This window comes from Cetorhinus maximus, chromosome 3, assembly GCF_964194155.1.
Source record: "Cetorhinus maximus chromosome 3, sCetMax3.hap1.1, whole genome shotgun sequence".
Taxonomy (NCBI): domain Eukaryota; kingdom Metazoa; phylum Chordata; class Chondrichthyes; order Lamniformes; family Cetorhinidae; genus Cetorhinus; species Cetorhinus maximus.
This window is the reverse complement of record NC_135881.1, coordinates 80322012-80610369: the sequence shown is the minus strand read 5'-3', so window position 1 is coordinate 80610369 and position 288358 is coordinate 80322012. Positions and strand designations below refer to the sequence as shown.

General features: G+C 45.1%; 1 long non-coding RNA gene and 1 pseudogene across 1 annotated transcript; one reads left to right on the top strand and one right to left on the bottom strand.

Annotated features, from left to right (window-relative positions):
• Positions 1 to 74585: 74585 nt before the first annotated feature.
• On the bottom strand, positions 74586 to 192368 carry LOC144674133 (maternal DNA replication licensing factor mcm6-like; annotated as a pseudogene).
• A 703-nt stretch (positions 192369 to 193071) lies between these two features.
• On the top strand, positions 193072 to 246717 carry LOC144678749 (uncharacterized). Its single transcript, XR_013576169.1, has 3 exons — positions 193072 to 193118; positions 196123 to 196161; positions 246568 to 246717. It is a non-coding gene; the product is annotated as an uncharacterized LOC144678749 (long non-coding RNA).
• Positions 246718 to 288358: the final 41641 nt, after the last annotated feature.

Here is a 288358-nt window from a genome sequence, read left to right as displayed (position 1 = left end):
ACCTCCTGTCTATCAATTTTTATAGTTATATTTGTTTTATCCTTTCATGGGATGTGAGCATCTTTGGCTAGGCCACCATTTACCGCTCATCCCTAATTGCCCTTGAGAACTCGATGGCGAGCTGCCTTCTTGAACAGCTGCAGTCTGTCGGTATAGGTGTACCCACACTGCTGTTAAGAAGGGAGCTCCAGTTTTTCACCCAGTGACAGTGAAGGAATGGTGATATAGTTCCAAGTCAGGATGGTGTGTGGATTTGAGGGGAACTTGTAGGTGGTGGTGTTCCCATGCATCTGCTGCCCTTGTCATTCTCAATGGTAGAAGTCGTGGGTTTGGTAGGTGCAATTGAAGGAACATTGGTGAGTTCCTGCAGTGCATCTTGTAAATGGTATGCACTGCTGCCATTGTGCATCAGTGGTGGAGGGAATGGATGTTTGTGGATGTGGTGCCAATCAAGCAGGCAGCTTTGTCCTGGGTGGTGTCAAGCTTCTTGAGTGTTGTTAAAACTGCACTCATTCAGGCAAATGGAAAGTGTTCCATCACACTCCTGACTTGTGCCTTGTAGATGGTAGACAGGCTTTCAGGAGTCAGGAAGTGAGTTACTAACCACAGTGAAAAAGTTCTGAAAGGCCTTGTATCCGCGTTATTTATATGACTGGCCATATTCAGTTCCTGGTCAATGGTAACCCCCAGGATGTTGATGGTGGGGGATTCAACGATAGTAATGGTGATGAATATCAGTCAAGATGGTTAGATTTTCTCTTTTTGGAAATGATCATTACCTGGCACTTTTGTGACACAAATTTAATTGCCATTTATAAGCCCATGCCTGAATGTTGTCCAGGCCTTGCTGTATTTGGACATGGAATGCTTCAGTATCTGAGGAGCAACGATGGTACTGAACATTGTGCAATCATCAGCGAACACCCCCACTTCTGACCTTATGTTAGAGGGGAGGTCATTAATAAAGGAGCTGATGGCGTTTAGGCCCAGAACACGAACCTGAAGAACTGCTGCAGATATGTCCTCAAGCTAAGATGATTGGGCTCCAATAACCATAACCATCTATCTTTATGCTAGTAATATCTCCAAACAATGAAGAATTTTCCCCTGACTCCCATTGACTTCAATTTTGCTACAGCTCCTTGATGCCACCTTTCTTCAAATGCTGCCTTGATTTCAAGGGTAGTCACTCTCGCCTCACCTCTTGAATTCAGCTCTTCTGTCCACCTTTGAACCAAAGAATGTGATCTGGTTCTGAGTGGTCTTGGTGGAGTCCAAACTGAGTATCAGTGAGTGGGTTATTGCTGTGTAAGTGCTGTTTGATAGAACTGTCAATGAAACTTTGCTGATAATCAAGAGTAGATTGATGGAGTTGTAAACAAAATAAAAACAGAATTACCTGGAAAAACTCAGCAAGTCTGGCAGCATCGGTGGAGAAGAAATCAGTCAACGTTTCGAGCCCTCATGGCCCTTCAGCTTTTTGTTTTTAACCTTGATGGAGTTGTAATTGGATTTGGCCTGCTTTATATGGGCAGCATATACCTTGGCAATTTTCAACGTTGTCAGGTAGATGCCAGTGTTGTAGATGTACTAGAAGAGCTTGGCTAGGAACGCGGCTAATTCTGGAGCACAAGCCTTCTGCACTATTGCCCAAATGTTGTCAGGGCCCATAGCCAGTGCCTTCAGCCATTTCTTGATAACACATGGAGTGAAGCGAATTGGCTGAAGACTGGCACCTGTGATGTTGGGGACCTTGGGAGGAGGCCAAGGTGGATCATCCACTTGGCACTTTTGGCCAAAGATGGTTACAAATGCTTCAGCCTTGTCTTTGTACTGACTTGCTGAGATTCCCCATCACTGAGGATGTGGATATTTACGGCGCCTCCACTGATTAGTTGTTCAATTGGCGACCAACAATCACAACATTCATTTATAGTAAATCCACAGAGTTGTTTGCATTTATTTATAAATCATTTGAAGTAGAATTAAAAAGATCATGTGTCTGGTAGAATCTCAACCAGCAAAATCTCATTTACCTTGCTTGTCACGCATACAGTGCAGCTTGCTGGTCTCCTACATTCTATTAATTTTTTAAAAGGCATAATGAAAAAGGTCAAAGTATTATTCACTTGAAGGCAGTCTTGTGGTGCAGCGGGTAGTGCCCCTACTTCTGAGTCAGAAGCTCTGGGTTTGAGTACCATTCCAGGACTTGATGACCAAGGAAGGTACATTCAAAACACAACCAAACAGGTTGAGTATCAACCTGAAAACCATTCCAACATCAGCCAATTGTAGTTGGTAAGACCAGGAAAGATTCCTGCTCAGCCATGTGATGGAAAGAAAGCTAGGGCCTCTACCATCACTATCCATAGCTCCAGGCTACAACATGCATGCAAAAGTGTATGTTCCTGAGTAATCTGGAATTTGCCATCACCACTATTTACTTGATTCTGCTTCATTTAGAAATGAGCACCGATATTGAGGATATTTTTGTGTTGTGGATACAGGACCAATGACGGCAATGTTGAAACTGTTCAGGTGCATTTAAGTCCATGGGCATTGGAAAGATACAACTGTTAACTTTTACTTTTCTAGGCTCAATCTAAGGTAAAACTGATTTTGGAACATTCTGAGCTACACAATCCACATAAAACCATCAATACTTAACATGGTTGGTAACAAAGAGCACATCTATTACTAATAGCTCTGCAATTTAATGACAGCCTAGAGTTTATAGTAATTCACCATTCATTCAGGTTTTGTTCAAGCTAACTAGTCTCTATGAAGAAACTATAATAAATAATTAAATAAAGTATTTTAGTCCAGGTATGGTAACTGAGCTACTAATATTCTGCAAATTATTTTCAGCTATGTCATGATTTTTAAATCATGCCGTTTACACCATTTCCAGATTGCTGTCCACCAAAGGGTATACAATAGTCAGGCTAGTGGTGAATTATTTAGTGACAGTTTTTGCAGGCATTTTAGCAATGCAAAGAAATAAAGGCGGACAGGTATTTCTACAACCACTACATGACTCCTTTATGATGTGTTCAGAGTGAAGTATGGTAGAACTCCTTATGTCCTGGGCCTCTTCAGTTACCGTGAAGGCCTTTTGGAACCCTAGAAATACTCAGCAGATGGACTGTGATATATAGTTTGATGAGTTGCAGGTATAAGTCACTCCATGTGGCTATGATGTAGTGGCAAAAATAGTGAAGTAGCTCAAAGGAGAGGATTGAGAGCATAATATTCCTTGCTGGAAAATATTCAGGAAATATCGGAAAGGATTAAAAGGAAGGATGGTGGCAGTATTGATCAAAGAAACTATTATAATACTGAAGCTGTATAATGGAGCCGAGGGGTCAAAGACAGACTCTATTTGATTAGAATTAAGGAACACTGAAATCTGCCACCTACTGCAGTCACAACTGTAACCTAGAGAAGGATCAGGACTGCATTGATAATGCCTGTGCAGGTGACCATGATGGTGAACTTTTTATGTGTTTCACTCTTGCTAGTTTGGAGTTGGAGAGACAGCTCTCAATTTGCCATCCACTGTTATGCATGGAAGGCCACTGCCACTCTGTATTCATGAAGAGCTGAATATATATCACTCGCTATTGCTAGAGAGAAAAAGGCAGGGTGAACTTACAGAATTGCAGGCTTCCCCATACCGCAGGGTGCCATTGACTGCACGTATATTGATTTGTGGGCCCCACGTGCCAACTCTGCCAAATGCTGCAAACAAAAGGGATTCCACTCCTTCAGTGTCCAGTTGGTATGTGACTATAAGCAGAGCATAATGCAGGTCAATGGCTGGTATGTGGGCAGCAGTTATTCATTCCACGGAAGTCTGCTGTGCCATGTTCTGAATATTTGAGCCATCATGGTAAACCAAAGGGTAGCTTCAGAGTGTTATCCACACAACATTTAAGAAGTATTTAGGTGAGCCCTTGAAATGCCATAGCATATAGGGTTATGGGCCAAGTGCTGGAAAATGGGATTAGAATAGATAGGTGCTTGATGGCCAGCATGGACATGATGGACCGAAGGGCCTGTTTCTGTGCTGTAAAACTCTATGACTCTGTGACGACATGACTAATGGCTTTATTGCGCAACCCACACAAATGTGAGCAACATGCATAAAATATAAGTCATGCTGTCATCCAAATTGAGTGCAGATCATTGGCTGAAACAGCGCTTCCGCTGCCTGAACCACTCTGAATTCTGGTGAGGCTAATGTTTCCTCTGGGGAATACTGCCAGAGCCAAGACCACAGCACCATGGATGGTGAGGAAGAAGGAATATGAGGAATGCAATAGCGATCAGAGATTCAAAAGCTAGGGAAACAGACAAGCGTTTCTTTGGTGGCAGACATGACCCCAGGATGATGTGTTGCCTTCCTGTTGCCAAGGTCAAGAATTCATTGAGTGGCTGCAGAATATTCTGAGAAGGGAGGCAAACAGCAAGAGGTCATGGTTCATACTGGTACTAAGTACATAGGTAGACAGAGGGATGAAGTCCCACGGGCAGGTTTCAGGGAACCAGGAAAAAAAAATTAAAATAGGACTTGACCCAGGTAGGTATCTTCAGATAATTCCATGTGCCATGAGCTAGTGATTACAGAAATAGGGAGATAGTCTAGATGAATGCATAGCTGCAGAAATGGTGCAGGAGAGGGGGCTTTAAATCCGTGAGCACTGGGACTTGTTTTGGGGGATATGGGACTTGTATACGCTGGATGAATTGTGCCTCAACGGGGCCAGGACCAACATCATGGAGGAGAGTTTTGCAAGTAATGTTGGGGAGGGTTTAAACTAGCATGGCAAGGGGATGGGGAACTGAGCATTAATTCAACAGGTAGAGAAGCAAATATGGAAAAAGAAGGCATAAATTAATAAGCGGGTAGAGAGAACAAAGGCTAGAAAATAGACAACAGTATATACTTCAATGTAAGGAGTTCAGTGAATAAGACAGAAGAACTGAGGACACAGGTAGACATTTGGAAGTATGATATCCTAGCTATTACTGAAATGTGGCTTAAAGAAGGGCAGGAATGGCAGCTCAATACTCCTGGTTACATGGTTTTCAGAAGGAATAGAGAGGGGGATAAAGAGGAGTGAGAGCCACAATACTGATTACAGAAACAATCGCAGGAGGGATGATATACTAGAAGGAGAATCAAATTAGGCCTTTTTAAAAATTCATTCATGGGATGTGGGCATCGCTGGCTAGGCCAGCATTTATTGCTCATCTCTACTTGCCCTTGAGAAGATGGTGGTGAGCTGCCTTCTTGAACTGTTGCCGCCCATGTGATGTAGGTACACCCATAATGCTTTTAGGGAGGCAGTTCCAGCATTTTGCCCCAGCAACAGTGAAGGAACAGTGATATATTTCGAAGTCAGGATGGTAAGTGACTTGAGGGGGAACTTCCAGGTGGTGATGTTCCCATGTGCCTGCTGCCCTTGTCCTTCTAGGTGGTAGCGATCGTGTGTTTGGAAGGTACTGTCTCAGGAGGCTTGGTGAGTTCTTGCAGTGCACCTTGTAGATGGTACACACTGCTGCTACTGTGCGTCAGTGGTGGAGGGAGTGAATGTTTGTGGGTGGGGTGTCAATCAAGCAGGCTGCTTTGCCCTGGTTGGTGTCCAGCTTCTTGAGTGTTGTTGGACCTGCACTCATCCAGGCAGATGGAGAGTATTCGATCACACTCCTGACTTGTGCCTTGTAGATGGTGGACAGGCTTTGGGGAGTCAGGAGGTGAGTTATTCACCACAGGATTCCTTGCCTCTGACCTACTCTTGTAGCCACAGTATTTGCAAGGCTAGTCCAATTCAGTTTCTGGTCGATGGTAACCCCCAGGATATTGATAGTGGGGGATTCAGTGATGGTAATGCCACTGAACATCAAGGGGCGATGGTTAGATTCTCTCCTGTTAGAGATGGTCATTGACTGGCACTTGTGTGGCATGAATGTTACTTGCTACTTGTCAGCCCAAGCCTGGATATTGCCCAGGTCTTACAGTTCCTCAATAATAAAGACATTGCAGGTTACCTAACTATTTTTCACATTGCCAGATATATGATTCCACTCATTTAAAGCTGGAACTTTTTCTCCTAGATTACAAAGCTTGGTGAATAAATCAAACACTTTTGTTGAGTCATTGTGGGTAATTTTCCAAGTACACGGTGATGGTAGGATACCTCGCCCACTGCCATTGTAAATTGGAAAATTACCCCTATTATCAACAAATTTAATGCACACCACAGCTGGGTTACATATTATTTCTTTTATTTACGTTCACTCTTAAGTACCAGTTAAGTTGCTTGAGAGGAGTGAAGCACCATTATTACATGAGTGTTCTGATTAAACATAGTAATGTGGTTTCTTTAGAAGCCTAATACATTATTGCTTTAGAATGTTGAATCACTATTTCATACAGCTCCTCAACACATTGGCATGTCTTGTTTTCTGCACTCCTTGACTTTTAACGCATTTGTTGAATTTTTCTTTGCCTCATTTTAGGGAAGGCTCCTGGTTGATAAGAGTAAGCATCTACATTTTCCCCAAATTAATATACCCTGAAGAACTCTTCTAGCAAGATATTAGTATTTTTTGAAACATTTTTCAAGATTCACCACTGTTTTCTGCCGTTCTAACTGCCTCCTGCCCATACTTTTATATATGTGTATTCAAAAGTTATTTGTTTACACATTAGAAGTGATTTTGAACTCCAGTTTGTGCATAAATGAACCATATGTTTGCAGTAAAATGTATGTAGCATGATTTGGTTCATGGTGTTTCTCAGCCAAGATTCAATACAATCAATGTTGCTTTGTAGCCCGAATTTTGTGATCTCAGGAAAATTGTGTCTCTGCACACCCATCGTTTGAATAAACTTGTGTCAGTAGCAAGGAAGCTTGCCTCATCACCTATCTTGCAAGGCTGGGCACATCTCTGTTAAAGGGATGCTGCTTTATATTAAAGGGGAGGGGTGTTTTTGTGGAGTCGAAAGTCCTGTTTGATGTAGGAAAACTGAGCAAATGCCAAAGTTATCAGAGATGCACGACAGCAGAAATACCTACAGGAAGGAATAGAAGATAACATAATCCCTTTGCCAAAGAAGTCTTTGCAGTCATGTAGCAGGTGATGCAGGAAAAATTAGGGTGGTCCCTTTAGAGAAGAAGGCCTCTTTCCTGCCTTGACAAAGGTTAAAGTTGTTTAGATGAAGGCTGTAGAGAGAATGGATGGTGTTACTCAGGGAGATAAGATCAGGCAACAAATGTGGAAATTTAATGGTAAGAAGAGGAATAATTGTACTCAGCTATGTATACATTATTTTGCTACTGCAGCATAGGTCACATGGGACAAACCTATGTGCTGCTGAGCTCCTGCAGCTGTAAATAGAAAACCAAAGAAGCAATCTTTTTCTCCTTTACACTATACTTTTATTTTAATCACAGAAATGGTGTCAGGAATAGTCCAATGCTCCGAGTTTTGACTAGTACACATAAACGTTGTAAGGAATGCTCTGACCAAAACATTGTCACAAAAATGTTGCAATGAAATGGAAGCATGCAAGCTGATCATAAATAATTGTCTGTATACTGCCACTTTCTTAGATCTAGACGTCTTCTGTCTGTTTACAAGAAAAGTCAGCATACAACCAACATATGTGAACACACTGCCAAGTGATCTCACAATATAAGATTGCTGTCTTCCTTTGAGCAGATGTTCAGAGGCACTTTCAGGTCTCACCCTTGGAAGGAGTTTCAAAGGGAGACTTTGAAGGCATGTTGCTAATGTCCCACAGCTAGTAATCTTTCTTCTCTCTACCTTTATTCAGTCACTCAGTAACACAAGGAAAAAAATGTGTTCACATGCCATCACTTCAAATGGTGCTAAGAAGACTTACGTCAATTCCCTGGGAGCAGGCAGCACCTACATGGGCCATGCGGTGTTTGCCATTGCTATCAGTGAAGAAACCTTTGGCGTTAACTGTCCATGGGGAATCGGCACACCCTGCATAACGCCACTTGAAGCGACGCTGAACAAATGAGTTAGCCCACAGAATTAACGTTGCACACAGCATATTGTAACACATTCAGAGACGTTACATCATGAAACCCTGGAGTCATATGGAGCGTAAAACAATACGCATGCGATAATTGGAGGTTAGTCATCTGAGTCTCAGGACCTCACTGCAGGAGTTTTTCAGGAAAACGTTCCAGGCAGAACCATCTTCTACTTTTCATCACTGAATTTCACACCATCATAAGTTCAGAAGTGAGCCTGTTCACTGATGATTGCAGTCTTCAGATCCATTTGCAATTCTTCAGATAATGAAGCATCCTATGTCAATGTGCTGGAAGGCTTGGACAACATCCAGTTCATTTTAGGCACATCACCTCAGGGAAGATGGGCCTTGGACGGGTACAGCACTGATTCACCAGAATGTATCAGAGGAAATGCTATTCATAGAGTTTACAGCACAGAGAGAAGTATTTGGTTGAACTGATCGATGTTTATGTTCTACATGAGTCTCTTTCCACTCTCCTTGGTCTAACCCTATAATTCCATCCTCCAGCATTTGTTTATTAATGGGGTGTAAGTGTTGCTGGCAAGACCAACATTTGTTGCCCATTCCTAATTGCCCTTGAGAAGGTGGTGGTCATTTCCCTTCTTGAACCGCTGCAGTCCATGTGGCGTAGGTACACCCACAGTGCTGTTAGGAAGGGAGTTCCAGGATTTTCACCCAATGACAGTGAAAGAACGGTGACTTGCTCCAAGTCATGATTGGTGTGTGGCTTAGAGGGTGGTGGTGTTCCCATGCATCTGCTGTCCTTGTCCTTCTAGGTGGCAGCGGTCGTGGGTTTGGAAGGTGCTGCCGAAGGAGCCCTTTTAGGTTGCTGCAGTGCATCTTGTAGATGGTGCACACTGCTGCCACTGTGCATTTGTTGCAGAGGGAGTTAATGTTTAAGGTGGTGGGTGGGCTGTCGATCAAGTGAGAGTGTCATTGGAGCCACACTCATCCAGACAAGTGAGGAGTATTCCATCACACTGCTGACTTGTGCCTTGTAGATAGTAGACAGGCTTTGGGAAGTGAGGAGATGCGTTACTTGCTGCAGAATTCCCAGTCTCTGACCAGCTCTTGCAGCCACAGTATTTATATTGGTAATCCAGTTAAGTTTCTGGACAATGGTAATCCCCAGAATTTAATGATGGGGGTTGTTCAGCGATGGTAATGTCGTTGAATGTCAAGGGTAGATGGTTCAATTCTCTTTTGTTAGAGATAGTGATTGCCTGGCAATTGTGTGGCAGGTGTGTTACTTGTCACTTATTAGCCCAGGAGGGATGTTGTCCAGGTCTTGTGGCATATGGATACAGACTGCTTCAATATTTGAGGAGATGGAAATGGTACTGATCTCTGTCAAATTTTCAACAACCAGCCCCATTTCTGATCTTATGACGGAGGGAAGGTCAATAATGAAGCAGCTGAAGATGGCTGGGGCTAGGACACTGCCCTGAGGAACTCCTGCAAAGATGCCCTGGGCTGAAATGATTGACCTGCAAAAACATGTGCTTATCCAGCTCCCCCTTAAATGCATCAATGTTATTTTCCTTAACTACTCCATGTGGTTGTAAGTCCCACATTCTACCCACTCTCTGAGTGAAGAATTTTCTTCTGAGTTACTTACTGGATTTATTAGTGATTATATATTCTACTTGCACTCACAGGCAACATGAACAGTGCTGCAGGAAAATTCACATTGCAGTTACTGAACTTATTAGCAGCAAGGTGACCAACTCTAAACCTTTCCAACTTCACATTATAATAGCCTCATGTTCATCCTTTAGCTAATGGCCATTACATCTTGCCTTGTTTGTCTTTATTCTTGTTTTACATTGGTTATCATTAACAGAAAATACCAGAAAAAATGCTATTGCGGAGCACTAGGACATAAACAGCATGGCCATGGGCCTTAGAACATAACACAATATGCACAGAGTAGGTAAACAAATAGTTGTCATACATAAACATGTATCACTAGAAAGTGAAAACTACAAAAAATATTTGAAATCTCTAGTTGCAACTGCCCTGAGATGAGGGTTGGGTGGAATGACGTACCGCATTTGTCAAAGCCAACAATGCAGATTATATCCCATTCCCCGAGGAGATAGGTTGAAGCTCAGGCCTCACCTAATCCAGCCAAAATCTTTGCCATCCCAGCAGCTAACTCATTTGGAACTAGATTATTTTGTTCATCATAGTTTCCACTGCCATTTGATGCTAATATTTCTGTAATTTAATTCCATCTACATTAACAAAATCTTTTATGTATCGGGAGGAACTTGTAAAAGACAGACACTAAAATGGCCAGATTATTGCTGAAAGAAAATACTTTTTGTCAAAGGTTTTCATCTTGCGCTCATCAGGGCAAGTCACAAGAATACCAAATGTAAAGGAAACAACAATTTATACTGTATGAGAAGAGAGTGCTAATTGGTTGGCAAGTAGACTCTGATTGGGAGAGGCGTTACCATGGAGGATGCACTGGTTGATGGAGACTGAGTTAACTGCCAAGCATTGTTTGAAATTTAAACCAAGCAGCTTGACTCTGATTGGTCAAGGCATTGCCCTGAGGAATGAACCAGTGAATGGCTGTCACTTATTCTTTTTAGCTGAAACAGGCATAATGATCTTTCGTTCTGTAAAGAATAGGGCCCTGTGTATTAACATATGTAGCTTCCAGTACACACAAATGCACCACACTATGAGCCCTGAGTCAAGCTGCCTGGGTACCAACCAATCAGCACTCCCTTCTCATATAGTATAAATTGTTGTTCCCTTTACATTTGGTATTCTTGCGAATTGACCTGGTGAGTCCAAGATGAAAACTTCAACAAAAAGTCTCTTTTTTCAGCAATACTCAAGTGCTGTACGACCAAACAATTACAAGTTTAATGACATCCATGCACCAGGCACACTGATAACATGAGCACATTAAAACAAAGAGTAAACAAGGTAATGCACTATTTACAGGTACACAAACTATACAACTTCAAAAACAAATAATCAAATATCTGATTATTCACACTTGGTAAAATAAAAATGACTCTTTTTCTCTTCAAACTATATTTATAAATCAAGTCTAACAATAACCTTCAGTGTCTGATCTGTGGTTAGCACAGTGGTTAAATGGGTTGTGATTTCTTGGGGGACTCACACTATCTTATATGACATATGTGCAAAGTGGCCTTTGAGATTTGTTCTGTCCTGCTGACGTTCTCCAAATACTGTATATTGCACCAAATTCTGTAGAAACTACCTTCTAAGCATGAAATGGAGTCCTTAGTACAAAATGGATCTAAACACACCTTCATATAGCATTGTTCTATAACATTCAGAATATGAAATATTTTGAATAATCAGGTTTTGCATGAAAAAGTTTGAAATATATCTCAGATGTTTTAATATTATAGCAACAAGAACATATGCAAGTCCAGAACCAATGTTCTTTTTTTGGCTGCTGTAATTCATTGCTGCATTGCAGTTTATTCTTACCTGCACTCAGTGTTAAACAGTCTAAAGGATTTAAATACTTATGCTGTCAATGGTCAACTTTTTGAAAATCTTAGTCAGCATTTGTTGCTCATGAGAATAGAATTTTTAACAGATTATTTTTGTTTAATGATGAATACTGTTTAGGAAGTCGGTGGAAGTTATGTTTATTCCATGAGTGAAGGATACACAATAACTTACAAACAGTGTCTATTTTGAGAGAGCTATAACATAAAATCCAATGATTCTACATTGTAGATGTGCTATTTATACAACAAAACCTATCTCCATATGTTAAAAACATAAGCTTACAGAATTGCACAGTTTAATTTAACATGACTGTCAATTTTCTTGTCCAAAGCAAAATATTATGAAGCAGCGCATTGACTAGATGTCAGTTGCCATAGTTATGGCTGTCACTGATGCTGAAAGCGAATACACAGCTGTTTGAATTTTTCAGTACCAGCAGCTCTTGGGAAAGTAGCTGTGGTCAAATTGTTAGTTCACATATACACAACAAACTCCATTTGACAAGTGGTCCCATATTATGTAGAACGAGATAGAAGTGCTCAGAGTTGCACCAGTGTCCATATTCTGTCAGTTAGTCTTGAGTGATTAAGTATCATCATTAAGAGAACAAAGAGCTGGTCATGCGGTTCCTCCATCAATTTAATAATAAACATATTGAACTTCTAATTGAGTTCCAAACCAATAGAATTAATTACCCAGCCAATGAAATGGCCACATGATTGATTATTTAGTCAATATAATTTTTTATTGGATATACAGCACAAGAAAATTATCATGTTAAATATTAGTCTGAACAATAAAGAGGACATTTTGTTTTTGTTTTAATGATCGGATGGCAGAGTCTTAGAGAAGGTATTGAGCAGAGTTACTAGAATGGTACCAGGTATGATGGGGCTGATTTTCTCGTCCTGTGGGCGGGGCCACACCCGACCTGAACGGGAGTAAAATAGTGCGCGATGACGTTGGTAAGTGTCCTGATGTCGTTGTGCACTCGTGCAATATTTCGCTCGGCGGGCACACACGGGTGCTGGAGCGATGCCCGCCATTAATTAACATGCCACTTAAGGTCATTAACAATCCAATTGACTGTGATTTTTCCTCGGCCGTGCAAATTTCTGCTCGTCGCATGGACATAACGGGCAGGCTGCCATCCGAAATTTTCATAAACCTCATCCAAGGGCGGGATAAAAAGGATCAGCAGCAGTGCCAGTGTGAGTAGTGAGGAATTTTGGAACAGTTTACAGCTGGTTGCTTATTAGTAGTTGGCAGCTTCATCTCTGTTCGGGGTTCCATTCTTAGCATTTCCAGGCCTCATTTCAGGACTCATTGCTGTCTGCCAGGCCCACGGAGGATTCAGACAGTGTGGACCCTTCCAGGTATCAGACAGCTTTCCGTTACCCTGGTAATGGGGATTGTGGTCTCCGCTGGTGGCACCTCCTCTGAGGAGGAACAGAGGGGCAGAGGGAGAGGAGGCCAGGTGTCCAAATGCAGCTTCCAGGGCAGCGACCTGTGGGAGGAGAGGAGCAGGCACAAGGTGCGCAGGGCCAGCTGGCAGTCCAAGGTGGAAGGGGCCACAGAAGACACCACTATCCTGCTGCCAAGGTTTACAGGCAGCAATGCAGCTACCTCATTATGTCCGAGGTGCAATGCTGAAGCAGGCTACGCCTCTCAAGGGAGACAGTGACCTCTATTTGCCAGATGATTGGGCCTGAGATCAGCTCCATCTGTGTGGGCGGACACCCCATGCCACTGGCTCTGAAGGTCACAGTGGCCCTCAATGTCTATGCCTCCAGCTCTTTCCAGGGGTCAGTGGGGGATCTTTGTGGAGTCTCCAAATCAGCTGTCCACAGTCATGTCCAGCTAGTGACAGAAGCTCTGATCAGGCGAGTATTGACCTTTATTTGTACAGACGAGGCCAGCCAGGTTGAGCGAGCCAGAGGCTTTGCGGCCATTGCTGGCTTCCCCCGTGTCCAGGGTGCTATAGACTGTACACATCTGGCCATCAAGGCGCCAGCAGGTGAGCCCGGTGCCTTCCTCAACAGGAAGGGCTTCCACTCCATGAACGTGCAGATGGTGTGTGATCACAGGATGCGGATTCTGCAAGTCTGTGCAAGATACCCAGACAGCTTCCATGACGCTTACATCCTCAGACACTCCCAGGTGCCGGGGCTCTTCAGTGCTCCAGCTCGGCTGGATGGATGGCTGCTGGGTGACAAGGGCTATCCGTTGAAGAAGTGGCTCATTACGCCTCTCCACCACCCAAGAATAGAAGCAGAGAGGCGTTACAATATGAGTCATAGCTCCACAAGGGCTGTGGTAGAGGGCACCATAGGTTTCCTCAAGATGTGCTTCCAATGCCTGGATTGTTCAGGGGGAGAACTACAATGTTGCCCAGATTGCGTGTCACTGATAGTGGTTCATGCTGCGCTCTCCACAATCTGGCTCTGGAAAGAGGGGACCCACTGGAGGAAGAGGATCTTGATGCAGCTCCACAGGCTGCAGATGATGAGTGCAGTGGTGAGTCCGAAGATGAGCACAGTGAGGAGAACGCTGAGGGTGTGGAGCCAGATCTCGGTAACCTTCAGGGAGGCAGGGGCACTGGGGACGCCTTGATCCAACGCTCCTTCAGCTAGGCTACCAGAGATCAGCTTCAAACATATGCCAGGGCTGCCGCCTCCATCCCGGATGTCTGAAAGGATCCTTTCATTTGAACACAAAGAACACTCAGTAACTGTGCAATAAAATTCAGAGCCACGTACGTCCAGCATTACATACTGGCGTTCCCTGCACCAATAAAATAAGAAGGTGAAGCATACTCAGGCCATGATGACAAAAACAAAATTGATACCATTTTGACAATTACAGGCTATTCTCTGGCCTTAATTCCCAGACCAGTATACATTAATTAAACATAAATGAACATAAAATCACCCATGACCTGTCCCTCTTGTGCTCACGGTGCCTTTAGCTTACGTTTGTGAGTGCTACGTCTAGGTGCTCCCCCTCGCTGTCACTGGCATTGGAGTCAGCCTGCTGACTCTGCGGTCCTGTTGGCCTTGATGACCTTGGCGGCCGTCCACTGGCCAGTGGAGCCTGCGCTGACCCCGCCTGGGAGGGAGCGGCCAGTGCCATGGCTGGTATTTCCCCAGTCGCCGCAGCCTCATCAGATGCCAAGGGCACTGGTGGAAGGGCAGAGGAGCTGCTGCTGTCATCTGGAGCACCCAGAGAGGAGCCCACAGAGACGACTGGCAGCTCTTACGCCAACGTGAGATCGCTGTGGACCTCCCTGCACACCATTGATGGATGGGCACCGAACTGGGATACTGAGTCCTTCATACATCTCCCACACGGATACTGACCACCTGAAGTCAGTGCCTGTGTGAGGGTTTGCAAGTCCAAGCGCAACCCCAGGAATCCCTGATTCTGTCCCTGGAGCTGCCTCTCCATGATGGTCGTCACTTTCTCAATGCAGGAGGCAGTGTGCATGGCCATGAGCATCAGTGCAGTGCTCACGCTCTGCATGGACTCATCCATCACGGAGACCATGGCACGCAGACCCTCATGGATCTCCGCCAGATCCTCCCGCGCATCTCGCTGGACATCCAGCATCTGCCACCTAATGGATGACTCCAGAGGCCCATCATCAGCCTTTGAATGAGCATCGTCCTGGTCCCCAGCAGTCCTCCAACTGCCGGCACCCTGGGGACTCTCTGCCTCCGCCTGCACCTCAAGCAAGTGTGAAGTTCCCTCACAAATGTGCACCGAGATACTATCTGCCGAACTAATGCCCACCAAGGTGCTGGTATCTGCGCTGGTGCCTGCTTCAGAGAGAGGTTGTCACGCAGGTGACAATGATGCCCAGTGGTCTTCTTGTGTCAGGGGTGGCCCTTCGGGGTCTACAGATCGGGCGCCTGCTGGCAAACCTAAAAGGGAGAACAAGGATGTATCACTAGTTAAAGACATCACACTGTCACTGTGCATATCAGGCACCTTGGTGAGACAATGGAGATCTGCATCACTGTGTAATTGTCTTCCAATGATCAATGGGGACACCAGGTTGGAGGCATACACCAATGAGGAGACTGCACTAGAATGGTAGCACAATGCAAAAGTCTTACCTCTGTGCACTGCATTTGTGCACCTTCGTCTGGCACCCCCGCCTCTCCGCACCCAGTTGCATGGGGAGTGTGCTGGCTCTCCAGCTCCATGGCATCTTGCTCAATCCAGGAGAGCATTAGCTGGTTGGGCGGGCCTCCGCCTGTATGTGCCCTCTCAGCCTGGTTATGGCTTATCTTCTTCTGAAAGGATGGAAGAGCATTGATTAGTCCATTCTCTACCTGCAGTGCCCTTGCAGCCTGGCCAACCCCAGCTGAGGAAGACCTCGCAGGGTACATCCGAGTCGTGGCCCTCAAGCTGCAAGGCACTCAGTTCAAGCAGCCAGGGCTCACCTCCTTGGCCACCTCCAGCGTGATTGACAGTTGTCACTCAGACTCTAGCACCCCTGAGCTCCACGGGGGGACGGCCACACCTTAGCACTTCTGCATCCTGACCCATGCCAACACGACATTCAACTTTCCTGAGTGCAGCAGGTCATTGAAGTGCTTCCGGCAATGCACCACATCATGGCTGCTCACCCGGGCTGCCACCTCCTCCCATGCCCCTCATGGTGAGATGCGGTGGCCTCTTACTCCCATCTCTGGGGAAAAGAGTGACCCTCCTGGCAGCCACCTCCTCCAGCAGAACTGCTAGGCACTCCTTTGAAAAGTGGGGGGGGGGGGGCGAGTGCCCACCCGACCTGTCCTCCTGCCTGGCGTTTGCTGTCACACTTGAGTGCATCTTCTGAACGGCAGCCAGACGTTCGTCCCTGGCAGCCTTTCTGGGGCTGCCTGGGCCTTCTTTATACCGGCCGCTGGGTCGCCATTGGACCTGATGGCAAACAGGCCCCCATCCCTACTTGACCCGATTCGGCCACTGACGAGCCACATTTCACACTGGGCGGGCCTTAGTTGGCCCACCAGCGTGAAATCGCGGGTCGGGGCCTGGTCGCAGGTGGCGGTCAGTTTTGTGGCTGCTCCAGGGCCTGCCCACCATGCCTGCCTGATGAGGGAATAATCCTGGCCATGACCTTCTGTGAAGAGGCTAGAGAAACTGGGATTGCTGTCCTTAGAATATTAACAGGAAACTTAATGAAAGGTTTCAAAATTATGAAGGGCTGTGATGGTGTAGATAGTAAGAATCTATTTTCACTGACAGGTGGGTGAATACAAGATACAGATTTAAGATAATTAGCAAAACAACCAGTGTCATGAAAATATAATAACTTTCATAATATTATTGTGATTTATTGTAAAGATAGATTAATAGTGGGGTTTGGATTAGTTTTTCTGCGTGAGGTTGTGTGTAGAGGGGTTATAACTGAATTGCAGACAGCTAGCCTGGAGAAGCTAAGTTTGAAATGCTAAATGCGTCAACATAGCTGAATTTTTAGAATGGGAGCTGTGAAAAACATTTGCATTTTTAGATAAACCAGAGTAGTGAATTTCAAAGAGATGGTAACACCTAACCAACAGACGATAAGCCAGTGTGTTTATTTTTCCCAAAGATTACTGATAATGTGAGTATTATGGAAGATTTATATGATGGAAAAAGTAAAGTTGCAAAGACATACTGGAACAATGGGATTTACATTAAAAAGGGAGAAGAATGTATTAAGGAGTTTATGTGATTATGTGGAAGCAGAAGGAATTCTAATATCTAACAAGTGTGAAAAGCCTCCAGCCTCAAGGTATTAAGTTGCTGTCTACAGGGACTGAAGCTAAGAAAACTCACTGTTAATATCACTGTCCAGGGTAGTGCGCGTGCTTTGCCTGGAGCTGTTTAAATCTATCTTGTTTTACTGTTGTCTTAACAGAGGTGTAAGCGGGAGCTAGATTAATCAGGAGATTTAGGAATTATTATAGAAGTAATTTGTAGACCTTTTTCTTCTATTAATAAATGTTTAATTTAGTTTTGTAAAAACCTCTAAGTCTTGGTGGGCTCATTACTATTGCATTCAGGGCACGCATCTCGAAATAAAATACAAATTGCAAACAGTTTGCACAGTTGAAACAGCTGTTTCAAGTTTTCCTCTGGGATTTGAGCAGATCGGCATTTACCATCCACTGTGCCATAACAACCAGGGAAGTTGGGAATTTTTTTCAAACACCAATTTTTTATGTTCTGGAATGAACTGCCCGTAGGAATGTGGAAACAATTTCAGTAGCAACTAATAACGGGGAATTGTATGCACAATTGAAAAGGGAAGATTTGCAGAGCTATAGGGAAAGAGCAAAGAGAGCCGAAATAATTGGATAGCTTTTTCAAAGAATCACAGTTGGCCTAATCACCTCTTTTTATTTGGAAGATTCCATGAAACCAAGCTAAAGGAAAATTGACACAAAGTGTGACTTTTCCAAGATTGAAAAGATTTAAAGAGAGCAGGTGACATTGAGAGATAATGGGCCATAACTTCCAAGCTCCCCAGTGTCGTTTTGGGGGGGGTAACCCAAAGATGCGCTGGGGAATCCCCTTCAGAAGTTCCAAGGTACGGTTTGCACGGCAATTGCCCAGAAGTGCAAACTTCCCCTGGGCAATTGCCCTGCACTGGAAAACATCTGAAAATATGACTTAATTCGCAAACTTCAGATGGTTCCAACTGGGTTACACCAATATTTACGCAGAAAAAGTTAGAAAGATTAAAACCACTTCTAACTTCTGGGTAACTATTGTGCAGACCCAGGGGACTTTCCCAACAGCCCAGACTACTCCCTGCCATGGGATGTCCCCACCACACCCCCCAACCCTTGACTACCAGCAACCCCCTCACAGGACTACCCTTACCCCCAAGGGACTATAATGTCTGACAGGGACTCTCCAACCCACAGGATTCCTTCATCCCCATGGGGGCTCATCCCCCCACACCCGTCAGATCTGACTCTCAACCCCATCACGCCCTCCAGGCCCTACCCAACCCAGCCTGCAATGTCCCCCACTGCTCACCCTAAGGCCCAACCTGATCCGAGGCATTGACCACCCCCAACCTCCAACACCCCCGACCTCCGAGCCTCCCCTCCCTCTGACACCCCAACATCCGACCACCCCACCTCCAACAACCCCAATCTCCGACCATTCCAACCTCCGACCACTCCCCACCTCCAACTCACTCAACCTCCGAACCCGCCCCCCACCCTGACTTCGGACCCCAACCAAACCTCCGACATCCACCCCCCCCAGCCTCCGATCCCACCCCCCAACCTCTGATCCTCCTCCAACCACCAATCCCACTCCAACCTCTGATCCACCCAACTCTGTCCTCCACTCCACTCCACCCCATAAATCCACTTACCTTCTCCCTGGGTCAATGGACCTTTAACTTAACTATTTTTAATATTCATTCATGGGATGTGAGCATCGCTGGCTGGGCTAGCATTTATTGCCCACCCCTAATTACCCTTGAGAAGGTGGTGGTGAGCTGCCTTCTTCAACTGCTGCAGTTCATGTGGTGTAGGTACACCCACAGTGCTGTTAGGGAGGGACTTCCAGGATCTTGACCCAGTGACCGTGAAGGAACGGCAATATATTTCCAAATCAGATAGCAAGTGGCTTAGAGCGGAACCTTCAGGTGGTGGTGTTCCCATCAGCAGGATTTCAGGCCCCCTCCAACCCGGGATCTTACGGTCCAGCTGCAAGTCAACGGACTTCTGGCTGGGGCGCCACCTCGCAACGGGACTGGAAAATCCCAGCCCGTGTGTCTACTGCCCTTGTCCTTCTAGATTGTTGCGGTCATGAGTTTGGAATGTGCTACCTAAGGAGCCTTGGTGAATTCCTGCAGTGCATCTTGTAGGTTGTACACACTTCTGCCACTTTGCATCGGAGATGGATGGAGTGAACATTTGTGGATGTGGTGCCAATCAAGCGGGTTGCTTTGTCTTGGATGGTGCCAAGCTTCTTGAGTGTTGTTGGAGCTGCACTCATCCAGGAAGTGGGGAGTATTCCATCACTCTCCCAACTTGTGCGTTGTAGATGGCAGACAGGCTTTGGGGAGTCAAAAGGTATGTTTCTCGCTGCAGGATTCCTAGCCTCTGACCTGCTCTTGTAGCCACAGTATTTATACGGCTAGCCCAGTTCAGTTTATGGCCAATGGTAACCCCTAGGATATTGATAGTGGGGATTCAATTATGGTAATGCCATTGAATGTCAAGTGGCGATGGTTAGATTCTCTCTTGTTGGAGATGGTCATTACCTGGCATTTGTGTGGCATGAATGTTACTTGCCACTTGTCAGCCCAAGCCTGGATATTGTCCAGGTCTTGCTGCATTTGGACATGGGCTGCTTCAGTACCTGAGGAGTTGTGAATGGTGCTGAACATTGTGCAAATATCAGCAAACATCCCCACTTCTGACCTTATGATGGAAGGAAGGTCATTGATGAAGCAGTTGCAGATGGTTGGGCTGAGAACACTACCCCGAGGAACACCTGCAGTGATGCCCTGGGACTGAGATGATTGACCTCCAACAACCGGAACCATCTTCCTTTGTGCTAGGTTTGACTCCAACCAGCAGAGAGTTTTCCCCCTAATTCCCATTGATTCCAGTTTTGTTAGGGCTCCCTGATGCCACACTCGGTCAAATGCTGCCTTGATATCAAGTGCTGTCACTCTCACCTCACCTCTGGAGTTCTGTTCTTTTGTTTGTACCAAGACTGTGATGAGCTAGTGCCATCAAGAAGGGGGCGTGGCCTCCTTCCCTTTGACTCAGCTGCAATTTGATACTACGCTCCGGGGATGCTCTGCACTGCCTGGATCTTGCCCGGCCTGAGACAGAAGGTTGGATGAGATATGATCGAAAAAAATTAGTGTAATAAAACTGGGAATGAAGTGGCAATCCGATGCTGATTGTCACTTCAGGGAAATTCAAACCAAGTTTCAAATTTTTGAGGTCTGGGATAGAATAAGTAGGAGGAGCAGTAATAAAAATTGGCTTCAATAAAATAAGAATGTAAGGAAAGTGTTTAGGATAGCATATCTGGAGCTTAGAAGGAACAAAATGGGAAAGCTTGAGGGAACACTCACTACGGTCATTTTGTTAACATAGAAAAAGGCAAGAAAAGTTGTGATAGAGAAGGCTGATGCAAGTTGGCTGTGAGAGAAAGGATTTCATATCAAATGACAAACATCATCCTATATCTGTTCAAGAATATAATAGAAGAAACAAAACATCATGGAGGCAATTTTAACAAGAGGCAGGTGGGACATCAGTGAGGCCAAGAATGTTAGTAGATATGGAAGGGCTAATGACAGAGCCAATAAATGTAAGAGCTGTAGCTATTGCTTAGACCTACAAGAGTCAATGGGGATAACTTGCAATGTTGCCAGGTGTGGAAAACCAGATGCAGTGAATCAGCCACTCGTTATACACCCCATGCAGAGAAAAATCAGGTGGATCGAGGTGGCAGATTTGCCATCGCCAGTTTACTGCCACTGCAATATTAAAAACTTTCTCCATTAAGAAAGTGAGGCTGACAATGCAATGAAAGGTACCAGCTGTATCATTGAGAGTGGAGGGCTGAGGTCGTCAATGTTATTGATGGGCCCTGCATCACTCAGTGTAGCCAGCAGCTCACCAACTCTGTGCAAAACTAACTAGACTGTAAAGAAACAATGAATTTGGTGGTCCCCCCCCCCCCCCCCCACCCCACACCATATATCACCCTAGAAATGTTCTCTCCCTGCCAATTTTGCCCCATTTCCCCATTTTTTTATCACATTCCCCTTCTGTCATCCACTGGAAGTGCCAGAAAAATGCATAACTGAATTGACCTTGTGTTATAGGGCCAGATTCTGGGGTTCTGAATTTAGTACATTTGTGCACAAGTACACATTGGGCTGGACTTGAAAGGGTAGACAGATTGGGTTTGTTTCCACTGGAGTTTAGAAGAATGGGGGGTGACTTGATTGAGGCACATAAGAATTTAGAAACAAAAAGGGGGCAATCACTTTGCTGGGAGTGTACTATAGGCCTCCAAACAGTCAGGGGGGGATAGAGGAGCAGATATGTAGGCAAATCTTAGAGAAGTGTAAAAATAATAGGGTAATAATAGTAGGGGATTTCAACTTCCCCAATATTAACTGGGATAGTCTTAGTGTGAAAGGCTTAAAGGGGGTGGAATTACTAAAGTGTATCCAGGAAAGCTTTTTGAGCCAGCACGTAAAAAGTCCTACAAGAGACGGGGCAGTACTGGACCTAATCTTAGGGAATGAAGCCAGGCAAGTGATAGAAGTGTCAGTGGGTGAACATTTCGGGCATAGTGACCATAACTCTGTAAGATTTAAGGTAGTTACAGAAAAGGACAAAGATTGACTGGAAATAAAGGTCCTCAATTGGGGGAAGGCCAATTTCAATATGATAAGATAGGATCTGGCCAAAGTGGACTGGGAGCAGTTACTTGTAAGAAAGTCTACATCAGACCAGTGGGAGTCATTCAAAAAGGAAATAGTGATAGTTCAGGGCCAACATGTTCCCATAAAGCTGGAGAGTAGGACCAACAGGTGCAGGGAACCCTGAATATCAAGGGACATAGAGCTTTGGATAAGGAAAAAAAAGGAGGCTTATGGCAGGTACAGAGGGCTGAAAACAGCGGAAGCCCTAGAGGAGTATAGAAAGTGTAGGGGCTTGCTTAAAAAAGTAATTAGGAGAGCAAAGAGGGGGCATGCAAAAACACTGGTGAGCAAGATAAAGGAAAGTCTCAAGGCATTTTATAAATATATTAAGGGCAAGAGGTAACCAGGGAAAATGTCGAGCCCATTAGGGACCAAAGTGGCAATCTGTGCGTGGAGTCGGAGGATATAGGTGAGGTCTTGAATGATTAGTTTTCATCTATGTTCACTATGGGAAAGGACAATGTAGGTGTAGAAATCAGGGAGGGGGTCTGTGATATACTTGAACAAATTAGCATTCAAAGGGAGGAGATGTTTGTGGTTTTAGCAGGCTTAAAAGTGGATAAATCCCGAGGCCCAGGTGAGATGTATCCCAGGCTGCTACATGAGGCAAGGGAGGAGATTGCAGGGGCTCTGACACTAATTTTCAAGTCGAATCTGGTCACAGCAGAGGTGCCAGAGGACTGGAGGACAGCAAATGTGGTACCATCATTCAAGAAGGATAGTAGGGATAAATCAGATAATTACAGACCAGTGAGTCTAACTTCAGTGGTAGGGAAACTATTGGAAAAAATTCTGAGGGACAGGATTAATCTCCACTTAGAGAGGTAGGGGTTAATCAGGGATAGTCAGCATGGCTTTGTCAGGCAGAGGTCAAGTCTAAAAAATGTGACTGAATTTTTCGAGGAGGTGACTAGTTGTGTCGATGAGAGTAGTGCAGTTGATGTAGACTACATGGACTTCAGTAAGTCTTTTGATAAGGTCCCACATGGGAGAATGGTCAAGAAGGTAAGATGGGATCCAGGACAATTTGGCGACTTGGATCCAAAATTGGCTTAGTGGCAGGAGGCAGAGGGTGATGGTCGAAGGTTGTTTTTGTGATTGGAAGCCTGTGACAAGTTGTGTACCGCAGGGATCAGTGCTGGGTCCCTTGCTGTTTGTTACATTAATGATTTAGATATGAATACCGGAGGTGTGATCATTAAGTTCGCAGATGACACGAAAATTGGTGGTGTCATAAATAGTGAGGAGGAAAGCCAAGAGATTACAGGGCGATATAGATGGGCTGGGAAGATGGGTAGAGCAGTGGCAAATGGAATTTAATCCTGAGCAGTGTGAGGTGATGCATTTTGGGAGGACTAACACGGCAAGGGAATACACAATGAATGGTAGGATCCTAGGAAGTACAGAGGATCAGAGGGACCTTGGTGAACATGTCCATAGATCCCTGAAGGTAGCAGCATATGTAGATAAAATGGTTAAGAAGGCATATGTGATTCTTGCCTTTATTAGCTGAGGCATAGAACATAAGAGCAGGGAGGTTATGTTGGAGCTGTATAAAACGCTTGTTAGGCCACAGCTGGAGTAGTGTGTGCAGTTCTGGTCACCACACTATAGGAAGGATGTGATTGCACTGGAGAGGGTGCAGAGGAGATTCACCAAGATGTTGCCTGAGCGTTTCAGCTATGAACAGAAACTGGATAGGCTAGGGTTGTTTTCCTTAGAGCAGAGAAGGCTGAGGGGTGACCTGATTGAGATATATAAAACTATAGGGTAGATAGGAAGAAACCTTTCCCCTTAGCAGAGATGTCAATAACCAGGGGGCATAGAATTAAGGTATGGGGCAGGAGGTTTAGAGGGGATTCAAGGAAAAAAAGTTTCACCCAGAGGGTGGTTGGAATTTGGAACACACGCCTGACGGGGTGGTAGAGGCAGGAACCCTCACAACATTTAAGAAGTACTTAGATGAAGACTTGAAATGCCATAGCATGCAGAGCTATGGGCCAAGTGCTAGAAAATGGGTTTAGAATAGATAGGTGCTTGATGGCCGGCACGGACACAATGGGCTGAAGAGCCTGTTTCTGTGCTGTATAACCCTATGCGCAGAATTTTATGAGTCAGCGAGCGGGAGCGGGGCCCGCTCGCTGATGCGTGAAATGATGCGCAGTGACATCGGGGGAACTTCCGACATCACTGCGCCTCATTTAAATTTTTAGGAAGGCGGGAGCGCAGCGAAATCAGCTACGCGCCCGCCAACCTGTCAATGGCCAATTGAGGCTATTGACAGGGTCAATTAAGTAATTAAAGGACCTGCCCGTCCAACCTTAAGGTTGGCGGGCAGGCCAGGAGCCCCGGTGCGAGCCAGGCACCAGCACATCGGTGGGGATTATGACATCGGCTAGTGTCCCGGGGCACAGTGGAGAGGGAACTTCACAATCGCTGGAGGATAAGGCACGGACAGAAAGTGCCGATGGCGCCAGGAACCGGAGGATTGCAGGGGACCAGGCACAGGCTGAGTCCAGCAGTGATGATGTGCCTCTGGAGATGTCCGCCATGCAGCAGCTGCAGGACAAGCGGCCGAGTGTGCGGGAGCATCTGGCAATGTTGCATGAGAGTGTGCTTCACTTGGTCTCTGTGGTGGAGGAATCCAGGCAGAGTGTCAGTGATGGCATGAACCTTAGGACAGAGCTTCAGGCTTCCTCCACTGAGAGATTGGCAACTCTCATGGAGAGGGGCTTCCAGCAGTTTGAGAATCTTCTGATTGGGTTACGCTCTGACCTGCAAGCCCTCACAGCGCTAGTGGCAGCAGGTGGTCATTCGCAATGTGGGATATGTTCTGGGCACCAAATGTCAGCGCTCAGAGCCCATCCATCTGCGGTGAGCAGGGAGGTCCAATGTGACCTCACGTTGGCGCAGCATCTGCCTGTTGTCTCTGCGGACTCCTCTCAGGGCGCTCCAGATGAGGGCAGCAGCTCCTCCGCCCCTCCGCCAGTGACCATTGCTTCCATTGAGGCTGCAACACCTGGGGAGGTGCCAGTTCTGGAACTGGCCACTCACTCCCAGGTGGGGCCAGCACAGGCTCCACGGGCCAGAGGATGCCCACCAAGGTCACCGAGGCCAACAGGACAGCAGAGTCAGCAGGCTGTCTCACAAGCCACTCCGAGCGATGGGGCGGCACCTAGACGTAGCACCCGCAAACGTAAGCATAAGGCACATTAGGCACTCCACGGTTTTGTCACTGGTGATTTTGTGTTGGCCTTAGATTAGGGAATGTTTCATTATCTGCATCTGAGCAACATTTGTGGTTTATTTTGTTGGGAATAAAGTCCACTTTTCTGACCATGACTGAGGGGGCTTCCTTTGTGCTGCATTTGTATGTTTCACAGACATCTCATGAGTGTTTGAGTGGACATTGATGTTTCTGTACTAAGCCCTTAGTTGCAGCTGATGAGGTGGAAGATATAGCACCTAAGTGCCACGTGTGGAAGTGTCAGGCAATGCTGGTCCTGCTGATTGATGTGTGTGGAACTAGCTGGAGGTTCATTGGATTAAATTGTCCCGGGTGTCCCTGCCTCCTTGGTGTAATAGTGGGTCGGCGTGCTGCCCCTCATCATTGCCCTGTGCTTCCTCATCCTCTGAGGCACTGCTGGATTCATCACGTGCAGCCTCATCCACTGCGTCAAGGTCTTCATCGTCAACTGCATTCCCCCTTTCCAGCGCAAGATTGTGCATGGCGCAGCAGACTACCACTTTCACAGAGACGCGATCTGGGGGGTACTGGAGTGCGCCCCCTGAGTGGTCCAGGCATCGGAAGCACATCTTGAGAAGACCGATGGCTCTCTCCACCACAGCCCTTGTGGTGCCGTGGCTCCTATTGTACCGCTGCTCAGCTTCTGTTCTTGGATGGCGGAGTGGCGTCATGAGCCACCTTCTGAGGGGATAGCCCTTGTCACCCAGCAGCCAACCATCCAGCTGAGCCGGAGCACTGAAGAGCCCCGGCACCTGGGAGTGTCTGAGAATGTGGGCGTCGTGGGAGCTGCCTGGGTACCTTACACAGACTTGTAGAATCAACATCCTGTGGTCACATACTATCTGCACGTTCATGGAGTGGAAGCCCTTCCTGTTGATGAAGGCACTGGGCTCACCTACTGGCGCCTTGATGGCCACATGTGTACAGTCTATAGCACCCTGGACACGGCGGAAGCCAGCAATTGCCGCAAAGCCTCTGGTTCGCTGTGCCTGACTTGCCTGGTTGCAGTGAAAGTGGAAGAAGGTCAATGCAAGCCTGTAACCTGCTTGACACAAGTGTGGACAGCTGATTGGGAGATATTGCAAAGATCACCCACCGAGCCCTGGAAGGAGCCAGAGGCATAGAAGTGGAGGGCAACTGTGACCTTCAGAGCTGCTGGCATGGGGTGCCCACCCGCACAGTTAGGGGAGATCTCAGGGCCAATCATCTGACAGATATCGTTCACTGTCCCCATTGACAGTCAGAGCCTCCTTCGGCATTGCACCTCAGTCATATTAAGGTAGCTGCTTCGCCGCCTGTATACCCTGGCAGCAGGATAGTGGCGTCTTCTGCGGCCCCTTCCACCTTGGACTACCTCTTGCCCCTGCGCCCCTTGTGCCTGCGCCTGTCCTCCCCAAGGTGGCTCCCCTGGAGGCTGATTGTCCACTCCTGGCCTCCTCCTTATTCTATCCCTCCCTTCCTCCTCAGAGAAGCTGCCTCCAGTGGAGATGTCAGAACCCATACCCCCAGGTTAAATGGAGGCCTCCGGAAAGCTGCAGGCCCGATAAAGATTACTGTCTGCAGACTGGCGAGCTGAAGCTTCAAAGTACAGAGAAAGCTATTGGAAATTGATCTGAACTGCTAACAATCACACAGGCAAGTTTAAAACACTTTCTGCAATAAATACTTCAGATAAAACATTAACAACCCCTCTGAGCCCACATATCCCACCCGTGGATGAGGTTTGTTAAAAAACCAGTTACCCGCCTGCCTGTTGCACCCATGCGCCAAGCCGAAGATCGCACGGACGCCTCAAAATTGGCGTCAATTGCCGAGTTAAGGGTCTTAACAAGGCCTTTAATTAATGGCGGACGTGCGTCGCGCTTCGTAGCGTGCCCGCCCAGCTAAATATCGCGATGCCGCGCGCTGATGTCAGGACGCTCACTCGACGTCAGCGCGTGACATTTTAAGCGCTGATGTGTGGGCTCCGCCACCCGCACATCAGCCATAAAATTCTGCCCATGGTTGCATGTTGGCTTAAAGGACTTTTCGCCAAAGATGGAATGATCATGTGTGCACCAGTGACTGTCCTCACTGTTCTCATTGCTGGTGACATATACCAACTGCCCCTGGTGCTAATGGTTTTGAGTGCTCAAAGGGGGTCACAGATCGGAAGACTGCGAGGCAAAGATCCTGATGCTTGAAGTCCTCCACACTCCTTGCTGGCCCTCAGGTGCTGCGGCTTTCTGGCCTAACTTCACTTATTCATCCTCAGAATTCTCTTCAGGCTCAGGGCAACCCAAGCCAGTGCATACCTGCTCGGTCCGGCAGCAGAATCTCAGCTTGAGCAGAGCGATGCCTCTGTTCACTGATTTCATGAACCATCTCCTCATCAGGTAGCCCTTATCACCAAGTATCCATCCCTCCATTAGCTGCACTGGGGAGAAAAGCTGTGGAACCTGGGAGTGCCTGAGGCTGTATGTACCGTGACAATTCCTAGGATACAGTGCATAGACCTGCACGATCCTCTGGCAATGGTCACACACAAGTTGCACATTCAGGAAGTGAAACTCTCTGCAGTTCATGAATGCCCCTGGCTGGCCTGAGGAAGCCTTAATAGCCACATGCGTGCAAACTATCACTCTCTGGACTTTTTGGGAATCCCACTATGCACCCAAACTCTCTGCTCTCTTGGCCTGACTAACCTCATGTGGGTGATGAAGTTTGTCTGCTCTCCTGAAAAGTGCAGCCATCACCACCTTGATGCAATGATGTGCTGTAGCTTGCAAAATGCCACAAAGATCTCCAGCTGATGCCTGGGATGAGCCCAAAGCATAAAAGTTCAAGACAAGGTCACCTTAGAGCAACAGGCATTGGGTGCCCACCTCTCCATTTAGAACTAATTTCTCCAGTCGGCATCTCACAAAGCAACATTACTGTCTCCTGGGAGAGCTGCAGTCTGCGAAGACACTGACGCTCTGACAGCGGTGTGTTGGGGGGGTGGGGTGGGGGGCTAGTTCATCCTTTGCCTGAACACTCTTCATGCAGGGTAAACTTATCTCCTTGGAAGGATTTGGTGCTGTTGGTCTCCTTGACTTTCTGCTCCTTGCAAAGCAAATCCCTCATGCACTTGGACAGCAGGGCACACCTGTCCCTGGCCACCTGCGCTCCTGAACCTCCTTCCCTTGATCTCCTCCTCACTGGAGGAGCCTCCTGCAGGACATGGGGACAGTGATCCCTGAATTCCCTGTTGAAGCCCAAGGATACTTCTTGTCTCCAGGCCTCTCCTCACTCCCTTCTATATGGTTCTTTTAAACTGGTGCACCTGAAAAAGGTGTTTAACAATCTACAGGTTAACGGAGTCACCTTCAGCAGTAGACTCAGCTGCTACATCCGCCCTCTGTGAGTTGCTCCATTTCCAGGCCTTTTGTGCCACACATGATTAGCTGTCTGAAATCACTTCCCCATGTGACCTGTGTGTACCTCGTGGAATGGAACGGGGGAATGTAAAATTTCATTTAATTGCCTGCGTTAAATACATCAATTGCCCTTCAATAAACAAACAATTAAAGGTGGACGGGCTTCTGATTTTGGGCCTCACTCGCCTTTCGTAATATTGGAGACAGCTGGCAGGATGTCGGGTTGCCGACCTGACATTATGACACCTTATTTCACAGAGGCATGGGAGAGACGTCTGCCCCAATCCCTTCTGTAAACTCCAGCCCAATGTTACTGAAGCATAACAGACTAGGCTGTACAGTGTTAATCTTACATCATTGACACATTGTGTCTTTGAGAAGCAGACTGAAACAAGGTTTGTAGCTCAATTTGAGGGCATGGAGGATATTGATGTATAATAACTTACTGCATTGCAATGGAACTGCAGAACAATCTCTGAGAGGCAGCATTCGAAGAAAGTTGTTGAACGTCAACAGGAAGCATCAGTTATTCATATGAAGAAGTATGGGAGAGAGAAACTGCCATTGGAAAATTCCTGATTTAATGCAAAAAGTCTGTGGGGAGAATTTTCTGCCCGTCGGGGGAGTGGTGCGGGAGCGGGCGCGGGCATGTGCGCAGCTGATTGCCGCCCCTGATCGGCTGGGCGCTGCCATTTTACATGGGTGAGCCAATGAAAAAATGTTAATAAAGGAAAAAAATAATTTTTAGGACATGTCTCCTCATGTGAAACTGTCACATGGCTGGGACATTTCTATGAATTTTATTTTAAAATTTTTCAAACCTTTAAAAACCTTCACGAAACCTCATCCCGCCCTTGGATGAGGTTCCATGATAAATGCGAAGGCCGCCTGGGCTCTTCGCCTGCCCGCTAATCTTAAGGTTTGACAGGCATCTCAGTTTATTGTTTTAATTGATAGTTAACTGGCCTAAATAGGCCTTTGACAGTTCGGCAGGCGTGCGGCCGACTCGGGTGCGCGCCAGCTGAGCTGAAAATCTGAATGGCGCGCGGTGACGTCGGGAAGCACGCCCGACGTCACCATGTGTCATTTTACGCCTTGGTAAGCGGGCCCCGCCCCGCTTGCCGAGCCGAAAATTCTGTACTAAGTGTCATACCCTGTCAAAGGCTTTGGAGAAGGCAATGACAGATGATTCAATAAAGTGTCAATGAGCAGAACTCCAGAGGTGCATAAATGTAGTTAACCAGAACACCAATAGAACAGCCATGCTTAAAACTATGCCAGTGTTTAGGTATAAATGCAGAAATTTCAAGACAATGGATAATTCGAGAGTTATAAATATCTAGGTGAGAGCAACTATAATGAAGTATGAAGGATGGAAAGATCAGATTTATCAAGGATAGGGTGGCCACAAGCAAGTTATAAATAACAGATAATGTAGGTTATAGAGAAGAGGGAGTATGATGATAGTTTACACAAGGAGAATCACAAATAATAATGGTTTTGACTCTATACCAACCTCCAAGGTATGTGCAGTCTGAGCTGGCGGCTATTAGTGTCAGATCAAGTGACAAATCCTATTCATCAGTGCTGTGCTGTTGTAATCTCTCTCTCTTTCTCTTCCTCCTTGGGCTGCTTTAGGTGGACAGGTTGCAATCCTTGGGGATGAAATTTTCAACTCTGAGGCAATAAACAGGAGCTAGTTGTCAGCTCAGAAACCCACCTCCAGTGGGAAACTGACTAAAGTTAAGATTTTCATATGGGGTAGCTCTTAATTGATATGGAAGTGAGTTTTCTGCCCACCTAGAGCCAGTGGGAGCAGGCATGGAGGTGGGTCAGATGGAGTGTGGGACTTACTTAGGCTCCCCACAGCAGCCATCACTGAGGCTACTGGTTGACCTGAGGGAGAGATCGCTGGTTTGTGCCAAAATCTTCCACTGCACCAGAGGGAAGCAAGGTATCGTAGGGAAGATGGAGGCCTGGCACCTGGGCAGGGCAGACCCTCGCTGCATCAATGTTGACTTGGATCTCATGCTGGAAGCCATAAGAGAAAGGAGGGAGGTCCTCTTCCCATAGCGTAGCAGGAGGAGGCCACCTTGTAGTGCAGAAGGGGCACCTCTGTTTAACATCATGTCCCTCTGCCTCCCATTCCTCCTCCACTCTTATCTCCTGCTCTTGCTCGTCTCCCAATGAGCACTCTCCTTACAGCGCCTCACCACATCTCTCTGGAGGGCCATGTTATAGAGAGCATAGCAGACCACCATAATGACTGAGGAGGGAATCGGAGGCCACCACCCAATCGGTTAGGGCACCTGAATCACATCTCCAGAAGACTGTTGCCTGCTCAATGGTTGGCTTGCTGAGCAGGTGGCATTGGTTGCATTTCCTTTGCCTGGGGCTCAGGTAGAGGAGTCAGTAGCCAACCCTTCAAGGGATCTCCCTAGTTCCCTAGGATCCATCCACTTGCGAAGATCCAAGGCAGCCTAGACTAGCAGGGGATGAATGAACCATGGCAGCTGCCAGGAAAATGAGCACACAAATGAGACTTTCCCACTGATGACGTTTTATTAACTATTGCAACATTCACGTTTGGCCTGGTCTTTCTGCGCCGGCTCTCCATAGGAACAATTCACCTAATACCACTGCCCAGCTTTCCCCCCCAGCCCCCCCACCGTAGCCCTGAGCCTCCTGGACATCTATGTACACCACATCAATAGCATTACCCTCATCAACTTTCTCTGTTACTTCATCAAAAGAAAACGCTCCAGCAAGTTAGTTAAGGGGAAATCGTGTTTAACAAATCTGTGCTGGCTTTCCTTGATCAACCGGCATTTGCCAAAGCAACTAATAATTTTTATGGTATTATCATTTCTAGAAGCTTCCACCCCTTCCCCCACTGTGGTTAAACTGACTGGCCTGTAGTTGCTGGGTTTATCTTGACATTATTTTTTGAGTAAGGTTCTACCATTTGCAAGTCTCCGGTCCTCTGGCACGACCCTTGACTCTAAGGAAGATTGGAAAATTACAGCCAGTCAAATTGTGAATGATGTTGTAAAATTGGCAATCTTTGGAGCAGTGAAACAACAGTGAAAAAGTTACATTAATAATTGGGCACAGTAGATAGAAATTTTGGCCTATTTTGAGTTTTGATAAAGATATGGGGAATAAATTTGAGGAGCAACTCATCAATTCTCATTAATGGTGGGAAGCTACACTCAGAGTGCATGGGACAGATAATTGTGTTGCCCTATGAACTGCCCTCTCCAAGAGCAGGATTCCTCATTGAGAATTCAGAATTACCCCTTGTAAGTTACGTGGACTTCTGATGAGCAGGATAACTGTGTGTAATTCAGTGTTTTGTCACAGGCCTCATGCATTCCATGAATCTCCATGGAGACGGTAAATCAACAACTTAAAGATGACATTGCTGACCCTTCAGAATTGTCCTGGTCTTTCCAGAAATTACTTATTAATCTCCTGAACACAGGTCTGAGCAACCGAGAAGAAAAATCATTTAAAAAAGCATTTTTTAAACGCTCCTATTTCGCTTTCTCTGAACACTTTGTATTTATGGTGAATTTACAGCACAAGAAGAGGCCAAACTGGTCTATGTCTAATAGTTATAAAAAATATTGTAGATGGGGGTGGTGTAGATATTTGACTGGGTAATACAGGCTGGAGGTAGGATCGGGAGGTCATGTGATGAAACTCCCAAGAATATATCCAACTATTTGGCAACCCTAATTAAAACGTAGCGGGAAAAGTTTGCTCACTTAGCACTGCTTGAAGCGCAAAGCTTCAATAGTTTAGGAATATCTGAAGATTCACAAGATTTAATTACAGCCTTGAACCTTCCTAGTGTTATAATAAATACTGAGGTACTTTATGTGTTTATAAATATACATAACCCCACTTGAAGCAGTGCTACACACACTATGATAATTTCCCAGGGGAAGACAGCACCACAGGACACTATCTACCAGACGGCACAACATTCTTCAATAATATCAATGGGGAATGCTGTGCAGTAGGCATCCCATGGAGCTGTCTCCCTGCTGCAGAATCAACATAGTCTGCATAGGGCCACCTGAAGCAGGGTTACACATATTTACAAATATATAAAATACCTCAGTATTTATTATAACACTAGGAGGGTTCATGGCTGTAACTGTAATAATTACAATTCTGATAAACATAGGACTGTAGCTTTAAGAATAATCCTGTGTTGTAAGATCACATGATCTGTGTAAACCAATAAATTAGCAGCATGGGGAACCTCGAAGAGGGAGTTCTCCTTTCGTTATCGAGTTTGATGCATAAATGTAGTTACTGCTGCTCTCTTGTAAATAAAGTTCAATGTTTCCACCAAGAAAAGTTGCTTGAAAAATCAACTCTATAACAGTAATTAAACCCTGTGAATCATCAGATATTCCTAAACTACTGAAGCATTGCACTTGCTGTTATCAGGACCTCTCAATTGAGCAGCAACTGCATAACTCATTCCCAAACCACCATTATTCATCTCAGATGCAGATAATGTTGAAAGGGATAGACATTGAGCCTGACTTCAAGGAAGAAGGCCTTTATTTGAAGATTTACAGGATGTGCATTGTAATCAGATCAGAAAAAGTATTAAAGCCTCTTTTAAAGAACAAAGCGAAAAACACAGCTTGTGCTTATTCAAAGTGGGCAGGTGGTGGCCTAGTGGTATTGTCACTGGATTAGTAGTCCACAGACCCAGGATAATGCTCTGGGGATCTGGGTTCAAATCTCACCACAGCAGAAGATATAATTTGCATTCAATAAAAATCTGAAATTTAAAGTCTAATGAAGGCCGTGAAAGCATTGTCAGTTGTTATAAAATCTCATCTGGTTCACTATTGCTGCTGTCCTGACTTGGTCTGGCCTATGTGTGACTCCAGATCCACAGCAGTGAGGTAGGCTCTTAACTGCGCTATGAAATGGCCTAGAAAGCTGCTCAATTGTATCATACCACTAGAAAATCAATGAGGAATGAAACCAGGCGGACCACTCGTCATCGACCTAAGCACCGAAACAACAACAACAGCAAACTCAGTCCTGTTGACCCTGCAAAGTCCTCCTTACTAGCATCTGGGGGCTAGTGCCAAAATTAAGAGAGCTGTCTCACAGGGTGGTCAAGCAACATCCTGACATAGTCATCCTCATGGAATCATGGTGGCACAGTAGTATACAGTCAGGAGGGAGTTGCCCTGGGAGTCCTCGACATCGACTCCGGACCACATGAAGTCTCGTGGCATCAGGTCAAACATGGGCAAGGAAGCCTCCTGCTGGTTACCATGTACTTTCCCCCCACACCCACTCTCAGCTGATGAATCAGTGCCCCTCCATATTGAACACCACTTGGAGGAAGCACTGAGGGTAGCAAAGGTGCAGAATGTACCCTGGGTGGGGGACTTCAATGTCTATCACCAAGGGTGGCTCGGTAGCATCATCACTGACTGAGTTGGCTGATTCCTAAGTGACATAGCTGCAAGGCTGGGTTTGCGGCAGGTGGTGAGGGAACCAACAAGAGGGGAAAACATACTTGACCTTATCCTCACCAACCTGCCTGCCCCAGATGCACCTGTTGAGGACAGCATTGGTTGGAGTGACAACTGTATAGTCCTTATGGAGACGAGGTCCTGTCATTACATTCAAGACACCCCCCGCTTCCCCCCGCCCCCCCACTCCCCACCCATCACCGTGCTAAATGGGATAGATTTCGAGCAGATCTAGCAACTCAAGATTGGGCATCAATAAGGTGCTGTGGGCCATCAGCAGCAGCAGAATTGTACTAAAACACAATCTGTAACCTCATGACCCAGCATATCCCCCACTCTACCATTACCATCAAGCCAGGGGATCAACCCTGTTAAATGAAAAGTACAAGAGGGCATGCCAAGAGCAGCACCAGGTATACCTAAAAATGAGGTGTCAACCTGGCGAAGCTACAACACAGGACTACCTGCGTACCAAACAACGTGAGCAGCAAGCAATAGAGAGAGCTAAGCAATTCCACAACCAACGGATCAGATCTAGGCTCAGCAGTCCTGCCACATCCAGTTATGAATGGTGATGGACAATTAAACAACTTACTAGAAGAGGAGGTTCCATAAATATCCCCATCCTCAATGATGGGGGAGCCCAGTACATCAGTGCAAAAGATAAGACTGAAGCATTTGCAACAATCTTCAGCCAGAAGTGCCGAGGGGATGATCCATCTTGGCCTTTGGAGGTCTCCAGCATCACAGATGCCAGTCTTCAGCCAATTTGTTTCACTTCATATGATATCAAGAAATGGTTGAAGGCACTGGATACTGCAAAGGCCCTAAAGATATTTCAGCAATAGTACTGAAGACTTTTACTTCAGAACTTGCCAAACCCCGATCCAAGTTGTTCCAGTACAGCTACAACACTGGCATCTACCTGGCTATGTGGAAAAGTGCACAGGTATGCCCTGTAAGCAAAAAGGAGGACAAGTCCAACCTGGCTAATTACTGCCCCTTTAGTTACTCTCAATCATCAGTAAAGTAATGGAAGGGGTCATCAACGGTGCTATCAAGTTGCACTTGCTTAGCAACAATCTGCTCACTGACATCCAGTTTGGGTACCGCCAGAGTCACACAGCTCCTGACCTCATTACAGTTTTGGTACAAACATGGGCAAAAGAGTTGAACTCCAGAGGTGACGTGAGAGTGACTGTCTTTGAAATCAAGGCAGCATTTAATCGGTTGTGGCATCAAGGAGCCCTAGCAAAATTGGAGTCAATGAGAATCAGAGAGAAAACTTCGCCCTGGTTGGAGTCATACCTAGCACAAAGGAAGATGGTTGTGGCTGTTGAAGGTCAGTCATCTCAGTTCCAGGACATCACTGCAGGAGTTCCTTAGGGTAGTGTCCTCAGCCCAACCATCTTCGGCTCTTCAGAAGTGGGGATGTTCGTTGATGATTGCATGATGTTCAGCACCATTCGTGACTCCTCGGATACTGAAGCAGTCCATGTCCAAATGCAGCAAGACCTGGACAATATCCAGGCTTGGGCTGACAAGTGGCAAGTAACATTCGTACCACACAAGTGCCAGGCAATGACCGTCTCCAACAAGAGAGAATCTAAACATCGCCCCATGACATTCAATGGAATTACCATCGCTGAATCTCCCACTATCAATATCCTGGGGGTTACCATTGGCCATAAATTGAACTGGACTAGCCATATAAATACTGTGACTACAAGAACAGGTCAGAGGCTAGGAATCATGTGATGATTAACCCACCTCCTGACTCCTTAAAGCCTGTCCACCATCTACAAGGCACAAATCAGGACTGTGATGGAATAGTCCCCACTTTCCTGGATGAGTGCACTCAAAAAGTTCAACAACATCCAGGACTTCCACAACCATTCACTGCCTCCACCACCAACACACAGTAACAGCAGTGTATACCATCTACAAGATGCACTGCAGGAACATGGCAAACCTCCTTAGACAGCACCTTCCAAACCCACAGCTGCTACCATCTAGAAGGACAAGAGCAGCAGATAGGTGGGAACACCACCACCTGGAAGTTCCCCTCCAAGCCACTCACCATCCTGATGTGGAAATATATCACCGTTCCTTCACTGTCGCTGGGTCAAAATACTGGAACTCCCTCCCTAACAGCACTGCGGGTGTACCTACACCACATGGACTGCAGTGGTTCAAGAAGGCAGCTCACCACCACCTTCTCAAGGGCAATTAGGGATGGGCAATGAATGCTGGCCTAGCCAGTGATACCCACATTCCATGAATACATTTTAAAAATGTAGCAGTGTGATGGACCAGAATTTTATGTCCCATGGTTGGGCGTGCGGCCGACCCAAACAGACATGAAATAGCACAAAAGGATGTCAGGCGAGTGTCCCAGAGCCATCCCGCACGTGACCAATCTCCAGGTCAGCGGTTGTTGGAGCTGCGCCCACCAAAAATTAAAGGGCCACTTGAGGCCACTAAAAAGGCAATTGCCCACGGTTTTATGTAGCCCATGCAATTTCACGCTCATTGCAGGGGCAAAACGGGCAGACAGGCAGTCTACTTTTAACAAAGCCTCATCCAAGAGCGGGATAAAATGGTCAGCAGCATTGCGAGAGTGAGTATTGAGGAGTTTAGGACGTAGTTTGCAGCTGGTTGCTTATTTGAACTTGAGAACTTCACCTCTGTTCTGAGCTTCAGTCTTAGCATTTCTAGGACTCTCTAAGGCCCCAGGAAGATTTTGGCTGTGTGGACACTTCCAGGTATCAGACAGCCTTCTGTAACCTGGAAATGGGGATTACGCTCTCCACTGGTGGCACCTCCTCTGAGGAGAAAGAGAGGGGTAGAATGGATAGGAGGCCAGGTGTTCCGATGCAGCTTCCAGGGGACCAACCTGTGGGAAGAGAAGCACAGGCACAAGGGGCACAGGGGCAGCAGGTAGTTCAAGGCGGAAGGGACCGCAGAAGATGCCACTATCCTGCTGCCAGGGGTTCAGGCAGTGATGCAGCTACCTCAAATGTCCATGTTGCAATGCAGAAGGAGGCTCCACCTCTCCAGGGAGACTGTGACCTCCATTTATTGGATGATTGGGCCTGAGATCACCTCCAACTATGTGGGTGGACACCCTATGCCAGTGGCTCTGAAGGTCACAGTGGCCTTCAACTTCTATGCCTCCGGCTCTTTCCAGGGGTCAGTGGGGTAACTTTGTGGAGTGTCAGCTGTCCACAGCTGTGTCAAGCTGATGACAGAAGCTTGAATAATGACATTTATTCATTTTTGAATGGAAGGAGGTCAGCCAGGCTGAGCAAGCCAGAGGGTTTGTAGCAATTGCTGGGTTCCCCCACATCCAGGGAGCAATCGACTGCACTCATGTGGCCATCAAGGCACCAGCGGGTCAGCCGGGTGCCTTCGTCAACAGGAAGGACTTCCACTCAGTTTGGAATGCTTCCTAAATTTATTGAAAGATGGCAGAAAGACAGACATGATTGAATCAGAATGTAATACTAGATAAAAACAGAACAAAAAGAGTGCTGTTTTCCATACCAGCTAGAATAACATTGAAAGTTCATCAGCAGAAAAAATTGATCAGAACAGTAAAAGCAGCAGTTGGATCACAAAAAGGCAGCACAGATTCTTGAGGATCCAGTTGGTTAGTTTATAGTGAGGAGCTTCCTCAGCACTGCTCTTTCTTGGTTCTAATCCTATCTCTTCACTTGATGACAAAATATGGCAGATATTCCTTTGGTATAAAGGATCATCTGGTCACAACCCAAAAGAAAATCTAGTGAGGAGAATCACACATGCATACACATTCGATTATGGAACCAATTATTTCAATGTTTGGAAAATTGGTCAGACTTGGATGTGTATATGATATACTAAACCTAACCTTCCTCCAACTGCTGCACTCAGAATCACAAAATTTTAACGGCACAGAAGGAGGCCATTCGGCCCATCGTGTCTGCACCAGCATGTAGGTAATGCAGAATATGTAGCTATGTAGATCTTCAGCAGAAGACCTCATGCTGAAATTTCCAGTAGTGTATGTAGTTCTGGTGATTGGTATACTGTGGCAGGAGAGTAAGTGCATCACATTTACCATGTGATTTGTTTAATTTCTTATTAATCCAGATTTTCTAGTTTTAGCCTATATTTTCTGGTTAGCTTTGTTGTATTTTATGCAGGGATGACCCACACCAGGTTTGTATGTATGCAGGAGTTTTATTTGTAATTGTGTTTTAAGATGTCTGCTGTCGTGCTTTTAGCTTCTTGCTTCAGTTTAGTTTTTCTTTCTCTGTAACCACACCCAGGCTTGACTAACAGCACACAGAACAGAGTCAACAGACACAAAAATACCAAACAATTGAATACTACAAACATGAACAATTTGTCTGAAACAACTTTTAAAACAAATCTTATTTTTAAAAAATTCTGTTAGGCATTTTTCAGCAGAGAAGAAAGCCTTACTACTTTAAACTTTGCTTAGATTCTGAGACCCAAGACTATCTTGTTTTCCTATGCTGCACACTTTCAAAATTAATTTTATATTTTTGTTGTATGCTGCTCAATACTACATTTATTATTGCAGATAGAGACTGCCGTGTGTTTTAAATAATAACCACATCACCTTTTTTTGATTCTCTCCTAATCCAACCTAATCCTGTTCTAATATTTCTGTTCTGTTCTGATGAAGGGTCATCATTAATCTGAAAAATTAACCCTGTTTCTCTCTCCACAGATGCTGCCTTACCCACTGAGTATTTGTTTTTATTTCAGATTTCCAGCATCTGCAGTATATTTTTTTTAAAACTGTTCCCCTTCTTATGATAGACATACACTGAGTTGCTGGATTCAGCAATTGTCCACAGTAACACTAAATGCTTTAGGCTGCATAACTGTTAATTTATTCCTTCATTTAGGTCCTTTCTTCAATAGTACTTTAATGTAGGCATCAAAGTTAGATTCAGCAGCTACTGGCCCAGTTCCTTAAAATATTCAAAAGATCTGGGGCAGAATTTTCCCATTGGCGTGCGGGGGCGGGCCCCACACATCTGCGCGTAAAATGATGCACAGTGATGTCGGCTGAGCATCCCGATGTCACTGCGCGCCATTGTGATATTTCGTTGGGCGGGCACGCGATGGTGTCCGATGTGTGCCCGCCATTAATTAACGGGCCACTTAAGGCCCTTGACTCACCAATCAATGCTGATTTTTTTGGCACCCGTGCAATCTTCGGGTCGGTGCACGGGCGCAACAGGCAAGCGGGTAGGACACATTTGTATAAACCTCATCCACGGGCGGGATAAGAGGGCTCACTGGGGTTGTGAGTGTGCACTGTCAAGTATTTATTTTTGAAAGTTATTGAAACTTTCTTGTGTGATCTGCAGTACTTCAAAATACATACCAGCTGCTTTTTCTGGACTCTTAACCTTCAGGTCAGCACACTGCAGTAAGCAATCTTTTCTGGGCCTGCAGGTTTCAGGAAGCCTTCCATTAGTCTGGGAATGGGAGCTGATCCGTCCACTGGAGGCAGCTCCTCTGAGGAAGAAGGGAGGGCTGGAAGGGGGAGGAGGCCAGGACTGGACAATCAACCTCCAGGGGAGCCACCTTTGGGAGGCCAGGCGCAGGCACAAGGGGCGGAGGGCCAAGAGGTGGACCATGGCGGAAGGGGCTGCAGAAGATGCCACTATCCTGCTGCCAGGGTATACAGGCAGCGAAGCAGCTACCTCAATATGTCTGAGGTGCACTGCCAAAGGAGGCTCCGTCTTTCAAGGGAGACAGTCACCTCCATCTGTCAGATGATTGGGCCTGAGATCTCCCCTAACTGTGTGGGTGGACACCCCATGCCAGTGGCCCTGAAGGTCACAGCTGCCATCAGCTTCTATGCCTCTGGCTCCTTCCAGGGGTCGCTGGGTGATCTTTGCGGTGTCTCCCAAACAGCTGTCCACACTTGTGTCAAGTAGGTCACTGACGCCCTGTTCAGGTGTGCATTGACCTTCATCCACTTCCGTTGGGACCAGGCAAGTCAGATACAGCGAGCCAGAGGCTTTGCAGCCATTGTTGGCTTCCCCCGCATCCAGGGTGCAATAGACTGTACACATGTGGCCATCAAGGCGCCAGTAGGTGAGCCCGGTGCCTTCGTCAACAGGAAGGGCTCCCACTCCATGAACGTGTAGATAGTGTGTGATCACAGGATGCAGATTCTACAAGTCTGAGCAAGGGACCCAGGCAGCTCCCACGACGCCTGCATCCTCAGACACTCCCAGTTGCCGAGGCTCTTCAGTGCTCCGGCTCGGCTTGATGGATGGCTGCTGGGTGACAAGGGCTATCCCCTCAGAAGGTGGCTCATGACGCCTCTCCGCCATCCAAGAACAGAAGCTGAGCAGCACTACAATAGGAGCCACGCCTCCACAAGGGCTGTGGTGGAGAGAACCATCGGTCTCCTCAAGGTGTGCTTCCGGTGCCTGGACTGTTCAGGGGGCGCACTCCAGTACCCCCCAGATCGTGTCCTGGTGATAGTGGTAGCATGCTGCGCTCTCCACAACCTTGTGCTGGAAAGGGGGGACGCAGTGGACGATGAAGACGTCGATACAGTGGCTGCAGCTGCACATGATGAGTCCAGCAGTGAGTCCGAGGATGAGCACACACTGGGAAATGCTGAGGGGGTAGACGCTGACCCGGGCATACTGCAGGGGGGCAGGGACACCCGGGAGGCTTTAATCCAGCGAACCTTCAGCTAGCCTAACACAGATGGACCTCCAGGAAAAGCCTGGGCTGTCGGCTCCATACTCGACACCTAAGTGCAAAATCTGCCAGGTTAGGAACAGCCACTAAGGGCCTTGTTAATAAAGCTGAATGACCAACAAAGCATTCATAACATTTTTGGAAACCATCCACATGCAGAAGAAAAGAGCCATTGTGACATATCTGAATTTAATATGTCAAGCAAACAAACTTATGCAAAAAAAAATACAATACTGTTACAAATCAGAACAAATCATAAGGACCTCATCTCGGGCTAACACAAAAGCACCAGTGAAAAACCCGTGTGTGCCTAAGGTGCCTTATGTTGTCGTTTCCGGGTACTGTGTCTTGGTGTTGCCCCATTGCTCGGAGTGGCATCTGAGACAGCCTGCTGACTCTGCTGTCCTGTTGGCCTTGATGACCTTGGCGGTCGTCCTCTTGCCCGTGGAGCCTGTGCTGGCCCCGCCTGGGAGGGAGCTGCCAGTTCCACAGCTGGCATCTCCCCAGTCGTCGCAGCCTCACCGGATGCTACGGTAATTGGGAGAGGGGCGGAGGAGCTGCTGCTCTCATCCGGAGCGCCCTGAGAGGTGCCCGCAGAGACGACAGACAGCTCCTGCGCCGACATGAGGTCGGTTCGGAGCTCCCTGCTCACCATGGATGGATGGGTACTGAGCTGGGAAAGTTGATGCCCAAACCATCTCTCACACTGGCACTGGCCAGCTAAGGTAAATACCGATGTGAGGGCTTGCTGGTCAGAGTGCATCCCCAGGAAGCACTGACAGGTCTTCTGGAGGAGGCTCTCCACGAGAGTTGCCACTCTCTCCACTGGGGAGGCATGGCACTCGGACATGTGGCTCATTGCTTCGGCGATCGTCCGCGTAGACTCCTCCACCACAGAGACCAAGCCAAGCATAGCCTCATGTATCACCCCCAGATGCTCCCGCACACCCGGCCGCATTTCCTGCATTTGCTGCATCGCGGACAACTCCAGAAGCACATCATCAGCCACCGACTGAGCATGTGCCTAGTCCCCTGCAGTCCTTCAACTGCTCGCGCTATGGACACTCTCTGTCTCTGCCAGCTCCTCCAGCGTCTGTGAAGTGCCGTCACCACTGTGCCCTGGGACACTAGCCGATGTTTGAATTCCCACCGAGGTGCTAGTATCTGCATTGGTGCCTGCCTGGCAGAGATGGTGTGACACTGGTGAGACTTCAGGCCCCTCAGGTGTGACAGGGGCCCTCTGCTGCTCCTCCTCCAGGCCCTGCTCCGAAGATGCTGAAAGGAAGAACAAGGACATTGGATCAGTTAACATGGAGACAATGACACAGTTCACCCCTGTCCTCCAGATCATTATCTGCTCATCCTTCCATAACCAATGGTCAAGCAATGTTGCAAAATTAAATTAATTAACATTCAGCGGTGCTATGGCTGTTGGGAGAACAATGCTGACCTCACTGTTGGGCATAAATACCTGACTGTGGCACCCCAGCCTTACCGACACCAGTGTATCTTGGCGTATGGCGCCTCTCCAGATCCAGGGCCTCCTGTTTGAACCAGCAAAGAATGGCTAACTGCGCCTGGCTGCCGCCAGTCCTCGCACGCTCTGCCGCGGTATGAGCATTCTTCTCCTGAAAATGAGAGAAAAGCATTGATTTGTACAAATTGTACATGGACTCTCTTCGCGTACGGCCCACCCCAACCAGAGTGGGACACATCAGGGCTCCAGTGCCCCCTCACCCCGCTGCTGCCGAACACTCACACAAAGATGCTAGGCCTGTTCCCCACCCCACTTACCCCCCCTGCTTGGCCACATGCTGCCTACATCACATTAGGAACCAAACGGTATATCATTCCATAGCAAGGAGGCGCAAGCATGTGGAGTGCAGAGGGCAGCAGATGGTTCGTTGCCACGCCACCTTGAAGCTCCCCTCCCAGTATGTCACCACCCTGACTTGGACGTGTCCTGCAGTTCAAACACAGTGCCTAGGTGCAGCTCCTCCAGGTTGCCCCCAAACCAGCCACGTGGGACTCAGTGTGACACATGCTATGGGGGCAAAATACATCTCCTCATCACCCTCTCAGGCTGACCTCGGCATGGGCAATATCTGCTGACCCACCCAGCAAAGGACACATGCCGTCAATGATTCAATGCAGTCACTACACTCACACTTGGAGGGTGCGGGTGGGGGTGGGGGGGGTAAGCAAGGGGGGTAAGCCAACCTGCTGGGTTAAATGCCCAATGCTAACATGGTACTCACCCTGCCAGAGTTCAACAAGTTGATGAAGTGCTTGTGACACTGGATCCAGGTGCGCCGCACCACGTCGTGGGAGCTCACCACCTCCACCACCTCCTCCCAGGCATGTTTCGTGGGGGTGCCTCCTCCTTCCATCCTGGGGAACCAGCACCTCCCGCCGTGCTGCCACCTCTTCAAGGAGGGCAGCAAGGCAGTCATCCAGAAAATGAGGGGCACACAGGTCCCCCCGCCCTACCCTCCAACCTGGCCTGCCCCGATGGCCTATCCTCCAGATTTACATGAACTTCATTGCCCATGTCTTTGAAACTGTATCTTCCTCATAATATAAAAAGACTTTCACGTTGTCACTTTATGTTGTCAATAACCTTTGGGAAAAATAAAAACATTCGTTAGCCTTGTTTATCTGGCTAGCTCTAAACAGACTAAGATCCCATTGAAATCCAAATATCCCTTCATTTATCTAAAAATGCTAATTCCCTTCACACCTTACATGCTAAACCAACATCCATATTTAGTTTTAACATGTCAAGCACCTAGCTTCTTCTGATGATTTTAAACTTGCAGTCTATTTGACTCCAAATGTAATTAAATCACACACAGACCCAACTATACTTACCCCCATAAAACTACTTCACAATAAACCAGCAAAATATGAAAAAAAACGTTAGTTTCATGACAAGCCTGATTCCAAATCATTTACACATTAATAAGTAACAGAGGCACAAACATAACCCAGGACTAGCCCACCTATGGCCCATTTCTAGCCTTTTTTTGCCTTCTGTTCCCAGTTTTTGAGCTTTACTTTTTAAACAAAAAGCACCAATGTACCCCAATATTTCTTACGGCAATGATCAATCTTCAATTTTACCTCCATAAAAATCTACTAATATTCCTTTCACATCTAAGTGATACATCCTTTCAGTGGAAGAAACACAAGGTGACAGATAAATCCCCAGCATTACAAATTCTTACAACAGATGGAAAACAGATAGTTTTTGCCAACACAGGCAGACAAGATCTGAGGACTGTGTATCCATGTGCCAAAAAAGATAAGGCACATCTAATTTATAGCAAAATGTAATCTGACACTCCAGTGAAATAAAACAAGTGCTTATGATCAGGGATACCATCTTTCAGATAAAATATTAAATCAAGGACTCTCCTGCATATTCCAGATTTTCAGCTCACAGTAGCAGATCTACCATAATATTATTGACAGGTAATGCTGCACATGTGAGGAAGGAATGCATTGCCTAGAAATATGATAATGCTGCACTTATTTAACAGGCATAAAATGGATGCCCAAGCATTATATGGTGCGTAGGTTGTGCATCACTCGCTAGACTGTAAAGGCTCATTTACAGATTTATATTGAAGAGATGGCATTTACATACAAAAACAGAACCAGTGCCCTTGTAGAGAAGGTAAATTGATCTTAATTTTCATTTGATCTTTTGATAAGTGTCAACATTCCAAATAAGATTGAGTGACCGTTATATGAAAGTAAAGTATTCAAAATTTTTAAAAAGCTGGAGGATTAGCAGCATTAGAAAATAGAATCTAGAAGTGTAGATAGTCATCTGGTAGTATAGAACTTGAGTATTGTTGAAAAAAAACAAAGACATGGTGCGAAGATTTTCTCCTTACGCTCATCAGGACAGAATTCACAAGAATACCAATAGTAAAGGGAACAAGACATCATAATACATGAGAAAAGAGTGCTGATTGATTGGCAAGTAGACTCTGCCACAGAGAATGCATCAGGGAGCAGTTAGCTGCCAAGCTTTCGTTTAAATTCAAACCAAGCTGGTTAACTCTAATTGGTCACAGCATTGCCATGGGAAATGAACCAGGGAAGCTGTTCCCCAAGCTTTTGTTTAGTTGAGAAAAGTGCAATGCATGGACATGCTCCATCTGCCTGCAGAGGACAAGGCCCTGTATGGGAGTATACATAGACACTAGAAGCTTCTAGAAGCTACATATGCTCTCTCCGCACCCCATTCCCCTCAACATAGAAAAAGCATTGTCAATACATAATCACTATGAATTTGCAGCTCCTATTGTCTGGACATTTACAGAAACTCAAATATACTGGTCCCCCAGAACCTGGGTGGAAATTTGTCTAGCCAGAAATTCTCACTCAAAGTCAATGGACTTTTGGCTGCCTCTCCAGATATTTCTGTCCTGCCCATGACGATTCCCAATGTGGATGGGACCCGAAAATCCCAACCACTGTGTCTGTGAATGCTAAACTCAATAAAAGGGAGGTGTGGAGAAACCAGTTTATCAGAAGCAGATATGAACAACCACCATTCATCCCCCATTGTGTACCAATGGCTTCTAACTTTGTATCATTTGCATGGACAATAGAAGTATTGATTATGTGGTCACATGATTGAAACAGACTTCAGGTAACATTATTCCAACGACCAGCCAAAGGCAGTTCAATCTGGAGCCCAACAGGACACAACAGAGACCACCCTCCACCAAGAAGAGAGAATGCTGCTTAACAACCACTCAACCAAGACAGTGAAAGAGGGGCTAATTATTTCCCACCTGCAAAAAAAGTATAACTCTTTTCTAAGGGAGCTCAGCCACAACTTCACCTGAAAGCCCAGAGACTTCCAACCCCTATTCACCTTCAAAGAACTACGAGAGAATGCCCTGTCCAGGCCTCCAATAATTTCATCTAAAGGGCTAAATTAAATTTGATTTTTTTTCTTGTTATTCCATTAATAACCTAAGTGCCCACGCCATCTATAAAACTCATCTTTTTGTGTACGTATGTGTCTGTGATGTTTGTGGGCGAGTGTTTCATTGTATTTACATTTGGGTGTTGTGTGAATAAACATTTATCTTTTATTTTGATTTAACCAGAAAGCTGTCTATCGTGTCTATCCTTAAAAGTCACAATACTCAAAGGTTTTAAAATATTCCCTTTAAAATATACATTTGTTGCAAACAACCAGGAGGTGAGGGAAAAGAGGAAAAAAGTCATTCAGCCACTTCTCTCCATCTGAAACAAGGGACACCTCCCCCCTCCGCCCCCACCACCCCTACCGAAAAGGGCACTAGCAAACAGTGTTTGCTTGGCAGATTTCTGGAGGCACAGGACACCCACGCAAATATCATTTAACTCCTGAGCCACCATTAGATCTTGGTGTGCTCGTGATATTTAGATTTAAGTTGCTCCTTAATCAGCCTAATTAACTTGTCACTGCTAGTGGGCACCTTTCCTATGTTGACCCTGCCTGCCACACACAATGCAGGACAGTTTTCCCGCTGCCCGAAGTCAAACTTGCAGTCTTTCACGCGGTTTTCCAGACCTGCCCACTGTCTTACCCATTCTAGCTGGCTCCACTAAATTCCACCCATATGGCTGGGATTTTCCATGCCCAATTGCGACGAACATGTTCGGTAGTGAGATCCAAGAATCTCGCGAGAAGGCCCTAAGTGCATTTCCCAGCAATGTGAATCCAGGGAGCAATTGTCCCTTCCCCCCAATCAATGACGCACCGCGTTTCCCACCCTTGAGCGATGGGAACTTCATTTGAATACATTTGCATCTCATTATTGTAGCCACATGCCGGAATCCCCACCCCAGGTCAAATTTAAAGCCCACGTTGGTGTGATCTTATGATGGCGCGATTTACAACTGCCTTTAAAAGGCGTGCACCTGGTGACCTGAACTTCGAGGGGAGCCCGGAGGTGAGCGCACAGAACTTTGCGCTGCTCTTGTGATGATCTAATTCAAGGAAACGGCTCCGTGGACTCGGTGTGGGAGTTACAGGCAATTGTCCACAGGATCTTCTTTGTGGCTGGCTTGTGGTGCTGGGACATGGGCAACAGTGCTGGGGGGAAGGGAACCTTGGGGCAAGGGCTACAGTGCAAGGTGGGGCAGGGGGAGAAGGGAACATTGGGGCAAGGATGAGAGCAAGGGAGGGTTATGGCAGCACAGACTGAAGTTTGAACACAAACACATGCTGGGGTTGTGGGGGCGGGTGGGGGTAAGAAAATGGCCGAGCAAGTGCTAAAACACGTCAAAGATGAGCACTCTTCCACAACTGAGATCGTTTAGCTTGAGCTCAATTGACATGCTTGGAATCAGGCTAGTCAAGCAACTGTGCCCACTCAAGCAGCTCTAATTCCTGATGGTGCCAATAATTGCTCCTCTGCTGCTAACCACTTTGCGCACACTTCAAACTCGATTGAGTGCTATGGTGCTGCAGAACCATTGGGTGACTGACCAAGCTTGAGGGTCTTCTTGGGAAAGGTGGCCATGGAAGGTGGCCATTGACAGAGGGGTGCACTCCTAGTCCCTTGTATTATGCTTAAGTCGACATTGAAAAGTCACCCCATGGTCCAAGCAAACCTCAAAGCCTTGGAGTACAGCGCTGCAGTTAGGGTAATGTCTGCACCTGAGATGAGAGTTCAGGATGCAGTCAAGTGGCTGAAGCTGTCGCCACTCAGTCATGTGATGTGGGATGGTGGTGGTTGGGGTTTTGGTCACCCATCATGAGCACTAAACACTGGGCATCCATGTGGTGGCCTGGACTCTCCAGCATGCGTTAAGAGGCCTTGAGAGGCAACTGCAGGTGATGACGACTAAGAGTGGCCCTTAAGAGAAAATTACTGGCTCTTGCATCTCCCTCTTTAATACTGCAGTGAGGAAACCATCAGCAACATGGGCCCTGGTGATCTTGCTGATTGTTTATAGGCAGAAGGGAAGACGGAGAAGAACGTGATGGAGATTCCTGGCTCGCCAAAGGGAGGAGCAGAACTCTGAAGACCAAGGGCAGCACAGCCTCCTCCGCATGCAGAAGATGAGCCTCAACAGGGCTGCCATTCGTAGGCACATCACGAGACTCAGGGTCTGCAGGTAGCACATGTGCTACCTGCAGATGTGCAAGAACCAGTGTCGCTGACATCTGTGCATGTTAAGAGAACGGGTCATGCACATATGCCACCTTCTGCAGGATTTGGCACCACAGGGACTTCGGAGGACATTCATTGCCAGTGGCAGTTAAAGTTACCACCGTGCTCAATTTCTACAGCAGTGGCTCCTTCCAGGGCTCCACTAGTGACCTGTGTGGGTTCTCACAAGCCTCCACCCACAGATGTATCCAGGAGATTACAGATGCCCTTTTTGCCAAGGCACACAACTTCGTCAACTTCGACAGAGATCAGGTGAGTCATGAAGCAAGAGAGCTGGGATTTGCTGAGATTTCCGGATTCCCAAAGGTGCAGGGTGCCATTGTTTGTACTCATGTGGCTCTTAAATCTCCCTGGCAACAAGCAGTCCAGTATGTGAACCGCAATGGCTTCTACTCTCTCAATGTTCAGCTGGTCTGCAACCATAACAAACAGATCATGCAGGTGCGTGCAAGATACCCCATAAGTATCCATGGCCCATATATTCTCAGCAGGTCTCAGGTCCCTGACATCTTCCAGAGACCACACACGATGCACGGTTGGCTCCTCAGGGACAAGGGCTACCCACAAAGGGCATGGCTGATGATGCCTATGCAGCGGCCTCAGACTCCTGGTGAGAGAAGGTACAACGAGGCTCATGCCGCATCCCGGAGTTTGGTGAAGCACACCATAGGGAGCCTGATATGAGGTTCCAGTGCCTCAACAGATCTGGTGGAACACTGCAGTACAATCCCCAGAGGGTGTCACGCATCATCGTGGCTTTCTGCACGCTACACAATCTGACGATGCAAAGGGAGAAGGACCTGGATGATGAAGAGATGCAAGAGCTGCACGTCTCCTCTGTTGAGGAGCAAGTCGAAGGGGATGATGATGATGAGGTCCTGGAAGGTGAGGGTACAGGCAATGAGGCCATTAGACTGGTCAGACAAGGCAGGTGTACTCGTAAGGCCCTCACTGCCACAAGATTCCAGGATGATGGTGACGAGATACAGCGAGGACATTCCTGAGATCTTCACGTTGCATCTGGGAATGTCTGACACCTGCCTGGCTGATGGTAGCGCACACACGCTCTGTGAATAGGCTCATATCACGGAGACACTGTTGAGATACAGTGGCCACATGGACTTTGGGACAACTTGATCCTTTGGCAGGCTTCATCATCTGTTCCCTTCAGCACCACAACTTCACCTGTCAGGAACGGTGATGAGATGGGGAGGGTGGGGGCACACCGCCTCAAAGGTGCTGAGAGACCATCAAGGAACCCAGTGATGCTTAAGTACAAGATTCTTGCAGCAAACAAAAGCCACATGAAGCTGCATGCATCACTGATGTGGACAGTGACTTTGAAACTGGACAATCACTGTGCTCAAAAGGTTATACACTGCACAGGGGTGAAGTCCTGGACTGCGACACTAGCCTTAGTTTTCTGTAGGAAGCAAGGTTTCACATCTAAATGACATGCACACTGCTCATCATAACAAGGAGCCGTAGACAAGGAGGCATTCTTGGGAGTGTATTTACAATGGTCAACATGAAGTACAAGTGACTAACACCCGTGCCCACATTATGCAACTACATCTCCTTGACCTTTCTAACACTGCCACTACATCTTGGCGTTCCCCAGGCATCAACACCAGAGGTGCTGGTGGCCAGCTGACTGCTACTCCTTGCCTGTGATGACCTTGGCAGGCGTCCTCTGGAGGACCGAGACCGGGAGGGCCCTGGCCTGCTTTTGGGGTCCTGCTGTGTGACAGTGGCACCCTCCTTGGCCTGGAGCTGGAGCTGCTGGGGTCACAGGAAGAGCAGATTCGGATGCCCAAGACACTCCCAGAGTAATCTGGATGGATGGCCCCAGGGTGTGCATCTGCTGACCCTCCTCCCTATTGGTGCTCGATGGCCCTTGGCTGACTCCTTGAAGAGAAGGGCCAGCTGGAGTTAGTGCAAGATGCCGCCACCCTCCTCGTGTTGACATTGATGGATGCCAGCAAGTGCCTCAGCAATGGAGTGCGGCCCCCGTAGTTGCGCAGGACCAATGTTCTGGACCAAGTTCTCCATGGCAGCCGCTATCCTACCAGTATTGACCTCAGTGCGTTGGCATGCCAGCGCTATCACCTCAGAATGAGGTGGACGGACTCCTCCATCGTGCCTTGCAATCTGAGGAGTGCAGCGGACATCCCTTCCTGTTGTTCCCAAGCTTGCCTTTGCAGCTCCAGCAACGGAGGTATAACTGAGTCCAGGGGCACCTCATCTGATTCCAACTCAGCAGATTTCTGGCCTACAACAGCCCTCCATGTGCCTACATCCTGGGAAGTCCTTGTCTCTGCCTACTGCGGATCAGGTGTGCTCACCAGATTGTGACCCCGAGGCTACTGTGGAACTAAATCCCACTGAGGTGTGTGTCTTAGCACTGGTGGAGGGTGTGGGTAAGCGCTGTGATGGGTCTTCAATTTCATTGTCTGTGGATTTCGCTTCCATGGTGTCCTCAGGACTGGAGTCAAGGACCTAGTTCATGGGCCTCCTTGGCTGCGTCCCAGATTTGCCTGTGAAAGCAAGGAGAGATAATTATTTCATGGCAGGGAACTATGGAACAGGGGAACTCACTCACAGTATGGTTGCCTGATGGATGTTGCACTGCTGGATGCTCACTTGGCTGAGCACTGCTGACCTCACCGTCAGCACAGGAACTGTCCAGATCGTCACCAGTCAGTTGGATGGCTGGTTTTCAAAGTCTGTGAGGAACTTGATGTTGGGCATTCCTCCATCAGTCTGTGACTACTTTCTTTTGTTGTGTGCCAGCTTGTCTTGCATGAATACAGTTGGAGAGAGTGTAAGCAGAATACCTGCCAGGCCAGATGAGAAGGATGCCTGGCATGTGTGGGTGGTGAGTCATGCCATGGGTGGGATGAGGACACAATCTGCAGGGCCGATGAAGATGTGTGTAAGAGAGTGAATGGTGATGTCTCTTGAACTGGTTTTATTTAATAGAAGAACAGGAAACAATAACAAAAGGTCAAGGGTAAGGGTGTTGGGCTACAAAGAGGTAAAGATCAAGGAAATAAAAAGGATAAATGAAAAATATATGGAAGGAGGAAAAAAACATTTACTCAATCAATCTGATTTATTTCATTAACAATGTGCTCTGAGCTTCTAACCAACTTATTGATTCAGCTGCAGGAAAGTTCTGAAAAGTTTCACCTAGCAACCCCACTTCACCCTGTACCTAGCTAATTGGATCAAATTTTACAATCTACATTATTTGTCATTGACTAGTTGTTAAAATGTTTTGCAGTGGACAAAGAAAACAGATGTGTGCTATTATTTTTTTTTCTCTAACATAGGGGTAAATGAGCGAGTTCAAATCACATCTGATGTTTTTGATGTTGAAATATTCCATTTTTGTTACTTCATTCTGTCCATATGCTTTCGGATTTCAGAAGAGATGTTCAATGTGTTAGCATACCATAGTGATCACTGCTCAATATATTCACTCAGTAACAGTCTCGTTACTTTTTAATGTAAAATTGCATCAAACATTGACTTGGCCACATCTATGGTAGAAGTAAAGCAAATAACGATTTTAAAATCATGGAGGGTTTGATAGAAGTAAGACCATAAGACATAGGAGCAGAAATTAGGCCAATTGGTCCATCGGGTCTGTTCCGCCATTCAATCATGGCTGATAAGTTTCTCAACCCCATTCTCCCGCCTTCTCCCTGTAACCTTTGATCCCCTTACCAATCAAGAACCTATCTATCTCGGTCTTAAATACACTCAGTGACCTGGCCTCCACAGCCTTCTGTGGCAATGAATTCCATTGATTCACCACTCTCTGGCTAAAGAAGTTTCTCCTCATCTCTGTTCTAAAAGGTCTTCCCTTTACTCTGAGGCTGTGCCCTCGGGTCCAAGTCTCTCCTACTAATGAAAACATCTTCCCCATGTACACTCCATCCAGGCCTTTCAGTATTCTAAGTTTCAATCAGATCCCCCCTCATCCTTCTAAACTCCATCGAGTATAGACCCAGAGTTCTCAAACATTCCTCATATGTTAAGCCTTTCATTCCTGGGATCATTCTCGTGAACCTCCTCTGGACCCTCTCCAGGGCCAGCACACCCTTCCTGAGATACGGGGCCCAAAATTGCTCACAATATTCTAAATGTGGTCTGACCAGAGCCTTATAAAGACTCAGCAGCACATCCCTGCTTTTATATTCTAGTCCTCTCGAAATAAATGCCAACATTGCATTTGCCTTCCTAACTACCGACTCAACCTGCAAGTTAACCTTAAGAGAATCCTGGACTAGGACTCCCAAGTCCCTTTGCACTCCAGATTTCTGAATTCTCTCCCCATTTAGAAAATAGTCTATGCCTCTATTCTTCCTACCAAAGTGCATGACCTCACACTTCCCCATGTTGTATTCCATCTGCCACTTCTTTGCCCATTCTCCTAACCTGTCCAAATCCTTCTGCAGCCTCCCTGCCTCCTCAATACTACCTGTCCGTCCACCTATCTTTGTATCATCTGCAAACTTAGCCAGGATGCCCTCAGTTCCGTCATCTAGATCATTAATGTATAAAGTGAAAAGTTGTGGTCCCAACACTGACCCCTGCGGAACTCCACTAGTCACTGGCCACCATCCTGTGAAGGACCCCCTTATCCCCACTCTCTGCCTCCTGCCAGACAGCCAATCTTCTATCCATGCTAATACCTTGCCTCTAACACCATGGGCTCTTATCTTACTGAGCAGGCTCCTGTGCGGCACCTTGTCAAAGGCCTTCTGGAAGTCCAAGTAGATAACACCCATTGGCTCTCCTTTGTCTAACCTACTCGTTACCTCCTCAAAGAATTCTAACAGATTTGTCAGGCATGACTTCCCCTTGATGAAACCATAATGACTTTGCCCGATTTTACCATGCACTTGCAAGTATTCTGAAATCTCATCCTTAATAATGGACTCTAAAATCTTACCAACAACCGAGGTCAGGCTAATCAGCCTGTAATTTCCCGTCTTTTGCCTCACTCCCTTCCTAAACAAGGGGGTTACATTAGCGATTTTCCAGTCCTCTGGGACCCTCCCTGACTCCAGTGATTCCTGAAAGATCGCCACTAACGCCTCCACTATCTCTTCAGCTATCTCCTTCAGAACTCTGGGGTGTAATCCATCTGGTCCAGGTGATTTATCCACCTTCAGACCTTTCAGTTTTCCTAGCACCTTCTCCTTGGTAATGGCCACCATACTCACCTCTGCCCCCCCGACTCTCTTGAACTTTGGGTATGTCATTCGTGTCTTCCACCGTGAAGACTGATGCAAAATACCTATTCAGTTCCTCCACCATTTCTTTGTTCCCCACTACCACTTCTCTAGCGTCATTTTCCAGCGGCCCAATGTCCACTCTTGCCTCTCTCTTGCCTTTTATATATCTAAAAAAGCTCTTGCAAGCTTCTTTTATATTACTGGCTAGTTTACCCTCATATTTAATCTTCTCCCTCTTTATTTCTTTTTTAGTTGTCCTCTGTTGGTCTTTGTAGGCTTCCCAATCCCCTGGTTTCCCACTGCTCTTTGCCACATTGTATGCTTTCTCTTTAGCTTTTATGCTGTCCCTGACTTCCCTTGTCAGCCATGGTTGCCTCGTCCTCCCTTTAGTATGCTTCTTCTTCCTAGGGACGAATTTTTGCTGTGTTTCCCAAATTACTCCCAGAAACTCCTGCCATTGCTGTTCCACTGTCTTTCCTGCTAGGCTCATCTCCCAGACAATTCTGGCCAGCTCCTCCCTCGTGCCTCTGCAGTTAGCTTTATTCAACTGTAATACCGTTACATATGATTCCAGCTTTTCCCTCTCAAATTGCAGGGTAAATTCTATCATATTATGGTCACTTCCTCCTAAGGGTTCCTTCAACTTAAGCTCCCTTATCAAATCTGCCTCATTACTCATCACTAAATCTAGAATTGCCTGTTCCCTATTGGGTTCCACCACAAGCTGCTCCAAAAAGCCATCTCGTAGACATTCCACAAATTCATTTTCTTGGGATCCACTACCAACCTGATTTTCCCAGTCTACCTGCATATCGAACTCCCCTATGATCACTGTAACCTTGCCTTTCTTACACACCTTTTCTATCTCCTGGTGTATCTTGTGCCCTACATCCTGACTACAGTTCGGAGGCCTGTACATAACTCCCATTATGGTTTTTTTACCTTTGCGGTTCCTCAACTCTACTTTTGAAGTGAAATTCAAGCTTAAAAATAAAACAGAATGGTAAAAGAGGAGCGTGGAATGAAGAGAGGAATGGATTATAGGATGGGAAAAATGGTTTGAAAGTGCTTTTTGAAGTCTAAAGCTTTTGGGCCAGAATTTGCTGTCAAAGAACATTCACTGTCACTTATGCAAAAATTGGAGAGCAACTTCAAGTGGGGGCAGGTGCGTAGTTCAACACAAAAACCTGAAAGTTGCTATCCAGAATGTAGCGTTCACTGCTACCTTCATGAAAGCAGCATCTCACTGTCTGACCCACCATTTATTAACTACTGCTGTCAACTCACTGTGACTGAAAACTAACTTCAAGTGTAAAGTCTTATTTCTTTAGTTTTAAATATTTTTGAAAAAAATGAAGTTTGTCTCCTTTTCTGGCCTCATTTTCTCAATCCAAAAAGTTACCTAATCTATTTTTCTTCCTGTGCCTGATGTGAAGTTGAACTTATACTGCTTTGTTCAGGCCTTGCACTTTCTAGTTAGCAATCCTTGAATCTGATTTGTTGAGGAGATTCGGTTGCTTCTTCTGTTCACTCAGATCCCAGATGCCTTGTGAAGGACACCACACCATTTCCATCTGTGTGAGTGTGTTCCAGGAGCTTGCATTACAAAATATCAGTGAGATATTTTGCAAGAGCAAGTCTAATTAATAGCAAGCATGTCCGGTTACATCAATTTCTGGACCAATATTGCAGTAAGACAACAACTATTATTGTAATTGTTTAATGCCACATCTAAAGGTTAAACACAAAATCAGGTTCAAAAGTTTACAATACTTTATAAGATGACAATAATATTGACTGTGTTCCCAATGAGTTTACAAGAATTGCTTATTTTACAAGTATATACATCTTTTCATTGTGACTTAAATGGCAAAACAAAAGGAAAAGATCCATTGATACAAAATTTGGAGCTCATAATGATACAGAAGACATTGCTATCACACTTTATAACAGTTTATCTTTAAATCAGAAAATAAGTGGCTGCTTGAGGCTTTGGTGATCATATTATTTGATTAAAAAAAAGTGAAGTTTAAAGCCTAGGAAATTGCCTTGCTGTTCCTTTTATATTCTTTAGGGTTTTTGTTTTGCCAAGGTATTGTTAAAAAAAAGTAATTTTCACAACAGACAATAGCAAGCTATGTGATCTGGTAATTATCATCTTTAAGCAAACTACTCCATGCACAGCACTGTAAATTTTCAATTTGGTTGCAGATGGTACAAAAACACAAATATGATTGATGAGATACTATATTTGCATTGCTGATGAAAGAAATTGCAGAATCAGACTCTGATACTAAAAAATGTTTGGATGTATAAATCACAGGAAATACAGCACTTGGCAAGTCAGAACAAGTATAGCGTGTGTGTAGAATTCAGAACTATTTATCTTAATTTCAAGTCACTTGCTCTATGCAATGTTAAAAGGATTCCTGTCGAGCTCTCACCTTATTTACTTGATTAAGCCCATTGAAATTCAAACAGGATCAGTGGGCGGAATTTTATGGCCCATCATGCCGGTGGGATTTTCCGGTTCTGCCAAAGTCAATGGATTTTTGAATGGCTCGCCGCATTTTACGGCTCCACCCTGACCACAACGGTGCTGAAAAATTCTGCCCAGTATTTTAATCCCATGTTTAAGACTCAATAATTAATGGTGTAATTTAAACCAAATTAAAATATAGGGTATTCTCCATTCAGGCAGAGAAGGTACACCAGCAGGAGCAGGTGAGCATTTACCTTGATTGATTTCTTCATAAGACTCAATGCAACTCACTAAATCTGAACAATCTGTTCTCCTTCAAACCAAGATGATTGATCTGCTCTCTGGATGGGACAAGGTAGAAAATATATGTAAGATTTACCTTCTCTGAAAATGCAATTATACCAAGAAGTTATGCCAAAGTTTTATGTCATACAGAGTACTTTCAGTTAGAAAAGGATTGTGATTTTTCAAAACAAAAGCATGAATTTCTACTTCCACTCCAGGTCCTAGTTTCTATAATTTATCTTTTACCTGCTAGTTGTAACTATGCTAGAAAAAGTTCCAAATTGGTCTTGATCTTGAAACTAATTCTGAGTGCATAAAGGAGAAAGGTGCTTCATTCTAAATTAACATTGCAGGTTGATTAAATGTAAAAATATATTTTAAATAAAGTTTAAATAACAAATTTTTAAATTAAGACTTTAGCTCATAGGTCAAATCTGACATGACTGCTAGTCAAAAACTAGTTCATCAGCTATTTTCTCTATGTAATGATTTTCCACTAAACTTGCACATTGGCTTTCTGTATATAATCAAGTTACCACTCGCAAAAGGAAGAATGACTATTGTTGTGGCAGGGACTTGCAGTCCAACATTTTTCGGCCTGTCAGTGGCTGTAAAGGTCACAATAATCTCTAACTTTTATGCTTCTGCACATTCCAAGGTTTGATTAAAAGCATAAACTTCGCTGGTCAATATATAGTGCATAGATGTATAAAGGAAATGGAAGTTTTTTTTGTTGCAATCTCGGAATAAGTTCCAATTTGCAATGGTGGAATGTTGGAGTGGCAAGATGGTTCAAGGTGCAGGGGGTTATGCCTTACACTGCAGTGGTTCAGTGTGGTCCACTGCACAATCCAGTCGTGAATGGTGGTGGACAATTATCAACTCACTGGAGGAGAAGGATCCACAAATATCCCCATCCTCAATGATCATCCACATCAATGCAAAAGATAAGGCTGAAGGAGTTGCTACAATCTTCAGCCACAAGTACCAAATGGATGATCCAACCCGGCCTTCTCTGGAGGTCCCCAGCATCACAGATGCCAGTCTTCAGCCATTTTGATTCACTCCATATCAAGAAATGGCTGAAGGCACTCGATACTACGAAGGCTATGGACGCTGACAACATTCCGGCAATAGTACTGAAGACTTGTGCTCCAGAACTTGCTGCACTGCTAGCCAAGCTCTTCCAGTACAGCTACAACACCAGTACCTACCTGGCTATGTGGAAAATTGCCCAGGTATGTCCTGTACACAAAAAGCAGGTCAAATCCAACCCGGCCAATTACTGCCCCTCAGTCTACTCTCCATCATCAGTAATGTAATGGAAGGGGTCATCAACAGTGCTATCAAGTGGCACTTGCTTAGCAATAACCTGCTCTCTGATGCCCAGTTTGGGTTCCGCAAGGGCCACTCAGCTCCTAACCTCACTACAGCCTTGGTTCAAACAATGGACAAAAGAGTTGAACTCCCAAGGTGAGGTGAGAGTGACTGCCCTTGACATCAAGGCAGCATTTGACAGTGTGTGGCATCAAGGAGCCCAAACAAAACTGGAGTCAATGGGAATCAGGGAAAAAAACTCTCCACTGGTTGGAGTCACACCTAGCACAAAGGAAGATGATTGTGGCTGTTGGAGGTCAGTCATCTCAGCTCCAGGGCATGATGCATGAGTTCCTCAGGGTAGTGTCCTCGGCCCAACCATGTTCAGCTGTTTCATCAATGACTTTCCCTTCCATCATAAGGTCAGAAGAGGGGATGTTCGCTGATGATTGCACAATGTTCAGCACCATTCACAACTCCTCAGATACTGAAGCAGTGCATGTCCAAATGCAACAAGACCTGGACAACATCCAGGCTTGGCCTAACAAGTGGCAAGTAACATTCGTGCCACATAAGTGCCAGGCAATGACCACCTCCATCAAGAGAGAATCCAACCATCACCCCTTGATGTTCAGTGACATTACAATCACTGAATTCCCCCACTATCAACATCCTGGGGGTTACCATTGACAGAAACTGAACTGGACTAGCCACACAAATATTGTGGCTACAAGGGCAGGTCAGAGGCTAGGAATCGTGCGACGAGTAACTCACCTCCTGACTCCCCAAAGCCTGTCCACCTTCTTAAGGCACAAGTCAGGAGTGTGATGGAATACTCCCCACTTGCCTGGATGAGTGAAGCTCCCACAACACTCAAGAAGCTTGACACCATCCAGGACAAAGCAGCCCACTTGATTGGCACCACATCCACAAACATTCACTCTCTCCACCACCGAAGCATAGTAGCAGCAGTGTATACCACCTACAAGTTGCATTGCAGGAATTCATCAAGGCTCCTTCGACAGCACCTTCCAAACCCACGATCACTACCATCTAGAAGGACAAGGGCATCAGTTATATGGGAAAACCACCACCTGGAATTTCCCCTCCAAGCCACTTACCATCCTGACTTGGAAATATAGCACCGTTCCTTCACTGTCGCTGGGTCAAAATCCTGGAACTCCCTCCCTAACAGCACTGTGGATGTACCTACACCACATGGACTGCAGTGGTACAAGAAGGCAGCTCACCACTGCCTTCTCAAGGGCAACTAGGGATGGGCAATAAATGCTGGCCCAGCCAGCGAAGCCCACATCCCATGGATAAATACAAAAAATATACTATAACCTACATGAATTAAATAAAAATTCACTGTATTCAGTTCATGTGTGACAATCAGAGTTAAGGAAGCCAGTGCTACTTTACCAGGTAACTTTCAATCGGTCTTCATTTCAAGGCAATCATCCTACGACTAGTTGATTCACAAAAGACTATTGGCAGGGTGGCTCCTTAGCAATCGGGACACCTTTGCAAAAACAAAGGACACAGCTGAAAATAACGTGGAGGATGCTTCCACTAGTTTAATCCTAGCCAACACCACTGTCATGTTAACAACTTGCATTTAGAGAATGTTTTTAACATTAATAAACATTCCAAGGCACTTCACAGGAATAATAAACAAATTCTGATGCTTTAGCCACTTAAGGAAATATCAGAATAGGTGATCAACAGCTTGCTCAAAGAAGCAGGTTTTAAGAAGCACCTAAAAAGGAGAGGCAGAGATTTAGAGAGGAAATTCCAGAGCATAGACCCTAAGGTATTGAAGGTGTAGCCAGTCCTTCAGCAAGAATGCATTCAACTTAAAAGAAGCCAACATTTAAAAGTGAAAAAATAGAAGGTACCGCAAAAAAGCCTGTTTGTCATGGACAACTTTCAGAAATTGCCCAAACTTTGCTTCCCAGCATTCCACCTTACCCTGAAAATCTGGCAGACACAATGAGTGACTTTTTCAATGTACTAGTCAAGAGACAGTTAACAAAGCCATCAGATCTCACAATGGGTGTGCATCTATCCAGTTAAATGATTCGTCTCAACCATTAAACTCCTGTGGCTAAACTGTACAACTGTAAATAATATTTACCAGCTAATGAGCTTTATGGAGTCACTGCATCTGAATGTGTTCCCACATTCCTTGGAAATGCTAATCCCAGAGAACTTTTTGATTATAGTGACACCTACGCGATTTGATAATCAGGGTCTTCCCCATCCAAACCGCTTTCATATATTAATGGGCTATTCATGAACCAGGATATGAGACTGTTATAATATGTAAGACGACACAGATTTGGGGAAGAGTTTGCAGAAATCATTGTCATGGGTGTGATTTTTTTGTTAGCTTGAAGAAACGTGTGTTTAGCAGTAAGAGTATTGGCAGATGGCAGACAGCAGTGGCAGCACTACACAGTATAGAGCTTCACAGGAAATAAGTTTCATAAGGGGGTTGGATGAACTAAAACGGGACAACTAAGCTAATGGGACAGTCATGACAGAAGCAGCTTTTCAAGGATTAACAGCGTGTAACAGTTACAAGAACAGTGTTTGTGAGTATGATACTTAAAAACTTAAAAAGGGAGCGGGGTACTGAAGTTTGTAAGTTTATCCATGTTACAATAAACTATTAAAAAGAAGAGCTGTAAAGCATTGACCATTTTCTCCATCCAGATAGGTTCAGGCCTAACTTTAGAGTTAGAACTATAAGACAGGAGGCGTAGGTTCACCTACCTACAAAGGCATAGCTGCCAACAGTGAACTGATGAAAATCGGGACGTGTACAAGAAGCTAAAATTGGAGCAGTACAGAGATTCGAGGGCTATAATGCTAGAGGAGGGTACAAAGGAAGGAACCAACAAGAAACTGATGCACTTTAAAAGGCTGCAGAATATAACTGGTTCCCAGCTACATGAGCCATCAACACTATCTTGTACGTGAAATTTCTAATATGAGAAACTACTCATGGCATCCAGTCTAGCTGATATCTTCCTCATGTCCTCCACTAACCAGCTTTCACTTAATTGCTTAATGCTGCCACAGAACTTCCAAAATGCCTTCGGCAAAATTCGACTACAACCCACTTCCTGGTTCACTAGCCAGTCTCCAAGTTTAGTGCAACTGAGAGAGGTAACCTTTTCCACTCTGGAACTCCAAGGAAGCAACCAGTGTACCTGAGAAACGCAGACCCTCTGCTGTCGGTGCCCCTGAAGCTTCCACACTATCCATGATGACTGCAGTATTGTAAAATCCTTATGCAAGGCTGCACTCATTTGGCTAAGCAAAAAATCATCTACACAGTTAATCATTCATAATGGACTATCACAGTTAACACTGATTTGATAACATCACACTTGATCCAGGGCAACATAAGTATGCTTGTGCATTTACAACACTTGGCAAAGTGCAAATGTATGTTCCCTCTGTGATTGTGTGTCGAGTATAGACCAGAATGCTGTTACCATAAGACAATTAAATATAGGAGCAGAAATTAAGCCATTCGGCCCATTGAGTCTGCTCCGCCATTCAATCATGGCTGATAAGTTTCTCAACCCCATTCTCCCGCCTTCTCCCCGATCCCCTTACCAATCAAGAACCTATCTATCTCGGTCTTAAATACACTCAATGACCTGGCCTCCACAGCCTTCTGTGGCAATGAATTCCATTGATTCACCACTCTCTGGCTAAAGAAGTTTCTCCTCATCTCTGTTCTAAAAGGTCTTCCCTTTACTCTGAGGCTGTGCCCTCGGGTCCTAGTCTCTCCTACTAATGGAGACATCTCCATCCAGGCCTTTCAGTATTCTGTAAGTTTCAATCAGATTCCCCCTCATCCTTCTAAACTCCATCGAGTATAGACCCAGAGACCTCAAATGTTCCTCATATGTTAAGCCTTTCATTCCTGGGATCATTCTCGTGAACCTCCTCTGGACCCTCTCCAGGGCCAGCACATCCTTCCTGAGATACGGGGCCCAAAATTGCTCACAATATTCTAAATGTGGTCTGACCAGAGCCTTATAAAGCCTCAGCAGCACATCCCTGCTTTTATATTCTAGTCCTCTCAAAATAAATGCCAACATTGCATTTGCCTTCCCAACTACCGACTCAACCTGCACGTTAACCTTAAGAGAATCCTGGACTAGTCCCTTTGCACTCCAGATTTCTGAATTCTCTCCCCATTTAGAAAATAGTCTATGCCTCTATTCTTCCTACCAAAGTGCATGACCTCACACTTCCCCATGTTGTATTCCATCTGCCACTTCTTTGCCCATTCTCCTAACCTGTCCAAATCCTTCTGCAGCCTCCCTGCCTCCTCAATACTACCTGTCCGTCCACCTATCTTTGTATCATCTGCAAACTTAGCCAGGATGCCCTCAGTTCCGTCATCTAGACCATTAATGTATAAAGCGAAAAGTTGTGGTCCCAACACTGACCCCTGCGGAACTCCACTAGTCACCGGCCGCCATCCTGAGAAGGACCCCCTTATCCCGACTCTCTGCCTCCTGCCAGACAGCCAATCTTCTATCCATGCTAATACCTTGCCTCCAACACCATGGGCTCTTATCTTATTGAGCAACCTCCTGTGCGGCACCTTGTCAAAGGCCTTCTGGAAGTCCAAGTAGATAACATCCATTGGCTCTCCTTTGTCTAACCTACTCGTTACCTCCTCAAAGAATTCTAACAGATTTGTCAAGCATGACCTCCCCTTGATGAAACCATGCTGACTTTGCCCAATTTTGCCATGCACTTCCAAGTATTCTGAAATCTCATCCTTAATAATGGACTCTAAAATCTTACCAATGACCGAGGTCAGGGTAATTGGACTGTAATTTCCCATCTTTTGCCTCAGTCCCTTCTTAAACAGGGGGGTTACATTAGCAATTTTCCAGTCCTCTGGGACCCTCCCTGACTCCAGTGATTCCTGAAAGATCGCCACTAACGCCTCCACTATCTCTTCAGCTATCTCCTTCAGAACTCTGGGGTGTAATCCATCTGGTCCAGGTGATTTATCCACCTTCAGACCTTTCAGTTTTTCTAGCACCTTCTCCTTGGTAATGGCCACCATACTCACCTCTGCCCCCCGACTCTCTTGAACTTTGGGGATGTCATTCGTGTCTTCCACCGTGAAGACTGACGCAAAGTACCTAGTCAGTTCCTCCGCCATTTCTTTGTTCCCCACTACTACTTCTCCAACGTCATTTTCCAGCGGCCCAATGTCTACTTTTGCCTCTCTCTTACCCTTTATATATCTAAAAAAACTCTTGCAATCTTCTTTTATATTATTGGCTAGTTTACCCTCATATTTAATCTTATTTCTTTTTTAGTTGTCCTCTGTTGGTCTTTGTAGGCTTCCCAATCCTCTGGTTTCCCACTGCTCTTCGCTGCATTGTATGCTTTCTCTTTAGCTTTTATGCTGTCCCTGACTTCCCTTGTCAGCCATGGTTGCCTCGTCCTCCCTTTAGTATGCTTCTTCTTCCTAGGGACGAATTTTTGCTGTGTCTCCCAAATTACTCCCAGAAACTCCTGCCATTGCTGTTCCACTGTCTTTCCTGCTAGACTCATCTCCCAGTCAATTCTGGCCAGCTCCTCCCTCATGCCTCTGTAGTTGTCTTTATTCAACTGTAATACCGTTACATCTGATTCCAGCTTTTTCCTCTCAAATTGCAGGGTAAATTCTATCATATTATGGTCACTTCCTCCTAAGGGTTCCTTCACCTTAAGCTCCCTTATCAAATCTGCCTCATTACTCATCACTAAATCTAGAATTGCCTGTTCCCTAGTGGGCTCCACCACAAGCTGCTCCAAAAAGCCATCTCGTAGACATTCCACGAATTCCTTTTCTTGGGATCCACTACCAACCTGATTTTCCCAGTCTACCTGCATATTGAAATCCCCCATGATCACTGTAACCTTGCCTTTCTTACCCGCCTTTTCTATCTCCTGCTGTATCTTGTGCCCCACATCCTGACTACTGTTCGGAGGCCTGTACATAACTCCCATTATGGTTTTTTCACCTTTGCGGTTCCTCAACTCTACCCACGCAGATTCTACATCATCTGACCCTACATCATTTCTTGCTATCGATTTAATTTCATTTCTTACTAACAAAGCAACCCCACCCCCTCTGCCAACCTGCCTATCTTTTCGATAGGATGTATATCCTTGGATATTTAGCTCCCAGTCCTGATCCCCTTGCAGCCATGTCTCTGTAATGCCGACCATATCATACCTGCCAATTTCAATCTGCGCCACAAGCTCATTTACCTTATTTCGTATACTGCGTGCATTCAGATACAACACCTTCAGTCCTATATTTCCTGTCCCCTTTCTCATTGTCGTCCCTTTATCTGATGTGCTTGATGTTAGATTCCTAGCCCTTTCCAAACACTCTGTCCTATTTTGTGTTCTGGAGACTTTAATAGCCTCTCCTGGGCTCTCCTTTCTTTTCAGTTTTTTCATAATTTTCAATGAAGTTGAATCCACCTCCCCACACGCTAACCTGCTGCTTTGTTTCCCATTAGTCATACTTCTTGGACTTTTACCTTTCCCTTACGATACATTGTAAGCCAAAACTTAAATGAAACATGAGCACACTTACTTTTTGTAACACACCAAAGTTGATCATCATATGCTGTGTGTTAGGAGTGTTCAATATTCATTATTAACTTATCAACTGACATTACATAATAAATCAAGATCACCATGGAGCATCACAGGCATACAAAGCACCCAGAAAGCAATGGTCCTGACCTTAGTATGGTCCAATACTTAAGTCAATGCAGAGATCAGGATTCTTCTTCCTGCTAAGCAGAACTGCATTTTTCTGCACAAGTGAAATTGAGAAAAAAGGCCATTTGATTGACCAAACACTTCCTTCACATATCATGTGCAATTCTACCATAGATAACTTCACCATATGCACTCATTTGTCAGTGACAATTAAACACCAACTTTCACAGACCTGAGATTTTATTAAATTCCTTCTGCCCACCCTTCCAGATCTACTTATTAACTCATATTTTCAGCTCTATTTGCATTCTACAAGTGGTACCAATGTTGCACGTACTAGTCCCAAATCCATGGGGGGGAGTTTTACTCCCCCATCCCCCAGCAGGCGTGCTTGAGGTAGGGAAGCACATAAAATAGGATGGATGGCTTGCTCACTGCCTTCTTGCCCACCCCTGGAGCCATTCCCCCATAATACTGTGGGCAGGTAATGCTCCAGCCAGCCTGCCCTTAGGCCTAATGAGGCCCAAAACTGCCATTTACTTGGGCAAGTTAAGAGCCTCATTCCACCTCCATCTGCATATTATGCTGGGTGGTGGAAGGCAGACGAGAGTGGTCAGCCTGCCTTTTCACCAAAGTTTGTGCAAGGGCAGCCAGGAAGGGGGTAACTCCTTCGGGGGAGAGGGGGGGGGTGGGGTGGGGTGTGGTGCCTGGTATGCATTGGGACAACCCCAACCTCAAGATTGTACACCCCCTTTTTTCAAGTTCAAAGGCAGCAATGCTTTCTCAGGGTCTTTCTCAGTGCTAGGCCTTCATTGAACTGATGTAAATTGGCGGCTTACAGAGATTCCCTCATGGCAGAGGTCACATGACTACAACAAGCCTGCTAGGACATGTAATAATGTTGCATTTCAAAACCCAACACCCTTTATATATCCCTGCCTGGTCTCCAAGACCCAATCCCCAGCCCTCTTCCTAGGGGGTGCCCAACCTCTCCCCACCAAAATCCTAGGCTTACCACAGTCCGGTGTCCATCTTCAGTCTTTGTGGGTCTCCTTGCAGTCCCAGCAGCACCCACTACTCTCTTCTGGTACTTCAAGAGCTACCAACCAATCAGATTTGCCAGCAGTTCCTGCAGGCAGGCATTCCTTACACTGAGGGGCAGCAGCCCAACACTCAGCTTGTTAAGGCTGCCCACAGTGCAACAATACACCCCCACCACCACCCCACCCCTATTTTTTCCCCTTTTCTTAAGATGTTGGACAGCGTTCTGGTATCTCTACTTTAGGAGTCATTCTTCACTGAGTGTATTCAGGTGATTCAGCTGTGGATCAGGTTGACCAAGATTAACCAAGGCTGATCCTCTCCTCCTGATGTAGATTCACTTGCACCCAGTTGTCAGTGAACATGAACAGAAAATGCTGGAAAAGCTCAGCAGGACTAGCAACATCTGTGGAGAGAGAAGCAGAGTTAATACTTCGAGTTTGAATGACCCTTCTTCAAAACTGAAGAGAATTGGAAATGTGATGAAATTTATACTGTTTAAGGAGCGTGGGGCAGGTGGAGCTGGATAGAAGGCCAGCGATAGATGGGGACAAAGGAGGGATTGACAAAGATGTCATGAACTAAAGGACAAAGGGAGTGTTAATGGTAGTGGTTAGTGCTAAAAAAGGTGCTGATAGTGACATAAAGGTAAAAGTAAGAAAACAGAATTTGATAATAGCAGAACAAGGATAGCAGTGTGTGAAAGAACAACATGGAACAAGTAACAGATGGTCCTGTGGGGGATGGGGTGGGGGGGAGGGCCAGTGTTGGGGAAAAAAGGACAGAAAATGGGATAGAAGTGGGATAAAAAAGGGGATAAAACCACAAATAAATGAATAAAAATTAAAATTAAAATGGATAAAAAAATAAAAATGAATGTAGAAAAAAGAGATTAAAAGGGGGTGAGGATGGAGGAGAGAATTCATGGTCTGAAGTTGTTGAACTCGATGTTAAGTCTGGAAGGCTGTTAAGTGCCTAATCAGAAGATGAGGTGCTGTTCCTCCAGTTTGCGTTGGGCTTCACTGGAACATTGCAGCAGGCCAAGGACGGACATGCAGTCATGAGAGCAGGGTGGTGTGTTGAAATGGCAAGCAACAGGGTCGTGCGTGCGACAGACCGAAGGTGTTCCACAAAGCAGTCACCCAGTCTGCGTTTGGTCTCCCCAACGTAGAGGAGACCGCATTGGGAGCAGCAAGTGCAGTAGACTAAATTGAAGGATGTGCAAGCGAAGCGCTGCTTCACTTGAATGGAATGTTTGGGCCCTTGGACGGTGAGGAGGGAGGAGGTAAAGGGGCAGGTGTTGCACCTTCTGCGGTTGCATGGGAAAGTGCCATGGGAGGGGAATGAGGTGTTGGGGGCGATGGAGGAGTGGACCAGGGTGTCCCAGAGGGAACGGTCCCTATGGAATGCCGACGGGGGGGGTGAAGGGAAGGTGTGTTTGGTGGTGGCATCATGCTGGAGTTGGCAGAAATGATGGAGGATGATCCTTTGAATGCAGAGGCTGGTGGGGTGAAAATTGAGGACAAGGGGGACCCTATCATGGTTCTGGGAGGGAAGGGAAGGTGTGAGGGCAGGGATGTAGGAGAAGGGCTGAGGGCCTTATCAACCACAGTAGGGGGGAAACCTCGGTTAAGGAAGTCCTGTCCCGGTAGACCGATCATGTCAGCCTGTTCCTGCCCCACGGAACTCATTTCTTGCTATCTTGACTCCGTTCCCTCTCCCCTTGTCCAGTCTCTTCCCACCTACATCTGCGATTCCTCTGATCCCCTACGTCATATCAACAATTTCCAGTTCCCTGGCCCTAGCCGCCTCCTCTTCACCATGGACAATCCAATTCCTCGACACCTCCATCCCCCACCAGGATGGCCTGAGGGCCCCCCACTTCTTCCTTGAACAGAAGCCTGAACAATGACCATCCACCACCATCGGACTTGAAACATTAACTCTGTTTCTCTCTCCACAGATGCTGCTGGACCTGCTGAGTTTTTCCAGCATTTTCTGGTTTTGTTTCAGATTTCCAGCGTCCGCAGTATTTTGCTTTTATGTCAGTGAACATGTCTTCTTTGAATGCTTCTACTCCAGTAGAGAGAGAACTGCCTGTTGAATCATCAAAATTGTCAAATTTTATTTGCACCAAGAACATCAAATTACTCCAAACAAGCAATTGGGTCACTAGGCTAGTCAAACCAATCTTTTTCATGAAAAGTTTCACCTGTACAAATGGAAGGGAGTTGATGCTCAATTAACTGGATGGCAAAGTAAAAATTTCTACCAATAGTGAAAAAAACTTATTATAACTGCCATGTCATTGTATCATTGGGTGTCCCTCAATTCAAGGATGATGTCTAGTCAGGGTTGTGAGTTTCTACCATGGGTTTTCATGTGACTGATGCTTGACCCGTAGATCTTTGGGCACTAGAGCAGGATGTCCCACAGGGTGGTGGGATTCAGAGGGTTGGATTTGCTTTGTTTTCTTTGCTTCTCTGCTGCTGCTTTGCCTCATTATTAAAGCGTTTTGTAAGCATGATGCAGCTTGATGGACAGGTTGTCACCATTTTGAACAATTGGTAGCAAGCTCCTCCCAGTCTTTAATGTCAATGCTGTGGAGTTTCAAGGAGAGCTTCAGAGTGTCTTTGCAGTGTTTCCTTTGTCCTCCTCTGGAATGCCGGCCTTTTGAGAGTTGAGAAAAAAAAGACCTGGCGGGAGAGATGCTTTTCAACCATCTGGACACAGTGTCCAGTCCATCGTAATACATTTTGCATTAGTTTTGCCTGATTGCTTATGGAGCTAGCTTCAAGAAGCACACTAGAGTTTCTTCAGCAATCCTCCCATTGAATTTGGAGTATGCAGCGGAGGTATTGCTGGTTGAATTTCTCTAGAGCTCTTGTATGTCACTGATACACAATCCAGGTCTCACTTACAGTACAGGAGTGTGGTGACAACAACTGCCCTGTACATTAGGATTTTGGTTGACTTGCAGAGGTCTTTGTTGTCAAACACTTGCTGCTGTAGCTTGTAAGAGGCTGAGCTTGCAAGCTGATCTGATGTTGGATCTCCTTGTCAATAGTGGCCTTTCGTGAGAGGTGGCTACCAAGGTATGGGAAGTCCTCAACATATTCCAGAGTCTCTCCTTCAACATTAATAGGAGTTGAAATATTTGATTGAGCAGTTCTGGGTTAATATGAGTTTTGCTTTGGCAACATTCAAGGGCAGGCCAATTCCTTTGTATGCAGGATTGAAGAGATCGAGAGTGGCTTGCAAATCTGGTACAGAGTGGGCAATAACACTATAGTCATCCGCAAACTGAAGGTCTTGTATGTCAATGGTATGATCCCAGCTGATGTTACTACTGGACAAGTCAGATGCCTGGGTGGAGCCTGGCTTGATAAATCCTAACATTTATTTCTTGTTTAGAAACATGGAGGGCAGCTTCTGAACAGAGTCACAGAGTCTGCTGGTGTACTTTTAATAGAAGAACAAACATTTATTAAACAAAAAAAAAAGAACTATATTATACTACTTCACCCACAACTATACCTTGCAGATATATGCACATTTGTAAGGATAACACAAGTTAAAAAATCTATCTTATGCTCTAATGTTCACAGTAAGTATACAGTCCATGTACTAATAGGCGAACTGTAGTCAGACATACCACACTCCAAGACCAAGTGACAGATGCAATCCAAAGCAGATACTATGGATCTCTCATCAACTCCCACAGATGCTCGTAACACTGTGAGTTAACTGGTCTCATGGAAACTCTATCTTTCGCACAAAAGTTTCCAATCTCTACTCTCGAAGAACTTGCCTTGAAATCTTCTCCCAAATGATGCTTTTGTTCAGACAACTTCAACAGGAATCCACCTCCAGGGTTTCAACCTCTCCTTCCAAGGTTCCTCTCCCCTGGATCGCCACATGCATTCAAGCTTCGCCATCCACACACTCTCTCAGTGCCAACAGAACACCACTGCTTCACAGGCCTGTAGAAAGGAGTCACCAACCTTTGGCCATCACCTCAGATCTTCTGGCTTCTCACAACCCCTCTTTGTCTTGATTCTGCTCCCTGAAGCTTTCTCTCTATAGTCCAGGGGTAACTGCTGCCCAGCCTTGAAGGCGATTGTTGTCGGGGGAGGGCTGGCGGCAACTGCTGCCCTGGCGTTAGATCCCCGCACAAGAACTCGAGGTGGGTGCAGGGTAAGTGAGGGAAGTGGCCACGCAGTAGGGACACCTGTATAAACTGACCATTCCTCCGCAACTGAGACAGATCAGGCACAGCCACAGTGATAAGATTGTGGTTGGGATTGGGCTCCTAGCCTACCCACCCATGCAAGCAATGCAGAGGCAGCAAAGGGCCACCAAGCACTCCAGACCTTATCCCCTCCCCACAGCCGCCCCACGACGCTAAACCCCTCCCGGCACAGACTGCGAGTTCAGGATCACTTTACTGGCCCGTGGGGCACTTGGGCTGCACTCATTGTACAATCTCCTCGCCAACGCTGGCCATGTAGCAGTCACTGCTGGATGCACTCACAGCCCCTTGCAATCTCAGCATCCTGGTTCGGAGCAGCCTCTCTCATGTCACAGGCTGACAGGGCAACCATGTAGCACACTCATCTGTGGCCATCCGAGAGATGGCCAGCACTCTCCAGGAAGCATTAAGGGGCGGTCACACAGGACCAGGAAAGGTGCTAAGTACCCCCATACTAATCACATTTCTCTCTTTCATGCTGCAGGAGGACCATATCAGGAACATGGAGCCAGACCTAGCTGTATCGATCTACAGAGAGTGGAGAAGGCGGAAGAGAGGGCAACTGAGGCTCCTGGCCATGCAAAGGCAGGAGGAGCAACCCCATGAAGAAAGGGCAGCAGGGGCTCCTGTACACATTGCCCAGGAGTGACAGTGAGCCATGGCAGGTCGGCATCTAGTGACACCCAGGGTCTATAGAGGCCGCCTGCCATTCCTGTAGATGACCAAGAACCAGTGTTGCTGATGACTGCGCATGTCTAGGGGCCTGGTATCTCACTTCTGCCACTTACTGCTGGACTTGGCGCCAAGGAGCCGCATCCACTGCCAGTGACTGTGAAAGTTACTGCGGTGCTCAATTTCTATGCCAGTGGCTCCTTTCAGGGCTCCACAGGTGACCTCTGTGGGATTTCACAATCCGCCACCCACAAATGCACCCATGAGGTCACGGATGCCATCTTCTCCATGGCACATAACTTTATGCATTTCGCCCGGGACGAGAACAGCCAGAATGCAAGGGCCATTGGATTCTCCAAGGTCTCGGCATTCTCACAGCTGCGAGGTGTGACTGACTACACCCATGTGGCACTCAGGTCTCCCTCACTGCACATGGTGGACTACATCAACAGCAAGGGATTCCAGCCACTGAATGTGCAGCTAGCATGCGACCATCAGAAATGCATCCTACAGGTTTCTAGGGAGTGTGCATAATGCCTACATTCTCAGTCAGTCACAGATCCCTGAACACTTCCAGGGTCCACAGAGGCTGTAGTGTTGGCCCCTTGGGGATAAGGGCTACCCACAGAGGCCATGGCTGATGACACCCGTGCAGTGGCCTCAGACTGCAGCAGAGCGACGCTTTAATAAGGTTCATGCTGCAACTCGCAACTTGGTGGAGCAAACCATCAGGATGCTGAAGATAAGGTTCCGGTGCCTGGACCGGTCAGGTGGAGTCCTGCAATACAGTCCACAGGATGTGTCATGCATCATCATCATCTGCTGCGCCCTTTACAACCTGGAGCTGCAACAAGGAGTTGAGCTAGCTGAGGAGGAGATGGAGGAGCTGGAGGTCTCCTCCCTTGAGGAAGACACCAATGGGGATGAGGCTCAGGGGGCCCTCAGAGGGGTCGATGACGGGGATGAGGCCCTTGCACTGGCTAGACGAGGCAGGCATGCCTTGGAGGCCCTCACTGCTGCTAGATTTGTGTAGGAAAATGACGACATGCAGTGAGGTGACCCCATAGATCCTCACATCACCCCTGTGAATGTTTGACTCCAGTCTGGCTTATGGCAGTGCGAATGTGAGAATGCTCCTTCCTGTCATGGAGATGCATTGGAGGCCCTAATAGTCCCTTGATTGCAGGATGATGATGACAACATGCAGTGAGGACATTCCATAAATCTTCATATTGCCTCTGATAATGTCTGACTGCTGTCTGGCCCAGGGCAGCTCGCTTGCACTCTGTGATCAGGGTCATAGAGATGCAGCCATGAAACTTTAGAAGCATCTGATCCTTTGTCTACCTTCAGCACCTGAGCCCTTCAGGAGCACAGCATCATTGGCCACAGATGCTGAAGAGATGGGGGCCAGCCCCACCTTAAAGGTCCTGAGAACACACAGAGAGAATGACGGAATTCTGTGGTGCCTGCCCACAACATTCTGGCAGCAATGACAAGCACCGTTGACGTGCAGACATCAGTGATGTTTCCAGGGAGTTAAGGCCAGACCATCACTTTGGCCTGAAGGCTGCACAGAGCACAGGGAAGAGGCCCTGGACCGAGACATCTTCCTTTATCTTGTGCAGAAAACTTTCACATCTGAGTGACAAGAACACTACTCATCAGAACAAGGAGCCATAGGCAGGGAGACATTCTTGGGAATTTATTGACAATAGTGAACAGTATGTACAAGCCCAGGCTGTGCAACTAATTCTCCTTAACTGTCCTATCCCTGCCGCTGGGTCTTGTTGCTCCCCAGACATCCACAGTGGAGGTGGAGGCTGCCTGCTGACTGCGACCTGTCTGTGATGACATTGGCGGGCATCCTCAGGAGGGCCAAGATTTGGAGAGTCCCGGCCTGCTTTTGGGGTACTGCTGTGTGGCAGTGGCACCTTCCTCAGCCTGTGGAGCTGGAGCTGCTGAGGTCACAGGAAGAGGGGAGTCAGATGGTTCGGACACTCTCAGAGTCATCTGGATGGAAGGGCCGGGAGTATGCACCTGTTGATCCTCCTCCCTGGGTGTTTGGGGACCCCAGGCTGATTCCTTGAGGAGCAGGGGTAACTGGCCTGAGATCGAGCTGCCTGGCACCCCTCTTGCGTACACACTGTTGGAGGCCAACTATGGCATCAGTGATGGAGTTGAGCCCACGCAGCAGTGCAGGAGTGAAGTCCTGGACCAAGGTCTCCATGGCGGCCGCCACCCTACCGGTGTTGACCTTGGTGCATTGGCATTGCGGCACTATCACCTCAAGCTGAAGACGGATTGACTCCTCCATTGTGCCCTGCCATCTGAGGAGTGCAGCGGACATCCCTTCCTGTTGTTCCCTAGCTTGCCTTTGCAGCTCCAGCAACTGTGACATGACCGAGTCCAGAAGGCTCGTCTTCTGAATCAGGCTCAGCAATGTTCTGGCCTCCAGCAGTCCTCCAATTCCCGTTTCCTGGGAAGTCCCTGCCGCCACTTGCTGTGGATCAGACAGTTCGATGTCTCACCAGGTTGTGATCCTGGGACTACTCTAAAACTAGGTCCCACCGAGGTGTGCATATTTGCACTGGTGGAGGATGTGGGTGAGCGTTGTGACGGGACTTCAGGGAGGGTGCCTTCAGATTCCTCTCCAGATGTTTCTTCGGGGCTTGATTGGAGGCCCTGGGTCGTGGACTCTGTCAGCTGTTTTGCAGATGTGCCTGCGAAAGCAAGGAGAGATAATTAGTGCATGGCAATGGCCTGTGAAACAGGACACATCACTCACAGCATTGTTGTCTGATGGATGTTGCACTGCTGGATCCTCAATTGGTAGAGCAGTGCCGACCTCACCATCAGCAGAGGAACGGTCCAGATCTTGGCCGGCCAGCTGGATGGCCCTGTTATCAAAGCCCATGGAGACCTTGATTTTGGGCATTCCACCATAGGTCTGTGACCTTGCTCTCTTGTTGTGTGCCAGCTTGTCCTGCATGAATAGAGATGGAGAAAGAGTGAGCAAGGTGCCTGCTGGGCCAGATGATAAGTATACCTGGCCTGTGTGGGTGGTGAGTGGCCCCATGGACGGGATGAGGACAATGTAGGTGTGTGTGAGAGAGTGAATGGTGATGTCCCTTAAACTGGCAGTGAGTGAGGGCCTTGTGGCTGTCTAATGGGTTTGTGAGTGTGTGAGTTGAGTGATGAGAAGACTGACTTACCCTGATGGAACAGAGGAGGTTATTCATCCTCTTGTGGCACTGGGTGGCTGTCTGAAGGTTCTGAAGGTATTGGGGCTGACCACCACTGCCACCACCTCTCAAGCTGGATTGGTCACAAGATTGGTCTGTGTGGATGGAGAACTTGGACTCTACACTAACAAAAAGCCAACAGTAATCATGTTATCTGGGAAGCATCAGGGAGCTGTACATAATATGGTTGGAGGGGATGTAATTCGGGATGTGGAAATTTTGCCTACCTTAGAGAGTTAATGAAAGAAAATGGGGGTTGCAAAGACATCACAAGAAGGATTGAACTTTCACCTGCTGCTTTTGTAAGATTGGGATGGATATAGAAGACTAAAGATATTTTCATAAAAGTGAAAGTAGGAGTGTATGAAGTGATGATTATCCCCATATTATTATAGGAATCTAAATGCTGGATCATGAGAAAAGTTGACAAGCAAACGATAGTGAAAGGAATGCTGGGAGTTTTAGGAATGTAAAAGCCAAAAAAATAAGAACACGGCATTGACAAGATCATCCAGAAAGACAATTTTGATAGTTTGGGAATTTTCAAGAATGGAAAGAACTAGAATACCTTTCACGGCCTTGCATACAGGAGGTACATGGAGCAACAGCCAAAGAAGCCAAAGGAAGTAATGGATAGACCATGCCAAGAGTGATAGAAGTAACTGAAACAGCCAGACTAGTTCAGAAACGGCAATAATGGTGTGAATTCATTTGGTCCAATTGTCGCTGCTGGCTGAAGGAAATTTAGTTAAGTTTTCATATTTTCTCTTGGTTAAGTGCAGCTTCAAATTCGGAAAATAACTTAGTTTAATATATCGGAAAATAAAGGGCCAACACTTACATAACTAGTTCCAGAAATATTTTATCCTTTTACCTATGAGGGGATGTTCAGCACCAATCCAGATTCTTCCAAAGTACAAAAGAAGAATAGATTAATAGCCAGGTTCCATGATCTATTCAAGACTCACTCGTTGATATACCATTGCAATATTAATAGGCACTTAATATAATTAGTTGCAGCACATATGCATTTTTAATTAAAGTGCAAGCTTCAAGAGCTCATGATCTGGAAATTAATTTTCAAACTGTAATATTCACTAATCTTCCAGCACATAGTTTGGATTAACTACTAAGAAGGGATCATCTTCTTCAATGGCATCGTCCCCTTCTCCAGCCTTCAGCTTCTTCAGTCCAGACTTAGTCAACTCTATCAGAATATTATCCTAAAAAATATAAAATAAGCAATGACTTCAATATCCATAACAAATCTTCTCAGCATCTCAACAATCTTATTCAAATAATATATCATTTTGGTTCTCAGTGTGAAAAGAAAGGTCTTATATTTTGAATATTTTTCCTGTGCATTATAGATTGTTGTTAAGCAAGGATATGAGGGGGCATGGGGGAAAAAAAGGTGGATAGATGGAGTTAAGATACAGATCAAGCCATGACCTAATTAAATGGTGGAATGAGCTCCTGTTCCTACGCTCCATTGCAATGACAGAGGAAACAACAGAATCGTGAAAGTTGCCAGGCTTTGCACCAAATTAGAATTTGTGGGCAGAATTTTGCGCTTGACAGGCGGGCGGGTCCGAGCGACTCGGCGGCGGGCAGGCAGACGATCTCCGCCGCCGAAATGGGCCGTGCCGTCATTTTGCGCGTGCGGGCCGATTAAAGCCCACCCAGCGGGGTTCCAACTCCCGTGTTCATTGGGAAAATTAAAGCAGCGGCGGGCATGTTCAGACCGCCGGTTCCAATGGGGAACCGACAGTCTGTATAAAGAGCGGCCAGGCAGCCTCCCTTAGGCTGTTCACCATGGCCAGTCATCGGGCAGCACAAGAGGTGAGGGCAGAGGAGGAGGAGGGGGGCAGGCTGCAGGGTAGGCCACGGGGGGCCACTGTGTCCCTCTGTTCTCAGATGCCTGCCTTGCTGTCCTCCAAGAGGTGTCCAACCATCGGGATGTCTTGTTTCCGGAGGATGGGAGGAGGAGGGCCCCCCATGTGACCAGGCAGGCGTGGCAGGAGGTGGCGGAGGCTGTAAGCTCTCATGATGCTGCGCATCGCACCGGAACACAGTGCCACAAGCGCTTTAATAATTTGCTGCGCTCTGGAAGGGTGAGTACCATGTCAGCCTTGGCCATTTGACCCAGCAGATAGACTTAACCTTTGAGGCCCCCCCCCCCGCCCCTGTCTTAGTGTTGTTACTGCATTGGGCATTTGGCACACGCTGGGTGGGCAAACAGATAGTGACCATGCTTACAACAGCCTTAGTGGTTGAGGAGAAGATGGGTTCTCCCTGCAGCATATGTTGGTGTTTGTCGCATTTGAGTAGTCTGGGGGCAACCTGCAGGGGAGACAGCTGGACACATACTCAGAACTCCAACACATGTCTTATTGATGGTGATGAGATGGTGGAAGGGGAGCCTCAAGGTGTTGTGGCCAAGAGGCATCTGCTGGCCTCGGTGCCGCACCTGGTTGCGCCTCCTTGCCATGGGCGCTAAGACCCGTGTGTTATTCAATGTGATGGATGCTGAATGTGTCCAAGGTGTCCATTGGGGGAGGGGATTGGGAGCAGCCGTACTATCTTCTGGGGACTGATCACCAGTAGTGTGGACAGGAGTTGCTGGAGGCCTCAAATGGGCCACTGTGGTTGGGGTGCAGCGTGCGCGTGCAGAGTACATGAGCTATCAGCCCCAATAAATCCTCTTCTCTGCTCTGCAGGCAAAATCAGAGAACAATAGCCAGGAGCGGCAGCGGACTGGTGGTGGGCACGCCGTGCTGCAGCACCTCACCACGTATGAGGCGCAGGCCATGGAGCTGGGGAGGAGGCAGGCGGCCAGGTCGGCAGGTGTCGGCGAGGCTGGGGTCCAGAGGTTAGGTATTTGAGGGCCACAGTCCCATCCACTCTGTCTCCCACCATCCAAAGCACTGATGGTTGCTGCAATCGTTAATGCTCCAACTCTGCTCATTCACAGACTGATACAGTCAGACGTGTGGGTCATACACAAAGGTCCCTCGGCTCCTTGAGGGTGCGCGTCTCTAGCACCTTCCAAAGTCGCCTTATCCCATTTGTGACCACTATCCCCATGGCCTAACACGCCATGGCATTGCTGCTGCACATCCAAAGACTGATTGCATCTTAGGAGGGTTTGTACATCCACCACCCTTTCAGCCAGTGTGCCCCACATTACTTTGTCCAAAAGGTCCACAGCACCTCACCTGTCAACCTCATGGCACTCAACTTAAATAAATGCCACCACGTTAGTCATCCCTGCACCAAGGGGAAATGTTGCCTTCTGCCCACCCGTTCTATGCCCCTCATAACGGTATGAAGGTCAATAATGTGACCTGTCAATCTCCTGTGCTCCACGGCAAATGTCACAAGTTTATGCAATGTTTCCTCATCACTCCAACTCTCCGGGCCAGCATGCATCCAGGTCAGGAACCTCTGCACTCTCTGCACTCCAATGCCATCCCTCCCATGAAGTGCAGGTCACAACTGAACGCAGAAGTGTAGATGTGGCCTCGACAGCGTTTTCTGCACTAGCAACATGACCTCCCTTTTCCTACATTCTATTCCTCGGCTAATAAAGGCAAGTCTGGCTTCGACCTTGTTAAACGCCTTATGTTCCTGTTCTGCTACCTTAACGGGTCTGCCCAGCAAGGTCCCTGTAATCGTCGTGACTTCCCACGGTCCTACCATTACTCATGTATTCCCATACCTTAACAAAAACAGAATTACCTGGAAAAACTCAGCAGGTCTGGCAGCATCGGTGGAGAAGAAATCAGTTCACGTTTCCAGTCCTCATGACCCTTCGGCAGAACTGAGTATAGTTAGGAGAGAGGTGAAATATAAGCTGGTCTAAGGTGGGGGGGCGGGGGGAGAGAGAAGTTGAGGGTGGGGTGATTGTGGGGATAAGCAAGCAGTGATAGGAGCAGATAATCAAAAGATGTCACAGACAAAAGGATCAAAGAGGTGTTGAAGGTGGTGATATTATCTGAGAAAAGTGCTAATTAAGAATGGAAGGCAGGATACTCAAGGTACAGCTCTAGTGGGGGTGGGGTGGAAAGACTAACAAAGTTTTAGTTTTAGATTTAAAAATAATGGAAATAGGTGGGAAAAGAGGAATCTATATAAATTATTGAAAAAAAAAGGGGAGGGGGGAGAAACGGGGTGGGGATGGGGGGAGGGGGAGTTTAAGATCTAAAGTTGTTGAATTCAATATTCAGCCCGGAAGGCTGTAAAGTGCCTAGTCGGAAGATGAGGTGCTGTTCCTCCAGTTTGCGTTGGGCTTCACTGGAACAATGCAGCAAGCCAAGGACAGACATGTGGGCAAGAGAACAGGGTGGAGTGTTAAATTGGCAAGCGACAGGGAGGTTTGGGTCTTTCTTGCAGACAGACCGCAGGTGTTCTGCAAAGCGGTCGCCCAGTTTGCGTTTGGTCTCTCCAATGTAGAGGAGACTGCATTGGGAGCAACGAATGCAGTAGACTAAGTTAGGAGAAATGCAAGTGAAATGATGCTTCACTTGAAAGGAGTGTTTGGGCCCTTGGACGGTGAGGAGAGAGGAAGTGAAGGGGCAGGTGTTGCATCTTCTGCGTGGGCATGGGGAGGTGCCATAGGTGGGGGTTGAGGTGTAGGGGGTGATGGAGGAGTGGACCAGGGTGTCCCGGAGGGAACGATCCCTACGGAATGCCGCCAGGGGGGTGAAGGGAAGATGTGTTTGGTGGTGGCATCATGCTGGAGTTGGCGGAAATGGCGGAGGATGATCCTTTGAATGCATTCCATGTGGCATTCTTTAGGTCATCTGACCAGCCTGTCTGTATGCGCGTGTAATGTTCCTCCTCTTATTTACCACCCCACTAATGTTCGTCTCCTTAGGTTCTTGAAGGTTGAGCGACTTATGAGGCTGGGGGGGAAAAGGGATGAAAGGTGTTACTGACTGAACGCTAACTGATGCACTGTCCTTGTTGTTAATTTCAGCATCACCACCACATGGCCGCCACCAACATGTCCAGAGCCCCCCCCTCCATACCTGAGGGCCAACACTTGCAACTTGCATCACATCCTTTCAGCGAGCCAGGCACCAGCGCAGTAACAAACACTTCGGTGGGGATTATGACGTTGGCTAGTGTCCTGGGGCACAGTGGAGAGGGCACTTCACAATCGCTGGAGGAGATGGCACGGACAGAGAGTGCTGATGGCGCCAGCAGCCAGAGGACTGCAGGGGACCAGGCACAGGCTGAGTTCGGCAGTGATAATGTGCCTCTGGAGATGTCCGCCATGCAGCAGCTGCAGGACAAGCGGCCGGGTGCATGGGATCATCTGGCAGAGTTGCATGAGGATGTGCTTCAGTTGGTCTCTGCCAGGAGTCCAGGCAGAGTGTCAGTGAAGGCATGAACCTCAGGACAGAGTTTCAGGCTTCCTCCACTTAGAAATTGGCGACTGTCATGGAGAAGGGCTTCAATCGGGTTGAGACTCTTCTGATTGGGGTACACTCTGACCTGCAAGCCCTCACAGCGCTAATGGCCACAGGTGGTCATTCCCAATGTGGGAGATGTTCTGGGCACCAAGTGTCGCCGCTCGGTGCCCATCCATCTGCAGTGAGCAGGGAGGTCCAATTTGACCTCACGTCAGAGCAGCAGCTGCCTGTCGTCTCTGCGGGCTCCTCTCAGGGTGCTCCGGATGAGGACAGCAGCTCCTCCGCCCCTCTGCCAGTGACTGTTGCATCCGTTGAGGCTGCGACAACTGGGGAGGTGCCAGTTCTGGAACTGGCCACTCCCTCCCAGGCGGGGCCAGCACAGGCTCCACGGGCTAGAGGATGCCCACCAAGGTCACCGAGGCCAACAGGACAGCAGAGTCAGCAGGCTGTCTCACAAGCCACTCCGAGCGATGGGGCGGCACCTAGACATAGCACCCGCAAACGTAAGCATAAGGCAGGTTAGGCACTCCACGGGTTTGTCACTGGTGATTTTGTGTTGGCCCTAGATTAGGGAAAGTTTCATTTTCTGCGTCTGAGCAATGTTTGTGGTTTATTTTGTTGGGAATAAAGTCCACTTTTCTGACCATGACTGAGGGTGTTTCCTTTGTGCTGCATTTGTATGTTTCACAGACATCTCATGAGTGTTTGAGAGGACATTGATGTTTCTGTACTAAGCCCTTAGTTGCACCTGATGAGGTGGAAGATGTAGTACCTAAGTGCCACGTGTGGAAGCGCCAGGCAATGCTGCTCCTGCTGATCCATCTGTGTGGAGCTAGCTGAAGGTTCATTCGATTAAAGTATCCCAGGTGTCCCTGCCTCCTTGGTGTAATAGTGGGTCGGAGTGCTGCCCCTCATCATCGCCCTGTGCTTCCTCATCCTCTGAGGCACTGCTGGATTCATCATGTGCAGCCTCATCCACTGCGTCAAGGTCTTCATCGTCAACTGCATCCCCCCTTTCCAGCGCAAGATTGTGCAGAGCGCAGCATGCTGCCACTATCACAGAGACGCGATCTGTGGGGTACTGGAGTGCGCCCTCCTGAACGGTCCAGGCAACGGAAGCACATCTTGAGAAGACCGATGGCTCTCTCCGCCACAGCCCTTGTGGTGCCCTGTCTCCTATTGTATCGCTGCTCAGCTTCTGTTCTTGGATGGCGGAGAGGCGTCATGAGCCACCTTCGCAGGGGATAGCCCTTGTCACCCAGCAGCCAACCATCCAGCTGAGCCAGAGCACTGAAGAGCCCCGGCACCTGGGAGTTTCTGAGGATGTAGGCGTCGTGGGAGCTGCCTGAGTACCTTGCACAGACTTGTAAAATCTGTATCCTGTGATCACACACTATCTGCACGTTCATGGAGTGGAAGCCCTTCCTGTTGACGAAGGCACCGGGCTTAGCTGCTGGTGCCTTGATGGCCACATGTGTACAGTCTATAGCGCCCTGGACGCGGGGGAAGCCAGCAATGGCCGTGAAGCCTCTGGCTCGCTGTGCCTGACTTGCCTGGTCGCAGCGGAAGTGGATGAAGGTCAATGTCCGTCTGAACAGAGCTCCTGTAACCTCCTTGACACAAGTGTGGACAGCTGATTGGGAGACACTGCAAAGATCACCCACCGACTCATGGAAGGAGCTAGATGCATAGAAGTGAAGGGCAACTGTGATCTTCAGAGCTGCTGGCATGGGGTGTCCACCCAAACAGTTAGGGGAGATGTCAGGGCCAATCATCTGACAGATATAGTTGACTGTTTCCCTTGACAGATGGAGCCTCCTTCGGCACTGCACCTCAATAATATTGAGGTAGCTGCTTCACCGCCTGTATACCCTGGCAGCAGGATAGTGGCGTCTTCTGCGGCCCCTTCCACCTTGGACAACCTCTTGGCCCTGCACCCCTTGTTCCTGCGCCTGGCCTTCCAAAGGTGGCTCCCCTGGAGGCTGATTGTCCACTCCTGGCCTCCTCCTTATTCTAGCCTTCCCTTCCTCCTCAGAGGAGCTGCCTCCAGTGGAGATGTCAGAACCCATACCCAGCTAAATGGAAGCCTCTGGAAAGCTGCAGGCCCGATAAAGATTACTGTCTGCAGACTGCTGAGCTGAAGCTTCAAAGTACAGAGAAAGCTATTGGAAATCGATCTGAACTGCTAACAATCACACAGGCAAGTTTAAAACACTTTCTGCATTAAACACTTCAGAAAAAACATGAACAGCCCCTCTGAGCCCACATATTCCACCCGTGGATGAGGTTTGTTAACAAATCAGTTACCCGCCTGCCCATTAGGCCCGTGCGCCAAGCCGGAGATTGTACGGGATCCTCAAAATCAGCTTCAATTGCCGAGTTAAGGGCCTTAACAAGCCCTTTAATTAATGGCGGGCGTGCGTCGCGCTGCATAGCGTGCCCGCCCACCTAAATATCGCGATGCCGCGCGCTGACGTCAGGACACTCGTGTGACATCAGCGCGCGACATTTTAAGTGCTGATGTGCGGGCTCTGCCACCCGCGCGTCAGCCATAAAATTCTGCCCCGTCTGTTCCATCAGAAGTGGGGCAACATTAAGACATTTTAATTTAAAATATTCATGATTCCAATTCAAAACAAGATCTGTTGCTAAGCCCAGTCAAACATATCACACAATAATCAAAGTTGAAATTGCAAAAAAAACTCAGCGCACTTTCTAGAAAATTTGTCATGTTTTGGGACTTCTTCGGCCTAATATTAAATGCTATTATTTGTAACTGACTTTACAAATAAGTAAATATTGAAAACTTGGTGTACATTGTACATTTTGTATTTGTACTTGCACAAGGAACAATTTACTGTGGGCAGAAGCACTCAGTTTTTGTAATTGCAGCAATAAAGGGACGACAGTGAACACAATAGCTATGATGCCATGTCAAAGAGATCATCATTGACATTGCAACTAGCTAGATTGTTTACCAGTTCAAAAACACACAACTTAACTCTCACAATCTGCAACATTTGAAACAGAAAATAAAAGGAGGGAGTATCAAATGAGAACGGGCTTTGGGTGCAATTTTGAAATTATGCCCAAAATGCAATTGAAACTGGGTTAGTTAGGTTACAATTAGAGTTTCCACTAAAATTCATGCATGCTCACAAAGTTAATATTTTCCATGAACCAGTGCACTCAGGCAGCAAAAGAGAACATAAATGTTTCTTTAATCTTTTCTTCCTAGGAAAAAGCATTCAAGCGTAGTAATCTGGGGCAGTTTTATTAATACAGCTGAAAATGGGTTTATCAAAAATAAGCAGTTTTAGTAATGGTGTCTAGTTGTCTATATGCAAACAACCAGATTTAATTTTTTTAAAAACCACTGAAAAGGATTTTGACATGAAAACTTGCTTACTAGTGCCTGTGTGCCTAAAAAAATGAGTACAATTTGAAAAGTCTTCCAGCAGTCCGAACCACCAATCTTGCAATTTTGACAAGGGTGTGGTCAGCTGTGTGTGGAACTTAATCTGGGCAAACCGAATCTTGAAGCAGGGTAAAATGATCATGGAAAACATGAGTAACTGTTTTGAAGTGTAACTCACATACGTGTTAATTTTCCTGCTCTTTTACACTGGTTTAGCTAATTACACTAGTACTGAGCACAAAACTTGCAGAAACTCTTAACCCCATCATGTTAATGTGGCAGCATGTGGCTCATCCCTGAAGTTCACCACTTTCTCCAAAAGACAACAATAAAATTGTCACCTTAACAATTGGCATGACTGCCAATTAGACTTTTTAAAAAATTACCTGCATACTTACTGAGACAAAAATAGGTCACAGTTTTAAAGCTGGAAGGGAAGAGAATCGCAATCCTGTAATTTTACCTCTTCAAGCTTTCAATTTAAAATATAACTGTGAGCTTACTGCTTTAAAATCCTTAAAATAAAAAGGCATTATTCCTCTCCAAGAGTTTTGGATCTTTCATTATTGGATTGCAATTATCACACTAAATAGTCATTAAAGATTTACTTGGGTTTTAAAGCACATTTGCATCATGTCACCAGTGGCGTACATGCACACAATACTGAACAGGTCTTTCCAGCCTTTAATCATGTCAAAAGTTCCTCTTAGAACACAATCTCTATTTCATAGTCCTTCTGACTGACTGCAGTTTGACTAACCAGTCATGAGAAGCTATTTATCAAAGGACATAGTGGCCAGGATTTTCCGGCCCTGTTGTGGCAGGACCCATAGCAGGAGATTCAATGGCCCAGCCCAAAGTTCATTGACTTTCAGCAGGACCAGACAATCGCGGCAGAGGGTAGGGCTGGAAAATTCTGCCCAGTGAGTGGGAATGTGGGCAACAAAATTGACCAGTTGTTGATATTAAGCCTGCAAATTGTATTGTAGAGTAAACGGTTAACATCAGGAGCACCTGATACTGATGTAACTATGATGCAATGCCACATGACTAAGAGACAGATCTGGTGGGAAGCAGAATACAACCTCGTGTAGAATACAGAGATGTATATATAGATCAGTAAATAAACAAGAATGGTCGATGGCAGTAACCTTAGGCTAACAGGCAAACCCGAAAGAAACCCCATCTAGATCCCGAGCCCAAGTTGAAACACGTTGGCAGCTGGTGGTTTCTGCCGACTGTTTATGTGCACCATCCAAAACATGGTGGCAGCAGACAGGGTGTAAAGAACCAGAAAACATCAAACTGAAGACTACAGACCTGAGACACCTACAAACCCTACGAAAAAAGGACAGGAGAGAAAGGTTGGAGGTTTACCTGAGAACAGATCACTGTGTGTCCTACAGATGCAAGCAGACACACAGACCCGTAGTCCAGACAGCAATGATCACAGCCAAGCAGCCAAAATACTCGAGCAGCAACAAATCCAAAGCTTAGGGTAAGCATAGAGTTGACATTACCATTCCCAAAACCGTTCTGAAGCACTGAAGGCTTGCAACAGGCTCAACACTGGGACAATTAGAGGAAGAGATTCTCTGGATAAAGAGCAGCCTCAGGGTTGCATAAGGAGGAATAAAAGGATCAGGTCAGTACTTTACTCTATGCAGTAGGGGTCATAGCAGATGATGTCATTGCAATACAGAACATCAATGAGGCTTCGAACTCATTTGAGTAAGTCCTCCAGGCATTCGATTCATACTTCAGTATTTGAAAAAATTTGATAATTGAGCAAACAAAATTTAATAAGAGGAGGCATAAGTCAGGTGAATCTATGGACTCATTTATAAATGACCTGGACAGACTCACAGAGAATTGCGACAATGGGATCCTCAGATGAATTAATACATGATCGTATAATGGTTGGGGTCTTAAATGAAACCCTATCAGATCTTTTACAAATGAGGGAAGATTTAACTCTCACAAAGGCAGTACAAATAGTGTGACAGACTGAGCTTAGGAAGCAAATGAAAGCAGTTGTTCATGGCAAAATGATGTCCAGTGGGAAAAAAGAATGAAGCCATTCAATATAAATTGAGCTAAAAAGAGGAAAAACAGCGAAGCAAAAGCGAAAAGTGCACCAATTGCTATATTGAGATCCTCTTAGTATGGAAGGAAAAACCCTACACAAGCTGAAACAATGCCCAACAGGGGGAACAGAATGCCACAACCATGGGAAGTTAGGACATTTTAAAATGGCCTGCGGATCCAAAGTTCCTTTGGCTCATAGGAAGAAAGAGATAACAACAAAACTAAGTAAAATCCAAAACATGTAAGTGCCACAGAACAATGAAACAGCCTTCTTAGAAGAAATTAATGAAACAGAAAATAATTATTGGAGCATTAAATTAGAAGTTGATGGTCACCCAGATTTCCAGCTAGATACTAGGATAGGTGTTTCAGTATTATCTGATGAAGTTAAATGGCTTAAAAATATCACATTACAGCCATCTCTACCCAGTTACGAGGTCCAGGAGGGACAACACTAAAAGTAACAGGCCAACATTTGGCAAGGTTAAGATACAAGGGTAAAGAAATTGTGGAACCCCTGTATGTGATAAAGAACCAGGAGCCATCATTACAGAACAGAAAAACATGTTTGCAGCTGAGGCTCATTTACAAGATTGATAAAGTTGCTATGAGCAGCCCAGTAACATATTCAGGAGTGAATTTTCATCCCCATTTTCAGGCTAAGAACAGCTGAAAACAGAATATCACATAATGCCAAGAGCAGATGCTAAGCTAATGTGTCTCTTCACAGTGCGGAAGATCTCTCATCCACTCTTAGACAACGTCAAGAGCGAGAGTGAATATATGTTACAACAAGGGGTCATCTCTCCAGTAACCATGCCGACAAAGTGTTGTTCTGGAATGATCACAGTACCAAATTCTAATGGTTCAATTAGAAACTATGTGGATTTGACTCAGTTAAACAAGTGAGCAGAGCGCGAGATCAGCCTGACAGCATCAGCGGATGAAAGTCTTGCCAAATTAGCAAAATACGTGCTCTTCACAAAATTCGATGTTAACAGCGGCTTTTGGAAGTTGCCTCTGGACAAAGAGTCCAGGTAGCTAACGACTTTTATCACTCCATTTGGTCATTATTGTTTTAACAGGTTACCATTCGGAATTGCTTCTGCGCCTGAGATATCCCAAAGAACAATGTCTCAGACCCTGGAAGGCATGAAAAGTGTAATGTACCATGAGTACCACATTCTTGTACATGGTTCATTGAGGAAAGAACGTACAAACATATGAAATAGGAGTAGAAGTAGGCCATTAGGCCCCTCGAGCCTGCTCCACCATTCAATAAGGTTATGACCGATCTGTTTGTGTTTCGAGTTCTGCATTTCCATCTACCCCCGATGACTTTTCAGTCACTTGACTAACAAAAATCTATCTACGTCTGCCTAAAAAATATTCAATGACGCTGCTTTCACTGTCTTCTGAGGCAGAGAGATCTAAAGTTGCACAAACCTCAGAGAAAAATTTCTCATTTCTGTCCTTTAAGAGTGATCCCTAATTTTGAAACAGTGCCCCCTAGTTCTGGACTCATCCACAAGAGGAAACATCCTTTCCACGTCCACTTTGTCAAGACAATTCAGGATCTTATAAACTTCAATCAAGTCACCCCTCACTCTTCTAAACTCCACTGGAAACAAGCCCAGCCTGTCTAACCTTTCCTCATAAGACAACCTGCTCAATCCAGGTATCAAACTAATAAGCCTCCTCTGAACCATTTCCAATGCATTTACATCCTTCCTTAAATAAGGAGGCAAAAAATGTGCACAGTATTCGAGAAGCAGTTTTACCAATGCCCTGTATAACTGAAGCATAACATCTTTACTTTTATGTTCAATTCTTCTCATAATAAAGGATAGCATTCCATTAGCCTTCTTGAATAGATGCTGTACCTGCATACTAACCTTTAGTGATTCATGCATGAGAACACCTAGATCACTCTGCAGCTCAGAATTCTGCAGTCGTTCTTCATTTAAGTAATATGCTGCTTCTTTATTCTTCCTGCCAAAATGAACAACTTCACATTTTACCACATTATACTCCATCTGCCGGATTTTTGTTCACTTACTCAACTTACCTCTATCCATCTGCAAACTTCTTATGTCTTCTTCACAACATACTTTCCAACCTATCTTTGAGTCATCTGCAAATTTAGCTACCATGCCTTTGCTCCCCTCATGCATGTCATTGATATGAATTGTAAAGAATTGAGGCCCCGATACAGACCCCTGCGTGACTCCACTAGTCACATCCTGCCAATCAAACAAAGACCCATTTATGCATACTCTCTGGACAGGATTTTCCTGTGGTCAGGCGGGCTCGGCGGGCGGGCCCGGGAGCGGTCGGGGAGCTGAGTGCCACCTGGGACTGGGTCCCGACATGGACTTCACACTGGCTGGCCAATTAACAGCCAGCCAGCATGAAACAGCGCTCGGCGCTGCCAGAGTGGGGGTGGGAGAAGCGCAAGCAAGGAAGTGTGTGCACGCACAGAGATGCGAGCATTAATTACCTGAAGAATTTTGAAAATAAAAAATAAAGAAATTAAAAATGACATGTCCCCTTATGTGACTCTGTCACATGAGCAGGAACATGTTAGAAATGTTTTTTTAAAAAATTTAATTACTGATCGAAACTTTATCCCGCCCATGGACGAGATTTCGCAAAAAATCCAAAGGCCGCTTGACTTTTTTGTCTGCCGTCAACCATAAGGTTGGACGGGCAGCGAAAAATTTCATTTCATTAGATCTTTAATGGCCTTAATTGACCTGTTTATTGTCAGCGGGCGCACTGCCGCCTCCCGCGCGCACCCGCTGACCGAAATATCGCGTAAGTGCACAATGACGTCATCATGCGTCATTTTACGCTCATTTGTGTCGGGTGCACGCCTGCTCGACGAGTGCAATATTCTGCCTTCCATTTTCTGCCAGGCAGCCAATCTTTTATCCATGCTAATATGTTACCCCCTACACCATGAGCATTTATTTTCCAAGATAACCATTGATGTGGCCTTCTGGAAATCCAAGTACAGTACATCTTCAGAATCCACAGCACATGTTACTAGTCCAGAGAAGTCCAATAAATTGTGTAAACATGATTTCCCTTTCACAAAACCACGTTGACTCTTCCTGGTTACTTTGTGTTTTTCTAAGTGCCTGGCTTTAACAACTTTAATGATGCACTCTAATACCTTCTCCATCACAGACATCAAGCTAACTGGCTTATAGTTTTCTGCTTTCTGCCTCGTCCCTTCTTGAATAGAGGGGTTATATTTGCTACTTTTCAGTCTGATGGGACCTTTCCAGAATCTACGGGCAGGGTTTTTCGCTGAGCGGGCGGATGTGTGCCCGACTCGCTCGAGTGTAAAATGATGCACAATGACGTCGGGTGAGCATCCCATGTCATCCTGCACTTGAGCGATATTTCAGTTGGCGGGAGCACGCGGGAGTTGGAAGCGCGCCCACCGACTATTAACAGACCTATTAAGGCCATTAAAGTCACAACTAAATGCAATTTTTCACTGCTTGTCCAATGTTACAGTTGGCGGCCAGGCAAATCGGCCAGGTGGCCTTTGGATTTTTTATGAAACCTCATCCATGGGCTGGATCAGGTTTCCAACAGGAATTAAAAATAAAATAAAAATGTTGAAATATCATTTATAACATGTCCCTGCTCATGTGACAGAGTCACATGAGGGGAAACGCTAACAACATTTATAAAATCTTTATTTGCGTTTTTAAAAATCTTCAGCTCCCTGAGGCAGTTCTGTGCCTGCAAGGAGCTTTCAGTGCATGCATGCATGTGTAAACTTCTGCACTCACCCTCCTCCTGCCCCCACCCCGGCAGCGCTCAGCATTGCAGCGTGTGATTCACGCTGGCTGGCCATTAATTGGCCAGCCATTTGAAACCGAGGTGGCGGTCCGGTTCACGATCGCTCCCAGGCCTGCCTGCCGCACCCACCCGATGAGGTAAAAATCCTGCCCTAGAGAATTTTGGAAAATCAACACCAACGCATCTACTACCTCATTAGCCACCTCTTTTAAGACCCTTCAATGAAAACCATCTGGACCCAAAGATTTGTCAGCCCACAGCTCCGGCAGTTTGCCCAGTGCCACTTACCTAGTGATTGTAATTTCACCAAGTTCCTCTCTCCCTTCCATCTCCTGATTTACAGCTATTCTTGGAATGTTTTGTATATCTTTTTGTTGTGAAGACAGAAGCAAAATATTTGTTCATTTCATCTGCCATTTCCTTATTATCTACTATCAACTCCCCGCTCTCACTCTCTAGTGGACCAACACTCACTTTACCTACTTTTTGCCTGTTTAAATACCTATAGAATCTCCTGCTATCTGATTTTACATTTCTAGCTAGCTTCCTCTCATACTCTAATTTCTTTCTCTGATTAACCTTTTAGTTATTCTCTGCCATTTTTGATATTTTGACCAATCATCTTTGCGCTCTCTGTCCCTTCCTGCCATTCTCCGACCCTCATTTCCCATATTACTATTCTCCTCTCTTACCTTGCCTCTATTCTTTGATAAATCACATCTTTCCACATCTGATCCCTCGCCCCCAGTATTTAGTTTAAAACCCTCTCTACTTCCCTAATTATGCAGTTCACAAGAACACTGGTCCCAGCATAGTTCAGTTATATACTGTCCCAATGGTACAGCCCCCACTTTCCCTAGTACTGGTGCCAATGCCCCACAAAATGGAACCCACTTCTCCGACATCAGTCTTTTAGCCATGTGTTCTTCTCTCTAACTTTATGTACCCAAAGCCAATTTGCAAGTGGCTGAGGTAATAATCCAGATATCATTACCTTTGAGGTTCTGCTTTTCAATTTAGTACTTAGCTTCTCATACTCTATATGCAGAACTTCTTTCCTAGTTATACCTATGTTGTTGGTACTTACCTTGACCATGACAACCGGATCCTCCACCTCCCAATGCAAGTTCTTCTCCAGCCCTGAGCAGATGTCCCGAACATTGGCACTGGGCAGGCAAAACAGACGCCTGGGCTCTTGCTCTTAGCTGTAGGGAACAGTGTCAATGCCCCTCACTACACTGTCTCCTGCTACAGCTATGTTCCTTTTTGCTCCCCCAACTTGAATGACTTCCTGTACCATGGTGCCTCAGTCAGTTAGCTCATCCACCCTGCAGACCCCACTCTCATCCAGACAAGCTGAGAGAACCTCAAACCTGTTGGACAAATGCAGAGGCTCACACTCCTGCATCCCTGCTCTCTGGGCCCCCTTACCTGCCTCACTTGCAGTTACACCCTCCTGTTTCTGACCATTAACCAAATCAGAAGACCCAAATCAGCTTGACTGCCTCCTGGTATAAAGCTTCCAGGTAACTTTCCCTCTCCATGATGTGTTGCAGAGTCTGTAGCTCAGCCTCCAGCTCAATGACTCAGAGCTGAAGTCTTTGGTTACTCTTCTTAACATAAAGGAAATTGCAAAATTGCCACCCGGAATTCAACATTTTAAACTGAGACTCATGGGACATGACTCATTTACTGAGTATATTCAAAGAATGTACCAGACAACAGCAGGTGCACCATCAAGAATAGCAGTGGAAGGAGCCAAACTGGAAAACTTAGATTTTATTGAGGAAGTAGAGGCATATACTTTTCTCATTATCAAACACTTACCAGACACTGGGAAGAGTTACAAGAAAACGCATCAAGGTCACTTGGGAATAGGGAATTTCTGAGCAAGAGCCCAACAGTCAGTCTCGTGGCCAGGCACCAGTCACTCCATTGAAGAGTTAATCATGAGTTGCCTTACGTGTGCAGTGAAAAGCCAATAGCAGACCAAACCGCTTGCACCATTTACTTTTCCTCTGAGATCATGGCAGGACCAAGGAATGGATTTATTTGAGTTTAAAGGCAAAGTTTTCATCATTGTCATTGACTACCACTCCAGATGGTTTGAAGTGGGTAGACACCATGGTGGAGGCAGTCATGACACCACTAAGAAGAACCTTCACAACACATGACATCCCAGACATTGTTGTAATGGACCTCAGTTTTCCAACAAGCTGTTCTACAACTTTGCATAGGAAAATGGTTCCAAGCATGTGACTAGTTCAACTGGATACCCTCAGTTGAACGGAGAAGCAGAATATATGAACATGAACATATGAATCAGGGGATGGGGAAGGCCATTTAGCCCCTCGAACCTGCTCCACCATTCAATAAGCTTATGGCTGATCTGAGTGTGGCTTCAACTTCACATTCTTGCCTACCCCCCGATATTCTTAGGTTCTTGACTAACAAGGAAGTCAATCTAACTGCCTTAAAAATATTTAATGACCCTGCCTCCTCCGCTCTCTGGGGTAGAGAGTTCCAAAGACTAACAACAATCAGAGAAAAAATCTCTCCTAATTTCAGTCTTGAATGGGAAACTTATATTATTTTTAAATGGTGTCCCCTAGTTCTAGTCTCTTCCACAAGAAAGAGGAGTTTGAACAATCATATGAAAAAGAACCAAGATATTAACGTCTCTCATCTTAACGACAGAACCTCAGCGCAAAAAAATGGGGTCTCACTATCAGAACTACTAATGGGAAGATGGATGTGAAAACAACTTTCAGCTCTGCAACAAACACTACAACCTAACATTCCTCAGATGATCGTGAGAAAGTTAGGAAGCGCGAGGAGCGACAAAGAGACAGTGGAGCTCACGAGACTTGAAGGTGCCACAGCCTAGGGAGGGAATGTGGATATGTGGATAACAGAAAAGGCATTGTAATAGAAAAAGCTCGACAACTGAGACCTTATGGGGGCTGTAACTTCCAACTAGTGTCCGAAAGAGAAGGCCTGCAGGAGTTAGAAGAAACAAATACATACATACCCACTCTTGAAGATGATGCTGACACTTCCACTCACCAGGGCTGCTTGGGGCCTGCATCGAAAGGTTCCTCGCAGGCCCCTGCGAAGTGCGGCTCCAGCGGATTCAAGGAGGCCACGCCCCCTTTTTTACAACACTAGCTGTTGTGAAGCAGGTAAGTTTAAAGGGCAAATGAAATTGACAAGCCAGGAAGAAGGTAAGTGTCTAAGGTAAGTGGATGGGATTTTGGGAGTGGAGAGAGAATCAGAGGGTGGGGGCTATCTGTGGATTGGGAGGGGGGGGTCAAAGGTCTGGGGCGGGGTGTGGGTCGGAGGTCGGAAGGGTCAGAGGTCGAGGGTGTGGGGGGAGATCCGTGGGGTCGTTTTGGGTGTTTACAACAGTTACCCAGAAGTTAGAAGAGGTTTTAATTCTAACTTTATCTGAGTAACTATTGGTGTAACCCTGGCGGAACCATCCAAAGTTTGCAATTTAAGTCTCATTTTCAGATGGTTCCCAGTGCAGGGCAATTGTCCAGAGGAAGTATGCGCTCCTGGGCAATTGCCATGCCAACCCTTACCTGGGAACCCAGCATATCTTTGGGATACACCTCCCCCCCATCATATCCAACACTGGGGAGCTCGGAGGTTAGGGCCCATAGAATTGAGACAGACCAGGGAGATATCAGAACGAACCAGAGAGTCTTGATACCACTAGGAAGGAAACAAGTATAACCTTGGATACTATTTAGATCTGGATGGAGGCAAGGAACCAGAAACAAGTAGAAACTCTACAACCACCCAGGTGGATGACACACCTATTGAATAATGAGAGAGTACAGTTTTTCCCTCAATCTCGAAATGAAGTCAGGACCAGATCAGGAAGATTGGTCAAGGCATCACAGAGACTAACCCTGTGAAGTCTGAGGCTTTGGGGGTAGATGTAGGAGGATGTATACAGTTAGCATAAAGACTTGGGGGGGAGGTCAGGAGTCAACATCAGGAGAACTTGATACTGATTTAACTGTGATGCAATGTCACTTAACAAAAATACTGAGATCTGAAGGGAAGTAGAAGCACAACCTTGTGTGGAGTACTGAGGTGAATATAGACCTGTAAATAAACATGCATGGTTTTTATGAGTAACAGACTATGGTAGCATTCTTAGGGTAACGGGCAAACCCTAAAGAAATCCCATCTAGACCCCGAACCCGAGACAAAACACCTACCTGGAATATCTTAGGAAAAACAAGAAAATGAATCACCACTTTCTTCCTCTGTTCCCTCTATGGGAACATTGAGATCTTTGTACCCAGAGTGCAATAGTCTTCAAACAGAGGATAACCTAGTTTTGGGTTGGGAGTGGGATGTTGCAAAAAATTCTACATTTTCAAAAAAAAAATGTATTACAATTTTCTTTGCAGTTTTGATTTCATGCTATAGAGCAGTCTTAGGAAGATTCCACTGGAATGTACCTACAAAACCTACTGGGTCCCTCTATACCCAAAAAATTGAAAACTGTGGCAATTAATAATCTGCTATATGAAACACTCACATTGTGAACCAGTCGGTGAATAATCTTTTCAATCAGCATCTTCTTCAAAATCAGTTCAGTCTCTGTTTCAATCTCATTTTCCATCTCCTTTAGGTACCAATTTATAAGATCACTTTTCCTCACAGCCACCTCTCACTCCATTATAATAAACACACATAATTTAGAACAGCAGTCCTGAAGCATATATTTTCAGAAACTACAATCCGAGGTGAGAGTCCCACATGCTAGGGCTACAATTCCTCCAGGATACTTACTGCCACCAGAGACACAGCAACAATTGCCAACAATGGCTTGCAAAAGAAATTGGGCTCTTTGAAGATGGAATGGTCTACTGAGATGCTCAAAGATTCTCAGGGGCAATTATGCAAGGTTTTCTCCCAAGAATATTGTTGATTGCTTTGCTGCAAAGGATGTGCAGCTCATCACTTTGCAATAGAGTCACCAAGAGGCACAAAAACGAGGCAGCTGTAGCAGAGTTCTCAGCACTTCAAGTAGACTGTTGTACAAACATTTTTCAACAGCATGTAGCTAAATACAGGAGAAGGTAGGCAAATGACACAGTCATCCCAGTTACATTATGGGGGTGTGAAGATAGTTACACTTAAGTCGATCAGCACTGCAGTACAAAATTGTTAGTGATGGTAAACCAACAGCATCCATTAACTTTCATACCTGATTCTAAATCAGCTTTTATTTAAGAAAATAATGCTGTGAGTAAGGTAGGCTTGCTGCGGTTCATTTAACATTTTATTTAGCAGATTTATTTTCTAGCCTGATATTTGTGACTGTGCTGATTTATGCAATCACTGAAGATAATGAATTGCATTTTATTAATGTTTATTTGACATTTATAATTACTTCTGCCACTGAAGGTGGGCAGAGGTATTGTTTTCGCCCATTTGTTAATGTGTTTGTCTGTGAATAATATCTTTCAAAAATGAATAGGTGGAATTCAACGGAACTTGGTACACAGATAAGGAATGGTCCAGGGAATAATGGATTAGTTTTTGGCGAAGATGCGGATCCAGATCCTGGAATTTATTTATCTTTTAAAAAGGGCCCATTAACATCAGGAGATGGGGTAAATTGACTTATTGTCAATAATGTGTGGTTTGCTTTATTTAAAATGTTATGCATTGTTTTGGAATGTTATGGATTGTCCCAACTACTGTGGTGGAATTTGTTCACATTTTGACAGCTGTGACAGAGTTTTCAGAGCAGATTGTTGGATGTGAATTGGTGAGATGCAAGCTAAAAGACTTATTTTTTCAGTTTTGTAGCTATAGAGCATCAACCAGGCAGGAAAAGGCCTCACTTTTATGAGACAAAAGATCAGCTAGAAGTGCACAGATTGTAGTTTAACTTTGAGTTAACACAGAGTGGCGGAAGTATGTGCTTTGAATGCCATTTTCACTTGTTTTTCCACATACTTCACGTGTTATTGAAATTTAAAAGAATGGAGCTTAATGGCTGTGTTAAAGAAACTGAAAGATGGGGGAAGGGGTGTGCTGGACTGTGCAGTATCACACAGAAACCAATTTTAGATGTTTAGTGTAAATGCAAAAGTGTGGAGATACAAGGCACTCTCCCAAAACAGGATACTAAAATTAAAAATTAAAAATGTGTTGTATGACTAAATCTCACCTGTGATAATAGAATAACCAGAGATTATGAAACAATACATTTTAAAAAGACTAAATTTCAAAGCTTTATATTGCACTGAATGGTCCTTTCTAGTTTCAATTATCAGGATTCTCTGCACTAAATTTACTGTTGGAGATCAATAATGTAGGTGAAAACAACTACAGCAGTGCAATAGCAATATCATAATTTTGTAGTGTATTAAACAATCTCCTGTGATTCCAGTTATTGTACAGTTGTGCATCATCATCTGTGCTGTAGTATATTTAGTAATTGAAAAATTAATGGAAATATCCAGTAGGTACATTTAGTAAGTTTGATAAATTAATTATTTTATCATGGTCAGTTTAAAATTATTGGATAACTGAGAGACTGAGCAACGGCAGCTACTTAAGCACTACTCAAGGGTCTTATAATGCAAATATGACCAGCTGATGTTGAAATTCTGTACAAGAAGCAAATTATTAAGAAAAGCTTATAATTTAGGGTGACCCAGTTACATGTTTTAGAGCATGTTGGGCTTTCTATTGTTTTAAAGTACCTTTGGGTGTATTTTCTTTCTTCTTTCCATCCTATAAGCTGCATCAGATGTTTTTCCTTTTTAGTCGATATTGCCTAGAATCCAAAGCTTTTAGATATAACTGGTTAGGAATTGACCTGTTAGAAGTAACTTGGAGATAGCAGAGTATGCAGCTACATAAATTGTTTCCTATTTACTTCATTAAACATTTATGAACAGAAAATTGCAATATGAGCTAAAAGATCAAACTATATCATTGTAACAATTTTAATTTTTAAAATCAAGATGTTAGCAAAATATGCCATGATAAAATTGAAGATCTCAGAATTAGTGTCAACATTTTCTCCCAGACGTGGGCCTCTCATGATTGGGAGTTAGCATTCACTGCCCAATACAATCGAGTGTCACAACCGAGTGTCACAAGGGTCATAACAATCAAATCCACAGTTGTATGCACTGAATACTGATGTCTCACTTGCATTTCTTGTATCTCCAGAAAGGTAAATAGTAAGATGCTAGGAAGGTGGAGAAAATAGTAAACCAACAGAGGATGTATTTTACATGAACAAGCAGAACATGCTGAGTTTCAATCTATTTCATGCTGCTCTTGGAACATAGAAAATAATGAACACTACATGATCCTAGTTAGCAGGATAAATTCACTTTATAGACCAGAAAAATCTCATCAGACTAATCAGCTTTAACCTTGAAAAAGGTGCAATTTTCACTCCAAATTTCTACAGACTGTTGTGTTCCAGCCAGGCAATGCTGCAAAACTTTGACATCTGATTCTTCCCCAGCTTTCCATATTGGAGACTGCCCAGTTAAAATATCAATTATTCCTGCTATTGCATTCCTAAGTGTGAGCTTCTGGTAGATCCCACCACCCCACCCTCTAGATTAATGAATTTAACTAATACAGCATGTGTGAAGGCTATTGGAATTTCTTAGTGAACCCCACTGCATCAAGCTCATGCAATAAGAAACAACATTTCTCCAGCTGCTTTATTTGGATGTAATCTGCATTCTCAGAACCTCCAAGTTGAATTTAACTTAATGGCACAAACTTAATGCAAATTAATTCATACTCCCCTTGACCAAATCATGAAAAGCCATGAATTATATGTATACATCTTAATTTACTAATCTTTAATATAAGTTTGTAAAGAAAAGGATACCAAAGCTATGGATGCAAATTGAAAAAGGTGAGAAAGCCCAATCTTGTTGGCTCTTACGTAGGTATGGTTCTGGATACCATCCTGACTTGGACATTCATAGTTTTCCCTTCATTGTCAGTGGTCAATACCCTGTAATTCTTTACATTTCACTAATGTAGGAGCACCTTGACCAGAACTACAACAGTTCAAGGAGGATGTTCACCATCAATTTCTCAGGGAAACTGGGGATGGGCAATAAATGCAACCTTGTCACATCCCAAGAACAAAGAAAGACAGAAATCTCTGATCAGTACACAGTTCCTTCTACCTTTTGTAGATATAGGACTAACAGGTTAGAAATATTCTTGTATTCAGTAAATGACAGTTTTAGGGCAGCAGGCTTTGTGTCAGATCACTCCAAACCAGGAATGTGTTGCTCCATCTCCTCATCCTCAACAGAATTTACAGCATTGATTTCCAGACTACTGTCAAATGCACTACCACTGAAAGGAAAGAGCAGCATGTAAGGTAGTGTCAGTAATGACAGGAAAGACCTGCAGCTAATGACTGCTGCAAATGAAATACCTGCACCTTTAAAGTTTCATCTCTCAATATTAACCATTACTGGTATTTTGTTCAAACCCATTCACGATCAGCAACTTTCTTCAAAATGATAAATCAGCAGGAAAAAAGTTCCATGGGTGCCAGAAACCTTCCAGTTCATTATGCTGATGGCCATTGTTTATTTAACAGTCTAGCTCTTTGCTCAGGATTTACACACATGCATTATTTTAGCAAACCTGCTAGAATATTAGTGATGAGAATGAGACTAATATTTCCTCTTGCACCCCCAACCCCACCTCATGTCCTTCACTCAGAGATATTGAAGCAAATTATAACTCTCTTGTCAAAACTCAGCAGTGGTGACTTTTGTGGTTCACTACTAAAATAGACAGTCCCAGAGTTACATCCCAGAGAGCCTCTATGTTGTAGTGAAAATGGAGGAAATGGCTGAAAATCATAAATTATGCCCTCTGAACACTGCAATTCCCATTTTCGCATGTGCAGGAACAGGGCAGGGCACTTTTTCATACATGAGCATTTATGGAGGCAGCTGGTCATTTAAATCATCAGCTGCCATCACTGAAGTAAGATTGTGGTAGTCTTGGAATCTGAAACCTGACGTATGCAAATTAGACCTGATAAGAGCAGGCCCTCACTATGTGGATTCATTTGAATAGCCTTTTGCAGAGGTAAGGTACCCCACTGGATCTGATCTCAACACACCTTTAGTGGAGGTAAGGTGCTCTTTAGGGGTGATCAGGTGCCCTTTGGAATTGTTAAAAGTAGGCATAAATGTGTATAAAAAGTGCATAAACTCATTACAGTCAATCTAATTGGAACTGTCAACTGACCTGTCAAAATAAACTGTCAGGAGCACATGTCAAAAGTGTCAAGAGCACCTGTCAAAGGGAGCTTTCAAGACATCTAAAAGTCCTGCCCTTTAAATCTTTGAAAAAATGTCTGAAGTGTTAAAACAAATCATTGCTTGGTATTTCACTTTGCCTGAGGGCTCCCATTACTGGATTATTACTGCATGACTGGATTTTACAATTATCCATTTTCACAGTAGGGTGCCTATCATTTCACAATTTGATTGACAGCTACAAGTGGTTATAGATTCTTTGAAGTGGGACTATGAATTCCAATGCTTGTTGTTATGAGGGATTGTGCACTTGAATGAAATGTTTGTTGTTGCAAGGCTTTATTTAGTTGAAGGAATGTAATGTATTAAGTGGGTTTTTGAGAATGAGTGTTTTTTTTCCAATATAGTGAAGTCTGCAATAGATACTTCAAACTTTATTTTATAGAAGTTTTTTTTATCTCGTCTCTGCATGGTTCCTGAGGTCCTCCCATGGTGGATACTAGGTGAGTTGGCATAGTAGGTGTAAGGGCAAATGGTGGTGGGTGAGGGCATGGGTTGGCATGAGTTGGCACTAAGTTGACATACAGGCTATAAAGGGCCATGGGTGCAGCTGGAGGGGCATAGGTTGGCATGGAGGGTCTGGGGGTTAAGGGGTGGGTACGGGGCATGAGCTGGCATCACTTGACATGGATGGGGTATGGGAAGTGTGTGGACGGTGAAGGGTGGAGGAATGTTTCACGTTTTTTCTTGTTTCCTTTATTGTTAAATCTTGGACAGTGCCAGATCCTCAAGGCAGGCCTTCCGACTGCCTGCCTCCACACCCAGCAGCCCCCTCAGTTCTGCCGGAGTTACCCACCCCGACTCCAAATCCAGCCCTTCACCACCGCATAACCACCCACCCCACCACCCCCTGCCCCCCTAGCCAACCACGGGCTGAAAATCCGTCATCTCGGCAGCCATTTTCAAAGGTTGAGTTCACAGAGCTGGGAAATCTCCCGCCTGTGCACCAGACCTGGGAGCGGAAATCCAGGCTTTACTGTTTAGCACAAATGTTTCAGTTTAGCTCCGTTAAACATCTGGATAAAAAATCACAGTAAAGCAGGTTCAGAAAATTAGTGTTCAATTCTTCCTTACAAAATAGTCCCCAAGTTTAAAAGAAAACTCTCTTCAGAAGTAAAAGGGTAAATAGGGCAATGAAACTCACTACACTATTTGGTTCATTTTTTCCTTCTTGATCAAAGTGGATATCTGGAGTCTCCACCTGAATGATTGACTTGTTCAACAGTCTAAATGCCTTCTTAACATGTTTTGGTTGTACCTAGACACAGAATGCAAAATTAGCCTTCACTTCGAGGAGCCAAAACAGAAAGCAATGGAGACGCTCAGTCAGCATTTCTGGAGAGAACAGAGAAGTTTCTATTTCAGGTATAACCCTTCACTTGAATGATGTAGTTAAATTGCCATTAGGTCTGAATTACTTACGGACATATTGAAATTTTAAGTAAGACTTGTTTTTTTTTATAAAAATGGACATACAAGCAAAAGCCGCCTGAGACTGTATAGTAACCACTTGCTGGAAAATTCCTATGTGAATTACACTTGACTAACTGTTCAGAGAACGGAAAGTCACACCTAAAAAGGTGTCAAGACCTACTTCAGGCAGAGACACTTCAAAGGAAAAGATGCAATGCAAAACTGAGCTGTAATCTCCTGTTGTTGCAGAGATAATGAAGGCTGATTACCATCTCAGCAGAAACCATCTCCTGTGAGTTATATCCCAGACTGTGGACATGGTGTGAGTTGAAAGAAAGCAGTTTCTGGGTGAAAGACATGTTTGTTTTTTTCCCCTCCAGGAATGCACAAGAAAAGGGGTTAAAAGCCAACTGCAACCCTGGTCTCTGTGTGCTAGTTGTGGTGTTCCAGGCCTGGTGTACAAGGATGTGCTGTGAAGTTCACAGCTGAAGAACAGCAACTAGGCATCCCTGCACTTGCAGGTAAAAGATTCTCTCTCTCTGTGATTGCTGGAAGCAAGTCACAAATCAGCAAAGCCACAGTTGAAAAGGAAACAGGACAACTCCTTTCAGCTAACCTGAAGAACCAAGAATCTACAAACCCACTGCTCAACTTCCAAAGTCTGCTCTACTGGAATCACCCAACTTAACAGCTACAACGTTTCACCATCTACTACTCACGGGCAAGCCAAAGACTGATTCGGATATCTTTTTTAATTTCTATATCTGGACTCACTTCTTATTTCTAATCTGTGTGTATATGTGTTGTGTTTTATTATTTTTTCTCACATTTTAGTAAGTAATAAACTCACTCTTTCTTTGACCCAAGAGCCTGGTTAAATTGACTCCTTTTAAAACTTAAATACATTTGGACTGGGAAAACGTATCCACGAGGGAAGGGATCCTTTGCAGATTAACCTTGTTGCAAACAACCAAGGGGGTTGAATGAAGAAGAGGGGCCAGTTCATCCCTCCTCACCTGTGAGCATAACGATTTGGGGTGTCTCGGTCGGGATCATAACAAATTGGGGGTGCCTTGCCTGGAGGCCAGTCATAACATAGGTAATCTAACTAATGAGTATTGGTCAGGTTTCCACAAATGCAAATCTTATGTGATACAAGTTACAAAATCAAAATGGTATGGTGCATTAATAATTGGAAAAAATCTCAGCATCAAAATGTTTACCATTCCAATAAATATTTTTTCATAAGCAGGAGATTCAACATATTGCACAAAACATCTTTAAATACAGTGCTTGAGTATTATTTTATAATTATTATTCAAATATTTTTGTATTGCAATTATCTGAAGGAGCGAAATATCCCTTGTGGCATTTCACATGGAATTGAATTCATAACATTTCTAACCATGTTATACCAAAATAAAGGATTTGTTTTAATGCGTGGCCTGCAGTCAAACTGTTAAGTAATAAATGCAAAGCACAGAAATTAGAACATAAACAGGCCATTCAGTGCAACCAATCCATATTGGTATTTATCCTCCACTCATCTTGTTGGCATATCCCTTTATTCCTTTTTCATCCCCCCATCTTTCCATGATTAACACATCTCCATCACTAGAAGCAATTTGATTTTAGATGCCCGTTTTCAATCAGCCAAATGAAAGCAGGCCCATTTTATCCCCAAATCTTTCTTTGCGGTTCATCACACCCGGCAGCAGCCAAGTAATAACTTAAGGGGTCTATTTTGCTGGAAAAGAATCGGCTCATAGAATGTTGCAGCCATTTTAAAAAATTATAATTGTTGCGAGATAGGCATCATTAAGGTAATTATTTTCTTCTTCAAGTTTCTCTCAAGAAGGTGATGTTAATCATCATCTTGAACAGCTGCAGTCCATGTGGTGGAGGTACACCTACATTACCTTCTATGGCCTCCTCCTGCAGAGGCCTGATTCTGGACCCTCTCAAGATCCGGGTCAAGGTCTGTGTTTTCGATATTTTGAGTGAGGAAAAATGTTGTCTAGGAAACCAGGGGCATTCTCTACTCTTTAAATATTGCCAAGGGATCTTTTGCATCCATTTGAACTACCCATAGCATGTCGACAAAGCTTCCATTTAAACACCATTTTGAAATGATGGCACCAAAGACAACATTGCTTGGTCTTATATGGCAAAATGTCATCCTAGATTATGAGCAGAATCTTCTGTCACCACGCGTCATTCTGACTTTCCGTTCAGCGGGCGTGCACCGGAGTCGAGCTGCGCGCCCACTAAACTGTCAAAGGCATGTTAAGGCCATTAATAAACTAATTAAAGCAATTTTCAGGACTGCCCATCCAACCATAAGGTTGTTGGGCAGGTGAAGCGCCCAGGCAGCCTTCGCATTTTTCGTGAAACTTCAGCCACAGGCAGGATGAGATTTCATGAAGGGTTTACTAATTAAATAAATTTTTTAATGAAAATTCATAAGCATGTCCCAGCTCATGTGACACAGTCACATGAGGGGACATGTCTGAATAATTTTATTTATTTATTTTTTCCATCTTTACAACTGAAGTTCATCTTCCTGAGGCAGCTCTGTGCCTCAGGGAGATTTCTGCGCGAAAGAGCACAGGCCCCGACTCTCCCTCCACCCCTCGCCCGCACAAGTAGCATTGAGCACTACCAGGTGCATGTCACAATGGGCGGGTCTTAATTGGCCCACCCACGTAAAATGGCAGCGTGCAGCCGATCGCGGGCGGCGATTGGCTCTGTGGCCGCCCACACCCGTTCACGACTGGCCCACCCGCCAGGGAGAAAATTCTCCCTCATGTGTCAATTATATATAAATGCTGTCCCAATACACTTACTGGAGGTCAACCATGGCATCAGTGATGAAGCTGAGCCCGCGCAGCAGTGCTGGAGCGAAGTCCTGGATCAAGGTCTCTATGGCGGCTGCCATCCTACCAGTGTTCACCTCAGAGTGAAGGCAGATGGACTCCTCCACCGTGCCTTGCAATCTCAGGAGTGCTGCAGACATCCCTTCCTGATGTTCCCGAGCTTGCCTTTGCAGCTCCAGCAACTGTGACACGACCAAGTCCAGAGACTCATTATCTGACTCGGGCTCAGCAAAATTCTGGCCTCCAGCAGTCCTCCGAGTGCCAGACACCTGGGATGTCCCTGCCTCCACCTGCTGTGGATTGGATGGTGCAATGTGCTCAACAGATTGTGATCCCGGGGCTACTCTAAAGCTAGGTCCCACCGAGGTGTGTGTCTCTGCGCTGGTGGAGGGTGCGGGTGAGCGCTGTGACGGGACTTCAGGGAGGGTGCCTTCGGATTCCTCTTCAGAGGTTTTTCAGAGCTTGATTGGAGGCCCTGGGTCATAGACTCCATTAGTTGTTTGGCAGATGTGCCTGCAAAAGCAAGAGGAGATCATTAGTGCATGGCAGTGGCCTGTGGAACAGGACACATCACTCACAGCATGATTGTCTGATGGATGTTGCACTGCTGGACCCTCGCTTGGTAGAGCACCACCGACCTCACTGTCAGTACAGGACTGGTCCAGATCATTGTCAGCCAACTGGATGGCTCTGTTTTCAAAGTCCGTGAGGACCTTGATTTCAGGCATTCTGCCACCGGACTGCGACTCTCCCTCTTGTTGTGTGCCAGCTTGTCCTGAATGGATAGAGATGGAGAAAGTGTAAGCAAGACACCTGCCAGGCTAATGATAAGTATGTCTGGCCTGTGTGGGTGGTGGGTGGCCCCATGGATGGGGTGAGGACAATGAAGGTGAGTGTAAGAGAGTGAATGGTGATGTTCCTTGAACTGGCAGTGGGTGAAGGTCCTGCAGATGTGTGATAGGTTTGTGAGTGTGTGAGTTGAGAGTGATGAGAAGAGTGACTTACCCTTATGGTACGGAGGTGATCATTCATCCTCTTGTGGCACCGGGCGGCTGTCCTCTTTTAAAGGGCGTTGGTGCTGACCACCACTGCCACCTCCTCCCACACTGGATTAATGCTGTTGCTGTCCATCCTGCGGCCAGAGCGGGAGGTAGGGGATATCCGGGTGGGCCTCCACGGCATCCAAAAGGCACTCAAGGGACGAGTTGCTGAACCTGGGGGCTGCAGTCTTCTTCAGTTTCAGGGCCATGTCTTCCATGCAGCAGTAGTGGTCTGGAAGAACTGAGATGTGTACTTGTGGCTGGACTTTAAATATGGTGCCCAACGTGATGCAGTGGTGGTGTAATGACAGGCGGGCAAATGAGAGCCTGCCTGCTATGGAAATAGTGTGTTTCCTGGGAATGCATAATTAATGCGGTGGGTTTGGGATGATACAGCATGAAAAACTGCCATCACGGCTGGTAGGTAAAACGTCATTGTTCCCACTCATTATAGCACTTAGTGCAAATCTGGGATGATTCTGCCCAGTGTCCACCTCCCTTTGTGAGCCTCATGTTCATGTGATGCGTAGCTGAGTCATGATAGTTACTCAACCCCTTGTGTTATGTCAGGGAGATATGTCAAATCCTTCATTGGAAGTGTTTGCAAAATGCATTAGTAACCTTTACAAGATTCTGGGAAGAGTGTCCTGCAGTCAGCATCGCAGTGAAGCAGTCTGGGAAGAGTGGCCTGCAGTCAGTTCTTGTTGAAAATAACAAGAGCGACATCACAAGACAGCACGAGAGAGCAGCGGAAAGATCAGAACCAGTGCGAGTGTGGGGAAGGTTCAAAAAGTAACGTAATCACAAAAGTGAGAGCTGCTTGGAGACTTGTGGGTAAGTGTTTTTCTCCAGTTTTTTTCTCCAGTTTTTCTCCAGCTTAAAATAGATTAAGCTAAGGAAAGGTAAGAGCTCTAGTTTTTAGTTAAAGTTCATAAATAATTGAACTTTTTTTTACTGTATTTAACTTAACGTAAGGGTTTTTTCTCAACTAGAGGCATTGCAGGGCAGCTCAGTCCCGTGTTATGTACCCCTACAACATGTGGGAAATCCTAGACACTCCTTGCGCTCTGGCTGACCACATTTGCAGGAAGTGCCACCAGCTGCAGCTACTTGAGCACCGAGTTTCAGAGCTTGAGCGGCAGCTGGAGGCACTGAGGTACATCCGCGAGGCTGAAAGATTCGTGGATAGCACGTTTTTAGGTGTGGTCACCCCACAGCTTACGGAAGTGCAGACAGAGAGGGAATGGGTGACCATCAGTCAGAAGAAAGGTGTCAGGCAGGTAGTCAGGAAATCCCCAGGGTGCATCTTGCTCGAGAACCGTTATTCTGGGTTGGAAAACGGTGAGAGTGACGGTTCCTCTGGGGAGTGCAGCCATGCTCATGGCACTGTGAGTGGCTCAGCTGCACAAGGTGGGAGGAAAAAGAGGGGAAGAGCAATAGTGGTAGGAGATTCAATAGTAAGGGGAACAAACAGGCATTTCTGAAGCCATAGACGTGACTCCAGGATGGTATGTTGCCTCCCTGGTTCCGGGGTCAAGGATGTCAATGAACGGCTGCAGGGCATTCTAAAGGGGAAGGGCAAACAGACAGTGATAGTGGTACATATTGGTACCAAAGACATAGGTAGAAAGAGGAATGAGGTCCTGCAAGCAGAATTTAGGGAGCCAGGAAGCAAGTTAAAAAACAGGACCTCAAAGGTAGTAATCTTTGGATTACTTCCAGTGTGCTAGTGAGTATAGAAACAGGAGGTTAGTCCAGATGAATGTGTGGCTGGAGAGATGGTGCAGGAGGGAGGGCTTTAGGTTTCTGGGACATTGGGACCATTTCTGGGGGCAGTGGGACGTGTACAAGGCAGATGGGTTGTACCTGAACCGGAATGGGACCAACATCCTTGCGGGGAGGTTTGCTAGTGCTGTTGGGGAGGGTTTAAACTATCTTGGCAGTGGGATGGGATCCTGAGAGGAGGTTCAGCAGGGGGAGATGCACAGCCAAAATTAGAAGAGAGAGCAAGTGAGTCTGGAAGGCATAGAAATTATAGGCCAGTTAAGGCACAAGGGAGTTTGGCATGGTTGCCTGATATTTATGTTAATGCAAGGAGCCTGACAAATAAGGCAAATGAGTTGAGGGCACAAATTAACACGTGGAAGTGTGATGTCATTGCTGTCACGGAAGCATGGTTGAGATAGGGGCAGGATTGGCAGCTCAATATTCCAGGATATAGGGCCTTCAGGCGAGACAAGGAAGGAGGTAAAAGAGGAGGGGCTATTGCAGTTTTGATCAAGGAATCAATTACAGCAGTAAGGAGGGATGACATCTTAGAAGGCTACTCAAATGAAGCCATTTGGGTAGAATTTAAAAACAAAAATGGAGTAATCACATTGCTGGGAGTGTATTATAGGCCCTCAAACAGTCAGAGAAAAATAGAAGAGCAGATATGTAGGCAAATTTCAGAGAAGTGTAAAAATAATAGGGTAGTAATAGTGGGGGATTTCAACTTCCCCAACATTAACTGGGCTAGGCATAGTATTATAGAGGGAGCGGAATTCTTAAAATGCATCCTGGAGAGCTTTTTTAAGCCAGTACATAGAAGGTCCTACAAGAGAGGGGATGGTCCTGGACTTAATTTTAGGGAATGAGGCTGGACAAGTGGTAGAGGTGTCAGTGGGGGAGCATTTTGCAGATAGTGATCATAACTCCATTAGATTCAAGGTTGTTATGGAAAAGGACAAGGATGGGCCATAAATCGGAGTTCTAAATTGGGGGAAGGCCAATTTTAATAAGATCAGATATGATTTGGCCAGAGTGGACTGGGAGCAGCTACTTTTTGGTAAATCTCCATCAGAGCAATGGGACTCATTCAAGAAGGAAATAGGGAGAGTACAAGGCCAACATATTCCAGTAAAGATAAAGGGTGGAACCAACAAATCCAGGGAGCCCTGGATGTCGAGGGATATACAGGATTGGATAAAGAGAAAAAGGGAGGCTTATGGCAGATACCGAGGGCTCAAAACAACGGAAGTCCTGGAGGAGTATAGAATGTGTAGGGGGAACTTAAAAAGGAAATTAGGAGAGCAAAAAAGGGGGAATTAAAAAACATTGGCAGGTAAAATAAAGGAAAATCCAAAGTTATTTTACAAGAAATTTAAGAGTAAGAGGATAACTAGGGAAAGAGTAGGGCCCATTAAGGACCATAATGGTAATTTGTGTGTAGAGCCGGAAGACGTAGGTAAGGTTCTAAATGAATGCTTCGTGTTGGTGTTCATAAGTGAGAGGGACAACGTGGGTATGGAAATCAAGCAGAAGGACTCTGATACAATTAATGAAATTGGCATAGAAAGGGAGGAGGCTCTAAGTGGTCAGGCAGGCTTAAAAGTGGATAAATCTCAAGGCCCGGATGAAATGTATTCCAGGCTGTTGCGTGAGGCAAGGGAGGAGATAGCAGTGGCACTAGCAATAATTTTCAATACCTCTCTGGCCATAGGAGAGGTGCCAGAGGACTGGAGGACAGCCAATGTGGTACCGTTATTCAAGAAGGGAGGAAGGGATAAACCAGGGAACTACAGGCCAGTCAGTCTAACCTCAGCGGTGGAGAAACTATTGGAAGCAATTCTGAGGGACAGAATTAATCTACACTTGGAGAGGCAGGGGTTAATCAAGGACAGTCAGCATGGTTTTGTTAAGGGGAGGTCATGTCTGACCAATTTGATTGAATTTTTCGAAGAGATGACCAGGTGTGTAGATGAAAGCAATGCACTTGATGTAGTCTACTTTGGCTTCAGCAAGGCTTCTGATAAGGTCCCACATGGGAGACTGATAACGAAGGTAAGAGCCCATGGGATCCAAGGCAATTTGGCAAATTGGATCCAGAATTAGCTGAGTGGCAGGAAGCAGAGGGTGATGGTCGAGGGGTGTTTTTATGACTGGAAGCCTGTGTCCAGTGGGGTTCCACAGGGATCAGTGTTGGGTCCCTTGTTGTTTGTGGTATATATAAACAATTTAGACTTGAGTGTAGGAGGATTGATCAGTAAGTTCGAGGATGACACGAAAATTGGTGGCGTGGTAAATAATGAGGAGGATAGTCTTAGATTACAGGAGAATATAGATGGGCTGGTCAGATGGGCTGATCAGTGGCAAATGGAATTTAATCCGGATAAGTCTAAGGTGATGCACTTGGGCAGGACAAACAAGGCACGGGAATGCACAGTGAATGGTAGGACCCTGCGAAGTACTGAGGACCAGAGGAACCTTGGTGTGCATGTCCCTTAATGTAGCGGGACAGGTAGAAAATGTGGTTAAGAAGGTATATGGGATACTTGCCTTTATTAGCCAAGGCATAGAGTATAAAAGCAGGGAAGTTATGCTGCAACTGTGAAAAATGCTGTTTAGACCACAGCTGGAGTATTACGTACGTGCAGTTGTGGAATCCGCATTATAGGAAGGATGTGATTGCACTAGAGAGAGTGCAGAGGAGATTTGCCAGAATGTTGCCTGGGCTGGAGAGTTTTAGTTATGAGGAGAGATTGGATAGACTGGGGTTAATTTCCCTGGAGCAGAGGAGATTGAGGGGGGACATGATTGAGGCGTATAAAATTATGAGGGGCATAGATAGGGTAGACATAAAGGAACTTTTCCCCTTAGTGAAGGGATCAATAACCAGAGGGGATAGATTTAAGGTAAGGGGCAGGAGGTTTAGATGGGATGTGAGGAAGAATTTTTTTCACCCAGAGGGTGGTGGGAATCTGGAACTCACTGCCTGAAAGGTTGGTAGAGGCAGATACCCTCATAACATTTAAGAAATATTTGGATATGCACTTGCGATGCCATGGCGTACAAGGCTATGGGCCTAGTGTTGGAAAATGGGATTAGAATATTTAGGTAATTGTTTGACTGGTGCAGACTCGATGGGCTGAAGGGCATTTTTCTGTGCTGTAGATCTCTATGGCTCTATGACTGTAAGACAACATAGAATTATGCACGATCAATAGCCTTGTAAGTTTAGCTGTAAATGTCTCTAAAAATTAGCCGTCTTCATTGTCAGTGCCAAAGCACAAGACCTGCAGCCATGATGGTCTTTCCAACCATGCGCACATTTCAGTGTCTGCTAAAAGTTTCTCATTAAGGTAGCGACGACTGCATCAAGTCCTTTGATACAGCGTTTGCACTGTTGTGCCGACTTTACTTTCCAGAGCGCACAGATACAGGGTTCGCATCTGACCTTTCCAAAGATTAGGGCCTGGTGAATCATGAGGGTTGAAGGTGCAAGTCCGAATGCTGAACTTGCTCTCGATGTTACTGGTTGTAAAGGCCTTTCATTGCACTGGCATGGCACCAAGGAACAGAGGGAATGTGGCTGTATCCTGTTGCCTGAATCTTACTCCTCCTGGAATCTTGTGGCTATCAGTGTGGCACAGGCACATCTTCCACATCGTGCTTCTTCAATCGCATCCTCATGTGGAAGCTGACCCTTATCTCCCTCTTCAGGTTTCTGCCCTTCATCATGCAAAGAGCTGTCGGCCTCCTCCATGTCTCCCTCTGGCAAGTGATTCCCCCTTTGAAGCGCCAGGTTGTAAAGAACTCAACAGACCACAATGATGCAGGACGCCCTCTGTGCAGAGTACTGCAGAGCCCCACCTGAGCAGTCCAAACATTGGAAGTGCATCTTCAGGATGGCAATGGTCTGCTCGATGATGGACCATGTGGAGCTATGCAGCATGTTTTCTCTCTATGAGGCACTCTGAGGACAAGACACAGGTGTCATAAGCCATTGCTTGAGTGGGTAGCCCTTACTCCCAAGCAGCCAGTCCTGTAATCACTGGGGCCCTTTGAATATGTGAGGCATCTGGGAGAGACTCAGGATGTATGAGTCATGGGAGCACCCAGAGTACCGGCACAAACGTGCATGATGTGCTTCTGACGATCACACGTCAGTACAGAGAGTGGAATCCTTCCCTGTTAATGAGTATCAGGGGCTGCTGCCATGGAGATCACAAAGTCACATATGTGCAATCGATTGCACCTTGTACTCTAGGTAAGCCTGAGATAGCTGTAAACCCCAGAAATCTCCTAGCCTGGCTAGCTTCATCAAGTGTGAACATAATGAAGAGCCTTACTGTAGAGGGCACCTGTCGCCTCCTTAATAGATTTGTGTGCTGAGGACTGAGAGATGCTGCATAGGTCCCTTGTGGATCCCTAGAACAATCCACAGGCTAAATAATTGAGTGCAGTGGTGACCTTCAGGGCCACTGGCAGGGGATGTCCTCCTAGTCTATAAGAGTTAGGTTAGGGAGTTAGGTCCTCCCACAGAATGTTGCAGATATGAATGACCATATCCCTTGACAAGCGCAGACATGAGTCTTGCGCTCATCTCCAGATAGGAACAGTGTCCTCGACAGACCTTTGATTGTGCAAGTCACCCCTTGGGATGACTCTGACCTCCTCATCCACCTCAAGAACCTTCAGGCCTTGCCGGGCTGGACCGTGGTCCTCAGGCCAGAGCTCTTCTCGAAGCTGTGCTAGGCAGAACTGGGACCTTCTTCGCCTCCTCCATTGGATCACTGACATCAAGGAGGCAGCATTGAGTGAAAGCTCCATTATTCAATTCCCCTTCTCCCTGTGGACGGATAGATCCAACAGATTAATGAATACTGGGCAAATATAGTAAACATTCCATTCACAAAGAGAAAGCCACTGTCATGCTGTCAGCGTCAGCATTAATAGCTGTTCGTTGTTACAGCTTTGTAGCTGAGGCGTACACTCAGATCTAGGTGGCCAAGATGACAACCCTGATACTTGACATCTCAATCCCACAGAGGTTGGAAGCGGATTGGATGCCTTCAGTAGATGGGTCAACTTACCAAAGGCACTCCTACAATCTCTGATCTGATTTACTGATTATCTCGGCATGCACTTCAGCAATGACTGGATGCCCTTTGGCCCATTATCCATGCCAATTGAAGAAAGCACATTAGAGACTTTCTTTGATGATCTGGCAAAAATGCAGCAGCTGTGCTTCCTAAACAGTTGCCTGCATTTTCCATTATCACATTCCTCTCTGTTAATGCTTAAATGGAGCAACTGTATTGTGAAGCCTAGACTCCTGCAGTTTCTCATTAAAGTGCACCAAAAGGCAAGAATTCCAATTGCTCTTTCTCAAAGAAGTCTTTTCTCTCAGCTGTCTCTATTTTGATGTTGTGACTCTAAGCACTTTGAGGGTGCCCCCTGAAAGGGCCTCTTAGTCCAGCCATGGACTCTTCTCACACTGCCTTGGGCCCCTCCCATGCAGATTCATTTCCAGTTTTGATTTTAAACTGCGCAATAACTTCAGGTTTCAAGATGGTGATGCTTCATTTTTACTTTGAGACCAGCTTCAAGCCCATCCCCCAACCCCCGTCAGTGTTCGGGTCCCTCCAATTTTCCTGGAATCTCAAAATGTGCAGGTGGACCTCCCTCCAGTTATTCTCCAGCACCCCCACCCCAACCCCCCAATAACCTTAGATCCCATTGTCGGTGTGGTGGACATTCAAGCCCTCCCCCATGAACCTATTACTGTTGACATCCCCATGCCCCATGTGGACCTCACCCCTCCCCATCTTAAGGCTATGTTCACAGTCACATACAAAGGAGAGTCCACTCAGCATGGCTTTGAGTACACCGACCCCATTTATTACGTTTTCCCCATTTACAGGCTGCAGGTGCCTCTCTTAACCATGACAATACATCTACATCCCAGTACCAAGCAAGACAAGCCGATCATCACCCACTGTAAGATGATGAACATCAAGCTGTGCCTTATCCCAATTGAACACACAGGTCTTGCCCTTTGCTAGAGCAGGACTACGATGTGTGTGCCATACATATCCCTGTAGCATGGCCTGCAAAGCCCCAGGCCTACCTTTAATCTATCACCCTGACTGTGAGGTTCACAAAGCCCCAGGACTGCCTTTAATTTCTCAGTCTGACCTCTTGGCCCCACACCTGGGACTATGACTGTCTTTCAATGAGCTCTCCCATTTCCTCATGACTGATTACAACACAGTCTCCCTTCTCCCTCCCGAACTTTCCCTCCGCCACCCCCACAATGAGTCTTTGTGCAACCAATCCCTCTTGTGCCAAACTAACATAGCTTACCCCCCTGCACCACCTCCTATCCTGGAATCTGTATACATCCCCTCCCATTCATACAGTTCAGTTTCCATCTGCCTTAGACTGCTTTCTAGTCTTCCCCCATGCTCCATTGACCTCCATGTCTCCGTCATCCTTCCCCCACCACAGCCCCTCAACCTCAGTCGTAATGCTGATCTCTGTTTCAGAGTGCAGCCCGGCCTGAGACCTGCAGCACACATGGAGTGCTGTCCTCCTGGAGTACGGAGGACTCACTGTGAGCAGACCAACTCTACACCCCTACCAGTGAGGCATTACATTGCCATCACTGAGAAACTGGAGCAGCACCTTTGCAGGTAGGCTTTGAATGTTGTCTCAGAGTCCTCAGAGTCACAAGCGAAGTGAGGGTGGACAGCTGCACGCCACTTCTATCCAGACATGATTTAGACTGGTCTAATTTCCTGCTGGCATGGCCTCAGATTGGGAGAGGGAATGGGATGATGATGAGTAGCATTTTTAATGTGTATTCATGACAATGCAAATGGCGTTCCCGCCATCAATCAGCGGGAAACCTGACCTGCCTTCAGACCACCATGAAAGTGGTGAGGGGAACATTATGAACTGATTTCCTGCCAGTGGAAATCCAATTTTAGGCCTTTTTCTAAATCTTCTGGTTCTGCAAACCACAGGCAGGATTGATGGCAGGACTGGAACATTCCACACAATGTTTCAAGTCTAGGAGCTTTCCTCAGTTCTGGTGACTGGTCATCAATCTAAAATGTTAACTGTTTCTCTCTCTACAAATGCTGCTGTACCTGAGTATTTCCACCATTTCTTTCTTTTTATGACTGCAACTCCAGTGTTTCCACATCTCAAATATATCCCGTTGTGCCAAACCTCCATCACAGGAAATTTTTGTCCAAGTGAATGTTAGCATTGGATTATTGATTCATTTATGAAATCCCTATTTAGACAATCAATAATCCCCAGATTACATGAATGGTCAATCTCAATAATCCTGCCTGAGCAGCTATGATCAGTTCCCTTTGTTGCTCAATTTAAAGGGCTGATATTCTCAAGTCATTGGTTGGGATAACTTAAGCATGCCGATCACATGGCTGTGTAGAAAAAGATGATAAAAACATTTATAGGCACCAGAGAACTGGGGGTTAGGTAACATTTAACAGCAAGAAATGCAAAGTATACAATGCTAAAAATAATAAACAGGATTGTTTCAACCATTATTGCACAAAGTACAATAGAAAAGAGATTGGGATTTAGTCATTGATGAAATGTTGAAAGAATTACAGGAAAACAATGATCAGGACAAATTGAGTATCAAGTTGTATAAGAAAGTGGTAAACCATTCTTTAAAGTATTAGAGAGGTCATAAGAATAATGTGTCATTTTGCTCATTGTACGTTTGAAAAAGGTACAAGCAATGGAAATGGTTGAGAGATGAGCAACAATCACAATACAGGAATGAAAGGAAAAAATTCTTGCAGCAAAGCAAGTACATCAACATCTTTTAAAAAAAGGTTCAGGGAAACATTTGAGTACAGATCCTTTGTCAGAACTGGAAGAACAGCAGATCCAATAAATGGAATTGAAGGACTGAAAAGGAGCAATGGGCAAGATCAGAAGTAAAATTTGGGGAGACAATTCAGCCCAAATAATTCATCATTCCATTAGAACATCCAATATCATCACAACATCTAAATACAGTTTGAATTGTTCCAAAGTTTTGCCAACCAGGAAAGTAATCTCTTTCCATGAAGAAGTGCCATGGAGTTTAACTTCAGAGGAGGAAGAGTGACAGCATGGAATGGCTGACCATGCCAAACACCATAGATAAGTCAAGAAGAGATGGTGCACTGTATCCAGTCACAGTGGATGTTACTGATGATTTTGATCAGGGCGGTCCTAGTACTTTGGGAGGGGGAGTGACAGGAAGTTTAGATAAATAAAGGCAAAATACGACAGATGCTGGAGATCTGAACTAAAGTTATAAAAGCACTGCAAAAACTCAGGAGGTCTGGCAGTATTTGTGGAGAGAGAAACAGAGCCAATGCTTCATGTCTGTCACGAAACTATCATATTTTTCATAATATTATTGTGGGATATTGTAAAGTAGGCTTATGTTTGTGTGTGCAGATGGTTCTGTCTATGTGGCTAATTTAATTAAATTAGAGATGGATAGGCGGTAAGATTGAAATTATCAAAAAGAGTTAGGTGTAAAAGGGCATCTGAAATGCTGATGAATGAGCTAGGGCAAAGTCAGCAGACAGGATGTGAATGACATTTGCATTTTAAGATAACTGGAGAGGTGTTTGGTTTTCAAAGAGACATGGTAGGATGTTTACAACTAACAAGATAAATAAATCAGGTTATTACATTGATTTTTTCCCAAAAACGTTGGCCATAATGCAACATAAAATATTTTTATGTTATGGGAAAAGTAAATTCCAAAGACATGTGGGAAAACTGGGATTTACAGATTAAAAAGGAAAAAATATATTTAAAGAAGGATGGAAGGCTGTATGGCTGTGTAAGATCTGAAAGATACACCCTGTGAAACAGACTTGGGGAAAAGCCTCTAGCCACTTTGCAGAAGTCTGCTGTTCCAATAACCAAAGTTGTGTTAAAAGCCTTTGGAATTCCACTGTTGAGTCACTGCTTGTAGTAACCTTGCTTGAGTGTTGCTATAAATTTAAAACCTATTTTGGATTGCTGCCTTAAAGGGGGTGTGTAGTTGCGAGTCTGGTTAACCAGGAATTTTGGGAATTGTTATAATATTAAGTAACCATGCAATTGTAATCTTGTGTATGTGTTTTGTTCTTTTCCTTTGTTAATAAATGTTTTAATTTAAGTTTTAAAATTACTGAATTTGTTAGTAGACTCATTGCTTCTGAATTCAGTGCACAAATCTTCTTATAATAAATACAAATTGCAAAACCATTGTGATAGTGCGGCCAAGTTTCCCTTGTGGATTTGGTTAGCTTGGCAAATACCACCTGCTGTTTCATAACAAGTCCAATATGACTCTTCTTCAGGAAAGTGGGTATTGAACTGTTGCTGAACAACATAGTGAAGGATGTGAGTGAGAACAAAAGAATAGGGGACAAAAATAATACTGACAGAGGTTGGAAACGGGCTGAAGCCACAAATAGATGGGAAAATGGAGAAATTGCAAATTATTACTACATCTTCAGCAGTTTTCGCAGTACTTCACAACCAATTGATTACTGTTTAAGTGTAGTCACTTTTGAACAGGTAAACAAAGCCTCAAATTTGACCAACAAAGGAAATGAACAAGCAAATCATTTCCTGGTGTTGATTGAGGCATGAATGTTGGACAGAGTACCAGGAGATCTCCCTGGTTATGTTGGAATAGTTTGCCTAAGCTAATGCTCTCATCCAAAAGATGGACTTTGACAATGCAATTTAGCTTAATGCTCCAGTCGTACTGAAGCATTAAGCTAAATTGCAGCTCAAATGTTCTGACTCCAAAGTGAAAATTCTGCTAACTGAACCAAAATGATGTCATCCACTGCTCAAAAAAGAAATCCTTCCAGAAACAGCCTGGAGAATGGGGTGGACGGTGTCCAAGCTGACACAAATAATGGGATCTTTGGTGAGATACTATTGATTTACCAGCAGGATGCTCAGGCAAGCAAAAGCAGCCAAGAAAAGAGGAAGAAATAAAGATAAAAACAAAACTTTTATATAAAAAGGAGTTTTTAAAGGCCCAGATCTTCCAGGCAGGGTTGAGGCTGAGGAACTCGTCACTGGCCATGATAAAAACTTGGTCTTTATATTTTTCCGCTGGAGCTATCAGGACTTCCTGTGCCAGCTGCAGGATGTGGCTATCAGCAAAGAGGGCTAGGAGGGGTAGTGACAAGGTGCAGAAGTGCTGAGGCCAAGCCCCATTTAATATTAGCAGTTAACGGAACACCCCATAAGTTCCAGCAGGCTTGCAGAGTTATCATGAAGCTTTTAAAGTTGTTTTTTTTTTTCAAAAAGCTATTTTTAACCTTCCAAAGCCTTTTTATTGTTTTTGAGTTTGTCTAACCTTTTTTAATGTAAGTAAAAGTAGTAAAGTCCTGACGTGAATTGAAGAAATACTTCTAAAGAAATGAATGGTAAAGTGCATTGGGTCTCTGGGTGCACTTTTTTTTCCATTATTGTCTACCCAATGGATTAGAAGTGGACACCGCTGTTCTACAATGTCTTAGCTCTCTGAGTGAATTGGGGGTTTGGGGAGGCCGGGTGGGACAGGTCAGCAGGTTGTGAATTGTTCAGCAAGTTTACTTTCATTTTGAGGCAACCACTTTCAGCGCAGGTCCTACGGCTGGGGCTAACAGTGAGAGTATCCGGGAGTACATTTCTGGGTAAATCCGGGGCATCTAGCCCAAGTCTACAATGACGAGATCAGTGTCAGGGGCATCCAGGCAGCATTTTACTGGCCATTGGAAGTTCAAAATTCCCAGGCAAGTACCGCGCACGTACATGAGTCAAGACTTCTCCTGGGTCCTGGCATGCAACAGCAGCAAACATCTGAATGTTCGTTACTAACTCCATCAGTAGATCTGGGCCAAAGCTTATTTGTTTATTTACCTCATTGCATTGATCTGCCAAGATAAAGAATAGATCGAATCTCGATATAATGTAAACCTTGGTGCTCCGATTTTGCTTTAGAGTATTGAGTCGATCATACCTCCCACCTATAGGATTTGCTGCTGCAAGTATGGAAGCTTGGGCACTCAGCCTACCCTAGGAGATGGAACAAATAGTTATGCAGTGTACAGAGATACCTACTGTTCCTTTCCTTCAAATCAAATGGGAGTAGCTCATTTTATTGATCAATGATACAATTCCTGAGTAACCAGAGAAGCCTTCGAATCCAGTAAATAATGCCAATACAAAATAAACACAAAATTCTTGAAATAAATAAGATAAGTGATATGAGTACACCAGTTTTGTCCGGACTACAAATCATTTTATTATTCATAAGCTAACCAGATCAAATCTTTCTTCCACAGAAACAGTGCAGTGGTAAACACATTGTAGTCTTTTTATACAAATTGTTCTGCGTTTTACTGCTGAAAGATTGATGTTCATCTAAGTTTTTATAGTTGCTGATTGTACATGTTGCTACACAGAGGGGTTTGGGGAAGAATCAGGATTGAGATAGAAAATCATTTTTGGTCACTTCAAAAATATGCAAATTAGCTTTGAAGCTGACATTACAAATCAGGCTAAAATTGTGATGAGTATATTGAGTAGCTAAACCTTAAAACTCAGGAAAGCTCCAGTTAGATCAATCAAGGAACAGTTGTATACTATGGTCAATTTCAGAGGAGCCCAGGGGACAGAGGGAAGAAAAAGAATGTCAGGCAGCGATTATATTCCTGATTGCTATTCTGAAATCACTATCAGGAATGTGCTCTTGTGGAGAGCAGAACACTCACCACACAAATGAACAGCTCATTAATATAAAGAGTTCCGTCTCACACACAGGTAATGGCCATTTAATCATGGTACAAGGGTGGTAGCTATGACTCAAGACAATCCTCAGTTTAGTAAAATGGAATATAGTTCATTTACAAACAGCTGGGGCAGAATTTTACTGTTGGCGTGCAGGGGGCGGGCCCCGCACGTAAAATGGCGCGTGGTGATGTTGGGCAAGCGTCCTGGCGTTACCGCGCACCATCGCGATATTTCGCTGAGCGCACAACAGGAACGGCACGCGATGATGTCCGACATGCACCCGCCATTAATTAAAGAGCCACTTAAGACCCTTGACTTACCAATCGACGCCGATTTTTCGGTGCCCGTGCAATCTTCGGGTCGACGCAAGGGCACCACAGGCAGGCGGTAGGACACATATGTATATACCTCATCCACGAGCAGGATAAGAGGGCTCACTGGGGTTGTGAGTGTGCTCTACCAAGTATTTATTTTTGAAAGTTTTTGAAACTTGCCTGTGTGATCTGCAGTACTTCAAAACGCATCCCAGCTGCTTTTTCTGGACTCAACCTTCAGGTCAGCACTCTGCAGTGAGTAATTTTTATGGCCCTGCAGGTTTCTGGAAGTCTTCCTTTAGCCTGGGAATGGGAGCTGAACTGTCCACTGGAGGCAGCTCCTCTGAGGAGGGAATGCTAGAAGGAGGAGGAGGCCAGAAGTGCACATTCAGCCTCCAGGGGAGCCACCTTTGGGAGGCCAGGCGCAGGCACAAGGGTCGCAGGGCCAAGAGTTAGTCCAAGGCGGAAGGGGCCGCAGAAGACACCACTAGTCCGCTGCCAAGGTATACAGGCGGCAAAGCAGCTACCTCGATATGTCTGAGGTGCAGTGCCAAAGGAGGCTCCATCTCTCAAGGGAGACAGTCAACTATATCTGTCAGATGACAGGGCCTGAAATCTCCCCTAACTGTGTGGATGGACACCACATGCCAGTGGCCCTGAAGGTCACAGCTGTCCTCAACTTCTATGCCTCCGGCTCCTTCCAGGGCTCAGTGGGTGATCTTTGTGGTGTCTCCCAATCAGCTGTCCACACTTGTGTCAAGCAGGTTACAAACACTCTGTTCAGGCGTGCATTGACCTTCATCCACTTCCGTTGGGACCAGGCAAGTCAGGCACAGCGAGCCAGAGGCTTCGCAGCGATTGCTGGCTTCCCCCGTGTCCAGGGTGCTATAGGCTGCACACATGTGGCCATCAAGGCGCCAGCAGGTGAGCCTGGTGCCTTCATCAACAGGAAGGGCTTCCACTCCATGAACGTGCAGATAGTGTGTGACCACAGGATGCTGATTCTACAAGTCTGTGCAAGGTACCCAGGCAGCTCCCACGACGCCTACATCCTCAGATACTTACAGGTGCCGGGGCTCTTCAGTGCTCCAGCCCGGCTTGGTGGATGGCTGCTGGGTTCCTCAGAAGGTGGCTCATGACGCCTCTCCGTCATCCAAGAACAGAAGCTGAGCAGCGGTACAATAGGAGCCACGCCTCCACAAGGGCTGTGGTGGAGAGAGCCATTGGTCTTCTCAAGATGCACTTCCGATGCCTGGACCATTCAGGAGGGCGCACTCCAGTACCCCCCAGATCGTGTGTCAGTGATAGTGGTTTCATGCTGCGCTCTGCACGATCTTGCGCTGGAAAGGGGGGATGCAGTGGATGATGAAGACTTCGATGCAGTGGCTGCGGCTGCACACGATGAGTCCAGCAGTGAGTCCGAGGATGAGCACGCACAGGGAAATGCTGAGGGGGTAGACGCTGACCCGGGCATACTCTAGGGAGGCAGGGACATCCGGGAGGCTTTAATCCAATGATCCTTCAGCTAGCACAACACAGATGGACCTCCAGGACAAGCCTGGGCTGTCGGCTCCATACTCGACACCTAAGTGCAAAATCTGCCAGTCACTAAGGGCCTTGTTAATAAAGCTGAATGTCTCACAAAGCACTCCTAACATTTTGGGAAACCATGCAGAAGAAAAGGGGCACCCTCAGCCATGGTGACATATCTGAATTTAATATGTAAAGCAAACCAACTCATTTTTAAAAAAAAGACAATAGTGTTTCAAATCAAATAAAATCATAAGGGCCTCATCTCGGGCCAACACAAAAGCACCAAGGAAAAACCCGTGGTGTACCTAAGGTGCCTTATGTTTTCGTTTCCGGGTGCTACGTCTTGGTGCTGCCCCCTCGCTGGGAGTGGCATCTGAGACAGCCTGCTGACTCTGCTGTCCTGTTGGCCTCAATGACCTTGACAGTCATCCTCTTGCCCGTGGAGCCTGTGCTGGCCCCGCCTGGGAGGGAGCTGCCAGTTCCATAGCTGGCATCTCCCCAATCGTCGCAGCCTCACCAGATGCTACGGTCACTGGGGCGGAGGAGCTGCCGCCCTCATCTGGAGCACCCTGAGAGGTGCCCGCAGAGACGACAGGCAGCTGCTGTGCCAACATGAGGTCGCTTCGTGGATTGATGGGCACCGAGCTGGGAAAGTTGATGCCCAAACCATCTCTCACACTGGCACTGACCAGCTGAGGTAAATGCCGATGTGAGGGCTTGCTGGTCAGAGTGCATACCCAGGAAGCACTGACAGGTCTCCTGGAGGAGCCTCTCCACGAGGGTCGTCACTCTGTCCATGGAGGACACATGGCGCTCGGACATGTGGCTTATTGCTTTGGCGATCGTCCGCGTAGACTCCTCCACCATGGAGACCAAGCCAAGCATAGCCTCATGTATCTCCCCCAGGTGCTCCCGCAGACGACCCCAGAGGCACATCATCAGGCACCGACTGAGCATATGCCTGATCCCCTGCAGTCCTCCAACTGCTGGCGCCATGGGCACTCTTTGTCTCTGCCAGCTCCTCCGGCGACTGTAAAGTGCCCTCACCACTGTGCCCCAGGACACTAGCCGATGTTCAAATTCCCACCGAGGTGCTAGTATCTGCGCTGGCGCCTGCCTCGCAGAAATGGTGCGATGCTGGTGAGACTTCAGGCCCCTCAGGTGTGAGAGGGGACATCTGCTGCTCCTCTTCCCGGCCCTGCTCCGATGATGCTGAAAGAAAGAACAAGGACAGTAGATCAGTTAACATGGAGACAATGTCAATGTGCACCCCTGTCCCACGGATCTTTATGTGCTCATCCTTCCGTAAGCAATGGTCAAGCCATGTTGCAAAATTAAATTAATTAACATTCAGCAGTGTTGTGGCTGTTGGGAGAACAATGCTGACCTCACTGTTGGGCATAAATACCTGACTGTGGCACCTGAGCCTCACTGACACCAGTGTATCTTGGCGCATGGTGCCTCTCCAGATCCAGGGCTTCCTGTTCGAAGCGGCTAAGAATGGTGATCTGCGCCTGGCCGCCGCCAGTCCTCGCACGCTCGGCTGCATTGTGAACATTCTTCTCCTGAAAATGAGACACGAGCATTGATTAGTGCAAATTGCACATGGACTCGCTTCACGCACAGCCCACCCCAACCAGAGTGGGACATATCAGGGCTCCAGAGCCTTCTCACCCCGCTGCTGCCGAACACTCACACAAAGATGCTAGGCCTGCTCCCCATCCCCCCACCTCACCCCCCCACCCACCCCCCCGGCCACATGCTGCCTACATTACATTAGGAACCACACGGTATATCATTCCATAGCAAGGAGGCGCAAGCATGTGGAGCGCAGAGCGCAGCAGATGGTTTGTTGCCACACCACCTTAAAACTCCCCTCCCACCACCCTGACTCGGACATGTCCTGGAGTTCAAACACAGTGCCTAGGTGCAGCTCCTCCAGGTTGCCCCCAAACCAGTCATGTGGGACTCAGTGTCACACATGCTGCGGGGTCAAAATACTTCTCTTCACCACACTCTCAGGCTGACCTCAGCATGGGCAGTATCTGCTGGCCCACCCAGCAAAGGACACATGCCGTCAATGATTCAATGCAGTCACTACACTCAGTTTTGGGGGCGGGGGCGGTGCGGTTGGTGGCAAGAGGGGCGGAAGCCGACCTGCTGGGTTACATGACTAATGCCGACATGGTACTCACCCTGCCAGACCGCAATAAGTCGTTGAAGCGCTTGTGACACTGGATCCAGGTGCACCACACCACGTCGCGGGAGCTCACCACCTCCGCCACCTCCTCCCAGACACATTTCGTCATGTGGGGGGGGCCTCCTCCTCCCATCCTAGGGGATCAGCACCTCCGGCCATGCTGCCACCTCCTCAAGGAGGGCAGCAAGGCAGTCATCCGAAAAACAAGGGACACACTGGCCCTACATTCCGGCCTGGCCTGTCCCGCTGCCCGACCCTCCAGCCTCACCTGTTCCACTGGCCTGCCCTCCGGATTGGCCTGCTCACCAGAAGCCCTCTGGTGAGCCCTTCCACTTGCTATTGTGAGCAGCCTTGCAAAGGCTGCCAGTGCTTCATTTAAACAGGCCGCCGGGTCGCCATTGGACCCAGCGGTCATTGCACTCCTGCTGTCGCCCAGCCACTCCCGCTATCCTCGGGAGTTGCGCATTATGCTGGGTGGGCCTTAATTGGCCCGCCCACGTAAAATGGCGGCGCGGACCCGATCGCGGGTGGCGATTCGGCCGATGCCGCCCGCCTGTGCCTGCTCTCGCTCCGCCCTCCCGCCAACCAGAAAACTCAGCCCTTGGTTATCAGGATTAAGAATTCCTACATCAACTATAGTACCATCAGATACATTTGTGATCCGGGGCATCTACATAAAGAAATCCTTTTACACTAGGGGTCCTCACAAGGATTTAATATTTGCTCCCCTATAACTTTATGGATGAACATTTGAGTATGTGCAACATACAAAAAGTAGAGCATTATGTCCAAGTATACCACCAGCTCAAATCTAAAAGTAGAAAAAATGAGGGTTATGGTTAATTAAAAAAGTAATAAACAGTTTATTTTACATTTCATCAGCAAGCTACATCACCACATTTGGAGTGTTTGTAAAAGAGCTAAAAATGAAGCCACAGCTCAGTAATTACCGAAACAATAACCATAAAGATAACCACCAGGAGAAAAGAACCAAGAGCACTAATATGAAGAGTGTGGCAGATTTTTTAAATATTCTTGTCCATGTGGAGGGTTCTATTGTTGGTTAAATCAAGGTGGTATTTGATTGGATACATTATTCTATATGTTCATTTACTGTCTGCAAGCTAACTTACATCTTGCAGTGTCTCATTAAGGTATTCCCATCACCTTCAAAAAGATTAGAAATCCACAAATGCATATGTGAAAGATAATATAAATTCAGACCATGTTGTTTTCCTCCCCACCTACCCCCCCAACCAGGGCTATTCGTAATATAATTAGATATTGGGAAGTATGAGCACATCCCTGAACACAAGATGCTTAGACCACTATGGGAGCTATCAGCGGCACCACATGCAAAAAACCATCTAAGGCAGGCCCCAGTATAAAAACAGAAAATGCTGGAAAAACTCAGCTGGTCTGGCAACATATGCGATGAGAGAAACAGAGTTAATGTTGAGTCTTCTTCCAATGTATGACTCTTCTTCAGAACTGGAGAGAGGTAGAAACGTGATGGGTTTTATGCTATTGAAAAAGGGGGAGTGGCAGGTGGAGCAAAATAAAAGATCAGGGATAGGTTAAAGGGCAGGACTGATTAAATGACAAAGATGTAGTGGAACAGAAGACAAAGAGAGACAAATTATAGTATTAAAGGTTAAAGCTTTGGTCCAGAGTAGATGTTCATAGCAGAATAAAGGTCAGCACCGTCTAAAACCAAAATAGCAGAAAATGATTCCGCACTGTCTGAAAGCAAAAACATGAGAACAAGTTACAGAGTAGCACTTGGCAGGAAAAAAGATCAAAATGGAGGACAGAGTTTATGGTCTGAAGTTGTTCAACTCAATGTTGAGTCCAGAAAGCTGTAAAGTGCCTAATTGGAAGATGAAGTGCTGTTCCTCCAGTTTGCATTGGGCTTCACTGGAACATTGTAGCAGTCCAAGGGCAGAAATGTGAGCATGAGAGCAAGGTTGTGAATTGAAATGGCAAGCAACAGGAAGGTTAGGGTCATGCTTGCAGACTGAACGAAGGTGTTCTGCAAAGCGGTCACCCAGTCTGCGTTTGGTCTCCCCAGTGTAGCAGAGACTGCATTTTGAGCAGTGAATACAGGAGACTAAATTGAAAGAAGTGCAAGTAAATCGCTGCTTCACCTGGAAAAAGTGTTTGGGGCCTTAGTCAGTGAGGAGGGAGGAGGTAAAGGGGCAGGTGTTGCACCTTCTACAATTGCATGGGAAGATGCCTTAGGTAGGGGATAAGGTGTTGGGGGGTGAGAGAGAAGTGGACCAGGGTGAGTGGGAGACCCTAAAGTAGACTCTAAACTTGTATCCATCTATTTAAAATGAAGAGCACAATTCAGTCCATTGCATCAATGTCCTGCTCGATTCCCAGCACCCTGCACTTTCCTTTGTTTCTAAATGCATCCAATTTTCCCTTAAAAGATGGCATACTATTCCCTGTGGAGCAGCACTCCATATGTTAACAATGCATAGAAAATTTCAATTAATCTCATTAGTTAATTAAAAGATTATTTTAAATTTTTGAAGCAATCAGAATAAGGAGCATGCTATCAGGACAACTTAAACACCCTGATGAGTGTTACTAATATTCTGCATGACTACATAGGAAAATTGGTTAACCCAATGTTGTAGGGTGGCTGACTTGTGCTACTAATGATAGAGTTGATCTCCAAACATGTCTTGGGTGGAAACTTGAAGTTTATTTACAATTTATTTACAATTAGAGGTGAAAGAAAAAGAATTGGAATTGAAAAAGCTAGAGGCAAAAGAAAAAGAAAAGGAAAAAGAAAGAATATTTCAAAGAGAAATAGAAATGTGAAAACTCGACCTCTGGAGGGAGAAGTTAGCAATGGATGAAAGAGAGAAGGAACAAAAAAGGGAGTACCAGCTTAAAAGGCTGGGAGTTAAAAAAGAGATCTCAGATGCTGAGGAAAGTTCTGATGATGAAACCTAGTGGTGAGATGTTTAATTTTGTGCAAGCTTTCCCAAAGTTTGAGGAAAGGGATGTAGAGGCTTTCTTTATTTTGTTTGAAAGGTGGCTAGGAAAATGAAGTAGCGAAAAGAAATCTAGACATTACTTTGACAGTCTAGATTAGTGGGTAGAGCTCATGAGATTTATGCTTCACTGTCAGAAGAAGTGTCGGTGCATAATGATGCAGTAAAAAAGGCTATTCTGAGTGCATATGAGTTGGTCCCTGAAGCATACAGGTAGAAAGTTCAAAATATAAAGGAAACAGCCTGGCAGACCTATATTGAGTTTCAGAGGATAAAGAAAAGTGATTTTGACCGTTGGATATGGGCATTAAAGGTAGAGACAACATATGAAACTCTTAAGGAAGTAATCCTCTTGGAAAAAAATTAATAATTCACTTCTTTTTGTTAGAACCCATGTTGAAGACCAGAAGGTTAAGACAGCTAGACATTCAGCAGAGATGGCTGATGATTATGAACTGGTCCATAAACCACAGAAGGATAGAAAATGGTAAGGTGAAAGAAAGGCAAGTAGCCAGGGAAGAGAAGGGACATGTGGGAGTTCTCAGGAATTTTCTCCTCAGGCCAGACAACAAGGTGCTGAGAGGGAGAAGTGACATTCAAAAGCCTAAGTGTTTTCATTGTAACAAGGTGGGACATGTTAGGCCAGATTGCTGGAGAATAAACGGTAAACATATTGAAGTAGTAGGAATGCCAAAAGAATCCTCAGGAAAGGTTGCATCAGAAAAGATGGTTGTTAAAAAAGCATTAGAAAAGTGGCAGTACAGGTCAAACGTGTTCCCTCAGAACATACAGGAAAGGGGGATATGGTTCAGGATAGTCCCACCCAATTTCCTGATGCTCCAGTGGGAAAACATGTTGGCCCAGAACATGTCTGGACAAGTGTGAGAGCATCCGTGGTGAGAGAGATTTAACATTTGAAGGAGATGACCTTTCAGCAGAAGACATGAAAAGGTCATGAAACATAAACAGCTTTGCCCTCCACAGTTACTGCCTGACCTGCTCCATATGATGGCTGACATTAGGTACTTTCCCACAAGTTTCAAAACTACTGATGCTATATTAATTTGGGCAGCAAAAACTTGGATTTATTAAGTGTCTTTAATGTAATAAAATGCCACAAGGCACTTCACTGGAGCATTATAAAGCAAAATCTGACACCTAGCCACAATAGGAGATATTAAGGCAGGTGACCAAAAGCTTGGACAATGAGGTAGGTTTTAAGGAGTGTCTTAAAGGTGGAAAGGGGTAGGTGGGAAGAAAGGTCTAGAGATAGAATTTCCGAATTTAGGACATTGATAGCTGAAGGCATGGCCTACCAAAGGTGGAGCAATTCAAGTCAGAGAAACACAAGAGACCAGAATTAGGAGGTGCAAATATCTCAGAGGGATTTGTAACTAGAGGAGATTATAGACATAGGGAGAGGCCATGCCATAGAGGGCTTTGATAACAAGGATGAGAATTTTGAAAATTGAGGCACTGCTTAACTGGGACTCAAATTCAGTGAGAATAGGGGTGGTAGGTGAACAGGACTTGGGACAAGTTAGGACATGAGCAGTAGAGTTTTGGATGACCTCAAGGTTATGAAGAATACAACATGGGATGCCAGCCAGGTGTGCACTGGAATAGTCTGGTCTAGGAGGTAAGAAAAGCATGGTTGGGTGTTTCAGCAGCAGATAAGCTGAGGCAGGGGCAGAGGCAGGCAATGTCATGGAGGTGGAAATAGGCAGTCTTAGCGACGGTGAAGATATGTGGTCAGAAGCCTTTCTCACGGGCAATTATGTCACCCAGTAAAATGGAAAATGGAGGAAAAAAAGAAATCGGTGGGAGCGGCAGAAATTGGTTCCACACTGACGTGAAAGCACAGTGGGATCATCTGATGGTGACCGTCATGGCGGATCGCAAATCTCGCTGGAGGCCAGCATGAACCAGATTTGCATCCTGCTAATGGGATGCAAAGCAAGGCCTGACCGTAATCGTGCCCATGCCTGATTTCCTGGTACGCCAGTGGGGAAACACACCAGTCCAGAACATGTATGGACAAGCGTGACAGGCAGAGGTCGGGACTTCACTTTAGGGCCTTTCTCTGATCGGGGACCCAAGGAGAAGATGATGCTGGAGCTTTACAGCTACCAGACCCTGGAGGAACTCGTGCATCACATGCTGGGTGGATGCTCATACACATGGCTCCACCACAAAGCTGCTTTGGGAGATGGGAGGTCTCCACACAGCAGCTTCGACTTCACTGACACTTCAAACCTTCACAGACTTCGCCAGAGGCTGGTATACATTATCGGCAACGGGGGGGCGGGGGGGTGTGCTTGAGGAGAGGAAGGTATCAGCGGGAGGGAAGGAGCTCAAATGGAGAGGGGAGAAAATTGGGGCGGAGGGAGGGAGGAAGGGAAGAAGTGGGGGAGGAGATCGGGGATCGGGGCGAAGGGAGGGAGGGCAAGAGCTCAGAGGGGGGAGGGAAGGAAGGAGCTCGGAGGGGAGGGGTTGAAGGAGTAAGGAGAGCAGGAAGGAGTAAGGAGGGGAAGAAGGATAAGGGGGGAGGAAGGAGTAAGGGGGAGAGGAAGGAGTAAGGTTGTGGGGGTGGGGGGGAGTTGTGGGGATGTCCATGTGAACATGTAAGGAAGGCATCGGTGGAGTCAATGGCTGCCTCCCAGGGAGTGAACTGAGGGTGAGCGTGGTAGGAGGGAATGGTGAGTTTGAGAGGGGGGTAGAGTGAGCTGGTAGGGTGGGAGGGTGAGGTTGCATTGGTACCAGTGGAAGGGGAGGGGAAGTGGTTGGTGAGGAAACAGGGGCAAACATGGACACTGGGGGCAGGAAGGAGGAGATTGGGGAGGTCAACGTGGATGGAGGTGGGAGTTTCAGGAAGGAGAGGAATGTGCACATTCACCTGGACATCCTGGAATGACAAGGGTCCGGGCTATATGGTAACAGTGAGGAGGTGGAAGGTAATGCCAGGGGAATGGACTGTGATGGGAGAAAGGACGTGGGAGAGTGGGGGAGAGGAAAGAACGGGGCAGCCAATCAAAAACTTGACCACCATCCTGTGCAAATCGAAAATGGGCGGAGTCTCATGTTGGACGGGCACAGGTGCTGAGTGGGAGTGTGCTCAGTGGGTGGGCGGAGATGCAGGTCAGCTCAGATAGACAACTGAAAGAAAACCCCAGCAGGCAGCACTGAAAATGCTCAGGACAGTGAGATGAGTGTGATGGATGAAGCGAGAGTGCTTGCATGAGGCTCGGAAAGGCCCTGTCACACACATACTTCTTCTTCAGAATCATTTGTGGTCCGACTGCGTGCAGTTGAACTGCTAGTTGGGGGTGATGCAGGGGGGAGGACACAAAGCCTGTAAATGAAGCTGAATTTTTACTGAATAGTGTGTAGTTAATATATTTCCAAATTGCAAAGTGACAAAATGTGTTCACCCATACATCCACGTGATCAGAGTTTCTTAACTTTTCTGGGACTACCACTTCTTCTAGGTGCTGCCCTGACATCTGCAGCAGGGGTGGAGACAGCCTGTGCAATGGTTGGCCCTGTTGCCTCTGATGACTTTGGCATGCATCCTTTGGAAAGCCGAGACCTTGAGGGCCCTGGCTTGCTTTAGCTGTCCTCCTTTGAACCAGCTGTTCCTTCTGCGGTGACACAGGACGAGGTTGAGGGGGTCACAGGCAAAGGGGACTCAGAGGGAGCGGAAAGCCTCAGATTCCTGAGTGGATGGCCCAGGGGCTATCCACCTGCCACTCCTCCTCCCTTTGAATGCCCAAGGGCCCCAGCCTGATGCCTTCAGGGGAAGGAGCACCTGGAGGGATGTCCAGGTGCCCCATTTCCCTTTCGCGTTGCCACTGCAGGAACTCACCCATGGCTACCATGATGATGGAGTGAAGGTCTGCATGCATCTCCATGCTCTGCTGGACCAGGGCCTCCATGACATCCGCCATCCTTCCCATGGAGACCTCCATGTGTGCACATGTGGGCACCATTTCATCAGAGAGCAGATAGGCACACACCTCCAACTCATGACCACTCTTTTGAGATTTTCCAACAGCTCTGCATGATGTTCCCATGCCTTCTGCTGACTCCCCACTGTGTGCTGGAAGGCCAAATCCAGAGGCTTGTCATCTGACTCGGACCTCACAGATGCCTGGTCCCCAGCAGTCCTCTGCGTGCCGGGAAGCTGGGCCGAGCCTGCCTCCTCCTGCTGTAGACATGTGTCCATGCGGTGACCACCAGATTATGAACCCGAGCCTGCTCTAGATCCAGGTCCCACCGAGGTGTGTGTCTCTGCGCTGGTGCAGGGTGTGGGTAAGCGCTGTGACAGGTCATCCAGGCTGCTTATTTCCAGCTCTTCAATGGAGGAGGTGTCCTCTTGGCTGGAGGTGAGGACCTGGATGGAGCTGAGGGACTGGCTGGCTGAGGGTGTCGGTCGCTGGCAGAGCTCCCTGTGAACCAAAGTAGAGATAATTAGTGAATGGCAGCAGAGTCAAAAGCCAGAGAAAGAGCACTCACAGTTGCGTTGAGAGAGGGATGATGTGGTGCAGGATCCTCACGAGGGTGTTCACTGCCGACCTTATCGTCACCGCAGGCACAGTCCACATCCTCACCAGTCAGTGCGATGGCACGCTCCTCAAAGTGAGCAAGGGGCCTAATGTGGGCTACTCCACCTCCAGTCTGGAACCTCTCCCTGCTGATGTGAGCCAGCTTCTCCTGCATGAAAACAGATGGAGAGAGTGTGAGCAGGACACATGGCACTGTATGGAATGTTTGTGTGGTGAGCGGAGCCATGGACAGGATGAGGACGCAAACTCCTGAGGATATGAGCCTGATGGAGATGTGAGGGTGTGTGTGTGTGAGTTAGTAGTGTTGCCCCTTGAGGTGTGAGATCCCTGTGGATGTGTTTGTGAGTGTGTGAGTTGAGAATGATGAGAAGAATGATGGAACGGATGAGGGCATTTATCCTCCTGAACTGGATGGCTGACCTCCTTTATGCTCCAGTGGCACTGAGCACTGCTGCCACCGCCTCCCAGGCCAGATTGGTGACTCTGGTGGACCTCCTGCTGCCAGAGCTGGGTAGAAGTGTTTGTGGTGGCCTTCCACTGAGTCCAGCAGTTGCCCCAGACAAGCGTCACTAAATTTGGTGGCTGCCATCACCTTTGCTTTCGGGACCATCTGTCGCCTGGAGCAGTCCTGGTCTGTAGACATGAATTAGGCTGTGCTCTGGTACGCTTTAAATATGGTAGCTGGAGTGAAGAAGCGCTGAGGTGTGGCAGGCAAATTTGAGCCCGCCCACCAGATATCTGGCATGTTTCCTGCGAATGCATTATTGATGAGGCGGGACGTGAGAGGAAGGGGGCAATATGGTGTGAAAATCTGCCATTGCGGCTAGTGGGTAAAAATTTGCTTTTCACGCCATCTACAGCACTTATTGCAAATCTGGGACGATTCCGCCCTTGTTCTTCCTAACGTTTAATAAATATCCCCGGTATCAATACCTTTCAAAGAAGAGAGAATCAAAGGTTATTACAAAGATCATCTCTACACTGAGAGACACAAAATTGAGCCCAAATTGGTTGGGCACACGATATTCTAAAGAGTCTTTGGGCAGAATTTTTCCCTTGGCGGGCAGGCGCATGCCCGGCCTGAACGCGAGTAAAATACTGCACGATAACGTTGGGTGAGGGTCCCGACATCATCACGCACTCTCGCGATATTTTGCTCAGTGTGCATGCACGAGAGGCGGCAGCATGCCCGCCGACAATTAAAAGGCCTATTAAGGCCCTTAATCAATTAATTAAATCAAAGGAGTGTCTGCATCATTATGTACAAAGCATCATCGGTGTATAGGACAGGATAGATGGACCAGTTGATCTTTTCAAATCCTGTACTTTCACATATTTATTTGTGCCAACTGGCAGTGGAGTAGAATGCTGTAAACAGGCAGTATGAACTGAATGAACCATTGCCGAAGCACAAGCTTTTGATAAAAGGTGCAGTTATGTGTCCACCGGTCAACAGGAAGATGACTGGCCACCTAGGACGTAACATTTCCTGTTCATCTGGAGTGAACACTTTTATAATGCAATTGAAAGATTCAGGTCAATGTCCACTCAGAACCTCTCCTACTGTCACATTCAGAAAGAGTAATTTCCATTGATCTGTGAAGCCATTTCATTGCTGTTGCATTAAGCAATGAAAGAAAGCATTCAAGCACCTCAGCATTGTCATTATAACCTAATTATTCTATGCAGATAATATTAATCAGTTAGAAATCAAGTTTATCAATGACAGTTTTTGGCATTTACAAATAAATATCAAGGACAATACAAATTAGTAAAATATTCTTAAACTACTAGTCTTACATCAGACTTGCCATTCAGGTCAATTACCTAATTTCATACTCCACTAAAGCTATGAGTGACACTGCTTCCAGAATCTAGTACATTCCTTGGGTTCTGTGTCAGCCACAATTTTTTTCAAAGGAGTCCAGATAATTTCTCACTATTTGCTTTATGCAGGGAGTGTGTTGCATCGCTGAGCTTGATAAAATGGATGTGAAAAATTGAGTGGAAGCTACTTTTTTTATTCATTCACGGGATATGGGCTTTGCTGGTTGAGCCAGCATTTATTGCCCATCCTTAGTTGCCCTTCAGAAGGTGGTGGTGAGCTGCCTTTTTGAACTGCTGCAGTCCATGTGGTGTAGGTACACCCACAGTGGTGTTAGGGAGGGAGCTTCCAGGATTTTGACCCAGCAACAGTGAAGGAACGGCGATATATTTCCAAGTCAGGATGGTGAGTGACTTGGAGGGGAACTTCCAGTCAGTGGTGTTCCCTTGTCCTTCTAGATGGTAGTGGTCATGGGTTTGGAAAGTGCTGTCTAAGGAGCCTTGGTGAATTCCTGCAGTGCATCTTGTAGATGGTACACACTGCTGCTACTGTGCATCGGTGTTGGAGGGAGTGAATGTTTGTGAATGTGATGCCAATCAAGCGGGCTGCTTTGTCTTGGATGGTGTCAAGCCTCTTGACTGGTGTGGGAGCTGCACTCATCCAGGCAAGTGGGGAGTATTCCATCACACTCCTGACTTGTGCCTTGTTGAAGGTAGACAGGCTTTGGGGAGTCAGGAGGTGAGTTACTCATTGTAGGATTCCGAGCATCTGACCCACTCTTGTAGCCATAGTATTTATATGGTTAGTCCAGTTCAGTTTCTGGTCAATGGTAATCCCCAGGATGTTGATATTGGGGGATTCAGTGATGGTAATGCCATTGAACGTCAAGGGGCGATGGTCATATTCTCTCTTGTTGGAGATGGTTTTTCTCCAATTTTTTTCTGGTTTAAAATAGATTAAGCTAAGGAAAATAAGAGTTCTAGTTCTTATTTAAAATACATAAATACTTTAACATTTTTTTTTTTACTATATTTAACTTAAAGTAAGGGGTTTTTTTTCAATTTACAGGCATGGCAGGGCAGCTCAGTCCCGTCTTATGTACAGCCTGCAACATGTGGGAAGTCCTAGAAGCTCCTTGCGCTCTGGCCGACCACGTGTGCAGGAAGTGCCACCAGCTGCAGCTACCTGAGGTCCGAGTTTCGGAGCTTGAGCGACAGCTGGTGGCACTGAGGTGCATCCGCAAGGCAGAGAGTTTCGTGGATAGCACATTTTTAGACATGGTTACCCCACAGCTTACGGAAGTGCAGACAGAGAGGGAATGGGTGACCATCAGTCAGAGGAAAGGTGTCAGGCAGGTAGTCAGGAAATCTCCAGGGTGCATCTTGCTTCTGTGTTGGAAAACAGTGAGAGTGATGGTTCCTCGGGGGAGTGCAGCCACTCTCATGGCACTGTGAGTGGCTCAGCTGCACAGCGGGGGAGGAAAAAGAGGGGAAGGGCAATAGTGGTAGGAGACTTGATAGTAAGGGGAACAGACAGGCATTTCTGTGGCCATAGACATGACTCCAAGATGGTATGTTGCCTCCCTGGCGCCAGGGTCAAGGATGTCACTGAAAGGCTGTAGAGCATATTAAAGGGGGAGGGCAAACAGATAGAGATCATGTTACATATTGGTACCAACAATATAGGTAGAAAGAGGGATGAGGTCCTGCAAGCAGAATTTAGGGAGCTAGGAAGCAGATTAAAAAACAGGACCTCAAAAGGTAGTAATCTCTGGATTACTTCCAGTGCTCTAGTGAGTGTAGAAATAGGAGGTTAGTCCAGATGAATGCGTGGCTGGAGAGATGGAGCAGGAATGAGGGCTTTAGATTTCTGGGACATTGGGACCGTTTCTGGGGGCGGTGGGACCTGTACAATTGAACGTGGCAGGGTAGATGTGGATAGGATGTTTCCCCTGGCTGGTGAGTCTAGAACCAGGGGGCATAGTCTCAGAATAAGGGGCAGGCCATTTAAGACCGAGATGAGGAGGAATTTCTTCACTCAAAGGGTGATGAATCTTTGTAATTCTCTATCTCGGAGGGCTGTTGAAGCTCAATCATTGAGCATGTTCAAGTCATAAATTGATAGATTTCTGGAGACAAATGACATCAAGGGATATGGGAATAAAGTAAGAAAGTGGTGTTGAGGTAGATGATCAGCAATGATTTAATTGAATGGTGGAGCATGCTCAATGGGCCAAATGGCATACTCCTGTTCCTATATTTTCTATGAACCCTATTTTTGAGAAAGTGCATTTATGGATTTTAGCCACAAATAGGCCTGAGATAAACTGTGCCTAATGACAGTCATTGGGCTCAACCAAAATGAACAGAAAGTTACAGAACAAAAACAGAATTACCTGGAAAAACTCAGCAGGTCTGGCAGCATCGGTGGAGAAGAAATCAGTTAACGTTTCGAGTCCTCACGACCCTTCGGCAGTTACAGAAGGTATATAATAATCCTCATCACATGGAGCTGCACTCCAGCAAAGGAAGCATTGGAGATAATTGGAAGAATGACTGTCACAGTCTAGTTCAATTGTTTTTCTATTTACTTTGCCCCCTTTTCAAAAAAACCTCTAGTTTTACATAGTAAATTCACAAATGAAAATGCTGCACTTTTGCTTCTTAAACAAACTTATGGATAATTAACTCACATTAATAGAAGTAGCCTCTGTGACAGTTTGCCAAGTGTAACTTTACAAGGTATGCTACTGTCCTCCAGTGGTTGAACAGAAATACACGAGCGCAATTCTACAATTTTGTCAATGACTGGTAGAGTATCTCAACTAAAATCAAAACACAAATACATCCGAATTTCCTAATTCATCCATTGGAAGTCCTTAGATTCTCATTTATATAATTCCAGGGTTTCCAATGTCATGGTTTGCTGGCAGCAGTCTTGCCTGTCTCAGGTGATGGCGGGTTCAAGCCTCACTTGATGTGAACTCAATCTGGATTGAAACTCATGCATCTCTGAGGAAAGAGTTGGCACTAGAATGAGACATTAAAACAAGATACCATCTGCCTTTGGGCGAACATAAAATATGTCATAGTCCTACCTGAAAAGCAGAACAACTCTCCTGGTGTCCTGACCAACATTTAACCCTCAACCAACATCAACATGGAAAAGAAATTCCGGTTATTAATTTCATTGCAATTTGGATGCCAGATTTTGCTATATTACCACTGAGTACACCTCAACAGTACTTACTGTGAAACAATTTACGGTACCTGAGGTTCTGAAGAAGAGTTATACAGACTCGAAACATTAACTTGGTCCTTCTCTCCACAGATGCAGTCAGACCTGCTGAGTTTTTCCAGCACTTTTTGTTTTTGTTTCAGATTTTCAGCATCCACAGTATTTTGCCTCTATCTTACGGTACCTAAACTTGTGAAAGCAGTCAAATACATAAAGTTCCCTCTTTCTTGACCTGCATTACTAATCTGGGAATCCATTTCCATTATTGACCACTGAAAATCAATTATGATCAATTCTAAATTTGCCTTTTAATGGTCTTATCCAGTTGCACCAATTAATTTCATTTCAAAAAGTGCTGGAAAAACTCAGCAGGTCTGGCAGCACCTGTGGAGAGAGAAACAGAGTTAAGGTTTCAGATCAAATGCTTACCCCTGGCATTGCCAGACATACTGAGCTTTTTCAGCATTTTGTTTTTATTTCAGGTCCCCAACATCCGGAGTATTTTGCATTTAATTTATTTCAAGCAGCTTACCTGATTTAAATTTAAAACCTTGTGCTTTTTCCTCTCACATCATATAACGGTTACTCTTTGTAAGAATCTCTTTTACTCTAAGATTGTTAATCATTTCTGGCTTGATGCTCATCACTAAATCCTGCATGGCTCATCCTTTGGCAGTTCCAAAACACATTGGGCCAAAGCTTGCTGCAGCAGGGCACCTTGCAGCACCTGCCATTAGACCTTTTCTTGCAACCTTCAGCAAGAGTATAGTTTGTGCCATAACTTCCTGAGGCATGAACTGAATGGTGAGGGGAGGGGCAACGGAGCACTTGGGACATTGGTTAAAGCGATAGACTGTCGATCTTGCCATTAATGAATTTAAGGGTCTAGACCGTAAAAGGGGTGACAATAAAGGGTGATGACTGGAACTCAAATTAGGTAAAGATAAAGGGAAAGAGATGGGAAAGAAGTTTGGGTTGTGGAGGAAGAAGGAGCCAAAAAGTAAAAGTTTAAATTAGATATTGTTTTGTCACCCTTTTTGGAAATGGAAACCATGTTAGCCAATTTCCAATGTACTGACACATCAAGATTTCAGTAGTTCCCTTATAAATCGGTCAATGTCATACAAATCTCTTCAACCTTACAATATTCTGGGATAGATACCATCTATTCCTTGAAGTTTCTTTCACTTAGGTTCTTCTAACCCAAGAATTCCATTGCATTTATGCCAAAATTAATATTATTTGTAGAGAGCATCTGCTGATTGCCTATTGTTCCATCAATACTATTCAGCAATAAATGCAGAAACTCAGTTCGAGTTCTGTCAAAATCACCATTGGCTCATATCATAGCCACAGGTGCAAAACATTATTGGTGAATCAGGGACCTCTAGGAAAATTAAGATCAGAGTGTGCAAAGAAGAAAATTCTACAATATCTAGAGTCATAGCTGAAAATGGAAGACGGTTGTGGTTGTCAGAAGCCAATCATCACTGCCCTAATACATTACTGCAAGAGCTGCTCAGAAATGTGCTCGGCACAGTTATCTTCAAAGGTCTTCCCTTCAATCTAAGTTTGGGATTGGAACAGTTAACGCAACAGCCTGGCTACAAGAGTAGGACAGAATCTGGGTACTTAATCACCTCCTCATCCATTCAAGCTTCTCCATTATCTATAAAACTCAATGGGAGAGAATGATGGAACATTCATACTTGTCTGGATAGATGCAGCTGCAACAACAAACAGCTGAACAACATTTAGGAGGGCAGTCTGCTCAATTGGGTGCCCTATCACTGGACTCAATAACCATTCTTCCATCAAAGGTATGTGGTTACAGCATGTATTTCAATGACTTGCCAAGCTTACTTCAACAGCAGCTTCCAACCCTGCTCACCCAACCACCACGAAAAGCATAAATGTTGTAGGAACACCAACACTTGCTAGATTGCCTCCAAGTCACACGCCATCCTGACTCAGACATATATCTTTATTTCTTTGGCACTGCTAGGTCAATATTCTGGAACTCACAACTTGACACCATCAAGTTCAATGATTCCAAGAGAATTTTACCACCACCCTCACAGGGCAACTGAAGATGAGCAGTAAATGTGAGCCTTTCATTTCATCAATAATTTTATTTTTAAGATAGATGTCAGCCTGAGCATGAAGCTGAACTGACAGAATCAAAGAGGTACCTAGGGTGGAATCATCCCAGATTTGCACTAAGTGCAGTAGCGGGCGGGTAAAAGGATGTTTTACCCGCTGGCCGGAATGTTAGCTGTTCACGCCGTATCATTCCAAACCCGCTGCGTTAATTATGCATTCTTGGAAAATATGCCGTTTCCATGGTGGGTAGGCTCTCATTCGCCCACCACGCCATCAACTCAGCACTTCATCACACCAGGCAACATATTTAAAGTCCAGCCATGCAGACACCTCTGTGCTTCCAGCCCACAAAGAAGACATGGCGCTGAAAGGCAAAATGACTGTAGCCCCCATGTTCAATGACGCGTCCCTCGAGCGCCTTTTGAACACAGTGGAAGCCCACCGTGATGTCCTCTACCCCCACTCTGACTGCAGGATGGGCAGCAACCTCACTAACCTGGCTTAGGAGGCAGTGGCAGCAGTGGCAGCAGTGGTCAGTGCCAATGCCCTGCCAAAGTGGACAGCTACAATGTGCCACTACAGGATGAATGTTCTCATCCATTCCACCAAGGTAATTCACTCTTGCCATCACTCTCAAATCACACACTCACAAACAAATCACACATCCACAGGGTTCTCACACTTCAAAGGACAATGTCATTCCCCCCTCCAAACCTCACCCCCCATCTTTCCCTCTCCCCAATCTCACCGCCCCCAACAACTCTTCCTCTCTCAGTCGGTCCTAGACCTTCCTCTTCCAATCCATTGACCATATCCATTGTGAGCATCAATGGTGACTTTCCAACTCCCATTAGCGGCTTTGCAGCAGAGCCATGTCCATGAGAATCCAACCATCATGCCATGGACATTCCTCCAGGATTCCGTTGCTGCCGGGCTCCAGCATCTTCTGCTGCTCAGATGTCTGTGATGTCAGCAAGGCCCAGGTGGTAAGTCCTAACTTTTGCATGTCGCACTTGTCAAGACATGTTCTGCACCGGCGTGTTTTCCGCCGACGTGGGCGGATGATCCAGTGGCAATGGGGGAGGGGCGCGAAATGAGCCCAGCAGGCTGGCCTTCCAATGATATGCTGATTTATTAGCATGAGGTTCCCGACGCCCAATGGCAAGGGAAGGGGGCCCGCCATCGACGGCTGAGCAGACAATCGCAAACTTGTTTCACAACATGAAACCAATTTTTGGCCTTCTCACCATATTGTTCGTTCACACCACCGAACAAGCCCGACGCCAGTGGGCATGGAAAATCCCGGCCCTGGTGTCAAAATGATTACATCTACAGTCACTTGGTAGCACAGAGCTTGAATAGAGAGGCTTGTTGTCGAAGCTATTTGTCTTGCAGACATCAAGACGAAATCTCTCTGGCTGGAGATAAGGAATGAAAAACATGCATTAACATTGATTGGTGTAGTATATAGACCAACAACTAGTGGAAGGGATGTGGAGAAACAAATCTGCAAAGAAATTATGGAGAGGTGCAACAATTATAGAATAATCATAATGGGGGACTTCAATTATCCAAATATAGACTAGAATAGGAATAGAACAAAGGGACAAGAGGGGAGAGTGTTCCTGGAATGTTTTCAAGATAATTTTGTACAGCAGTATGTTTCCAGTTCAACGACAGGACATGCACTTTTGGACCTGGTTCTTGGAAATGAGTTGGCCCATGTGGATCAAATATCAGTGGGAGAGCCTCTAGGGGACTGTAGTAATTATGGTTTTATTTAGCATGTAATGTACCTGTAAGAGTAATACTTGTTAAGGAAGATCACATGATCTGTAGTAACCAATAGGAGAGTTGCGTGGGCTACATCAGCAGTCAGTGTAGAGATAGATTTGGAGTTGAAAGCACATCTCAAAATGTCACAATTTGGGAGACTTCATCCTTTTGAACCTGCCGCAGATGACTGGTCTCAATACATGGAACGCCTCATGTTCTTTTTTCAAGTAAGCGAGGTAACGGGGAAGAAGCGAGCGAACCTCTTGAGTACTTGTGGGTGCAAAACCTACAGCCTGATTCGAAGTTTGACGGCACCCAATGCCCCAGCTTCGATAAACTTCGATGAATTGGTGAGCCTCATGAAGGGTCATTTTCAACCAAAGCCCTCAGACACGATGCAGATGTTCAGGTTTAATTTACGAAATAGAGCCCTGGGTGGGACAATTGCATGCTATGTGGCAAATTTGAAGCAGCTAATGGAACATTGTGAGTTCGATATGACTCTGAACGACATGCTCAGAGATTGTTTAGTACGTAGTGTGAAAGAGGACTCTATTCAGAAAAGATTATTGTCCAGAGTGAATCTGGATTTCAAGTAGGTGCTAGAGATAGCGCTGGCCATGGAAAGCGCAGTCAGATTCAAAAGCAATACAGAGTGCGCAAAGTGGCGCCATCCTCCACATTGGGCGGGAAACCTAAGCCAAAAGAGGTGTGAAAAAGCAAGACTGTGCCCAGAAGTGGGATGTAACACCTGCTAGCCGAAGAAAAAAGAAAAACAACTTAGCAATGAAATTGAAGAATAATTTTAATAGAAGTGGAAAAAAGCAGTGTTTTAGCAATTGGCAGTTTAAAAAATCAAATGCTACTATTGTCATAGAAATGGACATATGATGAGGCAATGCAAGGAAAGATTTAAGCAGGCTTGTAAACAAAAGAAGCCCCATGAAATCTACAATGTAGAAGAGCCTGAAACAACAAATTCAGACATATACTCATTATTTAATCTGAAAGTTGGAAAGACAGAACCAATATTTGTCAGAGTGAAAATGAATGGCAAACCTGTTAGAATGGAAGTGGACATGGGAGCTTCCAATACAGTAATTAGGGAACATACCTTCAGATATCTTAATAATGTTAGACATCAATTAAGTTTAGAAGATATAGCCGCCAAGCTAAAAACATATATGGGTGAAGACATTCAAATAAAAGGCATAAGTATAGTAACTGTCAATTATGGAAGCCAATCAGCAAAGCTACCAGTGTTGGTATTGAGAGGCAGAAGACCAAGCCTTCTAGGGTGAAATTAGCTAAGGGAAATCAACCTTGATTGGCCACTGGGATTCCAAAAGGAAGTTGGAAGCATTCCTGATTTGAAAAAGGAGTGTGTAAGGATTCAATAACCTGAAGAAATGTAGGCTGTCTTAAGCCAAAAACTGGAAGAACAGCAGAAGGAACTTGAAGAGATCCTGCTTGATGACAGAGATCGAGATGAGGTGAGCAACCTCTGAAAGGAAAAAGAAAACCTGCTAAAAGACCTTCACACACTACAAGATTCCCTCAGGTCAAACTTTGTACCTCTGGAAAAGTATGAAGAGGAACAGAAAGAATTCAGCACCTCTCTGAACAAACTGAAGAATGAGTTGGCAGAGAAGACACAATTATGTTTAATTTTCTAGGAGGCAGCAAACAAATACAAAAAATAGACAGAAGAGCTGAAGAATCAGCTAAATTAAACCAGAGATTTTGGAAGCAAAAGTTGTAGAATTTCCCAAGAAGCAGGCACAGAAAAGCCAAGAGTTTACGTATAAAGAACGCTCACCACAACAGAAAAGTGATCCTTGCAGATAGAAAAAGGTCTGTCCATCACCTTTGGTGTCAAGAAACATCACCAGTATGTACATGGCTGCCATTTTGCAATAATTTCAGACCACAGACCATTGCTAGGATTCTTTCGTGAGGACAAGGCTATTCCACCCATAGTCTCAGCAAGAATATAACAATGGGCTTTAATTCTGGCAGCATACAAATACACTTTTGTACATAGGCCAGGCAATCAAATCACAAATGTCGATGCCCTTAGTCTTTTGCCTTTACAAGAAAATGATGCGCACGCCCCAGTTCCACAGGAACTTGTTTTACTGTTAAATTTCTTAGGTTCCTCGCCAGTATGTGCTCAACAGATCAGAGACTGGAAAAATCGGGACCCAGTCCTGTCTCAAGTACGAGAGAAAGTGCTACATGGAGTCTGTATCTGACGAAATGAAACCGTACTTCAACGGAAGACATGAAATAACCAGTCAGGATGGCATCTTATTGTGGGGAGCATGAGTGATAGTTCCTCCAAAGGAAAGGGAGCCACTTTTAATTGAACTACACAGGGCCCATCAAGGAATTTCCCGAATGAAGACCATAGCACACAGCTATCTATGGTGGCCTGGGATGGATGACAAAATAGAGTTTAGTAAAGCACTGTGTGCAATGTCAGCAACTAAGTTGCCACCGACAGCTCCATTACACCCATGGGAGTGGCCAGGTAAACCCTGTGTGCAGTTACACATTGACTACATTGGACCTTTCTTGCGAACAATGTTTCTGCTCATTGTCAATGCCCTTTCAAAATGGTTGGATGTATATGAGGTGAATTCACTAATGTCGGCCACTACAATTGAGAAACTATGTCAGTTTTGCCATTCACAGACGACCATAAGTAGTCATTTTCAATAATGGCATGACATTTACAAATGCTGAGTTTCAATGGTTTATCAGTCTCAATGGTATCACTCAAGTGAAGGTGGAAGGCCGGCTCATCTACAAACATGTGGACCCTTTAAGGAAAAGACAGAAAAATCATCAAGATTTGGTTCCACCAGTGATTGTGTGTTTCCTATTGAGGATACTCAATCCAGGACTGACATGTCTGATGTTCCTGTAAGAGTTGAGTATACAGAACTGCAGGTGCCCACTGAAGCACCTGGTGTTCAGGCAACTCCAGAAAAGGGGGTTCCTGACAAAGAATCTGAAGTTGTGGAGCTGCGACGTTCCACATGTATCAGGAAACCACCTGAAAGACTGAACTTGTAAATTCCTTACCCAGTGTAAATATTACATTGTCTTGAAAAACATGTAAATATTATATATATAGCTGAGTTAAATGGGGAGGAATGTAGCAATGATGGTTTCATTTAGTGTGTAATGTACCTTTAAGAATAATACTTGTTAAGGAAGATCACATGATCTGTAGTGGATAGGAGAGAATAGGAGAGAAGCACGGGCTACCCCGGCAGTCAGTGTAGAGATAGAGCTAAGCTTGAAAGCACACATTTAGTTGCTGCTGAGTATATTGTTAATAAGTGTAAAGTTTCCACCTAAGAAGTGTTGGCAGATCAATTTTATCACTAATAGCACAACCCGGTCACCCTACAACAGGGAAAGTGACCATTTTATCATAAGGTTTAGGTTAATCATGGAAAAGGACAAGAACAATCCAGAGCAGGGGTAATTAACTGGGGGAAAGTCAACTTCAATGGGATGAGAATGCATCTCAGTCAAGTGGGCTAGAATCAAATGTTAGCAGAAAAGACAGTGGCTGAACAATGGGCCACCTTCAAAGAAAAAATATTGCAGGCAATGTCAAGGTATATTTCCTTGAAGGGAAGAGGTAGGACAAATAAATCCAGAGTACCCTGAATGATGAGACCGATAGAGGTGAAGCTGAAAAGGAAGAAGTGCGTGTACAACCGCTGTCAATTAGAAAATGCAATGGAGAATCAGGCTGAATATAGAAGGACCAGAGGGGAAATGAAGAAACTAATAAGAAAAGCATGGAGAGAGCACAAAAAGAGGCTGGCAGCAAACATAAAATGGAGTCCCAAGGTCTTCTATAAGCATGTAAATAATCAAAGAGTGGTAAAAGAAAGAGTAGGGCCAATTAGGGACAAAAAATGGGACTTGCATGTGGAGGCTGGAGAAATAGTGCAGGTGTTGAACGAATACTTTGCATCTGTCTTTACAAAGGGAAAATGTGCTACCCAGGCTGAGGTGAGAGAGGGGGGTAACTGGTACACTAGAAGAACTTATAATCGAGAGGAAGGAGGTGTTGGAAAGTCTATCTGTACTGAAATAGATAAGGCACCAGGACTGGATAGGATGTATCCAAGGGTGCTGAGGGAAGTGGGAGTGGAAATTGCAGAGGCACTTGTAATAATCTTTCAGTCTTCCTTAGACACAGGGGAGGTGCCAGAGGACTGGAGAATTGCAAATGTTACACACTTGTTCAAAAAGGGGTGCAAGGATAAAGCTGGCAACTACAGGCCAGTCAGTTTGACTTCAGTGACAGGGAAACTTCTGGAAACTATACTACTGAACAGAAGCAATAGTCACTTAGACAAGTGCAGGATAATTAAGGAAAGCCAGCATGGATTCATTAATGAAAAATCATGTTTAACTAACTTGCTGGGAATTTTTTGAGGAGGTAACAGAGGGGTTGATAAGGGAAATGCTGCTGATATGGTGTATATGAAGGCATTTGAAACAGTGCCACACAACAGACTTTTGAGCAAAATTCTAGCTCATAGAATAAAAGGGAAAGTAGGCATTTGGATAAAAAATTGGCTGAGTGACAGGAAACAGAGAGTAGTGATAAGTGATTGTTTTTCATATTGGAGGAAGGTTTGTGGTGGAGTTTCCCCAGGGGTCAATGTTGGGACCCTTGCTCTTCCTGGTATATATTAATGACCCAGACTGCAGCGTGCAGGGCATGGTTTCAAAATTTGCAGATGATATGAAGATTGGAGATGTTGTCAATTGTGGTGGGGATAGTCTTGAACTTTAAAAGGACATAGACATGTTGGTGGATTGGGCAGACAAGTGGTACTGAAGTTCAATGCAGAGAAATATGACGTTATTCATTTTGGCAGGAAAAATATGGTGAGCCAATGTGAAATAAAGGGAGAGCCTCTAAAGGAGGTGCAGGAACAGAGGGACCTCAGTGTACATGTACATAGGTTATTGAAGATGGCAGGGCATGTTGAGAGAGCAGTTAATAAAGCATATTGTATCTTAGGCTTTATCAACAGGGACATTGAGTACAAAAGTAAGGAGGTTATGTTGAACTTGTATAAGACACTAATTAAGCCTCATCTGGAGTACTGTGTCCAGTTCTGGGTGCCATATTTGAGGAATGGTTTGAAGGCATTGGAGAGAGTACAGAGGAGATTCATAAGAATGATTCCAGGGGTAAAGAACTGTAACGATGAAGATAGATTGGAGAGGTTGGGACTCTTTTCCTTGGAGAAAAGAAGGCTGAGAGGAGACTTGATAGGTGTATTCAAGATCCTGAGGGATATGGACAGGGTAAATAGTGAGAAACTGTTCCCACTCAAGAGAACATAAAGAACTAGAGGGCATAGATTCAAAATAATTGGCAAAAGGAGTAAATGTGATGTGAGGGGAAAACAAAATTCACCCAGAAAGTAATTGGAGTCTGGAACAAACTCCCTGGGAGGGTGGTGGAGGCAGGTTCGATCGAGATATTCAAAAGGGAATTGGATTGCTATCTGAAAAGAGAGAATGTGCAAGGTTACAGGGATAAGGCAGGGAGTGGAACTAGGTGGAGTGCTTTTTCAGAGAACCAGTGCAGATTCGATGGGACAATAGCCTCCTTCTGCACTGTGAAGATTCTGTGATACATACTGAAAGATGCCAAAGGGTGCTGATTGATTGGCCAAGATGTTGCCAATGAAGAAAGCAACAGGGATCTCCAGGCTCCCCAAGCTCCCAGGTAATTTGTAAAAAGTGCAAGACTTGAATGTATTCCTTTCATTTGCGAAGAACGGGTCCCTGTGTATGAATGAACATAACTTCTAGCAAGCTTAAATGAGCCAGGTTACAAGCTCAACTGATTATCTTAAATTGGTTATTACGGTAACTATTAGCATACTCAGGATTGATTAGGAGTGTTGCCCAGTCGCAGAATCAAAAGATGTTACGCTCCAATTAGGGACCGTTAATATTTAAAGAGAAATCCAAGCACCTCATTTTACCCAAATCAAATTGCATCACAAGATTTACGTTTTTAAAAGAGAAACCTTACTTTATATAAAAGAATTAAACAAAACAAGCAGTCTTAACACAATAAATTATAGCTATGTGTTATGCACCTAATTTAAGGTCCTTACTTTTCCCAACAATCCTCTTATACAATAGGATTTTTGAAAGTTATTTACTTCCTTGGGAAAAACCATGCCAGTCCTCTGGAGACTACATTAACTCCCCTCAGCTCCAGCTATTCTCAGAAGAATGCTCGCATTTGTTACCTCTTTGACTGTGGATGCCTCAGTCCCTTGTCCTTGTTGCCTTCTCAATACTTCCTAGCGAGTTTCTTTTATCACAAGGCACTATAGATTATTCCACTTTGACTAGTTTGAAGCTATCTTCCAGTTTCTGTTCTCTCACAAAATTCAAATTGAGATTATGCCTCACCTGCATTCCACAAATGAATGATCAAGTTAGTATTTTGCTCTGCTTACAGCACAGATCATGCTAACTATCACTTACTTTGGCTAGCTCTTAGTGAGCTGCAGCAAACCACATCTGGTCCAGACTTCAACTACTGAGCTTGGGTGGCTCTGTCCTTTTATATAGAATCAACCAGTTTTAGACTGCCCAATGTTTTGGTTTCCAAATCTCAGGTTCAGTTTTTGTTTCCTTAGAAACTGGGACAGTCAATTTCCTTTCTATGGGCAGGATTTTGAAATTGTCGGGAGGGCGTGGTGGGCGGGCCCGGGAGTGGCCAGAAAACGGCCTGCCCCCCCATGATTGGCCCCCGACCTCAATTTCACGTTGGCTGGCCAATTAACAGCCAGCGTGAAACACACGCTGAAAGGCTCAGCGCTGACGGGGTATGGGCAGGAGGAGGGTTAACACTGAAGTCAGCGCGTGCGCAATGAAGGCTTCCTGAAGGCAGAGAACTGCTTCAGGGAGCTGAAGAATTTTAAGCCCTTAAATAAAGATTTTAAAAATTTAGATTAAAATTTCCACCCATAAAAACCACTCACCTAAACATGTTGATGATAAAAATTCTGCCCATTTTTATTTTTAAAAAAATTAATATCGGAAACCTCATCCCACCTTGATTGAGGTTTCCTGAAAAATCCAAAGGCCGCCTAGCCAATTCATCCACCTGCCAACCGTAACATTGGACAGGCAGTGAAAAATAGCAGTTAATTAATGGTCTTAATAGGCCTTTTAATTGTTGGCGGGTGCACTGCCACCTTTCGCATGCGCCCGCTGACCGAAATATAATGTGAGTGCACGATGACATTGGGACACTCGCCTGACATCATTGTGCTCTATTTCATCCTTGGGCATGTCAGGCGCACGCCCACACACTGAGGGGAAAATCCTGCCCTAAGTTTCCTTTTTCTATTTCCATTTTCGGTTTCTGCTTTCAATTAGGCCATGCATTGTTAAGTTTCTCCACTTGCTTTTTTTAGCCCAATCTCTCAAAAACAAAACATCTCTCAGGACTGCCCTTCTTCCGAGGATTGCAGTCTCAAGTGCTTTAGCTAAGTAGGCCCACCTGCTGATTATGAGCTTGCATTTCTAGCTTTTAACCTCAAAAGATTGGGACCATGTTGGTGTAATAGATTCCAAGCTTGCTTTAATTGCATTGATCCCATTTTCTACAGTCAAATTTTAATTCTTAAAACTACAAGTTATATTCTAAAACTAAAATGTTTATTCTAAAATACATGAACTATGAACTAAGTATTTGCAACACATCTAATAGTTGACTTTTTTGGATTTTGGAAGCCTGGGCTGGTTGAGTACGGTCTATACAGTTTCTAATGGGAACAATTGAAAGAACATGCTGTTTGATTCAATCAGCCAATCACTGGGGGGTACAGCCTACCTACATGGCATCGCACTGGCACTGAAATTCATACATTATGTTGCTCAATTGTGTGATAGGCAGAACGTCTTTTTGGAATGACAGCAGCATCTTGTTAGTGGAAAACACCACTCGTGTAGCCAATGTATAGTAGCAGCAAAAATGGCTCCCTTAACCTGTTGTTCAAATTTTTGAGGTACAAAGAACAAAGAACAAAGAAAAGTACAGCACAGGAACAGGCCCTTCAGCCCTCCAAGTCTGCACCGATCATATTGCCCGTCAACTAAAACATTTTGCACTTCCGGGGTCCGTATCCCTCTATTCCCATCCTATTCATGTATTTGTCAAGCTGCCTCTTAAACACCACTATCATACCTGCTTCCACCACCTCCTCTGGCAGCGAATTCCAGACACTCACTACCCTCTGCGTAAAAAACTTGCCCCGCACATCTCCTCTATAGTTTTCTCCTCTCACCTTAAATCTATGTCTCCTAGTAATTGACTCTTCCACCCTGGGAAAAAGCTTCTGACTATCCACTCTGTCCATGCCACTCATAATTTTGTAAACTTCTATCAAGTCGCCCCTCAATCTCCGTCGCTCTAGTGAGAAGGTACTTTGCCTTTACAGGATAATTTGAGCTAATCAGGCACTTTTCAGGTCTGAAAGTGATGATACACAGCAAACAATGATCTGATCAGGATAGCCATTGTCCTGCAGGGTAGGTTTGATATACTTGATTGCTGTGTCAAGCTTGCAAGATGAGCAAACAGCTCAGACCCTATTTACAAGATTGATGATAATGCCAATCTTATAGGTCATGGAGCTGCATGAATCTCAATGTGTAGATTGACTGGTCAGGGTATGTTTGCAGTAGGCAGTAGTGAAGAACCCATTAGTGGATTTCTCAGCCAGCATACCGAGGAAGAAGAGTGCATGAGACTGCTCCATCTCAAAAGTGAATGTGAACGCAAGGTGAAGTGCAATAAGGTGTGTAAGGAAATCCTACACACAGCTGCAGATTCAAAGATTACGCATGTAGTATTAGGGTTTGTAAGAGATAATGGACAGAATTTTGTCGTCGGCGAGCAGGGGGCGGAGCCCGCTCACTGAGGCATAAAATGACATGGGATGACATCAGGCGGAACCCCCAACGTCACCCCACCCCATTTAAATTTTCAGGAAGGTGGGGGCACAGCAAAATCAGCCGCGGGCCTGCCGACCTGTCAATGGCCACTTGAGGCCATTGACAGGGTCATTTAACTAATTAAAGGACCTGCCCGTCCAACCCTAAGGTTAGTGGGTCGGCCAGGAGCCCCGGTGGCAAATAGAGAAAACATGAAACCTTATCCACAGATGGGATGAGGTTTCATGCAGGGTTTTAAAAATTGTAATAAAGTTGCTCTGAAAATTATGAACATGTCCCAACTCATGTGACATTGTCACATGAGGGGACATGTAAGGGAATTTTTTTTCTATTTCTAATATTTTTCAAAGTCCAGGCGATCTCCCTGAGGCTGCACTTAGCCTCAGGGAGATGTGCGCTCTTTTGTGCGCATGCATGAAAGAGCACACTCTCGATTTTAGGGACTCCCCCCAGCCCGCACAGGGAGCGCATAGTGCTTCCTGGCGGACATCACGCTGGGTGGGCCTTAATTGGCCTGCCCACGTAAAATGGCGGTGCGGCCCGCTTCGCTGGCGACGATCAGCTCCGCGTCCACTTGCGATTGGGTCGGGCCCGCCCACCCAACAGGCAGAAAATTCTGCACAATGTGTGGGACTGTGTAAATTGTACCTCCCATAATGATGACGGAAGAGAACACATGACTAGGAGAGCAGAGGGAGAATATGCATTGGTTCAGCTGTGTAACACCTAGTCATGGATAGCTGTACATTCTTCAGTTATATAAAATAAAACAGTTGTAGTTTGGAAATAATATTGTATCACTAATCATTTTGAAGCTAGACTAGCCAACATACAATGTGGTGACAGCAGTGATAGGCCCCAAAGCACTGACAAATCAACTTTAAAGAAGATTATTTGTCAGGCCTGCAAAAGTGGTGTCAAATCTGTAAGACACAGTTGAAGAACTCCATAGACCAAGTGGTGGCAAGGAAAATCAGGAAATCAATTTTTCAAGTCATTCAGGGCTGCACCACAGCACGTGGTAGTCTGCGAAGAATACCTCAATCCAGCGATCATAGGCTTCGAGCCAGAACCAAGCAAAGATCGTAGAACTGGTGATCAACCCTTAAAAAAGGGTAAAAAAAAATTGATTTTAATGGTGCACTGGGCGAGCAGGATTGGGAAAACCAGATCCCTTGCAAGGGAGGCTTATGGAAAACCCTGGAGTCCAGGTCCGGGATGGGCGCTATAATATATGGCACCCATGAGGCAGCACAAAAAGAAGAAAGCTGTTACAGATACTCAAAGCTTCAAGAGAAGGGAGTGAAAAGATTATTGAAATAACTTAAAGCAAAGCAAGTTTTAACAATTTTGTTGTGCTCAAGAAATGAATACCAAATTTAGCTGGGAGATTCCCCCAGGGAGAGACAGTGACCACAGCAGGTCTCTGTGAGAGGCTGGACAGTACTTCAGGAATGCTTCAAGTATTAGAAGGGAAAATTTAAAACTTTGGGTAAACCACCTAAAAGCTTAGAAAAGCCATGGATTCTAAATTTATGCTATCCAAGAGGCTTGGACACATAGAAGGACCAAATCAAACACAAAACTGGGCACTTCAAAAAAAAAAAGATTCTTGATGTTCTGAATTGCTTCAAAATTGGACAGCAAGTCTCAGCTGAATGGGTCAACACATTACTTCACTCCATAGAAACAGTGGTAGATGATGTTATTGTAAGACAGGGCATCAATTAGACCTCTGATAAATTTGAAGAAATCTTTAAAGACTTTGTTAACTATTTCAATCTAAGGAGCAAGAAGCTTCTGGAAAGGGCCACATTTAACAAACGGGTCAAGAAACCAAGTGAACCAATGCTTTTATGCTTTTATTAATGACCTTTACAGGCTTGTTGAGAGATGCAAGTATAGAGACCTAAAAACAGAATTAATATGACACCACATTGTAGTCAGTGTTACCAATGAATCCCAACCAGATGTATTGAAACCTAAGGAAGACCTCACCTTAGAAAAAGCAATATAGCTGGTGAGACAAACAGAGGTCCATAAACAAATTAGGGCAACACTGAGAGATAAAGAGAAACTTTGACTCAGGAAGCCTCCAGTGACCGTACAGTTACTTAAGCCCATGAATGTAAAAACAGCATCAGAAAAAATGTACAATTTGGATGGAAGTACACAACGCCATAAAACCTTGTCAGCGCTGTGGCACCAAAAAGATCTACAGGCACAAACAGTGTCCTGCAAACATTGCAGAATGCTTTCTCTACAGAAGCTGAAGAAGTTCTACCAGGAGAGGAACAAAAATATTTCCTGGGCAAGATCAATGACCGCAATCATGCATTCTGAAACGCAAGGACAGACACAACCACCAACTAGAAACTAGATACTGGAGCGAGTGCAACGCTTTTATCAGACAACAAACAATGGCTACCAACATATTGCCTGCATCCAATGGAAACTCAGCTATACGGTCCTGGAGGGATAGAACTAAAAGTAAAGGGAAAGATACAGGCAACACTCCAGTACAAGGGAAAGCAGGTATTGGAAACATTGTATGTTCTACGGGACCAGAAATTCTCTCTTTTCAGAAAAAGAGCTTGTATAGACCTCAATCTTATCAGGAAAGTGGAAGAAGTCAAATCAGCAAGAACCCAAGGGTGATTTCAGAAATGAATCCCTGAAACTATCCAACTGCAGTGAAAATCTGGATTGTGACTTTAGCGCTGACTTTTTGATGCTCTTCACGGGGAGATTGATAGTCCAGCTGTTTTACAGAACAATGTCTGGGGTGTGGGAGTGAACGGGAACCAGGAAAGAGTACACTCACACAACCAATGCATAGAGGCAAAATTCGACCAGAGAAAACACGAGAACAAGAGTGATCACTCATCGCTCTGTAGTATGTGAATGAAAATAATCTGATGACGGAACATTCTGTTCAAATGCCACATTCGTCCAACAATGGTTACCTTCTAGAAAGTACATCTACACTGTCCATCCATCAAAAGTGGTCATCAAGGATGCTAGCAGTCAAAGTAGTCAAAACTAGACATAGAAACAAGCCATGCAATGTCCGCCTTCGCTACTTGGGAAGAAAGTGAACTTACTGATAAACCAGGTCTGCTTAATCTTGAGGGAAACCAAGACATTGGTCAGGTGGATTCACCACTGCTTCCCATCCTACCCAAAGAATTACTTCCAGGGCTTGAAGTCCAAGACTATCTGAGAGTTAAAGGATGAAAGACTACAAGGAATCATCGCTCCAGAGGCAAGGAAGGACAGGAAAAAGGAAAGAGGGAAAACTCAAGTAACAAGGATAGGGAGCATGCAAATGCAAAGGGAGGGATAAACCTGCAAAATCAAATAAAGAAAGAGGGAAATGTGATCAAGAAAAGCATAACAGTAGAAAGAGAACGAAAGGGATCAGGTCCAGATCTAGAAGCTGGACCAAGGGAAAGAAGGAGTAATAGTCCAGAGAGAGGAAATCAACAGAAATCTTATTTATTAATACTAAACTTATTTCTATTCATCAAAGACAACGATCAGTCATACATTTGTAAGAACCAGATGATGAGTAGGAAATGAATGAAGACCCAGATACTACAACTCTCAATAAAGGCCATCCAAGTCAAGAAAAAGGAGTTCAAGGAGAGACTGCTGATCTTCCAAATCTGACAAAAATGCATTCAGGGAGAATGGTGAGACCTCCTGACAGAATGAATCTATGACGTCAGAGACTTGGGGGAGATGACGTAGACTGCAAATATGAATGTAAAAGATATGAATGAAGACTTTGGGGGTTGCAGGAAAGAAATGTAGTATCAGGGCTTTTAAGGATTAATGTGTGGGGCTGTGCAAGTACCACCACCTATAATGATGAGATATAAGAACACGTGAATAAGAGAGAAGAAGGAAAATGTTCATGGCTTCACTAGTGAAACATCTAGTCATGGATAGGTGCACATAATTCAGTTATATAAAATAAACCAGTTGTTGCTTGAACATACCATTGTCTCCATAATCATTTCGAAGCTAGACTACCAACATATAACAACGTAGATGATGTGTTGATATCAGAAATATGTACGGGCTTAGGAGGTGAGGGCTCATTCCATCAAAAACAGTTTCTCATGGATACTGACAAAAATGTCAGCAAATGCTGGATGTAGAGGGGATTCCATGGTTACACCACATATTTGGGTATACATGGTGTAATTAAAACTGAATTTGACTCCACGAGTTGATAAGCTCATAAACTCAGTGAATACCAATTCAGAAAATGGAGGCACATCTATATAGCCATTTAAAAGAGATGTGGTGTAAATGTTGATGACTTCCTTCAGTGCCACATTCATGAATAAGCTCATAATGTCAAGCGAGCACTCGGTAAGGTGTTGCTATCAATATATTACTATAAGCTTGATGCAGAAAGAGAAAGCATCAAAGCTATCCTGTGGGTCAATGGCTATCTTGATCAGATCTTTGTTCGCTGTGTATTGCACAAACTCACAAATGGGCCTTACTGTTAGATGTGATTCCACGATTGGGCAGCACTTTCTGAACAATGCCCAGTATGCCAATAGCTACATTAACAACCAATTTAAGCTAATCAGTTGTGCTCTTTATGTGGCTCATTTACGCTTGCTAGAAGCAACATATGCAGGAATCCATTCTCTGCAAACAAAAAGGAGCCTTGCACCTTTTTTGAAATACCTGGGAACCTGGGAAGCCTATAATTCCCCATTGCTTTCTCCATGGCAATGCCTCAGCTAAAGTTGACTTACCAACCAGTTAGAATCCTTTCCTTTATTGCATAAACTGTTGTGATCTGTAGGCTATTCCTATCACCTGGGTTCGGAGGTCAACTATGGATATCAATGACCCAAAACTCGAGACTTCACCCAAAACAACTGCACTTCATTATTTGATTTCTGTTACAGACAATTCAACAATGCTTTTACCAGTGACTACTCACCCGTGCTATAGTTGCTTGGTTTACTCAAAAAACAGACATAATTGGGTGGTCAATCGTCCTTGTCCATCCTCAGTTCAGAGACCTGACCAGGCTATCCCCCTTCCTTGCCCGGCTGCAGCGATGGCCTCGAGCTTAACGAACACTGTGCTTAAATAGGTCTCTGCTTCTCACCTTGTCATGTACACACTTACTGATTGGCTTATTTCTCTGATTGTAACAGTCCATGATTGGCTCATTTTCATCCCCAGCAACCCTCTGTACAGCAGGAAGCTTCCTGCAATCTCCTCCTAGATCTGCTTGCTTCAGTACCTCCCCCATCCATCCCCGATTCAGCCAAGTAACCATTGCATAAGGGTGATTAAAAACTGCCGAATTTCTACTTATTCAATGATAAACAAACAACAATCATCAGTTACATTACATTAAGACATTGCCTTTTGACCTTTGAGTTTTAAGCAAACAACTTTACATGATATTTGTAGTCAAAAAAGATCACAAAAAAAAACTGGGAAAAAATGTTGCCTAGCTTTTAACCGGTCACCTTCCTAATATTCGCACAAAACCGTGAACACCGCATAAAATTTCTCTGTTAACTCATTTGCAAAAGTTAGCCTATGTTAGCCTTTTAAATAATGATAAATAGTAATAATGTTATATTATCTTTTCCTTGTATGCATAAAAAGCTTCCACAATGTAATGGCCCTTTTATTATATTCGAAATGCAGCAGGTGCCCACAGCTGTCCACCCTTTAAGTGCATTTTAGTCACTCTAGACTCCAAATGTGATTACAATAATTTCTGCATTTCCCACTCTTCTTCTTCTTTCCCCTTTAAGGCCTTTTCCATTAACCTCCTCACCTCCATGTTTTTCTTCCTTTGCCAGAAGGTGCAGGTGAGACAAATCATGTATAATCAGCACCACCATTTGGGCCACTACCAAAACATGGGAGAATATTCTGATCCAGGGATGAATTTGCACATTAAGCCCTCAGTCCCACAAGTCCTCCCACCAAGTTGTGATTTGGATTTCCTCTATATCCTGCTGTACCTGCCCGCTCCTCTGTTTTATGCACCTTGTTCAGGCCCTGCCTAATCTCTGTCAAATGTTCTGTCAGGGGAGGGATGGGACAGGGGAATTGATTAATGTATTGCTCTGGGTTTTCCCTTAGGCCTTCTGTGGAGCTCAAAACCACTGTCTCTCTCTCTAATGTATGTCCACTAGCTCGACTCTTCCCACTCATGGTGGGAATTCTGGGGTGAAACAAACAGTTCTTTTCCACTTTCTGTTGGGAATGTGGAAATCGAAACACAAGATCATCAGCCATGATCTTATTGAGTGACAGAGCAAGCTCGAGGGGCCGAATGGTCTACTCCTGTTCCTATTTCTTAAGTTCTTATGTTCTTATAACAGTAAGCATTCCATGATCCCATGCCAGAATGAGGTTTGGAAAGTGGTGATACAACATCGCCCTTTGCCCATGTAAGCTAACTGGGTTGGGTTTGTGACAGCCAAAACTGCCTCCATGGTACAGTTTACTGTCACATTGAACCCACACAAAGCCTCCTCTGTTGCATAGATAGGATATGAACACACATTGATTGATTCCCCGATGCTAGACACCTCCAGGGATGTCCCAAGCCTCACTTCTCCGGCCCTCACAACATAGGGGTGAGTGTGATGGCACATCACGTGGTGACTCTCTCTCATTACTCCAATATTTTCTACCCTATACCCCCTCTTGAGAATATTGTCTGATGTTATAATTGATATGGCCAATACCATTCCCTGCAACATTCCCCCATTTGCAATACAATCCGTATCTTACCTGTGTAAGACTTCTGAGTTGGCAACTGGTTATGCTGGACTTTCCCATAGTTAAGTTACTCAGTTGGTCATTACTAATTGGTTAATTACTAATGAACATAGAGGCACCTCCCCTTGGTGAACCTGTTTCAGGTTTTCTCTGGTTTGCTCCACTACCCAGGACCCTTAAGTGCTACATGCATCATTCTTGGCAGCCTGTTCAAAAGCCCACTTTTTCTCCTTGATCATGTTGTTCATTGTTTTAGCATGGTCCTTAAAAACAGTGGCTATCTTCTGCACTTGATCCACAAAATATTGTCTATTACCCAAACTGTCAGTCTGGATCTTTTGTCCATCTCTTAGGATTTCCCTCAGCTGCGCGTTCAGGGTCCGCACCTTTTGGTCCAGATTGGCTATCCAAGGTATTTACAATCCCCGTCCCTGTGTTAAACCCAGTCACTAAATCATTAACTAATCCTCATTTTCTCCTCTTCAAGCCTCGTTGGGGCTTCGGTTGGTGGGATCTCCAGTTGGGCTCTCCCCCTTCTGAAACTCTCGCCTGTGATCCTTGCACCTGTGTTTCCTGTTTAATAGCCTGTTTTATCAACTTTCATGTAATGTCCTGGTCAGATTGGAGCACCAGGTTGGGAATCCAATATGTGAGCTGTTCAACACAACAGGTACCAACTGATGGTGTACATTGTTATATAAAGCATTTTTTTCTTTAACCAATGCAAGTCCATTGGTGGGCCCTTCTTCTAGCTTAGAAAATGGAATGGGCTTCGGAGTGCTCACTGTGGTAGTTGGGGCTAGTGTGGTTGCTGGTGGAGCCCAGCAAATGGGTGTCCTTGGGATGTATCCTGTCCTGTACCAGTACTCCCAACTGCTGCACTTCTGTTGAGTGCCTCTCCTAGGTGTTTTCGCTGGGGAATGCGGATGCACATATTCACCTCTGAGGGCACATTCCACCACTTGACAGTTTGCATCTGGTCCAAAACTCAGGTCCGCCTTCATATCGGTTTTAAAACTCCAGCTTCCAGTCTCCCTGTTGGACACAAAATGCAAATTGTGTCCACCCCTCGGCCAACATTGATCCATCCATCCCGAAACAATCCATCCATTATGTTGAATACCCTTGGGGACTCATCAGGGCGGCTTTTCTGCTCGATATTTTTGCCCCGGCGACACCGGTAAACGTGACCACCACAACGATCCCCACAATCAGGCACCACATCATGTTGCTGCAAAACAAAATATTTACAAGTCGCTGAGGTTCTCCCTCTTCCAGGACCTCGCCTGGAAGGTTAGTTTTTTTTTACCTTTCCTAGTCCCCTTTTAATATTAGTATTCAGGCAGGCAGCGTGGCTATGGGCTCTGACTACTCTGGCGTCTTCGGTGATTAGCCCAAAGATGGCGATCTTTGTGTGTCATCCCACATGCAAGCCAGTAGGATCACCTCACAACAGGCCATAGGTGCCATTCCCTGTCCCAGATTTGGGGTTGAGATGTATATTCTTTTCATTTGATTGACGTTTTATTCGCTTGGCTAACTGGATGGCATAGACCATGGGGCTAGCCTTGTCCAGGATGTTGTAGGGACCTTCATACAAGGGTTCAAATACACCCACCCTTGCATAGTTTCAGACCATTACCTGGTCACCAATGTCCCACTCTTGAGGTTTCCCAAGAGCGTTTTGTTCTGATGGTGTTGTTTCCCAATATTGTTTGCTGCACTTTCACACAACAGTTGCAATTAATCCTATAGATATTGGGTGAATTTGTGTTTAGTCGCCTCCTGTACCTGTCATTCGGTCAAGGTGGGAATCAATAAATGGGTCTGTGTTTTCATGGGTCTGCTTGTTACTAGTTCATGTGAGGAATGTCTGGTCCACTTGGACTTCTGACCTCGGGTGTTCTTTAGAACCAGGGGTAGTATCTCATCCTATCTCAGAGGCTGACCCTCTAGTTCTTTTATTAAAGCTGTTTTAATGGTTCGGTTCATCCCCTCAACTATCCCTGATGACTGGGGGTTATGGGATACATGCCATTTTGTCTCTATTCCCAGTAACTTCAAAGTTACTTGCATTACCAAGCCCTGTAAAGTGACTCCCCCTATCAGATTCCACTATGTCTGGCAATCCACAACAAGAAAATACTTCCTTCACTAGGGTCCTGGTGGTCCACAAAGCTATGGCTGACTTACATGGAAATGCTTCCACCCACTTGGTGAAGTTATCCAGTAATACCAGAGAGTGCTTATCCCCCTTTTTGGTGGTGGATAAGGGTCCAATAAAGTCAATCTGGATTGACCGCCATAGTCCCTTCACCCTTCGGGTCACTCCCAATTAGTAGGGGTGGAGGGTTCAATTGAAGGGAAGTTTAAAACATCAAAAATAAATAAGAGAGCAGAGGTGCAGGGTAGTGAAGAGGCGAACGATAATCAAAGTGTGACAGGAAGGGGCAGAAAATATAAGCAGAATAGTGCAGCAGAAATTAGAACCAGAATGAATAATAATGGTAAAAAGTTGAAGCTTAAGGCTCTTTATCTGAATGCACGCAGCATTTGTAACAAGACTGATGAGCTAACAGCACAAATAGAAATAAATGGATATGACTTGATAGCTATTACAGAGATGTGGATGCAGGGTTACCGAGACTGGGAACTCAATATTCAAGGGTATTCAACATTCCGCAAAAATAGGCAAAAAGGAAAAGGAGGTGGAGTAGCTTTGTTGATAAAGGAAGGTATCAGTTTGGTGGTGAGTAGTGATATAGTGCAATAGATCATTTTGTGGAATCAGTTTGGGTAGAAATAAGGAATAACAAGGGGAAGAAGTCATGGGGGGGAGTCGTCTATAGGCCCTCGAAGAGTTGCCTCACTGTAGGACAAAGTATAAATCGGGAAATAATGGAGGCATGTAAGAAGGGCGCTACAATTGTCATGGGTGATTTTAATCTGCATATTGACCGGACAAATCAGATTGGCAGGAAGACGAATTTGTAAAGTGCATCAGGGGTTGTTTCTTAGAGCAATACGTTACAGAAACTCCCTGGGAACAGGCTATTTTAGACCAAGTTATGTGCAATGAGGTAGGATTAATAAGAGATCTTGTAGTTAAGCATCATCTAGGGGGTAGTTATCACAACATGGTAGAATTTCAAATTCAGTTTGAGAGTGAGCAACTCGGGTCTCAAACCAGTGTCCTCAACTTAAACAAGGGCAATTACAGAGATATGAAGAAAGAGTTGTCTAAAGTGGGCTGGGAAAATAGACTAAAGGGAAGGTCAGTGGATGAGAAGTGGCAGACATTTAAGCAGATATTTCATAACGCTCAGCAAAAATTTATCCCGGTCAAAAAGAAGGACTCGATGAGAAGGATGAACCACCCATCGTTAACAAAGGCCGTCAAAGAGAGTATCCAATCAAACACTAAGGCATACAAAGTGGCGAAAACTAGTGGTAGGCCAGAGGCTTGGGAAATTTTTAGAATCCAGCAGCGGATGACTAAAAAGCTAATAAAGAGGGAGAAAATTGATTATGAAAGTAAATTGGCAAAAAACATAAAAACAAACAGCAACCTACTGGTATATATAAAGAGAGTAGCTAAAGCGAGCGTGGGACCCTTGGAGGATGCAACTGGAGAACTGATAACGGGGAGCAGGGAAATGGCAGATAATTTAAACCAATATTTTGCATCGGTCTTCAAGGTGGAGGACACTATAAACATTCCAAAGATATAAGATAAGCAAGGAGCTAATGGGAGGAAAGATCTTGGAACAGTTTCTATCATGGGGGACAAAGTATTTGACAAACTAATGGGACTAAAGACAGACAAGTCGCCAGGACCTGATGGCCTGCATCTAAGAGTTTTAAAGGAAGTGGCTGCAGAGATAGTGAAGGCATTGGTCAAAATATTCCAGAACTCACTGGATTCCAGAAGGGTCCCAGTGGATTGGGAAACCGTTAATGTGACACCCCTGTTCAAGAAGGGAGGGAGACAAAAAGCAGGAAACCATAGGCCAGTCAGCCTAACATCTGTCGCTGGGAAAATTATTAAGGAAGAAATAGCAGGACATTTAGAAAGCTTAACGCAGTCAAACGGAATCAACATGGTTTTGTGAAAGGGAAATCATGTTTGACAAATTTGCTAGAGTTCTTAGAGGATATAACAAGCAGATTTGATGAAGGGGAACTGATAGGTGTGGATTTCCAGAAGGCATTGGATAAGGTGCCACACAAAGATATTGCATAAGATAGGAGCTCACGGTGTTGGGGGTAATGTATTAGCTTAGATTGAGGATTGGTTAACATACAGAAGACAGAGAGTAGGGATTAATGAGTCTTTTTCAGGTTGGAAAGACGTAACTAGTGGAGTGCAACAAGGATCAGTCCTAGGGCCTCAATTATTTACTATCTATATTAATTACTTGGAGGATTTGTAATGTATCCAAATTTGCTGATGATACAAAAATAGATGGGAGGGCATGTTGTGATGAGGATATAAGGAATCTGCAAGGGGATATAGACAGGTTGAGTGAGTGGAAAAAAATTTGGCAGATGGAGTTTAATTTAGGAAAGTGTGAGGTCATGCACTTTGGTAGGAAAAATCAAAAGGCAGACTATTATTTAAATGGAGAGAGACTGCAAAAAAGTGCAGTACAGAGGGATCTGGGTGTTCAGGAGCATGAAACGCAAAAAGTTAGCACACAGATGCAGCAAGTAATTAAGAAGACAAATGGAATTTTGGCCTGTATTGCTAGGGGGTTGGAGTTTTAAAATATGGAAGTCTTGTTACAACTGTACAGGGTGTACAACGGTACAAGTGTGAGGCTGCACCTGGAGTATTGTGTGTAGGTTTGGTCCCCATATTTAAGAAAGGATATATTGGCATTGGAGGCAGTTCAAAAGGGATTCACTAGGCTGACTCCTGGGATGAAGGGGTTGACTTATCAAGAACAGCTAAACAGGTTAGGCCTTTATTTGTTAGAGTTTAGAAGAATGAGGGGTGATCTTATTGAAACATACAAGGCTCTGTTAAGCCACAGGGTAGATGTTGAGAAGGTGTTTCCACTAGTGGGGGAATCTCGAACTAGGGAGCATAGTTACACAATAAGGGGACACTCATTTAAAACTGAGATGTGCAGGGATTTCTTCTCTCAGAGGGTGGTGAATGTCTGGAATTCTCTTCCCCAGAGAGTTGTGGAGGCTAGATCACTGAAAGTATTTAAAGAGGAGGTAGATAGAATTTTGAAATATCAGGGAGTTGAGGCTCTGAGGAGCTGGCACAAAAGAGGAGTTGAGGCCTGGGGCAGATCAGCCATGATCTTATTGAATGGCAGGGCAGGCTTGGTGGGCCAAATGGCCTACTCCTGTTTCTATTTCTTATATTCTTATGTTTTCTGGAGGCCTGGATTGTTTGTCAGGCACACCAGACATCCTTCACATAATCCTCTAAGTCTCGTCTCATTCCCGTCCACCATCCTACCTGTTTTGTTCTTTCCCAGGTACCTTTGCTTCCCGGATGTCCTGCTCCAGGTCCCCCATGTGCTGGCTGCATTACTTCCTGCCTGGTACTACACTTATCACCCTTAAATAACATTCCCTCTCTAACCACAATAGCACTTGCCTACCACAGCCCTTCCAATTCTCCCCATTTAACCTTGTTATTGTAGCTCCTTCAAATCTGGGGGAAGCGGTGCAGGTACTGGTTCTATTTTGCCTGTCATCGCTGCCACCATTCCTGATCTGTAAAGGTTCCTGGGGTTATCTTTCTCTGCCCCTTCATCTACCCTCTTGTTGCCTTCCCACCTGACGTCTGCCTTAGAATGTGCCTTTACCTTGTGGATATAATGTTGTTCCGGATCCCCGTTTACTACCTCCAATATGGTTCTCAACATGGGTCCGGTGACCAGAGGCTTCCCTTCTGCTGATATAAAGCTTCTCCTGGCCCAAATAGCCAGATACCAGTGCAGGAGTTACAGGTGAACAATGAATCCGAACAGATCGTGAATGGCTTCTTGGGGTGGGTGACCACGTATGTTACAGCTGCCAACTCAGCCTGCTGGGCACTCAAGGTGGAGGATAATTTCAAAGCCAATTGAACCCCTCTATCAGGGTCATAAATCCTGCAACCAGTCCTTCTCTCTCCCTCTTCAACCGAGCTAGACTGCCCACATAAATATACCTTCCCTCTGGACATAGACCCACACACAAGCCCCCTTTAGTACCCCAGACACTTCCTATTGTGCAAATATGGATTTCCCCTTCATAGTCCACATTCCCTGCCAACTTGGTCTCTGCCAACAGTTTCACTTCCAGATCCATCCCATTTAATAGCAGGGTCCATCTTGCCACCCTTGCACAACTGAATGTTCCATCCTTAATTCCCCCTGCTAAAAGTAATCTGGTCAGGGTATGCTGGGTTGTTGGGGTGACATTTTGGGTACCTGTGTATACTGCAAAGTGTTTTACCGCCTGAAAGGTGGCTAGGTATCATTCACATGTTGAGTATGCTTTTTTGGCATCCGACAGTACTCTGGGGGCATACGCCACCGGTCTAGCCTGTTCGCATATTCCCTGCAGTCAAACTGCGCTCAGGCTCGAGTCCGTAGCAGCCACCTCCAAAATTTCATTTTTCTCAGGGTTTATGGCCCCGAGGGCGGGAGCAGTCTGAAAATCCAACTTTAATTGTACAAAGGCACTTTCACACACCTCTGTCCATTCCCACTCTACCCCTTTGCTTAGCAATCTCAGGAGAGGGGCTGATGTGGCGGTAGATCCTTCTATGAACTCTCGGCTATACCCAGTGAGTCCTAGAAATGATCGTAACACCTGATCATTTGCCATGTCGCTTGCGTTCCTGTATTGCTTTCCTTTTTCCCCCCTCTATGGCTCTCACCTGGCCGTATAGTGAGTCCCAAGAATTGGACTTCCCCCTGACCTATCTGTGCCTTTTTGGGATTTACTTTCAGTCTCATGTCCCTTAGTAGTTGTAACAACTCAATTAGCAGACTCCGGTGCTGTTTCTCCATTTCAGAGAGCAGCAACAAATCATCCACATATTGCACAAGCTGGTCAGGGCAACTGAAGCTTTCCAAACCCTGTGCCATATATTGATTTAATATCGAGGGGCTGTTATGGAATCCCTGCAGAAAGCATGTCCACGCATACTGCTGCCCCCTGAAAGTGAACAAACTTATACTGATCCCCCTTTCAGATCAGTATTGACAAAAACCCATTGGATATGTCAAGAACTGTAAATACTCAAGCTTCATTGGGAATAGCCACTATCAGATCTGCCACTGTGGCTACTGTGGGGGCACAGGCTGGTATATTCTTGTTGAAGACCCTATAGTCCACTGTCATTCACCAGGATTTGTCTGATTTCCGGACTCACCATATGGCTGAATTTACGTTAGTGGTAATGGGCCGTAGCACTCCCTGTTCTATTGAAGACCCTACCACTGTCACTAGATCTTGTTCCTCTTCTTTCGAAAATGGATGCTGTTTTTAGTTTTACTCATGCGGTCCCCATCTATCTGCCCCATCTATGCTGCATCCACCCACAATCATGTTTATGCCTTGCAAAAGCTGTCGCACTTTGCTATATATGGCTCCGATATGATTCAGGCATTGTTATCAATAACTTCTGTAAGTCATATGATTTTATGGCCGCTACCCAACCACCCTTCTGTTGTTGGGCAAGGATTACTAGTATTCCCGGTTCCCCCATCACCCCTCCCCACAGGCAGTCGTTGGCCATATCTACGGCCACACAACGGGCTGTCAACCAGCCTGCTCCCAAAACTCCTTTAGTCAAATCACCCATTTGGCTAATATGCATTCCCACTGCATCTCAAGCGGCCTCACCCTTCGACCCAATGGATTAGATACCACTCCCATTGCCGAGTCACCTGTGAACCCTTCCAGCTGGAAAACCACGCCGCTAGATAGAGGCAATTTTCACTGCGTGGTTGAATGGATCACTGTTCTGGAGGTTCCTATATCCACCTCTCCACACTCATATGGATACAAGGTCTTCTCCATTCATCATAAATTATCAGGCATAGGTACTCGGGATGGATGTGGCCCCTTCATGTCTGGGAGGGGCCTGAGGCGGAGCTCCCACCCCTTCTGATTTATGAGTTGAACCTTCTCTATTTGGGCCTTTAGCTTTGCCATTTCCTTTCACAATTCCTCCACCTCAGGACTTCCCTTGTCCAGGTGTTTATCCCTTTCCGGAGGCAGCCTTTTCCCTTTTGGGGCTTTTAACACTCTTGTCTAAAATGTCCCTTTTGTCCACAGTTATAATGCTCCAAACTACCAATGTTACCTTCCTTAAATTTGCCTTCCTGTTTCCATGGAGTTTCCATGGACTTTGGAGCTGTACTGTTGGCCTCACAGACTTTTCCTTTTGCCTTCTGCTCAGATCCAACTTCTTATCCCATTGTTGCCTTTCAAACCTCAAGGTCACTTTCCTTAACACCCCACCTCTGTGTTGTTGGTGGCTTCAGGATCAAGGTCCTTGAAGGCTGCCTGTAAGTACGGCAAAGAATGGGCTATCAGGGTCCTCAGCCAATGATTCAAGGAATGTCCCTGTAACTGATCCTGATTCAGGGGTGGTCCCCCATGTGCCATTTCATAGGCAGCCCAAAGATGGTTGGCGTAGGCATTGGGTGATTCTGTGGGTCCCTGTGTAATCCTTTTCAGTGGCTTGTGGGGGTACCCCCTAATGTTTTCCATAGTGGCTAAGACATTGTTCTTCAAGGCTGCATATCACCCTCCTCCCCCCTTAGCCTCAATGGGGTGGGCGGCAAAGAGACCACTACCTAGTTTGAACAATAGTACTTTCTTCTTTTCATCATCATCCAGACCGTGTAATACGGCCAACTGACTCATCTCTGAGAAGTGGCCATACAGGTCTGTTGGGGCTTGTGAATCCCAGTTGCACTCTTGTTGTGGGATGGCCGAGTTGGCACTATAGATAGAGTTGATCAGCAGACACTTCTTAGGTGGAACACATTCTGTTTATTTACAACGTACTCAGCAGCTACACATGTGTGCTTTTACATCAAACCGTATCTCCATACTTCTGACTAGTAACTACAGACTACTGACTACAGAGGTAGCCTGTGCTACTCTTCAATTGGTTATGCAAGATCATGTGATCTTCCTTTATAGCATTCTTCTTAAAGGTATACTATACATTTAGATAAAACCATAATTATCACATCCCTCCCCCTTTATTCGGAAATACATTTTACACTTGCAATTACAATTTCCTCAAAATAGCAAATTATTCACAGAGATAAGTAATTTACAAATTCAGTCTTTCTGGAGGTTTCCTTATGTGTGTAGAGCATCTCAGCTCTACAGCTCCAGATGTTTTGGCAGGAATCTCCTTGTCCAGGGTTGCCTGAAAATCAGGTTATTCAGTGGGCACCTGCAAATCTGTTTCCTCAACTCTTGCAGGAACATCTGACACACTAGACATATCTGTACTGGGCTGAGTTCTCTCAACAGGAAACGCTGACCTGGTCGTGAACACTGGTGGAATCAATTCTTGGTGATTTGTTACTCTCTTCATTAGATGATCCACATGTCTCCGTATGACTCGGCCTTCCACCTCCACATGGTAAGATAGAGATCCAATCACTGCACTTATTTCACCCGGTAACCACTTTGGTCCTTCTCCAAAGTTCTTCACGTATACCGTCTCCCCCACGGTAAATTTCCTTTCACGACTATGCCAGTCGTGTCGAGTTTTCTGACTTTCCACTTTCCCCTCTAAATTCAGCATTATTATGCTCACTCTCATCCTGAGACGGTGTTTCATCAATAACTCTGCAGGTGTGACACCTATTGTTGTGTGAGGGGTAGTCCTGTAATGAAAAAGAAAGTGCGCTAGATTGGTTGCTAAGGAATCTCCAGTTAAGTTTTTCATGCCAGCCTTGAATGTTTGAACTGCCCTTTCGGCCAGTCCATTTGAGGAAGGGTGGTATGGTGAAGATTTTACGAGTGATACCGTTGAGGCTGATAAACTTTGTACTCGTAAATGCCGTGCCGTTATCAGATATGGCCACTTCTAGTAGTCCATTAATAGCAAAACTTTGACGTAGCTTCTCAATTGTAGCAGAAAATGTTGGTGACTTCACCTCATATATGTCCATCCATTTTGAGTGGGCATCAACAATGAGCAGAAACATTGTTCCCATGAAAGGTCCCACATAGTCAATGTGTAATCGTACCCATGGTCTTCCTGGTCACTCCCAAGGGTGTATTGGAGTTGTTGCTGGTAACTTTTGCAATTGCTGACATTGCACACAATTCTTCACTAAGCTCTTGATTTCTCCATCCATCCAAGGCAACCATAGATAGCTGCGAGAAAAGGTCTTAATTTGGGAAATTCCTGGATGTGCGCTGTGTAGTTCAATTAAGAATGGTTTCCTTCCCTTTGGAGGAACAATCACTCAAGCTCCCCACAATAAGATACCATCCTGGCTGGTTATTTCATGTCTTGAAGTACGGTTTCATTTCATCAGGTATAGGCTCTTGTGACCAGCCATGAAGCACTTGTTCTCGTACTTGAGATAGGACTGAGTCCCTACTTGTCCAGTTTCTGATCTGTCGATCAGAGCACATACCGACGAGGAATCTAAGAAATTTAACAATAAAACAAGGTCTTGTGGAACTGGGACATCTTCATCATTTTCTTGTAAAGGCAAACGACTCAATGCATCGGCATTTGCAATTTGAAATCCAGGCCTATGTGCATAAGTATACTCGAATGCAGCCAGGATTGAAGCTTTATTGGTGTTTCTGTGCCTTCTTTCTATGTGCCTTCTTCTTTCGAGCACTGACGTTAATCTTGGCCTTTTTTCAACTTCAGCCTTGGCCAGACTACTCTCAGATGTAAGCTCGACTTGAGTGAGCTCAGTGGTTGAGCCTCCCAGAATTTCATCGTCTGTCTGCTTCTTAGAAAATTCTGCGACTTTTTCCTCCAAAGCTTCTTTGGCTTCACATAGCCAGTTCTTCAGCTCTTCCATCTCTTTTTTGTATTTGTTTTCTGCCTCCTGGAAAATTGAACATTGTTGTGTCTTCTCTGCCAACTCATTCTTCAGTTACTCAGAGTAGTGCTGAATTCTTTCTGTTTCTCTTCATACTTTTCCAGCGGTACAAACTTTGACCTGAGGGAATCTTGTAGTGTGTGAAGGTCTTTCAATGGGTTTTCCTTTTCCTTTCTAAGGTTGCTCACCTCACCTCGAACTCTGTCATTAAGCACGGTCTCTTTGAGTTCCTTTTGATGTTCTACATGTTTTGACTTAAGACAGCCTGCTTTTCTTCAGGCTGTTGAGTCCTTACACATTCCTTTTCTAAAACAGGCACATTTCCAGCTTCCTTTTGAAATCTCAGTGGTCAATCAAGGTTGATTTCCCTCAGCCAGTTTCAGCCTAGAAGGCTGGGTCCTCTGCCTCTCAATACTAACACTGGTAGCTTTGCTGGTTGGTTTCTATAATGGACAGTAACTCTGCTTACGCATTTGACTTGGATGTCTTCACCCATGTATGTTTTTGATTTGGCATCAATTTCTTCCAAATTTAATTGATGTTCCCCATAATTCAGATATTTGAAGGTGTGTTTGCTCATTACTGTAGTGGAAGCTCCTGTGTCCTCTTCCACCCTAATAGGTCTGCCATTCACATTCACTGATACATTTATTGATTCTGTCTTTCCAACCTTCTAATTAAATAATGAATAAATATCTGAAATTGTTGCTTCAGGCTCTTCTACATTGTGGATCTAATAGGGTTTTTTTCTTTTGTTTGAAAGTCTGCCTAATTCTTTCCTGGCACTATCTGATTATGTGCCCATTTCAATGGCATTTCAATAAAAACATTCGATTTTTTTAAACTGCCAATCACTGTAAGACTGCTTGTTTCCACCTCTATTATAATTATTCCTTGTTTTTGCTGCCAAGACATTTCTTTTTATTTGCCTGCTAGCGGTGGCTATTTCCCGCTTCTCAGCAGAGCCTTGCATTTTCGCGCCCTTTTTGGCTGGGGTTTCCCACCCAATGTGGGGACGGCACCAATCTGTGCTCTTTTGAATCACTTTCCATGACCAGTGCTATCTCTAGCGCCTTCTTAAGATCCAAATTTATTGCAGACAGTAAGCTCTTCTGAATCGTGTCCTCATTCACACCGCACACTAAACAATCTCTAAGCATTTTATTTAGAGATGTACCAAACTCACAATGTTCTGTTAACTGTTTCAAACTTGCCGTATAACAAGCAACTGTCTCCGCTGGGGCTCTATACCTCGAGTTAAATTTGAACCATTGCATCATTACCAAGTGCTTTGGCTGGTAATGACACTTCACAAGTTCTGCCAACTCATCAAAGTTTTTCAAATCTGGGGCACATTCAAATTTTGAATGTGTTCTCATTTAGTGATCCAAACATCAGGATTTTGTTGAGAGTGAAAATGTCATAATTTAAAGAGGAACTGGTTAGAAATTATGCACAGATATATATAAAGCACAATTAAGAATTCTGAAATATTCACTTTTTAAATTTTGATTTTTTTTAACTATATTTTTACTGATAGAGTTTATAACTAAATAGCTTCTGGTATTGATTAATTAACAGGCCAAAGCTGTTGGAAGACTAACCAATCTAATATAATATTGCACACATCTTGGTCCAAATATGGACAAAAAGCTGAACTCAAGGTGTGAGGTGAAAGTGACTACCCTTGACATTAAAGCAGACTGAGTGTGGTATCAAGGAGTCCTAGCAAAACTGGACTCAATGAGAATCAGGAGGAAAACTCTCCACTGGTTAAAGGAAGATGGTTGTGGCTGTTGGAGGTCAATCGTCTCAGTTCCAGGACGTCACTGCAGGAGTTCCTCAGGGTAGTGTCCTCGGCTCAACTATCTTCAGTTGTTTCATCAATGACCTTCCTTCCATCATAAGGTCAGAAGTGGGGATGTTCGCTGATGATTGCACAATGTTCAGCACAATTCACGACTCTTCAGATACTGAAGCAGTCTGTGCCATATGCAGCAAGACCTGGACAATATCCAGGCTTGGGCTGATAATTGGCAAATAACATTCATGCCACACAAGTGCCGAGCAATGGTCTTTTGGACCATCTCCAACAAGAGAAAATCCAACATCTCCCCTTGACATTGAATGGCATTACCATTGCTAAATTCACTCACCATCAACATCCTGGGGTTACCATTGGCCAGAAACTGAATTGGACCAGCCATACAAAAGCTGTGGCTACAAGCACAGGTCAGAGGCTCGGAATCCTATGGTGAGCAACTCACCTCCTGACTCCCCAAAGCCTGTCCACCATCTACAAGTCACAAGTCAGGAGTGTGATGGAATACTCTCCACTTGCCTGGATGAGTGCAACTCTAACAACACTCAAGAAGCTCAACACTATCCAGGACAAAGCAGCCCGCTTGATTGGCAACTCATCCACTACCTTCAACATTAACTCCCTCCACCACCGATGCACAGTGGCAGCAGTGTCTACCATCTACAAGATACACTGCAGCAACTCACCAAGGCTCTTTCGACAGCAATTTCCATATCCACAAACTCTACCACCAAGAAGGACAAGGGCAGTAGATGCATGGGATCATCACCACCTACAACTTCCCCTTCAAGACACGCATCATTCTGACTTGGAAATATATATCCGTTCCTTCACTGTCACTGGGTCAAAATCCTGGAACTCCCTTCCTAACAACACTGTGGGTGTACCTACACCACATGGACTGCAGCGGTTCAAGAAGGCAACTCACCACCACCAAAGGCAACTGGGAATGGGCAATAAATGCTGGCCCAGCAGCAATGCCCATGTCCAATAAAAGAACAAAAGAAAACATAAGTACTAAAGACCAGTTTGAGTTTTTCAAGTGAAGAGTTCAACGCTGGAGGAAAAAATGGAACCAATAAAGTGAAGTGAATGAGGGAAGGGGGATCAAACTGAAAGAGGTGAAGCATGGAGGGAAGGGATAGTGGGAGGAGAGAGATAAAACAGGAGCAAAGGATGTGGAAATGAAGACAGTAATCAGAAAGGGAAATTCCACTTATTGGGAGTAGGAGGGTTGAGGTACCAGAGATCCAGCCATCTGTGGCAGGGGAAATGATGCAGAATATTGTTGGTCTGTAAGGAGGAGCTGTTTTGTTCAGATGCTGGGATTTCACTGGTGCTACAGGAATTCTTCATACGTGTGCTGCTTGGACTGGTGCTGCATCTGACCATTGCTTTCCAACAATTTTTTATGGTTATCTGTTAATTTGTGTTCTTCATTTTGTGTAGTGAGAGAGTTTCCCCATATTCTCCAGGCAGTGGGGCAAGGTGGTGTTTTTTTGGGGGTGGGGGGTTGAAATGGCAGACATAGGTTGCAAGCCTCTTCAACAGGTTGATAGCAGGGTGAGGGCAGGGAAGGGTGACTAAATACTAAAAAAAAAATCACTGGGCATCTCGAAGTGCTTCACAGCCAATTAATTTCTTTTTGAAGTATAGTCGCTATTGCGAGGCAGGAAATACAACAGCCAATTTGCACACAGCAAACTCCCACAAACAAAGTGATAGCAACTACATAATCTGTTTTCTTGTGATGTTGATTGAGGGATAAATATTGACCAGGGGTATCTCCCCTGCTCCTCTTCAATATGAGATATTTTGCATCCATCTGAGCAGGGGCCAAGATTTAACGTCACATCCAAAAGACAGCAGTGGTGTGCTCCCTCAGTACTTCACTGGAGTTTCAGTCTTGATTCTTGGACTCAAGTCCTGTCATCTGACAGTGTCACATGAACTGGACGTGTCAATGAACTTTAATGAAAAAATGTATTTAATTTATAAACCCTTCATGAACCACCCATGGATGAGGTTCCATGAAAAATGCGAAGGCTGCCTGGGCTCTTCACCTGCCCACCAACCTTAAGGTTGGAAGGGCAGCTTTCTCAATAACCTTAATTAGTTAATTAATGTCCTTAACAGGCCTTTGATAGTTCAGCGGGCGCGCAGCCAAGTCAGCTGTACGCCCGCTGAACTGAAAACCTAAATGACGCGTGGTGATGTTGGGACGCACGCCCGACATCACCCCGCCTTATTTTACACCCCGGCTGAGCCGAAAATTCTCCCCATATTCAAAGCAGTACCTTATAGATCGGTTCCTTTTACGTTTCTCAATTTTAAAATATATTATATATTCACTCCCTGGCCTGGACATTCCTTTTCCCATTGGAAGTGAAAAGAAATTACAAATTGTAAGGTTTCACAGTTGCTGATGTTTCAGATCCTGTTGCACCCCTCATCATAACAAACAACTGCTGGAAATAATGATAACACTGCATACTATTTCTTGAACCTGTACTTCAGTATAAATAGCAATGCAATGGTGATTTTGACAGCTTTGTATAGATGGAAAATAATTAAAATGGTTCAGCTTTGTTACAGTTGACTTTTAACAAGTCCGCATGAATGCTTTTCTGGCTAAACTAAGTCATCACTTAACATGAATAGTCAAGTAAAGGCTTGTGCAAATATTGTGATACAGATTTTTACCCTGACTCATTTCAAACACTTTTTCCCACTCCTGCAGGGTCATCTGCTTTTCGATGTTTTCTGCTGTCTGCTCCTCTCTCAGCATTGACCCACCAAACTTTATAATGGATCAAGGAAAGGTAAAGAGGAGAGAAAAGAAAAAAAATAGTTATAAACTTAGTGAGAAATTTGCATTCCCTCAGAATTATGCAAAATGTCATATTTAACAGAATTGAGGATGAAAACAGTTACCTATAATTTTACCCACACACAATTCACAAGCACGTAGTCTGGAATTTTCTAGAAAGTTTCAGAATGAGAACGGCATAACAGTGGAAATGTGCTGCCCAAATGCTAAAATATCAGTGCATATGAACATACGAACATGGAGCAGGAGTACCATGGCTGGTCTGATAGTAACCTTAAAGCTGCATCCTGCCTACCCCTGATAACCTTTCACCCCCTTGCTTACCAAGAATCTATCCACCTCTACCTTAAAAATATTCAAAGACTCAAAATATTCAAAGGCTTCCACCGCCTTTTCAGGAATAGAGTTCCAAAGACTTACGACCCACTGAGAAAAAATTTCACCTCGTCTCCGTTTTAAATGGGCAACCCCTTATTTTTAGAGTGACTTTTAGTTCAAGATTCTCCCACAAGAGGGAACATCCTCTCCACATCGACCCTGTCAAGTCCCTTCAGGATCAAAAATTGTTCAATCAAGTCGCCTCTTACTCTTTTAAACTCCAGCGGATATAAACCTAGCCTGTCCAACCTATCCTCATAAGACAACCCGTCCATTCCTGATAATAGTCTGGTAAACCTTCTCTGAACTGCTTCCAACACATTTACATCCTTCCTTAAATAAAGTGACCTTATGCAGAACTTCAGATGTGGTCTTACTAGTGCTCTGTATGACTGAAGCATAACCTCCCTATTTTTGTATTCAACTCCCCTCGCAATAAATGATAAACATTCTATAAGCTTTCTTAATTAATTGCTATACCTGCATTCTAGTTTTTTGCGATTCATGTACTAGGACACACAGATCCCTCTGTATCTCAGAGCTCTGCAATCTCTTGCCATTTGGACAATATGCCTCTCTTTTATTCTTCCTGCCAAAATGGACAATTTCACATTTCCCACATTATACTCCATTTACCAGACCTTTGCCTACTCACTTAACATATCTACATCTTTTTGTAGTCTCCTTATGTCCTCTTCACAAATTAATTTCCTACCAATTTTTGTGTCATCAGCAAATTTGGCAATCATCCCATCTATCCTTTCATTCAAGATATTTATAGAAATTGTAAACAGTTGAGGTCCCAGCACTGATCCCTGTGGCACATCATTTGTTACATCTTGCCAACTTGTGACATGAAATTTGAACACTGATCTGATTGTATTTCTTTAGGTAAAACATGTCTTCTATAAAAAATTAGTTAACTCTTCCACAATTTTCTTTATTGTAATATTTCTTAAAGGTATTACTTCAGGAAACCTAGTAGACACATCCATTATTGTCAGTAAGTACTGATGTCCACTTTTAGTCTTAGGGAGGGGCCCTACACAATCAATAATGACCCTAGTAAAAGGTTCTTCAAATGCTGGAATGGGAATTAAAGATGCTGGCTTAATCACTGCTTGCGGTTTCCCTATCACCTGACATGTGTGACATGTTCTACAGAGTTTGACTAAATCTCTATGCAATCCAAGCCAAAAAAATATTTTTGTATTTTTGCCTCCGTCTTTCTAATTCCTAAATGTCCCTCCACTGGAATTTCATGAGCTATTCTCAGAATATAATTTCTATATCTAAATGGTAATACAGTCAGATGTACCTCCCTCCAGCTTTCATTTGCTGAAGCATGATATGGTCTCCATTTTTTCATTAAAATATTACCCTCTAGGTAATAACATTCTGGAATACATTTTGGCCAGAGTTTTCCCGTTGGCGATTTGGGGGCGGGGCCCACTCACCGACAGGAAAATGATGCGGGATGACATCGGGAGGAACCCCCAACATCATTCTGGTCCATTTAAATTTTTAGGAGGGCGGGTGGACAGTGAAATCAGCTGTCAACTGATGAAATCAACTGGGGCCATTGACAGGATCATTAAGCTCATCGAAAGACCTGCCCATCCAACCTTAAGGCTGACGGGCAGGCCAGGAGACCCAGCAGGCCTGAAAAAAGATAAAACCTCATCCACTGGTGGGATGAGGTTTCATCTCAGTTTTTTAAAAGTTTATTAAAGTTTCATTCATAGTTATTAACTCATCCCACCTCGTGTGACAGTATCACATGAGGGGGACATGTTAATAATGTTTTTCTTTCTCTATTTTTAAAGTTTTTTAAACATTCAGTGCTCTCCCTGAGACAGCAATTAGTCTCAGGGAGCAATGTGCTCTTTCACAGATAGGGAATAACTCCACCCCCCGCACAGGAAGTGCATAGCATTTCCCGTCGGGTGGCCCACTGGGTGGGCCTTAATTGGCCCGCCCACTCAAAATGGCGACTGGCCCCGTTTCGGCGGCGGAGTTCGGCTGCCCACCCGCCACCGAGCCGGTGGGGCCCACCTGCCCACCAAGGTCTAAATTCTGGCCTTTGTCTTTGTTTCTGATTAAGCTGTCTGATATAAAGGTTCTATTTGTGTATCCTCTCTATGTAACTCCACTAACCTCTTTGAGTTAAACACTTCAACTGAATTGTCTTCCATTCTTTCTTCCTGAGCAACCTTATCAAACAGTGTCAGCTAATTGGATTTCCACACTTTCTCCCTACCTTTGAACTCCTTGTTCTTTGTGTTTCAGTCTATGAGCCTGTGGTCTCATTATCACACAATCTGGAAACAATCCAGGCTGCTCTCTCTGCAACACTTCAGTGGAAAACACCTCTACAGGCTGCTCAACTACCATGGGCATCACTCACAACTGTGATCCAGCTATATCATTAGCCAAAATGAATTGAATCCCTGAAATGGGCAATTTTTCCATGACTCCAACAACCACCTCACCTGTTTTCTGCTTACTCTTTAAATTTACCTTCCACAATGGAATAGATTTACTATCTCCATGAACCCCACTTATTATCACTTGTTCCTGCAGTGCTCCCTCTGAACAACAAATGTCACTAACCCACACATTAAAGATTGACTAGCCCCTGTGTCTCTTAAAATTTTAACACCTTTACTTATTCCACCCTGTACACATGGAAAGATGTTCCCTTCACATACAAAATCTTTAAACATTTCTGCAACCTGCTCTCAGAATTCTTCTTGGTAAATTGTGAACAGATTCCCACTTCTTTACCCATCACTGATTCTCCCTGTTTTACCTGAACACAAATCATTGGTTTTTCCTGTGCCTGAACCTCAGAGCCCACAGTTCTTTTACTTCCAGTAATTTTCTGCACCCCTATAATTCCAACAGATTGTCTGTGCAATTTCCAGCACACAGATTTCATATGTCCAACTTTATTACAATGAAAACACCTCAATTTTCGAATGTCACTTCTACCCTAAGCACCTTCCTTTTTATTCTGAGAAAAAACTTCCTGAAAATTTCCATATACTCCTTCTATACCCTGACAACCCATGTTCCTTTCACCTTCCCACTTCCTATCCTTTTATGCTTTAAAAGGGTGGCAAAAAAATGGTTTAGATTGATGAACGAACTCATAATGCAGCTCCAGCAATTGTGCCACGACTGAGTCCTGAGGCTCATCATCTGACTTGGACTCAGCAACACTCTGGCCTCCAGCAGTCCTCTGAGTGCTGGAGACCTGGAAAGTCCCTGTCTCCGCCAGCTGAGGATCAGAACGTGTGATATGCTCACCGGATTGTGATTCCGAGGCTACTCTAACGTTAGGTCCCACTAAGGTGTGTGTGTCTGCGCTGGTGGAGTGTGTGAGTGAGTACTGTGATGGGACTTTGGCGGAAGGGGTGTCTCCAGGTTCCTCTTCAGAGGTTTCCTCGGGGCTTGATTAGAGGCCCTGACTCATGGACTCAGTCGGCAGATGTGCCTGCGGAAGCAAGGGGAGATAATTAGTGCATGGCAGTGGCCTGTGAAAGAGGGCACATCACTCACAGCATGGTTGTCTGATGGATGTTGCACTGCTGGATCTTCACTTGGTAGATCAACACCGACTTCACCGTCAGCACAGGATTGGTCCTGGTCATCGCTGGACAGCTGGATGGCTCTGTTTTCGAATTCTGTCAGAACTTTGATCTCCGGCATCCCTCAACCTGTCTGCAACCTTTCCTTCCTGTTGTAAGCCAGTTTGTCCTGCATGGATAGAGATGCAGAGAGGATATCAGGATGCCTGCCAGGCCAGATGATAAGTATGCCTAGCCTGTGTGGGTGGTGAGTGGTCCCATGGACAGGATAAGGGCAATGACGGTGCGTGTGAGAGAGTGAATGGTGAAATCCCTTGAAATGGCAGTGAGTGAGGGCCCTGTGGATGTGTGATGGGTTTGTGAGTGTGTGAGTTGGGAGTGATGAAAAGATTGACTTAACCCTGGCGGAATGAAGGAGATCATTCATCCTTTTGCGGCCCTGGGTGGCTGTCCTCCTCTGCAGGGCATTTGTGCTGACCACCGCTGCCACTGCCTCCCAAGCTGGGTTGGTGACATTGCTGCCCATCCTGCAGCCAGAGTTGGGGTAGAGAAAAAGATAAAAGCCAGAAACTGCGGATGCTGGAAATCCAAAACAAAAACAAAAATACCTGGAAAAACTCAGCAGGCCTGGCAGCATCTGCGGAGAGGAGCACAGTTAACGTTTCGAGTCCAAATAATTTGTTGAAGGGTCATTCGGACTCGAAACGTTAACTATGCTCCTCTCCGCAGATGCTGCCAGACCTGCTGAGTTTTTCCAGGTATTTTTGTTTTTGTTTTGGGGGTAGAGCACATCCCGGTGGACCTCCATGGCATCCAGAAGTCTCTCGAGGGACCCGTCATTGAAGCGGGGGGCTGCAGACTTTTTTCCTTTTATGGCCATGTCTCCCAGACAGTGGTGGTGAGCTGGTGATGATGAGCACTTTGATAGTGGCTGCCTTTTAAAGATGGTGACCGGCATGATGCAACAGTGGGGTGATGGTGGGCGGGTGAATGAGAGCCTGCGTGTTTCGCAGGAGTGAATAAATAATGAGGTGGACTCGGGATAATGCAGCATGAAAAACCAACATTTTCATTGGCAGTAGGACTCCATTTTCCATCCAGCTGCTGCACTTAGTGCAATTCAGGGAAAATTCTGCCCACAACCTCATCCTCTTTATACATGTTTCTCCCTTTTTAATGTAAATTCCATTGTTCCCTCTGTCTTTGCAACTTTACACTTTCCATAATATAACTCTTTCATAGTACTCATATTATCAGTAATCTTTGGGAAAAATAAACACACATTGGCTAAGTGTAACACCTCATCATTTCTTTGAGATTCATGACTCTGGTTTATCTAAAAAAGCAAATGTTCTTCACACCTCACATGCTAAAACTTAAGCCATGTTTACGTATTTAGCATTTCAAACTTAGTTTCTCTTCTGATACATCAAAGCACCCAGTCTGTAATTCAATTAAAACCCACACACACACACATACACACACACCTATACACCGAGAAACTAATCCAAACCCCACTCTTTACCTACCATTGCAATAAATTACATAATATTCTGAAAATTGTTATACTTTCATAACAGTAGGATAGATCTCGAACTCCCAAATCTTTCAGACCCTGTATACCATCAACCTAGATCATTGCACCTCTGAAACTTGACTACTTGTTTCTGCTGATAAAAGCAAAAAACTGCGGATGCTGGAAATCCAAAACAAAAATAAAAGTACCTGGAAAAAATCAGCAGGTCTGGCAGCATCTGCGGAGGGGAGCACAGTTAATGTTTCGAGTCCGTATGACTCTTCAACAGAACTAAGTAAAAATAGAAAAGAGGTGAAATATAAGCTGGTTTAAGGTGGGGGGGGGAGACAGGTAGAGCTGGATAGAGGGCCAGTGATAGGTGGAGATAGCCAAAAGATGTCATACACAAAAGGACAAAGAGGTGTTGAAGGTGGTGATATTATCTAAAGAATGTGCTAATTAAGGGTAGAAAGCAGGACAAGCAAGGTACAGATAGTCCTAGTGGGGGTGGGGTGAAGGGAAGGGATCGAAATAGGCTAAAAGGTAGAGATAAAACAATGGATGGAAATATATTTAAAAATTATGGAAATAGGTGGGAAAAGAAAAATCTATATAAATTATTGGAAAAAAAGGGGGGGATTGGAAAGGGGGTGGGGATGGAGGAGAGAGTTCATGATCGAAAATTGTTGAACTCAATATTCAGTCCGGAAGGCTGTAAAGTGCCTAATCGGAAGATGAGGCACTGTTCCTCCAGTTTGCGTTGAGCTTCACTGGAACAATGCAGCAGGCCAACGACAGATATGTGGGCATGAGAGCAGGGTGGAGTGTTGAAATGGCAAGCAACAGGGAGGTCTGGGTCATGCTTGCGGACAGACCGAAGATGTTCTGCAAATCGGTCACCCAGTCTGCGTTTGGTCTCTCCAATGTCGAGGAAACTGCATTGGGAGCAATGAATGCAGTAGACTAAATTGAGAGAAGTGCAAGTGAAATTCTGCTTCACTTGAAAGGAGTGTTTGGGCCCTTGGACGGTGAGGAGAGGGGAAGTGAAGGGGCAGGTGTTGCACCTTCTGCGGTTGCATAGGAAGGTGCCGTGGGATGGGGTTGAGGTTTAGGGGGTGATGGAGGAGTGGACCAGGGTGTCACGGACAATTCCCTTCCTTGACCTCTCTGTCTCAATTTCTGGTGATAGACTGTCCACCAATATTCATTACAAGCCTACCGACTCACACAGCTACCTCGACTACAGCTCCTCACACCCCGCTTCCTGTAAGCGTCTTCGTCGCCTCTATTCTGATGATGCCACTTTCAAAAACAGTTCCTCTGACATGTCTTCCTTCTTCCTTAACCGAGGTTTTCCACCCACGGTGGTTGACAGGGCCTTCAACCGTGTCCGCCCCATCTCCCGCGCATCCGCCCTCGCACCTTCCTCTCCCTCCCAGAACCATGATAGGGTCCCCCTTGTCCTCACTTATCACCCCACCAGCCTCCGCATTCAAAGGATCATCCTCCGCCATTTCCACCAACTCCAGCATGATGCCACCACCAAACACATCTTCCCTTCACCCCCCTCTGGTGGCATTCCGCAGGAATCGTTCCCTCTGTGACACCCTGGTCCACTCCTCCATCACCCCCTACACCTCAACCCCCTCCCACGGCACCTTCCCATGCAACCGCAGAAGGTGCAACACCTGTCCCTTTACTTCCCCTCTCCTCACCGTCCAAGGGCCCAAATACTCCTTTCAAGTGAAGCAGCATTTCACTTGCACTTCCCTCAATTTAGTCTACTGCATTCATTGCTCTCAATGCAGTTTCCTCTACATTGGAGAGACCAAACGCAGACTGGGTGACCGCTTTGCAGAACATCTTCGGTCTGTCCGCAAGCATGACCCAGACCTCCCTGTTGCTTGCCATTTCAACACTTCACCCTGCTCTCATGCCCACATGTCCATCCTTGGCTTGCTGCATTGTTCCAGTGAAGCTCAACGCAAACTAGAGGAACAGCACCTCATCTTCCAACTAGGCACTTTACAGCCTTCCGGACTGAATATTGAGTTCAACAATTTTCGATCATGAACTCTCTCCTCCATCCCCACCCTCTTTCCGATCCCCCCCTTTTTTTCCCATAATTTATATAGATTTTTCTTTTCCCACCTATTTCCATAATTTTTAAATGTATTTCCATCCATTGTTTTATCTCTACCTTTTTGCCTATTTCGATCCCTTCCCTTCACCCCACCCCCACTAGGGCTATCTGTACCTTGCTTGTCCTGCTTTCTACCCTTAATTAGCACATTCCTTAGATAATATCACCACTTTCAACACCTCTTTGTCCTTTTGTCTATGACATCTTTTGGCTATCTCCACCTATCATTGGCCCTCTATCCAGCTCTACCTGTCTCCCCTCCCCCCCACCCCCCCACCTCCTTAAACCAGCTTATATTTCATCTCTTATCCATTTTTACTTAGTTCTGTTGAAGAGTCATACGGACTCGAAACGTTAACTGTGTTCCTCTCCGCAGATGTTGCCAGACCTGCTGAGGTTTTCCAGGTATTTTTATTTTTGTTTTTACTTGCCTCTGCTGTTGTACCTGATTTTGATAACTAACCACATTTCTGCGAAAAATTTAGAAAATGATTCAGATAGTTAAAATAACTTTTAAAGACATTTACTGGAGCATTTACAGCAAAGCTTTAATTTCGACACCCCACTGTACTTACTTTTCTTTGAATGTAAATACAATTGCTAGACTGTAAAATTAGTTTGCAGAGTTATGCAGGTAAAATATCTCGATGCAGCTTCCACAGGTACAAGCCAGTGCTAGTATAAAGGTGGAATGCAGTTTGTTATTGATCATTTTGTTTTTGATCAGTTTGGTTGTTAGTTGTTCGACTCCTTGTGGCAATTTGAAACTGAAGAGCAATTTCAGATATTTACATTACTCCCACTGCAGATTAAACTGGACAGTGGTTCACCCACTCACTGCAAATTTATTAAAGTAATATATTAGCTAATGGGCAAAGTAAAAAGAAGCAATACACCATACTGATAGATACAGGCCTTAGAGATATAGTACATAATTATCTTCTACTTTGCAAACAGTTACAAGAAGTTTTCTTTTGATGTCGTCACCCAAAATCTTATACTCATTTACTAATGTTATAGTTTTTTTTTTCCAATTACCTCCTATACTAGATTTGGAGTTTACTCTTGCCTCCTCATTTCCCAAAACCTCCCTTTTCCAAGTTTTTTCCCTTACCCCTTTTGCTTCCACAGTGAAGCATAGAAGTGTATCATACAGGGGACCACCATTTGGTCCATTGTGACTCGTTACTAGAGTAATTAAAAACCAACCCTATTTCTCTACCATCTCCTCACAACTGTGTATCACCTTTAAGTTCAAATATTAACTTTTCCCTCAAAAAAGATGCAGTGAAGTCTGTCTCAACCAGTCTGTGGAAAAACATTCCAATTTCTAGCAACCTTGCAAGTAAGAATTTTCTGCTTTCTCTTCACTCCTAGCAATTTAAAATTGTTGATGTTGTCTCTCCTTTGGCACTGGTTCCCTATTCAGAGGAAACAGACCTTCCCTATTCACTATCAAAACCCTTCGTATTTATTAAAACTTCTATTAAATTGTCTTATAGTCTTCTCTGCTCCAGTGGAAAAAGTCTGTGCATTAAGCTTCTCAAAACAAATGTTGCACCTCTGGTGAAACGGTACTGTAAACTATATGGGCAGGATTTTCCCACCATCGGGAGGGAAGTTGAAGTGCGGGCGTGCAGAGGTGCACCTCCGATTGGCGCCCCCAATTGGGGGCGCGCTGCCATTTTACGTGGGTGGGCCAATTAATACCCACCCAGCGTGACATCCGCATGGAAGCACTATGCGCTCCCTGTGCAGGTGGTGGGGGGGGAGGTGGAATCCCTAAACCCGAGAGTGCGCTCTTTCGCGCATGCGCACGAAAAAGCACGCTCATCCCCCTGAGGTTAAGTGCTGCCTCAGGGAGAACGGCTCTACAGTAAAAAGTATTAAAAATAGAGGAAAAAAAATCCCTGACATGTCCCCTCATGTGACACTGTCACATGAGTTGGGACATGTCCATATCTTTTTTAAAAACTTTAATTACATTTTTTAAAACCTACATGAAACCTCATCCTGCCGGTGGATGAGGTTTCATGCTTTTTCTAATTCCCGCCAGGGCTCCTGGCCTGCCCGCCAACCTTAAGGTTGGACGGGCAGGACCATTAATTACTTAAATGACTCTGTCAATGGCCAGCTGATTTTGCTGTGTCCCTGCCTACTTGAAAATTTAAATGGGGCACGGTGACGTCGGGAGTTCCGCCCGACAGCGCGGTGTGTCATTTTACGTGTCAACGAGTGGGCCCCGCCCCCCCGCTCGCCAGCGGGAAAATCCTGCCCTATGGTTTTCGATATCCTTTCTAAACTGGGCCACTCAAACTACTCTCTTGCCTCAACAATTTTTGTGCAAATGCATTACTTCATTAGTATTTTGGGGATGATACAAATGTCCTTTCTAATAGTTTTATACCTACATTTAAGTTTTCAGAGAATTCAGTACTACTAAGAAGTGCTTATTTGAACCAATCTTGGTGTTTTGCTCTTTGGAACTGATGTATGACACTTGAAGTGCAATTCCCTGACACTGCACTTCCAGGTGTAAAATGTGTAATGTTATGAACACATGCTAGATCCAGGAGATTGAACTCATTTAAATCATGGTGTACACATTTAGAGGGCAATTTTGTGCAAGATTAACATAGGGAAAAAGTTTTAGCTCGGCGGGCAGACGCGCGCCCGACCCACTCGAGCGTAAAATGACGTGCATTGATGTCGGGCAAGTGTTGCGTGATATTTCAGTCAACAGTCACTCGCCTGAATCAGCAGCGCACCCTCTGATAATTAAAAGGCCTGTTAAGGCCATTAAAAAGACAATTGGCTGACATTTTTCGCTGCCCGTCCAACCTTACAGTTGGCGGGCAGACGAAATGGCCAAGCGGCCTTTGCACTTTTTAAGAAACCTCATCCATGGGGAGGGATGAGATTTTCTAAAGCAAATAAAAATAAAATAAAAAGTTTAAAGTTTAATTAATAACATGTCCCTGCTCATGTCACAGAGCCACATGAGGGGACATGTTTTGTTACATTATTCATTTCTTTAAATTTTTTTCTCAACTTCTCGTCTTCTCAGATTGAGGTTTTATTTGCAAGGATGGCTGATGGGTTTACTACGCTGTAGTAAAATTTAATAGTTTAATTCTTTGTGAAGGCTGTATGCTTTCTCACAATGCTCTGTCAGGAGAGAAAGATAGCTAGTGGACAAGAGTCACCAGGGATAAAACTTAAAAAAAGTTTTGGAGAAATCTATGTTAATAACTAAATGGAAAATGTAAAGTATTTTGAAATATAAGAAACTTTCCAGTGCATGGTGAGAGAAGAGGTGAGAATGAATAAACTGAGACCGACAGCAGCCTGAAGCGAAGGACAGGGATTTGGAACACCCAGCCTCATAAGATGGATGAGCAGCAGCTGCCCCGAATTATGGTTTTTACTTAAGGCTGAAGTCTTCCAGGAAGCAGGAAGAGTGCAAGGCTTGTAAAATAAACAAGAGGCTGACTGTGCCAATGATACTGCAGCTTCCCTTATCAACTCTGCTGCAATGTCAGTTTAAAGGCCACTGGATATTATTTTTCCTGTGTTTAGATGAAGGACAAATCATCATACATACATGGTCGGCTAATGCCTTGAAGCAATTGCTTAAAGTTCCAGAGGAATCAAAGCAGGCAAACTATATATTTGCACAAGAGTAACAGAGCTGACACAGGTAACTGTAAACAATTCAGCCTAATATGAGTTAGCAGGTCAAACAAAACAACATCTATTCTAGAGTAAACTGGAGAAGTAGCTGTACAACAAAGACTCATGAAGAAACACAATCGCCAGGGATTAGCAATGGAAAAACATGACCCTGGGATTGGGTTCCACACCAATCAGAAGTTTGATTGCCTCATGACCCTGAAGGTCTAGTTTGGGGGAAGTAAATTGGACTTTTCTTTAAATATAAAAACAGACAAATTTAAAAATTTGGGACAGTATTTTGAACTGGACTTTATTGGCCTGTTAACACTATAATAACCTGATGCATTCGAACAAAATCCAAGGGCACCCACTTTTGGGTGCGATACCATTCAAAGAATTACTTGTGTTCATGCTCCATTTGCTCCATTAAAGCATGGTGAAGAAAGGTTGTAGTGAGCATAAAGGTTGGCTCTACCACAGAGAGAGTGAACAGGAGGAACGCATAATAAACTCTTTGGCTGGGATTTTCCGTGCCCGCTGGCGTCAGACGTATTCAGTGGCGTGAGCAGGCAATGTGGCATGATCGGTTTCACAATGGTGTGAAACCAGTTTGTGATTGTCCACTCAGCCCGCCAATGGCGGGATGCGTTCCCCGCCATCGGATGTCGAGAACCTCATTGTGATACATCTGCATATCATTATCAGGCCAATCCACACCCCAGCCTCCCCACCCTGCTCCCACACCCCACTTCCACCTACACCCCGGCCAGGCTGGATCATCTATCCACGTCGGCGGGAAAGCATGCTGATGTGTTTCACAGCAGCATAGGAAAGGTGTGCACTTGGAGGGCTGTAATTTGTGGGGAACTCAGAGGTTAGTACACAGTAACGATGTGCAGCGCTCGCCAGGGTCAACTGTTGGACTTCAAGCATGAGGTGTGTTGGGGGGAGGGGCGGTGGCGGGGCGGGGGGGCAAGGTCTGCCTTGCAGTTGAGGCAACTGAGGCGGTGGTGGGAGAAGGGCAGCCTTGCCATTGAGGTGGTGGGGAAAGGGCTGCCTTGCAGTTGAGGTGAATTGTGTGGGGGGTGGAGGGCAATGTCTGCCTTGCGGTTGAATATAGCACACAAGCATTCGGGGTTGGGATTATGGTGGACGAGGAAAGGGGACATGCATTAGGGACACATTATATAAAGTGACCATTCCTCTGCAACTGAGACAGTTCAGGCACAGCCACCTTGATATGACTGAAGTCGGGCTTCCAGCTTATCTGCCCACTCAAGCAACACAGAGGCATCAAAGTGGCACCAAGTGTTCCAGAGCTTTTCACCCCACCCCCGGCACAGACTGCAAAGTCATGAGCATTTTAGTGGACTGCAGAATAGTTGCATGGCTGCACATGTTATACAATCTCCTCGCTAAAGCTGGCCATGGAGCAGTCATTGGTGGAGGCGCGCACAGCCCATTGCAATGTCATCATCCTGGTTTGGACCAGTCTGCCCTACGGTTCAAGCTAACAGTGCAGCCTTGCAGTGCGGGTTAGGAGAATGCTGCGCCTGAGCTGAGAGCACAGCATGCAGTTCAGTAGGCAAAGCTGCAGCCAATCGGTCGGGTGCAGTGGGGCAGAGTTGGGTAGAGTCTCAGGCAGCCATGCAGTGCACTAATCTCTGACCATCCAAGTGGTGGCTGGCATTCTCCAGGATGCATTAATGAGTCTTCAGACTTAACCAGGACAGGTTCTTAGTACACCCAAGCTAACCACGTGTCTCTCTTTCATCCTGCAGGAGGAGTACATCAGACGCATGGAGCCTAGTGAATTAGCTGTATGCCTTAGGGCTTACAGAGAGCGAAGACGATGGAGGCGAGAGCGACTGAGGCACCTGGCTGTGCAAAGTGGGGAGCAGCAACCTTTGGAAGAAGGGGCAGCTGGGGCTCCCGCACATGCTGCCAAAGAGCCACAGCGAACCGTTGTCGGTTGGTGCCTAGTGACACCCAGGGTCTATAGATGCCAACTTTCATTCCTGCAGATGATTGAGAAACAATGTAACCAAAAAGTCTAGGGAACTGGTCGGTCTCATCTGCCACCTGCTACAGGATTTGGTGCCATGGAGGGCATCCACTGCCAGTGGCTGTGTAAGTTACTGCGGTGCTCAATTTCTATGCCAGTGGCTCCTTTCAGGGCTCCACAGGTGCCCTCTATAGGATCTTACAAGCCTCCACACACAAAAAAGCATCCATGAGGTTATGGATGACATCTTTGCGAGGGCACACAACTTTGTGCATTTCGCCCGGGACCAGCCTGGATGCAAGAGCAATTGGATTTGCCCAGATCTCAGGTTTCCCACAGATTCAGGGTGCGATTGACTGCACTCACGTGGTGCTCGGGTCTCCATTATAACATGCGGTCAATTACATTAAATGCAAGGGATTCTCTTAGTTGAATGTGCAGCTGGTGTTATGGCACAGTGGATGGTAAATGCTGAGCTCCTCAAATCCCAAAGGGAAACTTGAAACAGCTGCCAAAGCAGTTTTTTCAATTTGTATAGTATGAGGAGCAGTTCTGAAATCAGGAAATGCTAGCCCTGACTACTTGAAATGATTTTATAGTAAGTAAACATGTATTAAAAGAAAAAAGAGAAAACAAATAAAACACAATTACACTTAAACATGTGAATGGCTTCACACAGTAAATAGTACTTGAAAACAAATCTTAACTACCCTCAGAGCTAACCTTCCCTTTTTCTGGTCAGCAACTATCCTTATAGATTTTAGAATCTATAGAAGTCCAGTAAGTTTTACCACATGGCGATTTTTCTTTGGGGTGTCTTCTGAGGCCAGTAGCAACTGGTTCTTTCAGTTTGGCCTTGTTCACACTGTCTTCTGGGAGTTTTGATGAGCTACCCTGTTGTCTTCTGGGAGATCTAAGAAACTAACCCCTCACATAGGCTTCAGTATTTCCTTAAATGCATTCCTTCCTTTTGATCTCTCTGTTATCTCAACCAGCCTCTTCAGAAATGCTTTCTTCCCAGAACTGATTAAATTGTTCTTTATTTTAGCTCAGACTTGTAAAAACAAACTTACCCTATCTTTACCTTATTTCCTTACACCTTTTCAACCTGCATATAACCCTTTTGAACTAAAACAACTCAATTCAAAACTATTCTTGTTATTTCTTTATGTAAAACTCCGACTGAAGCTCCTCTTGGTTCATTAACATATCAAAATAACTGTTGGCTTTAGACCCTTGCTATCACCCTATCTCTTAATTCAATTACAGCTTGACTTCCAGTACATAAGAAAATATGCCAGGGTTATTACCAGAAGAAAAATGTTATGATTTCTTGTTTTCTTGACACTAGTGTGTGACCACCACAAACGCACCATGCAGACGTGCACACAGTTTCCAAAGCGTGTGCACAACTCACACATCCGCAGTTGGTCACAGAACCCTGGAGTCTTCCAGGGTCCACAGAGGTTACAGGGTTGGCTCCTCGGCGACAAGGGCTACCCGCAGAGGATGTAGCTGATGAAGCCTGTGTGGCGGCCTCAGGCTGCAGCAGAGCAAAGGCGGATCAGACCATCAGGATGCTGAAAATGAGGTCCCTGCATCTGGATCCTTCTGGTGAAACGCTGCAATACAGTCCACAGAGGACGTCACGCATCATTGTCGCCTGCTGTGCCCTTTATAACCTGGCGCTGCAATGCCGAGAGGAGCTGGCTGAAGAGGAGATGGAAGAGCTGGAGGTCTCCTGCAATGAGGAGGACGCCGATGACAATGATGGGGATGAGGCCCTTGCACTGGCTAAACAAGGCAGGCACGGTCTGGAGGCCCTCATAGCTGAGGATGATGACAACATGCAGTGAGAAAACCCCAAAGATCCTCACATACATCTGTGGACATTTGACTCCAGCCTGGCTTATGGCAGTGCGCATTTTCTCTGTGCTAATGCTCCTGTAATGGAGGTGCAATGGAGGCCCTAATAGTCGCTTGATTGCAAGAGAATGATGACGACATGCAGTGAGGACACTCCATTGATCTTCACATAGCCTCTAAGAATATCTGACTCCTGTCTGGCTGAGGGCAGCTCGCTTGCACTCCATGATCAGGGTCATATCAGAGAAACACGGCCATGAAACTTTAAAAGCATCTGATCCTTTGTCCGCCTTTAGCACCTGACACCTTCAGGTGCACCACGTCACTGGTCACAGATGCTGAAGAGATGGGGGCCAGCCCCACCTTAAAGCTGCTGAGAGCACACAGAGAGAATGAGAGAACTCTCTGGCAACTGCCCACGACATTCTGACAGCAATGACAAGCACCATTGAGGCGCAGGCATCAGTAATGTATCCAATGAGTGTGAGGCTGGGCCATCACTTTGGTCTGAAGGCTACACAGGGCACAGAGAAGAGGCCCTGAACTGAGACAGCTGCCTTTATCTTGTGCAGAAAGGTTTCACATCTGAGTGACATGAATACTGCTCATCAGAACAAGGGGCTATAGGCAGGGAGACACTCTTAGGAGTTTATTGACAACTGTGAACATTATGTACAAGTGGTTAACACCCATGTCCAGACTCTGCAACTAATTCTTCTTAACTTTCCTAACCCTGTTGCTATGCCTTGGTGCTCCCTGGACATACACAGCAGAGGTGTAGACAGCCTGCTGACTGCAATGCCCTGTCTGCGATGACCCTGGCGGGCATCCTCTGGAGGGCATAGACCTGAAGGGCCGCAGCCTCCTTTCATGGTCCTGCTTTGTGGCAGTGTCACCCTCCTCAGCCTGTGGAGCTGGAGCTGCTGAGGTCACAGGAAGAGGCGATTCGGATGGGCCGGACACGCCCAGAGTCACCTCGATGGATGGGCCCGGGGTGTGCACCTGCTGATCCTCCTCCCTATGGGTGCCTGAGGGCTCCAGGCTGACTCCTCAAGGAGGAGGGGTAGCTGGAGTGAGATTGTGCTGCCCAGCACCCCTCTCGCGTACAGTGTTGAAAGCCATCTATGGCATCAGCAATGGATTTGAGCCCACGTAACAATGTAGGCACAACATCCTGGACCAAGGTCTCCATGGCCGCCGTCATCCTACCAGTGTGACCTCGGTGCGTTGGCATGCCGGCGCTATCACCTCAGATTGAAGGCGGACAGACTCCTCCATCGTGCCTTGCAATCTGAGGAGTGCAGCGTACATCCCTTCCTGGTGTTTCTGAGCTTGCCTTTGCAGTTCCAGCAACTGTCACATGACCGAGTTCAGAGGCTTGTCATCTGATTCGGCCTCTTGCAGGACAAGCAGACAAATTTCTGGCCTCCAGCAGTCCTCCGAGTGCCGGACACCAGGGAAATCCCTGCTGCCACCTGCTGTGGGTCAAACAGTGCGATGTGCTCACCAGATTGTGATCCCAAGGCTACTCTAAAGCTTGGTCCCACCGAGGCGCTGGTGGAGGGTGTGGGTGAGCGCTGTGACGGGACTTCAGGGAGGGTGCCTCCAGATTCCTCTTCAGAGGTTTCTTTGGGGCTTGATTGGAGGCCCTGGGGCATGCACTCCATCGGCTGTTTGGCAGATGTACCTGCGAAAGCAAGAGGAGATAATTAGTGCAAGGCAGTGGCATGTGAAACAGGACACATCACTCACGGCATGGTTGTCTGATGGATGTTGCACTGCTGGATCCTCACTTGGTAGAGCATCGCCAACCTCACCTTCAGCACAGAACCAGATCCTTGCCGGCCAGCTGGATGGCTGTTTTCAAAGTCTGTGAGGAGCTTGATTTTGGGCATTCCACCACTGGTCTGTGACCTCTCTCTCTTGTTGAGTGCCTGCTTGTCCTACATGAATAGAGATGGAGAAATTGTAATCAGGACACCTGCCAGGCCAGATGATAAGCATGCCTGGCTTGTGTGGGTGGTGAGTGGTCCCATGGACAGGATGAGGACAATGACTGTGTGCGTGAGAGAGCGAATGGAGATGTCCGTTGAACTGACAGTGAGTGAGATCCCTGAGGATGTGTGATGGGTTTGTGAGTGTGAGAGTTGAGAGTGATGAGAAGAGTGACTTACCCTGGAGGAACAGAGGAGATCATTCATCTTCTTGCGGCACTGGGTGGCTGCCCTCTTTTGAAGGGCGTTGGTGCTGACCACCACTGCCACCGCCTCCCAAGCCTGGTTGGTCATGCTGCTGCCCATCCTGTAGCCAGTGTGAGGGTAGAGGACATCCCAGCGGACCTGCATCCTGCATGGCATCCAAAAGGCATTCCAGTGACATGTCATTAAACCTGGGGGCTGCAGACTTTTTGCCTTTCATGGATATCTTCCCTGCAGCAGTCATGGGCTGGAAGCACTGAGATGACTGGGCAAATGACTGCCGCCCGCCATGGAAATGGCGTGTTTCCCGGGAATGCCTATATAATATGGCGGGTTTGGGATGATACTGCGTGAAAACCTGCCATAGTGGCCGGCAGGTAAAATGATGTTTTACCCACTTGGTGCAAATCTGGGTCGATTCTGCCCTTTGTATTTCCAAAGCTAACCTTCTGAAAATGCACAAAACGAATCTTGGTGATATCCAATATAAACCTGCAGCGACTCGCACAAACTGGGTTCTTGCAGGTGGCTGGTTGTGTGTATTTGAGTTGCTGCTCCACACCCTTGGTAACCGATTGGCAGTCCATACATACAAAAGTACTAGCAACCAGTTCAGGCTGACCAGGGTGCGTTGGCACCATCTGCCCACTAATGCACAACAATGTCCCAATTTTCGCAGCTATAAGTTCTCCAATTCCATTTACCAAAAGTGAATTGAAATCTGAATTTGTAAGAAATTGGAGATATATTTATCAGTATTTTCGAGGACCTTCAGTGGCAACCTTTAGTTTTAGTATTTTACAGGTTACTCTATTTTGAAGCAAGTAGCCAATTCATAAATGCTGGGTAGTTTCCAATAAGCTTGTTGAAATAACCAATCTTAGCTGGGGTGGTGCTAAGAGTCAGAATTTACTTCCCACCTATCGATACCAGTGAGTGGTAGGATTAGGCTTGCGGTGAAACAACCAGCTGGTCTTCAGTCTAGGTTCACATATAAAGCAGGCGATGTGCCAGGAAAATGGAGGTGGGGAGAACTTGACAATCAAAATTGTTTAAAGATAAATGGATTCTACTGATCTGTAGTAAAAAGTACCCCTTTAATCAATACTCTGTTTATCAGCCCTAAACACCCTCTTACATGGCTCAGCATCACACTCTGTTTGATAATATTCATGTGAAGCACCTTGGGAAATGTTACTACATGAAAGGCACTATCTAAATGCAAATTACTGTCCTTGGTGTTGATGGCTGCCTCAGCTGTTGCCTTGAGAGGCTGAAAGTTGTCAGACAATCACAACCTGTATCCTCACAACCTGCATACTACCTTCAGTGCCCAAGTCACTGTGCTTCATGCAGCTAAAGTCTTCCAGAATGGCTCGAGAGATTCACACCTTGAAAGATACTTATGTGCCAAAGTTCAGATTGCACATTGCAGCTTGAAGGTGTGCCACCCTGAAGCATGGGTATGCATGAAATGCAAAGTATGAGCTACAAGGATACCAAAGGTTCAGCATGGGCAACGAGTACATGTGGAATAAGCGATGCTTTCCAACAAGCAGCCATCAGGTTATTCATTGTATAGTTAGGTAGGGTTTGGTTGCCAGACTCTTTTGTGTGTTGTCATGTTCTGCCCGACCCCAGGTCCCGAAGGTGTGTTCAGAGTTGAACCTGCTGTCATAAGTGGTGCCCTTGGGTTGGGGGAGGGATGTTATGAAGTTCCAAATCAGCACCATTGGAGTGGCTCCTTGCACAGAGGCAAAGATGTGCAGGCACCTCTGCACAATTATTTTAATGAGATGGAGTGCAAATTCCAGGGATTTCAGTGTACCTCTGCAAAGCACCACAGAAACATCAGTTGTGCCATGAGCTCTTAGAATGGGCATCATGAACTCCAGTTGTAGGTTCAGAATAACAAACAAGAATGCGACAAATGCAGATACTTCTAATCACAAAATCCACAACTTCGTTCTAATGAAATAGGAAAATTTATCATTTAAAACCATCAGATGCTCCACTGGAAAAAATATTATAAGATAATTGGGCCATATTTTCCAATGGGTATATTAGGTAAACAGAAGTTACAGATATGAAGAAATAACAAAACTATTTACTTCTGTCTGGCAGGAAAGTCCTGGAAAGCCACATAGAACTCCTTAGAAGCAGGTGTATTTTCATGATCTCGAGCAAAGTTTCGCACTGCTCGGCAAATGTATGGATAAATTCTGGGTAATAAAAATTGAAAGAAAACTGATAAACATTAAGGCTACCAGTTCACCGCTTTTTTTTTGTTCTCCGATTTTTTCTTTTGAAACCCTGTTTCCTGTTGTGCTTTAATAGTCGTCTTTCCCAGACCCTGTCAATAAATACCCCCTTGGTGCAAAGCCCCTTCCTCAAGCACAATTCCCTCCCAGTGAACCCTGACCCTTAGGTAAACATTTGAGACACGGATCCTTCTAAGCAAAAGCTCTCATCTTTTCACATTTCCAGCTCCCATGCCAAAGGCATTTTTTGACTTTTACAATTCAATTTTTAAAAATGGAAGACATTATTTTCATTGTAATAAATTGACTATTTCCATTTAACTAAATAAGCCTCCTGTGTTTCTCTACCTTTCAATCATACAGCACATTCAACCCATTGTACCTATATCAGCTCCTTGAAAGAGCAATCCAGTTAATCCCACTCACCCACTCTTTCCCCATAGCCCTGCAAAGCTCCCTTTTTGAGGAATATGCCCACTTCCATTTTTAAATTTACTATAGACTCTGTTTCACGAACCTTTCAGGCAATGTAGCTAATTAAGTGGCCACTTCCATCATCTCTGGATCTCAACTCCAAGCCTGAACACATTTTCCTTCTTCACAAGGCTGAAAGATTATTTCTCCTTAATAAATAAACCACACTCTCAAAATACTAGATCAATAAATATTCATTTTCAGGATTTCAAATTAAGACAAAGATGAATGTATTTTCCCAAATTTATAAATAAATTATATTTTACATTTGAAACAAATAAAGAAGGCCCCATTTCCTTTTCCCAACATTCTGGATTGATAAATGCAACTAACCAGTTCATTGGATGGACTCCATTCTTATTATTTGTGCATAGTCCTTCCAACAAAATATTCAAATATTGATTTTTTTTTTAGCTACCGCAAGTGGCACAAGGTCACATTCCTCAGGGGTATTGAAAGAACAAATATCAATATCAGAAATTCTTTGAATTCCATTTTCAACTCCCTGGAAAATCAATCAGTGTTCTATGAAACAATGGGCAGAATTTTTAGGTCAGCGGGTGGGCACGATTGGCGGACTGCCAACGCGATCGGGCCCAGACCGCAAATTCACGCTGGCTGGTCAATGAACGGCCAGCCAGCGTGAAGCGGCGCTGAAATGCTCAGCGCTGCCAGGATGGGGGCGGGAGGAGGACAGGCGCTGACGTAAGTGCGGTCACGGGTGAGCGCTGAATGAAAGCTCCCTGAAGACAGAGAGCTGCCTCAGGGAGCTGAAGACTTGAAAACAATTAAATATAGATTTCAAAGTCAGTAAAAAAAAAATGCCCAAGCACCACAATCAGCCACCTGAACATCTGCATGTTAAAAATTCTGTCCATAGATTTTTCTTTTTCTTTCATTTAATAGCGGAAACCTCATCCTGCCCTTGGGTGAGGTTTCATCAAAAATGCAAAGTTCGCCTGGCAGATTCGCCCATCTGCCAATGGTAAGTTTAGACGAACCATGAAAAATCGAGGACAATTAGAACTTTAACAACTTTAATTGTCTTCTTAATTGTTGACGGGCGCACTTCCGACACTCACGTGCACCCACCGACCCAAATATCGCGCGAGTATGGGATGGCGTCGGGTCGCTCACCCAACATCATCTCGTACGATTTTGCACCCGATCGGGTCAGGAGCGCACCCGCATGCCAATCTAAAAACTCTGCCCAGCATGTGGGGAATTTGTTGCATTGAAACCTCCTGTGTGAACCAAATCTTTATTTGAAATCAGATTACCTCCACACCTTTTTGTAACAACCTGTACCTCTGTAGGTGGTGATGTGATATAGAACTTACAGTATATCTCAGCCTGCCTGACATGGAGGCAAAGGAGAGGGAGGGAGATAAAGAGGGTGGGGGATTGGATAAAAGAATGAGGGGTGGGGACACAGACGCATGGGAAGGAGATCACTTAAAAGGTTAAATTCATTAGAAAAAATTACTGTCAATTATTTAAGTGATAATAGACTTATCCAATGTCCCTGATGTCATCCTCTAAAGGACACAAATGCCTCTGTAATAATACATACATCAGCAGAAAAACTTCTTAAGCCTGTAACATTCCTCCAGAATGGTTGTTGCCGGCTGCTGATTGTAACATTCTACATCAGTGAAGTTCACTTAATAAAGTATTCCTTTCTGGCCGCATAAGCTCTTGAGTATCTTTAAGACACTTAACAGCCCCATCAACACTTTGAAAGCTGAAAATCACAGAATCACAGGATTGTTACTGTACAGAAGGCTGCCATTTGGCCCATCATGTCAGCACCAGTTCTCTGACTGAACAATTCACCTAGTGGTGAATTGTTCACCTATTCACCTATCACCTATTCCCCTACCTTCTCCCTGTAAATTTCCCTGTCACTGAGGTTAAACTGACTGGCCTGCAGTTGCTGGGCTTATCTTTGCATCCTTTTTTGAACAGAGGTGTAGCATTTGCAATTCTCCAGCCCTCTGGCACCACCCTGAGTCTAAGGAAGACTGGAAAATTATGGTCAGTTGGTCTGCAATTTCCACTCTCACTTCCTCAGTATCCTTGAATGCTTTGCATGGTGCCTTGTCAACTCTAAGTACAGAAAGCCTATTCAATACCTCCTCCTTTTCTATTTTAAACACATCTAGTGTTTGAATTACCTCTTTTTTCACTGTGGCTTTGGTAGCATCTTCTCCCTGGGTAAAGACAGATGCAAAGTATTCATTTAATACCACAGCTACACCCTCAATCCCCTTTTTGGTCCCTAATCAGCCTTCCTTCTCCTTTTACCACCCTGTTGCTACTTATGTGCCTTTTGAAGGATTTTGGGTTCTCTTTTATATTAGCTGCTAGTCTCTTTTCATCCTCTCTTTGCTTTTCTGATTTGCTTTTTCACCTCCCCTCTGAACCTTCTATTTTTAGCCTGGTTCTCCATTGTATTACCCACCTGACGTCTGTCACAAGTACATTTTTACTTCTTCATCTTAATCTCGATCCTCTTTGTCATCCAGAGAAATCTGGATTTGTTTGCTGTATCTTTCCCTATCGAAGGGATAAACTTTGGCTGTGCTCAAACTCTCTTCTTTGAAGGTAGCCAATTGCTCAGCTATCCTGACAGCCTTTGACTCCAATTTATTCAGCCCAGATACATTCTTACCCCATTGAAGTTGGCTTTCCCCCAGTTAATTATTCTTACCCTGCATTGTTCTTTGTCCTTTTCCATAGCCAATCTAAACCATATGATAATTCAAGCTCATATGTATTATATCATATAGTTAGAATAAAACCACAAAAAATCATTTTGTAAGTTAAATTTACAAAAAGTAATTTTCAATGCTTGACTCAGTTAATTGTTGATCTTAAGGAAACAATACACAAAGCAAATACAGTATCCCAGCAATATCATAATAAATATAACATTATTAACTTTTATTTATACAGCAATTTAATAAAATGGTAATAAAATGCCCCAGTACTTTTAACTGGAGGGATGTCAAACAAAATTTGACACTGAGCCACACAAGGAGTAGTTAACATTAGAGTGGAGGAGCTTGATCAAAGAGGGAGGTTTTAAGGAGTGTCTAAAAGAGGAAAGTGAGGTAGTGAGGTGGCTGGTGTTATTAATGCCTAGTTCATGGTTCATAGTAATATTTTAAGAGGTAATTTTTAGTTCTGGGAATGTTAGAGTTTAGCTGTAGAAAATAGGATAAATGCAACTAAAGCTGCTTGAAGACCTGTGCACTTAAAAGGTTGGGGTCATGTTGACTTAAGGGGTTAACAGCTAGAAAGGTAAAAAAAATTATAAAACAGTAGGTGGGCTTACATAGCTGGAGAATTGGAGAGGAGTTGTCTATACTGCTTGCAAAGAAATGCAGCACAGTGAGTTGTTTTGTTTTAAGAGTTAAAGCTATAATTAATTTAAAAGCATTCAGTAAGCTCTGGAAGACTACGTTGTCATGGGGATGGGTGGAGCCAGGGTTTCAATTTATCTGTGTGTTTGCTGGGGGAGTGAGTGCTCTGCAGCAGGGGAAAAGGGTATACCGAAAAGATGCTGCTTTTAGCAGACTCCAGGCGGCAAAAGTGTTGCTGTTAGCTGGTTCTGTGTACTTGAGGCTAGGAGAAGTCCAAGGAGCCATCTGATAAAAGCAAAATACTGTCGATGCTTGAAATCTGAAATAAAAACAGAAAATGTTGGAAAAGCTCAGCAGGTCTGACAGCATCTGTGGAGAGAGAAACAGAGTTAACGTTTGGAGTCTGTATGACCCTTCTTCAGAACTAAAGAGAAGTAGAAATGAGATGAAATTTATACTGTTTAAGTGCAGTTAAGGCAGAGCTGAGAAGGAGGCAGATGGTTACTGTCTCTGTGTGGAAAGGGTTAGAGTGCAAAAGAAGCCCTGGGAGTCATTTATAGCTTGGTGTAATTGAAGAGACTGGAGCTTGGTGAAGTTGAGGAGGTTGGAGCTTGCTGAAATCCAGGGACAGTGCCAGCCCAGCCCAGCTGTTAAAGAGCTGAAATGCGCCAGTAAGTAGAGGCTGGAGTGCAAACTCGGAAATCTAAGGGAACAGGAATCTCAGGAGACAAGATTGAAACCCTGGCAGGTGTGTAGTCGTTGAGGCAGGCCGAGTTGGAACGGCTTTAAGGGAATTGAGGGGGTTGATCTTCGAAAGTGAAAAGTTTGTCTCTCTCTCTCTCACGAGGGACCCCAGAGCTTCACTGAGATTGGTTGACTCAGTGTTTACTGACATCTGGGTCAGTTGCTGAGAAATCCATGGGATCTGTCTTGGCTGCATTTGCTATGTATTTTACATTGTGGTGCATTCAACCACAGTTTGCCTGTACTTAATTCACATGTACTTCATAGTAACCCCAAATGTTAGAGTGTAAGGTGTATATTGTAAAGTGTTTTATCTTTTTGACCTTGTAAAGTTCATTTTTGTGGAATCTTGTGGCTTTATTCACTTAGTAAGAGTTTTGAATCTCAATCATTGTCAACTTTAATCAAAATGTTATTGATCCCTAACGAAATCTTACCAAAAACTTGGAGGCTGGTCTAGGATTGTAACACTGGCCAGGAGTGTGTTGGAATCATCGAGATAGGGGCAAAGGCATGGACAAGGATGTCAACAACAGGTGACCTGAGGCAGGGGTGAATTTGAGTGATGTTTCAGAGATGGCAAGAGGCGGTCTTAGTGATGCGTGCATATGTGGTCAGAAGCTCATCTCGGGTTCAAATATGACACCAAGGTTGCAGACAATCAGTCCAGTCTCAGACAGTTGCCAGAGAAGGAATGGAGTTGTGGTGAGGCTGAAGACAATGGCTTTAGTCTTCCCATCAGTTAGGTTTGAGGAAATTCCTGCTTATCTAGTATTGGATGACAGACAATTTAGAGACAACAAAGGGGTCAAGAGAGCTGGTGGTGAGTGTTGTCAATGTATATGTGAAAAATGAAGCTGTATTTTCACATAGTGTCCCTGAGATGCAGTGTGTAGATGACAGTAGGTCCTTAGGTGCTAACAGCTGGAAGAGGAGCTATTGATGGCAGTTCTCTGGCCATGATTAGATAGGCAAGAATGGAACCAGTTGACTGCAGTCTCACTCAGCTGGATGACAGGGGAGAGGAGTTGAAGGAGGCTGGTATGATCAACCATACAAAGGCTGCAGATGGGTCAGGAAGGGATATTTTACTTTTGGCAGCCACATAGGATGTCATGTGAATTTTATGAGAGTCATTTTGGTGGCAGGGCCACAAAGCTGATTGCTCAGGGAGATATTTTCTTCTGCCTTCCTGACGCTCAAAAAGCAAACCCATTGGGCAGGAATTTTGAGTCATCGGGCGGGTGTGGCGAGCGGGCCCGGGAGTGGCCAGGAAACGGTCCGCCGCCCGCGATCAGCCCCCAATTAATGGCCAGCCAGCATTAAACGCGCGCTTAAAGGCTCAACACTGCCTGGGTGGGGGTGGGAGGAGAGCGAGTGCTGAAGTCAGCGCGGGCACAGGGGAGCGTGCAATGAAAGCTCCCTGAAGGTAGAGAGCTGCCTCAGGGAGTTGAAGAATTTTAAAATTAAAAATAAAGATCTGGAAATTCTGAAAAACATGTCCCCAAAAATGTCTCACTCACATGAACATATACATAATAAAAATTATGTCAAAACATATTTTTTTTAATTAATGCCAGAAACCTCATCCGTCCCGTGGATGAGGTTTCCTCAAAAATGCAAAGGCCGCCTGGCCGATTTGCCCACTGCCAACGGTAATGTTGGGTGGGCAGTGAAAAGTCTCTCTTAATTAATTATTTAATGGCCTCATTAGGCCACTTAATTGTTGGCGGGTGCACTACCGACTTTCACGCGTGCCCACCAACCAAAATATTGCGCGAGTGCACGATGATGTCAGGACGCTCACCTGATGTCATCGCGCGCTATTTTACGCATGATTGGGTCAGGTGCGCCCGCCTGTGGGACATAAAATTTTGCCCATTATGTAGCTCCTGCAATACTACTAGTTCACCACTGGATGGAGAGACAGTCAAACTTTCTTGCTGGTTAAGCAGGTCTTCATTCACTCAAGGGGCAGCATTTTCCCATTGGCGAGTGGGGGGGGGGCAGGGCCTACTCGCCGACGTGTAAAATGATGCACGGTGATGTCGGGCGTGCGCCCCGATGTCACTGCGTGTCATTTAGACTGTCAGTTCGGCAGGCACACAGCCAAGTCGGCGGCGCGTCCGTCGAACTGTCAAAGGCCTATTAAGGCCTGTTCAAAACTAATTAAAACAATTAAATGAGTTGCCCGTCCAACCTTAAGGTTGGTGGGCAAGTGAAGAGCCCAGACGGCCTTCACATATCTCATGGAACCTCATAGACAGGCAGGATGAAGTTTCATGAATTGTTTAAAAAATCAGTCAAATGTTTTCCAAAATTTCATCAACATGTCCCAGTTCATGTGACACTGTCACATGAGGGGACATGGTGCAAAAGTTTAAAAATGCTTTGTTTATAAGTTTAACACTGAAACAAATCTCCCTGAGGCACAGAGGCGCCTCAAAGAGATTAGTTTGACTATCAAAAACCTTAATAAAGAAAAAAAAAATTTAAGACATGTCCCTTCATGTGACATGAGCTGGGACATGTCAATGAACTGTAATAAAAAGCTTTATTCAATTTACAAACACTTCATGAAACTTCATCCTGCCCATGGATGAGGTTCATGATAAATGCCTGGGCTCTTCGTCTGCCCGCCAACCTTAAGGTTGGACGAGCAGCTCCATTAATTATTTTAATTGATATTTAAATGGCCCTAATAGGCCTTTGACAGTTCAGTGGGTGTGCAGCCGACTCCGGTGTGTGCCGCCGAACTGAAGATCAGAATGACGCGTGGTGACGTTGGGGCACATGCCCGACATCACCGCGCGCCATTTTATGTGTCGGCGAGCGGGGCCCGCCCCCACACGCAGAACAGAAGATTCTAGTCATGACCTTAGTATCCAATAGCAAACTAGCACCGGCTATCTTGGTAGTCAGTGGTCAGTAGGAGTAGTCTAGAGTTAGAGTCTGCAATGTAGAGACAGGATTTGAGTTGTAAGCACACAAGTGCAGCTGCTAAGCTGCTTTGTAAATAAATAAAACGTGTTTTACATAAGAACTGTCTGCTAATCTGCTATGTTTATGGTATCAACTCGGCCATCCCGAAACAAGCAAGCAACCCAGACCCATTAGTCCAACTAAACTCGTGACCAGGATCCAACATATACAGATGTGATGGCTAAGGGCCATACATGATTATACAATCTCAGAAAATTAAAATCCTTTTGTGTAGATCCTAGAAACTCTTCTATATGACTATAGTTGAGTGTGCTATCCTTTTTGGATGTTTCTCCTGTTTCTGTTGTTTTAGGAAAGCAACACTTCAAAGGTACAGAGATTATTGAAACAGGTAGGAAGGGTATTTGACGAGTAGAACTCTCATGATGAATCTGTTCTCAAAAAATCCGGAAGAAAGTAAAGAGTGTCATGAGCAACAAGAATCACCCCTTGTTCAGTATTTTGCTGGATGCATCCAGGGAAAAGGCTACAATCACTCAGATGCAGGACAAATTGGTTCCTGAACTTGTTTGTGTCCTACTCTATAAGAGGAGTCTTTTAACAGGAGCTTGATGTATTGATGAGGATATGCACTGAAGATGGGACTCAGTGACTGATTATTTTAACGCATTGGAATATTTTTAATACACATTTAATTAAAGTTAGATCTATGAGATAGGGTAATTTTCTTTCATTGTTTTTTATAATTATTTTTCTTCATGAAAAGCAATGTACCCAAAACAAATTTCTGTATAGATACTAAGGTGAATTGAGTGGAATTGAGAAGCTTACTCTGATATTTTTATTCTTACTTACCTCACTCCTGAATCGTCACTAAATTCACAACCAGCTTTTAAGGTGAACCCGCACCTCCATGGCAGCATCCTCAGCAGAGTCAGAAAAATGTGCTTTCAAAGGCCCATTCCAAAGATGGAAGCACATAATCCAGGCTGACACCTCATGCAGTGTTACGCTTTCAGATGAGACATTAAACCAAAGGCCACTCTTCTCCCTTATTAAATTTTGAAACCAGATTAGATTTACTCTATAATGTATCAGGCACCCTGATTCAGTGGCAGTCACTCCAACCAACTGTCTGAGAATCTAACTCTAATGGTTGCCAACTCACATTGCTTTATACCTTCTTGTACAATGCTGGACCAAGGCGTGAGAGCATATGGACCCGTTCTCCAGCTCTTTCACACAAGTATTTCTTCAAACTCTATTGGCAAATGGCTTTATTCCACAGAAAAGTGAGAGCACACTGTACACCAGTGATGACAGTGATTCCTTAGTTTAATTGGAACTTATATTCTGATAATGATACAACATGAGGGCCAAACCATGCCTTCCCACATTGGTGAATCATCTTACTTGACTTCAATTGAACAATTCCTCTGCATCTTGTTCTATGTCCAAGGCTGAATTTCCTCCTGCATCATCGACCCCTTCATAGAACATAAGTCGCCAGCAAAATCCCATTTTAAAAGCCTCTTAAATGTAAAAATAAGTGGTGCCTTTCCAAATACACAGGAAAACTAAAGGGGAGAATTTTCTCCCTGTTGAGGGGGCTGAGCGGGAGCCAGCGTGGGCGGGCACGCAGCCGATCACCGCCCACGATCGGCTGTGTGCCGCCCTTTTACGCGGATGGGCCTTAATTGGCGTGACGCGCACCCGGAAGCAGAAATCTCCCCGAGGCACGGAGCTGCCTCATGGAGATTAGTTTGGGTATGAAAAATTGAAATAAAGGGAAAAAAAAATTATTCAGATATGGCCCTCATGTTACATTTATAAACCCTTCATGAAGCCTCATCCCGCCTGTGGATGAGGTTCCATGAAAAATGCGAAGGCCACCTGGGCTCTTCGCTTGCCGCCAACCTTAACGTTGGACGACAGCCCTATCAATCATCTCAATTTACTATTTAAATAGCCTTAATAGGCCTTTGACGGTTCAGCGGGCGCGCAGCCGACTCTGGTGCTCGCCCGCCGAACTGAAGATCGGAATGACGCGTGGTGACATCAGGACACACGCCCGACATCACCCCGCATAATTTTACACGTCGGCAAGTGGGGTCCGCCCCCGCACACTGACCAGAAGATTCAGGCCTTGGAGAAACAACTTCCATTTAGCATTTTAACCACCTTTGTTCAGGTGCTTTTTTTTTTTCAAGAATTTTTATTAAAAAATTTGTCTATGGATACAGCTCATCTATTTAGCTCTTTCCCCCATTACCTCAGAAGTTTCCCTAGAGCTCTATCCTTTCATTCACTCTGTTCCTGCTTTAAAATCAATGACCTCCTCAGTTTATATTTGATCCTACTCAGTCTTCCACCTCAGATAAACTTCAATTTGCTTCCCAAATAATCACACATAAAGTGAATTGCTCATGTATCTTTATCCCCCAGTTTCCAAGATTACTCTTTGTTCTATCTACCTGGAATAATATTGTAATTACAACATAGAACAGATCATTCAGCTCAACCAGTCTGTGCTAGCATTTATTCTCAGCACGAACTGTAGCCCTATTTCCATGTTCCTGCCTTGTTCCTATATCCCTTTATCCCCCTTTCCTTTATCCACCTTTGCAACCTATTAAATGTTCACATGGGGCAGTTTTTTCCGCTCAGCGTGTGGACGTGTGTCCGACACACTCAAGTGTGAAACAGCACGTGATGACATCGGGTGAGTGTCCCAAGGCCATCATGCACTCACACGATACTTCGGTTGGCGGGTGCGTGCGAGAGTCAGCAGCGTGCTCGCCGACAATTAAGAGGCCTATTTAGGCAATTAACCAATTAATTAACCACTATTTTACGCTGCCGTCAAACCTTACGGTTGGCAGGCAGGCGGAACAGCAGGATGAGGTTTCCGGGAATAATTTTTTTAAAATAAAAATGTCTGGGCAAAATTTTTATTATCAACATGTTTAGGTCAGTGCTTCTTATGTGTGGAATTTTTTTCCACGATTTTGAAATCTTCATTTAAGGGTTTAAAATTCCTCAGCTTCCAGAGGCAGCTCTCTGCCTTCAGGGAGCTTTTATTGCGCGCTCCCCCGTGCCCATGCAGACTTCAGACTTCGTCCTCGCCCTGCCCCCACTCTGGTAGCGCTGAGTCATTGATTGGCCAGCCAGCGTGAAATCGTGGTTGGGGGCCGATCGCAGGCGGTGGACCATTTCAAGGCCACTCCCAGGTCCGCCCACCACGCCACCCCAACAACCTGACAAACCTGCCCATGGTCACTGCTTCATTCACTAACTTTAGCACTGAATTTCATAGCCTCACAACCCTCTGCACAAAACCATTTCACATGTTCTGTGTCCAAAAGCTTTTGCATTTAATCTTTAATCTATTTCTCTTCATTCTAGATCCTTTAATCACTGGGAACAAATCTCTTTCTACTCATTGACTGTGTCGCATCATTTTTCAACTTTAAAAACCTTTATTAAAGGACCTATTTTATCCCTTTGTTCATATAGGACTACTGCAAATGATGAGTTGAAACTACTGTGCTGCTGAGCTTGGTCTTTTACAATTGTGGCTTGCAGAACAAATTTGCAGAACAAATGGGAGAGAGAACAGAGAAAGGGAAGCTTAGGAAATAAGAGAAGTAAGGCATTTGGCCCTTCAAGGCTGTTCCGCTATTCAATACGATCATGGCTGATCTTATACCTCAACTCCACCTTCTTGCACCATCTCATATCCCTTGATTCCCCTTTATCTACAACTCTATCAATCTCTAACATAGACTGAGTATCCACAGCTCTCTCAATTTTTAAGATCCAAAAGGATGAACTATAGAGTTGAATAAGCCATTCCCAGCTTAGAATTTTTGGTAACTTGGGTGGTGGTGGGTGGGCAGGGGGGGGGGGGTGGTTTTGCGTACGATTCAGTATGACATTAAATATTTGATGAATCAAATTGAGAACTTTTAACTCTATCCCTGAGAAACAGCTACAAGGCAGCAAAATAATTGTAACAGTTAGTGTGCTGGATAATTTTAGAGCTGTTATGACCATTAAGTAACTTTTCTTCAATATTAGGCCCATGTCCTTACATGGACAGTGACAGCAAAAAGAAAACAAATGGCTTTAAACTGGAAACAAATAGGAGGAAGTTTGTCTGGATAGGATAGAGCAAAGTAGGGATAGAAGTGACAACTGGGCAAACACAAGTATTTAATTTCTGCAAAACTGTGTTCAAGGTTCTTCACTAACTTTAGGTTAATATTGCAGTAATGGGAGTATTCAAAGAGATTTATTATTGCAATAATGGGGCCGATGTTTGAATGCCATAGTGAGGGGCGCTGAAACCACACAAAATTCATGGCCAGAATTTCACCCGTGTCAGGCGGATTCGGCGGGGGCGGATGGGGGTGGGACCACCGCCCACAATCGGGGCTGGAAGGCAATGTCACGCTGTGCGGGCCAATATAAGACCTGCCCAGCGTGTAACATGAGCGGCAGTGCTTGGCGCTGCCTGTGCGAGCGGGAGGGGGGGGAATGTGAGCCGGGCAAGCGCGGCCTTCGCGCGTGCGCACAAGTGCGCATTTCATAATCCCTCTGAGGTACAGAGTTGCCTCAGGGAGGTGAAGTGTTATAAAAAAAAATAAAGAAAATGAAAATGTAATGAAACATGACTCTGTCACATGAGCAGGGGCATGTTATTAATTAAGTTATAAAATTTTTATTTGCTTCAGGAAACCTCACCCCGCCCGTGCAAAGGCCCCTTGGCCTTTTCGCCTGCCCGTCAGCTGTAGGGCTGGACAGGCAGCAAAATATTCAAGCTAATTGATAATTTAATGGCCTTAACAGGCCTTTTAATTGTCGGCGGGCGCGTGCCGAAGTCGGCAGCGATCCCACTGAACGAAATATTGCACGACAGCGCGTTGACATCAGGACACTCGCCCAACATCATCGTGTGCCATTTTACACTCGAGCGGGTCGGGCGCGCATCCATCCACCAAGCTAACAATTTTACCCCATGTTTCTATCAATTTTCTGCTGGCCCACAGGTTAATGCCAATCTTTACTTTTGTGTTTAGATCACAGATTTACAGCCACCACTTGTAGAACAAGAATCAGAAACACTTAAGTTCTTTATCCATAAATGTCCCCGTTATAAAACTTGTAAAATGTTATCTGGCCTTTAATTATTTATAATGCATTCAACTAATGCACCTGTAGTAATTATGGTTTTATTTAATGTGTAATGTACCTTTAAGGATAATACTTGTTAGGAAAGATCACATAATCTGTAGTAACTAATAGGAGAGTAGCATGAGCTACCTCCGCCAACAGTGGAGAGATAGAGTTGGAGTTGAAAGCACATGTGTAGTTGCTGCTGAGTATATTGTAAATAAACTTAATGTTTCTACTTAAGAAGTGCCTGCAGATCAACTCTATTACTATCAGTACAACCTACAATAGCTCTAATAAAATGAGAATAAAAATGCAGTACATTCTTTGAACAGTTACGTTCCTTTAATGTCACCTACATCATTCTTCCGCATTGGTGCCTAGCTGAGATTTAAACAAAAAAATAGATTCAAACATCTCCTTACATTTATAGAAGCAGCTCTGTACAAATAAAACATGTCTCAGAGCACCTCACAGTGCAGAAGCATTTCAAGAGAGAGTGGGATAAACCTGTGAATATAAATGGTTGGGTCCATTTACTCAACCTAGTTACAAAATAAAAACGACATCAGTCAGGGTACAAAATGCAATTATTTACTTGAAATTGGTGAAGACTTTGAAGAATTTCACTTTCAAATTAGTTACCGCTCTTGGAAGTTCAGTAAGCTACCATCACGAAAGAACTACAGTCCTATTAAAACATGCACACACACATTCCTTCATTATTTAATAACGATAAATAATGTCCAGCAACCGTCAGCAGACCATGACCTTCCTGCTATTGAACTTTCCTACATTAGATATCAAGTTTGTGTTTAGTGATCTTCTATCCTAATTATGACTATTGCCTATGAAAATTACGCAAAACACTAACACGTAAAAATGACACTATAAGACGATCAATAGGATTATTTATGTATTTGTAAAATATCACAAGATCTAAAAATTAAAAATGCATCCTAATGTTAATTGCCCAAATACAATGCACTGCTGAAACGTCCACTACAAGGTTCAGACACTCTCTTTTCAATTACACTTCTAAACATTCCAAGAAAAGTTTCTGGCACTTGTCAGCCAGTTCGCCTTTAATTATTTGCTTTGTGGCATTATCGGCCGGATTCTGATCCAAATCCATTGTTTCTGAGAGACAACACAAACCACCTCTACCAGCGCTGCACTGGCCAGCAACATTTCAAACCTCCCACCCTGGCTAGCCAGGCTGATGGCCCACGCAAACCCATCAGTCACAGCTCGAAAACCAATTCCACCTTGGAAATGTGCGGGGTCATTGGCCAATGGAGAAGGAATCACTAATATATTGGTCAATCGTTAAATTAATTATATCATCAATCGAAAACACTTAAACCCCTTAACTATAAGCCTCCCCTTTTTAAAGGCACATAGACAATGAGTTTCAACTTATAATAAAACTCAAGTTATAATGTTGCTGCCTGTACCCCGTCCTTCGGTACCCACTGGTTGTGGAACGTCTCAAGCGTGTTCCCTCTCCAGGGACATCCGGGTCATAGCCAACAGAAGAGGAGGCAGGCAGCCAGTGTCATCCCCATCAACAACACTCTGCCTGAACTTGCTAATGGCCATCTTGCCAGGCTCAGGAACACACGCAAGAGGTCCTCCAACTTGGCTGCTCCACCACCCCTTCAAACCACCCCCCGCCCCCCCCCCCCCCGCCCCCAAACACCACTGCAGGTGGGCATGGGACTGAAGCAAAGGTGCTTGCCACTGACCTTGAAGAAAGCTGACCTCAAAAATCTAGCAAATTTAGTGGTGCGGTTTTCCCCTCTCCCTATAGCAGTTTAAATCTGGTGCCAAGTCAAGGGATGTTTTGGCATGCAGCAGTAGTGATTCCAGCAAGCAGGTAAGCAATCAATGTAATTGAAGTTATTGACACAGCAAACAGGAAGTTAAAAACACTTAGGCCTGAATTTTCAGCTCGATGGACAGGAGCGATCAGTGGGCCCCAAGCTGCCCCCGACCGCGATTTCACGCTGACAGGCCAATTAACAGCCAGCAACGTGAAACGCACGCTGAAACGCTCAGGACTGCTGGGGTGGGTACGGGAAGAGGGCAGGTGATGACGTTTCTGTGGGCGTGGGCTAGCACTGAGAGAAAGCCCCCTGAAGGCAGAGAGCTGCCTCAGGGAGCTGCAAACCCGAAAGCCATGAAATAATGTTTTGAAAATCAGGAAAAAAACGTCCAAGCATCACATTCAGGCACCTGAACATATAGACGATAAAAGTGCTGTTCATAGATTTTTATTTTTATTTTATTTAATGACGGAAACCTCATCCGCCCTTCATGAAAAATTCAAAATCCACCCGGCCGATTCGCCCATACACCAACTGTAGGGTTGGATGGACCACCGAAAAATCGGAGTCAATTGCTCCATTAATGGGCTTAATTGCCCTCTTAATTGTTGGCGGGTGTGTTTCCGAGTTTTGCGGGCGCCTGCCAACCAAAATATCGTACAAGCGTGGGATGACGTCAGGACGCTTGCCCAAGATCATCTCGTGCAATTTCACGTCCGATCAGATTGGGTGCACGTGCACCAAATCAGTGTAAAATTAATGTCCTTTCAGTTTTAATTTAAATTTTCAGTTACTGAAATAAATGATTGGATTAAGATAGAATCTAATATAATGATAAACTTATAAAAAGAAGAAAAAATATTTTTAAAAAGCATATTGATTTTATATTATTATGGAGGAATTTGACATTCCACAAATATAAAGTTAGCTTCTCAAGACAAGGAGGGGTGTTCATCAATAATTCTGAAGTTAGCATGCCATAAAAAATCCACTTAGCCCTCAGTCAACAAGGTGTAACTTTTTTAAGAGCTTTTACAACAAGACTAACAGCACAGAATAGGAAGTTTTCATCAAATCATGGGGGAGAATTTTACATGGGCATGCAATGCACATGAAAGAGCTCAGAAGTCTCCCTGAGGCAACTCCGTGCCTCAGGGAGATTAATTTCATTATCAAAAATTGAAAAAAGGAAAAATAAAATTACCCAGCCATGTCCCCTCATCTGACATTGTCACATGAGCTGGGACATGTTTATGAATTTTCAATAATACATATTATTTAACTTAAAAAGCCTTCATAAAACCTCATCCTGCCTGTGGATGAGGTTCCACGAAAAATGCGAAGGAGGAGGTGGAGGAGGAGGGGGGCAGGCTGCAGGAGAGGCCAGCGAGGGGCCACTGTGCACCCAGATTCTTGGACGCATGATTTGCTTTCCTCCTGGAAGAGGTGGGCCAGCGTCGTGATGTTCTGTATCCTGAGGATGGGAGGAGGAGGGCCCCCCGTGTTACCAGGCGTGGGAGGAAGTGGGCGAGGCTGTAAGTGCCCATGATGACGTCAGACGCACTGGCACACAGTGCCGAAAATGCTTCAATGATTTGCTGCGCTCCAGGCGGGTGAGTACCATGTCTGTCTGGGCTATTTGAGGCAGAAGGCAGCCTTAGCCTTTGACCCCCCACAACAATGTATGGGTGCCGTTACTGCATAGGGCATCTGTCGCACGCTGGGTGGGCAAACGGGTACTGACCATGCTTACATCAGCCTTAGTGGTTGAGGAGAAGAAGGGTTCTCCCCGCAGCATATGTTGGTTTTTGTGGCATTTGAGTAGTCTGGGGGCCACCTGCAGGGGAGGCCGCACGGCACATACTCAGAACTCCAACACATGTCATATTGATGGTAATGAGATGGTGCAAGGTGTGCCTCAAGGTCTTTTGGGCAAGTCCCATCTGCTGGCATCGGCGCCGCACCTATTTGATCCTCCTTTCTATGGGTGCTAAGAGCCGTGTGCTATTCAAAGTGATGGACGCTGAATGTGTCCAAGGGGGAGGGGGTTGGGACCAGCCATACTATCTTCTGGGGATTGATCACCAGTAGTGTGGATAGGAGCCGCTGGAGGCCTTAGATGGGCCACTGTGGTTGGGGTGCGGCGTGCGCATGCAGAGTACATGAGCGATCAGCCCCAATAGATGCTCTTATGTGTTTTGCAGGCAAAAAGTAACCACAATGCCCGGGAGTGCCTGAGGTACTGGAGGTTGGCACGCCCTGCTCCAGTGCCTCACCCCATTCGAGGAGCAGGCCATGGAGCTGGGCAGGAGGCAGGAGGCCAGGGCGGTCGGGAACGGTGAGGCTGGAAGTCCAGTGGCCAGGCATTTGAGGTCCACAGTCCCATCCACTCTGTCTGCCCACCATCCAAACCACTGATGGTTGCTGCAATCGTTAATGCTGTAACACTGCTCATCCACAGACTGAGACATTTTGACGTGTGGGTCATACGGAAGGGACCCTCATCCCCTTGAGGAATCGCGTCTCCACCACCTTCCAAAGTCACCTTATCCCATTTGTGACCACTGTCACCATGGCCTAACATGCCATTGGATCGCTGCTACACAGCCAAAGACTTATTTCATCTGAGGGGGTTTGGGAACTCCAGCACCCTTTCAGCCAGTACGTCCCACATTACTTTGTCCAAAAGGTCCTCATCACCTCAGCTGTGAACCTCATGGCACTCAACTTGGATGAATGCCACCACGTTACTCATCCCTGCGCCAAGGGGAAATGTTGCCTTCTGCCCACCCAGTCTATGCCCCTCCTTACAGAATGAAGGGCAATAATGTGCCCTCTCAATCTCCTGAGTTCGGAGGAAAATGTCACAACTGTTTAAAATGTTTCCTCAGCCCGCAACTATCCAGGCTACAATGCATCCACAGCAGATACCCCTGCACTCTCCCCACACTCCTATGGTTCATAACAAGCCATGTGCCATTCATGAGGTCATCTAACCAGCCTGTTTGCATGTGCGTTAATGCTTGGAGCCCATCTTGACTCATTTGGACCTCACCAATGTTCTTCTTTTAAGGGTCATGAAGGGTGAGCTACTTATGAGGCTGGGGGCAAAAGGGATGAAAGGTTGAACTGACTGTACGCTAACTGATGCACTGTCCTTGTTGTTAATTACAGCATCACCACCAGAGCGACCCGCACTTCGACCCCGCGGCCCCCCCTCCACACCTGAGGGCCAACAAGTGCAACTTGTGGCACATCATTTCAGCCAGCCAGGCACCAGGGCAGACACACACACCTCGGTGGGGACTTTACCATCGGCTAGTGTCCCGGGTCACAGTGGAGAGGGCACTTCACAATCGCTGGAGGAGATGGTAGGGACAGAGAGTGCCAATGGCTCCAGCAGCCGGAGAGCTGCAGGGGACGAGGCACATGCTGAGTCCGGCACTGATGACGTGCCTCTGGAGTTGTCCCCATTGCAGCAGCTGCAGGACAGGCGGCAGGAAGTGCTTTTGCATCTGGCAGGGTTGCATGAGGGAATGGTTCAGTTGATCTCTGCGATGGAGCAGTCTAGGCAGAGTGCATGCGAAGAATCCGCCCTCAGGGCAGAGCATCAGGATTCCTTCAGTGAGAGATTGGCGACTCTCATAGAGAGGGGCTGCCACCAAATGGATCAAAATATGATTGGGATACGCTCTGACCTGCAAGCCCTCACAGCGCTAATGGCCACAGGTGGTGTTTTCCATTGTGGGAGATATTGTGGAAACTAAGCGCCGGCACTCGGTGCCCATGCATCTGCGGTGAGCAGGGAGGTAGATTTGGACCTCACGTCGGCGCAGCAACTGCCTGGCTTCGCTGTGAGCTCCTCTCAGGGCGCTCCGGATAAGGGCAGCAGCTCCTCCACCCCTCTGCCAGTCAACATTTCTTCCATTGAGGCTGCGACAACTGGGGAGGTGCCAATTCAGGAACTGGCCACTCCCTCCCAGGTGGGGCCATCACAGGCTCCACGGGCCAGAGGACGCCCGCCAAGGTCATCGAGGCCAATAGGGCCGCAGAGTCAGCAGGCTGTCTCACAAGCCACTCCAAGCGATGGGGCGGCACCTAGACGTAGCACCCGGAAACAAAAACATAAGGCACCTTAGGCACTCCCTGGGTATGTCACTGGTGATTTTGTGTTGGCCTTAGAATAGGGACCCCTTTTTGTAACATTGTCGAATAATCATGTGGGCTGTAATTGTGGACAGAATAAAGTCCACCTTTGTTACCATGGCTGAGCATCTTTTCATTGTGGTGCTTTTTTCATTTTCACATAATTATCTTGAGTGTTAGAGTGAAGATTGATGTTTCTGTCCAAAGGCCTTATTTGTAGCTGATCAGGTGGAACAGGTAGGACCTAAGTGCCACGTTTGGAAGTTCCAGGCAATGCTTGTCCTGCTGATCCATGTGTGTGAAGCTAGCTGAAGGTTCTTTGGATTAATTGACCCGGGTGTCCCTGCCTCCTTGGTGTAAACGTGGGTCGTCATTGTGGCCCCCATCATCGGCCTGTGCTTCCTCATCCTCTGAGGCACTGCTGGATTCATCATGTGCAGCCTCATCCACTGCGTCAAGGTCTTCATCATCAACTGCATCCCCCCTTTCCAGAGCAAGATTGTGCAGAGCGCAGCATGCTACCACTATCATAGAGACGCGATCTGGGGGGTACTGGACTGCGCCCCCTGAGCGGTCCAGGCAACAGAAGCGCATCTTGAGAAGACCGATGGCTCTCTCCACCACAGCCCTTGTGGTGCCATGGCTCCTATTGTATCGCTGCTCAGCTTCTGTTCTTGGATGGTGGAGAGGCGTCATGAGCCACCTTCTGAGGGGATAGCCCTTGTCACCCAGCAGCCAACCATCCAGCCGAGCCGGAGCACTGAAGAGCCTCGGCACCTGGTTGTGTCTGAGGATGTAGGCGTCGTGGGAGCTGCCTGGGTACCTTGCACAGACTTGTAGAATCTGCATCCTGTGATCACACACTAACTGCACGTTCATGGAGTGGAAGCCCTTCCTGTTGACAAAGGCACCGGGCTCACCTGCTGGCACCTTAATGGCCACATGTGTACAGTCTATTGCACCCTGGACACGGGGGAAGCCAGCAATGGCTGTGAAGCCTCTGGCTCGCTGTGCCTGACTTGCCTGGTCGCAGAGGATGTGAATGAAGGTCAATGCCCGTCTGAACAGAGCATCTGTAACCTGCTTGGCACAAGTGTGGACAGCTGATTGGGAGACACCACAAAGATCACCCACTAAGCCCTGGAGGGAGCCAGAGGCATAGAAGTGAAGGGCAACTGTGAGCTTCAGAGCCGCTGGCATGGGGTGTCCACCCACACAGTTAGGGGAGATCTCAGGGCCAATCATCTGAATGATATAGTTGACTGTTTCCCTTGACAGATGGAGCCTCCTTCGGCACTGCACCTCAGTCATATTGAGGTAGCTGCTTTGCCACCTGTACCCTGGCAGCAGGATAGTGGCATCGTCTGCAGCCCCTTCCACCTTGGACAACCTCTTGGCCCTGCGCCCCTTGTGCCTGCGCCTGGATGCCCAAAGGTGGATCCCCTGGAGGCTGATTGTCCAGTCCTGGCCACCTCCTGATTCTATCCCTCCCTTTCTCCTCAGAGGAGCTGCCTCCACTAGAGAGGTCAGAACCCATAGCCCCAGGCTAAATGGAGGCCTCTGGAAAGCTGCAGACCCGAGAAAGATTACTGCCTGCAGAATGCTTTCACTTTACACAAAAACTTCTTGGACATCAATGAGAACTACTAACAATCACACAGGTATGTTTTAAACACTTTCATCAATTATAACTTCGTGAAAAACATGAACAACTCCTCTGAGTCCACATATCCTGACATTGCAAATGTTTTCCTAAATAATCTCCTACCTGCCTTCCTGTTGGGCCCATGCGCCGACCCGAAGTTCGCACGGACCCCTCAAAATCATACACAATTGGCGAGTTAAGGGGCTTAACGAGCCCTTCAATTAATGGCGGGCGAACTGATCACGCCCGCTCACCAAAATATCGCGATGGCGCACGCTGACGTCGGCACTGTCGCACGTGTCATTTTACGCCATCTGCACGTCAGCCGGAAAATTCTGGCCAGTACTCCAGCTGTGGCCTCACCAAGGTTCTATACAACTCCAACATGACCTCCCTACTTTTGTAATCTATGCCTCGATTGATAAAGGCAAGTGTCCCATATGCCTTTTTCACCACCCAACTAACATGCCCCTCTGCCTTCAGAGATCTATGGACATACATGCCAAGGTCCCTTTGTTCTTCAGAGCTTCCTAGTGTCATGCCGTTCATTGAATACTTCCTTGTCAAATTACTCCTTCCAAAGTGTATCACCTCACACTTTTCAGGGTTAAATTCCATCTGCCACTTCCCGTCTATATCCTCCTGTAGCCCAAGACACTCAACCTCACTGTTAGTCCCGCTCTGGTTCAGATGTAGACCATCCCGCTTGTACAGGTCCCACCTTCCCCAGAAACGATCCCAGTGATCCAGGAATCTAAAACCCTCCCTCCTGCACCAACTCTTAAGGCGCATATTCATCTGCGCTATTCTCCTATTTCTGAGCTAGCTAGCACGTGGCACTGGGAGTAATCCAGCGATTACAACCCAAGAGGTCTTGCTTTTTAGTCTACTGCCTAACTCCCTGAATTCTTGATGCAAGAACTCATCCCTCTTTCTACCTATGTCATTGGTACCAACATGTACCATGACCTCTGCCTCACCACCCTCCCCCTTCAGGATTCCCTGAGCCGAAAGTGTGCTTTTTTGCGCACGCGCACAAAAGAGCGCATTCATCTCCCTGAGGCTAAGTGCTGCCTCAGGGAGATCGGCTCCACAATAAAAAATGTTAAAAACAGAAAAAAAAAATTTCCCTGCATGCCCCCTCATGTGACACTGTCACATGAGTTGCGACATGTCCATCACTTTTAGTTACAGTTTTATTAAATTTTTAAAAACCTACATGAAACCCCATTCCCCCTGTGGATGAGGTTTCATGCTTTTTCCAATGCCCGCCAGGGCTCCCAGCTGGCCTGCCAACCTTACGGTTGGATGGGCAGGTCCACTAATTACATTCATTACTCTGTCAGTGGCCTCAGTTGGCCACTGACAGGTCAGCGGGCACACAGCTGATTCAGCTGAGCCCCCACTGACCTGAAAATTGAAATGAGGCAGGGTGACGTCGGGAGTTCCTCCCAACATCACCCCGCCTCATTTTACGCGTTGGCGAGCGGGCCCCGCCCCCCACTCGCTGACCAGGAAATCCTGGCCCAGGACTTTGACATAGCGATGACGTTGAAGTCCCCAGGAAGGGCTGTAGAATTTCAACCCCATACCCTCAACAAAAGAAGTGAATGGATTTATTTCTTTATTTGAATGTTTTGTTTCTCCAACACATTGTGCAGCACATAGTCACTGTATAAAAGGTAATAAATAAATATCTTCTCTGGAGTACTCAGCAATATTAGGCCCGATTTTAACTCAGGGTAGGAATCCAGGGTCTGGGGGCCGCAGAGCATGCCAATTTGTCTGGACTGCTGGATCATAAGACCAGAGAAATCCTAACTCCTGGGCCTCATTTAAATTTCCCACCACTGATTCCCACCTGAACTCGGTAGGAATGGCATGGAGGCAGGAAGGCTAAAGCCTGTGTGAAAATCGCACAGCAGTGGGCAGTACCCTGGGGATCAAAGGGAACAGTCCCACCAAGGTATGTGAGTAGAGCAGGGTGTGGGGAGTGGGAAGTGCGTCTAGCCAATTGTGGCTGGAGGAGGAGAGGAAACCGGGGCTGAGGAAGCCATAGGTTGACTCCTCTTTCTCCTGATCCACAAGGAACCTCTTAGAAATTTAGGGCAGAATCTTCTGCCTGTCGGGTGGGCCGGTCGGGAGTGGGCGCCGGCGGGCGCAGAGTTAATCGCCACCCACGATCGGCTGCGTGCCGCCATTTTACGTGGGCGAGGCTTAATTGGCCCGTCCAGCGTGATGCGCGCCCAGTAGCGCTCGGCGCTACCCTGTGCGGGCGAGGGTGAGGAGGGTGAGTCGAGGCCTGCACTCTTTAGCGCATGTGTGTGAAAGAGCTCACAGAGCTGCCTCAGGGAGATTAAGTTCAAATTGAAAGTTCAAAATAAAGAAAGATTAAAATTATTTGGCCATGTCCCTTCATGCGACAGTGTCACGTGAGCTGGGACATGCTTATGAAATGTGTAAAAAATATTTATTAATTTATTAAAACCTTCATGAAACCTCATCCCGCCCATGGATGAGGTTTAATGAAAAACGCGAAGGCTGCCTGGGCTCTTCCCCTGCCCACCAACCTTAAGGTTGGACAGGCAGCGTTGAGAATTAGTTTAATTGGTTTATTAATGGCCTTAACAGGCCTTTGACAGTTCAGCGGGCATGCGCCAAAACGGAAGATCTGAATGGCACGCGGTGATTTTGGGACACATGCCCGACTTCACTACGCGTCGGCATGCAGGGCCCGCCCCGCCCCCGCACGCCAGTGTGAAAATTCTCCCCTTAAAGTTTTAATAATGGCCTGGGCTTTTCTAGCCAGAAGCTGCTTGCTGCTTGTTTTAGATGGCAGCTTGGATCCTGCACATTGCCCAAGTTAAATTGGTGTAGGAGACAGACAGCATTGGACCCCGACTTTTAAATATTATAAGGCCCCTGTCTACCTGTAGTGAGCGGCCTTTATACTCCCAAGAACACAAGAGTTAAAATGTCAGAAGATGGGAACACATTCTGCATCACACACGGTCCCTTGCCAGGTAGGCTGCATCCAAATCAACCCCAATACATTTTCACTGTTGTTTCTATCAATTATTTATTTCAGTTATTTATCATCTGATTATGATGCCGTGAAGTACCTTGAATATTTTACTACACTAAAGATGCTGCATAAATGTAAGTTGTCATTCTATTATGATTGTGCATAGTTTGTTGATCTGTCATAAGTTTTATTCCGTATACCATTCAGCAAGACATCAACTGTTATTGCAGAATCTCTTGAGCCACTTAGATTTCCACAGATGTACATATTGAGAGAAAACCCGTCATATCTATCCAAATCCTTGCCTCTCAGCTAAAGTGGCATCATTGTGTTTTAGTGTAGTTAAACAAAAATCTATTTTGAGAAGCCCATTTAATTATTCATCAAGCAACAATAAATGTTCTGCCGAAGGGCCATGAAGGCTCGAAACGTTAACTGATTTCTTCTCCGCCGATGCTGCCAGACCTGCTGAGTTTTTCCAGGTAATTCTGTTTTTGTTTTGGATTTCCAGCATCCGCAGTAGCTTTTAGCTTTTTGTTTTTAACAATAAATGTCCTCCTGGATAGGTTCCAATTATGTTTTTGTTTTAAAATTCTCAATGTACAGTCATCTTTCTGACAGCCAACACAGCAGATTAAATTCATTCCCCAGCCATTCTCCACCAATTGAACCAGTTCCACTGTGAGTAGAAGATATTTCTGGAAGTGCAAGGCCTAAATGTATTATCAAGAATACATAATATAACCTGGCTGTGTCAGGGTAGACTAAACACTATTCATCCTAACTTAGGGCTGAATCTCCGGCTCAGTGAATGGGGGCGGGGCCCGCTCGCAGAGGCGTAAAATGATGCGGGGTGACATTGGGCGTGCGTCCTGACGTCACCATGCTTCATTTAGATTTTCAGTTTGTTTTCAGTTGGTAGACAGAATAAAACTTATGACAGATCAACAAACTATGCACAATCACAATAAAATAACAACTTACATCTATGCAGCATCTTTGGTGTAGTAAAACATTCAAGGTACTTCACAGCATCATAATCAGATAATAAATAGCTGAAATAAATAATTGACAGAAACAACAGAGAAAATGTATTGGAGTTGATTTGGATGCAGCCCACTGAACTGTCAAAGGTCTGTTAAGGCCATTAATGAACTAATTAAGCCCATTGAGAAAGCTGCCCGTCCAACCTTAAGGTTGGTGGACAAGCGAAGGCCCGAAGCGGCCTTTGCATTTTTCATGGGCGGGATGAGGTTTCATGAAAGGCTTATAAATTAAATAAATTTTTTCAGTAAATTTCATTGACATGTCCCAGCTCACGTGACACTGTCACATGAGGGGGTATGTCTTAAAATTTTTTCTTTCCTTTATTAAAATTGTTGGACTTAAACTAATCTCCCTAAGACACCTCTGTGCCTCAGGGAGATTTCTGCGCTCAGCGCAGGCCCCAACTCAGGGAATCCCCCCTCCCCTGCCCGCACAGGGAGCGCACAGCGCTTCCGGGCACACATCACGCTGGGTGGGCCTTAATTGGCCCGCCCACGTAAAATGGCGGCGCAGACTCGATTGGGGGTGCCGATCGGGTCCACACCCGCCCCTGCACAGCCCCCCTAATGGGGGGGGGAAAATTCTACCCTTAAAATCACAAGAAGATTATCATATCAGCCTTTCTAAAAAATACTCTAGACTGAATCTGTCTCAAGACACAAAATATAGACAAACATTATTGTATAGAGAACAAATATTCCACAACATCTTAGATTACAAGGTAGGTTTCATATTATGTACATCTGCATCATCCAATAAGGAATGGTCAAATAGTCTTCCAACCCATAACGCTCTGAAATCTCTAAACTCCTCCAATTCTGGCTTTGTGCACATCCCCCAATTTCTCTTGCTCCATCATTAGTGACCGTGTCTTCAGCTTCCCAGCAGTGAAGCTCTGGAATTACCTCCCTAAATTTCACTGTCACTCCACCACTCTCTTTTCCTTTAAGACACACCTTAAAACCTTTCATTGACCAAGCTTTCGGTCACCTGTCTTACTATCTCATGATGTGGCTCTGCGTCAGATCTTATTTAATAATGTTCCAGCGAAGCTGTTTGGATGCTGAAGGTGCTCTATAAATGCAACTGGCAGGGAGCCACTAGTAATCACATCCAAACAATATATCTGAGAGCATAACTCCTATTAACCCATCTCTTTACCTTCAAGGGTTGCAAAACCTCATTGAAAATATATATATACAAACAAACTCAAAAGACCTGACCTTTTAGTCAGGAGTCTATCCAGACACCCAGGCACCAAGACTCATAAACAACCTAAGTGAAACTGAAACCATTTAATTTTTTATGGCCAGGATTTTAAAGTTGGCGTGTGGGGGCAGGCCCGAGATGCCAGCGCATAGAATGATGCGTGATGACGTCGGGCGTGTGTCCCATCATCACCGCACACCATCACGATATTTCGGAAGGCAGGCACTATGAGTACGGAGGTGTGCCTGCCATTAATTAATGGGCCACTTAAAGCCCTTGAGGCAGCAATTGATTTCCATTTTACACAGCCTATGTGATTTTCAGGGCATCATGCAGGTGCAACTGGCAAGCAGGTAGGCCACATTTTCAAAAATTTCATCCACGGGTAGGATAAGACAGGTGAGTGGGCTCGCTAATTCAAATTGTTAGAACATTAGATTATTACTTACTGCTATTAGCTTGCGTGAACAGGACAAGCTCATTTCACTTCAGAGCTGCTTTGACAGAAATAAGAGGCTTTAGTTCAGGACTCTGGAGGAGTCATAACACTTGGGGCCTTCCAGGTATCAGACAGCCTTCCCTTACCCTGGGAATGGGGATTGTCGTCTCCGCTGGAGGCACCTCCTCTGAGGAGGAAGATTGGGCCAGAAAGTGGGGGGAGGCCACGTGTCCCTATTCAGCCTCCAGGGGAGCCACCTGTGGGAGGACAGGTGCAGGCACAAGGGGCACAAGGCCAACAGGAAGTCCAAGGCAGAAGACACCGCAGGAGACACCACTATCCTGCTGCCAGGGTTTACAGGCGTCAAAGCAGCTACCTCAATATGTCTGAGGTGCACTGCAAAAGGAGGCTCTGTCTCTCAAAGGAGACAGTCACCTCAATCTGTCAGATGATCGGCACTGAGGTCAGCTCCAACTGTGTGGGTGGGCACCCCATGCCAGTGGCGCTGAAGTTCACGGTTGCCCTCAACTTCTATGCCTCCGGTACTTTCCAGGGGTCGGTGGGTGATCTTTGTGGAGTCTCCCAATCAACTGTCCACACTTGTGTCAAGCTGGTGACAGACACTTTGTTCAGGCATGCATTGACTTTCACCCGCTCCTGCTCAGACAAGGCCAGCCAGGCAGAGTCAGCCAGAGGCTTCACAGCAATTGCTGGCTTCTCCCGCATCCAGGGTGCTATAGACTGCACACGTGGCCATCAGGGCGCCAGTGGGTGAACCCAGTGCCATCATCAACAGGAAGGGCTTCCACTCCTGAACGTGCAGATAGTGTGTGACAACAGGATGCAGATTTTGCAACTCTGTGCAAGGTACCCAGGCAGCTCCCACGACGCCTACATCCTCAGACACTCCCAGGTGCCAGGGCTCTTCAGTGCTCCAGCCCAGCTGTATGGATGGCTGTTGGGTGACAAGGGCTATCCCCTCAAAAGATGGCTCATGACGCCTCTCTGCCATCCAAGAACAGAGGCCGAGCAGTGGTACAATAGGAGCCACGCCTCCACAAGTGTGGTGGTAGAGAGAGCCATAGGTCTTCTCAAGATGCGCTTCCGATGCCTGGACCGTTCAGGGGTCGCACTGCAATACCCCCCCCGCCAAGATCATATGTCACTGATAGTGGTTTGATGCTGCATTCTCCACAATCTGGTGATGGAAAGAGGGGACGCAGTGGAGGAAGAAGATGTTGACACAGCTGCTCTGGCAGTAGACGATGAGTCCAGTAGTGAGTCCGAGGACGAGCATGCTCAGGAGAACGCTGAGGGGATAGACGCTGACCTGGTCAACTTCCAGGGAGGCAGGGACACCCGGGACGCTTTAATCCAACAGTCCTTCAGCTAGCTTTCCAAAGCACCACCACCACATGCCAGGGCTGCAATACTCAATACCTGATAGGAAGATTTGCTTGGTGAACAACATTAACTATGTGCCATTTCAATAAAGTTCAATGACAAACATGTCACTCATAACATTGTGGGTTCCCCTTCACTTACAGAACTAATGAAGCACCCTGAGGCTTGTTGAAAACAAACACGTTTACTGTTGTGGAGCCTGGCATACAGAAAACAAATTAAATGTAAAAGTGTTCAACATCACACCTACTTATAAAGAACTTAAAAGTGGGGCAAAAAATGTGATAAGTTGTGTTGTGCCTAAGGTGATTTATGTTTACGTTTGCGGGTGCTACATCTAGGCACTCCCGTCTCACTGGCACTGTCATTGGAGACAGCCTGCTCACTCTGCTATCCTATTGGCCTTGAGGACCTTGGCGGGCATTCTCTGGCCCGTGGAGCCTGTGCTGGCCCCGACAGGGAAGGAGTGGCCAGTGGCACTGCTGGCATCTCCCCAGTCGCCACAGCCTCATCGGATGCCACGGTCACTGGCAGAGCGGTGGAGGAGCTGCTGCCCTCATCTGGAGCACCCTGAGAGGAGCCTGCAGAGACAACAAGCAGCTCATGCACCGGTCGCTTTGGACTTCCCTGCTCACCATTGATGGATGGGCACCTAGCTGGGATACTGGGTGCCCAATCCATCTCCCACACTGACACTGACCACCTGAGGTCACTGCTGGTGTGAGGGCTTGCAGGTCCGAGTGCAACCCCAGGAACCCCTGATTGAGCTCCATGAGAGTCACCACTCTCTCCATGGAGGAGGCAGTGTGCTCGGCCACGAGGGTCATTGCATTGCTCAAGCTCCACATGGACTCCTCCACAATGGAGACCATGGCACGCATTCCCTCATGTATCTCCACCAGATCCTCCTGCACACCCCGCTGGATTTCCAGCATCTGCTGCCTCAGGAACGACTTCAGAGTCACATCATCAGCCACCGACTGAGCATGTTCCTGGTCCCCAGCAGTCTGCTGACTGCCGGTGCCCAGGGCACTTGCTGCCTCCACCTGCACCTCAAGCGAGTGTGAAGTGGCCTCACCGCTGTGCCCCGAGATACTAGCCAATGATCTAAATCCCACCGAGGTGCTGGTATCTGTGCTGGTGCCTGCCTGGCTGAGAGAGTGTGATGCTGGTGCCTTTAAATCCTTTGTGTCCTCAGGAGTGAGCAGCGGTCCTTCAGGCCCCTGACCCCGAGGGTCTTCTGGTGAGCCTGAAAGGGAGAACAAGGACATGTGATTAGTTGAAGTCGTTGCACTGTTACTGTGCATGCCTGGCGCCCAGATCAGGGTGCCCTCGTCTTTCCATTATCAATGGAGATTCCATGTTAGAGGCTCATATCAATATAGAGACAACAGTGGTTTGGTTGCTATGACAGACATTCTGACCTCAGTGCACTGCACTCTTACCTCCCTGTGACACCCCAACCTCACCACAGCCGGTTGATCTAGGCGCATGGTGCCTCTCCAGCTCCAGTGCCTTCAGCTCATACCTGGTCAAGCTTAGAAGGTGGGGCGCTGCTCCGCCAGTCCACAGCCTCTCAACATTATTGTGTGCTGTCCACTCCTGAAAGTAGAGAGGAGCATTGATTAGTTTACCCTGTACCTGCATTGCCATTGCAGCCTGGCCAACCCCACCTGAAGAAAACTTTGCAGGGCTCAGCCAATTGGTGACCCTGGAGCTGGAGTACACTCATTCCAAGCAGCCAGGGCTCACCCACTTGACCAGATGCTGCTTCATTGACATTTGTTACTCACACTCTAAGAACTTTGAGGTCCGGGGGCAGGGGGGCACACCTAACTGCTGTGATAGGTGACCCAATCCAACGCGTTACTCACCCTTCCCAAGCACAGGAGGCCATTAAACCGCTTACGGCACTGGACCCACGTGCACCTCACCACATCATGGGAGCTGGATGACATCTCATCCCAGGCATGTTTGGTTAGGTGGGGGGGCCTCCTCCTCCCATCCTTTGGGACAAGGATATCCTGGCATGCTGTCACCTCCTTCAGGAAGGCAGCAAGGCAGTCGTTTGAAAACCTCGGGGCCAACTGCCCCGCTAACCTGCCCTCCCGCCTGCCCTGTTCTCCAACGACGTTCAGTATCCGTACGGCACTGCAAAGTCTACGGCAGTCTTAGTACGGCGACCTGTGCCATATTTGAATAGGCTGCTGGGTCGCCATTGGACCCGGCGGACATTGAGCTGGTCCTCCCGTGTAAAATGGCAGTGCACACCCGATTGCGGGTGGCGGTCGGCTTCCGATCACCCCCACCCGCTCCCGCCAAGCCCACCCGACACGGAAAAAATTCAGGTCATGAATTCTAAGACTAATCTTATTTAAATGTACCTGTTCTGATTAGATCTTAACAGATTCAGTGTATCATTTTACTCTGTATTTATCTGAGTGGGATCTCCATTGGTTCAGCATTTTGTGATGTTAAAATCCCAGCTGACAAGTCAGGTTCCAGAGTGAAACCTGGTTTGATAAATCCTAACTTCTTTTTCTTTAGAAACCATGGAGAAAAGTTAATGTACAAATTCACAGGAGTTTGTTGATGAACTTCTAGCACAAAGAATGACATATTTATTAAATAAGAAAAAATGTACTATATTACGCTGGAGGAAAAGGTTAGAAAGTTCTCAATAGAAACACAAGAAGACATTTCAAATTCACTTTGGCCTGGCAAACGGTTTTCTTCCAGTGAATTCCTGAGCATTCGTTCAATGCTTCTCACCAACCCATATCTCTCCCTGAGACATCCAAACCACACTCCAAACTAACTGCTTTTTTCAATTGCAAAGCAAACAAGTGAGTTCCCTAAACTCAGTCTTCCATTAGCACCTCTGCTAAATGGATCACTTTACAGAGTTCTATAACTAACTATTCAGTTAACTACTGCCCTCAATAGCCTTGTAGTCTTTCTTACCAGAGAGCTTAAAATTCCTGTCTTCTCTCTCTCTGACACACACTGAACTCTCTGTCTTTTTTCTGTGCCTGTGTCACTTGATCACTGTTGCTAGGTAATAGTCTAGTTTTTATCTCCAGAATCATTAACCTCTGACCCCTTTTAACCCATCTCTTTACCTTCAGGGGTTGTAAAACATCATTAAAAATGTATATATACAAACAAACCCAAAATACCTGACCTTTTAGTCAGGAGTCTATCCAGACTCCCAGGCACCAAGACTTACAAACAACTTTAATGAAACTGAAACCATTTTACCTTTCTTAACACACAAATATATTTGTATTCAACTTAAATGTTAAACATTGTTCATAACACCTCCCTGTGGGGTAACAAATGAAAAGGCATCTTTAATTACATTGTTCATAACACTCATCATATGCATTATTAGCATTGCATTTGGATCATGTCCTATTCTTAAGCAATCTTAAAACTTGAAAATATCATAATTCAAAAGAGAAAGCACAAATATTATCAATTCATTGTGGCAATATCCATTAATTACATTTTTGGATTTAAAACCATTTCAGGATAAATGTAGATGTAGGGGACAGTTATATTTTCAAAAACTATAAGGAAAGTTCTTAGAGTGCCATATTGAATTTTTTACATTTTGCAACTGGAATCATGGTTAATTAAGCGATAGGGAAATAAATAACAATTTTTAAATCTAATAGAATTAGTGAATTTCCTCCAATTTACTAATTCTGTCAATTGTAAATTGTTTAGTGGAAACATTTAATTATGCTACAGTGAAATATTTAATTTTCAACATTTATTTTATTTTGTTTAAATCTTTATTTAAAGCATAGAAATGTTATTAACTAAGCAAAACTGGTTTTGCAAACATTTCCAGAAAGGGTTTTGAACTATTTGTGAATATCCAGTTATCAGAATGGGTATTTGCAAGGAGAACTTTATGCAAGCACAGCCCATTAGAAATGTGAACACAAGCATTCATAACAGAAAATAGTTGACACAAAAATGTGTAAAAGAAGTCAAGTTGTTAAAACAATAAGTGTACACAAATATGAGACTTTTAAAACATTACAGATGATTTATACTGGTGATTTCATCTGCTCATGTTGCTATTTTGCAGAGTCAGCATAACAACTGTGACCCCTATTCTTTTTCTATTAAATGTTTTTGGTTCACATCCCTGCTAAGATCTTTAATTATTTAGACAAGTATATATTCTATTTTGTTTGGCATACTGAAAAACAAAGCATTAGATCGCCATCGTTATGGACTGTTGAAGCTTACAGGGGGTATTTCCTTTCTAAACTTGCAGTTCCATTATTGGGTTGCATATTTGAATACTCTTAACTTTCAACCCACAACAGGATGAAATTCTAATTCAGATTCTGTTTCTGTCAAATCTAAAAATGAGTAAATTTTGAGGAATGAACAAACAACATTAACCACACATTGCAATCTAGAACATTATTTTTTTTTTAAAATACTGATTAGTGCGACTATTTAATAATTCCAATGTCATTATACTAACAGGATTGTCCTGTGGAGCATTTGAATAAAGATTGCTCAGAGTTTTTTTTTCTTTTAAATATTTTTCAACTCTATAATTATTTATATATTCAAATAGTTAACAATATATCATTAAAGCTGAAATGACATTTTGTGTTCTAGTTAAAGATGCTAATAAATTGATATATAAGTTTCTTGCATATATTTTACAATGGCTTAGGCTGCTTAGGCTAAATGGATTCACAATGTTGAATGATCTGCTGAAGGTGGTAAAGTAGAAGTGATTTGTTAATGTTGTTTTCAAAAAATAATTTGAAAAATAGCTGGGGGCTCCCCTCGCTCTTTTTAAAAATGAAGTCTCCATGTACTCTTTTTTAAATGAAGTCTCCTCACTCTCCGTGCTTTTTTTAACATGAAGTCTCCCAGTTCTCCCTGCGCTCTTTTTTAAAATGAAGTATTCATGCACTCTTTTTGATATGAAGTCTACCCGCTCTCCTCGCTCTTCTTGAAATGAAGCCTCCTTGGTCTCCGCACTCTTTTTTAAATGAAATCCCCCCGCTCTCCGCACTCTTTTTTAAATGAAGTCTCCCCACTCTCCCTGCTCTTTTCTAAATGAAATCTCCTTGCTCTCCCACACTTTATCAGCAAGTGTTCAGCAAGTGCTGCCCAATTGTGGAATCATATTTAACTGTAGACATTTTGTTTAGGGTTTTCAAAGTGCAGGCTGGTTCAGTACTGTCTGTACTCTGCCTATTATTGACAGCCAAAGGAACAAACTGTTTGATTCAATCAGCCTATTATTGGGACATATGACCAACATACCTGACATTGCACCAGTACTGAAATTCATATATGGCATTGCTCAATTGTGTGGTAGGCAACATGTCTTATTGGACTGACAACAGGGTCCTATTAGTGCATATCATGTGTAGCCATTGCATACCCTGGAAAGGCAAAGTTTCTCAACAATTTGAATAATGGGGTAAGCAAGCTGTTTCACGCTGCTACTGTGCAGTGGCTACATGTGTGGTATTTTCCACTAATTGGATGCTGCCATCAGTCCAAAAAGACAATCTGCCTACCACACAATTTAACAATGTCATGTATGTATTTCAGTGCTGGTGCAATACCACGCATGTGTGCTGAACATCCCAGCAATTGGCTAATCAAATCAAACAGTATGCTCCTTCTGTTGTTTGTAATAGGCAGAGCACAGACTGTACTCAACCAGCCCACACTTGCAAAACCCAAAACAAAGCATCAACCGTTAGATGTGATTCTGTGATTGGGCAGCACTTGCTGAACAATCCTGAGTGTGCTAATAGCTACACTAAAACCAGTTTAATATAATCAGTCAAGTTTGTAATGTGGCTCATTTACACTTACTAGGAGCAACATATGTTCATACACAGGACACATTCGCTGCAAACAAAAGAAATGTGTTCAAGCCTTGCACCTATTTTGAATTGCCTGGGAGATTGGGGAGTCTATACCTCCCTGTTGCTTTCTCCATGTCCATTCAGAGACTACTTGCCAACCAATTAGCGTCCTTTTCTTCTGTAGTCTAAATTTTTGTGATCATTTTAAATTTGACATTCTTGCATTTGTCCTGATGAATGCAGGTTGGAAAGCTTCAGCAACATGTCGCTCTTTTAAGCAATAGTCAAGTTCTGTACTACCAAGCAACTGAACCTTCTGGAGGGAGTTTCCCATCACTTACCACCATCGGTGTTTGAGCTAACCCCATATCTCTAATTTACTTGCCTGCTTTTCCAGACAGAAATGTGGATCCTTCATCCTTGAACGCAAAACTTTAAAAATCTTTACTTTGATCTACTCTAACAGTAAATACATTTGTTGAAGTGTTTGCTTTGTCACAGGCTCCCCCTAGCAGCATTTTCAGGAGTCATACTATGCATTCCCACAAATGCTACTGTTTTGGCTTTTAATTTCCAACAGTCTGCCTTCATATTCACTCTCTTATGTCAAAAATTCAGGTCCCTTTGAACCACACTTATTCTCCATGCTATCTTTTTTAAAACCTGAGGAGTATTTGTCTTTTCATTTCTGCTGTCTTCCTCAGTGCAACCAGTGTTCTGCTCACTGCCAGACCTCTTATCTCTCCAGTTTCTGTGTGAGTTTGCAAACACTCATCTGCTGCTACTCACTTGCTTGTGAGACAATTCGTAATTGTCAGCCATAATTGCAGCTGTTTTTATCCCAGAAGCTTTATGATCTTCTAGGTGGAACCGTATTCCTAAATGGACAGAATTTTTAAATTCTTCTATTAGCATAGTCTCTCTAAGGTTTCCAAAATCTGGTTCATTCTTAATAGATCTATACCACCTATCAAACTAATTCATTCATTCATGTGTGCTTTGCCTGAAAGCAGGTCTTTGGCTCATTGTCTCCAAATGCTTCACTCTGAGCAGTTTTTTTGGAAACTTGTCTTTGGCAATGGTGGCTTGCCATTGTCTTCAACTTTCAGGAGCAGCGCAAGGAGGCAGGTCCAAGTCAACCTCAGTCAGAATGGATTAATCTGAACCACATGCTAGCCATCTAACCACCTGAGCGAACTGTCCCCTACCATCTGTCAAGATCAATTTCTTTTCTGTAGCAAATTCCACAAAAGTCTGATTCTGTTTCTTCCTTAAATCTCTAAACTTTTTCATGTACACTTCCAGAAGTCACGCATTGACATTGAGAACAGCAGTCTGCACTGTTTCATAATCACTAGGTTCTATATCTGAAAGAGACAAATATAGTTCCAACACTTTCCCCATGAACACGCTTTACAACAAAACCATCCAAATTTCTTGTGACAATACAATCTCGTAGCAATTTTCTCAAATGACACAAAATGCATTTCGACTCCTTCCTCACTGAATTTAGGCATGAGGTGAATATTACAAATCAAAACCAGGAGTTAAATCTGAGTCATCGTTAAGCTTTCCTGCTACCCCCTGTTTGCATAATCAAAGCTTTTCTTTGTCCAGGTCAAACTTTCTCACTTCCTTTCTCCCTGGAATTCAAGGTTTTCTGTTTCTCTTTTTCTTTGGTTCTCTAAATTGAGTTTTCTTGAATTCAACTTTTTGTCTTTCTCTATCTCTTTTCAATTCAAGTTGCTTCATTTACAATTGTATTAAGCCAATACTGAAACAATCTCTGCCTTTTTAGCCCCTAATTTTAAAATCTATTTCTAATATCTCTGCCACCACTTTCAAACTAACCTTTGCTAACTGTTGCAAGGCATCCACAGACTCTCTCACTCCAAAAATGCCTGAGCAATAGACATAGCCATGCTGACTGTTCAATGAATACATAAAATAAATCCATGAAATCTTGTTTGTTTAAACTCTGGCAAATAACAGTGAACTCATTTGAAGCCTCTGGATTAGTATTTCAGATGAGCCCCCAATTTGTTATGATCCCCACAGAGCCCAATAACTTTAAAAAGAAGATTTGAATTCCCAGTGACTGACTTAAAGAAGTCGTATGACAAAATTTCAAGTTTAAGTCTTTTAGTGTAACAATCTAAAATCAACATTGACTAAACATTACTTAGGAGGTAACTAATACACTAAGTTACAGAAAAGAAATCATTTGCCAGTTTTAACAGACTTGAAAACCCCACACTACATTTATATGTTCAGCACGCACTCCACAAATTTGCAGTCTTTACAGGAACCAGTTAAGTGACCCCTAGCTTCAAACAGGCTTGCTTCTCTTTGATTCATGACATCCAGGGGCCATTGAAAGTCCTTTCCCTCTATCTTCCAAGAAATCAAGAACCGACCTCCAGCAGCATGGCTCACTTCAGTGATTCTTTCCTTTGCTACGGCAAGACACATCTTCCAGTGTCCTTAAATTTCAGCAGGTTCCATCTCTTCAACCAGAGAACATCTTCCCACTCACATACTGTTTGATAGCTAAAAGAGATATAGACTTATTCCTTCTGCTGACCATGGCAGTGCTGTCCCTGTCTCTGTCCTGGGACTCTTGCTGCCTGTCTTTCAAAGTCTCTGAGACAGTAAATCCGCCCAAAGCCAGGGCATCTGCTTCTGCCTTTGTGTTCAGGTATGAAATTTGACACTTGGGTTTCAACAGGGCTTGACGTGGGCCACCTGTCCCCATGATAAACAGGTCTCATCAGCTTATCACCGGGCGGAACTAGCAGGAGGTCACATGCTCCCTTATACCTTGAGTTAAAAGTGACATTATAAAACATAGCCATCTTATAAAACCTTGCATTTTTAACACTTATGATTCATATTCCTTTTTTTAGCCCACAGTCCCTCATTCTCTCTTCATCACTAAGTTACCAGCAAAACTTAATCGTTTAACACTGAGCAGTCTAGGTAACTGAGACAGGTTTGTGCTGATGTTAATGCCATTGCTGCTCCTTATTTGTTCTGTGATATTCTGGCTGATATTCTGATTAATTTGAAGCATATTTTATCTGGGTCAGAATAGCTGAATGATTTATGTGGTTAGTATGCAGGGCCAAGATCAATATACAAACAGATGGTAAGAATACACTGTAATCACAAAAAAACAATATGTAATTTGTGAAATGTTTGTTGTCCAACCTTACTATATTAGAAAGAGAAAATATAAACTAATTAATATGCAATTGTTCACTGAACTATCTGGCAATTTAACATGATGCTAGTTGTATGGTTCATTTGTTACATTCTGGAAGATATTTTTTAATTCATTCATGGGTTATGGGCTTCGCTGGCTGGGCCAACATTTATTGCCCATCGCTAGTTGCCCTTGAGAAGGTGGTGATGAGCTGCCAACTTGAACCGCTGCAGTCCATGTGGTGTAGGTACACCCACAGTGCTGTTAGGGAGGGAGTTCCAGGATTTTGACCCAGCGACAGTGAAGGAACGGCGATATATTTCCAAGTCAGGATGGTGAGTGACTTGGAGGGAAACTTCCAGGTGGTGGTGTTCCCATCTATCTGCTGACTTGGCCCTTCTTGATGCTAGTGGCCGTGGGGTTGAAGGGTGCTCTGAAAGAGCCTTGGTGAATTCCTGAAGTGCATGTTGTAGATGGTACACACTGCTGCCACTGTGCATCGTTGATGGAGGGAGTGAATATTTGTGCATGCAGTGCCAATCAAGCGGTGTGAAGCTTCTTGAGTGTTGTGGGGGCTGCACTCATCCAGGCAAGTGGGGAGTATTCGATCACACTCCTGACTTGTGCCTTGTAGATGGTGGACAGGCTTTGGGGAGTCAGGAGGAGAGTTTTTGTCACACAATTCCTAGCCTCTAACCTGTCCTTGTAGCCACAGTCCAGTTCAGTTTCTGGTCAATGGTAACCCCCAGGATGTTGATAGTGGGGGATTCAGTGATGGTAATGCCATTGAACATCAAGGGGCGATGGTTGGATTCTCTCTTGTTGGAGATGATCATTGCCTGACACTTGTGTGGCACAAATGTTACTTGCCACTTGTCAGCCCAAAGTCTGGATGTTGTCCAGGTCTTGTTGCATTTGGACATGGACTGCTTCAGTATCTGAGAAGTCGCGAATGGTGCTGAACATTGTGCAATCATCAGCGAACATCCCCACTTCTGACCTTATGATGGAAGGAAGGTCATTGATGAAGCAGCTGAAGATGTTTGGGCTGAGGACACTACCTTGAGGAACCCCTGTAGTGATGTCCTGGGATTGAGATGATTGACCTCCAGCAACCAGAACCAGCGGAGTCTTCCCCCGCCCCCCCCACACACCCTGATTCCCACTGACTCCAGTTTTGCTAGGGCTCCTTGATATGACACTCGGTTAAATGCAGCCTTGATGTCAAGTGCAGTCACTCTCGCCTCACGTCTTGAGCTCGGCTCTTTTGTCCATTGAGCTACCCTCTCCTCACAGTGGCACTGGGCACTGTCAAGGCTGCTGTACTTCTGGTCTGCTGTTTGGGATGGTGGTCCTGGCAGCGGCCATGAATATGTTTCCCTGGTCCCACTGCCTGCCTACCTTCATCTTTCAGCCCCAGTGGTGGGACTTCAGCCAACCCCAAAAAGTTCCGGCCTTTACCATTTGTCCGGACACTTGTAGCCACCAACTCACATACCAGCACTGTGTGCACTTTAGAGAACATCGCTGAAGCGCATTCTGTATGTGGTGAGTCACCAGGCACAGGTGGGCTGCGGCTTGGACAGCAGAGAAGGGTAGTGAAGGTGTCAGCTCCACGAAGGTCAGGGTCTTGCACAGGATTTTCTGCAGAGGACTCAGAATCGGGCTTCAGTGGGACTGGATACGGAAAAGAGCTGATGGGCATGCCATCGATAAAAATACTCGGTGCTTTGACAGGCCTTGCCATAAAGCCTGATGTCACAGTCAAGGAGTTTGGATCCCATTGCTTTCAGCGAGGAAGTGGTGACAAACTCCATGAAAACACTTGTCTATCTGCCCACGGTGCAGTGTCTACTTTCCAATGCTGTAGTTTCTGCTGCAGTGCAAACAGAAGCCACCAAAACCTGAGTTCTGCAGTGGTTATTGTTTTGTTTCTTGTTCCAATGACGCACAAGGCCGTCGACATTGTAGCTGAGCTAACTTTATTGAGAACACATTTTCCTAACATGAACATGTATCTGCAGTATCTGTACTCTATCAAGAAAGGCTCCAGTTTGTGCTATCTGATCTTCAACCCCCAGGCAGTGGGACCGGGGAAGACGATGCCTGGCCGCTACCAGGGCCGATGTCCCAAACAGCAGGCCCGAAGTTCAGCAGACTTGACAGTGTCACGGCTCGTGCTGATTAGTGTTGAGAAACAAGAGGAATACAGAAGATTCAGAGGGGAGGTGAGAAAGCATATCAGAGAAGTGAAGAACGATAATGAGAAAAGACTGGCAGCCAACATAAAGGGAAATCCCAAAGTCTTCTATAGGTATATCAATAGTAAAATGGTGGTAAAAGGGGGAGTAGGGCCGATTAGGGACCAAAAGGGAAATTTACACATGGACGAAAGAGACATGGCTGAAGTATTAAATGAATACTTTGCATTCGTCTTTACCAAAGAGGTAGACGCTACCCAGGCCATGGTGACAGATGAGGAAACTCTGTAATTAGAAGGATCAAAATTGATAAGGAAGATGTGTTGAATAGACTGTCGGTACTTAAAGTTGACAAGGCACTGCGTTCGGATGAGGTGCATCCAAAGATATTGAAGGAAGTGACAGTAGAAATTGCAGGGGTGCTAGCCATAATTTTTCAGTCTTCCCTAGACTCAGGGGAGGTGCCAGCGGATTGGAGAATTGTAAGAATTACACCCTTTTTCAAAAAAGGTTGTAAGGATAAGCCCAGCAATTATAGACCAGTCAGTTTAACTTCGGTGGTGGACAAGATCCTAGAAACAATTATTCAGGATAGAATTAGTAGTCACATGCAAAAATATGGGTTGATAAGGAAGATCCAGCATGGATTTCTAAAGGGGAAATCGTGTTTAACTAACTTGCTGGAGTTTTTTGAAGAGGTAACAGAAAAGGTCGATGAGTGTAATGCTGTTTATGTGGTGTACATGGACTTTCAAAAGGCATTTGACACAGTGCCATACAACAGACTTGTGAGAAAAGTTATTGCTCATGGAATAGAAGGGACAGTAATGACGCGGATAAAAAATTGGCTGAAAAATAGGAAGCAGAGAGTAATGGTCAATGGATATTTTTTGGCCTGGAGGAAGATTTGTAGTGGAGTTCCCCAGGGGTCGGTATTGGGACCCTTGCTTTTCCTGATATGTATTAATGATCTAGATCTTGGTGTGCAGGGCACAATTTCAAAGTTTGCAGATGATCACAAGGTCAGAAATGGGGATGTTCTCTGATGGTTGCACAATGTTCAGCATCATTCATGACTCCTCAGATACTGAAGCAGTCCATGTCCAAATGCAGCAAGACCTGATAAGCGGCAAGTAACATTCTTGCCGCACAAGTGTCAGGCATTGACCACCTCCAACAATAGAGAATCCAACTATCTCTCCTTAACATTCAATGGCAATACCCCACTATCAACATCCTGGGGGTTACCATTGACCAGAAACTGAACTAGATTAGCTACATAATACTGTGGCTACAAGGACAGGTCAGAGGCTAGGAATCCTGTGGCAAGTAACTCACCTCCTGACTCCCCAAAGCCTATCCACAGTCTACAAGATTAGTGCAGCTCCAACAACACTCAAGAAACTTGATACTGTCCAGGACAAAGCAGCCCGCTTGATTGACACCCCATCCACCACCTGCACCATCCACTCCCTCTGCCACTAATGCACAGTGCCAGCAGTGTGTACCATCTACAAGATCCAAACTCACAACCTCTTCCACCTTGAAGGACAAGAGCAGTAGATGCATGGGAACTCCACCACTTGGAAGTTCCCCTCCAAGTCACTCACCATCCTGACTTGGAAATATGTCGCCGTTCCTTCACTGTCACTGGGTCAAAATTATGAAACTCCCTCCCTAACAGCACTATAGATGTACCTACACCACAAAGATTGCAGCAGGTCAAGAAGCCAGATCACCGTCACCTTTTAAAGGGTAATTATGGATTGGCATTAAATGCTGGCCTAGCCACCGATGCCCACATCCCGTGAAAGAATTTAAAAGTGGCTAAGTACCCTCGAAGAGGGGTAAGTAGTCTTCAGGGATGCTGGCTGCTCCCAGGCAGGCAAGCCCCAGTGAGAGGTGAGCAGTTGCTGAGGGCAGGCAGAATCATTGCTGTGGGGTGGCCATTGCCTCTGGGGGGCTGCTCTGTGGGCCATGAAATTCCTATAAAAGGAGGCTAACCCCCTGGAGCCTGCTAGAAGGCTGCCAGGTTCACTGGATCGTCAGCCCACTCAGTAGTAGCAACAATTCTCTCCCCAGCGCAGATGCGGGCAAAATGCCCACAGATGTGGGATGTGGCCCTTCATTAGCTACTTAAGCAGTTCAGTTGGGTTCCTGGTGGGCAGCCAATCTGCCAGCTTTCATCACTGGTAAAATTACATGGCAGTGAGAAGATGTTGGGAATGCTCTCCAATGCCTTCCTGCACTATTTTGCCAGCCTCCTTCCAAGGGGCTGGTAAAATTCTGGCCAATGTGTCCTACACAGTCCCACACTGGTGCTTGACTAGGCAATCCTTGGCTACCTCATAGGGTAAAGGCACAAGGGTAAGGCTGGGGTGAGGAAAGAAGGAAGGGGTCCATACTTACACCATCTGCAGCTTGTAAATCAGGCGGGATTGTGGGTTGATGGGAATCTGGGATGAGAGAAGAAGGAATAGGTGGGAGCAGACCATCATCGCCTATAGTTTCAGCCCCACCGATAGCCACAATGTCAGTCATGGCTGCTCCAATGGTGGCCAGCACCATCTTCTCCATTGGGGTAAGGACAAGCAGCCATTTCGCCCCGCTGTTTAGGTGCTGCTGACTCCAGTTATGGGCCACCTTGTCCTGCAAGTCAAAAGGAACTGTGTCAGTGAGTTATATGCAATGCGTTTGGGTGAAATACATGTCATGGTTGAATAGCTGGCAATGTGTGCAAGCTGGGAGACCTGGGCATAAAGCTTGCAGCTAAATGTGCAAGGGTCAGGTTGATTGTGAGATCTAGTCATGCTCGATAGAAACTATTGGTATGCGAATGAAGGGAGTGTGGTAAATGTAGCAGTGTGTCAAGCCATGACATTTGAAGATGTATTCACTGACATTGATCACTCATGTGAAGTCATTAAACTTTTTTCTGCATTGCATCCAGGTCCTCAGGGTTTGACAGCTTGCATTGACCACAATGGTTTCCTGTTCCCACCGCCTTCTGAGTCTACATGGAGCACCTCCTGCGTCTCTTGTGGATAGAGGGCCTCCACCCTCCTGCACCAAGGCCTTCAGTGCTGCATTAGAGAACCTTGGAGCATGTTCTCTCCTCTGACGTGGCACTTCCACTCTTCTTTCTTCTCAGAGAATCTTCTGTATCCAGTTTCAGCACTTGCCGCAACCAGGATGCATCTCATCTTTAAGAGGTGCAAGTTGGCTTTAAGTACTACAGACCAACTTTAAGTGGTGCTAACCCCACACAAACCTGGGCCTCTGCTGAGACAGTCACTCAGCAGTGGGCTTAGGGCTGAGCTACACACCACTATCATTTAAATTAATAGGCAGCACAAAGTTTGCATGTTGCCTGCATTGCCATGAACTGGTATGGGTCAATCATGACTCCACATACATTTTCCAGCCTAATCCAATTCTTCTTTGGATTTTTTAAATATAATAGCTTTTAATACACATCAAAATTGTCCTATGAGGAAATATTGAGGAGACTGGGCCTGTATTCTCTAGAGTTTAGAAGAATGAGAGGTGATCTCATTGAAGTGTACAAAATTCTTACAGAACTTGACAGGGTAAATGCAGGAAGGATGTTTACCCTGGTTGAGGGGTCTAGAAGCAGGGGACGCTGTAAGAATAAGAAGTAGGCAATTTAGGACTGAGATGAGTCGGAATTTCTTCACTCAGAGGGTAGTGAATCTTTGGAATTCTCTATCCCAGAGGGCTGTGGAGGCTCAGTCATTGAGTATGTTCAAAGCAGAGGCCAATAGGTTTCTAGATACCAATGACATCAAGGGATACAGGGATAGTGCAGAGAGATGGCTTTGAGGTAGAACATCAGCCATGATCTAGTTGATTGGTGGAGGAGGCCAGAGGGGCCGAATGGTCTATTGCTGCTCCTATGTTTCTACGTTCCTATCAAAAGAAAATAATTTACAATTTTGAATTTTGGATAATTTGTCCTCTGCATTTGATCTCCCTTAAATAATTTGGAAAGTAAGGAATAACAATGAATTACAGCAGAAATAATTTTGATTATCATTAATGTAACACCATATCTCCATGTTTACTAGTCATCTTTAATTTCTCTCAGAACACCATGATTACTGCCAAAGCTATGTGTTGTTATGACACAGCAGTTGGTAAAATGCTGAGTTGTTTAAATCCCAGAGGAAAACTTGAGCAACTGTCATAACTTATATTTTCAATTGGTATGTTTGAGAGGCAGCTCTGAATTCAGGAATAAAACCTCAAGAGGTTTTTTTTATATAAAACTAGATTAAACATTTATTAACTTAACAACTAATTAAACTCATACACATGTCTACAAATTACTACCATAATAACTTTTAAAACAAATCTCCAAATTAATCACTTCCAGGTAAACCTTCACCAAGGCAACAATAACCCATAGACTTTAAACAGACACCAGGCAAAGCACATTTTACCTTATGAATTCAAAATGAGGTCCCTTGCAATTTGGTTCCTTTGTAGATAGTTGTAGGCTTACAGGCTGGTTAGATCTTAAATGCCTCTGACTGACAAACACAAACTCCTTTCTGTTTGTACCTAGCTTCCCCTTTGAATGTAAATTTTGCATCGTATTACTAGCTCTGTTTAATTTTACCTCTCCAAACAATAATCCTTTCATTTCAGCAATTTTATTAGTAATATAAACACATTGCTTAGCATTTCCCAGCTAGGTGCAAGATTTTACTCCCACTCTTGAATGCTTTATTCAACAAATGCAAATGTACACTTTACCTTTCCTTCCTTATGTTTATCTAATTCACATTTCAAAACTACTATACATCAGAGCACCTGGCTTTAATCCAATTAAGACACATGCATAGATACAGACCCTACTACAATTCCAATTTAAAGATAATTTCCAATAACATTAGAGACATTAATATCTCTTCATGACATCCCCTCCCTGTTGAAAAATGAACCGTCATAATTTTAACAGGTGGCTTCATTTTTAATAACCCATCCCACACTATCTTCTATACATATTACACAATTACATTACCAGATGCATGCATTAACATAAATATATATATATACACAAGTCCTTGGTATCAACAGAAATCATTCCAGTTTAGTGACCAGGTTTTTCTTGAAATGTCCAATCTTCTCTTTAAGGTTCAAGCTCTTGACAATGAGGGTCGGTTGCACATGCATGGAAGAGTGCAGGACCCGAATCTCCCTCCTCCCCCTGCCCGCACAGGTAGCGCTGAGTGCTTCCGGGTGCGTGTCATGCTGGGCGGGCCTTAATTGGCCTGCCCATGTAAAATGGTAGAGTGCAGCTGATCAAAGGTGGCGATTGGCTCCGCACCCACCCATGCCCGCTCCCAACCCTCCCGCCGGACGGGGAGAAAATTCTCCCCATTGAGTTACCTTCCAAACAAGTGCCAAAGTGATTTGGAAAGGTTATTGCAGTCACACAAACCTATTTGTGGGAATAAGTTGGAGAAGACAGATTTAGCTATTCATGATGTATCTGTACAGGTTTCATCTTCAATAAGGAATCGCCCTTATAGATTAAATCCAGCAAAGTTATCACAAGTAAAAACAAAATTGATTTCATGCTTCAAAGTGATATAATTGAGTCTAGTTGCAGTAACTGGAGTTCACCTATTGTACTGGTACTGAAATTGGATGGAACATAAAGACTTTGTGTGGATTTTCAAAAGGTGAATGTGGTGACAAAAGTAGATTCATATCCTACACCATGGTTGAAAGATTGCATTAAGAAAGTGGAACAATCGAAATTTATCACAAAGATTGACTTGCTAAAAGGATATTGGCAGGTACCATTGTCGGAGAGAGCTAAGGAGATATCAGCTTTTGTGAAACCAAATGGACTATATCAGTTTGAAGTCATGCCATTTGGTATGAAGAATGCGCCTGTGACATTTCAAAGACTGACAAACAAAGTAATTGCAGGTCTAAGCAATTGTGCTGTTTATATTGATGATCTGATGGTTTTCAGTCAGACGTGGGATGAGCATTTACAGCATTTCCTGATAATTAAAGGCCTTGTTAAGGCCATTAACTCTCCAATCGACCAGGATTTTGAGGGGCCCATGTGAAATTTGGCTCAGCGCACGGGCCCAACGGGCAGGTGGGCAAGTGATTTTTTTACCAACCTCATCCAGTGGTGGGATGAGGTTTGATATCGGGCTTTAAAACTTTTAATAAAGTGTTTGTGTTCTTCACTAACATGTCCCATCTCGTGTGACATTTTCACATGAGGGGAACATGTTAATGATTTTTAAATTTTTCTATTTTTAGAGTTTCACAGAGTTTCAGCGATCTCCCTGAGGCAGCACTTTGCCTCAGGGAGATATGTGCTCTTTCACGCATATGCGCGAAAGAGCGCACTCTAGCAGTGGGGAATCCACCCCCCCCCCCCCCCCCCGTCTGCACAATAAGTATATAGCGCTTCCTGTCGGGCGACACGCTGGGCGGGCCTTAATTGGCCCACCCACTTAAAATGGCGGCGGGGCCCTTTTCGGCGGCGGTGATCGGCTGCCCACCCACCGCCGAGTCCCGCCCGCCCATCAAGGGCAAAATTCTGCCCAAAGCCTTTAAATATTTCTGCAACCTGCTCCTCAGAATCCTCTTGGGTAAATTGTAAACACATTCCCAGTTCTTTACCTATCACTAATTCTTCCTGTTTGACCTGTACACATTCACAGGTTTTTCCAGTGCCTGAACCACAGAACCTACAGTACTTTTATTTCCAGAATTTTTCTGCACCCCAACAATTCCAACAGATTTTCCCAGTAATTTCCAATACACTGACTTTGTGTGCCCCACTTTATTACAATGAAAACACCTCAGCTTTCGAATCACTCCTACCCTCAGCACCTTCCCTTTTATTCTGAGAAAAAAACCTCTTGCGAATTTACAGCTACTCCTTCTCTTCCCTGAGTACCTGTCTTCCTTTCACCTTCCCACTTTCTATCCTTTTCCGAGTTAAAAGGGTGAGGGAAGAAAGGTTTAGCTCTATGCACTAACTCTCATAATCATCAGCTATCTCTGCTGCTTGTCTTACAATTTGAACTCTCTGTTCCTCCACATGACTTCTGACCACCGAAGGAATTGAATCTTTAAATTATTTCAAAGAATTACTTCCCTAAGGGCTGCATATGTTGTCTCTATTTTTAACACCCGTAACCGCCGGTCAAAATTACTCTTACTTTCTCAAATTTAATATAAGTTTCCCAGGCTGTTTACTCATATTCCTACATTTCTGCCTGTATGCTTCAGGAACTAACTCATATGCACTCAAAATAGCCTTTTTCACCATATCATAATTCACTGATACTTCTTCAGGTAGCGAAGCAAATACCTCATGTGCTCTACCAAACAATTTAGGCTATAACAATAACGTCCAGTACTCCTGTGGTCATTTCATCTGTTTAGCTATTTTCTGAACTGAAATAAAGAATGCTTCAACATTTTTTTCCTCAATCTTTGGAAGAGCTTGTACAAATTTAAACATCTCCCCACTGGGTTTTAGGCTAAAGGTTTTTCATTATTAGAACTCTCCTCAGAATCTGAGATCTCTTTTTTAACTTTCAATCTTTTAAGCAGGTATTCTCTTTCTTTCTCTCTTTCCCTTGCCTCTTTTTCTTCATCCTTCTCTCTTGCTTAAAATTCAAGTTCTAGCTTCTTTCCTTTCCCCTGCCTTTCTGCTTGCCCCCTTTGAAATGCCATTTTTCTTTCCTTTGCTTCTAGTTCAAGTTTTTCCAGTTCCTTTCCTTTTTCAAGTTCAAGTGTCTTCAATTGTAACTGAAGCCTCACTATCTCCCACTGCGACTCACTATGTCAGGTAGAACTCCCAACTGTAGATGCTGTGCTATACCTTTAATTATATCTGATTTCCTGGCCCCCACAGGTAACTCTAATTGTGATTCATCCACCAACTCTGTTAACTTACTCTTGGTTATTTTTTTGTAACCCAATCAGAGTTATATCTTCTACTCCCAGACAAGTCTTAGCAATTATCAAATCCATATTGCAGTCTCACCGCTTACCAAAAACCTCACCAACTCCTGAATTCAAAGTGCTTCTCGTACTTGTAACCTTAAGATTCACCAATTCCAAACCAATCATGGAATTACAAATATTATCCCGCCAAGAACCCCCAATTGTTATGACACAGTTGTTAAAGGCTGAGTTGTTTAAATCCCAGATGGAAACTAGAACAACTGTCATAACCTATATTTTCAATTGGTATGTTTGAGATGCAGCTTTGAATTCAGGAATAAGACCACCAAACCTCAAGAGGTTTTTTATATAAAACTAAATTAAACATTTATTAATTTAACAACTAATTAAACACATACACATGTCTACAAATTACTGCCATAATAACTTTTAAACAAACCCCAAATTAATCACCCACAGGTAAATCTTCACCAAGGCAGCAATAACCCATAGACTTTAAACAGACAACCAAGCAAAGCACATTTGACCTTAGGAATTCAAAATGAGGTCCCTTGCAATTTGGTTCCTTTGTAGATAGTTGTAGGCTTACAGGCTGGTTAGATCTTAAATGCCTCTGACTGACAAACACAAACTCCTTTCTGTTTGTATCTAGCTTCCCCTTTGAATGTAAATTTTGCATTGTATTACTAGCTATGTTTAATTTTACCTCTCCTAACAATGATCCTTTCATTCCACCAATTTTATTAGTAATATAAATACATTGCTTGGCGTCTCCCAGCTAGGTGCAAGATTTTACTCCCATCTTGAATGCATTATTCAACACATGCAAATGTCCACTTTACCTTTTCCCCCTTATGTTTATCTAATTCACATTTCAAAACTACTATACATCAAAGCACCCAGAGCAGCTGGCTTTAATCCAGTTAAGATACACATAGACACACACATAGACACAGACTCTACTACAATTACAATTTAAAAATTACTTCCAATAACATTATAGACGTTAATACCTCTTCATGGCAGTGTTGAGATTGCTATCTTTGCTGGTCCATTTACTTATTTAAAAACCAGAGAACTCCTCATATTACCCATGAACTATACATGCTGATTCTACTATATTAATAGGCAGAAATCATTGTGACATTGCTGTTAAATCATTCAGAATAACATATACTGTATTATTATGTTCCCAACTATCATCTAAATAAATACATTGTTCTTCATATGGAATGTAACTGTGCATGATTTGTAAACATTTCTAGGGGTCAATTTTATGAATTTGTCCTCCTGGAGAGGAATTGCATACCATGGGAATTGACATCTGGAGGTTAGTGGAGTGCAAATTAATAAAATGCCCCTCCTCTATCCTTGTTATTAATTCATTTCCCAATGTACTTTGCTTTAGACAAAAATAAAAAGGCCTGTCTTCCTGCAGCTACGTTTCTGCGTGTTTTCCAGTATTATTTTCACTCAGCCCTTTCTGTGTCTTGCAATCTATTCGCTTTGCCATTTCTCTAAAGTGTCCGCTATCTGTATCTCTTGTATATTTCCCACATCTCTTGCATCTTTCTACCTGTCTCTGGGAACGATTTTCCCTTCCATGCACTAAGTGCAGTGGCCATTTTTCCCACGGAAAAACCTCAGCGGATCTTTGCTCCGGACGCCATATTTAAACCACACCCACACGCAGCCTTCTCAGTGTCTGCAGCCTAGGACTGCTCCACAGAAGACATGGCTCCCAAAGGGAAGAAGCATGGTGCCCCAGAATTTAGTGATGCCTTGCTGGGCCACCTGCTGGACGCCTTCAAGGGTAGGGATATCCTCTACCCCTGTCATGACCAGAAGAGGCCCACAAGTGCCACCACTCCAGCTTGGGAGGCGGTAGCATCAGCAGTCAGCCTTAATGCTGCATAGAAGAGGTCAGCCATCCAGGGCAGAAAGAGGATGAATGATCTTACCCATTCCGCCACGATAAGGCAACCATCTCATCACTCTCAACTTCACGCACTCAATAACCCATCAGACATTCCACAGGGACTTCACACGTTGCCAGCTCAAGGGACATCACCACTCACTCTTTCACACACACCTTCACATCTCCACCTGGGCTCATATCCTGTGTAGCTCGTGTCCTCATCCCATGCACTCCACCCACCACCCAGACAAGGCAGGCATCCTTATCCTCTGCCTTGGCATGCACCCTGCCCACACTCTCCATTTGTCTTTATGCAGGACAAGCTTGCACACAATAGGAGGGAGAGGGCCCACACTGGGAGTAGAGTGGCAGAAATTAAGGCCTTCACTCCCTATGAGGAATGTGCTATCACACTGGCTGGAGAGGACCAGGACCGTGCCTGTGGTGATGGTGAGGTCAGCAGCGCACACCCAAGTGAGGACCCGGCACCAGCTCATCCCTCAGACAACGATACTGTGAGTGCATTGTTGTGTCTCCCAGTCACCTGACATGCACTAATTATCTCTACTTTCTTTCATAGGCACCTCTGGAAAGTGCCTGAGGGCATCAAGAAGCCAAGCCCTCATCTCTAACAGCGACGACACCTTGGATGAGGAGCCAGAGAAGACCTGTCAAAGCGCTCACCGACGTAGAGACACAGACTTCAGTGGTACCTAATTCTAGAGCAGCCTCGGGGTCACAATCTGGTGAGCACAATACAGAATCCAGTCCACAGCAGGTGCAGGCAGGAACATCCAGGCACCTAGAGGACTGCTGGAGGCAAGGATTCTGCTGAGTCCAAGTCAGATGACAAGTCTCTGGATTCAGTCCTAACTCAGTTGGTGGAGCTGCAGCGACAACTACGGGAACATCAGGAAGGGATGTCAGCTGCATTCCTCAGATTGCAGCGTACGATGGAGGTGTCCATCCTCATTCAGTCTGATGTAATAGCGGCGGCATGCCAATGCATCAATGTCAACACTGGTAAGATGGTGGCCACCATGGACACCTTGGTCCAGACCATAGGTCCTGCAGTGCGCCAGGAGCTGCACTTCACTGGTGTAGGCACTGGTGGCATCCATCAGTGGCTACGTGAGAGTGGGGCGGGGCAACTCAATCTCCAGCTGCCCCTTACGAGCATATGAACATGCGAAATTGGAGCAGAAGTTGGCTATTTGGCCCCTCGAGCCTGCTCTGCCATTCAATAAGACCTGATCTGTTTGTGCTTCAAGTTCTACATTCCCATCTACCCCTGATAATCTTTGATTCCCTTCCCCGACAAGAATCTATCTACCTCTGCCTTAAAAATATTCAATGACCCCGCCTCCACTGCCTTCTGAGGCAGAGAGATCCAAAGTCACACAACCTTCTGAGGGAACCCCTCCTCCTGAGGGAGTTAGCCAGGGGCCCTCAAGGACCTGTAGAGATGAGGAGCAACAACTGGACACATTGGGGCCACCCACCCTGGTGACTCCGGGAGTGTCCAGCTGATCCCAATCCCCTCTTCCTGTGACCCAATCAGCTCCAGCTCCACAAGCCAAGAATGGTGGACCTGACCCAAAGGAGGCCGGGGCCCTCCAAGCCTTGGCCTGCCAGAGGTTGCCCGCCAAAGTCGTCATGGACAACAGGGCATAGCGGTCATCAGGCTACCTCCACCTCCACTGTGGATGTTGGGGATGTGCTAAGACGTAGCGATAGGTTTAGGAAAATTAAGGAATATTAGGAGCACAACGGTGGCACAGGTGTTAATCACAAGTACATAATTTTCACCAGTGCGAATAGAATTGTACCCATTTCACGTCTCCTCTTGTGTTTGTCTCATCTTTATGATGAACTGTGTTGTTAATCAAGTGTGATGCCATGGTCCCTCCCCCCACTTATGGCAGATGTTGCTATCATGTGCCGCTAGTTGATGTTGACTGTTTCCATATCACTACACTATGCTCGTTCTCAGATCATCTCCATATCAGTGCTGCCTCATCCTCAATGTAAAGTGTGCTTGTGGAAGGGACCCCATTCATATCCTTTGCTGGGTCATGTCATGTTCCTTCTTGGCTGTGAAAGATTGAGGCTGAGGTGTTCACCCATCTTGTCTGCATTCTTGAAAGGTAAAGGTGTGGTGTACAAGGAGAGGTGTTATAACACATGGAGAAGAGTCATATTACCTGGAACTCCATGTATGCTCCATCATGTGGCAGGTTTTTCAATCCATGAGCCCATAATCAGAGCTCACGTGTGCTCCTGTCTGCCCAGTGCATTGCTGACACTCCGAGTGCACATCTGCTAAGCTCACCAATAAGTGTGAGCAGCTTGCCACCTCAATGTGCCGGAACCCTGCCCCTCACAGCCACATTATTGTCCTGGCGCTCAGCCCTATGACCTTGAGTGTTTCTCACCTTGCAATTGTCTGTTTTGTAGCCCCAAGGCTTTCGTCACAATGTAGGGATGCAGCACAGTGTCTCACATTCTGCGTAGCATGCCCTCACCAAAACACTCGCTGAGGTCAGTGATGATAAATCCAAATGGTGGTATCTGGCGGTCAATGGAGCCTTTGAGCATGCTCTGGAAGCGCATATGGTAGCTTTAGGCAATGCTGAGGGGAGCAATGGGATAGGAGTGAGAATGTAGTGAAGCTGAAGTGTGCTCTTTATTATCAACGAAGCCTGACCTTAAGGGCTTCATGGTCTCTCAGCATTTTGGAGTTCACAAGGACCAGGGCTGGCCATGAGGGCAGTGTCTGTGTTAAAGTGGAGGCATTTTAATGTCTGGCAGGCAAGTATGTGAACATCATCATCCTCAGGTGGTCCACATCCATAGAAAAATGAGGATAAATGCAGGCCCACATCCCTAACTGAGAGTGCTAGATGTCAATATGATGGAGAAGAAGGTGACACAGAGGACTGAGTGATCTCAAAATGGATTAAAACCTGCAGAATGTCTTTGGCTGCCTTGGCCCAAGTGTGACCTATCAGTGTTACCATCGAGGTTACACAGAATGCATTGTCCTGTTGCTGGAGATGGGGCTCTGAGTATGCAGCTGCAAGCCCACGAAGGATTGTTGAGCAGTTCCTGCTTCTATTAGGCTGCCATGGTGACTGGGATGCTGGAGAGAGGCTTGAAGAGGCAGCACCTTCTGACGTCTGATGCTGGGACACCGTCCTCCAGTTAGCACCTCATCTCAGCAAGAACACATGATCCCAAGGCTTCATCATCCTTCAAAGGATCAGGACAATGGTGAGCCTGGTGTGTAAGTACTCACACTCAGGTTGATGTGAATGGCTGAAGTGAGAGGAATGGCAACACTGTTGTTCATGTAGGCCAATGATGGAGTGTAATTGTCCAAGAGTAAACTCGCTACAATTCGTCACCCTCCTCGTGGAACCTGGTGGCTATGAGGCCCTCACATGCATGCCTGCCTCGTCTGGCCCATGCTATTGCCTCTTCCCCTGCAGCCTCAGCCTCCTCAAACTCAACGGCCTCATCCCCTTCGATGTCCTCCTTATTGGAGGAGATGTGCAGTCCCTCCATGTCGGCATCTGGCAAGTCCTCCTTGCTTTGCAGCACCAGGATGTGCAATGCACAGCAAACCATGATGATCCATGAAACCCTCTGGGGAGTGTACTGGAGTGCTCTACCAGATCTGTCCAGGCATCGGAATAGCATCTTTAGGATCCTTATGGTGCGCTCCATCAATATTGTGTAGCAGTATGAGCATTGTTCTACCTTCTATCAGCTGGATTTTGTATCCACTGCACGGGCATCATCAGCCGCATCCTTTGCAGGTACCCTTTGTCACCAAGGAGTCAACACTGGATCCCATGTGGTCCCTCGAGGATGTCCGGGACCTGTGATCTACTCAAGATGTATGAGCCTTGGACACTTCCTGGATGTCTGGCGCCAACCTGCATGATTTGTTTTCTTCTGGTCAAGACCAACTGCACATTAGCGAGTGGTAGCCTTTCATGTTGATGTGTTGTACAGCCTGTTGCCAGGGAGCTTTCATAGCCACATGAGTGCAGTCGATGGCACCCTACACCTGTGGGAATCAGGAAATCACAGCAAAGCCCAGTGCCCTGGCATCCTGGCTTGTTTGATCTCTAGTGAAGTCAACATAATTGTGCTCTTTGACAGAAAGGGCACCTGTTATCTCGGGTATGCACTTGTGCGTGGACACTTGAGAGACCCCGCAGAGGTCTCCAGTAGAGCCCTGGAAAGAGTCACTGGCATAGAAGCTCAGTGCAGCCATTACTTTCAGAGTCACTGGCAATTGATGCCCTCCCGGCCCCTGTGGCATCAACCCCTGGAGAATGTGGCAAATGTGAGTCACCAGATCCCTGGACATGCGAAAGCATCGGCAACACTGTATCTCGCTCACCTGCAGAAAAGGAATGCGTCTTCCGCACACCCTTGTTCTTGAGAGCCGCCTGCGCACAACGTTCCTGTGAGCCTCATCCTCTGGGTACCGAGGGGGCCCTGCAGCCCCTTGATCATGAGGGTGAAGCTCCTCCCTTTGGCGAGCCGTCCGCCACCGTTGCAATCTCCTCTGCCTTCTCTCCTGCCTGTATATGATTATACAGGCAGCGACAAATCCAGCCTCCATCTCCCTGAAGGTGTCCCTGCCGCATCAATCAGTAAAAGACATGAGTCAGCATGAACCTCCAAAGGTCCTATTTCTCTTGATGACTAGTGAGCCGCTATGGGTTCAATGTCTTGGTAACAGCATCGGCAGCTTTTCGCCACTCAGATCCTGGCCAGTGCAAGGCGCTGCTCTATCCCTGCCTCCCACCCCCACCACAACCCCCTTACATGCCCGACCGCTATGAGATTGCTTTAATATGTTGCTTTCATGCCGGGCGTTGGGATCCTCATTCACTGGACTCTACAATTACACTCATTGGAATAAACATGAGGGCTCATATTTAGTGAGGAACTGAAATTATTTGGGGGGGTGGGTGGCTGAGGCTTTTCATCTGTGAACCTGCCAGTGCCAAGATTCTGAATTCCTGCTTTTAACAAAGATCCGCAGCTTAACCAGTCACCAATTGCTCCTGGCCTTGTTATCACTCTGGGGAATTTCCACGCTGGGAACAAGGAGCTAATACAAGGAGATCAACTAGTGCCACAATTCAGGGATTAGTTTCACATGAATGCGCTTCATTGCCTCACTCTCCTGATTCCCTGCATTGTTATTGAAAGGCTCCTAACATGTCTCATGTGCATCTCTCCTAATTTGAGAGTACAGAGTACAGTTCAGTGCCTCTTTAATCACCACCACCACCCCCCCCAAACCCAGTGCAGTGTACCGCTTCTCTAAACGGCGTTCAGCGCCCTCACCAGCACAGTTTTTCCTCAGTTTAATTTTGTACTGCGCTGTCACTTCAGCTTGCAAGATGGTGGTGTTGAGGTCTTACTAACAGATCAGCTTGGACCCTCCCTATCTGACTGTGGAAATCACTCCCATCATCCTGAGGATCATATTGTTCAGATTTCCATCCCTCCAACACTTCTCAAGGCTCCCCTCCAACCCTTGGTCCCATTGTGATTGTGGTGGATATTCCAGTGTTACCCCCTGAGTAGATTGAGGTGGATGTGTCTATGCCCCATGTGGACCTTACTCCTTCCCATCTTGAGGCCTATTACACAGTGAAGCCCATGAGACCTTACAATGCCCCTACACTACCTTTTCCCATCTATAGATTGCAGAGGCCTCCCCTGACTGTGACTGTACTATCTGCAACCCAGTATTATACCAGAAACCCCCCAGACCAACGCGCCTGATGTTACAATCACACCGTGCACACAACAAGCTGGGCACGATTGACACTGGACTGTTTCAGTCTTTGGAAACTCAGCAATGTATAATGAAGTACTTCCTCACTCCACTATCCTCTCACTCTTGCCCTGGCTTGCTTATGTCCCCCTGTAAAATACTCTTCCCCATTCTGGCCCAGAGGACACTTCCACCCTGCACCCCCACTAGTCATGTGTCTGAGTGCAAGATTTTCCACTCTTCCCCCCTTCAAACCAGTCGAGCTCTTCCCCTGCAACACATTACAAGCCTTACTGCTGGTCTGGTAGGGAGAGCCTTTCTTGTGCTACCCTCCTGAAAGCAACATGGTGCTGCCTGCGAAGCCTGGCGCTGAGTCTGAGGTGCCACGAGTGCTGAGAAATGCAAGGTTAGTGAACAAACCTTGAAGTCATGAGCGAAGTGTGTGTCACCAGGTGCATGTCAATATGATATGGTTGTGAAGCAGGTCAGTCTAATTAGACACCGGCGTGGCCTATTGATACAGCATTGGGGGGTTGGGGGGTGGAGCTGATTCTGACGAGCAGCCATTATAATATGGATGTACAAAATAGGAGCAGAAGTAGGCCATTCAGCCACTCGAGTCTGCTCCGTCATTCAATAAAATCATGGCTGATCTGTTTGTGTTTTGAGTTCTACATTCCAGTCTACCCCCGATAACCTTTGATTCCCTTGCCTAACAAGAATCTATCTACCTCTGCCTTAAAAATATTCAGTGACCCCGCATCCATCACGAGGCAGGGAGTTCCAAAGTTGCATAACCCTCTGAAAGAAAAAATTTCTCCTCATCTCTGTCCCATAAGGGTGGCCCCTAATTTTAAAACAGTGCCCCCTAATTCTGGACTCATCCACAAGAGGAAACATCCTTTCCACATCCACTTTGTCAAGGCCATTCAGGGTCTTATATACTTCAACCAAGTCACCTTCCACTATCCTAAACTCCAGTGGAAACAAGCCCAGTCTGTTTAACCTATCCTCATAAGACAACCCGCTCATTCCAGGTATCAATCCAGTAAACCTCCACTGAACCACTTCCAATGCTTTTACATACTTTCTTAAATAAGGAGGCCAAAACTGCACACAGTATTTGAGATGTGGTCTCACCAAGCCCTGTATAACTGAAGCATAACATCCTTACTTTTGTGTTCAATTCCTCTCATAATAAAGGATAGCATTCCATTAGCCTTCTTAATTACTTGCTGTACCTGCATACTAACTGTTTGTGACTAATGCATGAGAACATCTAGATCCCCCTGTACCTTGGAATTCTGCAACCATTCTCTGTTTAAGTAATATTCTGCCTTTTTAATTCTTCCTGGCAAAATGAACAACTTCACATTTTGCCAAATTATACACCATCTGCCAAATTTTTTCCCACTCACTCAACTTATCTATATCCATCTGCAACCTCCGTATGTCCTCTTCACAACATACTTTCCTACGTATCTTTGTGTCATTTGCAAATTTAGCTACCATGCCTTTGCTCCCCTCATCTAAGTCATTGTTATAAATTAAAAAAAGCTGAGGCCCCAGCGCAGACCCCTACAGGACTCCACTCGTCGCATGGAACTGAAGAGGCTCACCAAAGGAAAATGTTTCCGTTGGCAGAAGGATTGAGAAACCAAGGACACTGATTCAAAGTGATTGGCAAAAGAAGTAACTGCGACATGAGGAAAGTGGTTCATAGCAAATGATTAGAACCTGGAATGCACTGCTCGGGAGTGTGGTGGAGGCAGATTCAATCAAGGCCTTCAAAAGAGAATTGGATAATTATCTGAAGGGAAAATATTTGCAGGGCGCTGGGGAAAAGGCGGGAGAATGGGAAAGCTGTTCTTGCACGACAGGCTGAATCACTTCCTTCTGTGCTGCAATCATCGTATGGTTCTGTGGTTCAGTAACATATATGTTATCATATGAGGAGTGCAAATGAGAGAGAGCTCTTGTTATCAGATTCCAATTTCATTTTAATATTTTTAAATAAAAAACAGACCACAAAAATTGAGTGCAAACAATATGTAAAATACACCCAACTGGAAAATCTTGGAGGTTAAATTTGGGAGTATCTAAATGGCTAAATATCAGTTGCGGTTGTTGGGGTTGTGAGGTCTGACGATCCCCAGATATTGGAACCATAATGAGGACAGCCATGCTCCAGTGGGTAAAAATGAATTAGTTGTTGCACTTTGTAGTCAGGAGCCTCGGAAGAGGGATCGCAGTGCTCAGGTCTTGTAGTTGTGACTTTGAAACCAGTCGCCACCGTTATCTGGTGAATTTCTCTAAACTTCTACTGAACTTGTGGTGAGACATCAGAAGAACAACTGAAGTAATTTGGGGCCATTATGGCTTCTCTGTTGGCTTTTACTTCTCTCTACGCTTGGAAACTTAGGCTCTTGAATTAATTGTTGAAATATACTTTATATTCTCTATGTCTGTTTTGATCTAAAACATCGTAAACTTTCTTTGGCCTTCTAACTTTATATTCATAAACTTCTTCTCAGCCTTTGAAAACTTTCTTAAGCCTTCTAACCCCCTTCATAAGTAATCTGATTTAACTGAATTATGCCCAGCCTTAAAAACCTTAAAGTGTTACAAGGGTCCTCACTTCAGGTAATAATCGCAATGACAATTATGTTGATTGCTTTCAAAGGTGTCATTCAATTAAACAGGCATGCTTGAGAAAGTATAATTAACAAATTTTAATTCATTTTACAAAAACATTGCTTCTACTTCTTTTCTCAAAATCATCAGGAAGGCAAACAACACTGCCAAGGCCCTCTCTTCGTGGGGCTGTCAGCCACAGTTCATGAATGTAACTTTATTCTTTCATTATCATCAGGCTCTGGCTTGATACTAATGTGGGGATGGGCACCAATGTGCACCAGAGCCTATGTATGTATTCAAAGAATTAACCTTTGAGTTTGAACATTTCTTACAGTTAATTGGAACAAATGCAATTTGACTTCTGCCAGCTGTTCCACTTCCCCAAACAGCCAGCCACCATTCACTTTAAGAATTGAATTTCCTCATAATCCAGGCCCTATATGAATAAAAAAAGGCTTCAGCTCCTCAACGTGCAGATAGTTTGTCACCAACAGCCCAAATAAGTGTACTTCAACCAATGCTACCCAGAGGATATGCATAACTCATTTATTTTGAGCCAGTCCAATGTTAGCAAATTGTTTAAGGGAGAAGGTCACATAGTTAATGTGTTTTGTATCTATTCTTCCCTTCCAGGGAAGAAACTTTGGCTTCTGCATTCTATATTACTTGCATAGGTGATTGTTCATTGTCAATGGTCTCAAAAGTACTTTCCATGGCCCTGATATTCAGTTAATTTTCTAATATTGAGTAGAGAATAACAAACACTTAACATAGATACACATTCATACTAAGAGCTGAAGACTGGAATTTGGATAGCTTGGCCTAAAGAATCCATGGGATTGCAACCCCAGCAGCTATACTGGGATTGTTCCCATTGCAGAACTCCACCCTTGGCTCCAGCAATGTTCACAGGATTAGAGGGATTGATGTCCAGGAAGTTGCCCCCACCTCCAAAACAGAAAGTAAAGAGAAAGACTTACACTTATATAGCAACCCTTATAACCTCAGGAAGCCCTGAAGTACCTTACAGCCTATGAAATACCCACAAAAGCAGCAACGTAATGTAGGAAATGTGGCAGTTATGTAGTGCCTTGAGCTGCTTCATTACATTAAATAAATGCAAGTTGTTTCTCATGAGAATTCCTAATGAAAAACCAAATTGTCCCATGTCTAAGGTAGGAATGGCTTTGATTGGCAGAATCGCCTATTATTATTTTATTATTTTTTTTACGAACTACCCCCTGTGTTTGTTTACTCTTTCCAGTGAGCTGGGAATGCCTTCATTGTTTTCGAAGTGTTGCCAACCCACCAGACGCACTAATGACCCAGAAGGAAAATGTAGTCGTTAAAATAAATTGGTATGAACGTTTACGTGAATGGGTTTGAAATTGTTCACTGCACTGCACACAGTGATGTCACATTTTTGAGTTGCCTCAATATAATTTAAAAGGCTAGTTGAATCAAATGTTATAACTCTTCTGTTTACTCAGCAGGACATTTCTACAATTTGGTTGGCTGCTTCTGATGTTATTTTTGTTCTTACTTAATGTCAGTGAAAAAGTGCCTCCCTTTTCCCAAGAGACGTTCTAATTCCTCACGGTTAGTTTGGGAAATGAATGTCTTTTCCAATTATGTTATGCAGAGTTGCAATGTGTACTGATGTATGAATTGCGCATATGTTATCCTTATTTGTGCCCATACTTCCTTCATTTAAATACAGCAATTTGTGAAGCGAATGTTATTTCCTCTTCAACTATTAAAGGGGCACTGGCTTCCTGAGAATTGATTCTTCAGCCCTTTTTTTCCCATCTATACCACTCAATATTGTAAATCATACCCAAACAATGTGCATAACATAATTGTATTGAAAATGACCCCAAACTTCTTCCCCATCCCAAATGAAAAAACGTCAGAAGGAGAAAATGTGACTGGGAAGTATTATTTTTGAGGAGAGGGAAAGCAGGTCAAAACATTTCTGCAGGATCTTTATCACCTACAAGTGATAAATCAGCTATTGAATTATTTTTATACTTGTCCTTAGATTGTGGATTGGAGAGGAAGTAAATCCCGAATTGCTTTAAAGCAAAATAAGAGATATTAAACTAAACAAAAAGAAAATATTAGTGAAGTTAAAGGAGGCTGAAGTGCCAGGACCTGAAGGAATATATCTAAAGATTCTGAGGAAAATGTTGGAAGTGCAAAAGTGTGGAGATCATAGAAATTATGGGGTGGATTTTGCAGTCTCCCACCAGACATGTTTTCAGTGGGGAAGGGTGCATTTAGAATATGAGGGGTAACAGGCCCACCACTTTCCCACCTACTCCCAGGTGACCCCATAATACAATAGGTGGGTGGGCACTAAAATCGACAGCCCGCCCACCGCTTTTAAGTAGATTATTGATCAACGGAGCTTTTTACTAAGCCAAAAGACCCAAATAAAACACTGCCAATACCATAGTGGGCAGGCGGGCGGGGGTGAACTGGGTTTTTTTTAAGCAATTAGCATAAAAGGCAGGAAGCAAGGAGATATGCTCTTTGGGGATTACCCTTGGCACATCGTGGGCACGCCCTCACCCCCAAGCTGATGCCCCACCCCTTTGTCCCTCCCTGCCTGGCCTCCAAAACCCACCCCAAGCCCCATCACTGCCCCCCTCCCTTAGCACCTCGATGCCTTATCATCTAAAAGCCAGGGTCCGGAGGCCATGGCCACCTTCTGTATTCTAAAGTTCTCAGGTCTACTCAGTCCTGGTGCTGTTGGGGCTGTTAGAGCTTGCCGCCTGCAGCGTATTATTGCTGCAGTGCGGCCTTGTTTAATGTGGGTCGGTTGGCGTCCGACATTTCTTCCGGGAGGGGGCCGGGGTGGGGCGGGGGGCAAGCAATATGCTCCCTCCCACACAGGGTTCTATTGAGGCTGGATGTGTCTCAGAGAGTGAGAGGGTGGCCAATAAACTCCAATTTTCATTAAACAGGAGACAGGGTTAACTCAGGTCATTTTGTTAAATATCTGTGATGGGCAAAATTGTTGAAATCTTTAATTAAATAAGAAATCACTAAATATCCAGCTGAAGGGAAAGTATTTAGAGGCAGCCAATGAAAATTTCAGCAAAAAAAATCACGCTCCACAAATCTTATAAAATTCTTTGAGATGGGTAGGATCATGCAATAAATGGACTTTCAGAAAGCCTTTGACATGGTAACATAGAGAAGTATTTTGAAGAAGATTAAAGGGTATAGAATTAGGGGGAAATCAGATTAAAAACTGGCTAGAAGGAATGAAACAAAGATTAGGAATTCATGCTGTGTCTCAAAGTGAAGGCTGGTAGTGGAATCCAAGGGGTTATGCCTGGGACTGCTTCTGTTCACTGCGTACATAAATGATTTCCAATAAGGTTAGAGAAAATGGTGTACAAATTTCCAGATTGTACAAAAGTAGGAGGAATTGTGAATAATTCAGAGGGCCAAATGAGATGCAAATGAATATTAATAAGATGATGGAATGGGTAAAAAATGGTAGAAGAAATATGATGTCACTAAATGTGAGGTGGCATATTTTGATAAAAAAGTACACTATACTTTTATACATTTATACTTTGAATGGGGAAAAGCTGGGTGATTTGGAAGAACAGAGAGTTTTTGGATTCAGGCTCACAGGCACTAAATGGATAGATTAAGAAGAAAAGCATATTAATGGAGTACTGGGTATTAAGGTTAGAGGTAGTGAATATAAAAGTTGAGATGCTATTGTCTATTTAAATAATACCTTTGTCAGACGACAGTTGGAGTTGTGTGTTAAAGGATGCAAAGGCAATAGACAGCACAGATTCACTGGAATGCTGCCTGTTATAAGGAAAGATAAGATCAAATAATTAAAAAAAACTAGGGCTGCATTCGATAGAACAGATAAGAATATAAGATGAAAACAAAAAGCTAAAAGCTACTGCGGATGCTGGAAATCCAAAACAAAAACAGAATTACCTGGAAAAACTCAGCAGGTCTGGCAGCATCGGTGGAGAAGAAATCAGTTGACGTTTCGAGTCCTCACGACCCTTGAAGGGTCGTGAGGACTCGAAAGGTCAACTGATTTCTTCTCCACCGATGCTGCCAGACCTGCTGAGTTTTTCCAGGTAAGAATATAAGATGACTTGATAGGGTGCTTATTATTATGAAGGATTGGAACAGAGGACATAGATTTTCATGTGGAATGTACATTGGGCAGATTGTAGACAGAGCAATTTGAATACCTGCCCATGTCATCAGTGAGAAGCTTAAGTGATTTTGATGGCCAGGCACCAAAAGCGATTTGCCCATGTGTTTCTTTCATTGATTGGTGCTCATTTGGAGGGTGGGATTTCCATTCGCCATGATGGCTGTTTTAATTGACTTTGTTCCACTTAGTGAAAGTAAGAAAGATTCACATTTATGTAGCACTTTTCACAACAACCGGATGTCTCAAAGCACTTTACAGCTAATTAAGTACTTTTCAAGTGTAGTCAATGCTGGAATGTAGGAAATGTGTCAGCTAATTTGTACCCTACGAAAACTCCCACAGACAGCAATATAATAATAACCAGATAATCATTTTTGATTGAGGGATAAATATTGACCAGGGCACTGGGGATACCCCCCCTGTTCTTCTTCGAATAGTGCTATAGGATCTTATACATCTGCCCAAACAAGCAGATGTGGGCCTGATCTTCTCCAGTACTGCACTGGAGTGTCAGCCTTGATTTTTGAACTCGACCCCTGGAGTGGCTCTTGAACCCAGAGCCTTGCGATTCTAAGATGAGATATCCATTGACTTTAGAATAACTTTAGATTTCTCAACCTTATGTCAGAAATGTAATGATGCATTGATGAAGGTCCTGGTGAAGCAGGTGAGAGCCTGTATACAGCTCCTCATCCCCACAATTGATAGAATGGTGACCTGCTAAGGAAGATCTGAAAGAAAGTGACAGAAAATGAGTTTCAGAAGCATCATATCCAGGACTTGGATAAAGTGTCGGTTGAAGTTCAGTGGTCTTACTGAGACAACAAAGGTAAGAATGATGTCTCGATGTTCCTTTTTGACAGGATAATACCTTGCCCCAGCAAGTTTCTCCTTTCTCAAACTATGGCACATATAGACAGCATGGTAACTTGATACTGCATCGCAATGGTGCTCATCTGCTGGTGTTTAATCTTCATTTAATATACTTCATTCCACACTCCTTTCATCAGGTCCATACCTTGACCCATGATATGGCCAGTTCCTGGGCGAGATGCCCCAAATTGTTATGATTCCGGACAAGATACCCCAAATTGTTAACTTCCCTAACAAGACCCCAATTTTCTTACGCTCCCGGGTGAGGAGGAATCAGCTGGCTCCCCTTCCTTATTCAACCCCTTCGGGTGGTCACAACAAGGTTAATTTAAAAAGGATCCCTTCCGTTGTGGATACCCTTTCCCAGTCCAAATGTATTTATGTTTTAGAAGGAGCCAATTTAATCAGGCTTTCTTGAGTCAAAGAAAGAGTAAGTTTATTAGTTACTAAAAACCCGAGAAAAAATAATAAAAATGCAGCACAGATACCCACAGGTCAGAAGTGAGAAGTTGAGTCCAAAAAAAGTTTTACAAAGATATACAATCAGTGTTTGGCTTGTCCATGAGGAGTAGCTGGCGAAGCATGGCTGTTAAACTGGGTGATTCTGGTACAGCTGACTTTAGCAGTTGAGGAGTTGGTTTGGAGACATTTGGTTCTGCAGGTTAGCTGAAGGAGTTGTCCTGTTTCCTTCTTGACTGTGGCTTTGCTGACTTGCCTCTAGCCAGAGAGAGAGAGGAGACTTTTACTTGCAATTTGCAGGGATGTCTAATTGCTGTTCTTCTGCTGTGACCTTCACAGCAAACACTAGCACAGCATAACTAGAGTACAATGATCAGGTTTGTAGCTGGCTTTTTAATCCATTTCCTTGTATATTCCTGGAAGGGAAAAAACAAACATATCTTATGCCCTGAATCTGCTTTCTTTAAATTCAGGTCATGTCCACATTCTGAGCTAAAGCTCAACAAGAGATGGTTTCTGCTGAGGTGGTAATCAGCCTCCGTTGTCTCTGCAACCACAGGAGATTAAAGTTCAGTCTTTCGCATTGCATCCCTTTCAAATGTCTCTGTCTGAAGTAAGCCTTGACTCCTTTTTAAGCATGACATTCCAGGTTCTCTGGACTAGTCGGTCAAGTACAATCCATACAGGAATCTTCCAGAAAGTGGTTGCTTTACGTTCTCAGCCAGCCTTTGCTTGCATGCCCTTTTAAAAAAAAAACACATATCTTCCTTAAAAAAGTTCAATAAGCCTGTGAGTAATTTGAGCTGTGATCTGCTGTCATGATACCCAGCACACAAGATATGGAGGGAGATCACCCTCATAGAAATATATCGTCATTCAGCATATCCTTTCAATCAAGGAAATTGTCACCACAAGTGGGATAGATACTGCTTTAGAGGGGTTTGTACAGGGTGAATCATTCTGCGCAGGAGCTAGCACTAGAGGAGAGATCAAAGCAGGGGCTGAAGAGAAGAAAGATACAGGCTTTAGTGTCTTGAATTCAATGTAAAGATTTTTCATGTTCTTTAGGCATTATATAACCTATCTAATTGCTGCCTCATCATGTCTGAATGTATGGAAATGATTGCTTCCAGTTTGTATAGGATTCTGGAGCAAGGCGTTAACACTCTGCTGTCTCCCATGAAGCTTGTAATTACCTCTATGGATACTGTAGCTGGGGTTTATCGAACTAACATGCTTTATTAAAGCTCAAGCCTCAAGCTCCAGGCTCCTCCATCTTCTCCACCTTTGAAAGGCATGGCGATCCCATTAATAGGAGTTTCAGTGGCATAGTGGTGTTGTCACTGGACTGGTAATCCAGAGACCCAGGATAATGCTTTGGGGACCATGGGTTTGAATCCCACCAAGGCCAGATGGTGGAATTTGAATTCAATAAATATCTGGAACTAAAAGCCTAATGATGACCATGAAACCATTGTTGATTGTTATAAAAACCCATCTGTTTCACAAATGCCCTTTAGGGAAGGAAATCTGCCAGCCTTACCTGGTCTGGCCTACATGTGACTCCAGACCCACAGCAATGTGGTTGAATCATAAAAATCATGCCCTCTGAACAAGGGCAGTTAGGGATGGGCAAGAAATGTTGGCCTAGCCAGAGACTCACAAATGAATATTTTTAAAAAGTCACATCACAAATCTTCTCTAGCCTTCTCTCCTGCAGATCATTGGGAGTGCTGAGCAACAACCCCAAAGCTGGGACTTGAGTTCATTCTTTCATGGAATGTGAGCATCACTGACAAGGCCAGCGTTTGTTGTTCATTATCCTTGAGAAGGTCGTGATGAGCCACCTTCTTGAACCATTGCAGTGGGCAGTCCATCTGGTACCTACAGTACAGTTAGCATAGGAGTTCCAGGGTCTTGACGCAATGACAGTGAAGGAACAGCAATATATTTCCAAGACAGAATGCTTGGGGCTTGGAAGAGAGCTTGCAGATGGTGGTGTTCCCATATGTCCACTGGCTTGTACTTTTTGGTGGTTTTGAAAGAGTTGTTGATGGAACCTTGGTGAGTTGCTGCAGTGCTTCTTGTATATGGTACACACTGCTGCCACTGTACGTCAGTGGTGGAGGGAGTGAATGTTTAAGGTATTGCATGGGATACTGATGAAACAAGCTGCTTAGCCCTGAATGGTGTTGAACTCCTTGAGTATTTGCGGGAGCTGCACTCATCCAGGCAAGTGGAGGTATTCCATACCACTCCTGACTTGTGCATCGTAGATGGTTGATAGGCTTTAGGGAGTCAGGGTGTGAGTTATTCGCCACAGAGTTCCCAGCCTCTGATCTGCTCTTGTAGCCACATTATTTATGTCACTGGTTCAGATATGTTCCTGGTCAATGGTAGCCCCTGAATGTTGTTTGAGACTGAGAGTAGCACATGATGCCCTGTCTTGCTTGACCACAAGCATGATGCCTGCCATGTCCTTAAACATTGAGGGCAGAATTTCCCCAAAGTTGCATTAAGTGCGGTAGCAGGTGGGTAAAATGATGTTTATCATGCCGAATCATTCTGACCCCACCGCATTATTTATGCACTCCCAGGAAACACGCCGTTTTCATGGCAGGCGGGCTCTCATTCGCCCGCCTACCATCACCTCACTGCTGCATCACACCGGGAGCCGTATTTAAAGTCCAGCCGCAAGCACACATTTCAGTTCTTCCAGCTCACCACTGCTGCATGGAAGACATGGCTCTGAAACTGAAGAAGACTGCAGCCCCCAGGTCCAGTGACACGTCTCTCGAGCAACTTCTGGATGCTGTGGAGGCCCGCCGGGATGTCTCTATGCCCGCTCTGGCCGTAGGGTGGGCAGCAACAGCACCAACCCGGCTTGGGATGCGGTGATAATGGTGGTCAGTGCCAATGCCCTGCAAAAGAGGACAGCCACACAGTGCCGCAAGAGGATGAATGATCTCCTCCGCTCTGCCAGGGTCAGTCACTTATCTCATCACTCAACTCACACACTCACAAACCACAGGGCCCACACTCACTGCTGGTTCAAGGGACCTCACCATTCAATCCCTTACACTCACCGTCATTGTCCTCATCCCATCCATGGGACCATGCAACACCCACACATGCCAGGCATACTTGGCCTGGCAGGTGTCCTGCTTGCACTTTCTCCATCTCTATTTATGCAGGACAAGCTGGCACACAACAAGAAAGAGAGATTGCAAACCAGTGGCGGAATGCCTGAAATCAAGGTCCACATGGACTTTGAAAACAGAGCCATCCAGCCGGCTGGTGAGGATCAGGACCGGACCTGTGCAGACGGCACTGCTCTACCAAGTGAGGATCCAGCAATGCAACATCCATCAGACAACCATGCCTTGAGTGATGTGTCCTCTTTCACAGGCCACTGCCATGCACTATCTCCCCTTGCTTTCACAGGCACATCTGGGAAGCAGCCAACAGAGTCCATGGCCCAGGGTCTCCAATCAATCCCCGAAGAAACCACTGAAGAGGAATCTGGAGGCACCCTCCCTGATGTGTCATCACAGCACTCATCCACACCCTCCACCAGTGCAGAGACACACACCTCGGTGGGACCTAGCTTTAGGGTAGCCCTGGGATCACAATCTGGTGAGCAGATATCGTACTGGCTGATCCACAACAGATGGTGGCAGGGACGTCCCAGGTTTCTGGCACTCGGAGGACTGTTGGAGACCAGAAATCTGCTGAGTCCAAGTCAGATGATGAGCCTCTGGACTCGGTCATGTCACAGTTGCTGGAGTTGCAAAGGCAACCACAGGAACATCAGGAAGGGATGTCTGCTTCACTGCTCAGATTGTAAGGCATGGTGGAGGAGTCCACCCACCTTCAGGCTGAGGTGATAGCGCTGGCATACTAACCAAGGTCAGCACTGGTAGCATGGTGGCCACCATGGAGACTTTGGTCCAGGACTTCGCTCCTGCAATGCTGCGCGGGCTCAACTCCATCACTGATGCCATGGTTAGTCTCCAACAGTGTATACATGAGAGGGGTGCTGGGCAGCTCCATCTCACTCCAGCTATCCCTTCTCCTCAAAGCATCAGCCTGGGGCACCTGGGCATCCGTAGGGAGGACGATCAGCAGATGCACACTCTGGGCCCATCCATTTAGGTGACTCCGGGAGTGTCTGGCCCATCCTACTCCCCTCTTCCTTTGACCTCAGCAGCTCCAGCTCCACAGGCTGAGGAGGATACCACTGCCACACAGCAGGACCCTGAAAGCAGGCTGGGGCCCTCCAACTCACAGCCCTCCAGAGGACACCCACCAAAGTCATTACAGACAGGATGTTGCAGTCAGCAGGCAGCCTCCACTTCCGCTGTGGATGTCCGGGGAGCAACAAGACGTAGCGTCAGGTTTAGGACAGTTAAGATGAATTAGTTGCACAGCCTGGGCACTATTGTCAATAAACTCCCAAGAATGTCTCCCTGTCTGTGGCTCCCTGTTCTGATGAGCAGTGTTCTTGTGACTCAGATGTGAAACCTTCCTGAACAAGATAAAGGCAAGTGTCTCAGTCCAGGGCCTCTTCCCTGTGCTCTGTGCAGCCTTCAGAACAAAGTGATGGTCCAGCCTCACACTCTCTGGAAACATTACTGATGCCTGCACCTTGGCGGTGTTTGTCATTGTTGCCAGAATGTAGTGGGCAGGCACTATAGAGTTCTCTCAGTCTCTCTCTGTGTGCTCTCAGTACCTTTAAGGTGGGGCTGGCCCCAATCTCTTCAGCATCTATGACCAGTGATGCTGTGCTCCAACTCCTGAATGGCTCAGGTGCTGAAGGCAGACAAGGCATCAGGTGCTTCTAAAGTTTCATGGCTGCGTCTATATGATATGACCCTGATCACGGAGCACAAGCGAGCTGCCCTCTGCCACACAGGAGTCACATATTCTCAGAAGCTATATGAAGGTTTATAGAGTGTCCTCAATGCATATCGTCATTATCCTCCTGAAATAGAGTGATTACTAGGGCCTCCACCGCGTCTCCATGTCAGGAGCATTCTCAAAGAGGGTATTCGCGCTGTCATAAGCCGGACTGGAGTCAAACGTTCCCAAAGCATTGTGAGGAACTGTGGGGTCACCTCATTGCATGGCGTCTCATCCTCCACAGACTTAGCAGCTATCAGGGCCTCCCGAGCGCACCTGCCTCATCTAGCCAGTGCGAGGGTCTCATCCAGTCATTGTTGCCTCAGAGGATCTCCTCAGCCTCATCCCCATTGGCGTCCTCCTCATCAAAGGAGACGTGCAGCTCCTCCACCTCCTCCTCAGCCGGCTCCTCTCCCCATTGGAGTACCAGGTTGTAAAGGGCACAGCAGACAACGATGATGCGTGACACCCTCTGTGGACTGTATTGCAGGGCTCCACCAGACCAGAACCGCATCTTCAGTATCCCGATGGTCTGCTCCATCAAGTTGCGAGCTGCAGCATGAGCCTCATTATACCGTCGCTCTGCTGCAGTCTAAGGCCACCACACGGGTGTCATCACCCATGGCCTCTGCAGGTAGCCCTTGTCCCCAAGGTGCCAACCCTGCAGCTTCTGTGGACCCTGGAAGACTCTAGGGATCTGTGACTGACTGAGGGCATAGGCGCTGTGCGCACTCCCTGGAAACCATGCACACACCTGCAGGCTGTGTTTCTGGTGGTCGCACACCAGCTGTACATTCAGCAAATGGAAGCCCTTGTGGTTGATGAAGTTCACCGTGTGTTGTGACGGAGATCTGAGCACCACATGAGTGCAGTCGATTGCACCCTGCACTGGTGGGAAACCCAAGATCAGGGCAAATCCAATCACTCTTGCATCCTGGCTGTCCTGGTCCCGGAAAAAATGCACAAAGTTGTGTGCCATCGGGGAGATGGCATCCATTACCTCATGGATGCATTTGTGGGTGGAGGCTTGTGATATCCCACAGAGGTCACCTGTGGAGCCCTGAAAGGAGCCACTGGCATAGAAATTGAGCACTGAGGTCACTTTCACAGCCACTGGCAGTAGATGCCCTCCATGTCCCCTTGGTGCCAAGTCCAGCAGTAATGGCAGATGTGAGGGACCTGTTCCCTACATATGCGCAGTCATCGGTGACACTGGTTCTCAGTCACTTAAACCCAACCCCCCAGCGCCCCTGAATCCTGCAAAGCAACAGGTGACCCTGGTGAGCACTGCAGAATGTTGCTGTGCACTCAGTTCCAGTTCACCCAAAGTGCAGGCTGCCAAGTGCACATCGCTTCTGTGCTGTTGTGAAACACATCAGCGTGCTTTCCCACCGACATGGATGGACGATCCAGCGGGGGTGCAAGAGCCTCGCGGGATAACCTTATAATGATGAGCTGATGCATTACAATGAGGTTCCCGATGACTGATGGCGGGAAACACGGCCCGATGTCAGCGGGTTGAGCGGACAATCACAGCCTGCCATCCCACCGTCATGAAACCAATTACACATGTTGTCTGCTCATGCCACCTATCACGTCTGCCACCAGTGGGCACAGAAAATTCCGCCTGCTTGCCAGTAATCCAGCTGAACCACAGTGCTCAGTCGGCAGCTAAGATACTGCATTCAGCAGGTGGGAACTCTCAGGCCCAAACCCCCAGTCGCTGACAATGAACATTTCAACAGCCATCATCTGAATATCAACTGCCTTCAACTTCCCATGCTGAAGCCACTGGGGGAGCTCTTCGCAGGAGTAGAGGATGAGATAAAAAGTGGTGTAAACAGGCACTGTGGGCTGAGACATGTGTGACAATTGTTGTGTTATTATAATGATATAATGCCTTGGGCTTATTTATGGTATAAGACACATGGCACCAATCGCTTATAAGGAATTGGGTAAACACGTTGTGGGTTCATTTATTAAGACTAGGCACCTGAGAACAGTTGTACGGGCATAAAGCTGGAAAGCATCAGAGCTGTGTGTCCGTGCATTGCTCAAAGCAAAAGTGAAACTAAGACTGGATCACAAGATACATCAGGCTGCTATTTCTTAAAGGCATATTATAACATTCCCCTTTCTTTTTAAAGATACTTTCCCCCTTCCAAAGAAATATAACTATTTACAATACATGTTCATGTTAATTACCATTACATGAGTGTATAGAACTGAAGAATCTCTGAGTCTCTAAAGTGTAAAGGTAATCTGCTGATACGCCCAGGTTTTGTAATGGTAACCTTGTCTGGAGGTTTCTTTAATTGCTCACAGTGATCTGTGGGATTACCATTCTTGGATGTTGTTCCTGGTTGCATCTGGGATCTTTTCTAGATGAATTGGGCTGCACGGTGATTGAAGAGCTGAAATGGATTGGACTTATCCTCAGTTATGCCTCACCATTCTGCCTTTGTGTGTAAGGACTTTGTTGCACCTTGGTTCTGAACAAATCGTTGTCACCTCAGCTTCTGTAGGATCCTGGATGCAAACTTCTTCTCCCAGCTGTGAACTTGGCAAATTCTGTACCTGCATTTTTATTGTGCACGTTGGGCATCTTCTCTCGTTGTTTTAAAAGTTGCTCTCTAGTTTCAGGGAGAGCAGAATGGGTAAGAGTAGGTAAATTCCTACACACTGGTCTACCAAATGTGAGCTCTGCTGGTGATGGAATAGTTACACTTAAAGGTCTCGCTCTCAGATGTAACATTGCAATGTGTAGATCTTGCTTGGTCTGCCTACATTTGAGAATTAGGGATTTCACCGTGCAAATCACTCGCTCAGCTAGGTCGTTAGATCTAGTGTAATGAGGAGATGAAACATATAAACATAGGAGATAGGAGGAGGAGTAGGTCATTTTGCCTTTCGAGCCTGCGCTGCCATTCAATATGGTCATGGCTGATCCTCTATTTCAACACCATACTCCCGCACTCTCCCCACTCCCCTTGTCACCTTTAGTGTCTACAAATCTATCTATTTCCTTCTTCAATATGTTCAGTGACTTGGCCTCTACAGTCTTCTGTGGTAGAGAATTCCACAGGTTCACCACCCTCTATGAAGAAATTTCTCCTCATCTCAGTCCTAAATGGCCTACCCCATATCCTGAGACTGTGACCCTTTGTTCTAGACCCCCCAGCCAGGGGAAACATCATCCCTGCACCCAGTCTGTCCAGCCCTGTCAGAATTTTATACTTTTCAATGAGATCCTGTAGCAATAGTAGCTTTAAGGAATGTAGTGACTGTAGCTTTAAGACATATTGTGTTGTACAGTATAACATGACAGTGTGAACGAATCAGCTATAAGCACGGGGAACCTTAGAGTAGCAGTTCTTCTTCTAGTTGTGGAGTTTGATGGAAGCCTGTAACTGCTACTACAGCCTGTAAATAAAGTTCAATGTTTCTAATGAGAAACCTGTCTGGAAAATTAAGTCCATAACAAACTGGCAACAAGGATGGAATTGGGTCTGGCATTGTCCCTCACCCAGTAACTGTGAGTATCTTGTTTTAAACAGAAGAAAAGGAAAATATACTCCCAGGTATGCTGCAGAGTTCAAACAGATGAAACAGAAGCGCTGTCACTTTAAGTTGAAAACAAAGGGCCCCGATCCAAATAGCTGAGTAATCTCCTGGAGCACTCCCGAATTTTAAAAAGCACAGGACCTACAGAGGCAAAAATAAAAAGAAAATAAAAGAATCTGTACTTTTATTACAAAATAGGCAGCAGCTTAGTAGGTTAGAAAAGCTGACACACCAGCTGCAAGTTAAAAAAGATTTAAAAACAACCTGCAGTGCACAGTTAGGAAAAAAGACTGCAGAGTTAAAAATAAAAAAAAACGCTTGTTGCAGAGTTGACAGCTTGCAAGTTAAAAAAGGGAGCAATCAGAGCAGAAAGCAGTGCTGCAGCTTTAAATTTTTTCAAGGACGGCCCTGATCGAACCACGAGGCCATTGGGTCTCCGGACGTGCGGGACGCCTAACATCAAAAGGACCTGCAGAGTTAGCAAAAAAAAAAGACCCTGCAGAATCTCACAGAAAAAGGAGAAAAAATTGCTGCTATGTTCTTTTTGAACAGGAATGAAGTTTTACAATGTTAAAATAAAATCAGGCACATTTGCCAGGGAGCGCGCCAAAACACAAAAAGCGCAGGAAACTCAAAAAACGGCACAGAAAAGCCGACAGCTGCAGAGACAGCCTGAGTAAAAACAAATAGTGACTGCTCTTAAAGTGGCAATACGTTTTAAGTGGTAAATACTAGAAAAATGGCTATGGATAAAAAACTAGAAGAGACCACAGAAAGAGAGCAACTCTTAATACAGATCCATTGGCAACAAGAGGCCTAAGTAGAGGTCAACTCTGCTGAAGGCAACAAGAGACCCCAGAGAGGGGCAAATCTGTCGAAGGCAACAAGAGACCCCAGAGAGTGGGTAACTCCACCAAGGACAACAGGAGGCCCCAGAGGAAGGGAAACCAGAAAGTGGGTGTTGAAAGAACAGTTGATTGTCCTTCAAAATCAAAGGCAAAAGGAACACGTAATTATCCAGCAACATGAAGAAATAAAGACTGTCTTAAAGGGTAGAATAGAAGCACAGCAGAAGAGACTCAAAGATGGCTCAGGGGAAGCCTTGGCAATCGAAGAGGGCTCAGGGGAAACCCTGGGTGTCGTATATAGCTGGATAAAGCCAGCAGACAGGAGTTCGGAGAAACTCCAAGACAATGCCAGCTTAGCGAAGAGCTGAAGACTCAGCTGAATGAAGCTAAAGAGGCATTGAAAGGAAAATTCACATAACTTTCCAAGGTGCGAGTGGTTACCTGGTATAATGGTTTCTGTGCCCAGACCCCTATCATACCACGTAGAAGTGGAGAGCCGGATCACCCACAAACACATGGATCATTTGGGAAGAAGGGAGAAAACCCAGCTAAATGACGTTCCACCTGTAACCATTGTAGAACCCATGGTCTCTATTGAAACTGTTCAACCAAGGATAGACATACCAGATGTCTCTGTCGGAGTAGATACCACTGAACTGCCTGTGCCTAAAGAGGTACCTTTTTTTTATTCATTCATGGGATGTGGGCTTTGCTGGGCCAGCATTTATTGCTCATCCCTAATTGCCCTTGAGGAGGTGGTGGTGAGCTGTTGTCTTGAACCGCTACAGTCCATGTGGTGTAGGTACACCCACAGTGCTGTTAGAAAGGGAGTTCCAGGATTTTGACCCAGCAACAGTGAAGGAACGGCAATATATTTCCAAATCAGGGTGGTGAGTGACTTGGAGGGGAACTTCCGGGTGGAGGTGTCCGATCTATCTGCTGCCCTTGTCCTTCTAGATGGTAGTGGTCGTGGGTTTGGAAGATGCTGTTGAAGGAGCTTTGGTGAGTGCCTGCAGTCCATTTGTAGATGGTACACACTGCTGCTACTGAGCATCAGTGGTGGAGGGAGTCAATGTTTGTGGATGTGTTGCCAATCAAGTGGGCTGTTTTGTCCTGGACAGTGTCAAGCTTCTTGAGTGTTGTGGGAGCTGCACCCATCCAGGCAAGTGGAAGTATTCCATCACACTCCTGACTTGTGCCTTGTAGATGGCGGACGGGCTTTGCGGAGTCAGGAGGTGCTCATCACAGGATTCCTAGCCCCTGACCCACTCCTGTAGCCACAGTATTTATATAGCTAGTCCAGTTCAGTTTCTGGTCAATGGTAACCCCCAGGATGTTGATAGTGGGGGATTCAGTGATAGTAATGCCATTGAACATCAAGGACCGATGGTTAGATTCTCTCTTCTCATTCCCTGGCACTTGTATGGCACGAATGTTACTTGCCACTTGTCAGCCCAAGCCTGGATATTGTCCAGGTCTTGCTGCATTTGGACATGGACTGCTTCTGCGTCTGAGGAGTCGTGAATGGTGCTGAACATTGTGCAATCATCAGCGAACATCCCCACTTCTGACCTTATGATGGAAGGAAGGTCATTGATGAAGCAGCTGAAGATGGTTAGGCCGAGGACACTGCCCTGAGGAACTCCTGCAATGATGTCCTGGAACTGAGATGACTGACCTCCAACAACCACAACCATATTCCTTTGTGCTAGGTTTGACTCCAACCAGTGGAGGGTTTTCTTCCTGATTCCCATTGACTCCAGTTTTGCTAGGTCTCCTTGATGCCACACTTGGTCAAATACGGCCCTGATGTCAAGGAAAATCACTCTCACTTCACCTCGGGAGTTCAGCTCTTTTGTCCATGTTTGAACAACGGCTGTAATGAGGTCAGGAGGTGAGTGGCCCTGGCAGAACCCAAACTGGGCGTCAGTGAGCAGGTTATTGCTAAGTAAGTACTGCTTGATAGCACATTTGATGACCCCTTCCATTACTTTACTGATAATCGAGAGTAGACTGATGGGGCGGTAATTGGCCAGGTTGGATTTGTCCTGCTTTTTTGTGTACAGAACATACCTGGGCAATCTTACACTTAGCCAGGTAGATGCCAGTGTTGTAGCTGTACTGGAACAGCTTGGGGCTCGGGAAGCTCTGGAGTACAAGTACCATTGCCGGAATATTGTCAGGCCCATCGCCTTTGCAGCATCCCGTGCCTCAATTACTCAATTCACCTATGCTTTTACTCACTTGCATGTGGGGCTCAGAGTAATCTTGAGATTACTGCTTTAGAGGGCATGCTTTTCAATCTCCTTCCTAGCTCTCTAAAATCTGCCTTTAGTACCTCATCCTCTTTCCTACCTGAGACATTGGTACCAACATGGACCACAACTTCTGGCTGTTCACCCTCCGCAGAAGAATGTCCTGCAGCCACTCTATGACATCCTTGACCCAGGTGTCAGGTAGGCAACATACCAACCTGGAGTCATGTCTACGGCCACAGAAACGCCTGTCTGTTCCCCTAACTAATGAATCCCATATGACTACTGCTCTTCCCCACTTCTCCCTCCCCTCCTGCATAGCAGAGCCACCTGTAATGCCACAAACCTGGATCTGGCTACACTCCTCCGAAGAACCAATGGCCTCAACAGTATCCAAAATGGAAAACTGATTGGCAAGTGGGCAGAATTTTGGCACAAACTCCCAGATGTTAATAGGGAAGACTTTGGAGGGTGGACTTTGCTGTATGTGCTGTTGTCAGTCCCAGTGCTAGGTCAATGCCAGGTGGCCTTTCCAGGTTTATTCCGTATTTTAGGCATTGTAGCAGCTTTCTAGTCAACCACATTCCTGCGAACCTGAAGTCATATGTCGGCCAGACCAGGTAAGGATTGGTAGATTTCTTTCCCTAAAGGACATTAGGAACCAGATGGATTTTTATGACAATTGACAATACTTTCATGGTAACCATTAGACTATCTTTTAATTCCAGATTTATTAATTTAATTCAAATTCCACCAGCTGCCACGGTGGGATTTTAACCCGTGTCCCCAGAGCATTTGCCATATGGGCCTTTGACATTACCACTGCACCACCACCACCTCCGAATAGCTGAAATGAAAAGAAATGCAAAGTTCAATTTTCTTGGACAAGTTCCTCAATTGAATACATACTGACAACCTCGCCTTTAAATATCATTGAAAGTATCTGCTTCTGACCTGTGCCAACCAGTAGTTCTGGGCAGATCCAACACTTCACATTCACTAACATAAAGTTAATTAAATTGATATTTGGTTCCCTCTTAACAACATAGAACCCTGATTTTTCACACTTTATTAAGGCTCTTGCTTGTTTCAAGCAGGAACTCTGACCATCTGCACTGAGGCCCTGATCAAATAATAGCAGGCCTATTGGTAATCGGAGTGGCCTGCTAAGTTGCACACCATTATCTTCATTGTGCTACCTCTTTGCTCCTGTCCAAAAACAGAGTAATAGAAATAGAATAGTGGATCGAAATCTGGCCCAGACTATTTCCAATGATTGCAGATCTCAAACAAAGAGACGTATGTATATATAGGGTTAAATGTACCATGAGTGCAGTGGATGCCGGGACGCTGAATAAATTTAAGGAGGAGATAGATTTTTAATTAGTAATGGGTTGAAAGGTTACGGGGAGAGGGCAGGAAATTGGAATTGAGGCTGAAATGAGATCAGCCATGATCGTAATGAATGGCGGGGCAGGCTCGAGGGGCTGTATTGCCTACTCCTGCTCCTAGTTCTTATGTTCTTTTGAGATGTAGGGTAGAGAATAGAAAAAAATACTTCTTACACAGGGTTCTGAGGCTGTGGAGTGTACTAGTGGAGTAAGTGATTGAGGCAGAAAGATTGTGAATATTTAAGAATGGGCTAGATAGACAATCATCTGTCTCTAGCTATAGATTGATAGTTTTATATACAGAGAGAGATATAAAATGAGAACAGGATATGGACATAGGATTATAACTGCTGCTCCTACAGAGGATAAATACCAACATGTACTAGCAAGGCCTACTTGATTTTACAATGTTATATTTTCTTTGTAATTCTTTCTTCTAACTGAAAGTGCTAAAATTCTTAGAATGCAAGTTATTACACACTTGAAATTGCACTCATCTATGTAAGTGCTATTCTTACATTATAAATAAGATTTAATTATAAAACTTTCACTAATTGGTTTTATATAAGAATTATATTTGAACTATGGCATTTTTTCAGCTGTAAAAAGTAAGATTTTTGACTGCACATCTTTGTCATTATATATATCAAAGCCACAAAAATAGTTAATTTCCAAATGGGCCAAAGTATACTTTGGTGGGAAAGTTCTATGAGCTTCTTTCCCATCTTGTTTACTGATGATTTGATTATGATCTCATGTTTTTAATGGAAATACAGATTCCACATTATTTGAGAGTTATTTATGTATGTTATCGTTTTCTGGGGCAAAAGGCAGAAAACTTAAATTCCTAGAAACATTTTTTATTTTTTTTATACATTGAGCAAGCCCTCAGAGGACTTCTGTGAACATGGATTTATTTTACTTAATTCTCAGATACAGCTACTTTTCTCATCATAAATTGAAGAACTGGGAAGCTTACACTTAAATCTGCATACAAACATATGTATTAGGAGCAGAAATAGGTCATTCAGCCCCTCGAGCCTGCTCTGCCATTCAATAAGATCATGGCTGATCTTATTGTGGCCTCAACTCCACTTTCCTTCCTACTCCTTTACCCTTTGACTCCCTTGTCTATCAAGAATCTATTTAACTCATCTTTAAAAATATCTAATGACCCTGCCTCCACTGCTCTCTGGGGAAGAGACCATTGCTATCTTAAATGGGAGACCCCTTATTTTTAAACCATGTCCCGTAGTTCTGATCCCTCCCACAAGGGAAAAAGTCCTTTCCACATCCAAATCCCCTCAGGAGACAATAACCACCACCCAGAAGAGTGAGAGGACCCAGAGACAGTAACCCACTTAGAAGAGTGAGAGGGCCCAGAGTCAGTAACCACCACCTAGAAGAGCGAGAGGTCCTGGAGACAGTAACCTTCCTAGAAGAGCAGAGGACTGGAGACGGTAACCAACCTAGAAGAGCGAGAGGACCCGGAGACAGTAACCCACCTAGAAGCCCAGAGACAGTAACCACCACCTAGAGGCTCGAGTGAAAAGAGGGCCCAAAGACAGTAATCATCACCTAGGAAGTGGGTGAGGACCCAGAGAAAGTAGCCCACCTAGAAGAGCGAGAGAACTGGAGACAGTAACCCCCACCTAGAAGATTGAGTGAAAAGAGGAGCTGGAGACTCAGAGACTCAGCTAGTCCTTTGTTTAGAATATATATATTCAGACACTCTCAGTGTAACCAGCACTAATTGTGCAACCTCAATTGAGTGTGTGAGTTTGGTGAGCTCGGAGAGGAGGGGAGGGAGGTGCTCCTTTGCATTTTCCGTCTCTTTCACCCTGCTCTGCTAGAGGGAAAGAAGCTAGCTGTTTGCTGAGTATCTGGCAAGTGGTCAAGGTATGTTCTTTCCCTAAGTTTTAAAATAGTACAGGAATTTGTGATAAGGCTAATAAAATAAAATAAATAATTGAATAAAATAATTAATTAAAGCACATAAGTATGGCAGGACAGGCGATGTGTCATGGCTGCAGCATATGGGAGCTCCTGGATACCAGTATTATCCAGGGCAAGCATGTCTGCAGTAAGTGTCTGTGGCTTGAGGAGCTTTGGCTGAGAGTAATTGAGCTGGAGACTGAGCTGCGGACACTGCGACACATCAGGGAAGGGGAAAGTTATTTGGATGCTTTGTACCAGGAGGCGGTGACACCCATTAGGATAGGATCTACTGATTTGGAAGGCGGTCAGGGACAGGAGGGTGTGACTGTAGCAGAGGCAAGTAAAGGGACCCAGAGGGCAGGAGTGCAGGAGTGTGAGCCTCTGCAATTGTCCAACATGTTTGAGATTTTTTCAGCTTGTTTGGATGAGAGTGGGGGCTGCAGGGTGGATGAGCTGACTGACTGTGGCACTGTGGTACAGGAAACCCTTCAAGTGGGGGAGCAAAAAGGAGTGTAGTGGTAGTAGGGGACAGTATAGTGAGGGGGATTGTCACTGTTCTCTGTAACAAGGAACGAGAGTCCAGACGGTTATGTTGCCTGCCCAGTGCCAGGGTTCAGGATATTTGCTCAGGATTGAGAGGAACTTGCAGTGCGAGGGGGAGGATCCAGTGGTTGTGGTCCACGTTAGTACCAACGACATAGGCAGGATGAGAAAGGAGGCTCTGCATAGTCAGTATGAGGAGCTAGGTACCAAATTAAGAAATACAGCCTCAAAGGTAATTTCTGGATTATTACCTGAGCCACGTGCAAATTGGCACAGGATAAAGAATATTAGAGAATTGAATGTGTGGGTCAAAGACTGGTGTGGAAGAGGTAGGTTCCAGTTCGTAGGGCACTGGCACCAGGGGAAAGTGGGATCTGCACCATTGGGACAGTCTACATCTGAACCGTGCTGGGGCTGGTGTCCTCGCAAGCTGCATGACTAAACAAGTAGAGAGGGTTTTAAACTGAATAGTTGGGGCAAGGGATCAAATTTGAGAAGATGTGGTAAACCAAGGAATAGATACAAGGCAAGAGAGAATGGAATGAATATGGGAAATGATAAACAGACCTTGACAGGAAGGAACAGAAAGTTCAGATCTAAGAATAAATCAGCAGATAAGGCTGGACACTACAAAGAAAATAAAAGGGAAAAACTAAAGTCTCTGTATCTAAATGCATGTAGCATTCTGTTATGGAGTTGATTTTCCAGGCAACTTTTCTTGGTGGAAACACTGAATGTTATTTACAAGACAGCAGCAGTAACTACATGTGTGCATCAAACTCTATAACTAAAGAAGAGCTCCCTCCTAGAGGTTCTCCGCGCTGCTAACTCATTGGTTTACACAGATCATGTGTCTTACAACAGAGGGTTATTCTTAAAGCTATAGTCCTACATTTATAAAAACAATAATTACTTCATTCCGCCCCCCCTTTAACTTTGTAATGCAAGGATATTTATCTCATGACATTACAATTTTTACACAGGTCATGAAATTACAAGTTCAGTCTTTCAGGTAGTCTCCTGATCCGTGTGGAACATCGTAGCTCCATGACTTCAGATTCTTTGACAGGAACTACATTCTCTGAAACTGCATTAACATCAGATACCTCATTAGGCACATGCAGTTCAGTGTCTTCCGTTTTGACAGAGACACCGGGTATGTCTGTCCTTGGTTGTGCAACTTCAACAGGAACCATTGGTTCAGCAATGGTTACAGGTGGAACATCATTTTGTTGGGGCATCTCCCTTTTACTTAAATGATCTACATGCTCACAGGTGATCCGGCCCTCCACTTCCACATGGTATGACAATGGTCTGGCCACAGAGCTAACTTTACCAGGTAACCACTTTGGTCCTCCGCCGAAATTCCTTACATATACTGCTTCTCCAACAGTAAATTGTCACTCACGACTATGCAAGTTATGAGTTACTTTTTGGTTCCCTTGACTTTTCTCCTCCTTCCCTTCCAAATTGGGAAGTATCAGGCTTAGTCTTGTTTGAAGACAGCACTTCATCAGTAATTCTGCATTCTCTTTCTGAGGATGTCAACCTGTTTTCTTCTTTTTACCACAGCATTTAGTCTCGGCTCTCTTTTTGACTTCACTGTCGGCCAGACTTCTCTCAGATGAAATCTCAGCTTGTCTTAGTTCAGTTGTTGAGCTACCCATGGCTTAATTACTTAATTATCTACTCGCATCTTGGAAAGTTCTACAACTTTTGCTTTCAAAGCCTTTTTAGCTTCATTCAGATGATTCTTCAGCTCTTCTGTCTCCTTCTTATACCTGCTGGCTTCTTCCTGGAAGCTGGAACATTGCTGCATCTTCTCTGCCAACTGGTTCTTCAGTTTGTACAGAGTGACATTAAATTCTTCCTGTTTATTTTCATAATTTTCCAGAAGTATAAACTTTGATCTAAGGGATCCTAGTAGTATATGAAGGTCTTTCAACAGGTTGCCCTTTTCTTAGCGAAGCTCACTCAGGTCATCTTGAACTCTGTACTTCAGCAGAGTCTCCTTGAGTTTCTTCTGCTGTTCTTCCATGTTGTTTAAGACAGTCTTCATTTCTTCAGGTTTCTGAATGCTTACACACTCCTTTTTCATCCAGTTGCGGTCCTTGGACTCCCCAGGCTCTTTCTGAAACACCTTGCCTTGTTCCTTTTTCAACTCAGGAACTCTTCCAGCTTCATTTTGAAATCTCACTGGCCAATCAAAGTTAATTTTCCTCAACCAATTTCGACCTAGAAGGCTTGGTCCTCTGCCTTCCAATACCATCACAGGTAGCTGTGACGATTGGTTTATATAATGAACAGTTACTCTGGCGATACCTTTTACCTGGATTTCTTCGCCTGTGTACATTTTCAGCTCGGCAGATGTTTGTTCCAAATTTAATTGCCCAGCATCTTTATTTAAATTTGTGAAAGCGTGTTCTCCTATTACAGTGGTAGAAGCACCTGTGTCTGCTTCCATTTTTAAGGGTTTACCATTCACTTGCACTGTGACAATAATTGGTTCTGTCTTCCAGCTTTCATGTTGAATAATGAATAAATGTCAGAATTGGTTGTTTCTCGCCCTTCTACACTATATACTTCATCAGACTTCAATTGTTGCCTGGAAGTCTGTTTAAATCTCGCTTTGCAATGTCTTAATACGTGTCCACTTCTGTGACAAAAATAACACTCTACCTTTTTAAATTGCCAATTGTTAGGAGAATGATTGTTTCCATGTTGAGAAAAATGAGTTTTCAATTTTTCTGCTAAGCCGTTTCCTCTAAATTTTCGGTTAGCAGGGGCCGTTTCCCACTTTACAGCGGAGTCCCGGCTTTTCACGTCACTTTCAGCTAGGAAAACAGTGCTATTTTGTGCCCCTTGAATCACTTGTGATTCCCTTACAATGCTTTCCATCGCAAGTGCTATTTCCAACGTTTTCTTAAAATCAAGATTCACTTCAGCCAGCAATCTTCACTGAACAGCATCCTCCTGTACACCACATACCAAATGATCCCTGAGCATATCATTCAGGGTTTTACCGAAATCACAATATTCCATTAGATGTTTTAATTTTGCCATGTAGGTAGCAATGGTCTCCCCCAGGGCTCTATTCCGTGAATTGAACCTGAACCTCTGAATTGTGACTGGAGGCTTGGGTTGAAAATGTCCTTTAACAAGGTCTACTAATCCACTGAAAGCCTTGAACCTGGGGCACTGGGGGCCATCAAGCTTCGAATTAAACTGTAGGTCTTTCTCCCACAAATACTCAAGAGAATCGCTCTCCTCTTTTTCGCCCAAGTGATTTTGTTGGCTTGAAGCACGACATTCTATATATTGAGACCAATCATCTGTGGCTGATTCAAAGGGATCGATTCTGCCAAACTATGGCATTTCGTATGAGTATATCTTTTCTTTTTAATTATCATAGATACTCACAATCGCTGGGTGAGGTACAGTACCGGATCTGATTAATCCTCCTTGCCAGTTTGTTATAGAGTTGATTTTTTAAGTCAACTTTTCTTGGTGTATACATTTAACTTTATTTGCATGACAAGCAGCAGCAACTACATGTGTGCATCAAACTCTATAACTAAAGGAGAACTACCTCCTGGAGGTTCCCCGCGCTGCTAACCCATTGGTTTACACAGATCATGTGGTCTTACAACAGAGGATTATTCTTAAAGCTACAGTCCTGCATTTATCAAAACCATAATTACTACACATTCAAAACAAAACAGAGGAACTGATAGCACAAATAGAAATAAATAAGTACAATCTGATAGCCATTACAGAAACATGGCTACAGGATGACATAGATTGGGACCTGAATAACGAAGGGTACCTGACATTTAGGAAGGACAGGAAGCTAGGGAAAGGTGGAGGTGTGGCTTTGTGATTAATTATGGTATTAGCACATTAGAAAGGGATGACGTAAGTTCAGGAAGCCAGGATGTAGAGGCAGTTTGGGTGGAGCGAGAAGTGATAAAGGCAAGAAGTCACTTGTGGGAGTTGTGTACAGGCCCCTTAATTGTAACTAAATGGTAGAACAGAGTATAAAAGTAAAGATAATGGGAGCCTGTAAGAAAGGCACAGCAATAATCATGGGGGATTTTAATCTACATATAGACTGGAAAAATCAGATGGGCAAAGGTAGCATAGATGAGGAGTTCATAGAATGTTTTTGGGATAGTTTCTTAGAACAGCACGTTCTGGAGCCAACCAGACAGCAGGCTATACTAGACCTGGTATTGAGCAACGAGATAGGATTAATTGATAACCTCTTAGTGAAGGCACCCCTAGGTAGCAGCGATCAGAGCATGATTGAATTTTACACTCATTTTGAGGTAAAAACGAGTGTGTCCAAGACTCGTACTTTAAATTTAAATAAGGTCAATTATGAGGGCATGAAAGTAGAGCTAACTAAAGTGAACTGGCAAATGAGGTTAAGGGATAGGTCAATAGAGGTTCAGTGACAGACATTTAAAGGGATATTTCAAGAATACACAGAATAGATGCAATCCAATGAGAAATAAAAATTCCAAGGCGAGAGCCTACAATCCGTGGTTAACTAAAAAGTTGAAGGCAGTATCAAGCTTAAAGAAAAAGCATATAATTACGCAAGGACAGGTCAGAAGATTGGAAAGAATATAAAGAATAGCAAAGAATGACAAAAAGATTAATAAGGAGACAAAAATTAGAGTACGAGAGAAAGCTAGCTAGTAATATAAAGACTGATAGCAAGAGTTTCTATAGCTATTTAAATAAGAAAAGAGTTAACAAAATAAGCATTTGTCCTATAGAAAGTGCATCTAGGGAATTGATAATGGAAAGTAGGGAGATGGCGGTTGAATTCAACAGATATTATGCTTCAGCCTTAACTGTAGAGGACACAAGTAACATCCTAGGAATAGCTGTAAATCAGGAAATGGAAGGGAAGGAGGAACTCAGGAAAATTACAATCACCAGGGAAGTGGTATTGAGCAAATTGTTGGGTCTGCGGGCTGACAAATCCCCAGGTCCGGACGGACTTCACCCTAAGGTCTTGAAAGAAGTGGCTAGTGAGATAGTTGAAGCATTGGTTTTAATTTTCCACAATTCTCTAGATTCAGGGAAGGTTCCATTAGATTGGAAAATAGCAAATATAACTCCTTTATTCAAAAAGGGAGGGAGACAGAAAGCAGGAAACTACAGGCCAGTTAGCCAAATGCCGAACATGGGGAAAGTGTTAGAAGCTATTATTAAAGATGTTATAGCAAGGCACCTAGAGAAATTCAAGGCAATCAGGAAGAGCCAACATGGTTTTATGAAAGGGAAATCATGCTTAACCAGTTTATTGCAGTTCTTTGAAGGAGTCACATGTGCTGTTGCTAATTGATGTACTGTACTTAGATTTCCAGAAGGCAATTGATAAAGTGCTGGTTGTCTTATGAGGAAAGGTCAGACAGGTTAGGTTTGTATCCACTGGAGTTTAGAAACCTTTAAGATCCTGAGGGGTTTTGACAGGGTGGATGTAGAGAGGATATTCCCTCTTGTGGGAGAATCTAGAACTAGAGGGTCACTGTTTAAAAATAAGGGGCTGCTCATTTAGGACAGAGATGTGAAGAAATATTTTCTCTCAGAGGGTCGTGAGTCTTTGGGACTCTCTTCCTCAAAAGGTGGTGGAAGCAGGGACTTTGAATATTTTTAAGGCAGAGCTAGATGGATTCTTGATTAACAATGGGGTGAAAGGTTATCTGGGTAGGCAGAAATGTGGGGTTGACATTACAATCAGATCAGCCATGATCTTATTGAATGGAAGAGGAGGCTCAAGAGGTCAAGTGGCCTACTCCTGCTCCTAACTCATATGTTCATATGTTCACTGAATTAACCTATCTATATCCCTGCTGGAAAACTGTCTCCAAGGATAAGAGGCCATAACCTTAAAGTTAGAGGTAGGCCTTTCCGGAGTGAAATCAGGAGCACTTCATGCATAGGCTAGTGGAAATCGGGAACTCTCTCTTAAAAACTGTGGATGATAGTTCAATTGAAATTTTCAAGACTGAGCTTGATCAAAATTCGCAAGGTAAGGCGATTCAAGGGATATGAATAAAAGGGGGGTAAATGGAGTTGAGGTACAGATCAGGTCTGATCTGAGTGAATGACAGAACAGGCCTGAGGGCCTAAATAGCCTGTTTATGTTCCTTTAGTTTTTAGGAGAAGTAGCCCATCCCGTAGCTAATTAATGCATGAAGTAGCTAAACTCTACAGACCAGAACAAACCAGGATAAGATCCTTGATCAATGTTAGATGTTTCCTTGACCTTTGTAGATGCCTTGAATCAGATTGACAATGAGTGTACTGGGACTAACAACAGGAGCAGTCGATGTAAACTTCTCAGGTTCAGTTTCAACACCATCAGATTTCACAGCTGAGTTGTTCATTACCTTTGTCACTAACAGTTATGTCTAATAAACACCCAAGTTGGTGTGGTAATCAAATTGCTGCTATCCTTTCAAACTCTCTGGAATATTGAGCCCAAATGGGTTTTGAGTGAGTTAAAGTTGGGCCCATTTTCTAATCCACACTGCAGCACACTGCTGTTATGATCACCAGCTGAAGTTACCACTGGACAAGCCTGATCTGAGGGTGGAACCCAGCTTTTATTTGTTTGTTTAAATAGGTGGAGAGGGATTAATGAACAGAGTCACCGGAATCAGCTAATGAACTTTAACAAAAGCATAAAACATTTATTAAACAAGAAAAGATTAACTATATTATAATATTCCTTCAACCACAACTACACCTTTACAGATACATACAGATTTGTAAGGATAACACAAGTTCCAAAAGCTATCTTATACTCTAATGCACACAGTAAGTGCAGTCCATGTAAACCAATTGGCGACTTGTGGTCAGATACACCACACTCTGAAACCAAGTGACAGATGCCATGCTAGACAGATGCTTTGGATCTCTCCTCAATTCCCTGCAGACACTGGTTACACAGTGAGCCAACCAGTCTCAGTGAACTCCATCTTTCACACGGGGGTTTCCAAACTCCACTTTCTAAGAACTCACCTGGGAATCTTCTCCCAAACCGACATATTCTCTCAGATGCCTTCCGCAAGGGTTCACCTCCAGGGTTTCAAATTCTCCTTCCGCTGTTCCTCTCCCCTGGGGCACCATATGCATTCAAGCTTTCTTCCACACACTCTCTTCACCGACTCAGCTGTCCATAGTACACCACTGCTTCACATGCCCATAGCAAAGAGTTACAGACCTTCAGTTGCCTCTTTGGACCTTCTGACTTCTCACAAGCCTTTATATTGCTTTGACTCTGCTTCCTGCAGCTTAGAGCTTTAAGCTTGAAGTCTTTCTCTGCCCCTCCCTCTTAAGTTCACTTAACAGGACCTTTTCCATGTTCCTGTCCTTCCTTTGACTAGAAGGTCTGTTTGGGACTTTCTCCTGTTCCACTCCTCTGGATAATTGTGGACTTTCTTCTTTAGCGTGGGACTGGCTATCTGTCCCCTTTGCTCCAGTCTCTCTGGCAGCTACTTTCAACCAACTTTAGCCTGGAGCTGGCTATCTGAGCCTTTTCCGCTGCTTCTGCCTGGCAGTTGTCTTCAAAACTGAACTCAAAAAACTGCTGTTTCTAGTTTCTTCTGTATGTATCTGTGGGAGGAACCTGCCTCTCTAGACCCCTGTTGCTAGGCAACAGCCTAGTCTTTCTCCTCTTGTTTGCTTAACTTTTACAGTCGTAAACTCTCATTAGAAATACAGACACCTTTTACAGTGAAACTAAAATTCAATTTGACCTTTTCTTAACACCCAAACACAGAAATACAAATCAAGCTTAAACCTTAAAGTTAAAACTCATTCCTAACACCCATAAATACAAATATAACTTACTTAAACCATCTCTATTTCCGAACACTGGCCCAAAGGTGGTCCACACTTAAGACCAAACCAAAAGCACTGGGGATGGGCTGGGGCACGGGGTAGGGGTGTGGGGGGAGTCCATAAAATGATGAGGCCAAGGGGGAGGGCAATGGAATGCCTGTCATCTTCTTGCCACCATGCCATTTTGCCAGCTGCGGGAAGTGTAGCAGACAATCTTCCTGCCCGTAGGCTAATTGAGCCATTTAAGTGGCCAAATAAGGGCATCTTCCAGCCACTACCATTGGTATTTACCAGCAGCGGGTGGGCCTTCCATCACATGGGAAGATTGCTATGTGGGAGGCCCAGTGGCCTCCCTCTAGGTTTGGGGGAAGGGGCAGGGGCCTTCCTATTTGGGCACTTTATCTCCACAGAGGAGGCTCCCGCTGCTTCTAGTGGCACTGTTGAGACTGCTGAGCTGCTGGCCATCAGATTGAGATTCAATAGGGGCAGCCATCCCAGCAACAACCAATAAGATGCCTGACCCCTGCGAAATGGGCCTCTGGCCCCTGCAGATAGCCACAAGGTTCCTGCAGATGACACATGGAGCCCCATTGCAAGAACAAAATTCTGGCCATAGTTACTGTAGTGCTTAAGAATGGTACCAGAATAGTCCAAAAGGAATTTCTACTGTTATACCATCCAAATTTCTACATTTGTGTCTTTGAGTCTACATCAGACAGGATAAAAGTCATTGAAAGTTGATGTCATACACACTGTTATGAAAGTATAATCATTGTCATAATATTTTTCTGGCTTATTGTAAAGTAGTTTTGCGGGTGTGTGTGTGTTTTAGTTACATTTGGGCCAGAATATAACGCTCACCGGGCGGGCGTGTGTCCGACCCAACCGAGCATAAAATGACGCACGATGATGTCAGGAGGGGCACAGAGTTGCCTCAGGGAGTTTAATTTCATTATTAAAAATTTAAATAAAGAAAAAAAAAATTCAGCCATGTCCCCTCATGTGACAGTGTCACATTGAGCTGGGACATGTCAATGAATTTTAATGAAAAAATATATTTCATTTATATTTCCTTCATGAAATTCCATCCCGTCCATAGATGAGGTTTCATGATAAATGCGAAGGCCGCCTGGGCTCTTCTTTTAATTATTTTAATTGATATTTAAATGGCCATAATAGGCCTTTGACAGTTTGGCGGGCACGCAGTCAACTCTGGTGAGCACCCGCCAAACTGAAAATCATAATGACGCACAGTGACATCGGGACGCATGCCCAACGTCACCGCACATCATTTTACATGTCGGTGAGCGGGGCCCACCACCGCACGCCGACCCGAAGATTCTGGCCTATACGTTTCAATCAGATCCCCTCTCATTTTTCTAAACTCTAGCGAATACAGGCCCAGTTGAACAAATCTCTCCTCATATGACAGTCCTGCCATCCCAGTATAAGCCTAGTGAACCTTCACTGCACTCCCTCTATGGCAAGTATTATCCTTTCTTAGGTAGGAGATCAAAACTGCACGCAATACTCCAGGTGTGGTGTCAGCAAGGCCCTGTATAACTGTAGTAAGCCATCCTTACTTCTGAACTCAAATCCTCTTGCAATGAAGGCCAACATACCATTTGCCTTCCTAATTGCTTGCTGTCTATTTACTTTCATTCACTAGTGTACAAGGACACCCAGATCCCTTTGTTCATCCACATTTTCCAATATACCACCATTTAAATAATACTCTGCCTTTCTGTTTTTCACACCGAAGCGTATAACTTCACATTTATCCATATTGTACTGAATCTGCCATGTGTTGGCCCACACACACAACTTGTCTAAATCGCCCTGAAGCTTCCTTGCATCCTCCTCACAACTCACATCCCCGCCCGGTTTTGTGTCATCAACAAACTTGGAAATATTGCATTGCAAGCCAGGACTGTCACTGACCTCATCCCCTCTGGAGATCTTGCCTCCACAGCTTCCAACCTCATAGTCTCCCAACCCCAGGCAACCCACTTCTACCTCCTCCCCAAAATCCACAAGCAGGACTGTCCCAGTAGACCGATCGTGTCAGTCTGTTCCTGACCACGGAACTCATTTCTTCCTATCTTGACTCCGTTCTCTCTCCCCTTGTCCAGTCTCTTCCCACCTACATCCGCAATTCCTCTGATGCCCTAAACCATATCAATAATTTCCAGTTCCCTGGCTCTAACCGCCTCCTCCTCACCATCGACGTCCAATCCCTCTACACCTCCATCCCCCACTAGGATGGTCTGAGGGTTCTCCACTTCTTCCTTGAACAGAGGCCCAAACAACCCTCATCCACCACCACTCTCCTCCATCTGGCTGAACTTGTTCTCTCACTGAACAATTTCACCGTAAACTTGTGTCACTTCCTCCAAATAAAAGGTGTGGCTATGGGTACCTGCATGGGCCCCAGTTATGCCTGTCTCTTTATGGGGCATGTGGAACATTCCTTGTTCCAGTTCTACTCCGGCCCCCTCCCACAACTCTTTCTCCGGTGCCTCGATGATTACTTCGGTGCTGCTTCATGCTCTCGTCGGGACCTGGAAAAATTTATTAATTTTGCTTCCAATCTCCATCCCTCCATCATTTTCACATGGTCCATCTCTGACACTTCCCTTCCCTTCCTTGACCTCTCTGTCTCAATTTCTGGTGATAGACTGTCCACCAATATCTATTACAAGCCTACCGACTCCCACAGCTATCTCGACTACAGCTCCTCACACCTCGCTTTCTGTAAGGACTCCATCCCATTCTCTCAGTTCCTTCGCCTCTGTCACATCTGTTCCAATGATGCCACTTTCCAAAACGGCACTTCTGACATGTCTTCCTTCTTCCTTACCTGAAGTTTCCCATCCACTGTGGTTGACAGGGCCCTCAACCATGTCCGACCCATCCCCTGTGCCTCTGCCCTCACACCTTCCTCTCCCTCCCAGAACCATGATAGGGTCCCCCTTGTACTCACTTTTCACCCCACCAGCCTCCACATTCAAAGGATCATCCTCCGCCATTTCTGCCAACTCCAGCATGATGCCACCACCAAACACATCTTCCCTTTAGCCTCCCCATCAGCATTCCATAGGGACCTTTCCCCCCGGGAACCCTAGTCCACTCCTCCATCACCCCTAACACCTCAACCCCCTCCCACGGCACCTTCCCATGCAATCGCAGAAGGTGCAATACCTGCCCCTTTACTTCCCCTCTCCTCACCGTCCAAGGGCCCAAAGACTTCTTTCAAGTGAAGCAGCGCTTCACTAGCACTTCCCTCAATTTGATCTACTGCATTCGCTGCTCCCAATGCAGCCTCCTCTACATTGGAGAGACCAAACGCAGACTGGGTGATGGCTTTGCGGAACACCTTCGGTCTGTCCACAAGCACGACCCAGACCTTCCTGACGCTTTCCATTTCAACACACCACCCTGCTCTCATGCCCACATGTGCGTCCTTGGTCTGTTGCATTGTTCCAGTGAAGCTCAACACAAACTGGAGGAACAGCTCCTCATCTTCCGATTTGGCATTTTATAGCATTCCGGACTTAACATTCAGTTCAACAAATTCACACCATGAACTCTCTCCTCCATCCCCACCCCCTTTTTTATCCCCTAATTCCAATTTTTATTTTTATTTTTTAATTTTTATATTTTTCCACTTATTTTTTATTATTATTTTGTCTTTATTTATTTTCAATTTTATTCATTGTTTTATCCTCACCTTTTAGCCTATTTTCGATCTTTTTTCCCACCACCGTCCCCTCCCCCACCCCATTCCCACTCGGGCTATCTGTCACTTGTTCATGTTATTCTTTCCAGAGTGAGTACCCTTGTCCTGCTATTACCACATTCTGATTTCTGACCTTAATGCCGCCATCAACACCTCCTTTAGCAAGTGCCACCACCATTAACACCCCTTTGACCTTTTGTTTATGACATCTTTAGCAATCTCTCCTTTGCCTCCACCTATCACTGGCCTTCTATCCAGCTTCACCTGCTCCACCCCCTTAAACAGTATAAATTTCACCACACTTTTACTTCTCTCTAGCTCTGAAGAAGAGTCAAATGGACTCGAAATGTTAACTCTGTCTTTCTCTCCACAGATTTTGTCAGAACTGCTGAGCTTTTCCAGCAGTTTTTGTTTTTGTTGGAAATATAGCATTTGGTTTCCTCATCCAAGTCATTTATATATATCGTGAATAGCTGGGGCCCAAGCACTGATCCCTGCGGTACACCGCTCATCACTGCCTACCACCCAGACCCATTTATTCCCACTCTCTGTTGCCAGTCTGTCAACCAATTCTCAATCCATGCCAGTATATCACTCCAATCCCAAGTGCCTTAATTTTGCCCACTAGCCTCTTATGTGGGACATTATCAAAAGCCTTCTTGAAATCTAAATACACCATATCCAGTGGGTCTCCCTTATCTATTCTATTAGTTACATCCTCAAAAACTCCAGTAGATTAGTTAAGCATGATTTCCCTTTCATAAACCCATGCTGACTTTGTCTAATCCCGTTAATGCTTTCCAAGTGTCCTGTTACCATGTCTTTTATAATAGACTCTAGCATTTTCCCCACTACTGATGTTAGGCTGACTGGTCTGTAATACTCTTTTTTTCTCTCTCTCCTTTTTTAAATAGTGGGGTTACATTTGTCACCGAACTAAAAGTAAGCATCTCTCTGGGGAAAATAAAAGCAAAATACTGTGGATACTGGAAATCTGAAATAAAAACATAAAATGCTAGAAAACCTCAGCAGGTCTGGCAGCATCTGTGGAGAGAGAAACAGAGTTAACATTTCAAGTCCATATGATTCTTCTTCAGAGCTGAAGAGAGGTAGAAATGTGATGGGTTTTATAATGTTTAAGAGGGGGTGGAGCAGGTGAAGCAAGATAGAAGGTCAGGGATAAGTGGGAGCTCAAGAGAGATCTTTGTAAAGAGCGCTGACCCTTGTCCTGCTATTAATACATTCTGTTACCTTTATGTCACTATCAGCACATTCTTTAGTCTTTAACACTTACATTAACACTCCCATTGTCTTGTGTCCATGATATCTTCCTGAAATCTCTCCTGAGCTCCCACCTATCCCTGACCTTCTATTTTGCTCCACCTGTTCCACCCTCTTTTAAACAATATAAAATCCATCATATTTCTACCTTTCTTCAGCTCTGAAGAAGAGTCATACAGACTTGAAACGTTAACTCTTGTTTCTTTCTCCACAGATGCTGCCAGACCTGTTGAGTTTTTCCAGCATTTTCTGTTTTCTTTCTGGGGAAGTTGGGATGCCTTAAGATTGTTTATTTAATCTTAAAGTACGAATCAACCATATGTTACTTCCGATCTCTCCAACAATGAAGTGAAAATACAGCTCTCACATATATTTACCACCACGGTTGATAAATGAAATATTCTTCACTTATGAAAAACCTATCCATCATTTTATTACTAATTTACAACATATTTTTAAGGATTATTGCATTTGCCATTTTTTTATACTATTTAAGTCTGAGGAACGTAAAATTATGAAATTTCCCAGTGATACTATTCTTAATATCTCAGGATTACTCCTATATACAAGACATTGACAAATGGGAAAAACATAATGCCTTAACTTCTCCCTAAATATCCAGCTGATAAGAAATTTCCCTCCTCCTTACAAGAAAATGTTGCAAATGTAAATGTATCAGTATTCAGACCAATGCTTGAAAAAAGTTCCTGGAGATATCTTGAGATATGCTACTAGAAATATATGAAACAGAAACAAGGGTTTAAGAGGCAGATAATGGATTTCCTTGGTTTGATTAAGTCAGAAAACTTCCATCAGTAGTGATCCAGGATCAATTGGCAGAGAGGGGAGGCCCAGAAAGATAAGTTGATAAACAAGCTGGAGACATTGTGATGAATATAAATTCCACAGAAAGGCAATGCTTTGGAATTCAGGGAGTGCAAGTTAAATGTGGAGCCTTTCTCAAACAGATGCTTAAATAGAATATTCACTGAGAAAGTGTGGCACCGGAAATATGTGGCTGTCTGGAAGACTTCCTATGTAATGTTGATTAAAACTTGGCCAGGTTAGTTATGAATAAGGGGGATTCGGATTTTGCTTCCAAGTTTCATGGATAGAGTTGCCAACCCTCCAGGATTGGCCTGGAGTCTCCAGGGATTGAAGGTCAATCTCCAGGACACTGCTGTGTGCAACCCTGGAGAAAGACCATCGGGATATTAAAAAAGATTGCATTTTTTGTCTTTTTTTTAATGTTTCTCTTTAATTTTTTTAAAAACATTGAAAATGTGAAACGAAATGCTGTTTAGCTGACAGGCAAGCATGGTCCAATTGGGTAATGAGCCTATTTGCTTTTCAGTTGGCAGTTGGCAAGGCAGTGCGTCACAGATATGGATGTGTTGGCTGACTAATGGCAAGAACATGGGGACAAGTCATGTGAAGAAACCTCCAGGAATACAACCCTATTCATGGATTCCCTGTCGGGATGCTTCCTCCACCTGCCCCTTAATGGCTGATGACATAAAGGGAGGGCGATGACTCTGTAAATTTGCGTCTTCATTTCCTGGGCTTTCTTTGGGGCTCATTGTGTGGCTGATGCAGGTAAATCTGATGTGTCCAGATGTGAATCCCACCTTCTGGTATAGGCCAGGATCACGGCCCAAAAACCTATACGCCAGCCTGAGGTTCTTCAGCCACATTTTCCTTCCTTTTTTTTATTCATTCATGGGATGTGGGCTTCGCTGGCTGGGCCAGCATTTATTGCCCATCCCTAGTTGCCCTTGAGATGGCGGTTGTGAGCTGGCTTCTTGAACCACTGCAGTCCATGTGGCGTAGATACACCCACAGTGCTGTTAGGAAGGGAGTTCCAGGGTTTTGACCCAGCGACAGTGAAGGATATATTTCCAAGTCAGGATGGTGAGTGACTTGGAGGGGAGCTTCCAGTTGCTAGCGCTCCCATCTATCTGCTGCCCTTGTCCTTCTGGGTGGTAGTGGTCGTGGGCTTGGATGGTGCTGTCTAAAGAGCCTTGATGAATTCCTGCAGTGCATCTTGTAGATGGTACACACTGTTGCTACTGTGCATCGGTGGTGGAGGGAGTGAATGTTCATGGATGTGGTGCCAATCAAGCGGACTGCTTTGTCCTGAATGGTGTCCAGCTTCTTGAGTGTTGTGGCAGCTGCACTCATCTAGGCAAGTGGGGAGTATTCCATTACCCTCCTAACTTGTGCCTTGTAGATGGTGGACAGGCTTTGGGGAGCCAGAAGGTGAGTTAATTGTCACACGATTCCTAGCCTCTGACCTGCTCTTGTAGCCATAGTATTTATATGGCTAGTCCAGTTCAGTTTCTGGCCAATTGTAACCCCCAGGATGTTGATTGTGGGGGATTCAGTGGTGGTAATGCCATTGAACATCAAGGGGCGATGGCTGGATTCTCTCTTGTTGGAGATGGTCATTGCCTGGCACTTGTGTGGTGCGAATGTTACTCGCCACTTGTCAGGCCAAGCCTGGATGTTTTCCAGGTCTTGCTGCATTTGGACATGGCTGCTTCAGTATCTGAGGCATCATGAATGGTACTGAACATTGTGCAATCATCAGCGAACATCCCCACCTCTGACCTTATGATGGAAGGAAGGTCTTTGATGAAGCAACTGAAGATGGTTGGGCTTAGGACACTACCCTGAGGAACTCCTGCAGTGATAACCTGAAGCTGAGATGTTTAACCACCAACAACCACAACCATCTTCCTTTGTGCTAGGTATGACTCCAACCAGTGGAGAGCTTTCCCCCTAATTCCCATTGATTTCAGTTTTGTTAGGGCTCCTTGATGCCACACTTTGTCAAATGCTGCCTTGATGTCAAGGGCAGTCACTCTCACCTCACCTCAGGAGATCAGCTCTTTTGTCCATAATTGAACCAAGGCTGTAATGAGGTCAGGAGCTGAGTGGCCCTGGCGGAACTCAAACTGGGAATCAGTGAGCAGGTTATTGCTAAGCAACTGCCACTTGCTAGGACTATTGATGACCCCCTCCATTACTCTACTGATGATGGAGAGTAGACTGAAGGGGCGGTAACTGGCCTGGTTGGAATTGTCCTGCTTTTTGTGTAAGGGCATACCTGGGCAATTTTCTACCTTGCTGGGCAGATGCCAATGTTGTAGCTGTACTGGAACAGCTTGGCTAGGGGCGTGGCAAGTTCTGGAGCACAAGTCTTTAGTACTATTGCCAGAATATTGTCAGGGCCCATAGCCTTTTCAGTATCCAGTGTCTTCAGCAGTTTCTTGATATCATGTGGAGTGAATCGAATTGGCTGAAGACTGGCATCTGAGATGCTGGGGACCTTCGGAGGAGGCCGAGGTGGATCATCCACTTGGCACTTCTGGCTGAAGATTGTTGCGAATGCTTCAGCCTTATCTTTTGCACTGATGTGCTGGGCTCCTCCATCATTGAGGATGGGGATATTTATGGAACCTCCTCCTCCAGTGAGTTGTTTAATTGCCCACCACCATTCACGACTGGATGTAGCAGGACTGCAGAACTTAGATCTGATCCGTTGGGTGTGGGATCGTTTGGCTCTGTCTATCAGTTGCTGCTTATGCTGTTTGGCACACAAGTAGTCCTGTGTTATAGTTTCACCAGGTTAATGCACTCATTTTTAGGTATGCCTGGTGCTGCTCCTGGCATGCCCTCCTGCACTCTTCATTGAACCAGGGTTGATCCCCTGGTTTGTTGGTGATGGTAGGGTGGGGAATATGCCAGGCCATGAGGTTACAGAATGTGCTTGAGTACAATTCTGCTGCTGCTGACGGCCCACAGTGCCTCATGCATGCCCAGTTTTGAGTTGCTAGATCTGTTCAAAATCTATCCCATTTAGCACGGTGTTAGTGCCACACAACACAATGGAGGGTATCCTTAATGTGAAGGCGGGACTACGTCTCCACAATGACTGTGCGGTGGTCACTCCTACCAATACTGTCATGGGCAGATGCAACTGCAGCAGGCAGGTTGGTGAGGATGATGTTAAGTATGGGTGTCAGGAAAATCTGACATCACCTCACGTAACTCCAAACTTCAGTTCGGCGGGCGCGCACCAGCCAAACTGTCAAAGGCCTGTTACGGCCATTAATTAACTAATGAAACTGGTTGTCAGGGCTGCCCATCCAACATTAAGGTTGGCGGGCAGGCGAAGAGCCCAGGCGGCCTTCGCATTTTTCATGAAACTTCATCCATAGGCCCTGACTCTCCCTCCGCCCACACAGTTAGCTTCCGGGTGTCATTGGGTGGGCCTTAATTGGTCGGCTCCATGCCTGCCCACACCCAAACGACAGGAAGAAAATTTTCCCCAGATTTTTATGGAATTCAAATTCCACCATCTGCTATGGTGGGATTCAAACCCAGGTCCCCAGAGTATTAACCTGGGTCTCGGGATTACTAGTCTAGCGATAATACCGCTATGCCATCACCTCTTTTTTGGTTAAATGGTAGGAGGGAAGGCAGGTGGGGATGCTACAAATGCACCCCCAACCCATATAAATACTTAAATCTCAGGCCGTCTCCCAACTCAGTAAATATTTCTGGGATAAGTGGTAGAGTTCTATGATGGGTACATCTCAGCACTTACTTCAAGATGCAACATCCTGTATGGTTAACCATATATGAGTTTTCTTCAAAGCTATAATCTAACCATTTTTTTCTCTTGTACCAGCCTTGTACCAGTCAAATATTGTTGAATATTATTGAATGTTAGTTGATTCATACATGCAAACCTAGTCAACTAGGAAAACCTGACCACAGCTCCAATAAAAAACAGAACAGCTTACAAATGTGACACCTCAAAGACGGTTGTGATTATAAACCTGTGAGATGTGAAAACAGTAGTTACCCTACTTGTAACTTAAGCTCCAGCCGTTCAACAATGGGTACATTTATATAGCACCTTTAGCATAGAAAATGATCCGAAGACAAGAATTTCTTCACTTGTATTTGAGAAAAAAAAGCATAAATACCTGAAAGCTGAAGCGGTTTCAGGGAAGGGGAGGGAGGCACAGCAGTGGGGGGAGGGTTGGATGTCGGTGAAATCCACATTATTGAAGGTCTAAAACTGATAGTGCATTTCTAGGGATGTTGGGCGCATGCTGCATAGAAAATGAACAATAGTTACTTAGATGAGGTATTAAAAGGCTGCAAGCACCCATGGGTCAACACCCAGAAGAAGTCAAAGGAGGACTGCTGTAAATGTCCAGGTGTGTTCAGTGTGTTTTTCCCATTGCTTCTTCTTCTGAAAATGTATATTTAGTAAGAGTGAAATTCATCTCAGCAGTAGTGCAAACAGACTACAGCAAGTCTAATGGAAAAGATATTCAGGCAGTGTGTAACACGGGCTTTCAACCGACTGGCATTGCCACCCAAGCCAAATAACTCGCCCAATGTTTTCTATATCCTAAAAATGTGTTCTAAGTGAGAGGAGAAAATGAGCTAATGGTTGTGAGTGTCTGCTTCTAGAGATATAGGTAGCCTAGTATCTCCTTATGCTGGGTCAGTCAGTGGCCCTGCAACTGCAGGAAACAAAAGTATTTTATGTTAACTGCTTGGCCTGCAGGAATTTGGCACAAATCTGGAATTTTGAGTGGATGCTGTGTCATTCTGAGAGACATCTTTATCTCCTGTGCAGTTCCTGCTATTCCCCTATGGAATCACAGAATTATTATAACGCAGAAGGAGACCATTTGGCCCATCGTGTCTGCACCGATCCTCCAAATGAGCAACTCACCTAGTGCCATTCCCCCACCTCATCCCCATAACTCTGCACATTCTTCCTTTTCAGGTAATAGTCTAATTCCCTTTTAACTGCCTTGACTGAACCTGCCTCAGGCAGTACATTCCAGATCTTAACCACTTGCTGTGTGTAAAGCTTTTCTTCATGCTGCTTTTGCTTCTTTTACCAATTACTTTAAATCTGTGCCCTCGCATTTTCGATCCTTTGACGAGTGAGGACAGCTTCTCCCGATCTACTCTGTCCGGACCCCTCATGATTTTGAATACCTTTATCAAATCTCCTCTCAGCCTTCTAAGCTTTTCTAAGGAGAACAGTCCTGACTTCTCCAAACTAAATTTCAGAACTGAAGTTCCTCATCCTTTGCACTATTCTCGTGAACCTTCTCTGCACTCTCTCCAAAACCTTCACAGCCTTCCTGAAGTGTGACACCCAGAACTGAACGCAAAACTCCAGTTGAGGCTGAAATAGTATCTTATACAAGCTTTTTTTATTATTTCTTTCATGGGGTGTGGATGTCGCTTGCTGGGCCAGCATTTATTGCCCATCCCTAATTTCCCTTAATTGCCCTTTAGCAGGTGGTGGTGAGCTGCCTTCTTGAGCTTCTGCAGGCCGTGTGATCTATTTAGACCCATCGTGCTGTTAGAATGTGTGTTCCAGGGTTTCTACCCAGCAACAAATTCAACATAGCCTCCTTGCTCTTGCACTCTATGCCCTTATTAATAAAACCTTGGATACTGTATGATTTCTTAACCACGCTGTCAACCTGTCCTGCCACCTTATGCACATATACACCCAAGTTCCTCTGCTCCTGCACCCTCTTTAGAACTATACCCTTTATTTTCTTTTGTGTCTCCATGTTCTTCCTACCAAAATGAAGTACTTCACATTTCTCCACATTGAATTTCATCTGCCATTTGCCCGCCCATTGCACCAACTTGTCTATATCCTTTGGAAGCTCTACACTATCCTCCTCACACTTCATAATGCTTCCAAGTTTTGTAATCTCTGTAAATTTTGAAATTGTGCCCTGTACACCAACATCTAGATCGTTAATATATATTAGAAGACCAAGGATTCCAACATTGACTCCTGGGGAACTCCAATACAAAACTTCCTCCAGCCTGAAAAACATCTATTAACCACTACCCTGTTTCCTGTTACTCAGCAAATTTTGTATCCATGTGCTATTGTCCCTTTTATTCCATGAGCTATAACCTTGTTCACAAGTCTGTTGTGTGGCACTGAATCAAATGCCTTTTGGAAGTCCATGTACACCTTATAAACAGCATTGTTCTTATCAACTGTCTGTGTTACCTCTTCAAAAAACTCTAGCAGGTTAGTTAAACGTGATTTTCCCTTAACAAATCCATCTTAGCTTTCCTTAATTAACATGCATTTGTCCATGTGATTATTAACTTTCCCCTGAATTGCCTACTGCTAGCCATTCCCTTACCTTCAAAACAATAGGGATTACACTTCAAAAGTAATTTGTTGGCTTTGGGACATCACAAGGATGGGAAGGGTATAAGTGTTTTCTTTATTTCTTGGGCAGAATGGATCAAACTTGATAATGGATCATTTTAAATTCAGGTTTCTATCTTAGTGGGGGCCAAGGCGCCAATATGTGCTAATTGCTTTTCCTGACATTCTGCAGGCCCTTGGCAGTATAAAGCACTTCCATTGACTGACGCTTGCCTGAAACATTGCTTATTGCTTCTTCTGACATTTTCCAGGCCTTGGATGATTTGGCCAGCTTTGCCTGACTGACACTCGAGGCCTGAACCAATTTGATGGCTTCCTCTGGTGACAGATGTTCCAGGCCCTGGTCAATGCTGACTGCTTCCTCTGACAAATGCTGCAGATTCCAACTAATATTGAGCATTTCCCTAATGGGTGCTCCAGGCCCCAGTTACTGCTGACTGTTTCCCCTGACATGTTCCAGGTGCTGTTGATGCAAACGCTGTAGGCTGTAATCAATGTTGATTGTTTTCTGTACTGATTTATGCTCAAGTCTTAGATTGATGCTGATTTCTTCCCCTGATGTATGTTCCAACTCTCAGCTCTGCCTGCTTCCTCTAATGTTTTAAGCTCCAGCTGCTCGAGGCTTTGCAGTCTTAACTAATTTTCCTGTTCCAGGTCAAGGTTACCACTGAACACATTTATTGATTGGCAGCCCAAACTCTAGCTAATGCCAATGACTTCATCTCACTAACAGTGTAGACTTCATTAAATAGTAACTAGTTGCTCTAAGTAGCTAGGTAAGATCGAATCTGACTCAAATGCCCCATGGCTCTGCACTAGAAGCAGAAGAGTTCCATGACTAGCCTTTTTTATTTCAACTTTACTGTGGTTTAAGCTTGTACTGCATGGTTAAAAATGTCCACAAAGAGCATTCATTAAAAAAAACCTTAAAACTGGGTATGGTAGTGCAGTCGCTATGCAACTAAACTAATAATCCAAAGATTGTGAGGTCAAATCCCACTTTGACAATTTGAGAATTTGAACTCAGTTTAAAATCTCTGGTAAAGAGTTGCTATCGACAGGTCACAGGCTGAGAATTCTGAGGTGAGTAACTCTCCTTTTGACTCCCCAAAGCCTGTCCACCATCAACAAGGCAGAAGTCAGGAGTGTGATGGAATACTCCCCACTTGCCTGGATGAGTGCAACTCCCACAACACTCAAAAAGCTCGGCACCATCTGGGACAAAGCAGCCCGCTTGATTGGCACCACATCCACAAACATTCGCTCCCTCCACCACCCGATGCACAGTGGCAGCAGTGTATATCATCTACAAGATGCACTGCAGCAACTCACCAAGGCTCCTTCAAGGGCACCTTCCAAACCCATGGCCATTTCTACACAGAAGGAAAAGGGCAGCAGATACAAGGGAATGCCATCATTTGCAAGTTCCCGTCCAAACCGCTCACCATCCTGACTTGGAACTAGATCACCGTTCCTTTACTGCCACTGGGTCAAAATCCTGAACTCCCTCCCTAGCAGCTCTGTGGGAGTACCTACACCACATTGGACTTCAGGGGAAAAATTTTCCCCCCTGTTGGGGGGGAAGTGCAGGAGCAGGCGCGAGCAGGCGCGCCTCTGATCAGCGCCCCCAATTGGGGGCGCGCCGCCATTTTACATGGGTGGGCCAATTATGGCCCACTCAGCGTGACGTCTGCCAGGAAGCGCTATGCGCTCCCTGTGCGGGCGGGGTGGGGGATTCCCTCAGCCGGGAGTGCGCTATTTTGTACATGCGCATGAAAGAACGCATTCATCTCCCTGAGCTAAGTGCTGCCTCAGGGAGAAGGCCTCAATATTAAAACTTTTAAGACAAATGTGTAAAAAATTTCCCTGACATGTCCCTTCATGTGACACTGTCACATGAGTTGGGACATGTCCATCATTTTAACTCAAACCTTTATTAAATT